A 228132-nucleotide genomic window follows, 5' to 3' on the forward strand; every position below is an offset into this window, starting at 1 on the left:
ACGGGTTTTTACCTCAGGATCACAGTTTTTTACCTCAGAAATACCATTTTTTACCTCAGCATTACCGAGTTTTACCTCAGAGTCACCGGGTTTTACCTCCGCCGCCGGGCCTCGCTCTGGCGGCGGCGGCCGCCGCTCGTCCGCCTCCCCCCTGCCCGCCGCGGGACGAGGAGGGCGATGGCGGTGCCGCTCTCCGCCACCGCTCTCCCGTCGCCGCCCCCTTCTTCTCCTTCTCCTCCTCCTCGTCGTCGGGCCGCTCTCCCCTTTCCCGGCTGTCCCGGCGGCGGCGGCGGGCGCCAATGAGGCGGCGCGTCCCGGCGGCCGGCTCCAGTGGGCGGGCGGGGGGCGGCGGCAGCAACGCTGAGGCTGTGAGCGAGCGAGTGCCATGGCCGGAGCCCGCTGAGAGCCACAATAGCAGCGAGCCGGAGCGCGACCCCGCCGTCCGCCGGGACCCCACCGCTTCTCCCGAGGCAGCCGCCGCCGCTCCAGCCCTGTTCCGCCCCTCGCAGCGCCAGCCTCCGTCGTTATCTCACCTCCCGGTCGCTCCGCCGCTCCCCCTCGGCTCGGCCCGCACTCCTCCTCCTCCTCCTCTTCCTCCTCCTCCTCCTCCTCCTCCTCCTCCTCCCCCCCGAGCCGCCTCCTCAGGGCCCCCTCCGCCAGGGCTCCGCCGGGAATGTGAGAGCGAGGCAGCGGCCATCGCAGGCAGGGGCCGCGCCGAGTGCATGGGACTGAGCGGAGCCCGCGCCTGAAGCCGCCGCCAAACGCCGCCCTGCGCCGGGGGAAGGCCGCCGCCAACGCCGAGGCCTACAGGCTGCGGGCCTACTACGAGGCTGCGGGCCTACTCCGGGCTCCCGGCGTACCGGCTGCGGCCGTACTACAAGCTCCGGGCGTACAGGATCCGGCGCCGCCGCCGCCGCAGGGAGCGAGCCCGGCGCCTCCCGCCCTCGGGCCGCCGCCAAGCAGCGGCCGCGCTCCGCCGAAGCCCGGCTCAGGCCGCCGCCCGCCCCCGCCCCGTCTCCGGCTTCTCAACCAGGAGGGTCAAGGTAACGGAGCCGGGGGGGACGGGTGCCCCGGGGGGGGGGACGGCCGATGGCAGCGGGCAGGAGGCGGCCGGGGCCCCCTCGGCTTCCCCCCGGCGGTGTTTGCACCGCTCCCCCCCCCCTACCCCCGGGGACGAGCACACGAAACGAGCCCCCGTGCTGAAGGGAACGCGTCCCCAGCCCCGCAGCTCTCCGCCCCACACAATCAATAACCTCCTTTTATTTTTTTTTTAATGTATATATATCTTATGTTTTCTCCCCTCCCCTCGCTGAAATAGCGTGGCTCGCCGCCGTGCTGTATTCAGGGGAGCAAGGGCTCGTTTGGAGGGAGGAAAAAAAAAAGAGATCAGTGTTTACTGTAAGGCTGTTAGCCGGGATGTAGTCTGGTTGAATTAGAATGAGGTTTTAATAATTTATCAAGCAGGTTAGGGAAACTGTTACTAAATTTACAGCAGGGAAGTGTCACTGAAGCTTCTCACTGACACAATGAGCCTGCAGTTTAAGTGATCTGCTTGGGTCGCTGTCCATTATTATTATTATTATTATTTTGGTAATTTCGTTCTGCGAGAGGCCGCAGGCATCCCTGCAGAAATGGTTACACTTCAGTGATGCACGTGATGAGGAGATGAATCTTTTTGACGAGACGAAACAAGGCCAGCAAATTCAGGTTCTACGTATATGTTTTTGCTGATATCCCCAGCGTTTGCTTTATGTAACAGGTAACTTTGGGCTCCTGTTTTTTGGCGGACTGGTGAGATCTTAGAAGTGGGCTGCTGAAGTACAGGCCATTCTATTTCAGTTTATCTGACTTTTTTTATTTATTAATCTTGGCTGGGGCCTGAATGCCCTGGTGATGGTGGCATTTTTTCCCCCCAGATGATAAACAAGGGCGGTTTAACGTACAGGGTCGTGTTGCTGATAGCATATTATATTTAGAAAGTATAAGTTGGTGGTGGAGAATATCTCAGGAAAAATAAAAAAGATGGTGTAAGGTTTTTTTCGTTACTGTAATGCCAGCTGCACACTTTAGCATCTGGGTGCTGCACATGCTTCCTTGAAGAAGCTCTGGAGCTTGCACTTCCATTTTTGATAGATTCAGTGCACATATCTATAATTTTGCATTAAACACTTCTTATCTTTCTGAACTTGTTTATGCTTGCAGTAAATCCTGCTTTCCAAAGGTTTTATTCTAAAAGACAAATCCAAATAACGTCTGTTTCAATGGATTTAATAATATCTGAAGCACTCGAGTAAACAAATATTTTAATAAAAAAAAGTACTTGAAAGTGCTCTCGATCTTGGGGAATCAACTTCTTTCAGGCTCCGAGTCACTTCGGTAATTGAAGTCAACAGACACTGAGGATGAGTAATGCTTTCCAAGGACACGCTCTAAGACCCTGATCCTGCAAGTGCTTATGCCGATGCTTAACTTTGCACGAGCGCGCAGCCCTGCTGAAATCAACACAACTGCTCTTGCTGCTCGTCGTGCTATCGACAAGGATAGTTCTGTGGATTTCAGTAGAGGTGTACGTGCTGGTGAAGTTAACTGTACGCAGCGCTGCCTGAAGCATGTAGACTGAAATTCCTCCTTCCTTGTTTTCCTTGAGTATTGCTCCCGTATTGCACCAAGATGTGATAGGCCTTTTTAGCAGGCAGCACAAGACTGGTAAATACAGTAGCTGGATGGCTGAATTCACTGTTTAAATATTTCCTTTCAGTTTTTCTGAGGAGTATGGAATTAGCTACAGCAGCATTACCAAGGCCTGCTTTATAGGCAGAAGCAATGCTTATTTCTTAGACTAGCTGATAGAGTTGGGAAACAAACAAACTTTTGCTTGCAGAAACCTTTTCTTGGCTCTCTGCCTCTCTCTGCAAACCTTGTCTGGCTTATGCCCTTAGAACTATTATGGCTACCACACTGCTATTATTACAGAAATGCCAGAACATGGAGTAACAGCGTGTTGAGAGACTCAGTACAAAAACTGAGAATTTTTAAAATGGAGAGTAAACAAGCAGTATGTAAACTTTATCAGTGCTAGTGCAATTGTGCAGCATAACAGGGCTTTCTGCTGTACTTTATTATGTTGCTCCAAAATCTTATATGGAGGTGTGGTAAATAAACTTTTTTTTGTCCCCCTTTTTTTTTTTTATCTCTGCTGTGAAAAAGACATTCGTACCTTTTCAAGTACCCATTATTTAGCTTGCATGGTGCCTCACAGCATGAGTTCAAGGTGCTTTGTCCCGGACAATATATAGTTTAAGGCTTCAATCCTGTGTCAAATCTACAGGTGTATGAAGTTCTAGTGACACAATAACGTCATCATTAGGTCTGAATTTTTCCTGTTGCAGGATTTTTGGCAAGTGGAGGCAGATAGAACAAGGGAGAAGACTAATTACAGTATTCCATTAAGTTTATTCCATTAGACTTGCTTATATGTTGGTGGGTTCTCTCTCCTAAAACTCTGTCTGGGTAAATTGTCAGAAGGAGAACGGTAAAGAAAGAGCGAGGGTTTGGGAAAGTTTAAATTAATCTTTACCAATTCCATCTGTTTGGAATATGTTTGTAATACTTGTTTTCCTTCAGTAGGGATATGTCCTCAGCACCAACTACTCCTCCATCAGTGGATAAAGTAGACGGATTTTCTCGGAAGTCCGTCAGAAAAGCCAGACAGAAGAGGTCACAAAGCTCCTCCCAGTTTAGGTCTCAGGGCAAGCCTATTGAGTTAACTCCCCTGCCTCTGCTGAAAGGTAAGATCAAGAATGATTTTTAATTCAAAACCAAAACAATTTTACTTTACAGCTGACTTCTAAACTCAAAGTATTCTATTGCCAGAAATTGCAGGGAAATTTTGCCAGTAATGAGGAATGTTTCATGCCAGAAATGTATGTATTTAAGCTCCACAAAATACTTGATCTGTGACTTGAGGGTGTGGTAATTGTTTGTGATATTTGTGGAAGTTTTAAATGCTAATGTTAACCCGTACCATGACTTGAACTTTCAAGGCACACAGACTGCTCAGCAGTTGAGCTAAATGAGCAGTAATTTTGGCGAGGGCAGATTGATTTGTGAGCAGAGGGAAACTGCGTGACTTTTAGGATCTTACCTTGTAACGTGTGGGCCAGCAGCCTGTGGCCCTGGTGCCAAATCTAGCCCGCAGGCAGGTCATGAATGACCTACAGCAAAGCATTACTGAGGAGATAGCATTTGTGAGTAGGTAACTCCCAGCTCCTAGCTTCTGCTGCGTTTGGAAATTGAAAGGTCCCATGAGCTGCAGCATCTCAAGAGGAAAGATTCTGCCAATCAGGTCTTAGGCAAGACACTACTGCTTGGACAGCCTGCATATTCCCACTCCAGATGAGTTTCTGCTGGCAAATTTAACCTCTAATTTGGGAAAGAAAATCATGATCCAGCATACAGCTCTTAAAAGGATGCCAATATCTCTGTAATATCTTGGATGCTTCCCCTAAATCCTAGTTGTCACTGAACTTCAGCACAAATCCAGGGGCTGACAACACCTCTGAGAATTGCATGTGGCTGGTGTGGAAGAGGGAATCACCTTCCAGATGTGTTTCCTTTTACTGAATTCTTAAATGTTCTACTTGGTTTTTAGATTTTTTTTTCATTGCTATTTTTTCCCATTACAAGTAATGAAACTAAGCACAGTTGATACTGATAATTCTGGAAAATAACAGGATTAATAGGTTTAATATGAGGCCTGTCCCATTTTTGCTTTGTGGGCATGTAGATTTCCCATGTCCCATCTTCTACCTGTTTGACAGATTTGGTAATCAGTGTGCAGAAATACGTATTGGATGTGCAATTGCACTTTGGTTTGGTTCTTAGCCTTGCTACTTCATAGGAATAGAGAAGTTGAGGGAAAACAAACAGGCAAAACACAAGAACAAAAACCCAGCACATACCCCTTGTATGTATGTGTCTTTTAAATTAAATGAAACTTAGATTGTAGGATTTGTTCTGCTGGAGTTGTTACTGAAACATTTGGGGCTTCTTTCTGTGGGATGTGTGTGAGAATGCCCAAATGGCCATGCCTGGAAAAAAGCAAGGTCCATCCAGCTGCGCCTTGCTGGGGCTGACTCTGACCCGTTTGGAGAGCAGAAGAGCAGGGTAGGCCTGGAGTGACTCTGGAGCACACTTCCTCTCTTTACCATTTTTCAGCCCAGGGTCTATCAACACTGGTGGATTTTTGACTTTGTAGTCTGCAGCAAATATGCTTTTATGAAATTTTCCAGTGGTTTAGTGAAAGTATGATAAAGAAGCAAATGCTCCTTTAAAATAATTTCAAAACTCTCTTTTATACTTCTGCAGGTTGTTTTTGATCATTTCTCAGAAGTACATCAGCTAGTATTTTTAAGTATGTGAATAGAGTTTGTCCTTTCGGTTAAATGGATAAATGACTGGCAAACATTTAGATTTATATTTGTATAAGTGAATAAATCAATGTTAAAATTATTTTACTCTATTGTGTAGCCCTTTTCAGGGAACACACTAGATGTTCTCAAACATAGGAAAAACATTGGCTTTGTCTGAGGACCTGGTCTTGCAGGAACGCGGTCATATGCAGGTGCTTAATTTGACTCCTGTAGCTAGTCTCATGGATTGAGATATAAAACTATAATAAGATAAAACAGATGGGGCGCAGAGAGCGTTCTTGAGACATTTATGATTAGTGTCATAATGAGTTACAGTGGTCCAGCTTCAAATTAAGAATCTGATCCTGTGAGTTAGTTTTCCCTCTCTGACTTAATGTGGATTCCCGCAGGCACAGGGATCTACCTGTGCAGGTCAGTTTGTAGGATTTGGGCCTAACAATCTGAAACAGCAGTGGTGTAGGTCCTTCCTGAAGGGACACTGGCAATTAAATACTACACTATTCTTCAGAAATGTTCTTGACCTACCTATCAACGTTCTCGATATTCGTGACAACTAGGAATATTTAACCTGAAAGGAGTGAGAAAACAGAACTCTTCTGCATTTTTTATTCTTTTCCTGGAAAATTGCCTAGGAGTCCTTATCTTTTAAAGTCTTAGGATTGTACTTACCTTCAAACAAGTGACTAGTCCCATTACTTTATTCAGTAACCATATAATTTCCAATTTTATCCTTATTATTTGGGTCTTTCAAACCAAAACAGAAGAACTATCAGCAAAATTGCTTTTTTAAGACCCTGAAGAATGAGATCAGTTTGGAGATCTACGGTTGCTAGGTTTATTTAAACTTCTTGTTTTGGGTAAGTTTCAAGTTTAGTCAAACCTCTTTAGAATTTTTCAGTACAGGAAAGTTTTAGAGGACAGACCTTGAATTCAACCTCAAACATATTTTATATTTGTGATGGAGGGGTTCTGCAGACAAAACCACACATTCTATGCTCCTTTTTTTTTTTTTTTTAGTAGAAATATATTGCATATTGACAGTTGCAGGCTGTCTTCTCTCAGAGAAGCATCTGCATGGACTTCAGTATCATTTTTTGATCACAAGAATCAAGTATGCAGCAAACTAGATAAATGCTAGTCCATTCTTTGCAAGTTCTTATGCTGCTCCTGTCACCATAATGATTTGAGCACCTTCCAGTCGTGTATTAAGTGACGTGACTACACATCTGTCACATCTTATCTGCTCTCATTCCTTTCCCCAGGGGCAGAGTCATATATAGTGAAATGGCTCGTTTTGGTAGTGTTTTAATGCAGCCTGCTGCTTTCTGTGAACATACATGAGTGTGTTGCAAAAACAGATAAGTCAGAGTTGTTGTTCATTTGGTAATAAAAATCTTGCAGGAAAGAGAAATAGGAGACAGACTATGTTTCAGTGTTACGGACAAGTTTGAATGATAACTTGCTATTTAGGAAATGTAGTGAGAAGAAGTAGAGTTTTCAGTGTTGCTTCCTCCAGTTAGAGAAAGTATAGGGAAATGAAGTTGTTACCATGTGTTCTATTATTTTTTTAATTAGCAGAAGTGTGTGTATTGTTTAGCGCTGTGTAAACAAACACTTGATGTATTTATAAAATGCAAGGTGCCTTCTGAGGCTCTCTTGGGCTCTGTTCAGACTTCGGAAGGCTCCAAGCCAAAAATCTCCTGTGATCTCCTACAGTCAAGACTTAACATTTTTGATAATTTAATTATTTTGTTATTTATTGCACTGTAACTCAATCTAATTTGGAATTCCCTTTTTATACGATGACTGATGTTGAATATAACATTTTGAAAGCAGCCTTTGCTCCTTTGTTTTGAGTGTAGATGAATGGGACAAGAAGTGCTGATGGAAGTTGTGATGCAGTTGTCCTGCATTTTCAATGTGTGAATTCTTAAATATGTTTCAGTCTCACTTGTATTTAAATGTTTGCATGCTCTTGCCTGGTGTATCTTGCACTGTATTATGGTTTCACATTTTGCCTTTGATTTTAAAGAGCCGTCAGGGCTGGCAGGTCCCTTAGGAAGCTGGTTTGTGGCAGGGCAGTGTTGGTGAAGGGCCCTGTTCTGGAAATGCCTACATCCACCTCTGTGCCTTAGCCAAATCCACACCAAGTTTGTGGCGTGCCTCAAATCATGCTTGGTCTGTAGTGGAAGGTAGTATTGTATGTGCACTGGTAAGGGGTGTTGCTTACTGGAAGATGATTTTACTTTCATTTTGTACAGATAATCTTTTTGCTTGGAAGTCTTGAGCAGAAGAACAGGAGGAGTGCAATGCTGGAAAGCAATTAGGTGGTAAAAAGTATACTGTAATACTGGACACGTGAAAACAGACCAATTTCAGCACTACCTGTGAAAGCAGAAGGGAGAGTTCAGTCCTGTTTTGTGTCAGTACCTGTAACAGCAGGGGAGTGGCCAAGGGATGAAGACATACATGCAGATGATTGAAAAGATCATATGGTTTATGAATAAATGTTGAGCATCTTGAGAAATTGGGCAGAAAGCTAGCATGTAATTCACAGTATTCCCCCCTCATTCATATCAAAAATACGTGAATAAGGTAAAGCAAACCATACACAAGTACAAACGTAAGGTTGTTTTTAGCAAATTTTAAAACAATCTATCCCAAAGAACTGCTGTAGTGGCAACAAAAGAGCACTGCATAGTCAAAAGGGGAAAATCTTTCACTTGCTGTTTGCTTTTGATCATTATGTTATTTCCCTATAGGTGAGATTTTATTATAAGCATTTCGTAAGAATCCTATCTGTAGGTCAAATGCTGTAGGTCCTAAGTAGTCAAAAATCCTATCAATTCTAGAAGACTTCTGCTTAAGTGAGAATTGCAAGATGTGTACCACCTTTTTCAAACATAGCTACGTTTGATTTTTAAAAAATATCTTCTTTATCATAAGATTTAAGACTGAAAAAACTGTTTGTTTTTAGAATACCACCTTCAGAATTGTACATATGGGAAATGTATATTATTATCTGAGTTGTAAAAGAAGAAAGCCTCAATTTTCTGTTGACGTCCGTGGGGGTTTGGCTGCTTGTCATTTCTGTGCTGGTCTCCATTTGTGAAATTTGGAATGCTTTACAAATACCAACGAACTATGAATAAAATATCTAAACTAAATACTTTCTCCTAATTTATAAACAAGAACGTGGGTTCATAATGGCTGTGACTTTCCAAAATCAAATTTTGCTTTGTTTCCATAATTGGTAATAGATCCCAGGACTCCTCAATTATTGTCTGGAAGAAACCCTGGAACTTGGTTTGTTCTGTACATAATCAATGGTAAATCAAACATCAGTCCTGGGACTATTATAAAGAATTTTGCACTTGTTCTGGTTGAAGTAAATCTGGACATAATAGGCCTTCTCGGTGTAAGATTTGAGAAAAGGGCCATAATCCCAAAAGTGAGAAGGATCTGTCCCTGTTATTTGCCTTAAAATGTGTGGGGTTCCTGTCATACATAATTAAGATTTTCACTTTTTTTTTTGTGCTCTTGGCAATTCTTTCTTAAATTTATATTTAACTTCCTCTTTAATTTCGTAAACATCTGGTGCTTGTAGAATAATTCCTCCAATGGTCTTAAAGATTTCTGTTTCTGAAATCTGTTTGTTTAGTAGTGTTTAGAGAGGGCTGTACACCAATTACATTCTGTCTCTTTGAAATTTTCACTGCTTGTTGTTGTCTCCCACATCTGGAATGTGGTTTTGTAGAACTACACTTGTAGAAAACGTGCATTTGTACAAATGTTGACTTGGAAGTTAAGACCATACAAAACAAACAAACACCAACATAAAACTTCTTACTCCAGCAATGTATTAGTGAAACTGCAGTTGTTGAGAAATCCGCCCTGCTTAGCCCCGATGTTCTAATGGTCTTTGTTGCTGTTCAGTTGTCTTTATTTATGTGTTTTTAAGTCTATTTAGGTCTGGAGGTTTTTCCTTTAGCCTGGCCCCACACCTTGAGTGTAGTTGCCTTACTTCCTGAATTTCTCAATCCACCTCCTGGAAACGTTAAGGAATGATCGTTCCCACCTCTTTCTTTTTTATTATTTTATTTTGTAAAGTGAAGTGACTTGCAATCACTGCGTAGGATATATTTCTGTACTATTCATAAGATCAAGTCTAAAATCTTGATAATTCTTTGCAGGAACGTCTAGATTTAACCACCATCAGAAGCATTTGTTTTCAGTCTGTATTTCTCCTGCATGTCTCTGTAATATGCTTACCAGGGTTGTTTATTTCTTTAATAATCAAGTTTTCTGTGTCCAAGTGTAACCCTATGGGTCTGTAATAGAACCTACTGTTTCTGTAATAAGTACCTCCTTTATTAATCCTTTCCCAAAGTACTTTTGACAAATATAAATTCTGGTTTAGCCATTGAGTCGTTTCTGTATAGCATACGTGATTGTTGAAGCATAGTGCTGCCTTGATAATTGATTATGATATGGAGCTTTACTGTTACAAAAGGTGTGTTTTCCATAGATTTGGAATCATGTGTGTGTTTATAAAAATGTGAGCTTACGTGTATTAAATGTGTATAATACACATCTGTGTATATAAACAACTTACATGTTTATTTAATGTCACGTATAAAGTTTAGATATTGAGTTTATTTCATTTTCTTTTATTTATTTTTTAAAAATTCAGTACTTGTGATGGGATGCTACTTCTGTTCATTGGTAAAGTTCTGTCATAAGGAGGCAGGCCCTTCGTGTTCGTCCATCAGAAGCGTGTGCCTGCCTGAAAAACGAGCGCTTTTATTTGTGCTTGCTGGGGAGTGGGAGGAGGACGATCGACTATTTTTAGGTTCAGGGTAACTTCCTTTCACCTACAGTTTGCTCATTCAAACTGCTGCTGTTTCTTTGGCTCAGTTGTGCAGAAGTTCTTAGCTGAAACACACGAGAGGACTGGCTGAGTTCAATGAGCTTTGGTAGGGTTAAGCGTTTATGGATTAGTTGTGGAACTGTGTGATCTTTGTAACTATCTAATTCAAAGATATTAACAAATGGATGCATGCTAGTTCATAAAAACTTCAGGAAAATCTGTTAGAAAAATGTTACAGTCTTGTTTCAGAAGTCCACAGCAAGGCTTATCTTAGTTTGAGCCCTTGCTGACTGTGGTGGTGGTTGTTGCGGATGCAGTTAGGTGATTTTTTTTTTTCTGTTTTTCTTCTGGTTGCAAACCTCCTTTGAGAAGTTTCCAAGAGTACGCCCCAGTGCGCTGCCTCTCATTTGTGCTGAGGCAAGTGTTTTTGGGGCCACAGTGTAAACCGGATTGTTAAATATGTTCTGCCTCCCCCCTTCTTGATTTTTTTTCTTCTTTTTTTAGCCATCATAATCTCAGTGATCTGCTTTATTACCCCGTGCCCTCTCAAACAGTTGAATCAGCGGAACTTAAACGGGGGTGAACTTCTGCATAGGGTTGGTGGCTTCTCTGTGTGTGGTTTTCGGGGGGGAAAAATGCTGTGCAGCCTGAGGATCTGTATCAAGTGTTTTGAAAAGATATGGTAGCTGTCCAAAGAACTAGTGTAAAATACTTCTGCGTGCTTAGTCACTGCACTTGATTGAAAAACTGTTTTTTGCAAAGTCTTGAAGTCAAGCTATAGGGAAATTGGTTTTGTTCAAAAGTCGTAATGATTTACGATAATGGCTTGTTATAGGGTTCTTGAACAATAGGTTTCTCTAGTTGATAGTGATGTGTGTATAATTTTGAAAATGTATATGTTCTTACATGTAGTTAATGTAACAACATATTTTCAGCCTATAGGAGGTTTATTTTTCCTATAGGAATTTTATTTTTGAAGTCACAGCATGTCTCGTACTGATTAACTGTTGTATTAAATTGTATTACTTGAAAACAAAGTGTGTAATAATTTCATTTTAAAACACTTCAACAGTTCATGATGTTTTTATTAGGATCATTATTTTGCATTTACACAATTTATTAAGGTTTGACACCATTTTGCCCTTTCTGATCTACATGTCAGGTTAACTGGGGGAGTTTCCTCCGAATGTAAAGTGCTTGGCACCTTCCCGAGCATTTGCAGGAGTTTGTGGTAGAGAAGGATCACAGCATAATGGGGTTGGTAAACCTGGTTAAACGGTCAGAAAGTGAGAAAGAGAAAGGGATCCTTTCTGAGTAGCTTCCTAGAAGGAGAAACAGAACAGCAGATTGCTGTAAAGTCTGTTGAACATCACCAGACATATTGCTAGCTCTGTTGTAACAGTGGCTTCATGTGTTCCCTGACCTGGAGAGCTTCTTTCAGTAATTTAGTGTTGGACTTAACTATTGAGCAAGTTAAAAGAGAGGTGGAGGCAAGCAGTTTGTTATTATAAAAGTTTGTGCCTAATTCAGTGGTTTTGGACCATTAAAAGTTGAAAATTTTAGGAATTTAAATAAATGTATCCGCTGCAAAACATCAGTCACAAACTTAACCTTCCTTAGTTGATGGTTATTTTGCTGAAGTTAAAATAAATCATCAATGGTATCTCCGGGATGATGAATAAATGCAGATAGCTGTGTGTACCTTGTGGCAAAATACTCATTTTTAGGACTTGACCCCTAGTTGGAGATAATGGTTAAGTACTCGCATACAGTCATTTTATTAAGAAAAATCTAATACCTTTGTGAAGAATAAGGGTAAGGTGAAATTGTATCTTGTCTGCAGATGTACTCAACTGTCAGATTTTCATTAAAGCAATGAAATAAATGCAGCTTGCATAGGCACCCATCTTATGCCGTTCATTATGAATGGTGCCTAGGCATAAAATACACTTCATTGTGTAATGGAGGGAAAACTACTACTTTAGCTATTCTTTTATCCTATAGTTAAGATCTGTTGTTGGCATTATTATTTGTAATGGGTCTGTAGCTTTCTGAGGAGCATGAGAAAAAGATCAGTGTTATTAAGAAGAAATAACTGTGTTTTGTGTTGGATGTGGTCTGTGGTTTCATCCCTTAATGCTTCTCACCATGCCTGTGATACCTATCTGCTCTGGGCTGCCCTTCTTTTGCTTGGGGTTTCTGTGCCTCTGTCCAGTGTCATTAATCTTATTTAACATCATCTTTACTTTCTTTGCTTCTTTCTTGTGTGTGCTTGTACCAAACTTGTATGTTAAAATTTTTGTATACAGGTTGCAATAAATTTGTTACTTTCAAGGTTTTGAATGTCATGTGGATTATGTTGTAAAGGAAGACTAGTGTAAATAAAATTCCTAATGTTACAAATTGATACTGCGGATGGTCAGAAACAGAAGAAAGGGTGGTTCAAGACTTCAGGGCAATTAAATATTCTCTTCTGTTATGTTAACCAGCAGGGTGTAATGTGATTGCATGAACTCTCATAACTTTACAAGTTTAGCTCGTGTCCTCTCCGTTGTCAAGTTCCAAGAGTAGGGCATAGATGTTCCATGCAGTCTATTTTTAAAAAAGAAATTCGGTCTAGCAAGTGTTTTCTGAACTCAGTTTAGAGCAGTTAACTGTGTGTGTTTATACAGAATACATTTTTCCATCCAAAGATGGAGAAGGTGCAAAAGATGATGATTGCAGCTGAGGCAATGCTTGAAGCCAGTGTAGTGAACATGCTTGTTGAACAAAGTGAATGTTACCGACAGAGTCAGTTTAGCAGCTGGTTATCTTTTGGCGTTTTCAAAGAACATTTTTGGGATAGTTTTTGCAGGCCAGAGTTGAGGTGGCACAATCCAGAATTGTCGAACAGCTTGGGTTGGACCTTACAGATCACCCCGTCCCAGCCCCCTGCCACGGGCAGGGACCCCTCCCGTCAGCCCAGGCTGCCCAAATCCCATCCAGCCTGGCCTTGGGCACCTCTAGGGATGGGGCAGCCACAGCTGCTCTGGGCAGCCTGTTACAGTGCCTCACCTTCCTATACCTGAACCCGGCATCACTAGTTATCATCGCTCCCTTCAATTTCTCTTTATTCCACCCACCCCATGCTTTCCTTTTCTTTTTCTTTGCTTGTTCTCTATCACTGTCTTCTTTACTCTGCTTTCTTCTTCTTCCCATTACCTCTGACAGATACAATTCACTTACTTTTCCACAAGAGGGTGATAAAACTCACTCATACATATGAAACCAGGCGTTCCAGGTGGAGTGGGTTGCAGAGCTTATTGAAAATCTCCATATAATAAAATCAGCTGTATTTAGAAAGAGGAAAAAAAGCCTGTTCATCATCTTAAGCTCCGTCAGCGTGTTACGGCGGTTGTTTGTCTGCGCTTCTGGAGGCAAGACGAGACCCGTCAGGGAGAGATCCACCCTGCGAAGAGCGTGCCAGTGCCGTCCTGCCTCTGCTGCAGTAAGCAGACCTCACTGCAGGGCAGGCTTCTGCTCCTCGTGCAGTTGCTCTCCTTGGCCTTTATGCTCTTTGTGCTTTCTTGATTTTTTTTTTTCTGTTTATTATTAGAAGAAACAGAATCTCCACCCCCTAGCGCTAAGAAACTTACAGCGGTTGAAATTTATTCTCACCTTTCAAAAGTGCAAAAAGGGTGGAAAAGGCAAGACAGAGAGAGAGAAAATAGAAATCTCTATCTGCTTTTGACCAAACCTAGACCTTAGGCATTTTATTAAAGATTAAAATCCTCTCTGGTTTGTGCTTCTAGGATCAGAAAGGGCCTATTGGTTACAGGGCTGATGGAGAGAAGCGGTTATTAGTCCTTCTGGGAACAGTAATGGATATTGTGCCTAAAGCTCTGACACAGGGTTTGGCTCATGGTTTATTTGAGTGGTTTATTTGTCTCAGAGTATGCTGGATGGCAAGGTGCAGTAGCAGACCCTGTAGGTATGTGTGGGAAGTGCTTTAGTGCACTTTGAGGAAGAGGCAGTGTATTGGGGGTGCTCTTAATCTGCGTTTCGGATGCCGTAAACTCAAAAAGTGTCCATTGCTATAAACGAAAGAATATTAATACTGTAAACGTAAGAATATCAGCTGCCAGATTGTCTAGTAAGCCACAAGTGAAAAGTGCTGCAGCGAGTCCCTTCTCATTAGAGCAATGAGCAAGCGGGATCTATGCTGTGGGCTAGGCGTAAGCTAAGCAGTGGAAAGGCTCCTGGAAAAAGTCTAGACACTTCATCGCGATGAGTCAAAGGGAGTCCTGGCAGGGAAGGAGAAAGGAACAAAATGCTTGAGGTTATGTTTACCCCGGCCTCCCATTACTGTGAACTTCCAGGTCACAGAGTAAAATTTCTTATTCCTCCTTAAGTTCAGGAAGGAAAAAAAATAATGTCCCCAAATGACAGGTTAAAAATGCTGTATTTTAAGAAAAAGACACAGAGGCAGCAGTCCCTTTAGAAAATCTCAATATTTAGTCTCCTCACAGTAGGGAATTCTAAAGGCAGGAGGAAAGTGTCCCGTTTCCCAGGACAGGTCTGTTCCTCTTCTTTCTGTGTCCCATTCTCCCCCAACTACCACATCCTGAATGAGCGCAGTCATGCTCATGCGGAGCTCCCTGCTGCTGGGGCAAGCAGGGCCACGGTTAAGGTTTGGTTCAGATTATCTCTAAATGACAAGTGGGACAGGTCCGTCCCATTACCACTCTTGAGGCAGACACTCCCATGCCAAAGCAACCCTTCTACAAAAGAAAAGATAACCCCCAAGAAACCCAAATCAATCTTAGGAGTTCTGCAGATGCTTCTGAGCTGGTTCTGGGAGAGGGAAACTTTCATTTACATTAGCAATGTAAAAATCTTGTTTTCAAGGTAGTGCCCCGAAGAAGCAATGTCATAATATCTAGAAACAGAAGTGGCTGGAAGCAGGTTTTGAAGTGTCTATCAGTGTACTTCTCAGCGAGTTACTTCTGCTTGGTAAGGAACAGCCACTCCCATTGCAGGAACTGTCTTAATCAAGGATTTTGCAGAGAGCAGGACCGACACGCTCTTCGGAGTAAGTTCTGAGGCGACCTCATTTGACGTGAGCACATCATTGGTCTCAGCTTGTTTCTGTACAGTCAATCATAGCATGAAGGCATTGCAGCACAGCAGAAATTCAGTTGTTTGGCTTTGAGTTGATTCACTTGTGGTGAAGTGTGCCAAAGCTTCATGGTCAATAAAAAGCAAACAGTTTGGAAGTGAATGTATTCTCATGTTTGGTTTTGGATATGTATAATGCTTCTGAATTAAAAACCCTGATATTTGAAATACAGTTAATTGAAAAGTTCTATGGTAGTATGTATGATAAAGTCCAGGCTTTTTTTTTCATTACAGTTGGGCTCTTTAGTAAAGGTTTCAGTGCTTAATGATATTTTTGCCTATGTACTTTTACATGTCTCGAGCACCAGGACCAATGCAGTTTCTTGCATTGTTGTTTCCCAGGTTTCTAGTGCATATTGGGTATCTATATTTGGGATTATTTTTCCCAGACGTATTAGTTGGTGTTTTTCCAAACTGAATTTCACTTTATTTTCTGGCCATGTAAGGAATTTGCTTAGGTTCCTTTGTATTATTTCTGACTCTGCCACTATTCAGTGTTCCATGTTTAATATCCTCAGAAGATGCTGTCTATATGCTATTTTAGTCATATAGATCATTAAGGAAGTTATCAATGTCTGGACTAAATTGATTCTCGTATCTCACCGGCATTGCTTTTCAGTTGGATACATTGAGAATTTTATCTTGTTATTTCCAGACTTTTCGGCAGTACTGAGTTTCTCTGTCTCTCCTGTCCCCCCAGAGTTGGAATCAATTTCAGACATAGGGCTTTGAGATAAAGAGAAGTGTGGGTTTTTTTGTTTCTTGTGCTAGAATAGAACAAAACCTGTAAATCTAATCACAATCGAAATTCAGGCTATATTACCATTGCATGTATATCTACACATTGATTTCAATCTGCTGTCTTTGCACTTTAATTTGTACAGTAGTAGTTCTTAAACGATAAATTATTAAGTAAATATTTCCCTAGCGGAATGTGCCTTCTATTTTTATATATCATCTTGAGAACAGAATGTGATTCCTTTCTGTAGGGTCAGCTGTTTGAAATACTTGCCTCTGTTTGTCCTAACTGCATAATCTATAATCCTCAATATGTCTTTAATCCACTTTATCTCTTACAGAACTGTATCTTTGGGATAAGGAAGACTATAGTATGATAGAATTTGAGGGTATAAAACTTAGAAAGATGAATTCTGTTTTTGAAGTAAGTATTGATAGACTTTGACAGATGCCACAGAGAAGAAATGACTAGTTAAGAAAATTAAATACTGGTATTTTCATTCCTATAGAATGAACAAATAATAATAAAAGTTTTATGTTACTTCATATCTAGAACTATGATAAAATTAAAGATGAATTTTACCACCGGGCTAATCTGAAACATCTCCTGCAGTGTTAAGGGAAAGGAATTGATTTATTTTATTTTGACTCTTTATGGTTATTGTGTGAAATCGAATTCAACTTAAAGATGTTTACTTTTCTGTGCGTGGCTCAGGTAGAAAACAGTTTCTTTAGCATTGACCACTTGAGATTGAGTGAATCCATTACCTGGAATAAATGTGGTCATATGTATGCAGGAGAAAAACTTTTTAAAAATAAATTGCCTGTAACCTACATATAGGCAAAATGTGACCTTTAAACAAAATTACTGGTGCTGTTAGGGGCATCTGTCTTGATGGACTTGGTAAACTGTGCCTTTTTCCAGGAGGATTATAAGGGAAGACCAGGCATAAACAACCAGCTACCAAAATTTCAAAAGAATTATTTAAATCCCAACAAAGATTTATTTAAAATAACTGTTTTTGTGTATAAATTTTAACTTTTTTTCCTGGGTAAATTTCAGGTAGAGTACTTCATTAGATGCATGTTGATTTCCAGAAGCGTTAGGTGCAAATATAGTTTCTTTGTCTTATTTTTTCTTTTCCAAGTGTTGCTTTTGCTTTTGTATGTTTTGGTAATTGACAGCAATTGAAATTTGTTAAATAAAACAAGTTGTCAAAGGTCAGGTTTCTATGTTTGTTTAATCCTAAGGTATTAGGTACCATTTGTCAGGGGATGATGGATTTCTCATTTTGTTTAGTAGTGACAAATAATCTGATGTTACGAGGTCTTTGGGTTTTGAGAGGGTTGTGCAGTGGTGTTGTTAAATGACAAACCTGTGCAGCACAAATATTTGTTAATGAAGCCACACGCCAGAGCAGGCCTGCCTTCAAACACCACCAGTACTTCTCCTTATTTTTGTTAAACATAGTTGATGTTAGACATGAATGTTCCTGATTTCATATTGTCGAATAAGATCAGAAATCTTAAACCTGGCATGGCAATCCTAATGTTTGTTGTTCTTACAAATGTCTAGGAACATGCATAACACTGAAAACCCCACATTCTTATAACACGGAACAGGAGGAAAACGTTAGTGTGGAGTTTTGGGATTACACATTTATAAAACAGGAGAGCCCTGTGAGGAGATTTGAATTGCACTGAAGCTTGTTTTTGTGAGTAGAGATTTCCTTTATAGGAGAAAAAAAAAAAAAAAAAAAATGCTACGTAGAGCAGCATGGTCCCTGTTCGCTGCTTCCATTCCCTGGCAGGATGGGAGGGCCAGCAGCACGGGCAGCGTGTGAATCTCAACACCCAAACGTCAATTCCTGCACTTCTGTAATGCCATGCCCTGTGGTTACGGGGAGGGAGGGCCTGCAGGACTGACTTCCACTCCAAACAGAATCTCATTTTAATTTTTGCAGTGAAATAAGTGGGAATTTGCATTTTTCCTTTTAGGCAGCTAGAGATTGTCTACCAGGGCATTAGCTTCTCTGCTTAAATTCATACTGTGCTTTCTGCACTGCTGTACCATTTGCAGTAAAAGAGCAGTTGCATGGAGACAAAGAGACTGCTGATTTAAGTCTCAATAGAGAAGTCTGTTAGGCTTCAGCTGTGGGAGGATACTAAATGTAGCTAAGAGGTTGGCAGATGCTACCTGGACCAAAACTACTTGAAAATATTAAGCAGCTGTTTAGGTTTGCTTAAAAAACATGTGATGGCTGGAAGAGATGCTGGGAAAAATATGACAGATAGAGGAGTTTGGGTTTAAAAATGTATTGTTTGGATTTTATTTGCTGATCGTGTTGAAAAATAATAAAAAAGTAGAGTTCAGCTGCAAATATTTTGCTAGAGTTGATTGGGGGGGGCAACCCAGTCCTTCTTCATCTTCCCACCTGTCTTATAGTTTTTTTGTTGGCTTATGCAACGTCCTGGCTTTCGTTTTCAAAGGGAATAATACGGGGTTTGATTATGTAAGTTAAGCTTAAAGCTGCCTAGTGTTGTCTTTTGAAGTTTTCAGAAAGCTCGGTGCTGATATTAATGCTTTATAAGGTGGAACACTGTAAAAAATTTACGTAAGGGGTTTGTTTTGCACTGCCACATCTGAGAGCCCAGAAGCAGGGTGGTGGGACTGCTGAAATTTCTTCTGCACACGAGCTGCGCTTCCCAAGAGGGGGAGCTTTCTTCATCTGCTTTGGACCACGATGGTCCTGGGAGCTGCCCTGGCTTCTCACCTTGGTGCTGAGCTGGAGCGTAAGCGCTCCTTAGCTCTGTCATTTCTGACCTGGCAGTGCTGTGTGGGACGCCTGAAATGTGCCACCCCAGCATGTTTGGTTTGTTTTTCCTCTCGGTGGGTGGAGAGGGGAAACGAAGAAGTTTTGCGAAGCTGTTGTGCCGCATGCCTAAACGTACAGGAAAGGCCTACGGAAGCCATTGCTCAGGACCACGGTAGTTAATTTAGGAAAGTGTGAACTTCTAATTAATTTCTAAGTGCAGTTCCCTGTATGATCTATTTCATGGGTAGAGCTGATTACAGGATCTCTGGGCTGGGTCATTAGGCAGATAACGTTAATGGAGATATTTATGCTTTGGAAGCCTGGGTTGGCACACGTGTGAGTAGAATTGTTTCCAGTAGAAGGCATTTGATGCTTAACCTGCAGAAAATCAAGAGAGATGATTAATGCTTTGTGCCTTTGGAATATGTCTAATTTTGTATGCCTAAAGCTTTTAGCATGTGTTATAGAAACTGGAAGAAAAATCTTCGTGGTATGTCCCAGCCATACCTCGCATAGAGCCACAAAACAGTGCTCAGATGAACAAAAATCTCTTGGTTGAATCTAAACGGAAAATGCAGTTTTCTGTGGCCTAATTCCCGCAGAAATGGTCATTTCATTGTGGGCAAACTTTACTGAAACCTAGATGATTTCTGCAAAATTATCTGAAAGAAGAAATGCTTTTCTCTTCTGAAATGAAACAAAGACAAGGCAAGAGCTTTACCCATGTGCCTCTATCTCGGCTACTGGTCCTGCTTCTGATGGAAGGGTTTTTTGGGCTCCATAAACATTCCTTTTCACTCATTTACTATTGTGGCATACAGCGTCTATAGTGGTTAAAATTTCTGTACACAAGTAGGTTTTTCTTGTAGGATTTCTAAAGGGACTATTTCTGGAAGAGTAGATAGGAAAAAATGCACTTTTGTCCGTGTTAAATGTGCACTTTAAAACCTACCTACGGGCTCCTTGCCATTTGCCAGCGGTTTTTTTTTGCGCCCCGGCTAAGACTTTTGCTTTGCCCATAAATACCAGCCCAAATTTGTCAGTGTTGTGGGGCAGTGGAAATTTTGTGCGTAACAGCTAGATAGGGCTATCATCATTAAGCATGATGAAGCATTTAGCATCTGTTATTAACCAGAGTGTGTGTGTGTCATCCTCGCAAGGCAAACAAGCGCGGTTTGTTTGCCCTTAGATGTGAGAAAGGCGTCGGTGTTACCTCTGTGCGTGGCGTAGGGGACATCAACGCTAGGAGGTAGCACGGAGTTTGGGAGATGGCATGCTTGGAGAAGCTACAGGAGAATCACAGCGAGAGAGACCCATTAAACGATTGAAGAAACAGCAAATGTCTTATACAGTACGTTTGGGGGAAAGAAAGGCTTTGAGTTGTTTATCCAGAGGTTGAGAGGGGATATGGTTATAATAATATGGGGAGAAAATACTGGTCAAATGTGAGGACTAATGCTGCTGGCTAAAGCCAGAACTGAGGCATGCATTTTTAATAGTGAGGACAAATGTGTGCTGGCAGGAACTTCTTAAAATGACATTGGGTTCTGGGTTGTGTGCTTCCAAATCAAGAGTCGTGACTTTCCTGAAAGTTACGGTGTAGTCGAACCCAATTTACAGGACTTAATTCAGATCACAGAATTAATTCAACCCCCTTAGAATTAACCCCCTTAATTCAAGGGGGTTGCTTCACCGTGGATCTTACTGACAGGTTCACTTACGTTAGGTGGTGCCTTCTGATAGCCTCTTCCAGCTTTCAGTTTTTAAAACCTACATAAAATCCCAGCCTTATCTCTTTCAGGAGCTGTGAAGGTTTGTCAGAAAGGCACTAAGGGATTGGGAAGAAAAAGCGAGGCTTTCGTGAATAGAGTAGTTGGGTATTTCCTTGGAGGAATTGCACGTTGTTGTTTCCTCAGCTCTGTGCATCTTGGGTGATGCTCTGCTAGCTGTTCAAAACTGCTTGCTCTTTTTGCTGCTCAGCCTGAGCCACCGGGTGATGGCTTACAGAATGGGTGATGACTCAAAATGTGAAGGAGCTTGGTGAGAACTGGTCCTGAGTGCTACACGGTGCCACATAAACATTCAGAAAAATCCGGATGTCTCAAATTGGGCATTGAAAATTAATGGAGGATTTTATTCAGAATCTTTTTTATTTCTCAGTGCACTTTCAAATTAGTATCTTGTGAGTAATACAGCATAAAAGTGACATTCTTTAGAAGCGTTATTCTTGTTCAGTTTGAGAAAAACAAGAAATAAAAATTAAATATGACATTATGCAAACTCCTTAAGATTGGCTGCTTTTATTACAGCTAAGTAACTGGAAGATTGCTCTAATCTTATTTAAAAAGAAACAAGTCTGATTGAATTCATTTTGTTTTTCTCTTCAAACATCGGACTGTCACCAATACTTTTCAGAAGTCTTGGTTAGAAGTAATGATGCGGCCTAGTGAAATGCAGATATGATCCAGAACGGAGTGCTGTCGCTGCATTGGCTCACTTGGAGAAGGAAGGGACTTCCCACTCAATCAGCTATTTTTTTTAGCAATAAAACTTTTAATTATCTTGGTTTTTAATTCATTGTTTTAAATCATTATTTCATTATGCAGAATCCTTAGGAGTAGCATGCTGTGTTAGTGTTTTTACTGAAAACCATAATTCATTTTGTTTCATCAGATGCATTTATTCTCATTAAGAATGTTCTAGCAAGCCTCGCCATGTTCAATAGGAGTGTTGCTGTAGTTTTAAAATAATTTGAAACTGTGATCCCACCTAAGCTCTTCTGTTTTCTCGCTTCCTTCTGCCTGCCTGGAGTACGACTAACTTTACATGTGCCCTCTCTCCTGTCTCCTATTGAGAACACCGCTACCACATGCATTGACGTGCTGATTTTCAACTTGTTATTCCCTTCTTTGGCTCAAAATCTTAGGGAATATCAAACAATTTCTACCAGAACTGGGAATTGATATTGCACAGGGCCCCAAAGTTCATCTGTGAGGACGTATTGTCAGTACCTTTCAGTATCATGTTTGACCACTAACTCCATGGTGTAATGAGTAATAATTTATTGCAGTGTGTTACAAGTCCTTGCACTAATTTTTGCCGTTCTTGGCATTTGCCTTCTCGTTTCCAAGCAGCTCTTTTAAAATGAATCAAGCAGATCGCTAAAGGTGAGAGGGAATGGCTGCCCTTACCGAACTGAGTGTGAAACCTCAGAGATGCTGCTGAGGAGATTAAAAAAATAAATAAATTTGTGGCTGTTCTTATACAAACTTCGTAAAACTTGCTTTTTTGCTTTAGTCATTTTGTGATGTTCAGGAAATAAAACACTCTGTGCTGAAGAACCCAAAGTTTGTGGAGGTTCAGTATGTACTTCAATACAAGCAGTGAATTGCCAAAATGAAAGCCGCTTAGCACACCTTGTTGAAAAATGATTACGCTCTTGTTCTCTGAAAATAAAGGATGGTAATTTAAGGCTGCTTTTTTAAAAGAAGAGTTTTCTCCCGAGTTGTTTCAAGGTAGAGCGTGAAAAAGGAAGTAATTTGTGAAATGCTGAAATACAGTTCGGTGTCAAAGCAGCCGAAGAACAGAATTACTCAAAATAAATAGTTGCTCTTATTTTGAAAGCGTGTCAGAGTGTAGGAGCTTTATTTATGCATAGTTGCTATTGGCTGTACAAAACCCTCATTTCTGCGGCTAATGATAGATAGGAATACTAATAATATAACTCATGCCTTGTCATATTTGGCTGCTTAATCATCTTGTTTGGCACTCCCCCGTTTGTGTTGTGTGTGGACATAATTCAGGACCGAAAGCTCACTCGGGCACTGGTGTGACAGTGCAGCAATCACATGGGCTGGGATTATGCAGATAATGAAAGGACTGACTAGCCTCTGTTTACCTGCTAAAACCCGAGTGAAGTTGGGGACAGCAAACAGGCAGCCTGCCGGGAGCAGCCTTCCGGGAGCAGCCTTCTCGGCAGGACCATGGCCACCTCTCTTGCGTCACGACTGCTTTAAAGATCCGGGGTGGGTAAGCAGAAACCGAGAGCTCCGGCAGGCTCGGAAGCATGTGTCAGCAGTGTTGCTTTAAACTTCTGCCACGCAAAACTTTGCGCTGTGAGAGCCTTAAGGACTGCTCTGCTGTTGCTGCTTTCAAAAGTAGTATTTGAAGGACATTGCTAGCCTCTTACTAAAAACATTTGATTTATAAGCAAACAATTTCCTGGAAATCAACATATATTTGAAACATAAAGGGGGGCTATAGCATGAGTTTGAGAGCACATAAAATAGGGAAAAAAAAAAAGGTGTTTTGTGTGTGTGTTTTCCTTAATTTTGTGTTAACAGCTTCAATTTTAAAACCTAAAACTAACATTTTCCTAGATGCTAGCACTGAACCTCGTGAATTGCTTGTGATTCAGAGCCTTGCTGTCTTGGTCTGGACGTCAAGTTTTTTTATGTGTGTGTGTAGAAAGCAAATCCTTGGCTTGATACTGAGGGTGGGTGCACTTGGGGGGTGGCCTGTAACAGATGAAATGATGACAGTATGAAAGGAAGCATCTAAAAACCAAATGGGAAATAAGTTTTATTTATTCAAAATCCCTTTTCCTTCTGTTGGTTTTTAAATGGCATTTCCTCTTTAAGCGCTGTAGGTTCTTCCAAGATAGCCCTGATTTTTTGTGAAGTGGTTTCCATGCTCTTGTGGATGCATGAATAACAAATAATAGAATGGGTGGGGAGGAAGTTGATTGCAATGTGACTTAAAAGCATGCATGTTTTGACCTCGACGACTGGTTGTTTGAAAAGAGTGATTTGCTGTGCTGTTTGTTTGAGCCTGGGGTTGTTTGGTGTTAATCACCATCCAGTTATGAATATAATTCAGTAGTTAGACTAGTGAATTAGACCATAGCCTAGTGTTGGACTTTTAAACTCCAGCTAACACTCGAGTGAAGAGGAGGGATGTTGTTGGCGGTGCTGCGTTAATGGAAAGGAGCAGTATTCCACCTGGGGATGGCGTGAAGGTAAGGCTCTTCAAGCTGAAGAGGAATGGGAAGATAAGACATTTGTAATTACTGCTATGGTTGCTTATCTACTTCAAAATGGATTTCCTGAGACGTTGTTGTGAGTGAGTGCTCACTGTGAAATGAGGCATAATAAAAGGACGAGTTTTTCTTTTTACTGCTTGTTCTTTCTATGTTGTTTATGGCGTAGGCTCTCCTAAGTTTGGAGTAGGAGGCCTTTTTGATTTGCTTTATAACTTGCTATGTTTTTCTTTATCAGACTTTTATTGACAGGTATCATTTAAAAAATACTCTGTTTATGAACGGTGTAGCAAAGCAGTGGACTCGGAGGAAAGCTGATCCTTGTTTTTTCTAAGTGATAAATTTACTTGTATTTACAGATGTGGGATGATCTTTATGAGAAAGTGAGTGCAAGTTAGATCAACTTAGCACCTGGTCCTATATTCCGGATTCCTCTGGCCTCAGACGGAGAGTGGGATCAGTCTCCATGTTGTAACAGTTCTTCCTAAATTTCAGAATTAGGACCAGATCTTGTGTTACTCAGGGACAAATATAATTTGATTATATTAGCACTTTTCCCAATTAAGGATTGCTGAATAGGGTTAAAAATTTGTAAGACAGGCAAGTAAAGAAGTAAAGGGAGATGTGTGTCAATGTCTGTGTTACTCTGGCCAGTGTGTTATGTGGCTGATCTCTGTGCTCAAGGATGTTAAGAGGGACTGTAATTGTTTTTTAATTCAAAAGAGACTGCATAGATTTTGTTTCTTGAAAATCTTTTTTTTGCTGAAATTAAGACTACTTTTAAAGTTGTCACTGAGCACCCCAGGGCTTCAGTTGATTCTCCTCCAGTCGGAGGTAGAGAATTATGTGCAGAATGAAGGCAAAATTGACTTAAAGACAAGGTAGGATTCCAGTTTTCCAAGCTTTTACGTGAAATTTAGAAATCCAGAAGATTTCTTACCAGTCATGTGTTCTAAATATTTCCATAGGAAAAAAAAAAAATACTGTTTCTGTTTGGCTTAAGAAAGGACACTGGCATTGTTCATTATGGATAATAAAGAACCCATAGTGCAAGAAGCTTAATTTTAAAATACCAGTCTGGCAGGAATTTTTGTAAGCTTCCTTCTAGCCTGCGTATTCTACCCCTTGGACGTTCAGAAAATGTTATCAGTTTAAGTTATCACAATTTGGACACTTGTTTTCATCATCAGTTTTTGTTTTATTATTTCTTATCGTTCTCAAATAGTTCTAAAATTCTCACAAATGGCAGAGATTTAGTTGCATATTTTAAGGAGAAAATAATTCTTGTTTGTTTTTTTAAGGTTCAGGAAGTCGAGAAACATCAGATGACCTGTGGTGGTGATCTCACACCTGCCCTTTACCTTTTGCAAAGGGTTAATGGCAGCACATTGGGTAGTCACAAGAAACGGTAGGATGGTCACTGAAGGGGTAAAACCGAGCAGAAGATGTTGCTCACTCGCAGAACCAGGAAGTAAGGAGGAACTGGAAAGACCTGTTGTATAAAAAGACCGGGGTTATAGCTGGTGCAGAGCCCAGCAGAGGTATTAGAGCTGCCTAATACCGGAAACTGGGCGCAGAGGAGGAGGGAGAGCTCTGCTTGAGCTCATTTATTCTGCGGGAGAGAGGAGGAAATGCTGCTGCAGGCGCGCTGTTTCCCGTATCTGAACTTGCTCTAATATCTTAAACCGCTTTCTCCTCAACTTCTTTAGCTTGGAGGGCTTCCTAATGTTGAGAAGTAAAAATAAAAATTCAGGTAGTACTTAGCATGCTGCTACTTGGTGCTAGTGAGGATGTGGAGAAGTGATAAAATTTTATTCCTGACAAGGGTGGAGTACCGTATTTTATAATACGATTTTTTGCCTTACAAGTGCTTTGGTCAGAAATACTGATGCGTGAGCTTGCACCTGTCTGCAAGCTGATTTAATTCTAAAGGATTTTTTTTCGGGTGACCTGAGATACTGAAGGGAGGGCCGTGGGTAAATAAATACTTGCACCATGAGTGCCCTAAGGTGGTGCTGCTGCCTGGAGGAAGGATTATCTCGTGGAGGGAAGAGTAGCACCCAAAGCAGAAGAACCTGCCATTTTTCTCCTCGTTGCACAAGCAGCCGTTCTGCAGTTCTCCTGCCTTGCTCTATCCTTATCTCTGCCTCACAGTAGAATGAGGAAACCTGTGTGTCCAGCCGTTCTCCAGGGAGGGCCTTGTGCAGGAAGAGAGGACAAACTGGGGGCTTCTTGTCCAATTCAGGACATACAACTCAGGAGAGCTCATCCTGCTGAGTGCGGGAAATGACCCTGAAACGTCAGAAAAGCTTCACGGGCACTGGGGACCTGCGGGTCCAAGCCAGGAGGGGAGCTGGGTGGATGCGTCCATGTGAAGTCAGCGGTGTCCTCTGCAGGGCGCAGCCCAGCCAGGGGACTTGGACAGGCTGGAGCTGAGTGCCACCAGTGAACCCCCAGAATCTCCGGCTGGTCACAGATCGTCGTAGCTCCGAGACTGCCTCACCTGCCTGCGACGCCTGCCTTGGAGCTCAGGGAAGAGGAGCCTGCTCAAAAACAATAAACAGCTGTCAGGCCTCGGTCTGTGCAAAAAGTGCTCTGGTTGTGCCTGTACATCCCACGAAGAATGTGAGTACAGAATTGGGAATAGCCATGTCCTGTCCCGTCCCAGCTATTTCCACAAATAGTAGCCCCCAACATTTTTCCAGAATTTTGGATCAGCAGGCATGAGGTTCGGGAGCTGGAGAAAAGAGTGCCCCTTCTCGCTCTGAGCTGGGTACTTGGGCCCAGGTTGCCTGGTGGGCTCTGCTGGTCTGACAGGGGCTCGCTGTCCCTCAGCTCACGCCTTGTGCTCCTCAGACAGTGAGTGCTCCTCAGGTGCTGTCATGGGAAGCCAGGACTTGTTGTCTCTGAGGCCCCGTACATTTGAAGCCAACTAAAAAAGAAAAAAGGCAACGGATCTTTTCTGTAATACAATTAGTTGGAGTTTTTCATTGCCTTATTACCTGTGGCCTCTGTCTGTACCAAGGCTGTACACAACCATATAGAACACTTTTTTGTTTGTTTTTTAAATCTCATATGGAAGTGGGAGGTAGGATGTGCAGGGTTAACAATGTTGGTGGCTTCCAAGGGAAGGATTGCAGTCTGCTGTACCAGTTAGTCCTTTTTGGCAGTACCAAATTCAAAGCACATCTTTTTTGCCTTCAGTTCAAGCAGAAGAAGCTCCTTTCTCAGAGACGCAGCAAAACAAACCATCGCAGAAACATGCGGCTTCTCAATTGCAGAACAAATGATTTCAAGTTCTCTTGGGTCCACATGGAAAAAGTACTCCACCGTTTTGCCGGATGCTGTGTTCTCCAAAACATCCCATTTTTTTAATGACTGTTTCTTAATGATCCACAGCTGAAGGCCCCTTCCCTTGCTCTTGGCAGCCTGTGCAGTCTTTATGGGGTGGAACAGGATCTTTCTTTCGTCCTTGGGAAGAGCATTAATCCTGCCAGTATTTAACTGAATCCAGGATTACTAATCTGTTGAAAAGCTCTGCTTTTAGTTTTTACAACTGATGTTCAGGACATCTGATAGTTGTGTTCGTGTTATCGAGAACACGTGATGTGTTTGTTTGTGGTAACCTCAGAATTTTGAGAAGGGATTCATTAAACTATTATTAAATGATTGCAGTCTTCATTAGTAAAAATGAGTCAAGTTCTCTTAATAAAATGCTAATTTTCTCATTTATGTTCTATATTTCTGAAGTAATGGCTTTTAAATAGTCAGCATTTGAATTTGCCTTTCTAGTGGAATAATAAACTATCATAATGACTAAAGTAATTTAGGATGAATTTAGATCATTTAGCTATTTACTTTTCCCACTGTTTTCCTAGTAAAAGCTGCCTAACTAGTCTGTCTTATGATTTGTTTTTCTCTTTGTGCCATCTTGGTTGGTAGCTACACAGAAGCAGAATTCTTGAGAGGAAACTCCGAGGTTCTTTAACTTTCCATTAGCAAGATGATTAAGAAGCACAGAGGACTCCCTAAGTTGTGTGGTTGGTGTCTGTGAAGCCTGCTGTTCTATACCATGTATATAAGAAAGGTCTGTGTGGAAATACACCTGTTTGAGACTTGGGTGCTCCTATGTGTATTTTCGTTCTTTATTTCACTTTTTACAAATCTAACCTTGCATAGGTTTTCTGTCATTTTGTTTGAGGAGATCTTTGCGTGTTTACATATTTATCTAGGTAATAAGTGGGGAAAAAAAAAGGCGAATAAGTAGAAAACAGTTGATAAATATTACAGCTATCTCTCGTTTTCCATGGTGCTTCCTCACAGGATTTACAACGTTAAGTATATAAAATTCTCATGCAATAATGTCATTACTTTAAAAAGTGTCTGAGTGAAGTTGCTGTAGAATCTTACAGGCTAAAACTTGGTTAATTTGTATTAAACTCTGGGCTTCCTCTTGCATGGGAACAAATTTACTGGAAGTTTCCTCGTTTGAATACATGCAAGTATGAGGCATACGTATTCCTCAGTGCAGCAGCTGAGAAAGAGTTACTTGCCGAGGTTACTTTTCCAGTTGTGACTAAGGGGCCAATTAACAGCATCCAGAATGAGACGGCAGCACCTAGGTAAAAATAGATGGCATTTGGAGAAGCTGGGGGCTGTTTGGGAGAAGGTCTTTAGCTGCAGACTGCGAGAAGCGAGACAAAGAGGCGAGCTTCAGAAAGGAGTATTGCAGGCATGATTTTGAAAAACTCCACGAACGGGCAAAGGTAGGAGCAGCCACAGAAATGGCAGGAAGTAACACGGGATCACCTCCCCAAACCGAGGGGCCTCAGCTGCAGGAGGAGTGCTGAGCTGGGCTCTTCACTCCCTCCTGATAAGAGGGATAATGCTAGCATTGATACTAATGTGAAGCAAGCTGTAACATCCTCTAAATGTCAAAAACCAGAGGAGTGGGTGTAAAGCTCTCTAGATTTCTAGGTCTTATATTAAGGATTGATACTTGGATGCTTCTGTCAGAGGGAGGAGTAATGCACGCAGAAGTGCTGCTTCAGTAGGTTTGCTTGAAGGTGATTAGTTGTTGCCTGACACTCTGAGACCAAATAATTGAGTAACCTGCCAGATACAGGGAGGTGAGCTTGATGTTACGAGACTGTATTTTGCTTTCCAGCCCTTACAGTTATAAATTCATCCTACGACTGCAGCAGTTTCACTGGTCCTTCTGTGTCGTTCCCGTAGGATACGGAAGCTGCTGGATCAGTGTAGTTTAAAACTCTTTTGTTCTTCGCTGACCTGTTTTGACTGCATGTTTGCTGCTGGACTGGGAAAGGGCCATCTGCATGTGCTCACTGATAGAGCCTAAATGTAACATAAAGAGAATGCAGAACGGTCTGCCTTCACTTGATAAACTTCAGTCCAGTGGAGGCAATTATTTAAAATGCTTGTTTTCATTGTAAATGGCATGCTCTACTTGTCGTTTAATAATGTATCAGCGAATTTGATATTTCATGACAAGTAAAGAAGGCAAGAAAAGATGCACCTGAAGTCCTATTTTGTAAAATCCAGCTAAAAGTACGTTTTAAAAAACAGGCAAATGATGTGTGAAAGTTGAGAGTTCTTTCTAGCGGCCTAGTAATGGAGCTGCTAATCCTAAAACCTTTGTGCAAACTAGAGAATGTATGATTTCTTTATTCATATGGTCAGATACAAAGCATGCTTGCTGTACTATACATTTCTTTCTTGATCAGTGCTCTTTACTTGCAAAGACTCTGTAAAATGCCTTTAAAAAGTTATGCTAATTCCTCAGTAGCATATTTAGATAACCTCACTTACGAAGAGGTCCGTTTAGACTTACCTAAGTACGTTTAAAGCTGCAAAATACACGCTTCTCCTGTTGAGTTTTTCACCATTAGTTTTTAGTGGAAGACATGACTGATGAGATTGCTCTTCCTTTTCTTGATTACTAAGCATTGAGCTTTCTGCCAATTAGAGCAAAGGTGTAATTGCCGTTCTGATGAACTGATGTAACACTCCCATTGAGTTCAGTTTGAACAAGATGCCTGCTGAAGATGAAGTTTGCAACCACATTATGACTGTGGATAAATATTGTTGATAATCTAATTTCCAGCTTATCGTCTTCAACATAGAAGCACGTTAACTAGTGAGTAGTTTGGGAAGAGGTAGAGAGAGGGTAGCAGTTGCCAATGAAGTGTTGTAATGTTTGGTAACCACAGAGGAGAGATTTTAATTAAGTATATTTAATGCCTAAACAGTTATGTCTGGTTAGCATTTGTAATGGGCTAAACTAATAAAGTTTTGTGGAGTGACTCTTGATGTGCAGCAGAGTCATACCTTCAGTTTTATTGGTTGCCTGACGTATCCTTGTCTATGTAGTTTCCATTTTTCTTGAGCTTGTTTATGAATCTTAAGAACTATATATAAAACTGTTTGACCCACTATAAATACTTTACAGATAACATACTGTTGTAGACTGATGGTCGTAATGCAGAGGTGCTAAATAATCTCCAGTGGAATACGCTTCAGGTGCAAAGGTCCATTGATCATCAGCAATATTTGTCTGTGCAGTAACAGATGACGTTTCTGAAGGACAAAAAATACCATGACTGATATGCATGGGTGCAGGTAATATATTCTACCAAAAGAAAACTGCTTTTTTTTTTTTTTAATCTAGCATTTTCAGAAGAGGTCAGAGGTAAAGATGATACAGAAAAAACTTCCATGGACATTGTGGTAATGCAGAGCTGTGATAAGGATTGTGCTTTAGACAAATACAAATATTCAGAAATTAGGTTGTTGCTCTCTAGAACTTCGTGTTAGGGTGGAAAAGGGTCTACCCTATTTAGTATTCAAGCAGGGGAGAAAAAGCTACTGTTTAAAAGATAGAGAAGTGTCCTAATGTTCTACTTCAGTCAGGTTTCCAAGTTTTAGCAAAAATACCCCATTTAGGTCTAACAGAGCATTGAACTGAAAATGTAAATGCTAATTACTAGTAAATGAGCATCTCAGATGTGGTTTTAAAACTGGTAGCTTGAGATTTGCTGTTCTGTGATGGAAAAGACACTAGTTTTGAAGAGAGAGCTGGTGTTTTTACTCAGAAATAGGTAATGATAATAAAAATGTCATAAAATATCCAGCATGACATGGACTAATGTGGCAGGTTATTGGGGAGTAATACTTGTCATTCTTTCTCTATTGAACTGTTCCAGATCCTGAATAATCTGAAGATGAAGAGGTTGCTGGAGGAAAAAACCTGGAATGGGGATATATTTCTGTGCCCTGGTGCATGTGGGAGGGCTCTACGGGAATTACAAAAGCAAAATACAATGGAGTAGATTTATTTAGTTAGTCAGTTAGATAGATCTACGAGGCTTGGCAGTATGAGAAGGGACATTCCTGTATCTTAACAGCTTGGCTAATTTGAGTTACTGTCATAAGACATTGAAAAACAATCTGAGCCATACAGATGGCACTATCTGAGGGGTAGCTGGTTGATCCTAACTGCTGGGGTGCCTTATGTGGAGGAAATATCTTCAAGGAGGAACTGATATGGTAACCTCGTCTCTTGGCAAAGACCCCGTGTAGCGTCTTTGAGTTCTACTTTCTAGCTTCTCAGCTAGCGCGGGGATCAGCATGTGCCCTCAGGTTTTTGGGATCTAACGGGAAGAGCGGTGACTTCTGTGGCTGCCTTCCTGAGGGACGAGCTGCCCTGCAGCCCCGCGTGGCGTTGGTGTAACGCTGAGTGCAGCTGGAGGTGCTGATTCGCATCTCAGAGCCTCTCAGTGGGTAGAGGCGGTATTTAAAAGACTGACTGATGAAGGCCAAACCTGGTAATTTTGTTCTTTCCTTGTGCTGGAGCCTCTCCAAGAAAGAGGGAACTTGTGTGAGGAGGAGAGCTTTCTGGGCTTCCTTCGGAATGAACTCTCAGCTTGCTTCCACACCGTCCATCGTGACTTTGTTACATCTGGTCTCTTTCTTACACAAACGTGTGCGGTTCCATGAAAACACTCGCTCCGTTACACACGTTGCTCCCTCTGCGGAGAGCATGAGAAGGCCGACACGAGGTGGACGAGTCAGCTTGCGTAGCGCGTTACTGGAAAATGCTGAGAGGCTGCTGTGCTAAATTACTGTTGAGTAGAGCACGTTCTTGAGAAAATTTATGCTGCCAAATGAGAAGAGAATGGAAGTTGTGCTTTCAGGGTTCAGTTAAACTCTTCTAAATGTATAAATAGGGTTATGTAACTTTTTCTTTTATGTGTATGTGTATTATTCAAGTAAATAAATGTAAACATTTTTAAAAACAAGCCTGATCTCTTCAACAGTGGGTTGAATATGTAGAATAGCTTTCACTTAATTACTTCTTTGACTGGAGAATGAAGTACTGTGACTTCTGGTATGATTTATTGGGTTGGTATTAAGCAGAGCAGCAGTCCAGGCCCTTGTTCTGAGCACATCTGGGTTGAGAGTTACGTTTTGGCTTTCCGGTGCTCCTGGTTCAGTGTGTGTGTCTGCGTGTGGCGGTGATGCTTTCAAAGCATCTCTGTGTTTCTGAAGAAATTTCATAGAGAAACTCCGTGGTTCGAGGAAAAGGAGTGTTACGTGTTTTTGTGTGAGTGCAGAGCAGTTTCAGAGCACTTATGAAGCCAGGTATAATTACTGCCCTCTTAAAGGAGGCACGTACAGCGATGTAGTTCTGTCGTGATTTCATTGTGCGCTTAATGTACCAAACAAGTAAGTTCCAATGCAAATCCTGAGCTGCCTTGTGACCGCAGAGTGGAAGGTAGCCATTAAGATTGCTGCGACTTGTTTGTGTTCTTACATGTAACGATCATTACAGAGCAACAGCTTCTCGTGTCATCTAGAAAAGAAAAAAGTGATCTGATAAGAATCTTATCAAAAGAAGACAGTAATCTTCTTAAGGATTCTTGTGTCTTAGGTCAGTGGGCCATCTTTTTTCTTTCTGCACAGGTATTTGTTAATAGCCTGGAACTTACAAACATTCTTCTGTTTCTTGTTCATTTGTCTTATTTTCTTATTTTTATTTCTTTTTTGCTATCCAAGGAATGTAAAAACCATGAGGCATTCGTTACAAAAAGCTTGTCCTGCCATTTTTCTGATATTTGTCACTAATGTAAAATACAGACAAAAGAAATGACAAAGTAGAAGCTGCAGCGCCATCACTCACTCCTACCTAGTACTGTGTTAATTTTAGACAGACACAATCCTGGTCTGGCAAAGTGGAAATACTGAGCCAAGACTTGCATCTGGATTGACACTTGGAATAGCAGTGCTCTCCTAAAGTCTCAAGGAATGGGGAGGTGGTGGCAGTGGTCCTAGAGATGAGCTTAGGCAATTAAAAATACACACTGAAAACAGCTCAAAGGGGTTTTAAAGGAAAGGAAGACAGCAGGAGCAGGCTGACCCGGAGGAACACTGAGCTACTGGGGCAACTTTGCTCTACATCTGTAACTTGAGAAATCATTTGGAAAATGAGATGTTTGTTTACACTGTGTTCCTGTCTCAGGTGCTTGTTAGGTGGTTTAGCATAGAGGAGCTGAGCAAATAGAAGGCATTTTGTAGTGAAGTTCAGCTTATTTTGTACCTGCTTTACCTGTAGCTTTTGCAATTTAAATGTGTACAGAAAAGCCTGAGTTGAATTGAGGTGTGCAGCTCCTCTGGTAACAGCTAAAGGAAGCAGTGGAGGGTTCGGAAGTGCAGGCACGCGCAGCTGGAATTGGGTGAAGGTGTAAGGAGTGATACTTCGTATGGTGGAGTCTCGAGATCTTTCATGTAGAGCCTTGTGTTTTTAATGGAGTATAACGTGAAAAAAAAAAGACATTCTGGGGTTTTGTGAATATTTTAATTCCTAGTTGAAGGATGTTCTAATGCAGCTCCGGGAGCTCCCGAAGTGTGAGCTGTTTGTACCAGATTTTACTGTTTTCTTCCAGCATACAGCTGGGTTGGCGGGTTGTTGTTGTTGTTTGTTTTTTCTATACTTGGATAAATTACCAGGCTGGTGCCTAAAAAGAAAAAAATAAAATCCAGTAAGCAATGTGCTCGTTTTTACATAAACTTAGAAAACAGAAGATGAACAGTGTTTTTTTTTTTTTTTTGTGTGTGTTCAAAAATGTTTAAAACCTGTCTACTATTTTTTTTTCCTTGCCCTTGGAGAAGACTTTGAAAAGAACCAGTTATATCTTTCTCATCTCATGGTGGAACGTTAGGCAGAAAGTGTGTGGCAAATGTGTCCTGATCATTTTTTTTAATACCTCAGTTTGGTATCCCCACGTAACCAGCAGGACAGTCGTGGACAGCAGTTCCTTCCGGTAAGAGTTGAGCAGACCTAGTGACTTTGCCTCTTCTGAATGAAGGTTGGCTTGTACTTTGAAAGCGCAATTTGGTAATAATCTGCTTAACACAACTATCATGAACTTTCTGAGCCAGTATAAAAGAAACTTGACTCAGCTCAGGAAAATTGGCCGCAATAATTCTTGGTGTTTCAGCAAAGTATTTTTGTCTTACTCGGGGATTTTATGCCACGTATTCAATTTAGGAAATTGAAATAACATCTGTATTTCTGCCAGCCTTTTTCACCTCTGTTAAAAATAAATACACACACATAAAAATCACTGGTATTGAAATATTAACAAAACATGGGGGGAGGCAGAAAGCAGTCCACAAAAACTGTGATCACCTTAGGACTAAAAAAATAAGTGTTATTTGACATTGAGGTGAACTCAATGTAAATATTGTAATGGGATTATTAAAGTTGTCTCAGAGTGTTAGGAACCTAGAGATAAGTAGTTGCTTAATCAAATCCAGACCCTAACCACTAAATCATTCACTGTGTTTTGCTTAAACACTTTAAGAAAGAAAATATAGGAGCTCAAGTATTCTGCTCTGTTAATTGCGTTACCTACTCCCCACACAACTTTTTCCTCCGTCTTTTCCAAGTGTCTCGCTCATGCCTTACCTCATTCTGTTTCTCTCTTGGTCTTTTAATACGTTTATGCTCTTACTCTGCTTCTTTGGTTTCCCACTCTCCCCTTCTCATAATACTCAAGTTGTTTTGTCATTCTTCCATCTTTTCCAAAACTTTTTGGTACATTTATCCACTCGCTCTTTTTCTATCCGTTTTTCCTCTAAAATTCTTGTTATTTGAATTCTTTTCTGTACCTTCTCTGCCATCCTGGCCTTTGACCTGGATTGTTTTTGGTTTTGGTTTAAATGTAGTTTTAGGTAGATTAGGTAAACTATGCCAGTCTTGCATTACTTTGCTCGTCCAAACTTCCCATTCCTTGAAGAACTAACGAGGGGAGGTTGAAAAAAGTTGTCTGGTTTAAGGAAGAAGCCGTTGCTGTTTGGTTATGGAGAAACGCAGTGATTATTAGTACTGGTGTCAGTGTTGCTGTATGCTGCCGAATGTCTTGTGAGTCACTGTATTTTCGTGGGACCTAGAACAGCAGCTGATGTACCCAAATACCCTGATAACTTCTTGTTCCATGAGGTGCTGGAGTTCTGATTTCTGTCCACTATGTTTCCTCAGTGGCTTATTACTCTCTGAGATGTTTGGTATCACTTTGTTTCATAAGGGTTTCATCATGTTAGGCTAGTGACGAATAAGAGTAGCCAAACTTAAAAACCTTGTGCGCTTGGGAAGCTTTCTGCTCACATCATTAGCGCTAATTTGCATTAATACAGTCCTCTTGCAACACGCGTGGATGCAATAGTATTTTGCTATGCCTCATCAGTAGCTTGACAGGTGAGCTCGTGGTCCTGGTCCACTTCCAAGCTGAAGGGTGTCCACAGCACAGGCACCACTGGCGTAATCAGAGTGGGAGGAACATGTATTGGTCATACCCTGACAAAGCATAGCCTAAAGGCATCTTTTCATTGAAACCTGGACTGCCGTGGCTCTGGATTGAGCTGTACTGGCATATGTGAAGAGGCTTGAATTGTTGCACGCACCACGCCTGGTGTGGAAGTAGGCAAGAAGTTTGGAAGTTCCATAAATCCTAAAAATCTAGTTTTAAAAAATACCTTTTTATTGAAATTCTTCTTGTTGTCAGTTTGTTTTTAATTCTGGGTCCTGCGATGAAGGAAACAGCCCCCTTTCATCCATGCGTTCTATTGAGGGGTTGAATTTTGTAGTATTTTACATGCATGAATAGAGGCTGAATTGTGTTTAATACATTTATCTATGTCAAAAGATTCAGGCAGTGTACATAGCAAAGAGTACATCTGTAAGAAGTAGCCCCTGTTGCTCGTTATGCTGTTCCTTACACACACGGCACTCAAATCAAATCCTAGATCTGTGCTGTTTTTAGACGACTTGTCCCAGTAAATGATGTTTGCTGAAAACCCCTGTAAATGATCAGCAAGTATCAGCAAGCACTAGAGGGATTCACAGTACCCAAGATCCCTGAGAAAGCACCTGGGAGATTCCCGCCTGGTAAGAACATGTTCGGTTTGATCAGGGAGATGTCTGCGGTCAAGTGAATAATTCTCAATTTCGCGATTGAATATGTGAAGGGACACCGATTAAGAAACAAGGTGATGGAGTATACCCTCTGTTACATTTCTGCTGTGCATTTTGAACGTGCTGGAAACAGTATGTTAGTGTTGTGCTTTTCTTTTTGTGCGTGTTCACTCATGAAAGTCAGCTTGAGTTTGTCCCACTGTGTTTATTGCTGTGTGAATAATGTTGGTGCTGGTTAGACTTTGTGCATTTTGAACACAATGCCTAGCTGCTGCCTTGCCTGTTATAATTATTAAGTAGAGATTGGGGAAACGGCTTAAAAAAAAAAAAAGTCCTTATTATAAATGAATGATTACTGACTTCACAGAGTATTCATAATATTGACAGCCAGTCATGAAAATGAAATGAATGTAATCAGAACAGTGATTACTTTCCTTAAGAAGTATGTGTGAGAAGCTGGAGGAAACATTTGTACTACTTGGCATCTCAAGACCAATTCTACTGTGAAAAGTGGCTTATGGAAATGTAGCTCATTATATACTGGGTGTACATACGACGGGACCTTGAGTTAGCCAGAGCTTAGAGCTGAAGTTCACTAGGCCTTCTTGTGAAGTGAACTCTTCAAAGAAGACCAGAAGACTTTTACATTCAACTTTGCAGATTTTAGTTGAATAAAAACTAGGAATTTTGCTTCTTAAGCAATAGGAACTTCATAGTGACTATGGGGCATATATTGCCAACAGTAATACACTGGAAGTGGTAGTTTTCTTAGAGCATGTTGATTTTACTTTTAATAATGTTCTGATAGCATGTGTGGGCATATCATGGTTTTACTTAATTTTTTATATATAATCTGCAGCATGTGTCTTCTTTCATTTGAACTGTCTGCCCTCTTTTGTCTTTTGTCTAACTTTCCCTTGCAGTTGCAGTGCTTGCTTATTAATTCGGCACCCCATTGTCTTCACTTCTTTGCTTCCCAGCATTATACCCTTCCCTGCAAACTACAGCCTGAAGTGGATCATGGGGAGATGATCGAGGTGTTCAGTATCTCTCTCTTCTTCATATTTCACTGTCACTGCAAGGAGTATGTTCAGAACCGTAGCTCTGTTCCCTGGGTGCAGTTTTGCTAATTTGCATAACTTTACTTTTCTATAATCCAAAAATCTCTTACCTGTAAATTAGCTTTATTAAAATATGCTTGTAGTATAAACATTTTTCTTTTCTTTATGTTAGAAAGTTGCAATGAAAGTATGCTCTCATTTTTCTATTTCTTCATTTGGTAAAGGAACTGGAAGGCAGAGACTGCAGAGATGATTGATGAGAAGGGATGGGCTGGTTGGATTAGGATTGTTTTGGAAAAAGGCTATCAAGAGAAACTAAACTGCTTTGGCCATTTTAGAATTAGTATTTCAGTTGTTGTAGTAACAATTATTGGTCCATGCCTGCAAAATTGGTGGTACTTCTAGGTCAATTTTTCTGATCACTTTATAAAATACTTGATTTTTTTTAATTTTTTTGAAGATTTTTATCTTTATTGTTACTGTTCAGATTTAGGAGTAGCTGCTGTCACTGAGCCAATTTCCTCTGAATCTGTGCGTACTCAGTGTATTTCAAAAGCTCTGTTCTGTGTTTAAATGGCTAAGGAGAAAACTGACAAGCTTTTCAGCATGAAAATTAACTGGTGGGAGAGACCTTTTTCTGAAAATGAGGTGGGTTCTCACAGTCATCCAGACAGAAGCTTATCAGTCTTCAAATTTAGTTTTTAGTAAATGTATGCCCTCCTGAGCATTGGGCGTAAATCACACATGACACTTAATGTGGTCATTTTGATTTTATTTTATGTATTATAAAAATATTTGAGATTTTTATACAGATTTATTGCTGCTCTTGCGCAGCTTTCTGTTCTTTCAGCAGAAGTGGTTACAACGGTAATACAGAAGGTTACTAAATTTCAGGTTTTATGTTTTGTTGCTTGTTAGTACAACAGTAAAATGTTGCAGAATTCATTGAAATCTCTGAGTAACTGTCTGCTGAGAACAAAACGATTTGCTCTCTTACATCAGCGAGTTGTGAACACCTGCAATGAGCTGCCTGTGCATTTCAGGCTGTTGCACTGAAGAGTTAAGCTCCACTGTGGAGCTAGGTAACCCCCCTGTACCCCGCGTAGTAGTCTTGGATGTCCCTTCTTAGTGATCTTTCAGTTAGGTTTGTACATCTGCGAAGGAGGCACCAGAAGATTAAAGAAAACACCAAAGAAACACACAAACAAACGAACCTACAAAAATCACAAAACGCACCCTCAAACAAATAAGACTCCAAACACCAACTAACGGCATGGTTGTGGAGGGAAGGTTGGGAACATGGAATACTGACTTTATTTATTTACGCTGCCCCATATGTGGCCCCCAACAAGTCTACTCTCAGAGACTTTTCCTATTCCCAGGTAGAAAAATCTAGATATTAGGTTTGTAAAGAAAAGCAGTTTTGATCAGAACAGGTTTGGGGTTTTTCTTGGTCTTTGTTTTGCTCTGAAGAGTTTGTCCGTATAGTTTGTGTGGCTTGCTGACACTGTAGGTCTGGCATGAAATTCATGTAGTATTATTCTATGGTAGCTTTTCTTGAGAAGAACTTAATTATATTTTTTGTTTCTTTCTCACACCCCCAGATACTTAGCTGAAAAAGGAAAGCAAGCTTTTATTAGTTATTTTAATGCTTTAATTTTTTAAAAATTTTCTTATTTAACACTGACACTACAATAAAATGAATTCAGTCTTGAGTCTGGTTATAACTCAGGTTGAATTGAAAATCTTAATGGATTCTCATTTGATTTCAGCCTGTGTTTGTCTCTGACTAGAGTAGAGTGTCCTTGTTGGCCAAAGTAAATGCATGCAAGCTATGTAGAATAATGCAAACAAAAACCCATTATGTTTATGTAACATCATAGATTTTATTGATGTCACTTACATGTTGTAAAGCTATGTGCTGGGCTAGCATAAGGAAGAGTGCAGGTTAGAACTGAACATAACGCTCTTGAGAAGTAACCAATTGAACTTTTTATCTCTCTTTTTTCAGGTTGTATTTACAGTCTGTCTTTTGGGAAAAATATTTAATTAATGAACTGTTGATTGATTGCTAATAACAGTGAATTCTGAAGTCCATTTTCCTTTTTCTGTGTCATTTGAGGGTAAGGAATGAAGAAAGCAGTAACACATCAGTTCGCAAATACGTATGTTCCTCAGGCCTGTCATCTCTTAGACTTCAAACTGGCTTCTACCTTAGAAAGGACACTAACAGAAGTGATCTATATTGTAATGAGTAAGGGCTAATGACTTTCCTTGACTTACCTTAGGTTTCAGGACAGGCTGCTGTGAGAGATTCCTTGCCATTGGAATGACTTGAGGGTGCCCTGATTTTGTTCCCTGCAGTTTTCCAGAGTATCTGGGGGGATTCTTTTCCTGCATAGCTCTTTTTGATGGAGTTCTGCAGGGCCACGTTGCTTCTGTTCCACAGATGAATAAAACCTTTGGGAGTGTGAGGCGAACAATTAAGAGGAGGGTCTGAAATGTGGTGTCATAGCTATACCGTTTTTCTCCTCCTTGATTTTCTTTAGACAGAGTTGTTGCTGAGCTTACCCAAGCCTAATGAATAGTTGACAGGTGCATGCTACCTGGTTTTGTTAGTTAAACTCTGCCAAGATCTTGGTTGTTCTTTGTGGGGCACAGTTTGAGAACTGCTGAATCCTGTCACAACTGCGTTGCTGTCTATGGAAGGTTAAATAAATTATTGTACTTTACCTTGTCAGTTCAAAAAGCATCTAGCATATTTATTTGTACTGCAATCTGTATTTATTCTTTTCAGTGATTAAGCAATGCCAGGAGTTGATGTGAAGTACATATATTATGACCTTTTAATATTTCATAGATCTTATGATTTGAAACTAGTAACTGTTATGTACGTGGTTTTAAATTAGACAGATTTGTGGTTTAAAACAACTGTAAAGCTACTAACAACTTCCAGTGTTTAGCAAGTATTCCTTGACATGATGTGCCCTGTGTCTTAAGGATAAAAAGTTCCATCCTAGGTTGGTTCTTATACTAGCGTGTCCAAGTTTTAAGAAATAAACATCAGTTCTTTACAATTTAATTTTTTTCTACTTGAAATCAACAATATTTTTCATTTGCCTGTTGTGTTATTGCTTAGAAGGTCACTTGCTGGCAAACCATTTGTGCCTTAAAAATAAATAAAAACAAGGTAGATCAAAGGAAGTGAAGTTTCCTCTTGTTTGACAGCATATTTCAGGATAAAAATGCATATTTAATTTCTGCAGCTCTTCTGCATTTGTTAGCTTCTTATGTACATGAACACTGAATAAACTGAGCTTTCTGTGCACTTGTGATAAACTTGGTAAGCTAACAAACCACTGAGAGAGAAGTTGATGTTCCCTTTATTATCCCTTGTTGATTATCCCTGTATTTTATGTCTCTTACCTGGTGAGAATTAAGAAAACAAAAAGTTGTAGTACAATCTGCTTACTTTATTGGGCAATTAAATATTAATATTCCACGTGATATTTTTCCTATTAATGCATACTGTGTATTTGTCATACAGCAAAAAGGCCTCACTGTTGCAGTGAAATTGCAGTTGATTTTGCTATGGAAACTGTCAACGTGGGGGTAATGATTGAGTCTGAAAAACTGTCTGCAGAATTAGTCTTACTGTATGTTCATATAGAGTTCTATATTCATGTATATTCATATGCAGTTCTAAGTGACGCAGAATTTTTGGAAGTAGCTATTAATCAAATTTGATCTGACAGTTCTTTCATCTTTCTTTGGCGTGGAAGTTAACAATGGTGAACGTTAGCCTCCTGTGAAAGTAGTGGTGTATTGTATTAAGTCCTGAATGCTGTTGCATTTGTATTTTCCACTCAAGCCTGGACTTTTTTTGTGAACCTTATTTTCTTAATAGTGGTTGATTAACTTACTACTGCAACATGTTGTTCAAGATCGCAAATGCAAAATAATAACACAGTTCCTGCAAGGGGTGGGTGCATTTGTTTATCTGAGCTCTGTTTTATGAAAACTGCATGAATGCTGCTTTTTTTTTGAAATTAATCTTCAAAAAGAAATCCTGTTTCATATAAAAAGATGCCAGACTCACAAAGATTTCCTTTCTTGTTTCATAGACGTTCCATCTTCAGAGCAGCCTGAACTGTTCCTAAAGAAACTTCAACAGTGCTGTGTCATTTTTGACTTCATGGACACGCTTTCAGACCTTAAAATGAAAGAATACAAGCGCTCCACTCTTAATGAACTGGTGGACTACATTACAATAAGCAGAGGCTGTTTGACAGAGCAGACTTACCCTGAAGTAGTTAGAATGGTGAGTTTCTTCTTTCTCATGGTCTCTTTAAATCCACTTGCAGTTCCAGTTACATGTTGTGGGCGAAATTGAACCCTGGAGTAGGTGGATTAAATGAGGCCTTTGGTTTGTATTTTCTGCTAGACATCACTTGGGGATAATTCTCCAAAGACAAAATTATTAATTTTTATATATATACTTAATTAAAGTCAAGTAGATGATGGTTATTATAGTGTAAGAAGTGTATGAAAGGAAACCTGGCTTGTTGCCTCATCGAAAGACCCAGCAGACATAATATCAGAGCCTGTCTTTCTCCCCTATACCCTTCCCTCCCCAGTATAAATAATGGAATAATTTTAGAATTTTCTTTTCTTTCTTTGAACTTTATCCAAGCATTTGAGTTTGTACTGAAGCTCTGAGATAGCTTAAAGTATGCACGGGTAATTAATTTTAAATAATAAATGGTAGAAATGTTGTAATAGGAATGGTGTGAGAATTTTATGGGTGTATTACGTGGTCGTAGTAGATGATGTTAGCAAGATTACTCAACAATAAAGCCATACCTTATACATACATAAATTGTCAAATAATGGTATTTTCAATCTAAAATGGTAACAGAATCAGATGCTATATTATGAAGAGCGTTCATTATAATTGGCAAAATCAATCTATGTTTTGAAATGTTTATTCTGTACTACCATACGGAACTCTTATAACCTGCTATCTAAATGAAAGGACAGTTAGTTCAATGTAAACTTGGTGATGTTGGTTTCCTCATGAAAAGGTGATACCAGGTGATCATGGAATCCACTGGCTATGTATGTGCTGTGAGAAGAGAGGCACGAATAGATTTTATATTGCATAATATGTGCTCCTTACTTCTTTCCGGGCATGCAATTATATGCTGTATTGCTTGTCTGTAATATTTAAAAGTAGCTGAAAATTGTGACAGAATCATCCAGCACTTAACAGTGAATTGAAAAGCAAACAAAACAACAACAAAAAAAAGTTAAAGTATGTGTGGAAAAATCTTAATATGGCTTCTTAATCTGTATGCATTTTCACAAAGTCCATAATTACGTGAAAAGACTGTTCCTCCATCTCTCCTGCTCTTCCTTTTTCCCTCCTGTGCTGGACCATTCTTCTGTAGGAGCTGCTTTTCAGTCAGTTGTGTCATTTGTTCAGCATGGGGTCTAATGCACCATTCAAATACTATCTGAATACAGAGTTACTAGTCCATTGCTGAAGTCTTCTGCTGGTGCTGCACTGTAGCATCTAAATGGCTTGCAAATGTTACTTTATTCTTCCTGGTATCCCTCCAGGTGAACCGATGAGATCATACTTTTTGTATAGACAGGGCACTGATGCACAAATAACTTCAGTAAAATCATGTGCTTTTCTGGTACATAGAACACACCTCGAACATTGCTTTCTGTAAGAATTTGGTATTTATTTCAGTGTTTCTGTTTTTAAGATTATATTTTCTTTTTGACTTTGTTTATAGCTGTTTTTTTTACCATAGCAAGAAGTAAGAAACACTTGAGCTGTAACTGCTCATAAAGTTCAATTTGAATAATAAATCATAACCTGTGAAGCAATCTGAACATGAACCCATAATGAGACCCATTTGCTTGTGTGTTCTACGGTCTCTACAGTCACTTAGGTTGATTCACAAAACTGTTTTTATCCTAAGGAAATGAGGCATTGCCTAAATAGTTTGAAAAGCACAGTTTTAAATAATTTACTTAAGTGTCGTCTCTAACTATGATATAGAGCAGTCAACTGGAAGTGAAGACAGCATGATTTTTTTTCCAGTGGATTTCACAGATATTTGCTAGTGGAGATTCAGGAATTTCAGTCCATCATTTTTGGTGGAAAACTGTTCTATCTTCTCCTGTATTCCTGTGTTTCTTTCACTGCATCCTGCTCTTCCTATATTTGGGCTCTAATGCTGAACTCAAGCCATGTTTTACCCTCAGTGCCATGGTACTTAAGAATGGGAAGACTGAAGATACACTCAAGTTCTGCAGCTGGCTAGTCAGTGGCCAAGCCTAGATTTTATTTTATTTTTTTCAAATAAAGAAGATGCCTAACTAGGGAAGTGGAGATATTTTTTCTGAAATCATTTCTGGAGAAAGTTAGAATCGTAGACCATCATGAAATGGAAGGGGGGACCCACAAAGATCATCAAGTCCAGCCCCTGGCAAGTTGGACTGCAGGTATTTTGTATTTTACAGGTAGGCTATGTGGTACAAGTACTATTTTTTTCCTTCCTTTTGCCTGTAAAAAGCAAGAGTTCTCCAATACTAAAGTACCAAACTGAGTACAGTTATACAGGTCACAGAGGGAAAGGTAGGACTCCTAATATTATAGAAAATAAATTTTTAGCATATGTTACCTGGTGAGCAGAGAACATTAGTCTGATTTGGAGACAGCAAGTGCTGTGGTGTGATGTTTGGTCTAACTTTTCTATGCAATAAATGCATGTTCTTGTTTCAAGCAGAAGGTGCTTATACTGTAATGCCAAGACAGACTTAATTGTACGCAGTTGACATCTTGAGCTCACCTGTGCAACTGCCACTATTGTCTGCTTTTGAGAATTTTCATCTAGGTCTCCAGCTGGGTTCACAAATGACTTGTCAAACTGACAGGCTCTGACCTGTCACAATAGCCAAGAAAACAGCAGCATCTGCGTCCTTACCAGATCAGTGTCTGCACTGCCTGCCTGCCACAGTTGTCATGGGAGTGTTGTGGTTGAAAGACCAGTGTCTTAAAACGTACCATAACAGAGTACAAATGTTCTTTTTTTTCCTTTGGAATGTCTTCCTGATATTTTTTTAAGCACTCAGATCCTAGCTTGTGACATATGAATGCAAGAATTAATTGGGCTACTGAAATTTGGAATAGAAAAGAAGAATTCTAAACACAGGGGAAAAGCAAGCAGCTGTTCTGCAAGTTGTGGCATCATTTAAGAGCAGAAGAAAAGGTGCAGCAGTCTGAAGCTGATACTTTAAAAATTACTCACATTTATAAAGAAGAACTAATAGCAGAAGTACTTTCTTACCTTAGTTATTTAAAATGTCAAAATAATTGATATCTCTGAAAGAGCCTTTTCTTAAAGTTTTATTAGGTTCATGTATATTAGTGTTCTATGACCCAAAATTTCAATTTTACAGATACTAGGATAGAGGAAGTTTGCCTATCAAATTCATCAGAAACTGAGATTTTTTAATTACTTCTATAATGTGGTACTGTCATGACATAAGGATTTGAAAAACAGTCATTTGAGGTAGCTAGCATGACAGCACCTGGGCATTTTTACTGTTGGTCATTCATACTATTAAAACCTTGATTCCTTATCATAATATCACATTTTCTGTTCCGTGTATATGATATTGTTTATAGCTTGGTGTGAAATCACCTGGCTGTTTTATTAATCCGTGTGTTTGTGTCTGCTTCTATAAACCACTCACTTCAGCTTGGTATATATAGAAGTGATGTATTGGGTTTTAAAAAAAAAAAAAATTGCTAATGGTCACCAAAGCAAGTTTGCAGCAGCTTCATCGCTGTCATCAATATGGCTTGATGGGAAGAGCTGCTGGCATTGGTGTTAATGACGTAAGCTGGACAGATTTATTCAGAAGAGTGCTGCTCAGCGCACATCCCCTGCAGTTTGGATGCGTTGTTTGGAAGGGCACATGACGTTCTCTAGAATTAGGCTAGTCTTAAGAAAAAAGGCCCTTGCCAATTAAAACACACTCTGCTAAGAAGGAAATACCAGTAATGTGACTTTATGAGCCAGTAATTGGACACTTTGGCTAAAATTTGATCCTGTCTGAGCAAAATGCGGAGGCTTAAACTAATGATGCTGATTTTGCTGGTAGATTAAGCCATGGTAGTTGATGGGAATAAATGTTTGTTATTATCTACAGTATCCTGCAGGGTGTATGTAGTACAGCTTTTTGTGTTTTCTGGAGATTAAGACATACATTGAGGAAACTGATTCTTTTCATTTCAAAAATCAAAAGACCATGGAAATTAGCAAGCTGTTAAACTGAGAAATCTGGGTGAATCTTCTTGTTGGTGAGCAACACGTAAGCTCTCCTGCTTGCCTCTTCAGAAATGGGGAACTCAACCCAACATGTACTGTGATCTTTATGCAACATCCATGGATCCTTGCCAGCCTGAGAGAGTTGGCTAATAAAACGTTTTTGAGAGGTACCTTTTAGAACAGAGTATTACTTTGGTCTCCTTTCTTTTAGGTGCAGAAATATCTCTAGTTTCCTAGTGTCCTCTCCCTTCTCTGTAAAGAATAATCAAGTAAAATAAACTGCAATCTCTATAACCAAAATCAAATATCATATTAGATGTCTTGTGGCTTGCAACACAGAGAAAGAAACTTGGTTAAGTGAATATCCAAATAAATACCACAAATTGCCTTTGAAAGCTTAGATTCTAATTCTTTTCCATGGACATAAATCCAGAGGGATTCCATCCCTTTTCCTGCAGGATCCTCTCAACAGATGTAAGACCAGATTCTGTTCTGGAGTGTTTTGTGACTGATCTATTAAATATGAAGAATATCTTACTAAGCCATGAATTTGATGGCATGTTGAAGTACTTTCTTTTTCTTGGCCATTTGTTGTCTGAATGGCATTATGAATTGCTTTATATTCTCTAATTTTGCTTATGTCTAAGTGTTTTTACTCAGCTGGGCAGCTGAGCTCCACCACAGCTGCTCTCTCACCCCCCCTACTCAAAGTGAAAGGGGGAGAAAATATGATGGAGAAGACTCAAGGGTCGAGATAAGGACAGGGAGATCGCTCAACAATTATTGTCACGGGCAAAACAGGTTCAGGGTAGGGAGACTGAAGAAATTTATTGCCTATTACTAACAAGCTAGAGCAGTGAGAAACTAAAAACAAACTAAAGGACACCTTCCTCCCATCCACCTTCTACCTCCTTCCCCCAAGCGGTGCAGAGGAGCAGGCAATGGGGGCTGCGGTCAGTCCCCGACGCTTTGTCTCCACCGCTCCTTCACAGTCCCTCCTTGCCCCTGCTCCCCATGGGGTCCCTCCCACGGGATGCCGTCCTTCCCGAACTGAGCCTGCGGGGGCTGCCCACAGGCAGCAGCTCTTCAAGAACTGCCCCCACACGGCTCCGTACCACGGGGTCCATCCCCCAGGAGCAAACTGCTCCAGCACGGGGCCCCCACGGGCAGCAGCTCCCCCCAGACCCCCTGCTCCTGCGTGGGCTCCTCTCCACGGGCTGCAGCTCCGGCCCGGGGCCTGCTCCTGCGGGGGCTCTCCATGGGCCGCAGCCTCCTCCAGGCCACATCCACCTGCTCCACCGGGGGCTCCTCCACGGGCTGCAGCGTGGAGATCTGCTCCGTGTGGGACCCATGGGTGCAGGGGGACGGCCTGCTCCACCAGGGGCCTCTCCACAGGCCGCAGGGGAACTGCTGCTGCCTGCCTGGAGCACCCCTTGCCCTCCTGCTGCACTGACCTTGGGGTCTGCAGGGCAAGTTCTCACTCCATGCACTCCCAGCTGCTGTGGTGCAGCAGGTTTTTTTCCCTTTCTGAAATCTGCTCTCTCAGAGGTGCAAACAGCATCGCTTACTGGCTCAGCTCTGGGCATCAAGTCCCTTCTGGAGCCCGCTGAAACTGGCCTGTATCTGATATGGGGCAGCTTCTGGATTCTTCTTACAGAGACTACCCCTGCAGCACCCTGCTACCAAAACCGTGCCACGTAAACCCACTACAGTGTTACACCCTACTTGCTAAATATTCATCATACTTTTTTTTTTTTTGTTATTGTTCTTGGATAGAAATCCTTATGCAAGTCTACTTATATTCAGTCTTACCTTTTCAATTCAGTAAAATCCCTTTGCATTTGCTTCTGTTAGTTCAAGTATTTGATTTAAAAATATAACACTGAATGGCAATTTTAGGGATATAAATAAAACCAGTTACTCTTCTAAGAATTGACAAATAATGCCTCTTGTCTAATACAAATTTGATATATCTTCTGGAAGTGTGTAAAATAGTAGGAGTTGATCTTCAATTCAGCTTGAATCAGAAGTATAAAAGATTGTTTTGAATCCATCCCAAATGCTGAAAGGAAGATGCAGTGTCCTGTGACACCCCCCAATGGACTTGGAGTGAAAATTGTCACATGGATGCAGCTGTGATGAAACAAACATGCCATTGAAGTTCACAAAAATATATAAAAATCATTTCATACTTCAACGTATCTCCTCTTTAATGTGAGGTTTGTCAATTCTGTAGAAGCAAGAAAAGAATCTGTTTTCTTTTATGCGTTATTTCTATATTCCTCTGTTAGATACTTTTTAATATTCACATTCTTTATACACCTAGTTTGTATAAAAAACAATACTTACCGAAGGAAGAGGCTCCAGCATTCTCTGTTCCTTTCAAAAAAAAAAAAATCAGTCGGAGGCAGCTCCTCTTGCAGCAGTTGTCCCTAATAATTTTTCTCGACAGTCTGTAATTACGTTTACCCGTATCCATTATTCCTCTTGTTGGTTACATAGGCTTCTCATTCGTCAGACTTTATCTGTGTAATAGTACAGTGGCTAGGTCTCAAGCAAAGAAACAAACTGGAACAATATTTTTATTCCAAGGAATACTTGGATGTCAACTGCATTTTTTGTTTGTTGGTTTTGTTTCGTTTTTGTTGAAGAGGGGTGTACAATCCCACCCTCTATTTTGGCTGTGCCATCTTCTTGAATGCCTTCCTAGCGTTGGCACCTGCCAGCAGGCTCAACGTGAATCTCCTGGGGGATTGTTTTCTTGGGTTTTGAAGTTCTATTTTGTTCCTGAGGTTGGAGTCTGAGACAGTATGAGTTTTGTAATACTGTCTGGAGTTCAAGTTCGTGCATTGGCAGACTTCTTGCTCTGTTGCCTGCTGTAGAGACGAGGGTATTTCTGGTACTGTGTGCTTTGGTTTGTCCGAGATAATTGAGTTATTGCTATGATATTATACTAGTATAGAATTAGGTGGGCAAGCATTAAATAAATTTTTCCCTGGATCGTCTCAAAATATATTTACAAGGCGATAGTGGTGCATGGAGTTGTTACTAGCAGGGTACCCTGCTGTGCTTTGGGTCTAGGTGACCTAGAGTGGAATTTCAGAGCTCTGGTTTCCAGCAGGCAGAAGGTGTACCTTTGAGCCTGGGGATATGTCAGTGTTAGCACTTCTAACTCAGATCATCAGTGTGCTTTCAAAGTGCATCTCCTATTTGTTCTCACTGTACTTTGCTGCTTGTTATAGAGAAATTTGGGGGTTTGTGAATTAGATTCATTCCGGACAAAGCATGTACTTCAGGAGCCTGCCTAAAGCTCTCCAACTAGCTAACGGACTTAAAGGCAAGAGATCACTAGAAAATAAGTCCTCCCTCCAAATAGAAGTAATGTGGGTTTTTTAGGGCCTCAGCACCAGCCGTTTTGTTGTACAGACCTGCTCCAGTTGCACTTCCCTGTTTGCTAACACAGCCATATCCTAAGGGTCTCAGTTCTACCATCCGCACATCTGTATGGGCGGAAGCTGCTACTACTGCTGAAGTGGGTGATGAGAAGTTAACAAGCTTAGGAGCCCTGATCTAGAGCTAAAATCTTGCAGGTTTTTGATAGAATTTTTAGAAAAAAAACATGAAAAGGACCACCTGCCCAGTGGTCCAGGTGGTTGACTGTGTTCGTGGTCCATAGTTCATGTAGCCTGGCCAAAAGTAACGCTGCTGGGCAAGAAGAAGGCATATAATAACATACAATATTAAACTCTTGACTGTATTCTGGCAAGCAGTGGGGCAGAAAAAGACTTGACCGTTTTGGGTGACTTTCTTGACTATTTTAGTATGAATTTTTGATGCAGTGTATGGTTCAAAAAAGGGAAATAACAGGGAGATGGTCTGGCTTTTTATACATACCCCAACACATCTGGTGTGTGTTATTTGGAGGGGTTATGAAAATACAGGTGGGAGCTTAAAGGAGGGTAGCGAAAACAACCACAGGATTCAAAACATGCCAACACCTGCCTGGGTTCAGGAGCTCTATCTGACTATTTAGCAACAAAGAGATTGAGAAGTGTCATTCATATATATAATGTATGCATAAAATAAAAATACATACGCACGTAGATGCATGCTGCGTATGCAAATGTGTGTGTGTGTGTATATATATATATATATGTGTATGTTGAAAAGATCCGATGGTTTAACAGGAACCAGTGGGACTCAGGCTAGTTCAACCTTGAAACCAGAAGCAGTGCCCTACTCAAATTAGTAGTAAAACTTCAGTTTGTGAGAGCTGGTGGAATCATGATATATCAAAATGAAATTGTGTTTTTCTTTTTGTAAGATGTGCTGTCAAGCTTCTGGGAACGGTGTAACGGGATATAAAGAAAGATTACAGCTGAGTGACTGCAGTAGTCACTTCAGGCTCTAAAACATGTAAATCCGTGAGCAATACTAAAAACAAAACAAAAATGCAAACCCATGTATGTAGATGTGTTTCAGAAGGACAAGTGCCAGTGCCTGTTCCATGAGATGTTGTGTCTCAGTTCCAAGAGTTTCACATATGGTCTGATTACATTTTGTTGGAGTGTGCAGGCGAGTTTAAGCACTGCGTGTGCACAGATATCCAGTTTCAATCTCATATACACAGGGGGTTTATTTGGACAGTTCCACATACTGGTAACAGAAGAACAGGTGTTCCCTGTGCACTAATTCATTTATCCTGTTTTATATAGCTAATACATTAAACTTCCCGGCATGCACACTGTTTTTATTTCAGGATTCATTCAAGAAAACTATTGCTGATAAAAATCTTTGTTCCAAACAGCATGGAATGTGAGCACCGAGTTGAAACTGAATTTGTGAAGGGTTTCTGTTATAGCACTGATTTGATTGTGCTCCAGTGAGGGGCAAAGAGAGGGCTTCTCAAAACAAACATTTATTCCTGACTTCAGACTTAAGCTTCTTAGAACTTTATTTTCTAAAAGTTAATATAAATAATAATATATCTACGGTTCAAATATAAACATGGTGATAAAATCAGAACTTTCTTGAAGCCTGTTACTTTTAACTGGATATTCATAGCTTTGTAGTTGTGGATTGCCAGGTATGAACCCTTGGATCTGTCCAGAACTTACGGTTCATCCTTCATGGTGGTACCAGAGCAGTCTTCTCTATCTTTTCATTTAATTTGAATGAATTGACACTTACTTGTAATTGCCTGGAGAAGCTTTTGTTAGAGTTGTGCCTGAGTGACACTGGCATTGAGCTTGGAGGTTTCTGGGCATCTCCAATTTAAAAATCTATCGTGTTGGCTTTTCCCACTTGCTCCTGGAAATCTTACTTGTTGCTGATGGATTAATTTCACTGACCTGTGAAATTGGTTTCTGGCACTTGGGTGTCTGGGTTGTGCAGAGCGGGGAAGGAGTGCTAGGCTTTTCTGCGCCTGCTTTGATGTGATCTCCTGAAAGGAACAGTCCTGGAGAACGGCGTGTGGACAACTTGGAGCTCACGGTAGGGAAGATTTGTCATGATAGAGCTTTCTAGACTATTAGGCTTCAGGTTTCCCTTGCAAAAATAACATCAGGGCTTGGAGGCACTCCTAATCAGGGGAAGATGGAAGTCGGTATTGATCGGTAGTCATTTGCGTTGGCCGTGGGAGAGGAGTCATCAAGGACTGCGTGCGCAGCCTGGCAGGGAGGTCCTTTGGCTTGATAACCAGCCGGGGTCAGAAGGGAAGTGATTCATCTATCTAGCTGAAGGAATTTTGGCACGCTGCTTGGGCCCGGGAATGAATACTAAATAGCTGCCTTCTGCCTAGTGGAGAAAAATTACTCTTTCCAGCTCCGAGGTGGCACGTCCCCATCTCCGTGTGACGGCTGTCAGTCCGTAACACACAGCTGGGCAGCTCGAGGACTTGTTGCCTTCAGTTCTCCCTCGGAGGCTTGTAGACATCAGCCACCCAGCGGCTGCTGATTCACAGGAGCGTGCTGCAAATTGGCACTGCGTGTAAACGAGCTGCCGTGCTGCGTCGGGCTGATTAATGGGACTGTAATGGCACGCATTATCTTTGGAAATTATGATTCCCCTGGGAATCACCTGAAGATAACCCGTTCTGTCTGTTCTCCTCAGGAGAATATCTGGATTTGGGCTCCACATCTTTGCTCCTTGTGCAAAAAAAGAAAATTAAAGAGAACAAACTGTATACGAGGACAGTATTCTACCTTGCCTTGCGTTTACTCCTGTGTGTTAAATTTCTTATGCAAAATACTGCTTTTGAGTTGCTTTGAAACTGGCGTCTCTTCTTAATGCACACTCCAGAAATCATTCTGGTTTTGTTACAAGCTTTAGGTTCAGCTGTCAGTGCTGGCACTTCAGTCATTGTTGCTGAAACCTTCGTTGTTCTGTTGTGCTGGTAAGGCCCTGGCACTAACTGCGTGAAACTTGGATTGACTTAGTTTAAACTTTACAGGAATTTGTATTTGATTAACTTTTCGTTCTGGTAGTACGTACTTTTCCTTGCGGGTTTTGCTTGTGCCATACTTCAGCATTTGTTCCAGTTTTAAAATGTTAATACCTGACAAATACTTATCTGTTCTCTGATCTGTTGGTACAAATTTCATTAATCTGTATATCACTACATTTATACATCACAAGAATTTCTTATTTCAAATGAAGTTTAAAGCAGAAAAAAAGAGCTGCAGACTGTTTTTATTTTGCTAGTTCCCTATTTTTGTTGAAGTGCTGAGAAAGTTGGCGTTTTCACATGTGAAGTATTAACCGAAAATGCTTCAGTAAGTATTGCAGAATCCCAGGTGTTTGGATGGAAAATGTACCTATTGGTGCCTTCCCCTTTTTACTTGGGAATCTTTGGGCTTTCTTCCTTCTGCGTCCTTGTGCCCAGATATAGAAACAACTCCGCCCTCGTAATTCTGATTGCTTTCCTTGTCTGCCTGCTTGTCTACCTTCTATATCCTCAGGGATATAGAAGGGGGAGCTCAGGAATCCCCGAGGAAGGACAAACTGAAACCCGTGTGTTCCGGCAGTGCTTACCTGGTTTAGAAAAGTCTCTTGGAGGGGCTTTTGAGAGAACTGAGAGTCAGAGAAAAAGATGGAGAAGAGGGAAGGAGAATGTCTCCTATTAAATGCTAGTAATGACCTGGCAGGTGTGCACACAGGACTCTCTCTATACGTATATTCAGTGTCTATAAGCACAGGCTGGTAAGTGCCAGGGTTTTATTAGGGTTGAAAGTCATGCGACTATGACAACATGAGATTTACACGTACCGTGAAGGCTTCTGTAACACTGCTTTGCCGTAACCGTAGTGAAATACTCCCTCTTGTGGCAAGATGAAAAAAGTCCAAGCAGAAAACCCATACGACCAATCTTTTTCTGTACTCACTGGTTTGCCGTATTTATTCTTCAGTTAGGCAGTTCTGTGTTTCCCCCTCGTGTTCAGTGAATATTCCTCACTGGTATGTACCACAGGTACTACAGTTTTCTTTTTGCTTCGTCTTTTCATTTATGCAGTACCTGAATATCTTCTCTTTGTCTTGCAAGTTCTAAAACTTCACCTTAACTTATAGTCTGTTTTCATCAGACTGGATTGTATTTAAACTCTTGACTTTAAGTGCCCTTTTGTATTAAGTTGCCAACATACTGAAAACATGCCTTACAGACTACATTTAGAATATTTACAGGAGTAAAAGGCTGGAAAAATAAATGAGGGTGCTGAAGAGTATACTACTTCTGTTTCTTAACTAGATTAATTTGTCTGAACTACTATGTAGGGGTCATGTATAGACAGGATTAGGAGATAACATGCTGCTTTTCCCAGCTGTTTGATTAACCAGCTTAGAGATGGGTCAAATGCAGTGACAGAGTGCAAAGAAGGCACACCACCACCTTCAAAGTGCAGAAGAGGCCCTGCAGCATGTTTACAGTTTATCAGATTTGCTGCATAATAAGCTGTACACTCCATTCAGCAGTATTATTAACTCAGGAAACCATTCCAGTTGTCTTTGCTTTGTGAGGCTCGTGCCATCACCAAAGCAGCCTCAGCAAAGTACCTCTAAATGAGATTAAGCAAAGTGAAGCAACCATGAAGTAAAATCTGGGCTAAGTGACAAGCAAATAGTATTTGTATAGGATTTAGTACCAAGTTCTGTACTTGGCAAGAAGTGTCCAGGCGTATAACATGTGAATTGCACTGGCATCTAGAGCAAGTGCTGACAGATGAGACTTTAAGCAGGTATCATTAATGTTTTCCCTGTGCAAAGGAAAATAACTAAGTGTTGTATGAAAACACGCATAAATGCATGTTGATGGCATTTCCCACTCCTCCAAAATGCTATTCCTCTTAACTAGCAGGCCTGTTGATGGCCAGCAGAATGGGGAATAAAGTGGTGAGCTCATATGGAACCTGGTGGAGAGAAGTGATGGCAGACGAGGATGATCACTGGGAAGAAGTGTGGAAAGCTGGAGAAGGGAAATCCAAGGTTGGTGGCAGGTTTGTAAAGTGATGTGTTCCTTTGCCCTATACCATTGATAAAGAGCTTTGTCAGGCATAAATAAGTAAAAGGAATACTGCTTATTTGATAGAAGACATGTAGAGTAGGCATAGACAAAGTCCTGAAATCTAGTACCTGTTTGAAAAACAGATCTCATTATTCTTTCTTTCACCTTTCAGGTATCTTGCAATATCTTCAGAACTCTCCCACCTAGTGACAGCAATGAATTTGATCCAGAAGAAGATGAGCCCACCTTGGAGGCATCGTGGCCACATTTACAGGTTTTTGATCATTTATCTCAAAAGAAATGCTTATCAGTACTTAATGTATCTAATCATTTTCAGCAGGTTTTTTTAACCTGTGAGTCAGAACTGGTCTCTGAGATATTATAACAAAATTCTATTTCTGCTCTTCTGCTGTTGCTCTTGGCTTATAACACAGTACCTACAAAGACAGGAGAGTACTTTGTAAATTTGCCCCATGTTAGAACTTTATTTCAAACTCGGGTTGACAGTATCTCTTACATTCTTGTTTTCCTTTGCTGATTTAAAAATTAATTTGTTTTCCAAACTGCTCTGATGCACAGGTATTTTTCAGCAACATCAGCAAGGGCATTGTGGGGATGCTGCTGCAGCAGTTTTGTTTAACTGAGGATAGTTTAACTTTCGTAAAGAAAAGCACGCAGGTGTTGACTGCTGATCAGAAAAACAAATGAGAATCTACATCCCTATCTATCTCCCTTCCTCTCTGTGGGTTGAAGTTTGCTTTCAGGTGGTCATAGCAGGATGCGTGCTCGCTGCTGTCTGTCATCACTTCCTCTCCTTCTCAAGTGTCAGTGGAAGGTATTTTGAACAAAAACATAAACTAATTTTGGAGAAAGACATCATCATTGATGCTAGTGCAGTAATTCCTTTATAGACAATATGGGTGCAGATCCTGTCTGTGTTATTCAGGACTATAACTTACACCATAGGTAAATTTAGAAGAAGTTTGCCCGAGTAGCAGTTTGTGAAGTCTAGGTGTTTCTGAGAGCAAAGGAGCATGATCGATCTCAGCTTGAAAACAGTGTTTTATTTGACAGTTGCATGCACATATTTGCCTATGAGCAATTTGTTTCACTCTTTCATTCTCTCACATTTAGAATCCATCGGAATGTAGGTATCACCCCTTATTTATAATAAACTTCACAAAATAGAAATCTTAAAATCTTCAAGGAAGCTACTAACAGCTCTGCCTGCCTGGAAACAGCACAGGCAGTTGTGTCTGTTACCCTGTGTTCATTGACACTAGTACTGTAGTTTTAAAAGTCACTGTTCAAAAGGAAAGGATGGAAAAGAAAGTATCAGGCAGAGAGGTATCTCTGAATTCACGTTTTGTTTTGATATTTAAGCATGACACTCAAGTTTATGCCACTGTCTATGCAAGTTTAGGATGCTGAATAATTTCCTGATAAAAGAATACTAAGTAGCAATCCCCCAGAACTGAAAAGGTGCAGTAAAGAGAATTGCTAGCTGGTAGCTCATCTCATCGATGACAGGTCAGAGTTGCTGTCCTATGAGGCCACCAGAGTGCCTTTCACTTCCTTTTTGCCTGTTTTTATACTCTTTTTTTATATTGCATAAAAGGTGTAATGCTATCCCACTGAATAGTTTAGGCAGAGTTGGAATTGCATGAAAGCAGGCAGGTTTTCTCCATCCCTCTGGCTAATCTTTACAGTAAATTAGGAAATTCTGATTAAATTCTGTTTTGTGTTTTTTTTCCATGTTTCAAGTTGTCATAGAATGCTACTCTAAGCAGTTTCTGATTTAAATTAAATATTTCCAACTGTTTCACCAGCTCTTTCAGAATCATAAATTTCTGTATTTGGTATTACTTCAGCAGTCCAGAGGCAGTTTAAATATGCTTTCCAGTTACCCTGGTAAGCTTTATGAGATGATAACAAGCTCTACAAGATGGCAGTGTCTGTTCTTGGTGATGAAATGTCTCTGACTGGAGTTAAATAAGCAAAACTAACTTACAAAGCTTATGTATTTAATTTTAACACTAAGGTAGCAATTTGATAATAGATAATATTTTTCATCTTTAATCCTTCAGCTTTGTGGAAAAATAAGTATTTTATTTTATATGGAAAGAATTTACTGAAACACTTAAAAATACGAAGAGTAATGAAGTCATAAACTAAAACATTTTTTTTCCCTTTTGCAGCTTGTATATGAGTTTTTCATACGATTTTTGGAAAGCCAAGAATTTCAGCCCAGCATTGCCAAAAAGTACATAGATCAGAAATTCGTATTGCAGGTAAGCTGATCTGTTTTCCTTAAGGCTTCATTTTGCTTTTGAAAAAAGTTGCTTTGAAAAGATGCTGTTTGGAATTTGAAAGTGAAACTCCGTTTGCATCAGAAAATTATGAACAAGCGTTTACAATGCAAGTTGTCAAACTACAGATATAGGGGAAGTGTGTGTGTGTTTATACGTAAGTCTCTGTCGCTGTAGATATGTACAATACTTGGACAGGCTCCAGTTTTAATATGTTAATCAAAATATTTGACTAGCTGGAAGTGAGAGTGAGCTGAAAGGATAGCTGTTGAGAAATGAAAGCCTTTTTGTCAAGTCATCTAAAAATGCTGCCATCTAGGGAGACTACTTTAACCCCAATTTTAATGTCTTAATATTGTTAAAATATTTCTATTGGAAGGGGAAGCTATTTTTCTCTGCTGGAGAGCTGGCATCAAGGGCAGAAGTTTGTTAACATGCCTATTCCCCAAGTAGCATTGAAAACAGTGATGCTATAGTGCTTGGGGAGGAAGTAAATCAAAAGGCCATATAAAGTTCAAGCTCTGTTAAAAGCATAGAAGCAGCAGCATCAGTAATAAACAACATGGACAAAGAATGGGAAGCTTTATCTTTGAAATTTGTTTGCCATTATGCCTAAGTGGAAGAGAGCCTCAGTCAGTGAGCTGGTAGCCAGATTGTTGGCACATCTCATCCTCCCTCTCCTGCTTCACGTGGAATTATAGTAGGTAGACTTCTCTGCTGGGGAAGTTTCTCCCAGGCATCAACAGAGGCCAGAACAGAGATAGCTGAAGGAAGGTGTTTTCTTGGATAAGCCAGGAAACTTCATAGATATGCATCCTTTGCCTTTTTGTCTTCAGCTTTCAACAATAGGCCTGTCTTGTGTTTTCTGTTCCCATGGTGAATTAGTGCTTTGCATTTAGAACCCCTAAATCAGATAGAACTTTGTGTTTAAGGCTTGCTTGTAGCTTGCTTTTGAAATCATGGAAATTTGTAAAGATCCCTACTTAGTTGGAAAAGGGAGATGCCTTGGGGAGTGAGACTTGAATAAAAGTCAAACTAGATATGGCAGGAGAGACTCAGCGTTTCTGAATACCTTTCTCTCACCTCTTCTTCACGGAGCTTTTATTTTTCTCTGTGATGCTCAGGCAATAAAAGCCGTGGTTTTGCTGTCCTTGTATGTTATTCATATAAAGAATACCTGAGAAACTTAGCCAAGAAAGCAATTTCAATCCTTAAATTCAAAGAAGGGACTTCAGTTTCCTTCGCAAGACCTTCTTCACTCTAGAAGAGCATTGGAATATGCATGTTTTTATTTTATCCATCTTCTAAATGCGAGTGTTTTTATGCGGATCAAACCTCTGTGATGAAGTTTCCTTTTTGTTCATCCAAATAGTGATTTGAACAAGGGGTTGCAACAATCCTGTCATCCAGTGCCTGGTGGAGATGTCAGAATGTGACTGGGGGGAAGTCACTCTTGACAGGTTTTTCCAGACTAATTTTATTTTCTTCAGGTAGAGCAGGATTGACTTAGAAGGAATGTTTGTGTTCAACTTCCAAATCTAGAGAATAAACATTTCCAGGTGCTCCTGTTACATGTTGCTGGGTTTGTTTGTGACTGGTGGTATCCTACTCACTTAAACCTTTTCAAGGCATTCAACCCTCTTATGATTTGGCACAGGAGGTGCCAAACGCTTTTAAATAGGTCTATGACAAAGATTTTTAAGATCCTATTAGTCTTCAATAAATCTGCTAAATGACAGAACATATCTCCTGAAAGGGGGAAGTGTGATATTTTGAAACCTACTTATCTGAAACGTATGATACAACGATTGGAGCTCAAAAGAATTCTAAGAATTTGAAGCTCTTGCCATATGGTTGGGTGATGCATTTTTATATAGTGCTTTGCATAGTGTGTCAATTGAAGATTCATATTTTTCTATCAAAAGTTCTGCTCAGCCTTATATACACATGCAAATAGATATATTTCCGTGTCTATAAGCGTTTCCGTGTGATCTATAGGAACTTGAGTGTGCTTGCACTTCTTCTTACTGTATTTTTTTGTGTGCCCAGAGTTAGGAACCTGTGTTTACAGGTGACTTACGTTGGAAACCAATTTGAGCCTTAAGAACTTTAAGCATGTTGGGTGTTTTATGACACCGACAATACAGCTGTGACAATCTTCCTAATCAGCTTTCTCTCTAACTTTTTTTTTTGATTTGATGGAGATTTTTTTAAAATGGGCATTTTTCAAGTTTTTTCTTGATTGCTTGTTTTTTGCTTTTTTTGGTTGTTGTCTTTTGTTTGGTTGCCTTTTTGAATATAGATTTGTTGCTGGCTTTCAGCTGTGTGTTTTGCTAAAATGTCGTGCACTAACAGTGTAACTGTTCATTTCTAAAGACTGCTGGTACACAGCCTGAAATGGTTCGCAGTGGTTGCTAAGAGACATGCTGTTGAAATACCTCCACAAGTATCTGTGTTGCTGTAGGTTGCTATTTTGGAAATTTTATTTCCCTTTTCTGTGTATATTTAATGTCAGAGTAGTCATGCAAATTAAGGAAGTCTTGCAGCTTGTCCATAAAAATAAGACTTTATAGTTGAAAACTGATAACAAATTGGACAAATCAAAATAATCTTTTTTTTTTTTTAAATGACAGACTTAGTCTGACTTCAGTAATGTTTCCACAGAGGACCTGTGTAACAGAACTGGAAATGTAAATACTTTGCTCCTAAAAACAATCCAATAAGAAAATTAAAAACATAAGTGCTTCCAGCTGTTTGCTGTCTTTGGGTGAAATTTGCTATTTGGGGAAGGATGAGGTGACTATTTATTTATTTAACTGCAGAAGTGATTTAACGAATGAATGTGTTTATAACCTCGAGTGGGCAGCTGACAAACCTCGTAATTTCCTCATGAAATTCCCACCGCAAATCCTTACTGCATGGAGAAGAAGTGGGAAACATCCAACGCAATGAAAAAGAACACATACATCAGTCCTAAACCTGACTTAGAAAGCAAAATCCCAGAAAGCTTAAGACTCTTTAATCATCTTTTTCTGATTTTTTTTTCCTCCTTAACCTCCTCAACATGGAGTAGCAGTTTAACAGAGATAAGGTAGCATACATAGACTTACATATCAACTTATAATAGGTGTTTATAATTTATCTGATTGTAAAGCCAAGATAATTTTGTTTTCTGCCATTCCTGTAATGATTTTCTGCCAGCATCTTAAAACATTTGTAAGGCCTGTTTGGCATATTTAATTTCTCTTGCAAGACAGGTACTAGTTGACAGTTACTTTATTTTTCATGCAGGAGAGATAATCGTTCCTTTTCATTACTAGCTTAAATTTCATCATTTTCTGTGCAGTTCTTTTTTTTTTTATTTTAAGTTTACCTTTAAATTCGCTCCAGATGTCTGCCAAAATAACAAATGGTGTGGTGTCAGAAAAGATGGAGAAGGGGTGAGGTGAAACTCAGATATTTGTCATAGAGGATTCAAGGGGGATAGAACGTAGATGTGTAGCTGACATTCCTGCTGCTTGTTTTGTGCCTTAATTCTAAGAGGCAACTTCGGGTAGCAGTGGTCAAGGATATGTTTTGTATAGTAAAACACAAGAGGATGGTATTCTCTTTTGACTGAGTACCACATAATTATTTTGCTGTTTTAAAATCTGATTTAACAGTTTCTTACTAAAGTTTTTTTTTTCTTTGTTTAAACTGAATTGAAGATAACATTTTGTTCAACCTGGAGGATTAAGTCCCTGATTCTTTGATTTATGTTGAGATTAGTGGAGATCCTGTGACAGCAGATCCAGTGCTGGCACAGATTTCAATGTTGAGTCTTTCCACATCGTGCAGGCCATGTAATCACTAGGAAGACTTAAGAGTTCATAATACAAATTACAAGCAATTAGAAAAAATGTGACATTGACACAAAATTGCGGGAGCAAAATATTAGAGCAAATGAGCAGTGTCTTTCAATTCTGCAGAGTGAGGGAGTAGGCAAACTGTCTTAATTTGTAGATGCGACAGCATCATATTATTTATTTTGGGGGAGGAAGAAGGCAGCATTTTAGAGCCAGTTAATCAAAAGTGTCTTCATGGTTGGAAGATTTCCAAATTTTTGTGTCAGAAGTGAAGATCAATAAGCTGAGCTTCATGATGTTGTACCTGGGTTGCAACAGACTTTTTTAATTCTGTATTTCTACACCTTGGGTAATATAGATGTCATGTTCTTACATGTATAAGCTTGCATGAATTTAACTGTCATATAGAAGTCTGTGTCATACTTGGCAAATGTAAAGTCAATATTCAGTTTTTGTTCTTCTTTTTCTTTTAAACACAGCTGTTGGAGCTATTTGACAGTGAAGACCCTCGAGAACGGGACTACCTAAAAACAGTCTTGCACAGAATTTATGGCAAGTTTCTGGGTCTTAGAGCATTTATCCGAAAACAGATTAATAATATTTTTCTACGGTAAGTTGTGGGAGAATATATTTTTCTCTTATGAACATTGTAGGAAACTGATACATTAATGATGTTTAACTTCTCTTTTTTTTAGATTTGTTTATGAAACTGAACACTTCAATGGTGTAGCTGAACTGTTGGAAATTTTAGGAAGGTAAATGAGTCTTTATTTATTATCTATCTCAAACTTCCATTCTGAATGCGTCAGAATAGTGTCAGACTTAGAAAAAAGTATTGCTATAAGCCCCTATTCTGAAAACAAATGTGTACATGTGGTCATCTTTAAGCCCGTGTGCAAATCTATAACATTTTTGCCAAGAGTATTTGACTGGATGCAAGTCACAACCAAAAGTGTTGGATGGATTTGTGTGTGTTACACTTCATCCTTGAGTGCTATGGATTTTTTTTTAAGCATGCTAACAGTGTGAATGTCTCAAATGTAATTCTGGTAAGTTAATTACCCAAGAACACCTTTTGTATATGCATTTACAGAACAACAAAGACAAGTTCTTATCTGTTGGGCAACAGGTTTGTGCAGCTGTTTATATCATTGTTCTTAAGTCAGAGCTGAATTACTACATAGATATACTGCACTGCTAGTACAAAGGAGGAGAAAATTTAGCACTTGTTAAGATAGCATGATCCTGCTATTTGTAAACGGGTGCTGACTGCTAAAAGATTTGAATGTAGAAAGATCTTGTTCAGACCTTCAAAATGTTTTCTATGATAACACTAACAAATATTTCTCTTCTAATTTCTAGTATTATCAATGGTTTTGCTTTACCTCTTAAGGCAGAGCATAAACAGTTCCTGGTGAAGGTGCTGATTCCTTTACATACTGTCAGGAGTTTATCACTCTTCCATGCACAGGTAGAATTTATAAAAATATTTTCTGATCAGTTAGAATGATATATTTTTTTTTTTTGCTACTTTGGAAATTTAATTGCCTAGCACATAAAAAAAGTGGGGGAAAAATCTTTGTAATGTGGGAAAATACAGTAGTTTTTTATTCATTTGCTATGGTTTTTATGATAAATATCTTCTATTCTGATTAGGTAATTAAAAATGTAACCTACATTTATAATTTTTATTGTTTAGTAGTTTAACTCTTCAGTTTTCCTCTCTGCTATTTTCCCATTCTCACAAGGTTGCCTTTCTCATTCTATCATCCCCTTTCCTTGTCCCAAGAGGATATCCAGGTTTCCTTAGTCTTGTCCTGTCTAGACTCTTCATCACTCTGGCAACTTTCTGAATAGTAATCCCCTCACTTTTGCATAACCTTAAACATTTTCCCTCACAGACCTCTTAATACCACATTTATGCTCTCATATGTCCTTTTATACATTCAGTTTTCATGATGATATTTTTCTTCTGTTACGTGATACCTGTTGCCTTTCTGTCTGATTTTCAGATAGCGCAGTCTTTGTTCTGCTTTTCAAGCAGCACTTGCTGACTATGTTACAGGTTTTAGCTGTGCTAGCACATCTTGCAAGTTTTCATGATTTTGCCAATATACAAGAAGTGTAAAAAGTTATTTCAGAGAGTAACAATCTTCTAAACTTTTGTTATATTCCTGTTTTTAGAATTCTGAGCTGCTCTGATTTTTGAGTGAGGTACTTTGTCACCTTAAGGTTTTTGTGATGTGTCACCTGTTGTTCCTGTGAACTGGACTTTGAATGGTTTGCACAGTGCAAACTATGCATCTCAGTTTAAAATTGGATACATTTTTAGAAAGCTGTATAGCATCTTGCCTTGAGTCTCTTTTTTTTTTTTTTGCGGTTTTTAAAAATGTTTTTGTGATATCTTTATAGAAATGTTCTAACTTCGTTTTCTTAAATCTTTGTCTCTTCACAGCTGGCATATTGCATAGTACAGTTTCTGGAGAAAGACCCCTCGCTCACAGAACCAGTAAATATTTTTCATATTTTTTTTCCATCATAAACAGCTTATTTTTTGTGAGGAATGTAAAAAAATAAATAATAAAATCAAATTTATTTTTCTTCTAATTCAGGTCATCAGAGGCTTAATGAAATTCTGGCCAAAAACCTGCAGTCAGAAAGAGGTAAATGATATGGTAGTATTAACAACAACAACAACAAAGTTAGTTTGCTCTGTGATATAATATGCAGGGAATTTTTAGGTTTCCCTGGGTAGATTGCATGATGTTGTGTTGGATCTTGGTGTTAGTTCTTGTAGAAGATTTTCCATACTTAAATTCTGTGTTTGGTTTTTTTTTTTTTTTTTTGGTGTCGTTTTCTGGATAGTTTTGACTATGAAGAGAAAAGCTTCTGATAGCCATGGTTTCTACTCACAAAATAAACATTGGTTTTTATGTAGAGAAGATGATTTCTTTTTGTTTTAGAAAGGATAGAATAAATATATAGAGGATAGATTGGAAAAACTGTTCAACTTGGAATTGTTTATATATGAGGATAGTATTTTTCCAGAGTATATGAAGAATTTTTTATTTTTGGCATATACCTGCTGAACATGTCAAAGATGCAGTTAATACTTTGCATTTTTGTTTCAAATTCTTAATGCAAATCTGAATATCCCTGAAATTTTATGACACAGCAAAACTATTACTTTGAATATTGCTTTGAAAAAGGAGTTAAAATTATGACTTTCCTCAATTAACAGAGTTAAAGACTTGGCCATTCAAAGTCTTTGTATGAGGCTAGGTTTTCAGCATGGGTATGCTGGTGCAATTCTGAAGTTTGCTTTAAAGTACTACAAATACAGTATTTGCTGATACTTCTTTCTTTAAGAGACTACATACAGAGGCTGCCAAAGCTAGAACTGATTACGTTTTTTGAACAAGAGTCTTGTTGAACTAGTGGGAGCTTCCATTTTTCCCTGAAGCGGTCGGATTTGAGGGTATGCAGCATTTTATTGATCAAGATGATTCGCAGTTGTTGAATTCAGTTCTTCATTCCTTGTCTGCAGGTCATGTTCCTAGGAGAGCTGGAGGAAATCTTGGATGTAATTGAACCGTCACAATTTGTCAAAATCCAGGAACCCTTGTTTAAACAAATTGCCAAGTGTGTCTCTAGTCCTCATTTTCAGGTCAGTTTGTATAGGAATGTATAGCCTCAATTTCAAACATAACCCCCCCCCCCCAAATGTAAATACTATTTTACATTATGTGGTTTTAAATACTTGTCTTCTGAATTTCTGTGGAAAGGTATGTTGCAGTAGATGTTTAGTTCTGAGTTCCATTATAACATTTTAAATATATTTGGGGTTACAGCACAGAACTTGAGCCACATAAGAGTTTAAATTTTATCCAGGCAGAGTTTGAGCCCTTATAGGTATAGGTACTCATTGTATGGCCTTTGGACTGATAGGCCCAGTAAGATCTATTTGCTTCCTTTTTTAATGTGGCTGTTGTTCTACTACCTCCTTCCTTCTCTAAAGAGATGTCTGGTTAGAGGTGATAGATCCCATAAACTATTTTCTTTCTTGCATGATAGCAAGAAGGGGGATGAATAGGAATTAAGTTTAATCATATGTGAAGATGAGACAGAATTCATGGCTTGTATCATCTCTGTATTAAGTTACGTGACCTATCCTGGCACAAAGGCAGATGGGACTGCTGTAGGCTCTTTCTTGGTCTACATCTGTTTTAAGTACAGTGTAGATCAGTGTTTTCCCTCCTAGTTCCCATCTCCCCGCCAAGGTGATTTTGTCATTACTACCTTCCCCACATTTAAGATCTCATCTCACATGTTCCCTGCCTCCTTTCTCTTGTATCCTGGGGCTGTTACTTCTAACTGGGAAGTCACAGGATTGAGGGAAAGGGGAGATGGTAAGTCCTTCCACTTGCCCTTCCCTTCCATAGCTGCGGTATTGTTGCATCATCTGCTCTTGGTCTTCAGTGAGTCACACTGTATTGTTCAGGGGAAAGAGAAAGTGGATGCTGTGGGATCTAAATTACAGTACAAAAATAGCATTAATGCAGGTTATACTACTGATTAAAATAGAGTTTTATTTCCCAAATTAATGATTTCTGTTCATTCATCTTAGTGAAATTCCTATGATTTGGTTTTACTTCGGATTATTACAAAAAATGTATCTGAATTCCCATTAATATTCTATTCCTTTGATTCAAAGGTGGCTGAAAGAGCACTGTATTATTGGAATAATGAATACATCATGAGTTTGATAGAGGAGAATTCAAATGTTATACTTCCCATCATGTTTTCCAGCCTTTATAGGATTTCTAAAGAGCACTGGAATCCGTAAGTTTTTGCAATTAAATTTTAAATTACCTCTTGTCAAACTGCTGATCAACGTAGGGAAGTGTCTGCTGAAAAATGACAGAACAGGAAAGATCCAGATTCAAAACTGACATGAGCAGGTGCAGCTCTGTTCATGCCAATATAAATTAGACCATGCTTAAGCTTGGCTCAAAATGTTATTAATTATCTGGTATGTAAACAAAAATCAGTACCTTATGGGATAAAAATAAACCTTCTCATAAATTGGAAGGAAGAGAAATCAGATGTTGCATTGTTATTGAAGAAAAAATGTTGCTCATCAAGTATTTCTCGTAAACAGATTTTTACAAGCTAGTTAATGTGTTAAGTGTGTTCCTAAATTATCTAGAATAATATCACTTGGCACTAATAAAGCTTTGTGGTTGTACTGTGGATGGTACTGATCCCCCTGGTAGACTTCTGGTACGAGCATTTTTCTGAATATTTATGCAGCATATATACACCAGTATGTTCTTAGGTTGGGTTGTTTTTCTAAATGCATTTAAATACGGCTGTTCTCTATTATGCACGATTATAGAGCAGTAACTTCCTATAAATATCCTCTTAATTTGGCTTTTTGATTTTTAAACTTGATGACCTAGTAGAAAATGTTGTAATAAAAAACAGTGTTACAGTTGGATGTCACATATACTCTACTTTGGTTGAGATGTGTTTCTAAGCCAGAGTGGTGACTGTTTAGTAAACCCAGTGTGCTGTGGTCAGGTCCCAGTTGATTTGTTAAGGCCTTATTGTAAAGCATTTGTAAAACATGTCATCTTCTAAAAGGTAAAATATGTCACCTTCTAAAAAAGGCAGCTGAGGGGAGACCTTACTGTACTTTACAATTACCTTAAAGGAGGTTGTATCAAGGTGGGGATTGGGCTCTACTCCCAAGCACCAAGTGATAAGATGGGCAGAAATGGCCTTAAGTTGTGCCAAGGGAGGTTTAGTTTTGGTATTAGGAGAAATGCCTTTACTGAAAGGGTTGTGCGGTGTTGGAGCAGCCTACCCAGGGAAGTGGTTGAGTCACCATCCCTGGAGGTCTTCAAGATATATAGATAATAGAACACAAAAAAGACACTTCCCATGGCATTAATACTACGTTGCCAGTCTCAAACCAGCCTGCCCAACCTTGTGTGCTATGTACTGGGATGCTTCTGGTAATAAGAATATGCCAGTATCCCAGATCTCAGAGTTTTATACCCACAGGAATGTTGTACCTTTGACATGCAAACCAGGTTAAGATGCATGTAAAATAAAGAAGGTATTTAAGGAATCTTTTAAAGAACATTCTTAAATGCAGGCAACAAAAATGAAAGCTTATTGAAAGAAGTGAATAATGGATGGGGATGGAGAACTGGCACGTTTCCTGTATAGGTTTATATTTAAATGTTCCTAGCACCTGTAGCGTTCATTTACTTTTCTGGATGAAGAGTTGTTTCATAAGCAGACCTATGTCTGTATATGATAACTGTGGTATTGGATGAGGAACTGGGATTTCTTGATTGATAGTCTATTCAAATTCTTTGAATGTTTTCAGATTTTTTTTCTTTTCCTTTTTCAGTTGTTCAGTTGCTTCTTTATCTTCAGCTCTGCCAGAAAAGAATTTTGAACTCTAGATAATCAGACTATTGGTAGACCCATATTACTTTGGAAATGCTGTTATATTTTAGGTTATTTATCTAGTCAGTTGGTGTAAAAGAGTAAACTGACTATAACTTTCTCAAACCTTTGTGGGACAAGAATGCCTTTGAAACCTTTTTGAAATAACCAGGATTATACATCACTTATTATATGAACAGGTCACATTTGTCATGTTTTATGCAGTTAAGCAACTGGAATTAAAATAAGCAGTGTTATATTGGCTTTTGTGGTAAGGTCAGGAACAGCAAAAAGCAAAGAAGGCAGGGGTTTATATAGATACTGTGTACTGCTTTGCATAGGTACTGCAATATCTCATCGATGAGACTTTTTTTTTTTTTTTTAAGATTTTATTTTATGATGTACCAAAGTGAAAACGAATATGAAATGTAGTGGTACAATGAAATCACTCTTGGAATGAAGCCTTGTATTTTGCAGAGATGCACTGAATATTCAGCTTCCTAGAAAAAAAAAAAGTTAAGGAAATTTGAATCATTCCCTTTTTGTGTTTACATTCTGTTACTTCTGCAAGCACTGATGATTTTAATCTCCGGAGTTGCATTCAGAATTGCTCCACATCAAGAGCATTTTCTGTTGTTACCTTTTACCCTAGAGTTTTGGTTTACGCCATGTAAGTAGTCAGTAGAGACATGAGAGCTGATTCTCACCTTCAAATGTGTTAATCAAGAGTAGTTCCGTAGAAATCAAAGAATTATCATACTTGGAAGAGCAGAAATGATGGTAAGAGAAATACTTTTCTTTCATGTTTGATTTCACCTGAAACTAAAATTCCTTTCTTTTTTTTCTTTTTTAATGTTTCACAGGGCTATTGTGGCTTTAGTCTACAATGTGTTGAAGGCTTTTATGGAGATGAACAGCACCATGTTTGACGAGCTGACAGCCACTTACAAGTCAGATCGTCAGCGGTAACTTTTTAAAGCTTTTTTTGTCAGCTGTGCATAAGGCCTGCTGTTTAGTTTATTCCTTACACTCAGCTGCAGTTGCATAATCTCATACATAATTGACACAGTGCCTTGTTTTTTCCTCTGTATTCTCTTGAGCCTTCTGTTTGCAAGCTGTAAGATAATGTCATGTAAATGTTGTTCTTTATTCCTTATAAAATACAGTACCTGTTGCTTAGCTTGGGAATCTGTACAGAATTCCTTTTGACCCCATATTCCAAGAGAGTTAGACATATAAAGCTATTTTCTGTTTTTTCTGTCTAAACATCAGGAAGCAGGTCTTTTGGTGTGCGTTTGACAGAACCCTGTTCCAGATCGCTCAGAGAGGTTGTAGAGTCTGCCGTCTTGGAGATCTTCAAAAGCCATCTGGCATGGTCCTGGGCAACCTGCTCTTAGTTTTCCTAAGAAAGGGGTTAGACCCAATGACCGCAGAGGTCCCTGCCAACCTTAAACATTATGTGAAGCTCTTCAGCAATAAAAGAAAACAAGTGTTTAAAGATGACACTTCACTTAACGAGTTAAAAACAAAACAAAAAAAACCTCACACAGTTTGGAAAAAGGCATAAGGGAAATCCCAAAGATTTAATTTTTCCAAAACACTGCTCATAGGCTATATGTCTTAAAGCAAAGAGGCATCTCTCAGTTCTTTTGGTTCTTATTCAGAAGTCTTGCTGTAGCTGAATCTTTGAGTATGCAGGATCCATTAGGTGCACCACTCATACAGTCATTAGTTCCACCCTAATGATATTATGATACAGTATTTTTAGTTTGCCTATTTTCCTGTGCTCCTTAATTTTCATTTTCCAGTTACAGTGCAGATCCTTTTCTCAAGAGTTTTAGCTTATCCAGAATAGCAGGTCCAAAAAAAAATAAAAGAAAGTAAAATTCAAGAACTCTGAACAGTCTGCAACTTTAAGTCATACGTTTTCTGTGACTTAACTTTGGAGTTCCCACAAGCAAAGCGAAGGGTACTGTATGTATTGTATGTCATCAGAAATTGCTATGTTAGTACAGTCTTTCAAGGCTCTTGGATGCCATAGTTTTTGAATCATGTTGCTGGAGTCGCACTGTCCTTTTGTTCTGCTTCATTACTGTAAAATACAAAGTTTTATACACGTAAAATCTACAATTGACACATTAATACAGCATTTTACTTTTAGGGACTTAGAGCTGTATTTTAGCTAAGATGCAGATGAATTCTAGATAGCTGATGATAAGTAAGGCTCAATCTGCTAGATTGAGCACTGTGTGGTTTTCTAGCAGAAAAGTCTGAGGGTCTGGTCATCTAATCCAGCCTTTTATGGAGGAACCTCAGTGGCTTAAATCAATGGCAATTGCACTTTGTACCTTAAGATGAGGCACTTGGCTCTTAGCAGGATTAGACACTGGTGTAGTATGTCCCGTGTCTGGATAACTAACTGTCGTTATAAAACATGTAAATACCTTTTAGTATAAACAGTGATAATTACATTAATTTTTACAGGAAAACTTCATTATTTTAACAAAACAGCATTTTTTTTTTGCTAAACTAAACCAGGAGAAATATGTTCAATGTTAATGACTATGATAGGTCAGATAGGTAAGTTGAATGAGGGTATTATCACCTAAGAGTTTTACTAAGTAGGCATGTATTTAATAATGATTGGATGATAAAATGGATGATAAATATCTGGTAAGTAGCCTGAAAATGTCAGGCTATTTATTTTTTTAACTCAGTTTTATGTGCGTTTTAGTGACAGTGGGCTCTATTCTTTTTTTTTTATCTGTTAAGAGACTTACCTAAGAGTTGCTTTTATTTTTTGTATGCATAATTGCTATTGGAAATTACAATTTAAAATAAACAGGCTAGATGTTGGCATTGTGACTGAATTAAGATGTGTAGGAATAATACTTCTAATGTACTGAAATATTTTCAAGAATATTGTAACATGACAGGCAGGGAATCTGTATCTCTATAACTATTAGATTTTCACTTCATCTGCACCTTCAGGGTGATGTAATAGAAATTTAATGCATTTTGTACCTTGCAGTATCAGGGAGATTTATTCAAAGCAAGCTACAGCAGAGACAGGAAATTTAGAAAGCAAATAATGCAGGTTAAGCAAATGTTTGTTTAGCTGTTTAATTTTATCAAATAAGCCATTTAAAGCCTGTTGTTAAAGCAAATGCTACATAAAATTTTTTAGGGGAAAAAAAAAAGCAAAGCACCGACCAGAAGACAGATCTTAGGTCTGAACTTTCCCTTGGGTGATGGATGCCTAAGGTGTATGAAAGTAATGTATGTAATAATAGTGATTCTAAAAGAATAAAGGAACACTTGTTCTAGAAAGTGGCTGTTATTTTTAAGACTGAAAACAGCTTCCTTAAATAAACATGAAAATTATTCAATGAAAATTAGTGCTGAAAATATTAATTTCTACAAATCGTGATATATTTGATCCATAATAAAAGTCCATGGCATTTTTTTCTTCTATATTACAAGGTAGTGTCTATGAACACTGTTATTGTGTTCAGTTTATGGACATATTGCTTTTTTTTAGTGATACTTAAATAGGTAACAAAATGAAAAAATAAGTAATTTACAAAAATTAAGTATACGTTATAATTGCAAGTGTGTTGAACAAAATTAGTATTGCTAATTAATGTGTACTGTATATTTTTTTTACGTAAGTTCTCTACAGTCTTCTCTCCTGCTAACTTTTTGTTTTATTTCATCTGTCAGTGAGAAGAAGAAAGAGAAAGAACGTGAAGAACTGTGGAAAAAACTGGAGGATTTGGAATTAAAGAGAGGTCTTAGACGTGATGGAATAATTCCAACTTAACAAAAAAACAAAACAGCATTATTAACCTGTGGAGTCACACATTTATGTAGTAGAAGATGGAGCAACAGTTTTCTGTATTGTGCAACTTTACAGTAGATTTCACATTTGTTTCATTATTACAACAGCACTGTATATACCTGTCTCTAAGTAAAGGAAAAAAATAAGGACTTTAATCCAAAGTTTGGACAGCAGATGGACTTCTCAGAACTTTGCAAACATAATCATTGTTTTAACCCTTCTTAAAAACCAGTCTTCAAAGATCTGTTGATGAAAATTGCAATGTCAAATTCCATTGTCAGGACCTGTTCCTTATTTATCGTTAGCAGAGAGTATAATACAACTTTCAAATGTGAACAATCTTAAAATTTAGCTTGTCTTTCTGCTAAACTGTTAAGTGTATTTATAGTAAAAGAGAAAAAAAGACTGTCATTTCCTTATGAGTTTGTGTAACATCCTCCTTCTCTGGATAACTTTACTGTAATTTGACTTTTTTTTTTTTTTCCTTTTGCACATCTTCATAAGTTGAATGTCCATTCAGATCAGGACCATGAAAAAACATAGGTCCTGAATAAAAGTTTTGTTTACTGGTGTGAGCATTTTTTAGTACCAGGCTGTCTCTGGTGCTTCTTTAATTTGAACATTAGGAGTAAAAAAAACTAGTAGGTGATAAACATAGTAGAAAAGGGAGCTTTGGATTCATGCACCTATTTATTGCAAATCAAAATTAGTGTCCACGATCCTTTAAAAATGGGCAGTGGTAACACCCTAGATTTCAGTACCTAACCAGTATTAGTGTTATGGAATTGGACACACATACCAGACCTGTTTTAGAAATACTAATTGCTAAACTATTACAGTATGTTTTTATTGGACCATTTTGAAAGAATAAAGACAAACACTAAACAGTGCAAGCATGAAATTGATCTCCAATGGTCATGGATCTGATTGGAAAATGAGTTGAGATAGCAGTTTGGACTGTTTGGAGTTGTTGCCTTACTTTTTAATATGTATTTATAAAGTGTTCCAGCAAAAGAGGATGTAGCCTCTAAGAAACATACTATAGTGTTTTTGTGGTTTTAGTACTATTACTCATCACAATACCAGCCCTATGATCTTAGCTGGAAAGGATTCTGGATAATATACTTCTGCATTCTCATCTGGATGCTCATTCCTAACTACTGTATTTGTTACCAAAAGTGGTTCTACAAATGCTACTGAAAAAATTCTGGAAATCCTAATGTTCTGAGTATTAATAATAAAGTTTAAAATGCTTTTATATCAAAGGTGCATTGTGACCAAATTGTTTAAAACAAAAGAAAAAAAAACAAAGAAGAGGGCTGTATTATAAGTATACATTATTGGCTATCTGCTTTGTATTTGAAAGTGGAATCTTACATCTTTGGTAGGTAAAATGCTGATAAGACTTATGTACAGTATATATTTAGCTAATGCAGTTGCATTATTATATACCGAAAGGTATGTGTTTTGGGATTTTTCTCCAGGATGCTTTTGAACTGTTATAGACATATGACAACAGTGAATTGATAATCCTAAACCATCAATCCAGCAGTATTTACAGTATAAAACTGAATTGGTGTTCATGAGTCTTTGTGATAGTTGCAAACATGAATTTATGACCTGTTGCCATTGATAGAAGTACAGTATAAATACAAGCTTGTATATTTTTCTTCCTACCATTTAAACATACAGTAGGATTTGAAGTTTTCTTGTTTCCAGGCACAGAAAAGAGGAAAAAAAGAATTCCCTACTAGACTACTGACTGTTTCAGGATTATCAGGTCACAGTTTGTACTTCTGGGTCTGCGCACACAAATGTTGTAAACTCAACAATTTTGTAAAAGGTTGGCACTGTTAATTCTGGAAAGAAAAGGTGGAACTACTCATATGCAACACCAAACACAATGGGATTAATGAGCTTCTTTAAAGAACACTGACTGGGACGCAATGTAAATTAGGCAGTTACTGTCATAGTTGAAACATTTTATTTTAAAGTGCTGAAGCAAAGGTGCAAGCTGAAATACTGAAGATTAAATAAATTTATAACAAATCATGTCCCTTAGCCCATTGATTTTGACAGTCTTTTATTTCTGTTACCAAAAAAAAAAAATATTGACTAGTGTGATTTCTGTGTGAGATGATCACGCTTTGCAAGAGGGTGGACTTAAACTCATGCTTAAAGACTGTTCAATTGTGGAAAAACTGAGATGTAACAGAGGAAAAAAAAATGTTTTCCACCTGGTGGAGTAAAACAAAACAATGTGAAATTAGAAAAAGCACCTTGTCCTGTACTTAGAGTTTAGGTGAGTGTTGTTTGTTCATAACCTTTTGGTTTTGACATGACATTTTGGTATTGATCATACAAAACTGATGAGAACCTGATGGGTTGCAATATTTTGTTACCTCTGATGTTACCTCTGATGTGGGGATAGTGGGGAGTATCTAAAGTTTATAGATGATTTATCACTTCCGAGAAGGAATGTTTTCTTTAAGCTGAACGAGACGATGTGATATTAGTCACTTGACTCTAAAAGGCTGGCACGACGCTAGGTTGCACTGTGCGATGTATGCGAAGAAGCACTTGCCACAATGATCTGACTGTACCCCCGGGATCCGCTGTTTGCCGCAACCCAAATGCGATATTCTGCCGCTGCACAGAGCTCCCCTGGGGATCGATGGGAGCTTTAGGCAAAGAAGAAGGCAGCATATGGGCCCAAGTGTGATCAGTGCATCTATTTAATTGTGCTTTTCATTTGCTTCTTGAGTTCCAGAAACTACCTTTATTTGTGTAAATGTTTTTATGAACTGCTTGGACGGCAGTTGATGGGTGATCGCTTATGTCCTGTGCCATATTGGTTTCAGGAGCAAGGATTGAATACTGTCTGGTAAAAGGAAAGAGCTGCGTTTTCAATACTAGGGCATTGCATCAGGTCATGGGGATGTAACAGCTGTAAAAGTGAAGTTCCTCTCAGATACTTTAAATTGAGCACATATTGCTTTCTTCATCTTGCAAGTCTCCCTTATTGTTTTCCTTTCATTGCTTTTGAGTGGTTTTTGTCTCTCGTCCAAAGGTTGGAATGCTTTAAATAAAAGTGTTCTACTGCCATTGGAGCGTTCACTAGTAAATTTAATCTTGGTTTTCTTAGCATAAATAAAAGGATTTAATTTATTTTTTATCTCCTCCTATATATGGAAAAATCAAGGCTGTTGGAGCCAAGAATTGCTTGAGCAAGAAATGCAGCAGCTGTACTTAAATTTTACATGTGTAAGTACAGCCTCAGGCTCTTACTCTATGGAAAGGAAAATAAATTAGAGCTTTAAAAACCTTTTTATTGTTTTGTGAGGAAGGAGAAAGAACTGAACAGATTCTTCTCCCCCCAAATAAAACCAAAATGATTTGGTTTGGGTTCTCTCTTGGAAAACAAAGATGGCCTTTTCTCTTAATTGTGTAACTATCACTGCTAGCGATGGCCCTAAAGCAAGATAAAGGTGACAGTGCAAGATTGAAGAATGTTTTTATTTACATGTGACTTTTTTTTTTTTGCTCACCTGCTTCCCTTAGCAGCTAAGTTGTGAGACACAAATTAGTTTTTCCAGTTGGTATCTGCAGCAGATTTTGTATTGCCCAGTTTTTCATTTAAGGTCTATGAAACAGTATCTTGAAATAGGATGGAACTAATTTCCATTGAAACCTTTTATCCAAGTGTTGCTTCCCATCCACAGAAGTGTACACTTTTTATCATGACCTCTCTGAATACAAGTTTTTGTTATTTGGATCACTTACTGTAAATATGTTGTATTCATAACCTCATGTAAAGATGAGGGGTTTTCAAATATAAATAGTACCGATACATTTCTTGTTGTTGTCCTATTTTTGATTGTAGTATAGCGAATGACCTGTCATGCTTTTTGTTTAAAGGTTAGCATTAGATTCATAGATCTTAATATTTTAGCATTTCATTGTTTAAGCAGGAGAGGGCAGCAAAAGTTCATTTTTCCCCATAGGAATGCTCTGGTCCATTACTGTTTTTAAATTTAGATGCATTAAACTATCTGTGGGTAGGGGGGAAAAATGAAACATTTTTTATATTATATTAAAAGGTGCATATGAAAATATATAGACTGGTCCAACCAGACTGTGAAAATGTCTTCTACTTACATCAAAGTAATAATAAAAGAAAAATATCTTCCACCTCTGGATAAAGTACAAGCAGGTCTTAAGCTCTTGGGTTCAATTGTCATTCTTTGGAAATAGTTTAATTTCTTAAAAATGGTATCAAAGAAACTCGAACTCAGTGGTGCTCCCAGCTATAAATGTGTAATCTTCCTCTTTTGCACATGCTCAAGAGGCTCTGTACTGTGGGTGCATCTAAATAAAGAAGCAATGAAGTGTTTTCCAGGTGCTTGGCTTTTTTTTCCACCTCCTCCCGTCTAAACTTCATCTACCTTTTCAACAGTGAGCTACCAGCTACCCATTCCTATGCATTAAATGTAAAGACACTAGTCTAAGAAAAAACACCCAGCGAGGTGGTACTTTATGTTTCTGCCAGAATTACTAGCATAAACTTCCAGTTTCATTAGTTTTTTTTGTTTTTTTTTTTTTTAAGGTCTTCTCATGATGATCATCATCCTTGTACTGCATGCTTGTGAGGAAGGTAAAAGCAGTGGCTAAAGGAAAACAAGCATTAGATCTACACGGTGTTTTGATAAACCCTTTGAGCCGTAACACAGCAGGTGAAAGAACAAGACTTACTCGTTGTAGTATCATTCTACTGTTTTAGTCCTTGTGGTGCTCTGCATTTCGTTTTAGAAGTGAGGAGAAGGGCTTAAGATGGTTACTTGCATGGAAAACAGCCTCTGGAGAGAAGGGCAGGTAGAGCCTGGGAAGGGGTAGTGCTGGTGAATGGCTTTAGCAGAAGCACAGCCGCCGTGGATTCTGCGATAAAACTGGGGACTGTATGTATTAAACATCTACTGCTGATTTTAAAAGGTCAGCTTTCCTAGGTGAGTTATTCCAGTAACCTGATTCTTAACAATTCTTTCCACTTTGACGCTTTTCCAAATCGAATTTTCAGCAGCTGGATCTTGCATGCCTTCGTTAGAAGAGCTTATTGTTGGAAATCTCTTTAATACTTCTAAGACTGTATTCAGATCACTTATCATCTTTCTGTCTCTTATTGCAAGGCAAGTCTTTTCCAAAGAAGTTCAAAAAATAAAATCAGAACCTGCAGTAAGTTGGCCTTCAGGGTAGGATTTGTCTTCAGTACTTGCAAGTTAGAAAGCAACCCTTAAAGGACTGGAATTAGTAACTTAAAGCAGTTTCCTACTTCTTGTAATGATAATTGCTTTGCTAATTTTTCACTTTGTCTTTCCTTCTCAGGAGTGTTCTGGTTTCCTCATGTAATAGCAGAGCTCCTAGTTTATCTTGCATTAAGTTTGGACCCAGATCACAAGTCTGTGGCCTACGAAAGTGATTTTGCATGCAGGTAAAGGCCCAAGTCTCTGTTCAATTATCGCTTTAACGTGCAGTGAAGCAATAGTCTGGATATTAAACTAGAAACTGATACATGCTCTTGCAGTATGAATTCAGAACTATTTGGTTTTGAAGATTAAATGCTGAAGCCAAAGTGAATATCTGGAATTTGTTAGTAAATACCTTGAAAGGAAGCATACTAACCCAAAGCGAGTAATGACTTCAGGCTTCTCTGGAAGCTCCCCATCACATAAAAAATAATATAGTGAAACTTTATTCTTTTCCTGGGTGTTTCTTTTATTATTACCATTATTATTCATTTTGTCTACTCAATACTTTTCCTCCCTCAAACCACTGAAGGTTCGAGATGCTGGAGATTGCTCAAGAAGAATGGAAATCTTGTGGTATATTTAAAAAGAAAAAAATAAGTTTTGTATTGCTAGACAGTGGTGCATGCCTTTGATAAACACTTGACAATGTCTGGGAACTTGTTCTGCATTATCCCTGAAAAAAAAGCACGGGGAAGGGAACGCAGTCAAAATATTCTACGTGGCTTCTGAACCTTGGTTTTGAGCTTCTTATTTTGACACCGGCAGAGAAAAGTTTTTGATGTTGTACGAAGGCTGCACTTCACTGACCGAGCTAGCAGCAACCCAAAAGGCAGTATTTACAGAGCATCTGGCTAGCGGAGTGGTGCGCTGAGGATACGTATGCCAAACTGCCAGCCAGAGCACAGTGAAGCTCGACTGTAATTGGCCTGACAGTAAGGAAGGAAAGACATAGTGTTTTTATGAGTATATGTGCAGGCTTCTAGCAACAAGTTCGGAAGTTACGTGCAAAACTTTGCTTGGATTGAGCAGGCTCTGGTCAATTTTGAATCTTTACCTCCTGATGAAGCACATAAGGGTTAGCTGGGTGAGCCTACTGGTCAAACAGCACCACTCAATTTTGGATATCTTTTTAATATTCATTCTGTGAAATGTACTGAGTTGGACTACAGATTATGCTTATCTGTTGTCCCTAAGATTATGTGATGACTCCCATGCATTTTCTAGAGATTGCTTTGGCTATGCAGATAACGTGCATGAGTGGAAGATAGCCGTACACATAAATATCTTACATCAAAATATGCATCTGTGTTCTACAGTCCTCCTTTTAGGCATCTTGGAGGCAGTAGGCTGAAGTCTGCTGTTGATACGTCTCAAAGTAAACTGAAATTTGGCAAAAGACCCTTGATTTCTGCAGCAAGGAAATGTGGAATTCAGACAGTGGTAATTAATTTATTAGCCCACAGACTATTTCACAAACACAAAGGGGCATTATCGCTATTTGCTGTGCATGACACTCATCAGACAGTAATTGTTGATTTGGTTAGTGATTATTTCAAGCGTCAGTTCTGGCCAGACTAGAATTACCCCGAGGAATACAAAGGAGAGAGCGTTTCCCGCTGCGCCGTGGTGCGTCTCGCCGCCCCCGCTCATGCCATCCTCTCAAGCGATGCCAGCCTCCTGCTACAAGGCTCCTCCAACGCAAGGGTGAGGACTTGCGACGAGCTGAAGTTGAGCAAAATTTGTCGTTCTGGTCAAATTCTTCCTGAGGAAGACAGGGTTGGTGGCCTGCGCTGGTGGGTGTTTCTGCCTTACCAAAGCAAATGGCTTTCCATGTGGTTAGCTAAACGTCTCTGAGTTTTAGAGTGGCCCTTGTGAGGTAGTTCTGCTTTAGCAGAAACTGTGTTGAAGCTTTTTTCAGGTTAAATTCTATTTCTGTAATGATCTTCAATCTATTAACTCCCTCTAAAATTTCCAGCTTGAGTCATTAAATGACCCATAGCCTGCTTCCAATCCCATTGCTCTCTCTTTGGTTATTTGGAGTTTGTTGGCAAAGTATTTGCAACTGCTGAATTCTGTAAATTTGCTCCAATTATTAGAAATGCAGTAGAACAGCTGAAGATGTATATAGGACATAAGGGTTTTAATTTAACACCCTAATGTAAGATCACACGGAATGATTTTTCCCTCCTAATTTTCTTCTCCCATCCGACCTATTTGTTTTCTTTTGCTCTACAGCTAATTCTGCTGATGGTAAATTTGAATACGTGCAACACAGAAGCCAAATGAGAGAACAAAGGAGCTGCTTTCAAGATCTGTGTTTCCAGGGAAGGTTTGTAAGTTCCCCTTACAGCACAATCTTCCATGCTCCTCCCTCATGCCCTTCTCTGCGCATGAAAATTCATGTCCAGCCATCCCCCAAAAGCTCCTAGAAGCACCATGCCTTAATTTAGGGAGTACATGTGGTCAATATCTGCAAAAATCAGATCCTTAAGGGTTGTATAAGCCTTTTTGATTCTTCTGCTAAAACAGTTAAGTCAGGCCAAGTGTATGCATGATTTCGTGCTGGTTTGTAGGTTTTGTCAGAATACGGGAGTGTTAGAATATGGCATTTTAGTCCATCAACTCTTTTGTCTTTTTTTTTTCTCTGAATTTTCATCTGTTTTTGTTGCAAAAAGTTTATGTTAGTAACTTTATGCAGTCCAAATGCACTCCATGTAATAAAAGAAAAACAGGCAGTTCCAGGAGTGGCAGCAGAAGCACTCACACCTGGCTTCCCGTGTCCCTGTCCCACACGTGGTTTCCCTGGTACAGCTTGTGGCACCTACAGGAGCTACATCTGTGGCAACAACTCCTCTGACACGTGGTGGGACTCAACCATGACAGAAGCTGGGGAGAGAAGAGGAGAAGTGCCAGCAGTCAGGTACATGTGGTGTGATAACAGAGGATTTGTTTCCATAGGAGACTTCACCATCACGGGATATTAGGCTCCTTGCCTGGATCGAGAGGCGCTGATCCAACAGCAGCCCCCTGGTTTCTGCCAACTGTTTCGGACTTGCTTGGCCAAACCAAGAAGGCCCTAGCGTTCACGTGCAGGAGCAAGTGATCGTGCCGAAGGTACGAGGTATGTACAGAGTCTGCCTTTTACTTGATGAATTCAGAGTCTAGGAAAAGAGATTAACTAAATCAGTTAGATTGTTAAGAAACTCTCCCCCCTTTTTCTTTTTACTCCTTTTAATCGAGCATAATTTATATTCCTGCTAAATCCACCGTCATTACGCGCCTTTCTCTTTTCCTCTTCTAAATTACCAAGCCAGTTTCACATCCTTGGTGATGAAATGTATGCAGTGTGTAACTTAATGGAACAAAAATTAACCTATTATTGGGATTTGAAATCTAATAATTAAATGTAAATGCTTGGATTCATTGTCTAGGGAAACAGAACCTATAAATAAGCCATTTAATGTCATACTGGTATTTTCTTTTGATCAGGCTTCAATTAGTCAGTGATGTAGGATATCCTGTTTTGGTTGCATCATTATTGCAGCAGGGAGTGTTAACATGAAATCCAGATCCCGTACTAATAAATAACGACTCATTTTCCAAAGCTTAAGTTGTCTTTTCTATGTAAGCTTGATTTCATGGGATAACTGTTCGACCAGCTTTTGTACATTATGGTAGGATAGTCCTGAGGCAGAACTGGGAAATGTATTGTATCTCAGTGTTTTAATGGCAGCAGAAACAAGAACAAAGATCAGCTAAAAGGGAAAGCATTTCCCTTAACACCGTTTTCCAGTACCCAGGATGGGCAAAGTACAGGTGAGGCTTGGGGTTAGTGATACCAAGCTTGCTATGGAAATGCTGGCCATTGGTTAAAAACGTGACTTTCCTTCCATCCTGGCTTTTCTCCCTGCGTGCTGCCTGACTTGGCAGTGGTTGAAGCTTTGAAAAGTATTTTCCTTTGCTGTAACCTTGAATTGTTTTCCATGTGTTCGCGTTCTGTCAGTCGCATCCATTATCCTCATCTGTTTGTTCGTGCTAATCCGTTTTCTAAGTAACATCTGGAAATGTCTCTTCAGCAAAGTACAGAACTGGGGTGTTTGCCTTTTTGCCTGCACAGAGAAGACTGGGCAGGTAGGGGAGGAGAAGGGTTCCTGGCGTCTCTGTGCTGGTGGGATGGGAGTGTGAGCAATGCAATGTGGACAGGCCTCTGTACGGGTGCTGTTCCTCCATGCCCCCAGGTCCTGGGGTGAGAGGGCCATGGGGTAATCCTCACCCACTCCCCTGGGGTCTCCGGTCAGGTTTCCTATCCCATAACATGCTTTCCAGTGCTTTGGTGAATGGATACCTCCTGTTCTCTCCTTGCCTCTGGCTGGCATGCACCCTCTCTCATCCACAGCTTTCTTTTTCTCCCTCTTACAAGAGGTATTCATCCCATCCTAAACTCTTTCTGATCCCCCAAAGTGCCACCATTACTCCTTATCGCCAAACCCACTGCAGTCCCAGACCACATGCCTGACTTGGAGCTCGTGTACGCTCTGGTGGTTTTGTTGGGACCTGTTCCTCCTGTTCTCCAGAGCTCGTACCCACATCAGCCACTCTTCTGTTGGATCCCCTGGCAGGTCAAGTCGAGCCTCTCACCTGGCTCTTCTAGAAGAAAGAAATCCTCTGCTCTGATAACATGAGGATGTGAAAGACGTAACAAGTAAGTAACGGTACAAAATCAACCGGTGCTTAGAGGACAGAGTGTGTAGACAAAAAGAGTGTTGGTCCTGAACAGAATTTGTCCCTGTGCAGGAGGGTATTCTATTTTAATCTCAAAAACAAAAAAGCAACAATATGTTTTTCTATCAATGGCTAAGTTAAAAAGAATAATCATTTGAAAAGAAGAAATATTTTATGATTTTTCCTTGGCTGCCCTCATGCTTGCTTCAAGAGGGAGAAATACCCCCTTCTAAGAACAAGAATGCTGTGGTCATTGGTGGAAGTCCCATTGCAGTCAACAAAAATAAAATAAAGGTCTGCTGCGTCTATATGGGAAACTGGACAATAGCAATAGGAGTGATGTGGACTCAGTTTCCTCTTCCTGGAGTAAATTTATCCTATTAATATCATCCGCTGTTTTGTGTACATTAGCTGCATGACCCCTAGAAAGCTTTTATGCCTGTAAGCTTCAGAGAGGAGTTCAGTCCCGCTTTGCTTCCTGCACGTCTTAGAAGGATGTACCCATCGCCTCCAGACAAAACTTTAATAAATTTATGCTGCATTATTTGTGAATAGTACATGAGCCTGCAGTCAAACATTGAAGAACATATAATAAAACCCAATCCCCTCATGTTAAGTAGAGTGAGTTTTTTTCTAAGGCTGTCTAGACACAATGTCTGTGTACAAAAGAATTTTGTTCTGAATAGGGCACCACTGTTAAAATGATGATACTGTGCTAATGTGGAAATTGAAAGGGAATTTTTGCTTTCAAGGGTAGGGAGCTATCCTTTTCTGGTGCGGTTGTCATCTTAAAATGCCGTCTTTTCTCCTCTGAGACTTTCCATTATTATTACTTATTTAAAACATTGTTTTGAGCAAAAACTGCTTACCTAATCACTGAGGTGAGGAAAAAATGGAAATTAAGCAGTCTAACTTCACTTCCTTGTCTGGAGAGTACCAAATGCATACAGAAGAGGTATTTTGTGCGGGTTGCAGTGAGCATCATACGATGCTGAGACGCAGGATGCATGCTGCCCATCGTGGCACCCTGTAAGGAGGTGGGCTGATATCTGGTAGACTCTGGAAGAAGTTGGCATGCATGAAATGCACTGCTCTGAGCCACAGCAGCAGAGGTGAAAATGAAGAACAGGCAAAATCTGTTGCAACGTTTACCTTCCTTCAGGGTGCTCAGATGTATAAGAAATTGGAGAAAAAAATCATTTTTGAATAATGAACATGTCAAATCTGTCTACATCCAGGAAAAAATATTTATTCCACTCCCCCCAGTGTATCAGGGCAGGGTTGTCATAGCCGTGGCAGTCAAGGGCTAGTCTGGATCTCTTGCTCTTTCTGCCCATGCCATTCTAGTGGTTGAATGTTGTAGCTTTGTCTCATAGGCTAATAATTTCTTGGGTATGTACGATGGCTGATGCAAGGTTAGTGCGCCTGATGTCTCCCCAGGAGTAGCCCAAATGAAAAAAGATAAAGCCACCTCTGGATGAAATGCCACGAGCCTTCTTTAGGCAGCTGTGAAGATCCTGATTCAGTGCCTGCTGCTTAAAACTCCCCCTTGACATTAATGGTAGCAAGGCCAAACCACAAAGCAGGATTCTTTGGGTGGTGAAGTTCCCACACCTCTGTGATACAAAGAGTCCTTTTCATTCCACAGCTGCCCTTGGGTTAGGATGGGAGAAACCCTTGCTGCCCAGCCTGGAGTCACTGCCTGGCTCTTGGGTATTAGCAGGAGGTTTGCAAAACTTTTGCCTCAGACTGAAACCCAGTCTGGACACAGTCCTGCACATGTAATCAAACAACCGAAACGGGGGAAAATAACAAGTTAACCAATTTTCATCATTCTGTCAACACTGTAGCTCCTTGGATTAAAAATAAATGAAGTACTTTCTCAGTTGAAAAAGACTGTGAAATTCAGTGTGCAGAAGCTGTCATTGTCACTGATCTCTTCAGAGACACATTGCTAGTTCCACCAAAACCCTCTGTACTAGGCAGACAATATCACCTAACGCAGGAAAATGTGCAAACCCAAATGTCACAGCCAGTTACCCAAGTATCTATGCCTTTTCAGCACCCTGGGACCAAGGTGTGTTTTCCAAAAGGACTATAAACCAGCCTCATTGTCCACTGTCAGTGGCAGTAGGGTTTTGCCCAGTGCTGAACTCTTCAAAGTCTAGCCTATAGCACATCGCGGTTGAGTGATACCAAAGGGCCCTGGGTTCAGAAATTCAGTTCCATACAGCTGGAGCCAGCAGGCCATCTGATCCCTTCATACACTCATCACTGATACTAATTAGGCAAACCTTTAATTTTCTAGCCATGCGTTTAGGTTCAAACCCAACATCTTATTATCTTTACAGCTTTATCAGTGAGTCATTTGTGATGCGTTTTCCTTATAAAGCAACATCTGTATGTTGTATTCTTTACATGTTGATGGGGTTCGGAGTCTTCCAGTATTTCAACTTGAGTGGGAATCCCTGGGGTACAGTTTGGCACACCATTCTGAAAACATACCTTTTAGTCATTTCACTGCTGGGTTTCAGCTTAAGTGGCTGATTGAGGATTTATACAGCTGGATTTCGGCATCTGTTTGCCACATGCCAGCTGCCACCAAAGCAAGAAATTATTACACTGGGTCATGATTTACATATTTGACCTTTAAGCGTAGGAGAATATAGCAGAAATTGTCAGAATCAAATACAATACAAAACCCTGTGAAGTACAAAGCTTGTCTTGTCAGACCATCAGGTCTTTATAAATTAATCTCTGGTTTGGAAGTCTCTTTAAATGACAAAAACATTTTGTTTTTATCAGGGTTTATCTGTCTAATCTAATTAAATTAGACACATCTTACAAAGGCTGCTGAATATAAAGTGCTTGAAGAAAAGCAGAAAGTATATAGCAATAGCAGCATGAAATTGAGTCTGTGGTTCTCTTTCAGTTAATCTGTATTGATTAATCTGTATGCAGAAGACTACTGGCTCCTACTTGAACTTGCAGCTCAAGTAACTATCAACATCTTTTATTAAATTATAATTCCTGAACTCGTAAACAAGTTATAAATTATGAGTGATGTGATCCCAGTGACAGGAAGCTATTCCTCTCTGGGGCAGAGCTGAGTTTTGGAAAGCACTACATGTATGAATGCACTCCCAGGGACTGGACATCTGATCGTCCTGTGCTGGCATTGGCATCTCACAGGTCGTGGCATGTGTGGAGGCATGAACGATTTACTGTGCAGTAGTGTGCCTGCTGTTGGTTTGGTTTATAAGGGTGGTTTTGAGATGGATTGTGGCTAAGGGGTGATATTCAGGACTGGTCTATGATAGTTGTCAAAAAAGGGTGCTAAATACAATCTCAGTATGGTCTCCGTGTTCTTTCACAAAGAACGTGCTTGTCTGTCTCCAAATACATTACAGAAGAGTTAAAACAGAGATTCCTGCAGGAAGGACATGGGCTTGAGTACAGTGAGACAGTTGCACAGTGATGCTAACGTGTGAAACCAGGAGCTTTGGCATCTCTCGCTCTTCTCGTGGTCCTCCTGGTAAATCTTCAGTTGCTGACAAGTCGGTGTGCCAAGACAGACAACAACAAATGGGCAACCCTCTGGTCACCTCAGCTGGCTCTGTAAGGCTGTAGAGTTTGTTTCTCAGGGCTGATGGTTCCTATATTTCTGTGTCTCTGTGTTTATGCGAGCCACGCTGGTTCTGTGACATGGGATGACTGCACCCATGAGGAGCTTGTTAAAATCAGCGGGAACAGGGTGATGAACTCAAACTTGAAATAGTCTGAGAACTCGAGGGTGTTGACTGAGATCCACATTTCCCCAGAGGGTGAAAAGAGTTCAGGCTGGAGGGTTTGGTTCTGTCTGCTGCTGAAACATCTTGCTCATTACTGTCTGGGTCTAGCTGTAATGAGCTTTGATTTGGACAAGTGCCTCTCTGGGGTTTGGGACTCGCGTTGTACTTGTTTTCCTGACTGGATTTGATTAGTTCAGTAGTTCCATGAGCTTATTCTAACAGGATTCACAGGAAGAGACAGTAGCTTTGTTTCAAGAGACTTCACTTCTAGCTTTGTCTAATTTGTAAACTTCACTCATCACCAAGGCAATGTTGAAAACGGAGCATTAGCCCTGGTGGTGATGCATGTCAAAATGAGAAGTCTTTTTTTCCAGTGCACTGGACACAAACAATAGGGAAAATAATGAATTAAGATAATACATCTTTGAACTTACATAGTTTTGACTAAGAAGCTTCATCTTCCACTTCTGAGCCCAGAGGAGAGGATTAATAGAGTTATGTCGTTGCCCGCTAGTCTGTCATAAAAGTCTAAATCTCTTTTCAAAAGACCTTTAGAGGAAAGTTACGGAATGCAGAATTGATTTGAGTTAAATTGGCTATTGCAGTCACTTATAATTTACATAGCATCCAAATTTATTGGAGAATCTTTTTCACATTGCAATGAACCGAGGGCAGATCTGCAGACAATTACCTGGTGTGCAAATAGAGAGCTCAGCTCTCCCCTGTATCAGCATTTAGCCAGCTCCATTGAATTTGAATTCTTGATTTATATGGGACTGAATGTGATCAGAATCATGGCCACAAACAGTCCAGCAAGCAAGAGAATATGGCCACAGCTGAGGACAGTTTAAGGACACGCACACTTTCAAAAGCTGGTGTGAGAACTGAGAAGCAATTGCAGTGTGTGATACTCAAAGTCAGTTATTCACTACGGGTTTGATAAAGGCAAAAACAAAGCACAAGAGTAAAGTGGAACACATTTAAAGCTTCCATTCTATGTCCTTAAAAATATAAAGTGAAACAGAGTACTGTCATCTCAAAGTAAATGTCTACTGCTCTGCTGCTTCATAGCGTTTCTGTCCAGATTGAAAAAAATAAATAAATAAAGCGGGACTTTTCATATATCAGTCAATCCTCCTATTCACCTTAATTCTTATTATTTCTGTCAAACCCTTTGGCTGTTTATAGCAACTTTGACAGAATAGTATTAGTATCACTGTAGTGCTTATTTATTAGTTTTTATATTGCTTAGCGTTTTTCAGATAGTATAAATACGTTGGTAGGGTCGATGTTACTGCCCACCTGAGCAAAAGCTGCAGTGCTGGTGCAACCCTTACCAAACGTCAGGGAACCCATGTGTCAGTTTGGATGCACATGTCCGCAGGAGCACAGATGTTATGTTTTGGTGATCAAAGAACGACCTTGTTTTGTGAAAATGTTTTAATATCAGTTAATGTTTTATTTTTTTTCCCATGCCTTATAATAACATATCAATGTTGTTTCCGTCGGTGGTTGTTTTGCCCGTTTCAGTAGCTTCCTTTGGCCCTAGTTCTGCAGGTGTTGCTCAGGCATTTTTCCTTGTTGAGTTTCCCCTGAGACAAGGTGAAATGTTGAACAGAGAGGAAGCTAATCTTGGAAGCTGTCATTTACAGGGTGCCATTTATTTTTACATTCACCCACGTATTGCCTTGCCTTAGAGATGTCAAAAGAGCTGAAAACTTGGCAGGAACCAGGGATTGACTCAAGGACTTCATGCCAAGCAAAAGTCTGTGTTCTCTTGAAAAGTTTGCACGTCTCTGTAGTGAGGATGAGTTTGGAGTTAATTAGACTCATTTTCATGTTATTTCAGGGCATGTTAGTCAGTCATGGCCAATTGCACGTTTACCTGGTGGCTGTTGTTTTCAGACCCTATTTTTGACTTTTTTTTGGTGTTTGTCTTAAATTAACACTTTCTTCCCCAAATATTTTTTCCAAGCTCTGATCATATCATGTATTTGACAGTGGCAAAACAGAGAGCTATCCACTTTCCCCCCAGTTAGTAGTGTTTTCTTCCTTATTACTGGGAGCTATGCACCTTTCCAGAGCAAGGATATGTTGGCCTTAAGGAAGGAGTTGCCTTACTTTCCTAGGGATCCTGATTAAGGACTTCCACAGCCTGAGCTTGGGGTTGTGTGTTTACTCTCTCCTCCTCATCCATTCTAGGTATCTAGGTATGTCTTTTTTTTTTCTTTTTTTTTTTCCCCTGATATCACTCTATATGTGACAACTCCTGAATCTTCAGTGAACTCCCTGAGAATTTCCCTGTTCCAGGTAATTTCTTCTTGGCAGTCACTTTCTGAGAAATGTGTCTTAAGCAGATCTTAATCTTTGCAATGCAACTCACCAACTCTAGAGAACAAGCTACAGAGTCAGACCATCACTTCTGATAGCATAAAGGCTTTCTATTGCAAAACATGCCAGCCAACACTCCTGATACTCCTACCCTTTCATGCTTCGTTAAGAGATAAGAGACACCTGAATTAGCATTTGCATAACATGGACTGGGACACTTATCAGGCAAACCGTTCTGCTTTATTACTTTTTTATTTTAAATTGTGGCTATTCTTGCACTGTTGGTGTATTTTGTTGGAAGGTGTCCTTTTCTTAGGCATGAACATTCTTAACTTTCTGTTTTCGTTTCCATTTTTCCCTGAGTTTTTCTTCCCAAACATTTTGCAAGGAAATCTAAGGTTTGAGAAATTCATTTTTCTGAAGTACCACTTGCATAAATACGCCAGCTGTAATGCAGACTATCCTGTTAGCCCATATTGTATAAACCCAGGTTATGATCAAGAGCCTGAACTGAACCTTCAGTCCTGCTATGGATTTGTCTTATATTGGTATTACTGTATGTGTTAGAGATGCTCACTACCAATTTTCAGAAGCTCTGGCTCTTATAGTGGCTTTAAGACCTCCATTACCTCTTCTCTGGATTGAATCCATCATAGCTACAGGCCCTTTTCAGCAGAACAGTGTTATCTCACTGAGTTTGACGTGCCTGAAGCAAACTGTGGATTAGCATTTTTCTCTTCCTGTTTAAGCTTACTCTTGGACTTCATTTTCCAGGACTGGATGCAGAAGGAGATGAATGGTGATTGTTAGTCCCCCTGCAGCAGCAATGCTAGAGAGACAGTGTCTGTGCTGGAGCAGCTATGGTGCTGCTGCATTTAGTGCTGTGTTGTTCCACAGCAGATCAGATCTCCAGGACTCGACTTCGCAGTTTTCTTCACTGGGCAATTCATAACACAAGCAGCACAGAAAGCAGCAGAGAAATAATTACCTTTTTTTTTTTCCTTTGTAAGATAGGTCATTCCCTAAGCACTAAGCGTGGCATGATTTATTTCCACAGCAGGCTTGACAAATCCTCTTTTCTGACTCCATTTTTCTCATCCGAACGCTCATTCAGCTGGTGCCAGTTTGCGCTGTGATAACCTCGGGAGGCGAAATGAGTCTTTTAAAGCAGGATCTGTGTGCCTGAGACCTTCAGTTAGGACTGGTGTCCCATTGTAAGTGGGGCAAGTCAACATTTATCTAATTACCATTTGAGAATACATTTCCTGATTGCTGCATTGTGCTTTCTCTGCTTACATTTGGCAGTATTTCTGTCAGAGCATTTGTATGAGCTTTATTCGCTTCCTTTGATTTTAATTTTTAGATCAGCCATGCCCTCTCAAGGTTAAACCTGTTTTGTCTGTCCCTTTGTAAATCAATTCTTCACATTCTTTAGAAATTTAGCAAATGACAGAAAGTCACATTCCAAGACACATCTGCAGCAGCTGTGAGGATAGATTACAGAACCGTACTGTACTTGTCTCTAATGCTTTTCTCAGGACACAAAGTTTATCTTTCTTTCAGAACTACCAGCAAAGAGTGAAAAACCTGTTGAGGCAAAGTCTAATATTAGATAAAGCTTCTAGAGGGAAAATTGAGTCTGGTGCTAATTTTTTCAGGGAGTTCATCAAATTACCTCTGCCATACGTAGCTCCATCTACCTGCTTCACCGACATGGCTTTCAAACTCACTCCATTCTAACCTGAATCCTAACCTCTCTTCAATGCCTCCTCCGGGGGACTTGGCCAGTAAACCTTCTTTCATCATCCATTTCTCGTTCTCTGTTACTTTTGAACCCACAGCCACCCTTCTCACAGTGGTGAGAGTCATTCCTAATTCTTCCTTATTTCATATGTTTAGAACGACTACAGATTTTACGACCTTTTTCTCTGTGTGACCCTCTTGTGACCAGTGCATAAAGATCTGCTATCTAGTTACTGGCTTGGCTTGCTTGAATGGCAATCAGTTTCTTCGTGGCCGGCCAGCCTCCTGCCTGGCTCTCTGCAGTACTTACGGTGTGTAACCACTCAACATTACTGTTCCCCTTGTCCTGTCTCATGAGGTAGCACATCCTGGTATCTTTCTTGCTTTCCGATGGCTGATCCCACTTAAGCTTCTAGTCCATTAACTCCCTGTTCCTTACTGTACCTTATTGCCAACTTCTACAGCCTGCCTCCTCAAACCTCTGTTTGTACAGTAATATTAACTCTGCTTCCTGATGACCTCTCCCTCCATGCCCTCTTCCATTTCTTTACTTGCAGGGCATCTCAGGAAGAAAGTTTGTAAGACCTCCACCAACTCTGCTTTTCAGTTCCTCCTCCAAAATCAGTGATGCTGTTGATATCCACGAGAAGACAGTGAACTGAGCTGAGGTAAAAATGTATTTTTTTTTTCCCTCTTCATTTTATCTGTTCCTCCACAAAATTTTGTAAGACAATGTACTTCTGATAGAAAGAACTAGAAAACTGGGGCAAAGCCTAGGTGTTTTTGTAGTGCTAGACTGAGAAAATCCGTGTTGCCTGAAACCAGGGATTTGATATCTGATGTGAAAAACTATAATTTTTCATTGGAAAGCCTATTTTCTTTTTTGTTAGAGTAGCGTTGTTAACTTTTTTTTAACCTACTCCAAATGTTACACAAAATACTAACGTAGTCATTGTCAGTACTTCTTTGCTTGTGTATAAGCTCTCACTTTCCTCCCCCACTCTTTGTTTCTCTCTCTCTTTCTGAATTGTGAATTAATCAGGATACAGACAGATTGCTTATAGTAGTGGGATATCTTGAGACTGGTCAAAATAAAAATAATCTATATAGGTTTTTAATATTAGAAAAAATACATTAGGGCATGTTTGAAGTTGAGAGACTCATCGTTGAGAGACAAGGATGGAATTAAAAATTTCCCGCATGGCTGAGAATTAGGGTGTTAGTGTTAATCTCTTTGGATAATTTTAATTTTGGTGTTTTGTGTGGTGTTGAAATGAAGAGCACCCGGTATTGGTCTGTTTTCTGTGCAGGGGATAGGGAAAGACTGAGCATGAAGTTCGCATCCAGAAGGCAGCGAAGAGCCTACACACATCCAAGCTCTCTTGCAGCGATGGAATTCCCCATGTTTGAGGCTGAAAGCCCAGAATTCTTTTGAACAAGGGTGACTGTTTTTCAGAAAGCCTCCTGGAGGACACAGGCTGTATATCGAGCTTCATAGTGGGACCTCTGCCTATGACTGGTCAGTGAGGGGCTAAGTCAGGAGCAAAGCATCCTCCCTGCTAGCAAAACCTCCCAGGACTGCATTCAGGAATTGTGCTGTTTTGCCAAAGAAAAGTGGAGTCACTGGGAGGCCAGAATGGGCAAAGCCCTCCCGGGTTTTGCTGGGAATTGGTTGAATTAAGCCCACAAATACTTTATAAACTCAAAGGTTACACATCGTGGAGGGTTGCTGCGTGCTTCCACGGCAGTTTTTGTACAAAGCCTGTGAGATTCACCTGAACTTGACTGATGAGCAGACAACACTGTGAGTTATCGGTGCTGATAACCCTGACACCTTGAACAGCATATTGATTTCTGTGTTCTGCCCGTCCAGAATTCAGAGGAAAAGCCACACAAGCCTGCATGGATGAGTGGATACACAATCCTCAACAGAGGTCCTCCCTTGGTCAGTCTCTTTCTATCTCATTCTGTGTCTCAAAAAAGGAACGTGGAGATAAATGGTAGACATAAAGTTGTGACTTCTAAAAATGAGTGTGTCACCCTTTATTTCAAATAATTTTGAAATATGTGGGGAAAATAAAAATACACAGCCTTTAAATTTCTAATGTACACTGAAGGCCAAGTGTACAAGTACACAGTATACTTGTTAATTAGCTTAAATAAAAAACAAACACACAAAAAACAAGCCAACAAAACACTACCTGGAAAAAGGCCAACACTCATAATTTTCATGAGACATGATGCAAATCCTTCAGAAATCAGTGTCTGTCCCATGAATAGGCAGAACTTTCAAGAGAGAAAATAAGCGAGAGGGGTCAGTTTGCAATTTGTCTCTCATTTTGCTTCACGAGGTTTTTCAGTACAAGTGAAGACAGGAGAACAGAATCTCAGCAGAAGTCAGTGAAACAAACTGGATTACACAAACCAAAAGTCCAGCCCTTGTTTTTCTAGTCCATAGAAGAAGAGGAATCTGTCAAAGCTGGTTGATATGCCATCTGGAATGTATTCCCTGTATCTGTCTGTAATCTTGGGATGATTTTTGCTAGCACATTTTCAGAATCAGAGGAAAATTGACAACCAATATTTTCACTTTTACCTCGTTTCTCTGCAAGTAGGAACTTCTAAACCGTACTTAAAAACAAAATTCTAAAAGTTTCTTTTAATAGCTTTATTTTTGGTCCATAATGTCAAAGAAACAAGCAGAAAATCAGAGATTTTTTTTAAATGGAAAATTGCTGATATTTTTAGATCAGTGGCAAGACTTTGGCTGTTTCTCTTGACCTCCCTGTGATCTGATGTGGCTTTGGATCTCCTGCTTTTCCCATATGCTATTGGTTTCACTGACAGAAAAGGTGCGCAGGACATGTCTGGTGATGAGGTCTGTGGAGTCCATTGTAATACCTCTCCAGTATTCCTCCTCCATCATCTAACCTGATGGGTCTTGACTTGAAGCTGGAGTCCTTTGCTGCTAGCAAGACTGTGAAGGACCCCTGTCACTCCTGGAGACTCATGGCTTGAGAATGGTCCATTCCCAGCTGCCTCCCAAGATCTCCATGTGCAAGGCTCAGCCTCTCTTACTGCAGACTCTAGGCAGATCCTTTGGATGACTGATAAAGCCTGAGACCCGAGGAGGACCTCATGTGCTGCTGCACTAAAAATGCAGAAAACGAGAGTAACTTTGGGGAGGGAAAAGGTGGAAGGAGAAGAATTAGGATGATGGTTGTAGAACAGACATCGGCTCTTACCTATGCAAAATGTTCTGAGGTCAGTGCGAGACTGCAGACAACAGCATTGCTTCCCCTTGTCAGTTCTTCCAATCACCATTTCCTAATTTAGACAGAAATGGTGAATCTCAGAGGCAAATAACAAGCCTTTTACAAGTCAGCTTGTGTGCATGCAATCAGTATAATTTACTGACCAGGGAAATAGCAGGGCCACACAGCAGCAAGAAAAACAGCCAGACAGTGGCTGCTCCAAGCTGAAAAGTAAAGTGAAGTAAGAGCTCTGTGGGTTCCCAGAAGGTGTTTGACTGAGTCCAAGTCCTGCTCCAAATTTATACAGTTGACCTTGGAAGTGAAACCAGGACCCTGAACCATGGGTTAGTCACCCTAAAACACCTAGAGCACCTATGTAATATATCTTGTTTGTTCCTATGTGATTCAATAGCGCATTTACTCAACAGCTAGTTGCTGGTTTCCAGGTCATACGACAGAAGGCCGAAATACTACCCACCAGAAGAATACGTATTTCATATTTGATAGATGCTTTTTCTGGACAACAACAGATGCTGTTTTGTTTTGTTTCTTTCAAACATCATAGGCTGAAGCTGATTTCAATAAAGGTTTTCTCTGTCATTTTCTCAGGGCCGGGTCGTATTGCTGTGGCCATCTGTAGCAGCAGCACTGTGAGGGGTGCATACTTGCTGACACTTATCCTGACTTTTCATGATGTGCCTAGGTATTGAAGCATTCAGCGATGGGAATTCACTGTCCAGCAGTGAGCCAGTGGCAGGAAAGGGAGGTGACTTTCCGAGTTTGCAGCATGGGCATATGGCTGCACTTCTTTCACCACTCGTGTTTTACAAACTCACTGACCAGTGAGTTTTTCCTAGCACCATGGTTCCTCAGCTTCTTTCTGTCCTATAAATAGCTGAAATTATATTTGCATGGTGAAGGCAATGGACACAATTTCCATGTTTCCTTTGCATAGTGCTGCTTACCTGTGTGACAGCTGCTCATCTACCCTCCATCCATTCCCCTTGCTTGTACAGGACAATCAAATAAAAAAGGTCTTATCCTGTTGACAAAAATTCAGGGTTTTGTTAGCACAAATATTTGCAAAATCTTTCTTCTTTCTTCAGGGTGTTTACTCAGAACTTGTTGAGTGCAGGGGGTAATGATTATTTCAGAAGCAGCCTACAACCTCTTTCCAATGGTATTGCAATTCTGCTATGGAAAAAAAGATCTCTTTTGCCCCAGTGCGTGCTCATTACCTTGCAAGCACGATGTCACTCACCAAGAAAATCCTTTTGTTTTGGGGCTAGAGTTATGAAACAATGTGCTTTAAGCTAATTGCTGTTGGAAAGGAGAGGCTTACTTTACAGTCAATGACTTTGATGCCTTGGGTAGTTCATGTAAGGATCTGCCTCAGTCTTGCCTTGATTGACAAGACCCTTTCTATAAATTCAAGCAATTAAGCAGCCCAGTAGCAGCTGCTAAGGAGATCTAGTGAGCACAAACCTGACAAAGATTGCTGTGCAGGTCTCCTGCTGCTCACTCTGACACTCTGAAACACCATCTGCAATTTAAGCCTGCTGAAGGAGATCTGACTCCAACAAGTTAGGTGAGTGTGCTTCTGTGTTTGCTCCGTCGTGGCTCTGACTCACGAATAAAGCCGCAGGTTTTGCTAAGGTGGCAAAGAAAAGATGTTCAGTTTGTTCTGAAGTTTGTCTCTTTTGCTCTCAGATGCTTGCTATTAAAAATAAGGAAAAACAGCTTTTTTCTTTTAACTCTTTTGAAGCTTATATATAAACATATGTTCATTTAATCATGTGTAAGACAACAGTGTATGCGTAGCCACATACATGAAGGGTTCACTGTAGCAAACTCCATGTGCTGATCTAAAACTGGTTTAACAAATTTAAAGCATTTGGTTTAATGGAAGCCTAGAGACTCAGCTTCAGTCAGGCAAAAGGCAGGCGGAGCTCATTTTCCTGAAATGTATCCAGCTGAGGACACAGCACAATGCACACAAGTCTGTGCGCCCTATTCAGCAGCTGACCTTCTCTCTCAAAGTTAAATGTTAAGTCCAGAGTTTCTAGGTGGATGTTTTTAAATGCAATGCAAGTATGGGAGGTATAAAGTGGATATTGTGGCTTAGAGCTCGAGTTACTTTCCATTTCTTTCTCTTTCTGATAGTGTTCCAGAGAGACTGGTTGCTCGCTTCACCAAAGGTTTGAGATAGAAAGGCAGCAAGTACCAGAGGGACTTGGCCTATGGCAGCCTGTGTGGAGGCATGAGGAGTCCAAGCCTCCTCTGGTCACCTTGGCCATGTCCCTCCTGTCTAACCAGCTCTGCTCACTGGCTTGGCAGCCCTGGTTGGGTTTCAGCTGGCTGCTAGGGCAGCATTCGTGAGGGAAAAACAAGGGTTGCATCCACCTCTCTGGTGGCAGCCCAGGGAGTGACCCAGCGCCAGATGAGTGCTTGGGGTCTTGGTAATGGTAACACCAACGCTGCTTTTGGGAGGTGCTGGTCTCTCTCCAGAGGCTATAGCACACACTCAGGGATGCTCGGCTCCTGACTTAGGCTGAAAGGTAAGTAGGGTAAATCCAGGAGTAGGTGCCCTCAGCAAAATGCTGGTGTGCTCTGCAGGCCTAACCCTGCTGAAAGCAGGGAGCTGCAGCCGTCCCGCTACCTCTTGTAAGCGTGCATAGCAGACAGACAGACAGACACAGCCCTGACAGACTGTCCCTGCCAGGGTTGGTACTGCCGCAAGTGTGCCCTGAGAGGGCGACCAAAGGCCTATCTGCTGGTTGGCGTGGTGCAAGGCCTGGGCAGCCCAGATGGGGTGCTAGGAAGGCATTTGCTGCATTGTAAACTTGCAGTGTGGGGATTTCAATGGGTTTGAGGCACTGGCAGGTGGCTGTTTTCTTCCAGACAAACCCCCCTGCTTTGTGGGGAAAGCCTGCAGGCCGCTGCTTTCTGACACAGACCGTGACAATAAGATTTCCCTTATGGGAGCAGGTGACCCCTCATCTGCCCATCTTCTCTTAGGCTGAGTGAGGAAGGGGAAGAGCGGAGGAAGGGTCGTCCTGGCTCTTGTGCTGAACCTATGAACTTGGACTTCTCGCTTCCAGGACTGTGCCACCATCCTGGCTCTCCCAACCCTTCACGCCTCTCCCTTCTGCCACAGCATGAAGCTCCAGTGTGTGATCCTGGCCACTCTCCTCCTCCTGCTGCCAGCAGGCCGCGGTGGCAAGCCCGAGAGCGCCGCCATCGACCTGCGGACCTTCATCGGCTGCGCCGTGCGTGAGTTCACCTTCCTGGCCAAGAAGCCCGGCTGCAAGGCGCTGCGGATCACGACGGATGCGTGCTGGGGACGCTGCGAGACCTGGGAGGTGAGACACTGGGCTGTGATCCCTTGGAGGGGTGGCTTTCACTCCCACCCAAGAAAAGCCCTCAAAAGAAAAACATTAAATAGCTTGTGGCTGCCTACGGGGCAGGCAAGGGCTGTGTACTGCTCCATCTTGCTGTTGGTGTCAGTGCCTTGCCGTGGTTCCCTCCCTCTTTGCAGGGTCTCAAAGGGCGATATGCATCATCATGTGATGATATTAACAAAGTACTTGTGTAATGCTTGCATTTTGGAATTTGAAAGCCTCTTGTAGCTTAAAAACTTAAGGAGAGGAGGCCTTTATTACTTTACTTAAAGAATATTCCTTTGAGATTAAGATGGAGCTCCCAGTTGAGGGCTAATATATTTTGTTCCAAAAGACACATCCCAAAGATAATGTCTGTGTCTAATTTGGCCGTGTTTTAAATCACAGACCTGTGTAAATGTGAAGTAGCTACGTTTGTGTACAGGGTGTAGGGAAAGAGAGCACAAGTCTGCACACACTTCAGAGAGCAAGTTTCTGACTCTCATCACCTTTCTGCCACTGGGCGGCTCAAGGGGCCAGACCCAGAGCCTAGACCTTATTAAGGGAAGCTCCAGAGGGGTTTTGTCCATGTAAAGACAAGGGCTCTGTATAACTGAGCAAAGCAGGAACCAGTCTCTGACAGCTCACCTTCCCTGCTTGGTGGGACAAGGGAAAGGCCACCAACTGCCAGATTTCACCAGTGGAATAAGGTTCCTTCAAGGGACCTCGTATCGCCCAGTTCCCCCCATCCACTGAGCACCTCTGGCAGCACAGACTCTGTAGGCTCTCGTACTGCACTGCAGTACCACGGGGATGTAGTTCAGCTGAATGCATCTGGCTGTAGGCTCAGCAGCTTCTAGAAAGCCCCTTGGATGGGGGAGGTTGGTAAGAGGGAGGGTGTCTGGATATCTTCTCACTGAAACATTGCATCTGTTCTTTTCCATGCCATCATCCCTGGTTCCTAGCACAGGCTCTTTCCAAAGCAGAGAGGGAAAGAAAGAAAATGCTAAAATGTCTTCTGGCTGCGTTACTTTATGCTTTTTCACATCTGTGTGAGGAAAAGGATTACAGTGGGCTCCCCCCGCTCCTGTCTGGGCTGCCCCTTCTTGGAGTCTCTGCAAAGCGCGTGCTTCTGTTGAGGAAAAACTCACTTTTCAGCGAAATTTATGCCTCCATCATTCCAAGTGGGAGTGTGGGGTTCGGGGCCTCCAGGCTCCTGTCTCTTGCTGGTTGAGGTCTCTGGCCAAGCTGTTAATCTCATGAGAAACATCTCATGAGTGCAGCCCCCATGGGGGGGTGGAGGATCTGTAAGACATGCAGCCTGACTGGGGGGACTGGTCTGGCTGGGAGGGAGCCAGCTGCATGGCACCCGCGTGCACCTCTGCTCTCAGGCACCTCATGCACACAGAAGGGTTTCCAGCAGCATGTGCTTTCTCTGATGAAAAATCTGCTTCTGGAAGAAGGCAGCTACTTTTGGCAAATCTGCATTTGGTTGAAGCTCTAGTATTCTGCTGAAAACCAGCTTTTTGGGTAGGCTTTTGTCTTCCTTCAGGCGGCTTTAATTGGAACTTAGTGTTTCAGGCTCTCACACGTGTACACACGCCCATTCCCCTTCACGGCTGGACCCCAAGGGACAGGTGTCAAAAGTTGTAACATAAAAATTATTTCTGTGGCCCCTTCCATCTTGATCCAAGTGGTTTACACTAAGTCCCCTTGAGGAAACTGGGACCCCAGATATTTGTTTTGCATCTTGCCTGATGCCAGCAGTTGTCTCCCACAGAGGCCAATTCTGGAACCGCCTTACATCGAGTCTTACCACCGCGTGTGCACCTACAACGAGACCAAGCTGGTGACGGTGATGCTGCCGAAGTGTGCCCCGGGCGTGGATCCCTTCTACACTTACCCCGTGGCCATCCGCTGTGACTGCGACATCTGCTCCACTGCCACCACCGAGTGTGAGACTGCCTGAGCTCTCCTTCCTCAGGTCAGGTGAGGGAGGGCCAGATTCTTCCCTGGCTCTGCACCCCTGCTATCTCCAGGCTTACAGAGGGTGTGAGTCAGTCCATAATTTGATCTCACCATCTAATGCTCCTAATCATTGACTTTCCTAGGCAGATGAGGCTTAATCCCTTCTCCCCATGCCGTTTAAAGCACTATAGCTGTAGAAACGTAGTACGCAGCCTTACAATAGCAAATCCTATGGAAAAGAAAAAAAGGATGCTGTTTCCCTTCTTCACAGGCTTTTCACAGTATGTGACCTTTCTTCACACACAAAATGTATGTGGACTAAACAGTCACAGAGCAGTTGGAAACAGGCCATGAAGGCATTACAGCTGGTGGAACAGCCTCTTTATTCATTTCAGGTTTTAGCGCCTTCCAGTAATGTAAATGTAATTACCAGCATTTCCCCCTTCTCGCCCCCCTGTTCTTCTTACACTGAAGTCTATCAGGAATAACTGTCAAAGAAAAGGCTGTCAGGCCAATTGAATGGAAATGGGTATCCAAATCACCACCTTGAACTTAGGGTGAATGCATCCTTAGCCCTGACTCAGCAAAGTACTTAAGCTCATGATTAAATGCTTTGCTTAATATCAGGGGACTTAAAGTTAAGCACGTGTTTCAGTAATTTGCTTAATTGGAGCTATTCTGTTGAAAAAAATCTTGCCTCACAAGGGACAATTCCTTAAAAAAATGGAAAGAAGCACATTAAATCTGTAAAAAACACAAAGATGCATTTCTTCCCATCCTGCTTTTTCCAGGATTGTCTTGGAGCAGAACTGACCTCATGTAAAATCAGAGAGGCTCTGCACAGCCCAAGGCACCTCCCTTGACAATTTCCAGAATTAGAGGGACCAAGCCAAAACACAGTGATGATGCTTTGGTTTCAGTGAGCCCTGGCTGAGGTGATGGGAAGGAAGTGGCCATGAAGGGTGTTCCCACACTTCTCTGCACTGCTGAGCTCCTTGGAGACCTGCTGCTCTAAAAGGAGGTGCACACAGAGCTGGAGGGCAGCCAGAAGTGCTCACAGGAGAGCTGTGGAGTTGTCTGATACCCAATAACATGGCCACCAAGGATGGGATAGGCCCAGGACCAGGAAGACAGCAGAGATGTGTCAAAGGTTGGTTCACACCTCTTCAGACCCAGTATTTACAAACTAGGGGCCATGTAGTAGCTGCTGCAGAAGCCCCCTCGGTGACCACAGCTCCATAAATGCCTTTGTCCTCTGGTTCCCACCTGGAGGAGGACAGATGCATGTTCATCTCTCATTTCTCCTCAGAACAAAATGGGAAATGATGTAAAAGCATGAAGATTTTGCCAAGTGCGAGGGGCTCACAGGAGTTCACAAAACAAAGATGACTTCTCAGGTAGCCATTAGGAGAGAATTGCTGCTGAGAGAAATATCAGCACCTGACTTCCTCTCTGATTAAGGGTCTTCTGGATGCAGTTGCCTTCATTTCCAGGGTTGCATGACTGAAACTTTCCCAGGTGTCCTGTCCTCACTGAGACAGATTTTTTTTTTTCTTTTTAATTTAACCTGTAATTTATTAGTTGCTGTCATGTTTTGTCTGGAATTGTGAAAGATGCACTGTGGTTGAGTAGGAAGGAGGTAATTTTGTCATCTGCCCTCAGCAATTCTGAATATAGACTGCTATATCAAACAGCAGCAGGAGCGGTTTTCTGGTGATGGTGAGTTTAACTGCCTTAAAAAGTCCTTGTGTTTTCTTTCAAATTGCATCTCTCAATCTCTCAAGCTTGTTATTGTTCTAACCAGCATCACAACTACTATGGGAAACCTACAAAATATTTGTGTCCTTAATAAACCCCCAAATTGTAGTATGAATGCAATTTAAAGCAATGTGTCCTTCTTTATTTATGCATAGAGTTTTCTCATATGGAACATGTGTAAGCTCCTATAAACTCTTTGCCAGAGTTGCGAACACCTGCAAAACATCTCCTCGATGCTGATGTGAAGTCATTTCCTTTGCTGGATTTCTCTCACAGAGTCTGGCTGTGCTATAATCTCAGGATTAGAAGTAGGGTTAGAAAGTGGCAAATGTCCTTTGCAGCCAATGGGAAATACAGGCAGTACCCAGAGATGGTGAGGCAGTAGAAACCCAAACGAGTTTTCAGAAGAAAACACTGCAGGCTGTGAAGGAAGGTTTTTACTGATGTAGTAGCAGCCAGACTTGGGAGGCAGAAGAGGAGTGGGAAGAATGTATTGACTGAAACCAAGCTAACACTTCTAGATGGTCTTTTAAGGAGAAGAGCCAAAATGAATGGAGTTGCTGTATTTTTGTCACCCACAGTAAAACTACAGTGAATGCCAGATCCCAGCAACCCATTTGACCTGCACATCCCCTTTTCCTAGAATCTCAGACTGGTTTGGATTGGAAGAGTCCTTGAAGCCCATCTGATTCCACCCAACCTCCTGCCATGGGCAGGGACACCTCCCAGCAGACCACATTGCTCAAAGGCCCATCCAGCCTGGCCTTGGGCACTGCCAGGGATGGGGCAGCCACAGCTCCTATGGGCAGCCTGTGCCAGGGCCTCACCACCCTCAGAGTGAAGAATTTCTTCCTTTTATCTAATCTAAATCTACCCTTTTTTTTAGTTTAAAGCCATTACCCCTTGTCCTATCACTCCACCCCCTGACACAGAGTCCCTCCCCAGCTGTCCTGCAGCCCCCTTTAGGCCCTGGCAGGCTGCTGTGAGGTCTCCCCGGAGCCTTCCCTTCTCCAGGCCGAACACCCCCAGCTCCCTCAGCCTGTCCCCACAGCAGAGGGGCTCCAGGCTCTGAGCGTCCTCGTGGCCTCCTCTGGACTCGCTCCAACAGCTCCCTGTCCTTGTGCTGGGGCCCCAGAGCTGGGTGCAGGGCTCCAGGTGGGGTCTCACGAGAGCGGAGCAGAGGGGGACAATCCCCTCCCTTGCCTTGCTGCCCACACTGCTGCCGGTGCAGCCCAGGAATGATTTGGTTGGCTTTCTGGACTGCAAGTGCACACTGACAGCTCATGCGTGAGTTTTCATGTACCAGTACACCCAAGTCCTCTGCAGGGGTGCTCTCAATTCGCTCATCCCCAAATCTGTACTCATGTTTGGGATTGCCCCAACCCAGGTGCAGGACCTTGCACTTGGCTTTGTTGAACCTCATGAGGTTCATGTGCCCATTTCTCAAGCCTGTCCAGGTCCCTTTGGATGGCAGCCCTTCCTTCTATCGTCATCAACTGCACCACTCAGCTTGGTGTCATCTGCAAACTTGCCAAGGGAGCACTCCTTTTCTAGCTCTGCTGGGCTCCTACAAGTGGGGCACACCACAGTGAGTTTCAAGGAGCCAGCTTGATTCCTGCTCCTAGTAATTGCAAATCTGTTTTTTTTTTTTTTTTTTTTTTTTTAGAAGTTTGTATGCTCCTAGGTCTTCAGCGTGTTAAATTTTCACCAATTTTAATACTTGGAATCAGGTCTTTTGGCTTTCACTTCCTTTATGCTGCAGCTGGGAGTTTATGTCCTGCTCAGAATTTGCAGGCAGTCAAAATAGCCCACGTAATTCAGAACATGAGGATCCCCTTCCCAGGCTGCTGCCTTTTCCTTGGGGGCTTTTTAATGCTCCTTAAAGCCATAAATTTGTATGTCACCTTCCCACCTGCCCAAAGCAGTTAAACAACCCTTCTTTCTTTGGTGTGCAAGTTTGCAAAGGAGAGTTTGTCATAGAGGCCATCACATCCCACATCTTATCTCAGCAGTGGAGCTAAACCAGCACATGGGTTGTCCCCTTCACCTGGACACTGAGCACCGGCACCAGACAAAAATCCTCGAAATACCTGCTGCAGTGAGACTTTCTGAAGGAAGGGAGATGGTTGCATCTACCTGCTCAGAAAGGAGAAGGTGCAGGTATGGAGAAGGCATAACTGTACAGCTCTGAGTCTGGACTTGGCTCTGCCATAAACATACTAGGTGAGCTGGGGCAAAACAGTGGATTTCTTTGTGCCTCAGTTTCCCTCCTGGGCACTGGAAGTGACGACGATACAGCCAGTTTTTTCTCCCTAGTGCATTTTGGAGTAGGCTGTATGTCTCTGATGACTCACGTCTGCATCCTGCACAGCTCTCTGTTTCTTGGATTTGTTGTCACTCTTCTAATGCGAACAGCAATAGTCGCAGTCACGCCGCGCTTTCATTTTTGACAATGCTTTCAGAGTATTGTCAAGACAACCGCTGTCTTGAGGCTCAGCTGCCCTCGTTTGCATGCAGCAGTTGGCATGTCCAGCAGGACTGACCCTGTCAGAAATCAGTCAGGAATATATTTTACCTCATGTTCAAACCTGAGTTACAGCGAGAGGGAGGGCAGGATGCAACCCTGGGTGCATGTTTCCTGCACTGACTGGCTTTCTCTTTGTAGGATGGGATAGGCAGCTCCCTCCTGCTCTCATTGTACTCACAGGAAAACAGGAACCAGTGCCCTGGGCCTGAGCTAAGGGCTGGCTCACCCAATATCCTGCCGCTGACCCTAGCCAGGAGCGGACGCTCAGGGAAATGTATAAGCATGGGGCTGTATAGCAGTATCCTTCCCTGGGTATATCCAGGCAACAGTTTGGGAATTTTCTGCTCTGGAGGATGCATTCAGCACCTTGGTGTTAAAGGCAGTACATGTCCTCCACACCGCTTCTTCCTGGGTATAGCCTGGCCATAGAAGAACTGGTGACTAATAACAGCTTCCTCCAGTGGCAGGCAGTCATATTCTTGATTCTAGCCCAGCATTTAAGGGCTGACTTTCCTCATGTAATTTCTTCAGCCCTTTAGCCATTTCACTTTCTCTCTTGCCTCTCCCTGTCCTGTCTGTTGGGCCAAATGTTACACAGCTCATCATCTCTCTTGTCACCGCTAAGGGTTCATTGGAGGGTTTTGTTATCCGCGTGTTAGGTTTGTCAGGGGGTAACAAACTCCCCTCAAAACTCTTGGGCTAATGCTTTCCTTAGCTGCTTCACCAAGAGAGCTCCTGTGTTTGTAAGGCTGCTGCACGCTGGCTTCTCTCCAAAACACTGTAAATATTCACTCGGGGAGAAAAAAAATCCTTTAATGGTGCCATGATATCTCATTGGAGACCACAGACAGTAATGCCAAGAACCCTTTACCTGAAGGCAGGGGGGGAGTAATATCTGAACAATCAACAAACCAAGCACCTCAATATTGTTTGAGGATGGGAGATTAAGCATCTCCAGGACAGTCCTTGTGGGTTATGCAGGGACTGGAGTGAGCCGAAGGCTGGGGGCCAGCAGGAAGCCAGACCTGCAGGTTCCACATCTCCACCTTCCCTTATGTCCAGGCTGCAGGGGGAGGTGGTTAAGCACCAATTTGCCCAAAGGGACATGATTGAGACCTAGCAAGCCTCTGCACTGCCAGTGTTACCTCCTGTTTCACTTTTTATATTGTTGGTGGGGGTCACTGGAAGGTGCAGGTGGTTCTAGGGCCGCCCAAAAGCAATCCTATGTATCAGTGCATTTTTTTCCTGCCTGAGATGTCATGCTGAGTGTAAGTGATTAGCAGCTGGGAAAATACATAGAGTGGCAATACCTTCTTCAAATGATGCTGTCAAAATACTTAGTAACACATTTATTTTGTTAAAATAAACTATGTACAATAAAGGATATTAATATGCAGTTACAATATACAATAATTACATGTTTAAAAGAGGATAAGCAAAAGAGTACAGAATCATGTGCAGTAAATAGGAAACTAATACTGTTTACATGATTTTTAAAATATGCAAAACAGTTGCTGGAAAACTATATTTCCTTGGCTTGAAATTGTATTGCTCTGACTTGAATTTTGAAGATTTGGTTCATCTTTAAAAAGAGATATGCCACTCAGAAGTTAGACGTAACTTTTTAGTACTCATCCTTTGGTTTTACCAGACCCATACTCCAGAGATATTGCACGTAGCAACTTTTAAGAGAGAAAGCTTCAGTTGCTCACATCAAGTAAATGATGCTCTTTCTTAACTTGCTAAGAGCTGATGGATGATGTGTTAGGCTCTGATTTGGACTGAGGTCATTGCATTTGCTTCACGAACGAACTCAATGAGAATAACTTGTTGCACTGTAACTGTAAGTATTGCTGAAGTACTACGCAAAAAGAAAGGAAAGAAAATTTCTTGTCTTTGTGTTCTCAGGGAAGCAGAGAACCTCTTTGCAGCGAAATGCCTGTACGTAACAAGTGCGTCAACATCATGACAGGTTCAACTGGATTCAGTTATCCTTGCACTCGAGGACAGTCCAGGTCTGTCTCCCTGCTCTTCCTCTCTGCAGCCTTCCTCTTTGAAGCCCTCCTTTTCACAAGGAGGAGGCTGGGGCTAGGGCAGCACGGCTGCTGTGCTGTGCCCTGCTCTGTAGCACGTCCCACCCGGCAGCCTGGGCTCGCCACCTCCGGTCACCGCTGCTGAGGAGTGGAGATGACTTCGGCAGTGTCTTTCCTCTCTCACGTAGCTTTATGTTAATGCTTGTTAAAGGGTTAATATTTACAGGTTTGGGGAAAGTTTGGGCTCATTTACTCCATATCGACAGGGTGGTTCGGTGCCTGCCGGTTCAGTGACATTGTTAGAGCAGCTGCCTGTTTTGGGGGAGTGTGTTGGGAGAGACGGTATGACAGTCACACTGTGGACGTGGCTTACATCCAAACTACTCTGACAGACATCAGACAAAAATCTCTACACGCTATCAGTACAAATAACTGTTGTGCTGGACGATCTGGAAACTGTAGACTGGCGACAACTGTTTGCTGTGAATTTATTAGCCTCTGATCAAAGTCAAAATTTGCCAGAGCTGCTATCAGCGAGAGCTCAAAGTGATCTTTGGCACAACCAAATGCAAAATTCAATCTGGCATGCTGAATGCTACCACTCCACTGGGATGAGATGAAATTTAATGACAGCAACGAGTGCAGTGTCAAACTCAGCAAAGATACCTATTTGTCTTGATATTACACTGCTAATATAATCATTTTCATCTTCGGCCGCAGTAATGGTTGAAAGCAGGAGTTACAAATCCAGTCTCCAGAGCTTGAGCTAAAGATCAGATCAGATCAAAGTCTCCAGATGCCTGACTTCTTTAGGGAGTCAACAACCAGCAGCCAAAAAGTATAACAGATTCTTGGACCCGGCTCAGTGTATCTGTGTGCTCAAAGCTTGGTCAGCCACAGTAATAGGGCAGACAAAAAGGAAACAAGAAGATGCTCAAATGCTTTCCACGCTAGTCATGTGTGGACCCCACCGAAATTTTCCATTGTCTTCATGAGAAATGAAGCTGAAACACAGCACCTTTGAAAATCCCAACCTGAAATTATAGTTAAAAGACGCAGCCAACCACTATGGCATTATGGTCTGTATGTTCTGGAAGGAGGCGAGGGGGGGGATCATGCTCAGAGCTATTTTTATTAGCACGTGTTTTCAAAATCAAAGAGATTTTTCACCATTGACAGCAATTCATATGAGCTTGTCCCTCTGTGCATGTGTGGGTTTGTGAGCTCATTTTGCTCTTGCAGTGAGGTTCTGACTCTCTTTGTTGTTCTGTTGGGGTTCCTGAAACTGCCCAGGAAAAATAAATTGTCATTCACAGATTTCTGAAAGCTTTAACTGAAGCAAAGAAAGCAGAATAATAAAAAAAAATCATCCTAGTTATGGGCACCCCCTTAATATCTTAAAATGAAATTTACATTTCAGGATCAAGCTGGCAGTGACTCTGGACCCTGATCTTGCAGCTATTCATGTTTTGTTTTGATAGGTGAGGAGAGCTGAGATCACAAGGCACTATTGAAGTCAGTGGGAGGCTTTTTCCTGCCCTCAGAGGGTCTTTATTCACTAAGAGGAAAATAGGCATTTATAGTAGAGACTTGTTTTCATTTTTACACAGAGCACAACTGTGTCCAGAAATTATCTGACATAGGTTGCTCCGTGCTCACCTCCTGTCACAGTAAAAACTCTAGTCCTGTAGAGATGTGAACCAAGAAAATGTTCTGTATTTTCCAGATAAACACAGAAGCAGGATAAAACAAATTGCACATACTCTTTAGGCAAAAGGAAAATACAGGAGCAATGCATATGCAGCCAGATTCCTGCATTCAACCTGTTCATTAAACAAATGGTTCCTGGGCTTAAACGAGCATATGTTGTATTGCTGCGGCGGCGAAGGCACATTTGCCTTCTCCATTTGTGTTTGTGTTTCAGACCAGCCTGCCTTGAGACTGATTGATGCCATTGCAATTTATTTTTAATCTGGATGAGGTTTCAGTGCTGTGAATCAGGAGGTATTTGCTGTGTCGCTGGGGAAGAAAGCTGAAGAAAAGGTCATGGACTACAAGTAAGCTTTCATATCTGAATTAGAGGGACGTTTTTGTAAGGAAGTGCCAGCTCCCGTGGTGAAAATACATCTGCTAGACACATACCCTTGGTGTAATTGGCCAATGTATCCCTTGCTGTGTACGACACTGGCTGTGATGAAGGGAGGCAGTGGTAGAAACTGTTTGCAAGAACTTCTACAACCTTTTCCAAGCTCCTACAAAGGGCTCTCAGATTGTGTCTCTGGAGTCTTGGGACAGTATCTTGGATGAGATCTTGACAGCTGTGTTTGTTTTGAACTGAAGCAGTGCTTTAAAAGAGAAGAAGGGTGAGAAGTATCAGTGACAGCTGCTGAAATGATTGTTCCGGTGGTCCTGTTGGACTCTGTGTGAATTCTGCAGCTCCCACTTAGCATGAGAGGCTTCCTTTCTCGGCTACACCAACCCTTTGTGTCAGGCGCTGTCCTGGCATATTGATGGTGCAGAAGATTAGCGGCAGGTCCAGCGGGTGTCAAAGTCGAGGGAAAGACCCACATCGTGCCTTTGGCACTAATTGAGCCTAACTCGAGGCAGCGTGAGACAAAAGCTTTTTATTTCTCAGTCCGATGCAATTGATTGTTCTTCATGAGCTACACTCTGCTGTGACAGGAGGTGTTTGCAGGGCAGAGGGGGAAGGTCTGGGAGCGTTTGGCACGCAGGACAGTCAGGGGGAGCTCAGATTGAGAACTGCTCCCCTCCAGTCCCAGGGGATATAAGCACACGGGGCTTACACCTGGCTGAACAAATGCTCCTGTATGGCACTGTATAGGGTTGGAGCTTTGTTTCCACATCTTTCTTTGTCAGAGAAATTCAGGTTAACAACTTCCGATAGAACATTAAGGTTTCAGAAGAGGCCAAAGGAGATGGGTTTTCTAGGATCTAGCAGACTTCTTTTAAGTTGTGAGTGCTTTAGGAATGGCAGCAGACTATTAGCAGAGGCAGCTCTGTCAGGAAAGGCTTTGACGTCGTTTGCATTAAAAGGACATTGTCAAATAGGTTCCTGGGATGGTTTATAGCCTTTATGACTATCCTGCCTCTGCTCCTTTGAAGGTGAAATCAGGGTCTGATTTCCAGCTCGTCTTACAATGAGAAAACCTATCTCCTTTCAGCTGGCAATCATTTATTGATTTTCTTTTCTTGTTACTAATGGTGCTTGGAAATAACTTGAAGTTTATATCTGTTGCCTTATGCCTGTGCTTGCACTGTGCCTGGTGTGTTGATATTTCTGAAAATAGGCTTTGCTGCCTGTTCACACACCATCTGTTGGCTTTTAGGAAAGGTATTAGGTATGACTTGCCAGATAGTCAATGAGTCTCCTGGCATCTGTCTACAATGCCTTTCTGAAGCCTGTTGCCCTGTGTTATTCCATCCTCCCCAAAACAGCAGAATATCAGGGCAGATCCTTGAAAAAATGTCACATTGCATAGATAAATGTGTGTACATAACACAGGCCTAATGTTTATGGGTCCTGCATTAGCCATGTCTGTTTAAAAAAAAAAAACAGTTATTTTTGTTGGAAATGAAATTAAAAATAAAAGGAGTACAGAGGTGATTTCTCAGTGGATTGTGACCATCCTCCTTCCTTTCCAGCTCCCAAATGTCAAATTTTAATTACAATCAGCTTGAAAAACTTGCAGTTCTACTGCTTCACAAACTTATGCGCTTCATTTTGTAGATATGAATAAAACCCTGGTTAATCTTAATATTTTTTACATATATCTGCTTTCACAGTTATGCAATGATTTGTGCAGGGTGCTACAGTTTAATACATTAGGATAGGAGCATTTTAGCTTCTATATCGCCATATGATTTTTTAGTTAATTTTCCTCCACTGTAGTTACATTAGCACTAAAACTTCCTATTTGATTTTTGATTTTATGTGGCTATCCTATGCCATCCTATTAGTATTAATAGGCAGTACTGATACTGGGTGGCACACAAAAATATCATTTCAGTATTGTGGCTTGCTCTGATGCATGCCGGGAATGCTATATTGCACTTTGCCAGTGTGCTCATTATTTTGCGATAAGCTCAGCTGTCAGTCTGGATTTTTGTTTCCTCCGTATTTTGTGAAGCTCTAAGAATATCTGGCAGCTCCAACCTGAGTGTTTGCATTGCACTTCAGCTACAGCAGACTTCACTTACTTCAACCCGAGACTTGTATACAGGCTAGTGCTCTACAGCAGCCTACATCAGCTGTAACAAAATCATCACCTGTTTAATTTCCACCGAAGCAAAGAGCAGCACAGTGAAGCTCTAATTGTTTTCTCTGATATCTGTTGAAACCTTTTTTTTTTTTTTAGTTCCCCAGTGGACTTTTAGTCACTCCTAGTTTCCCTCATAGTCTTCCAATACCTTTTTACATGTTATAGTTCAGCTGATTGCTGGTGTCCCAGCTGCTACACACGTTGGGACAGCAGCACAGCCTCTGCGGCACGACATGAGCTCCTTCACTGGGCTTCAGCTCTGTCCTCGCTCCGAGCTGTGTTGTATCAGGCAGTCCATTGGAAGCAAATGTCTGGGACATAATAGAACCAAATGTAATGTATGTACGAACAAGGCTAGCGGTAAGGAAATTTTTCTTTTGTATAGCTTTGAATTAGTGCAACTTTATTTTCATCCATACTTGTGCGCAGCAAGGAAGAGGTGGTGAGTGAAAGCCAGCTGGGTAAGAGCAGCAAGGCACTAAGCCCACATTTGATCGCTCTTTTCACTGAAAAACATTGATCTCCACTTAGAAATGATTTGAGGTGTCTGATCTGGTTTCTGTTGGTGTCCATGTCAAATAAAATTCATGCTAGAGTGAAAGCAGGAGCTTGGATCCATAATCTTCAATGGCTGCAGGACTGGGCACTGCATCATGCTCATTCCCTTCTCTGCACCAATGGTGCAGTTCCTATGATTCTGCTGAAGTCTCTAATTCCTCAGATTAACACTCGGTCTATAATTCACTGCTAATCACAAGGGTTTTCTGGTTGCCTGTGAGCACTGAGCCACATTAGAGTGCTTCTGGAGAGGAGCGGGGCAAGGGGGCCCAGTACACGCCTGGGGGTACTCTTCTGTTAGCTGCTTACTCTGAGCAGTTCTGGGACCACTAACTGCAGGTGCTGCTTTTGCAAGGAGTTGCATCTGAGGTCTTGAAATCTGTATTTGCTGGCACTGTGATTTTCAGCTTGGCAAATGAAATCCACAACAAAACAGTCTCATGGCATTGCCAGGGTACCCGAAGGCAAATGCCCTTCGAGTTTGCCTCTGAGCATCAACGTTGCTGTGAAGTGCGAACGTAGACACTCCCTGGAGAGGCTTTAGTGGGAAGCACACTTCTTTTCAACAGCACAGGGAGCTTACAGGCAGCTTGTGCTCCCTCCAGGTCTGGACTTCCCACCTCTGTGCTGTGGGCTGCAGCCCATCACCTGCACCCTGCCGGAAAGTCCGCTCCTGAGGACTGTGACTTGACCAGCACTTACCATAAGAAGAACGGGAAGTGGGAGCAAGGAAAGAAGTAATGAGTGAGAGGAGGGGGAACTACAGTAAATCACCGTGTTTATAACTCCGCTTTGGTAAGTTTTTTTTTTTTTTTTTACATGAGATACCCTAAAAAAATCTTAAGGCACTTGGATCACCTTAAAGCCCTTGAGATCAGAGTGACCTTTGGCTTTTTGGTTTTTGCTGTTTTCGTCTGCTGCGTGAGATGCAGAAATCCAGCTGATCTATAAGGTAATTTTTCAGTTGCCATGGCAACGTGTCTCTTTCATGTTCTCACTTTGGAAAGGCGATTGTTGCGCGCTGGGATTTCATGTCTAGGGCAATACTCTTTGGTGGCAGAACGTCTTTGTTTCAGTACGTAAATGCTACAACTCTGTTCTTCCTTTCCCAGCTTATGGAAACATGGCTCAGCCTGAACATTCCCCTGTAAAAGTACAGTTACTTGCATTTTTAAGTTGTAAGAACATTCCTTAAGTCTAGAGGTAAATGTTGATCCATTTTGATAGCTTGGGTGCAGCAACATACGGACGCTGTGAAGTTTCACCATTAAGTGAAAATAAACTGAATCACTCCACCTTTGCTTCCATGTAGTTTGAACCAACTGAAGTATATCCTGACCTAGCGAGCTTTATAAAAAGAAAAGTAATTTAAAAGTACATCCTACCTATAGTGTACATTTTACATATTAGATTTCTACAGATCTCCATGTGCTTTCAGTCAGTTCAGATTCAATTCCTACTGTAAATTCCTAATTTTGATCAATACTTGCTTAAGGCCACAAATGGAGTTTCTCCTGTTTCTTTTTACCACCTTTAATTCCTTGTTTGTTTGTTTGCTTGTTTTCCAAACACCTTCCCCTTATCCCTAAGGTGAAGAAGAGTCGAGCAGGAGCAGGCATCCTGGTTTCTGTTGGCTCAGCGCAGTCCGCAGCAGTGGGAACAGGCTGCGTACGACTCTGGAGGTTTAGGAAAGCACATAGACATGAGATGGCCTAGTGTGATACAGCTTGGAGGTTTCACAGAATGGAGGGCGCCTATTTTGGTAAAAAGGACCCCTTTCTGGTCATGTTCCCCATTTCAGTTGCATGTGACTTTCATTGCCTTTCTAACCTGCTTGGTTTCACTGAACTCATCTCACTTTCCTTTCCAAGGGGCTTCACAAAATGGTGCAGCAGCGGTGGCATTTTGCACAACGCTTCTTCTTCTTCTTGGGATGGAAAATGGTCAGGATTGCTTCATCGAAGACAGTCTTAAGGCCTTTCTGTGTGAGCGCTGAGCACTCCAGGTAGCATTGTGCTCCGATCTGGAAGAGGAGAGGGAAGAAGTGAGTACCCACTGTTAGGAGAGGCAGAACGACCCTGTTCCAGCATCTTTGTATGTGCGTGTGTCCTAACCGTCAGAAAGGGAGGTGAGGTCCTTGCTAGGTTTATATCTGGCTGCCTATGGGATTGGGGATTGAAGGACAAACTTAGTGGTCGTCCTGAGCAAGAGAGCAGGGATGATTAGGAACACCTGTATCTCACCACAGGGGGTTAAAGGAGCATGGAAATTCCCTGCAGGGCAGTTCCTCTGGGAAAATTCCTCTGGGAGGGGGGCCGCACCCGTGTCCTCCTGCTGACCTTCTGGACCAGGGGCTTGGCCTCCCAAATGTGCAGTCGGGGGTCTTGAGGAGGTTCTGTCTTAATAGCATCTACCAAATATAGTCTAATTTATCGGTGTGAAGATGACCTGCTCTGTATGTGTGTTGTTGCTACCAAGCATGGGGAAATGCAAGTTCCAGAGCGCTGGATCTCTGGCTGGGACCAGCCCGGGGGAGCTTGCCTTGAATGAAAGAAACCCGGTGGAAAGCTGTGATCGATCGATTTCCTGGGACCCCAGAAAAAGGTGTTACCTCCTTAGCCAGCTTCACTCCGTGCTCGTAGGTGAGTGGTTTCTCCTTCATGTAAAGCAGCCGAGCCAAAGTTTTGGGATCATCTCGAAGATCAATCTAGCAGAAAATACACAAACCCCATGCTCTGTACCACCTTGCTGTAATTCTTGAAAGAGATATCCACAGGTTTACAAACCCATCGTCCTATTTTCCCAGCCTCAAATGGTAATTAAAAAATGAATTACATACGTATTTTCCTGTTATTTTTCCCTTTAAATTTTCTGTTTAACATGAACTAGTTCTCACTGGCCAGTTATCAGGGCACAGCTCAGGTGGCTGCAGTACAGTAAAGATGCATTTCTCAGTGGCTTTCACTATGCATTTTGGAAAGTGGTGGTAGAAGCCTGAGCCACATTGGAAAGGCCGGCTGCTGTGATCCTGCACTGCATCACCTGTAAAACACCGTGACAGACCAGACACACACAGCTCTGACTGGCTGACTTGAAACAAAATCCTTTGTTTCCATGGAAAATATCAAACTGAAACGTTCTGGCATGTCAGATCCATCCATTGTTATAGCATGTGTTCCAAAGGATAATACCAATAATTTAAAATTGGTGTTTTAGATTATTCCAGTGTTTGAAACAGTTTGAAAACTAAGCTGGTGTTTGAATAACTGGGCTTTGCTCTGGCATGAAGATTTTAGTTTTGCCCAGAATTTGATCTCTTTCTCTAATTTGGCTGAGGTTACTCTCCAGTGTTTGGACATTTTCCAGGCTGTAGTATACCTGCTCCAAACCCATGTTTAAGGCATTTTCATTTGACTGATAGATTCGTAGGTTTTAAGGCTGAAATAAAGTGTTCTGATAATTCAGTCTAACATCCACTAAAGTCAGTAATGATGAGTCAGTAATTATGGTGTTGATGTAAAGCATGAGGGAGGCTGTTTCCTTCTGTTGTCTCCAAGTAAGTTTTGGTAGTTTTGGTTAATTATTCCCTTTCTTTAAATTTAGTTTAAAGTTTAGCTTCTGCTTCCAACTATAGATTTTGATGTGTGTGTGTTGTTTTTTCTCCCCAGCTGTTAAAGCCCTGCCAGAAATCTTGTCTCACTATAGGTATTTATACCTTGAGACCACATTAATATAGATGTGAATAAAAAGATGGGATGAGTTTTGCCAGTTGTGACTAGCATGAAGGGACATCTGCATGTTGGTTTCCATTCTCAGTCCCTGAGTTTTCTTCTAATGCTGAAGTCTGGCTGACTTTCACATAAGAAGTTGAATAGGAAGCCTTTCCAGAGAGCTCAGCCTCCACCCCCTGGCTCAGAGGTTGTGAGGACCCCTGCGACAGCTGGTGGTGCCCCAAAGAAGCATTACCTGTGTTCCTATGAGGACGTAAGGCACATTGGGCATGCAGACTTTCAGCTCGGGGACCCACTCCTCCTGGACGTTGTGGTACGAGGCAGGGTTCACCACCGAGAAGCAGATCAAGAACACGTCCGTGTTGGGGTAGGACAGGGGTCTCAGCTGGTTGTAGTCCTCCTGCCAGGGGAGAATGGCAAGTGTGTTATGGGATTGGGGGATAACTGTGGATGGGGGCAGCCCTGGTTTACAGCCCTGGCTGCAAATTCCCTGCTGTGCTCTGCACACTTCAAGGGACAGCACATATCTGACTGGATGTAGTTAAAAGTTGTCCTCCCTTTGACTCAACCAAGGGGAAGGAGATGTTTTTTTTTTTTTTTCTGGAGCTGTTTGATACCAGAAAACTTCATCTGAGACCTCTGTCCTTCAGTGAGGATGCTCCCTTGGTGCATTGGAAAAGTCAGGTAATGGAGATAACCTGCTGCTTTCTTCGAGCCAGAGCGTTTGTTGAATGACCTGTCTCACCAGTGTCACAGAAAGGGTTGATTTGAAGAAGGATTTACACGGTAAGAGGAGGTGTTTGGACATATCAGCCAAGAAAGGGTGGATACTTATGTACAGGGAACGGCAGGAAAGGAAAATCAGAGACGCTGGTGAGACCTTTGGAGACTGAGGCTACGAAGTTTGTTTATGCCACAGTCAATGTGGGCTGATGCTCGGTGCCTGGCAAAGGCCTTTCCTGCGTGTTTTCAATTTAATCACTGCAAATCAGCCTCCTGAAACAGCCACGTGGTGGCAGCAAGCCCTCGAGAAATCTTGATTTAAGATTTTTTGGAAAGAAATTGGCTAAATGTAAGCAGTTTCCATATTCCAGACGTGTCTAATTAGAGGGGCTGGGACTTACTGTACCATTAAAATTACAAACTAAGAGCCATGAGCGCTCTGCCTAGCGGTGGCAGCTACAGAAGTGTGCATTTAACTGGCGTTTGCTTGTTCCTCCAGAGCCCCCAGAACATTGTTTTTCAGGAGGAAAGGATATTCCTTATTCCTGATAAGCCTTCCTGATTTGTGCTAGCAGCGCAGAGCACTGTATAAGCCATAAGGAGGGACAGCCACCTGTCACATAGTGGAGGTCAGGGCACACCAGAGCTCTTATGGATGTGCTAACGCACAAGCACAGATGTCATGAGTATGAATTGAGCCCATGCATCCCCGTGTCTAGGCTGCAGGAGCCTCCAGAGCACATCAGGTGAGGACCCTGTCTCTGTTCCTGCTCACTCTGCTCCAGGGGAAGGCTGCAAAACCTTGCAATAGACCATTATGAAATACAGCGCGTCGGCATCATTTCTCATTCAGACACAGTTTGTTGTTGAAGTCAACCAAATAAACAGCGTAAAAAAAGGCAGTGGATGTTTGCCTGGGTTTGGGGCGTATCTGGAGGTGTTGCAACTAGCGATAGTGATGTTTGGGAAGGGATGTGAGTCTTCATGCATGGGGGCTGTAGCTGATCAGTAATTCGTTTTGCTGGCTCATGCTCGCATCTTTCTGGCTGTTGTTTGGAGAATGCAGGGCTTCCAGCCACACTGCCTGGCTACTGGTTTGGCATGGAAAGGCCAGCGCCAGGTCTGGCCTTGCTCTTAGGTTCCTGTGGCTTGCCGTGCCTGAGAAAGTACAGTAAAACTTGTATTTATTTATTTATTTATTTATTACTTTTTTTCCCCGTTTTTTTAAATTGCTGTTGTTTTTGTTTGTTTGTTTGATCCCCCTGCATACACTCATTGTCATTAAAGCACTCCATACCTGAGACCAGCTTGTAGAAAAAAAAAATAATAGAAAAACAATGTTTTTTTTTCTTCCTAGGACTGTTTGTGCCAGGGAAGCAGAAAACCAGATACCCCAGATCTGGGGTCCCTGCCAGCTCTCCCTCCAGGCTGACGGAGGGTCCTGCTGCAGGAGTACATTCTCCAATTGTTATTTCATTAGCATGTGTTTTATAGCATTGTAATGTCAAGTGCTATTTTTGGCTATGACTTCACACCAATGCCTTTGGAAAGCCACACAGCACAAGGAGAAGGAGGGAGGAAACAACCCAGATGATCTGTCGTTATAGCTTGAGCATGTGGGAAGCATCATCCCTCCAGCCTCCACGCAGATATGATCTAGTCATCGAGAAGTGATTCACGCTCCAAGTTTTGACTAGATGGCCACGTCTGCTGGACCCAAGTCTGAGATGGAAACGATCCTGAGGAGCTGGAAATGTCGCCTGGAGGCAGGTGGTGCTCTGGCTAGTTTGAAGCAGGAGATGGCAAGATGACTGTGGAGGGACGGAGGGAGGGGTGAGGTTTGTCAGCCAAACGGATTTATGTTTCTTTTGGCTCAGAAGGACAAATACGAGGATGTATTGCTGAGGAAATGGGTGGCAGGTGGAACTGTCAGCCCTTCAAAACACATAGAAATATTAAGGTGCTGGGTAAAATCTGATTGAGATCTGAATGTAACTCCAGTCTCCTTTGCAGGGGCTTGCAGAGCTGCCAGATCGTGACAGACACGCTCAGAGCTCCGCGTTTGTGAGTGCAGAAAAGAAAGTTGCACAAGCACTTCTCAAATTTCTGATGCAGGACAAGGACTTGGTTCTTATTTTGGGTCTGGTTTTTGGATTGTCTGTTTGTACCTTGTAAACAGAAAGGGTGAGTGGACTGTAACTAACATGGAGCTAGCCATGAAGTGACTACTGCTGCCTGCAGACACATGATAGAAATAAAACAAAGTGAAACCTAGAGCATAAAGGCCTGAGCTCTGCTGAGTGCAGCTTTTTCTGGAAGTGACAGTGTGTTGTGATGCAGTTTTTGACCTCTCTGCATACTGCTGTGAAGTACAGCCTGTAACGAGTGGCCTTTGGCTGACAGGAGAGTCTCCTTCTGCATTGTTTATGAATTTCATAGCAGTCACGGACAAAAACATGCAGACAAGAAGTGCTCCTGAATGCAGAACCCAGCACCCTGAGCTGCTCTGTCCCAAATGCAGGCTCCCAGATCTTCTTTCCTCTCCTGCTGCCTCCAGTGACAGCTTTGATGGGAGGAACTAGAGGACGTGGGATGAACCATCCCTCTCACGGAAGGACCCATGACCCCCTCCCTCCCCTCTTGGCAGCTGGTTTCCTGCAAGGTTTCTGTGGTCTTTTCTTTATCCTGTAAGTTTGCTGGCATTTTGGAGGTAGGAGAGGAAAATTTCATTGTGAACATGTGGTGCTCCTGGTACCTTCCCTTGCCCTTCTCCTGGCAGAGCACGTCAGTGAGAAATACTGCCCCTGTATCTCCAGGGAGCGAACGCAGCCCCCAGACCAGGGATCTTCTGCAGCCTTGCAGTGCACCCCCACTGCACCACAGCACAGGCAGTGGGAACAGTAAAAGCACTACGTCTGCAAGTAAGCACGGGGCACAGGCTCTCCTGTAATGGACATCCTTGGCCTGGGTGTCGGGATGCTGGGATGGGTGCCAAGCTACCTGGGTTAACATTTAAAAAGTCGATTGCTGGTGACTGATAGCCTGGTGCTGTTATGTTTTCTGGTCTTGGAAGCTGTAATTCTCTGTATCTCCAATGCCACCATGTGGTAAGTGGAAGAAAATATTGACTTTTGCAAAACGCTGTACCTGCCGTAGGGGACAGGTATATGGGAGGCTGAACAGCCTCATCAGGCTTTGTTTTTTGCCTAGACAAAATTCCATCTTGGGGATGTGTGTATGTTTTACTGCTGAACCAGAACGAAAGCTATATGTAAAATAACAAAAAGGAGGTCAGCAGTTCAACCATTACAACTCACAAGCAATTATTAATATTTGTTAAACAGACAAATATTTGTTAAACAAAAACACAAAAGCCCAACAGCACAAGCAGCAAAACCCAATATGCGACAGTAACCAACAAATCATGGGACAGGAAACTTATAAGTGATCTGTGGTAATTTACCTGCCCTGCAGTGTCGTAAAGTCCCAGCAAGTGCTGCTGTCCTCCCACAGTCACAGTTACTGAAAGAGAGAAGCAGAGAGATGTTGTTTATGCACAAGCCAGTGGACTCGTTTTTGTAACCTTTTAATCCTAAAATGCCAATACACCCCTGTGGTATACATTGATATGTGTCTTACAGTGTGCACCCTAAACCAAACATATAGATTCAATCCAAATCAAAGGGCACCTAAAGTCACAACTAAAGCAAATGCTTCTGCAAAAGTATTTGCTGCTGTCTCTGCAGCCACCACCTGATGCCCCCATGGTGCTAGGACTTGAAAGCAAAGGATTCACCTCACTGCTGTGTATGTGTTCAGTAGGTTTGTCATGGTTTGTTCAAAGTGGTTTATCTTCTTTTATTCATTACAGGCTGTGACACAGTGAAGCATTCAGAAAGGGGTGATGCTCAGTTGGTTTTGGAGATGCAATGCCTGTCCTGTGTCATGCAATCACAGGTAAAATGTTAGTGCTTAACATTTGGAGATGTGTGAGGGATGCTTTGAAGGACAGAGAGGAAGAGGAGCACTAATGTTTTCAGGGATGTTGAACAGACTCTGGTGCAGTTGAAGAGAAGCATGGCTTGGTTTATTGATCACTCTCGGCACGTTTACTACTTCAGTTGAATTCACGTTGAACTTCATTTTGAGCCCATCAGCATGGATGAAAATGTTTTGTTATTGCTTTTGAATGAACCCTGTTATTAGCTGATCTCTGTAATCAGGATTATTTTGTATCATGGATACGATATATATTAATGACATTTAGTTAACCAGTGAATCTCCTTAAGTCGTTACTACTCAACAGGAAAGAAGGGGGGGATCTGATTCCACCCATTAACCAGTGGAAGGTGTTAAACATTCATTAGGAAAGTTGCTCAAAATAATATTGCTCTCACAGCCCATGGACTGTTACTTGTTTTAAAGCATGAGGGCAAGTGGTTGGAATGAACATAGAGTTACAGCTTGGGGGAGGCCAAGACTGGCACCATTGGCCGATCACAGCTTAAAGTTAATGAGGGCTGGGAAAGATTTATAGTTACTTTTGCCAAAGAGGAGGTTTGAAAATGTCAGATATTTTTTTGCCTTTTTTTTTTTTTTTAAGTGGTAAGAACTTTTTAAGAGAAAAGCACCTACCAGTTTTTACAATGTAACAGCTCCTAGACTGGCAAACAAAGTCCTGCTTGAAATCTCTTAGACTTCAAGTCTCTGTCAGTGTGTTTCGGACAGACCGATTATTCAGCAGCTTTACTTGCTTGCAAAGCAATGCGGTAATTTTGCCAGCACATATACAGAGCAAAACTGACATCCTGAAAGTACAAAGGCTCAGCAAGGACCAGACTTGCTGATGAGAGCACAACAGGCCACTATGAGGTCTGCCTTGTAATTGAAAAGAGGAGGAAGAGAAGATAGAAAAGGGTCCAAGAATTCTCCTTCAGCTCCTCTCTTTGGGAGGTAGCTCATATGCAGTGCAGCTCCTGTAGGAAACTGAAACTGGGCTAGCTGTTGACTGTGGAGGTACCACAAATGCATGAGGCCATGAGGTCCATGCCATGGGTGGAAAAGCCCAGAGCTGTTTTTTTGTTTGTTTGTTTTGTTTTTTGTGGTGTTTAGAACTGCAAGTCGCACTGTCGGTCCTCAGTTGAATTTTTGTGGAGTCTGCAGACCACCTCCAAAGCAGGATATTCATATGGCAGCTGTGTGGAGGTGCAGGTGATCTAACGAGTCTGAGGAATATGAAGAGGCATTTGCCATTTGTCAGTAATGGCACAGTTATCCAGCTTTGTTTCTTATGCTAGCTAACCTTGAACACAGGCAGAGTGAGCTGGGTTCTTCTTGCAGAAGATCAGCTCAGATCTTCAGTGTTTTAAACACTTAGAAGTTACACTGAAATTCACTCAGGCTGATGTGAAATTTTGCTGGCCCATCTCTTGGTGCCTTCTGACCAAGAGAGCTACACTGGCAAAAAGCCCCAGTGCAGATGCAAATTGCTGCCTTGCTGCAGGAGTTGGTACGGCTAAGATATTAACCTTTTGGATAGCAGTCCAATCCATCTATGATATGCGTCATATCCATGAGGATGTGCTGCAACAGTTCCTAAGTTATTTTCTGTGTTCTGTGGTCCATGAAATCATGGTGAATATTTCACAGTGGGTCTGTGGAGTCACACTGAACAGTTACTGATAGTTTGCACACCTCAGTTTGGCTCTTTGTGGTATTCTGGAATGGCTGAGGTGGAATTAAGAGGTCAGTGGTGTCCTACCGCTACTCTTCACCTACACAAGTACTAAGAAATTTCAGAAAAATACACCACAGGTCTACCCAGCGTGCACATCACTTTTAATTCTCCTTATAGCATCCTGCTGTGAATTTCTAGATGGCACCACACATTTCTTTTTCCTTTTTCCCCATTCATCTTTGTATTTTTTTTTCTTGTTGCTTGTTCTAATCTATCTCATCACTGGAGGATATCCCTCCTATGCACGTCACTTCTCTAAGTTCACAGCTACAACCCCAGCAGAACAGTTTTGCTGGCATAACTTCAGCAACAGCAAACTGCTGTATTTGGATCCCCGGCTCTGTATGCAGAGGGGACCAAATGGCCCACACTGATAATTCAAGTGATTTCTGGCTCTTGCAATAATGTTGTCTAGATTAACGTATTAGTGCTGAAATTTCTACCACAGCAAAACAGATGTCAAAATAAATGGGTTTTGCCTGTGAAAGCATCATGGTATTTTTATTCTAAAAGTTTATCAGTCTGTCTTTGTCAGGCAGAAGAGCATTCAGCATGTCCACTTGGTAGGTCATATTTATTAGCTGAGATTTTTCTGCTAGATCCGTAGGTCTTGCTTTTGGCTTTATCTTGGTTTACTTTTACTTACCCTGTCACTGTCTTTTCCTGTTCTCCAGTGGCCAAGCCTATAGGAAGCCAACAGTGAATTCTTTTGCGGTCATGGGGGTAACACAGGCTCATTTACAGGCTTGTGATCTCAGTTTTATGAGTAGTCTTGGAGTAACCAGATAAATACGAACTCTTCTCGCCATTTACTGGCTGTTCTGATTTAAACAGGTCGATGAATCAGAGTGTATATTCTTAGGATTACAAACCTGGAAGACAATCTTACAGCATTTTGGTTGTATTGCACTTAAATGGCATGGCCTTTAACAGCAAGTACAGTGGGGTCAGCAATAAAACACGGCCAAATACTTATGCAGCCCTGGTTCTGATTTAGCTCCAGTTTGTGTGGCATCAGACTGCACAACAGTGCAGATATTTTTCTCCTTTCACTTGGTGTTTCTATCCAAGTGCAGGATGGGCAAAACACTGCTTTAAAAATGTTCGTTGAATCATAACTTGGCTAGGTATTGCTTGCTGGAGTTTCAGTGACTATTTTGGGTCACCTCCAGGGCTTTGTTGCAGGTCTGTACCTGTTTCTTTTTTTTTTGGTAATGGCCCTAAACAGACTGTCCTGCTTGGAGGCCACAGCAGAAAGATGGTGCTAGATGGAGTTGCTGTGTGTGGGCTGGGTCTGGTGTGTGGACACCGAACTGGTCTGAGCTTGGAAGCTCTGTTTTTAAATAAGTGATCTGTTTGGGGATAGTCTGACCCTCTTTTTCGATGTTCTTGTGGCGTGTGTTTCTCCAGATTCACCTGTCAATGGTCAGTCTTTACCAAGCTCTTTCCCTATTGTGTTTCATTTCCTTGCAGCAAAGCTATTGCTACTTTGTGGGGCTGAATCATGCCTTTGGAAGAGCCCTTCAGCAATGCTCATGGTCTGTACTGATGTAAATGGTCTGCAGCCCTCCTAGAATCTCTTCTGCTTGATTAATGGCATGAAGCAACAAGTAAGTCTCTGGTATGACACCAAACTAGGATGCAATAGTTCAGATGCCCTTTGCTTAGGTACAGGGAAGTGGACGTGCACATCACGAGGAATTTTTCCATTCCTTTGAAATGCTTGCAGAATCAAAGGGTTGTGAAACCAGTAGTCAGCATATATGCAATAGTTTAGGCAATGTCTAATGTGATAGCACAGGGGAGAAGTCATCTATTTATTCTAGTGCCTAACTGCCAACAAATTAAGGTCCAGCTGCTTTGGAGAGAGATGCCAAGAGCCTGACAGCAAGCAGAGACAGCAGTACCTGCCTGGATGGAAAGACTTTCTCATTTTTTGGGGCAAATTAGTCTGTCAAGCCTTGAATGTTCATAGGAGCCATCTTATGCCCTTGCTTTCAAGCTTTGACATTTGAATTTGTGTATTTTTCTATTTACTGTGATCGTATGTACCAGATGCATGTTACTTTACATAGACTAATGGACATCAGTATAACAACTACAATTCAGGTTGACCTGCTGGAAGTAGAAATGCCCAAGTGGTTGTTTTTTTTTTTTTACCAGCTGGGAAGGAGGGTAAAAATCAGTAAGATGGAAGAGCAGAAGTGCAGGTTTTGGTCAACTGCAGTGGAATTTAGATGGAAGTTTTGAGTTCTTACTGTTTTAAGGGATGGGTAAACTCTTGACCAAAATTTTCATTTCTAGATAGAGAGGTCTTCACAATGTATGCCTTACAGATTTCCATTCACTTCCAAAGGCCCTTGTTCATGCAGGCCTAGCTCAAGAGGAAACAATACTGTCAACTTCAGCTTGTGCCCAGTTTCAGAATACTACTGTAAACCAAACTTCTTTGTTTGTAAGTTGTCTTCTTATTTTAATTCATAATCCCTAAATCGGGATCTTTATGGCTGAAATGTGAGGATCTTTTATACTCCACTTAGGGTTCGAAACCCAAACATGCCTAAAAGACATTTAGGTCTCTAATTCCCTTTTGTTTCCCACAGAAGTCAGGCCCTGAAGTAGCCATTGGGACTACATATTCCAGGCTTTAAAAAATAGCATTTTGGATATTCAACAAGAATACAAAGTCATTGTGGGTAGCGTGTCAAGTGCACTCATGAATCCTGGTTTTGGTCATATTTTTGTCCAGAAATATCTTCCTTTAGCTGACCCACTGGAGGAAAATAGGAATAGAGTTGAGAGGAATTAACCTCTCACATGCTGCTTTGATTTTGGTTGGGCCAGTGTCTAGGGAACTTCTTTTTAGCTGCTGTGGGCCTATCTTCAGGAGATCTTACTCAGCTGTATCTGAAGCTGGGAATGCTAAAGAAATCTGCAAATGAAAGCCCTCAGGGCTCTACCAACTGACAACCACCAAAAGAAGCTAGTCAAAAAAAGAGTAAGAAAGGCATTAATGACATATCCCCATCACTCAGGCTAGGAACGACAATCAACTCAGCTGAGCTCTGTCTTCCCGCCCCTGTAGCCCTTCTCCCTCAGAAATACTCCCTTTGCTTTGACTGAATGCAGTGCTGCAGCATTGTGTGGCCAATGCACAAAGAAGACAGGCTGAGGGAGTTGGGGTTGTTCAGCCTGCAGAGGAAAAGGCTCTGGGGAGACCTTATAGCGGCCTTCAGACCTAAATGGGGCCTACAGGAAAGCTGGGAAGGGACTCTTTGTCAGGGAGTGTAGTGATAGGACAAGGAGTAATGCCTTTAAACTAAAAAAGGGTAGATTTAGAATAGATATTAGGAAGAAATTCTTTACTGTGAGGGTGGTGAGGCCCTGGCACAGGCTGCCCAGAGAAGCTGTGGATGCCCCATCCGTGGAAGTGTTCAAGGTCAGGCTGGATGGGGCTTTGAGCAATGTGGTCTAGTGGGAGGTGTCCCTGCCCATGGCAGGGGGGTTGGAACTGTGTGATCTTTAAGGTCTGTTCCAACCTAAACCCTTCTGTGATTCTATGAACACCGTCATAGCAGATGAGAAGCAGTGTTACGGGACCCCTGGCTCACCCTGGGCCTGCAAATGCCCCATGACTCAAGCCTGGGTCATTCTCTGCTCCCACATGTGAGCATTGTCTCCGGGAAATCAAGTCACACATCGCTCATGGCATGTTCCCTAACTTCCTCCTTTGTGACAAACAAGATCTGATTACAGGAAAACTGATTTCTACTCAAAATTACCCTGCAGCTTGAGTATATTCTTTCTGAAAGGAAAGTCAAAAGCATGCTGTTTCACCCTGTAATTGGCCTAAATACTGTACTTTAGATGTAAATTGTACTAAATTCCTTTCTTTAATTACTCCTGTAATCATCTACTACCGGCTTGTACAGGCCTTTGCTAGCCAGCATTTTTCAAAAGAAGGGCTCTGAGTAAACCTCACCATTTGCTGTCACCTCATCAATGGATGAGATCTATGTTCTGCTGAACAAAGATGTTTGCCCATCTGATATTTACAATATCTGAAAAACATTTCCAGTCTGCTCCCTGAGGTGGGAGCACAGAGAGGCCTCCAGGGCCAGGATTCAGCTGATTTTACTCAGTGGAGCTCTTGGTCTAATGAGGTGGTGAAGAATTCGCTTTGTCTGTAGGCCACAGACATTTAATGATTTTAAAGCCAGATAGGGTTCATAGAATCATTTTTTTCTGCTCTAAATAGCTTATCTAGTGTCTTCCTGCAAGGCATATTTTCTTGTTCTTAGATCATTCCTGTAGCTCTTCTCCAAATTCTTTTTTTTTTCAAGCAGTCACTAGGATGAGACAGTGTGGTCTAGCAATGCTTTCACTAACGACCTAGCCAGCAGTAACATGACTTTCCCATTTCTACCTGTCATTCCTCAACTGCTGACCTAAAGCTTGCATTGGTTGATTATTCTCATTATTTAATGAGTCTTGCAGTAGTTTTTTTTTTTATTTATTTCTTTTTTTTTTTTTTCTTAAGGCCAAAGTCCAGTCATTTCTGGCTTTTGTAAGTGTTTTGGTTACTGTATTTTTAACTCTTCAGTTGCATGGAAAACCTGGAGACTTTGACTCAAATGCCTTTTGAAGCTTCACAAGGTGGGGGGCAAATAGCCATGTGGAGTCCTGCAAAGTTCTAGTGGTATGGAAGTCAATGTTAAAGATTTTTGAAAGTCTGGGTTTGACTACGCAGAGACAAGCTTTATCAGCAGGATGTTTCAGGTTCTTCTGGAAGTATCTGAGATGCAATATCTAGATGTTTTTCAAAGTTCCCTTTCCAGGCAACTCTCCACTGCCTCTAGGGATTACTCTTCCCCTTGGGCTCTAATTTCTCCCATCTCCCTCGTGATTAGGGTTGAGTGAAGACAGGCAGGAGGACACGTGCATCAACAGGCATACCCTCCCCTTGAACACCATCTGTATGAGTTTTAGGATTCCAGTAGAATCAGTGGGAAAATGCCCAACCCTGACCTGCATTGCAGCTGCATTGGGAAAGCAGTCCAGCACCAAGTGACAGCTCTATTGTCCCATTCTGCAACAGGAATGGATTCATCCATACAGTGCCATCCCGCAAAAAGATTTGTGATCTACTTTGTTTTGTTGTTGTTGTTTTTATTTTATCGTCTTGAGAAGAAAGAGGCCATAGATTAATAACGTGCCCACAGCTCTCCACAGCTGTGTATTTGCTGTGCAGAGATAGCTAACAGAAGAGAGGTACCGGTCCACCAATCACTTTTATTCAAACAGCTGATATGAGGTGCTGCAAATCTTCCAAAGTGCATTGAGAAGATAGATTTCAGTGTTAGCCAGTCTACATGACAAAGAACACAAAAGCAGTGGAAGTGGATTAGGAAGATCAAGCAGAGTGAATCTGGTCCAGAAATGGTTGAAAGAAAATGGAAATTCCCAATGCTTTCAGAACAAGCACACTAAAACATGAGCCAGCTTCTTCCCAGTCTGGGACGTTACTTATTTATAGACAGCATGAATGAAGTTGATTTATTGGAATCATTGACCTCATTGTTTGTAAAATCAGCACTGGAGGATTTCCCCTGCTTCTCAGTGAGTTATTGTTCTGCTAATCAATCTTTGAACAAATTCAGCTTTGCCGATAGCCGAGTCCACGGGGCTTTGGAGTCTCTGCAAGAAAAACTGTGCCCAGTTCCTCCAGTAATACAGTCCTGAGGGAGCTGTTGGGACCTCAGTGTTGTGCAAAGCTGTGTCAGATGGAAAAGACTACCACGATTGTAGTGCCTTGGGAATTGAGGAACAACTGACGTTGTGTCTGAGAGTGTTTTGTTAGGTTTCATTCTGTCTAAATATAGGGCTCCGCACTGCAGCAGACTGGTAGGTGCTTCCTGAGTAGTTCAGCTCCCTGTACATCATCAGCTGTCCACATGGAAGGCAGTTCTGCTCCTGAGTTATGGACTAGTAATAACTGCTTAAGTTATTACTTAATGCACCAAATTTGCAGGCAAGCAGACTTTGTTGTGTGCACTTCAGTGATACTGTAGTCAAGGATCTTTTTACTCTTTCCTGAAAGTAATAGCTCTAAATCCAAGCAAATGTTAGACAGAGGAACAATGTAGCATGAAGTAGTATAAATAGAAAGAACATGAACATATTAAAAATATTATGATCACTCCTAAACAATGAAGAATACTAGATGTCTTCTTAACCCTGATGGAGGGGAAGTGCCCTTCATGATATCATGCGGTTTTTGTGGCATTGAGACGAGTGAAAGAACAAAATTTTGGCTGTGACTGTAGTGTGAGCCTATCCAAAAAATGAAAGGCAGAATGTAGATTATTATCTGTATCTATATTTTTAGCTATACTAAATATTTTTAAAGTTTCCATTACCATAACACTGTATCTAGGAATACATGTTTTGCTGGAGCTGGGGTTATGGCTCAAGTCAATAGCAGAGGCTATTGTAGTAGAGCTCTGAGATAATTAAGAGTTACTGATAATTGGAATAATCTTATTAGTATTCTATCTGTCTGTGCTGACCTGTCTTGCAAAAGACCAGATGCCATGGCATTTTCATTTATTTTAACACAGATGAAGTCAGTCAAGACTCTTTAAATCAGCTCTTTATTGAAACCTAATTCTGCGAAGAATGTATTTGGAGTCTCTTAACAGTGATGCTGAGAGCATGGTAAGTAGAGCAAGGAGTGTGAATTTTTCTCCAGAGAGAAAAGGTGGGAACAAAGGGAGTGTTTGAGTGTTTGCCGAGTTCCTCTCTCCTGTCCGTGTAAGGCAAAAGTCATTCCTCTAACTGCAATTGAGTGCTGGGGAAAAGACTATCTACAAAGTTATGACAAGCATCTGATTATCAAGGGAACGTGAGACTTGATAAATCGCATTGGAATAAATGGAAGATTAGTGACAAAATGAGACAAATCTCACTGAAATGTGCACAGGCAATTCACAGGTTGTTTCACAAAATAATTCCAGAGGCTGGCTGTGTGGTTGGTGGAATCAAGACAGCTCTCCACTGCTTCTCTACTTGTACTGCTCAAGGGTCAGAGCCAGATTTATTTATTTTTTTTTGCCTGGGAGGCAGTGAAAAACAGTCTGGAGAGGCAAAGCTCTCTAACAGCACCGTCTGTTAGGCACTGCTGTCTCCCTAAAAACAGTGGTGATCTGCCGTCGTCCCTGTTAGGTGGCAGCAGGAGCTGAGCTAATGCTGATGGAAGGGCACAAAATCCCTGCTCTGCAGCCGACAGGTTGTCCTCACTGCAGGCTGCATCACGAGGTGATAGAGCAGCTATTTCACTCTGACTTACACTGGCAGGAGATACTATGCTCTGAACTTGACAGAGATCCCAGGTGCTTGCTGAGAGGGGCTTCAGCGAAGGCATTTTAATCCTCAGCAGCTATGACACCAGTGGATTGAATTCTTTGAGGAGTGAGGCTGACAAGTTGGGGATCTTTCATTTCTAGGACTGCTGAAGAGTTCCTGGTTAAGAATGGCTAAGGAGCATCTTGATGTGTGCTGGCCAAGCTGGTTCTCAGGGCCACCCCAAATTAATCAGCATTAGTAATTGTGGTAGAACAACCAAGGAATGAAGTGCACGGAGCTGTATTTCCCATAACAGCCTGATATCAGGGGAAATATGACTGACGTGCAGGAATACAAACCGGGAAGCAATCACCAGCTTGGCTGCTGTCTGTGCAGAGAGCCTGGGTTTCCTATTCCTTATATGCAGGTGCCAAGCAAGCTGAGCAGATCTGCCTTGAGCTGGCTGCAGTACCTGATGCAAAGATGTGGGTTGTGATGGGCTGAGGTGTGTTTGGATGCTGAATTTGGGCACAGAGCCACGTGGATGTCCCTGAGGCACTGCCGCGTGCGTTTGAGCAAGTCCCCCGCCGTCAGACCTGTTCTGCTCAGCGAGCAAAGAGGTGCCTCAGGCATCAATCCAGGTTATGGCAGCATAATTAAAAACAGCATCTCTGGTGCTTGAAAAGCAAGTACCTAATTCTGGGACTATGGAGGGCCATGACAAAATTGCTGCTTTGTATTCCCAGCAGCAAGGTTGGGAAACAAAAATTGTGCTTAGCTTCAGGTACCAAACTTCAGCTGCTGTTTGCCTGCAGCTTGCTAAGATCAGCCAAACATTTGTCCAGAAGCTCTAAACACACATGACTGAGGAAGCAGAAATGTTAAACAGCACAAGCAGAAATCTCGGAAATATTTAAACTTTCTGATAGGAAAACCTGTAGTTAGAAGGGTTTTTTTGTTTTGTTTTGTTTTTTTCTTTTCTTTTTTTTTTTTTCTCTTTTCTTTTTCTCCTCCCTTGGCTAGCGTGGAGGTTTTAAACATTGGTAATGCTTGCTCTACATCCTGCTGAGATGTCTTCCACTTTCTTCTCAGTGTGGCAGCCGCTGCGGACAATGAACTGATTGTCATGTTGGAAAAACAACAGATGCAGATGGATGAAATGCCTGGTCTTAACCCTCTGCATGTTTGTGTGTGCGTACATGAGAGAAGGTGAGTGCAAACCTGAGCCTATGAGGTCCTTAGCCTTTATTCCAGTGTGATTGCACTCATATGAAGCAGAAGGTGGGACAGAGTGAGATCCAGCCCCCATGACCTCAGAAGGGTACTTCCTACCCCCGCATGTCTGTGGGATATTTGGTGGCCTTTTCAGCCCAGGCTGGGTCTTGCAGGACCCAGCTGCGTAGTGGCTGCAGCCCAGCCCTGGGTGTGGAGAAGGGGCTCTGAAGGGCCTGAGAATTTTGTTCTTTGGACAGAAAAAAATAAAAATAAAATCTAAATTCCTGCATAGAGCTGGACAGGAATTTTCAGCTAGAAATATTGAGTCAAAATTTTGCAGGTTGTTGCAAACCCATTAAAAATAAGGCTGATGCAAATTGGTGTGAGCACCCCTTTGATTTAAAAGTCTTGAAATGAAAGAGCTCAGCTTTTCCAGCAGATCCTCTTGCTTACTTATTTATTTGCAGGTTTGCTCTTAGCATGTTTTATAATTTTTAACCTCTCATCCTGTTTTTCACTGAAAATTAATTCTGAAATGTGTGGCTTTTTCAAGAGAGAGGAATTTGTAATGGGTTTCTGCTCTTTAAACTCCTAACTCTTTGGTTAGAATTAATGCACCTAACCTTTCCGTTAATCATTCCACGCCTGAATGCTATTTTTGAATCAGGTCATACGTTGCAATTCGACTAAGTTTCCAGGAATATCTTGCACTCCCTGTTGGCTGTAACTCCGCTTAGACTGTATTTACTCTTGAAAAAAAATTATTAGGCTTCATTCACCTTTTCTTCTACCTCATGAACACCAGAGGCAGCTCTGCTGAGCTCAGAGGAATGACTTCTAGCTGAGAGGAACATCAATCATAATGTCTCCTGGTTGGAAAAATAACTGAATGAATTTTGAAACAAGCAATGTATATTTTTATCTAAATTGCTCTTAAAAGACTTTTTTTTAAAAAGCAATGGTCACTTTAGTCCCAGAAGAGCAGAAATTTATGGTGAAATGATTATTTTTATAACATCTCCTTTGTTCCCTTAAACAAAAAAAAGAACCTCGTCAGCAAAATACAGCATAGTAGCATATACCTCAATTAAAAAAAAAAATCAAAATATTAGCCAATATGAAATTGGCTTCTCTGCAAATTATTCTTTCATCTGGCAGAAATACTATTTATTTTCCATCTACCATTATTTAAGACTGTATTTTCTTAATAATTGACTGAAATAGAGAGCTCTTAAAACAGGCATTCTGAAAGATAGTTTTCAACATAATGCCTGGCAGTTTTTTTCTATTTCACACTGCTCTCCTGAGAGCTGAGCAGTTCACACCACCCCACCACCCTCTGCCTTGTTTTCTGAGGCTTTAATCTGTATTGGAAAATGTCGACACACTTCTTCAGTTACATGAAAGCAACGCTAATGGGGATCAGATCTGAGTTCAGAAAAAAAAAAAAAAAAGGGACTTTGAAGAAAAATCACGTTGCAATGTGTTGCAAATAAAGGGGAAATTAATCCAGGTAGAAAATCCATAGCTACTTTCTGCAAATTATTACCAAGCTTGATACAATTTGTGCCTTTGATTTGAGTCGCTGGCTAGCACGGTGAATAGATTTTAAGCTGTGTATTTTACACAATCAGATACATTAAAAGCCTTGTTTTTAAGGAAGACATTGTTCTCTGTTTCTATTTTTATGACGGCAACACCTTGGATCATGACTCCATTGTATCAGGCCTGTGCAAACACGGGCAGAGACCAGTCTGGCTCTGCAGAGCAAACACGCTAACAATGAAGGTGGAGAAGGAAAATTTCCTGTTTCGCAGGAAGGGAAGCAAGGTGCCCAGGGGTGATGCAGCTCCTCAGGGCCCCAGCGGGCAGCCCGGGGCTGCTGTGGGTGCACAGCCGGTATCTCCTGAGCCTCCATCCAGGGCTGTAACGTCCCACACCCAACCCTCTCAGCTGGACCATCAGATAACCTTTTCTCCCAGTTCCTGTCCTGTCAGAATAACGTGGCTGATGAACTTCCAGAAATTCATTCCGCAAGTACATCCACGAAGAATCAAGCTGTCAGGTTAAGTAAAGCAGGCAGGGTTGTTTCCCTATACCAGCGGGTGAGCACTGAGTTATCCCAGCCAGTGACCTGCCCCTGAATGTTCCCCTGATAAAAGCAGGTAAGAAAAGGCAGGTAAAAGCGGGATGCGAGGCTTTTGGGTTGGTTCACCCATTTTGTGCTGTGGCTGTGGAGCTGAGCATTGATTTAGGAGTGCTGCAAGGGAAGGAGTTCACAGCTGTATGGGTTACAGCAATGCCAGGGCTCTCCTATACCAACCCTGCGCTTGATTTCTGAAGCTTTTGCTACTGCCACAGACTGGCATTACAAAGAATATCCCTGTGGCTGCTTGCAGCCCCACGCATACAAGGAACACAGCCACTGAGCTGCATCAGGAGGGAAGTGCAAGGGGGGCCTGATGCTGGTTTTAAACCCTCTCTGATGCTGCCCGCATGGGGTGGAGGAAGCACCCTGTCTGTCTGGGATGTGTAAGTCTGTCTGTCTGTCTGTCTGCTGGCACTCTGATGCAACGGGGCACTCTGCTCTGCAATTAGTGACCACATTGTGTGCTCATTATGGCTTGCGGCAAAACGAAGTGGAAGGAAAGGGGAAGTGAGTGTGGACCGCAGAGCTTTGACCTAGAACCAGAAGACATTGTGGAGAGAAAATGTAAAAAGCATATTTTTTCGTTTTAATTGCTGGTATTTTTAGTGCTTTGAGCAAAACACCTTTTTTCTTTCATTCTATATTTTTCTGTTCTTGTTACAACCTGATGTCTGTCACAGGGAGGCTGGGTAAGCCAGGTAGACTTTCACTCTGCAAAATAGAGAAGGCAGAATAAACTCAGCTGCTTTCACCAAGTGCACTTGGTCTGTTTTTTTTCACAGATGCCAGGGTTATCCAGATCTCCAATCAAAGAGAAAAAAGGACAAAACCCGTGCATGAAATGGTGCCTACACTTTGGCCGAAGGCTTTACGTAACCAGGCTGGGAGCTGCTGCAAGGACAGGGCTGTGCAATCTCGACTGCGTGGGATGGGCAGCAGGAAGGCAGTGATGGTGCAGTGACAGTGCCCGGTGCACCTCTTCCAGGCTCGGCATCACAGCCTATCCACTCTGCGCATCCCCATTGCCTGGTGAGGAAACTGTGTAAGTCTGAAGACAAAGGTTTTCCTAAACGCTAACACCAACAATGCAAAATCAAGCAAAATCCCACCCTGTTCTTGAGTATTTTGGTTAAAACAGAATCTGGGGAAGTACTGGTCAGGGAAATGCTTATAGACCTCCGGCACCAGCAGTGGTGCCTGGAGTGTCCTGGTGGCTGCAGCATAGACAAGTGCTGGTGTACTCATGCTGACCCAGCACTGTGACAAACATTACGTGCTGTGGGACAAGAAACAGTTTACATATCCCTGTCCAGAGGGCCACCAAGCAGCACAGACCACAGAGGGCACTTTCCTAGCACAGCTTGCCAACAACAAGCTCTATGTGTGTGTGCAGCATTTGCTTTCGTGTTGCTTGCTCCTGGGCCAAGTGACATTTTCCACAGATGCTGGCTGAGATCAATCTGCACCTGGACATGTGTATGGAAATGGGGTCACAATTACCCAGTTTGTTTGAACAACTGTGGTTTCGGCCCTAAGCTCCTTTTTTTTATTTTCCCCCCATATGCTTACAGCTCCTGTTTCTAGCAGTTTGATGCCTTGCATGTACTAAATCTTTACTGCAATAGATGCACTGCAATTACTGTCCTCTCCCACTGTACAAACTAAATTTGCTGTTCATTTCTTTCCCCTCTGGCATACAGCCACTTTGTCTGTTGTTGTTTTCAAAGCATTTATCATCATAGCCAAAAGTAAGCTGCAATATCTGGAAGCTATACCTACATTATTAAATAACTCTGAGAATACTCATGGAGAGCAGGGCTTTCTCTGGCTTGAAAAACGTACCTTTGTACTGGAGGGAGAGTGTTGAATTTCATTTTGCTAAGGTTCTTGCAGGGATGCTAGAACAAATGGGCAGCTCTTTCAGTGTAATGTAAAAATAGCAAGTCTAAGTGCTTCCTGGTCCTCTTGGAGATTGAGCATTCAGAGACACAAGTCTGGGAGTGGCTTCCTGGGTTGTTTCATCCTTGGAGTTGACTTAAATAGGTTGGAGCTAGAGGTGGCTGCGTAAGCTCATTGTTTAAGTGTCTTTCACAATATGTAATGATTCAGGATCCATTGTCAGTCAGAACTGGGATTTGGAGGGGGATGGAGAGCTCAGGACACAGGTAGGATTGCAGCCTTCTCGCATGGCAGAATTTCCCCCTGCCAACTGGCATAGCTGCTCCGTGTGGCTTTGTTTTAAAACTATCAAGTGGAGCACGGATCATAAGCAGTGATGGAAATCCCTCAGTCCAAACCGAATGGAGGCAGCGGGTACGTAGCAGAGGTATGTGACACAGCAGCCTGGCATGGAGTGGCATGGACAGAGCTGTCTCGCTAGCTGTGATGCACACAGCTATTTTTGGCAATTTAACTGCCCGGGCAGGGATGAGTCTGGTCTGATGCAAACTGGCACGCTTCGCTGCTGAAGCTCATATGGCTAACACTGATGCTTGGCACATATTCTTGAATCGTTTCCCTCTTAACTTGCCACACTTCTGTCTTTGCTATTTGTTTTTAATCCTGTCTCTAGTCCTCACGCAGTGAGATGTCTGCAAGGCAGTGCTGCCTGTATCTCTAAGAAGGATGGAATGACACCTCGCCATAGATATGGAGACATTGGTACACCTCCTGCTGTCCCCAAAATCCTGCCACAGGTCATCCTGGAGAGCAGGAGCCCGCTGCTGCTCTCTGTGTCTGGACAGGCTGGTAAGGTACTCTGGTGCTGGTTTCCACACGCACAATTTTTGGTAAACTTCTACTGCGGTGTCTTTCCCCTTGACTAATGTAAAAAGATAAGGTGTTTCTAATCTAGTTATTAGAAGATCCACGGCTCTGCAGGTCAATGGAGATTTAAAAGCATCATTTAATAGCTGAACCGTGCTGCTGGCCTCTGACTGTAGCTGGTGCTTGCAGGGAACCCAAAGCAGCTGCTCGGAGAGGAGCTGTGATGTGTCTGTGCGAGAGGCAGCCCAGGGCCAGAGGCCGATTGTTTCTCTGAGTCGGTGGCATTTTTTCTTCCAGGAATTTTGCTGCATCGTGACTGAAAGGTCATCTTTCTCCTAGCAAGTGAAAGAGGCTGACCTCGATCCCACCACTGCTCCGGGGTCCTTGCTTATAGGGACTGTTCTCACGATGTGGATACAGAGGAGGGGAGGGGACACTTTCACTGGGTTTATTCCCAGTTCAAAACATTACCAGGAAAAACCCTGATAAATCTGAAAAACCTGAAGGTTTCTCTTCAGTTGCTGCTGTCTCATTTCCCCCTGTCAAATTCCCCACGGGCTTGTCATCAGCATTAATCTTGCTTGTGCGGTTCATTCCGCCCTGATCTGCGCTGCTCCCCATCCTCATCTGAGTCAGCCCGGCCACGGGGCTGGGGCAAGAAACGGGCACTGCTCACACACCGCATCCCTCTGTGCTCCGTCCTGCTGTGTGCTCTGCAAGCACCAGCCATGCCCAAGTCCACCGTGCCGCACCTGTCTGCATGCTGCACGCTGACATTTAGGGAACAGCAGGCTGACTTCCAGCCCGGGGGATCTGTGGGACTCATATTACAGAGTTTAGGAAATCCCCATAAAATTTGAGCTCATTAGACGTGCTCCGTAGCAGAGGCACATCAACAATGAGTCAGATTTGCTGTTTGTCATGCAGCTCACGGTCAAAGCGCGCTGAATAATTGCCCGGCTTCCTCGTGTGCAACAGGGAGAGGGCAACAGGGAGGCGGGAGATGTGCTTACAGCTCGGTCTCACGCTTCCCACCCCTGGCAATGTGCCTTCTGACATCCCTCCCACCGAGGAGGTGCCTGGAGTGCCAAAACTTGCTTTGCTGATGAAGGCTGAAAAAAATCTTTCCCTGCATTTGATGCCGGATTTGTATGACAGGTGCTTTTAATGGAAAGATGATTTCTAAAGAAATTTCCTTTTAAATGAAAGTCTGCAGAAGATGTTGTATTTGAAAGGTGAAACTGGCTACTTTTCTCTTTAGAGAAAAGACAAAGGAAATATTGATAGACATTTTAGATAGACAAAGGAAATATTGCATCAAAATTATAGGAAAAAAAAATAGTAAAGCCTGGTTTAAAGCGGTTGTGTTGAGTGTTGCTGCTAGCACAATTTCTTTGATCTAGGCCACAGAAGGAAGCAAGAGCATCCTTTGGTCCTGGATGGAAGATGTACGACATCCTCCTCCCGTGACACAGGCTGCCGCTGCTGTCTGAACCGAGTTCATCCGCAAACTGCTTCTGCACGCATAACCTTCAGGGAAGGTTAGTTACACACGGGGACTTGCAAACATCTGACACTTGTGCTGACAGGAGAGCTAAAAGACGACGAAATGTATCTGACAGGCATGCTCTTCCCTTGCACAAGACTAAGAAGAGAGAGCATTTGTCAAAAATGGATGCAGTGTGTGTGTCTCTGCTCTCACGTGGTTACGGTGCAGCCTTTGTAGATGCATGCCTGGCTGTGTGGCCTGCAAAAAGATCTTCTGTCCCTTCAAACGCCACTTTCTATCAAATCATGGAAATGCTTAGAAGCCAGTGTTGACATTAATGCAAACAGATCTAAAAAAATTTCTGGTAAGGTTCCACTGATAAGCACTTCGGCCTTAATCTTGTGGGTGGATGTGTGTGGGCAGATGCTTTTGTTCCTGCAGAGCCTCTCTGAGGGCAGGGAGGGCGCACACAGGGTTGTAAGTCAGCTATTTGCCCCGAGTTTTTTGCTGGACAGGGTCTTAGTGTGGGGTTTTGAAAGGCAGCTAAATGATTTTAGTCTATATGTCCATCAATTCTCAGCGGGAACTGTAATTCATAAGTGACTTAGGCTCTTTCGAAACTCTGTTGTTGCTTTATTATTTAAAAATTATTGTTTTATTTTTATTTTTCCCAACCATTCACACTATATTCTATCTTGTAACCAATTGTTTGAGCCCAAATTTTGCCCCCAACTGTTCATGTAAAACCCCGTCTTCAACCAGCCAGACACCAAACAGATCAAGGATAAGCATGAAAACACGTAGAAATCTGTGGGATTTGCATAGGTCTCACTGTGTTGCATATGCAGCAAATCTTGGAGAATCCAAAATTGAATAAGTTATCTAAAAATATGTTTTTTTAACTGAATCTTGAATTTCACTAAAGTCTTTTTAATAGCAACACAGACATTAAAATACCAGTTGAACACTTAATTTCAAACACTGGGACCTGTGGTATGTGTGCATCCAATTTTTTTTCTTGGCAGTAAAAAGAACTTAGTGAACGCAGTTCCTATAAGATTTGCGACAGTAACTTCAAGATTTTTCAGTGAGAACAGACTACTGCTGTCTTAAATACAGTGCTGCTAGAAAATGCTGCAAAAGTTTGTCCTGTCGGAGAGACTGTTTGTTCTTCCACCAGTGCCACATGTAGGAGCTGTGCTCTCAAGAGACGTCTGTTCCTGAAAGACCCCTTCCCTTCCAGGCTTTCCGAGGTCATGCTTCAACATGAGACTTGAAAATCCTAAATGTCAGCAAACAGTGGGGCAATCTGTTAAGCGCATTCAGAATCTAAATAGATTGTCTTTTTCTTTCTTTTTTTTTTTCTTTTTCTTGCTGTGTAAGCTTAAAAATGTAAAAGAATTCCATCAACTTGCTACCAAATCTATTGTTGTCCTGCCTGCTCTTTCAATGTAGTGACTTCTGCATACACACCCAGAGCTGCCTGCCTATCACTCAGGTTATGCTTTCTGTTCATTGCTTTTGCAGCATTTCTTATGTCTCTCTTGGGCTGAATCCCACTGAGTCAATGGAAAAGTCCCGTTGCTGGACTGGAAGCAGGAAGGGGCTGTTAAGACTCCTTCTAGTCTGAACTTGACACTGCCTGTAATTCACAACGTATGCAACCAGAAGGGTAATAATAGCCCAGTAAGGAGGGCTACCTTTTACCCTTACACGGGAAATTAGTGTATTTGTGTGTCTGTCCCCTCTGTACTCCCTTGTACTCTGCTTTCAGAGATCCTCAGGGTAGCAATGACACTTTGCACAGAAGGTTGGAGAGCTGCCACTTTGAATACGAAAAGGAGCGATAAGCTTTGTCAGAGGCTCAACCAGCCTTTGAGGTCAGCCAAACAAGCAGATAGTGCTTGTTGGGAGTTCTGTTAATAAATTACAGCAGCTTTACACTCGTTAGGTACCAGCCTGCTATTAGCTGACACCCCTTCTGTGGCTATCTGGAAAACACCTCTCCGGCAGCGTATGGCTAGTGTGACCCAACACCGAGTGACAGCCCAGTGCAGGGTGTTGTTTTGAGCTCTCAGATCACCAGGGCTGAGTTTGCCCTTGCTCTGAAGGCGAGCTCACGAGCTGCACGTAAGGATGAACAAAGAAGGTTGCTGCTAATCCCGTTGGCTTGTTTGTGCGCTGTCTTGGCATCAGCCCCGGTGCAAGAGATGTCGCTCAGCTTATATATGGCTGAGGAAAGTAGGGGAAAGGAAATAAAATGCTGCAGGAATAACCCTTCACAAGTACTAAGTGCTGGAGAAAGTGAAGACTCATTTTCACTTCAGAAAAGGGGATTCTGGTCTGTAGGCTGCACGCAGATGTGCATGTCCTGCATCTGGGATGCAACGGGGACTCCATCTGCTGAGAGCAGCAAGACCGAACTTTGCAGAACGTGAAAAACAGCCAAAGCCTCCACTGTATAAAACATACTGAGGAAAATGGCTCTGTTGTACCCAGCTTTCCATCTTTAATACAAAAAGACTGCATTGTACTTTTCCTGCACAGCCTGAATGCAAATTCGTAACTACGGTCAATGTGGCTGCCTTGCTTCCACAAGGTTTTTCGTACAGTCCCTGCTTATTAAAATGTTAAGTCCTTCATTGAAATTCCACCTCCAGTGGAACAGCCCTTGATCAGCCGTCCCCGGGAAAACAGAGCGAGCTATGATAGCAAAAGCATTGTGATGGACTTCCCTATGCTTTCTTGTCATTTTTTGAAAATTTTCCATTATTTTGGATAAATGGTCAGTGCTGCTCTGGAAACTTGGTTGTGCTTTTGATTCTCTATTATCAAGAAAAGCATAACATCATTTAAAACAAACACCCGAATCAGAAACCAATCCTTGGATAACTTGGGAAGGGCCTGCTTTAATAATATTTTTTGAACGATCCTGTGACTCAAGTGGCATTGAGCTACCATATCCATCTGGCCCTATGTATTTAGATAAAAATTATTTTTCACAGAAGAGAAGATCTGCAGATAATATTACAAGATGGGATGGAAGATGGTCCAACAGGGCTTTGTAAAGGATTCATAGTTTACTTGTCTTTCTCTTTCTCTCCTTCCTGTCTCTTTAGATTTAATTATGATCCTTTTTCCTTGTTCCTTTGAAAACAACCTTTAAAAAATGCAGATGCCTTTGGAGCTGCAGTGAGAAAGCCCTCAGCTCACACAATGAGAGTCTAAAGAGAATGATGTGAGGCTGGAAGATAACTTTAGGCAAGTCCACGAGAAGGGGTAGGTTATAAACAGGGTCCCAGGAAGTCTCCTGACTGCATCTTTACCTGCCAGTGTAAAGAAAGCCAGTGGAAACAGGAAAAAGGCAGAGAGCCCAGAAAGTGGCATTTGTATCACTAGGTGTGCTGACAGGTAATTCAGTGTCTAAATATTTTACACATGTAACATCTTGTGAAGATATGAGTGCCTGTTACATTTCCTCCTAAACCATAACCAGCATTGTTAACAGCATTTCCCCATTCTTGTTGCCATTATTGGCCTTAGTCACAAAGATGGTTGTCACAAGCTAGCTTTGACACCTCTGCTGCTCTCAGTTCAAAGAGATCCACCTCCTCCAGGTCTGACTTTGGTGGAGTTGCTCCCGGTTTCCACAGTTTGAGGCAGACAGTGATGTTTTATAGTTTTAAAATTGATTGGGAGGAGGAAGAGAAGCAGGGAAGAAAACACAAAGGCAGAGGGGGAGGAGACAGGCAGTACAGCAGGCAGTGTGGACTATTGCCTAGCTTTATTTAACGGGTGCTTTCAATGGCTGGGAAATGACACCAGAAATTTCACAAAGGCAGAATATGTGTTTCAATGTATAATTATATGCTTACAATGTAGTGATCTGGATAATTACGGCCATTATAAAAAAATCCTCTCTTTTTCTTTTGTATTACAGCTATTTCATGGATCATAAAGTATTATCCACTACACAATTTGGAAATTACTTGTTTGTTGCTGTTGTTTGTTTTGTTTTGCTTTTTGTTTGTTTTTCATCAATTACTACAGGTCATCACTGCCTATTTGTTGAGAACAACTCACTAGCAAATAATACAAATGAAGACAAAAACAATCCTACACCAGATCTGCTGCACTTACTGACCGTGATCACAACTGCAGTCCCGGGACAGGCAAATGCTAGCCCAAACGACTGTCAAGATCTGGCCCGGTACACAGCATTTCTTTCAGTAAGTGGCAATCTCTCATCTCGTCCACGTGGACGTTTTGTGAAGCAAAGTCCTAAATTTCGAACCTTGTAGCTTGCACATATGTTCCTACCACCCACCAGGGACTTGTAAGATTCCAGTTAGAACAGGCACTCTTGATTTTGCTTGCCTTGTACTGGGAGATATATGAGAGTGCTTGTTTATGTGAGATTTGGGAGAACAAAGGCTAATTAAATCCCACCCTTCCAATAGGATATATATTTTTTCAACCCTGAAGCAAATTTTCTATGTCTGTGTGTTTTGGCTTTTAAACTCAATAGCCTGCAGGCACCAGCCACGTCAGCAAAGAAATGGAAAGCTCATTATTACACTATTAGAAGGTTTAAATCTTAAAACCAGAGACTATAACAACAGCAAATGGGATATCAAAGGCATGCCCTTCTGCTTGCTCTTTTCACTGAATTCAGGCCAGAGGGATGCTGTGAAGGGTGTTTTGCTGTGCCTGCACACTCTCCAACCATCACAGTACATTGAGGGTATAATTTTTTTATTTTTTATTTTTCGGTGATATTATTGCAGATTTTTATTTGTCCAGATAAACAGAATAAAACCAGATAGGGTGAATTCTGGAGGTAAAGAAGTGCTGTTGGGTCATGTGAATGAGAGTTCATTCCCTGCCCAGTCTTGCTGTGAGCAGTGTCTCCGTGATGCCTGTGCCACGTGAGTTTCACAGGGCAGTTACCTCTGCTCTATAACTGGCCCACAGGTTACGGCATGCATTTTACCACCACCACCAACAAAAAAATATTGTGCATTTTGGGCAGTTGCAGGCCATTTAGGCTATTCTGTATGTATGGCACTTGAAAAAAAATGTTCCCTCCTTCTGCCCTGAGCTTCCTATTTTCCACACTGGTCCCTCTGGACTTGTTACCCTGCTGCTCTCTATCATTTTTTTTTCCACAATCCCCAGCCTCAATACTTGCGCTACTTGAAGCTTTTCCCCACAAACCTTATTTTCTAAATATTCTATTATTTTTGTGACTTTCTGGGACATTTCCCATTTCCAGAGCATCCTTCAGAAGGCCGTACCAGGCTGATTCAAAACAGAGTGATCTAAATACAACCTGGTTGTACAGGACATGCATTTCCAGTGCATTGCCCAGTCATTTTAATCCTGTAGCATCCTTTCCTGTGCTCAGGCAGGGGCTGTGCACAGCCCTGGTTTGCACCCATGTGAGCGTGGTGCTTGCCCCAGGGTATGCAGGTCACAGAGTCAGATGGGGAGTGCTATTTCTGGAGGATACTGCCACCGAAAGCAAAATGTCTCTGTCACAAAACTGTTTCTACATAAGCAAAGATTTTAAGGCTTCATCTGCACATATATCCTAGGGAGGAAGTCTGCTGTATCCTGTACTGTTGGTTCCCTAAGGGGAAAAAAATCTGCTTGGAGCAGGTCCTTCGGGGGATTCGAAGCTCCCTGGAGGAATGCATCCCTGAGCCAACAGCGTCAGGTGCAGCTGATCCCAGTAAAGCCCGGGGCTTGCGAGGGGCTGGGTTGGTTGACAAGGGTGGAAGGATTTCAGGATAGAAGCCAAGAGCAGGCAGGCTGGAGGCTGACAGCACTGTATACTTCAGAGGAGTATACTGATGCTGTACCTAAAAGCAAACCCTAGAGAGCAAAGCTGGCTGGTGTAGCTTGCTAAGTCCTGCTGCGTACTCTCAGCAAGTCACAAGTGTGAAACATGGTCAGTACATAGGACATTTCTACATGAAACATCAGCAACGGTCCCCGCAACTTTGATTTCTGAGACATGGTATAAAAATTTTTCAGTCCTAGTGAAAGAGGCTGTGAGTCAAGGTATTGCCTCCCAGGGTTTGTTTCTAACCCGGTGGATATTTTTGGGAATTGCCAGGTGCCCTCCTGAAGTTTCCAGTTTAGGTTTAGGTCTGGTGGGACCAGAGGCACTAGCTGGTGTCTGAGCCTACACAGAGGGTACAGTGATGGATAGTTAAAAATGAAACTTGCTGATACCAAATAGCATAGAGATTTTGCATCATCTGTTAAATACCAGAAATTAATTTGATTTTCACTTCCACCCCACCACTGGAAGACAGTTATATCTAAACCTTCAGCCCACAGCAGTCTTGGTGGGCAGGCCCTGTGTAATTCATGCAGAACCAAGGTGGGAGGATGATCATTTCCACTCTCTGTAGGCTGACAAACAAAAAGCTTTGGATGGCTTTAATGGGCCCTGATGAGACACAAGAAGAGCATCAATTTCAGCTGTGTCTGAGTGCTTCAGCACAGACACAACACTGAATTGATGGCAAAAGTGTGTGGCAGCAGTTACTGCCAGGAGAGTTGTTCTGGGAGGAAACACACAAAAATCATTTAACTCCCTCCCTCACTGCTCTAAGTTAATTTGGACATGCTATATTCCCAGCACAATTATAAATTTAAAAATAAGCACAGCCAGGGCTTTAGCTGGAGAAGGACCGCATTAGTGCCACACAAAAGGCTGGAGTGTAGTTTACAAAAAGCTGCTTTTTAAATCGTATGCCTACAATCTATTCTTTCTGGAACAAAATATGGTACTTCCAGCCTACAATATGAAGTGAGTCATAATATTGCCATTCTGCTCCCAGCATAATTGGAGCATACCTATGGTATGAAGTGGGAGAAATATTTGGCCAAGAAGAAAGCTCCAGAATTTTATGTACTGTCAAGACATGCTTAATAAATAGAGAGTATTATTTTCATATTGCGTAATTCAGACTTTGCTCATTCTGGGGTTGTTTCAGCAAAACATGTAAGTGCGTGCTTATCTTTAATTAGTGTTTAAGCCAAGATGACTATTAACATACTTATGGGAAGACCCTAGGGGTCAGGCTTCCTGATGTATATGGAGGCAAACATATGCTTGCACCTGCATGGGGGCTGAATGAAGCCTCGCAGGTAGGTGCAGAGAGTGGGTGTTAGTGGCAGAACGCACATATGCATGCCATGGTCTGTGGTCCTTCATCCTGTGCTTGTGCTGTTTCCCTAAGGACAGACTTCAGTGGTCTCTGAGATCACTCATGTGAGCACAGAGTCAGCTGGGAAGGCTTTGGAGCAGGGTGTGAAATTCTCATTGTGACGATGTTCTCCAGAATGACAACAGGCACATTGCCTTCAGCAGACCAGATTTCATTCCCTGTGTGTGAACAGATTCCGAGACGAATGATCATGTTGTCTATGGCCAACTGTGAAACGTTTTGGCAAAGGAACCAGGGCTTGAACTTGAACTCCTTCAGGTGAAAAGCAAAGGCAGGAGCAAGCTGTGTGCATATGATATGGCAAGTGAGGCAGCTTGTGGGGTAAGCTTTGGTCCATGACACCGACGATTTGGCCTTGATTCCTGCCCTGCAGCTGTGTGACTTTCTCGACGTCAGTTTGAGTTTTGACCAAACAGCCCAGAAAAGTCTCTTGCTCTTGGTGATGAGAGCTCACAGAATCATAGCACCAGTGAACATTTGAACCCTCCAGAGTGTGAAGTAATAATGGCCAGCTGGTGCCATCTCAGTTGGGAAAGCAGTTAGCAAATGGCTAAGATATGACAATTAAATCTGGTTTATACCACACCAGAGAGGACTGGTTTGGATTGGCTTTCAGAGGATTTCAGAACAAAGGAGTTTCTCAAAATCTCTGCCCCTTCCGAACAGCAACATTCCTTTGTACCAGCAGGATCTTTGGACTTCGAGTTTGGGAACTGATTCTGGAAAACAGACGGGGATCCACTGCTGAGATCCTCTGGTCAAACCAAGGTGACAAAACTGACAGAAAAAATGTATGTCCTCACAGGAAAACACTGGAGGCAAGTTAATTTGATCCCATTCATCATTTCATCGTCATAAGCTTACAATTCCCTGTGTAATTCTTTAACAAGGTGAAACAATAGTTTTGAGAGAGTAGTCTCAGGGCTGTATCCTTCTGAACAGCCTGCCAACCTGTGTGGCCATGTCTGCCTTGTCCTCTGGGTTTGCTCACCTCCAAGAACCTGTTTCCTTACCTGAGGGTATGTGGATGATGGCAAACTGCAGCAACAGTGAGGTTGTTCTAGCAAATTTGCTTTCCTTCATATAAACATTTTTCTCTGGAGTTTATTTCCACCCCTGTTCCTTTGGATGTATTGATCTCCGTAGGCTTGCGTCTTCCTACTTTAAGATCTGTTTTCTTTTAAAGCCAGCTACGTGTCTGGGAAATATACACTCTGCTGTTCCAAGAGGGCAGAGGGAGGTATTTCTAGAAATAGCAAGATGACAAACAAATAGAGAGAAATTCTGGTCTTGGCTACCTTACTGTAAACTCAGCCCATGGATCTTTTTTCAGAACTGAGGTTTCCCATCTGTCAATGGATGGCTATAAGTCCCAGCAGATGTTGAAGAGACATCTGGAGTGTATCCCTTGCACTCCCAGTGTCAGTGAGCATCACCCAGTTGCAATATACATTTGCTGACCTAGGCGAATTTGTGGTCTTCCCTCCAAACAAATGGGTGATTGCAAAAATTGCGGTATGTCTGACATCCTCTCCTACAGTTACTAAGAGTCTCTGACACCGAGACTCTTGTTTAGCACTTGTCTTTCCATAGCCAAATTTAATGAGCATCTAAATTAGCCATTTTATAAACTAATGGGGTGGGCGCTGAGGAATGGGCTCTCTGCCATGCTGCGACAAGACCATTAGCAACGGGGAAATTGGGAACCTTCAGCATGCAGGAAGCTGAATGAGTGGATTTGAACCTCTTTGGAATGAAAATGAGGGCAAGGGATTTTCCAAGGAACCCAATGTATTTTTCAAAACTCGTCAATTGAATTTGAACGGGCTCTCCAGCTGCCTTCAAAATCTTCAACCTCAGTTTTGAAGGTGAGAAAGAGGAAATTTTCCATCCTCCTACGTCTGGTCACAGCCCAAGGTGCCCGGTCAAGGGGGGAAAGTCTTCCAGCCAGCCACATTTTTCTGAAACAGCTCAATTGTACAGAGCGAAAGCCAAGGCCCAGCTTTGTTCTGGGCTTTGCATGTATTTTCAAGTCAGTGTTTATTTTGCCTGATCTGCCCTGACTCTCTGGTTCCTGTTAGTGTTCTCGCCTATTGTTGCTGGTGAACTCTGGCCCTTACCGGGATTTATGGTGGAGTTGCCTTTGTCTGAGGAGGTACAGGGGAGATTTTCCAAAATTGGAGTGCCAGGACAAAAGCAAGGGCAGAATGTTTTTGCTTTTCCATCCCATTCTACCCCTTTTATCTCCTGCTTCCTCTCCTCTGGGCTGTTTTTCATCAGCAGCTGCCCTGCCTCTTGTGGTTGCTCTTTGCCCCCTGTCCCTTGTAGAGGCATGGAGCTGCCAAGCCTCTGCCCTGTGCCAAGATGCCGTATATGTTCCTCTGCTGGCCAGCCTCTTTCTCATCTGTACATACTATTAAAAAAGGTGGAGGGCAATAAATCTCATTTACAACCTCCTATAACTAACAGGGGTTGCATCCCTGAGATGGTGAATGCCTTTAGGACTTGTCTTTGTTCAGCAACATGCATCTGTGCAAATGATTTGGAAGAAAATTCCCTAAAGCAGAAACTACAGACACTTCTCTAACTGTTTCTGTAAATTAATATAGCAAAGAAAGTAAGTCAGGAAAAAAAAAAACAAAACAAATATGGCTTCTTTGTTATCTGATAAGTCTTTGACAAAAATAATTTTTCACCATTATTAATACATGAGCATTTCCTTCCATCTCCTGAAAATAAATAAGGTGAAAATTTATACTTGTTCCTGAAAAATTACCTGTTGTGTGTCAGAAATCCCTTCATTCTGATTTCCTTGAGCTTAGCAGTTTGCACAGAAATGCATTAAGGAAATTATCTGTTTTTTTCACTTATTTTATCGATCTGCTTATTGGCCTTCTATTACATGCGACACATTTGTTCACTTCAAGGGTTTCCTGGCTTAGATTTGCTTTGACCCAGCTCTGTGAGTCTGCCCAAGCCAGATGAATCCAGCAGTTTGTGTGAGCATAGCTAACTTTGAAAACGATTGCTTAAGAATCTATTATTTCCTCTGTATTCAATATCAAAATGTGTTTACTACAGTTTCGTCATACTGAAGATCATCAGACAAAAAGCTGTGTATTACGGCAACAGGCATAAATATTTACAACGAGCAGAGCCTATCTAATTTTAGGTACCTACACCCTCCACGCCCACTGGGAAATGAAACCAGGCTTTTCCAGGATATGCTCCCAGCTCTCCTCAAGAAGCAGATCCATTAGGCACTGTCGGTAGTGCCTTCTCATTACCTCTGATGGCTCTGTTTCTACTCTTGCCTGGCAGCTCACAGCTGGAGGATGTTAAAAGGGTACGATAGCTGAAATTTAGTGGTCTTCAGACACCCAAAATGAACTTCTTTAGGTCAGATGTAATTCATTGTAAGAAACAGGATTTTGAGCCCTCCGCTGAGAAGCTCCTGGGAAGGACAGAGCACTTTAGCTTCTGGTTGATGGAGTGAATCCTTTCTATTGAATAGTGGTTGCTTTGTTTGTTAACATGAGAGGTAATAGAAATGCAGTTATATGGGGAGATCCAGAAAGTAGCCCTACAGTAAGAGAACTCGGAAGTTGGAATATAGGTTGTATTTCAAGCTCGGACTAATTGTACTCAACCCAATTTCCCTGACTATGGTGGTGTTCTTCCTAGTTTATTCAGGCATAAGCTCCAAACCAGGTCCTGTATTTCCTGCATAATCTATAAGCAGTGTCGCTAGAACGTGGGTACAGACATTTCCCCCCACATTCACTGGGCGTCACCGCTGAGGTCCTTGACCCAGTGTCACAAGCTCTGGGTTCCACTCACAGCAGCAAGATATGAAGGAAGATGTGCTTTGAAAACCTTTGAAAGCACTTAGACTAACTTGCTTCTTCTGGAAATCAAACCTATGTGGTCTTATTAATTAGAATGTAGATTTATTAGACAGTAATGTGATGACAAAATTCATCGAAGGAGAAGAGAAAAAAAATCTTTAGGGAGCATATACTAGAAAGATTAAAGACACTGTGAGAGAAAAACAGTTCTGTTTTCTCTTTTCCAGAGCACTTGCCTTGTGCTGTCGTTATGTTTGCCAAGGCTTGCAAGGATTGCCAGCCTCTCCCTGCAGCCATCGCATCTCTTTATATTGAGAGAGGATAAAACCACACCTGAGCTCACACTATTTCAGGCATTTTCCTTGGAAATTTTTGTCTCTGTTGCACAAACATTTCATTTAGAGGAAGTGGGTGGAAATCTGCCTTTGGATAATAATGGTTGTGATACAATAACTGTAAAATGGATAATAACAGTAACCGACTAGTACTGGCCAGGGGGCTGATAATTCAACTTTGCGGCAACTTCTGAGGTTTTACTATTTGTTTTCATTTTACAGTGGAATGAAAACAAAACCTTCACGTATTATGTTTTCAATTTAGGTCTTTCTTGCTGCACTGTCAGAAATAACTAGAGTGCCCTGGACCTCAAGAATTTGTCCTTCCAAGTATTTAAAAAATGCTTCAACTTCCATGAATCAGCATTTTTCCTGGTGGGATAGTTCATCAAAAATGCTCTGGCCAGAACTTTTGCTAACCCTAAAAGTTCAAAATCATGCCTAATGCCCCAAAACATAGTTGTTACAAATAACTTGTTTTATGGTTTATAGATTGTTTCTGGACTGTCTTCTCTTAAGTATACCTTTTCCCTCTGTCCTCTAAGGAGGTACATCCGTTTCCCACCCTCCTCCACTTCTTTTCTCCCATTTTCTTGGGCTTTTCTTGTTTCTCATGCAGCTTCTGGGCTCTTTTGACCTTTCCTAGGTTACACGCAAGAAGCTATGCTGAGATACTGTTTTTATGGTATGCTGTGGCAGGGACTTGCCAGGAAAGAGGTGGCTGCTGGACGGTCTCTGCAACAGATAGTGGTCACTGCAGGGTGGTCCCACTACCTTCCTGCAAATCCCTGTCCGGCTGCTCTTTGGTTTTCATTCTTCTCAGATGGCATTTTCCGTCAGGCAGAGCTGACATCCGTGAGAAGGCAGAAACATCTGCTGTTATGCCCTGGCCGGCTGCCGCCCTCACCAGCTCGGCAGTGCTTGAGGAAATCCGAAGAGCCACACGGTAATAATTATCACTAAGTGCTTGTGGGGCAGCCGCTATGTATGCAATGTCTGTGGTTTGGGTTTGGACCCAGCTGGCTCAGGGATGGCTCAGCAGGACCTATACCTAGTTCTGGCCAGCCCCATGCTCTGTGCTGCGCCTAGGCATGCTTTGGAAAAAACAAATTGTCTTTCTTCTTTTCTAACACTTCAGGTGGGAAGGCCTTTTTTTCCTATTCCTTGGAAAAATGAAAAAAGACAAACAAACAAACAAAAAAAGCAGAGTGGAAAATAAATATCCAGGAAAAAAAATGCATCCATTCATTCTGAAAGATGGAGGGAACAGCAGAAAGGGGATCAAGAGCTGGAATGACTTCATGTGATGAAAGGTAAAAGGTGATTCTCCAGTCTTTGTATGAATTGTCACCATGAAATAGTGTGAATGTTATCACCCAGGGACAAGGTTCCCCTGTGTCCTCAGGAATTTCCACCCTGTTAGGCCTAGTCTCAAAACACCGTCTTCCTTGCAAAATTCTCACAAGAGTTGTTCTTTAATGTCTCGTGTTCGTATATTTAAATAGAGAACAGGGGGAGGGAAACCCAGTTGGGAGCACCATGTGGAGACAACACAAGTTATTCCTGTTCTACCATTTTCTCGGCATAGATTTCCTCTGTCAAACAATACTTCAGATTCAGGACCTCGTTCTGCATTCACGCTCCCCATTGCTTCTTACTTCCTTGGGAGCACTGGGAGGGACTTATGGTATTGCTACAAGCAGCTCTTTACAGGAAAAGAAATTAATTGGGCAATATGCTTCAAATAATGGAAGAATGAATTATTTCAACATTTTAGCAGTTTCCCCGGAGGGAGAGTAGAGGGAGGAAAATGCACTTAACACTCTAAAATATTAAAATAACAAGAACCACAACAACCTCACCCCTCTGGACTTCAACCAAACTGAATGGTTTAGGTAAATTCTCAGCAGATCTCCAAGTGGTACACCATCAGAGAATATTTCTATGCATGGCAAGGGAAATTCTCTATATTAATGATATAATGAACTGCATCAGCTAATCTGGAGTTCTTCAGTAAGGCCTGGTTTCTGGCAGAGTAGCTGAATATTTTTCGAAATATGAACTCCCCCTTTAATATCAAGTTTGATTCTGTTTTCATGGATGATATTAATGGAAAATTGCTTTCTTGAAGCTGTATTTCATATATATATATTTAATGAGAGATGTTACTCCCTTGTACTCCTGGAATAGGCTTAAGATATTCACAGCAGTAACTAAAAGGCAGTGAGATGAAGGGAATTGTACTTGATTTTTGAGATTTACAGGTTGCACACACAGAACAAAGCAAAGCAACACTCTTTCTACAAGTTTAAATACAGTATACAAATACCCTCCTCGATTTTGTTCATGCTCTCACTGAAAATTTTAATGGCAAATTTGCAGAGAACAAAAAGCAGACTAAACTGAAAAAAAAATACAGACAATTCTATGGCATCCTTTGTGTTTTGATATAGTGGTAAAGGTATACATGTAGTTCTAGCTAACTAAAAATAAAGATACGATTACAAAATACCTATCTGTGTAGGCAGATCCTGAACCCTCATTGAAATTTGTGTGCCCATAAGGAGCAATTTGGGAGTGGGATCATAGAACTGACCCTGTCAACAGCTGTTGTCCGACTTGAATGGACAACATGAAGCCCTTGGGTTCTTCTTCCCCTACTTCTGCAAGCCATTGCTTGAACTGTACAGAAAAAAATAGACAGTCTCAGGAGGCGTATTTCAGTATAAAGAGTTTCTTCCAGGGCTGAGTTTCCTCAGCGGAAACGCCTCACCTTTTAAATGAAAAATCAGGTCTCTGCGTTTCTGCTGCTTGTTGCCATTGCAGTGGTGCTGCTCACGGAATGGGTCTCAAGCAGCTGGGCCCCAGAGTCAGAAAAGGACCTTGACTCTACACCTAGTTATTGGAGGAAAACACACGGAGGTAAGCCAGCCAGTCCTGAACCAGAGCTGGGGACGCTGCTCAGAAATAGAGAGCGTCCGAGATGGGAAGGGTCTGGCCTTTGAGGACGGAGCTGCTCACAGCAGCTGGATGGCTGCCCGCTCTGGAACTGGAGCATGGGACAGTTTATGAACTTAAAGCACATTTTCCAACCTTATGGGATTTTCCTTATGATCTGTTCTCAGCAAAGCAGCGTTATTATTGTAAATAGATGCTCTTTTTGTCCCGTCTCCCAGGGGATAAAAATTCATGTTATGTTTGAAAATGTATGTTTTTCCCACTCGTTGCTGAAGCAGTTCCTTTCCACAAGGTCTGCAGAAAGCCGAGCATTAGCAGATACTGTTAATATCATTACTTCAAAGTTCTAGCTGAATGTCTTTGCCAGAGAGTCTTTAATAAAAGACGTGGCCTCCGTCCCCTCAGAATTGCAGGGGTTGGAAACGAGTTTCAGTGAGTCATCTCAGGCGTCCTCCTGCATTGTGGCAGGACCTCTCTGTCCAGCCCCTCTGCTCTTAACTCTTTCAGATGCCTGACTGCTGGCTCCTGTGCTTGTCGCTGGGACTGCTGTTTCCACAATACACTTATGTACTGCTCTGAACCAGGAGCGAGGATCCAGCACTGTGGTGCTGTTCCCACTCCTGCTCCCAAGCCATCACCCTCTTGCCTGTGCCACTATGTTTGGGAATATTTTTACAGCTGCCTCCCTCCTTCCTTTGGGAGGTTTTTCAGCTCTTTTTTTCCCCAGTGCTTCTCCTGTTGGTGAATGAGTTTTCCAGGCTTCTCTTCCCTTGAGGCTGGTTGGCATGTTGTATATTTATGGAGTGTGCCAGCTCCCGAGGCAGAAAGGCAACCCTGGGGCAACTCAATTTTTGGTGTGCTGGACCTACCCTAAGTTTGGGGAACTGTGCCAGCTGTCACACAGTCCTCATGCCTTCTCCTTTCCTGGGATCAACACTTTGTGGCTTCAGGGACTAGCTGAGGACACCACTCCCCAGCAAGAGCCACAGGTTGCAGATGGTTGCTGTTCCCCCAGCACCCTTCCAAGCCATCTTGAATACTCATATAATGACTCTCTTTGCCTTTAGTGATGTCTCTTTAAGAAGAGGTTATTGGTTTTGGTCATAAATCTATGAGTATGTATGCAGCAGAGCAAGTATTCAGGAAAAGCCATCACTGCATAATGAGATCTGCATCCATCTCAGCCAAAGGTGATAGCAACCACAGAGCTGGACTGTGCCATCAGGTCCTCCTTCATGCTATGCTCACCTGGCTGTGTCTCTGGGACTGCTGAGCCATGATGGATGGTGCTTGGGATTGCAATGAGGTGTAGTGATTCATTCTCAGCTTTGGGAGAGCTTTCCATGTCCACCTGGGCACATGGGAAAGTCATTGGCTGATTAACAGCACTTGAGCATTTTAGCACATGGACAAATTGCACGTGAGGTCTAATCCCTGCATTCAGCTGAGGCTGCTGATAGCATGGCTTGTCTTGGGTGAAAGACTTCTGAATTTGAATAATGTTTGGCAATAAATAGGGTAAATTCACCTTTTTAATTTTTTTTTAGGTTTTATTTATTAGAAATTATTTCAAAACACATTTTCCGAGATCTTATGTGGGAAAAAAAGGAGAGGTGAATACCCCATCACACATCCAGTCTAGTGTTCACCCTGATCTCAGTGGTTCTTGGACAAAACCTGAGGTGACAATTTACAAAGCCTCCATTCCTCTGTATCTTATTCCTTGACTGGAAAAGACTCATAGCTTGAGATACAAGAACATTATATCTGACAGGAGACTGGTGAGTGGTTGAATGATCACCCTTAAAAGAAGACTAGAAATACAGTAACTTGGATTTTTTTCATTGCAAAGATAAATAATAATTTGACAGGAGATGTCATTATTGTTTAATGACTTTGTCTGAACAGAACAATTGAAGGAAATATGTTTGCTCTTCCTCATCCCTTGCCATTTCCATGATGTCATTAGGTTTGGCCCTAACAATTGGAAAGTTAGAACATAGGAAAGGCACTACCTGTAGGGTGAAATGTACACAATGATGCACGGTAGCAATGATTTGTATCATTAGCACAGAGATCTGTATCAAGGTTTATCAAGAGAACAGATAATGAAAAGGAAGCTTTGGTAAAGGCATTGCATGGACTTACTAAGAATCTAAGCCATTGTAACTGCAACTCATTTAGTCGCACACTAGCACATCCTGCAGAAATGAAGAAGTTTGTACTTGTCTAGGAACTTTGTATAGGTGTTCTTGCTAATTTTTTTGTTTGTTTGCATGTTTTTTCCTTCATGTGGAGCATCTGCTGTTGAAAAGCATCTGCCTGGTTGTCAGTGTGTGCCTGGTATGGCACCACCTGCATGTGGTTTTGATCCCTGTGGAGGGTGGCTGGCCACATGTACTGAGTAAATTATTACTTTTAAGAGAGTGGATGTGATTTTTAGTTTAGTTTAGTGGATGTGTTTTTTTAGTGTAGCTGTAGAGTCCTCCTTCAAGAGCCAGGGTCCGCAGTTTCAGACTTGGTTTTCTCAGCTTATGTTACCTCCTGCAATGTTTCACCCTTAAGGAGGGGAGGAAAAGACTAAGACTGTCTTCCAGTGGTGGAGAAAAGGGTCACTTTTTCATCACTCCCACTGTTAACCCTTTTTCTGCTCCAGACAACCCCCTCCATGTCTCCTCTCAGCAGTCCATTGCTGCATTCACAAAATTTCAAAATCTGTTTGCCCATCTGTATATCAGAAGAATCATTCCAAAAAGTCCCTGATGTAGCACTGAGCAGCTTTAAGATAATTTGCCTTTCATCAGACCACATTTGGGTCTTACCCTGACCTCTTACAGAGGATGGTGTCAGCTCACATTTATTACCTCTTACAGAAGTCTTATTTTTTAAGCAGCTAACGATAGCACTCAATCTCCCTGATATCAGGTCCAAACTCCTTTTTTGGAAACCTTGTTAGAATTTCCTCTCTCTAGCTTTCATGTGGTGATAAATTCCTTGGGTTAGTCACATGCCATAAAAATAAGTATTTCTTTTTATGCCGTTTGACTCTCTCATCTTTCCAATGCATTTCCAACTGTGGCTTCCCCTAGAAAAGCCATCATTCTACCTCTGAACCATCAAGACACTCAGATGGTCTAACTTACTCCCCTCTTAGTATTCTTTGTGTTTCCTATTGCCCTTGAAACACCACAGATCTAATAAGAAATGGTAGACAGAGGGGTTTAGGCGGAATTTGGGCTGGATAAATCTGGATAAAGTAACATGGCTGCTTCATCTACTTCTCTAATTCCTGGCACTATCCTTCCTGACGTGCGTTATAGTTTGTTTATTTTCTATGTTTAGCATTTTGACTAAATGCAATTTGCTCCTGGGCTGTGAGTTCAGTCTGGGGTGATAAACAAGATGTGCATGGGTATAGGAGGGATGGGCACGGGGCTCTTTTGTGTCTCTTCGTAGCATAAAGCTTTTGCTTGTGTAAAATCAAGACATTAATAGCAATAGCACAAAGAGAAGCTGTATGGCAGAGGCAGAGGCAAAGGTAGGAAGCAGCTCAAGTGCTGCACACTCCTACCCAGCCACAGCTGCGTTTCAGTAGTGCCAGGGGACAACGGGAACATCGCCACTCTGTCACTGCTGCAGAAACGATCTGCCCTCAATAAATAGTACCACAGAGCATGCACACACCTCTGTCTGCATGGGCTTCAAGTGGCCTGTGCACCCTCAGGACAATACAGGGATGTGTGTGAGGAAGAGAGATATGAGCGATAGTCATCTCAGCTCTTCGCGTGCTGTAAAACACCTTCAGGAGGAAAAAGTCTTAAGACGCTTGAGTGTGTATGCAGGGCCTCTTTCATTTGAATGTGCAATAACCATGGTCATTCAGGTAAAAAGCACCTCTTGAGTATATAAAGACCGTCTAGGCTTCCTGGATGTGAAAAAAACATGACGATTATTGGATCTTCTCTAGCTTATGTGACACAGGACAGAGAATTAAACCTTCTGTGGGGAGCCTAAGTGTAAGTGGTTTTATAAAATTTATCTTCCTAAAAAGGCAGCCAGGAAAACCTTTGATTGCACTGGTGGCTTTCTGTTGTGTCGAATCTTGAATGTGTTATTGAGACCTTTGTTTTACTGTGGATGATACCGGGAAGATTGACAGAGAAGTCCTTGTAGCTACTGAGAGGCAAAATGAACGTATCTGTTCTGTGGCTGTTAGTCTGAAAAGCCAGATCTTAAAAGAGAGTCAGTGCTTTCCTGTCTCTGATAATGTTCAAGTCTGTTTGATCAAAACTGGATGAACATTAAAAGGAAAAAAAAACACTGCAAACATCCATGCAAATAAACATCACAGCTCGCTCTCAGTGCTATTTATAGCTGTTTCAGTTTAATGACCCCAAACATCACATGAAACATCTAATGTGCTACCAAGACTGTTTATAGCAGACAACTGTCTCAAGAACATGGTAGTGTGAAGACTCCCACGGCAGCACCCTTGCAGAAATTGCAAATCTCCTTGGGTAGCCTCATCCTGTCTACTAATCCTGTTTAGGAAAAATTCGACAGGGGAAAAAAGTAATGGGATGGAGTTTAGGTCATTGCTCACACACCCTGACAGACAGAGACAGGTCGAAACCAGTGTGCCCATGTAAAGCATCAGCAATCAGTAATAACTCGTACATCCAAAGCATGGACAGATGTGCTGTTGTGCCTACAGCTGGAGAAGTTCGGGGGTGTTCCAGCACCCATCTGGTTTCTGCTCTGTCTCAGCTGCTGGTTCCTCCCCCGTGGGGAGAGGCTGCAAGGAGAGGCTGCTTGAGGTGCCAGGGTGGTCCCAGTCTCCCTTGGGTGCTCCTGCCTGCACCAGAACTGAAGGTGCCTGCTTACAGCCCACTGCAAGCCACTCTCTTTCACGGGAGGACAGGAGCAGCAGTGATTTGTGTCAGCGCTGTGGCATGCGGGCAGCATATAATGGTTTTATGGATTTGCATAGGCACATGCTGACTCTTCTGGGCAAGAGTGATAGTACTGCTCCTATGCTAGTAAAAATGCTGGAGCAAAACTCTTTCCCTTGCCATTTGCCTTTGAAGCTCAGCAAGGGTGGGTTCTCTGCTCTGCAACACCAGTGAGAGCTTCAGCCCCCTTCAGTGCTCAGTCAGCCCCACTAGTTTGAAGAGTGCATACTAAAGTACAAAGAGCTTGTCTCCTAACAGTAATTAATAGTTGTTTTCTTCTATATTGCTTTTAATTTACGGAGCTTCAGTCATGGCTGAACTATTCTGTATGCTATTCATTAGCTGATCACATGCCACTGCTAATTTTTTTCAAATGGATTCACTATTTATAAATGTTCGTCGGTTTGTGCCGACACATGAGGGAAGGAGGGACATATTTATGCCATCTACTTCAAGTCTCTAGTGCAGATGTTTGCAGCTCCCCTTCAGAGGGGCTGACTTCTCTCTCGTTCACCAGAGTTACACCTTTGGTTCCTAAAGCTATTTGTCTGGCATTCACCTGTGTGCAGTCCCTAAACTAGACGGTCTGAGACGTCCTGCCTTCTTCTCCTTAGACTAACCATCAAGTGAGTCCATTCACTTTCGGTTGCAGAGTGGGCTGAGTTAGGCACATGGGCTGGTACAGCTTCCCAGTCAACTGAGGGTTTGCATATAGAAAAACAAATGCACTTTTGAGTATAAATTTTGGGGTGAATACATTTCATGCTAAAAATTGCCTGGTTTTTAAAGTTCATGAGTATCAAACAAGATGCTCAGTGGCTGCCTAAGTAAAAAAGATGACACATCTCCCCTCTGCCTTCCACAGAATGACCCTGTTCATTTTGGCACTATCAAACCAGCTCGGCTAGTAATTAATTGATCTTTTTGGTACAACCTCAGCCCTAATTAAACATTTATAATTTCATATAGTTAGACACAATACAAGTCACCCTGGCTGAGAGACCTTTGCTCACGGAAAAACGGTGTTAGATGTTGGAAAGACAGAATGGAAGCATGTTAAAGCATCTACTCACTATCCAAACAGTCCCTATTGTTACAGCTATGGCCAGTAATATCCTGTTTGTCACTGGGATTGCACTTTGGTTCGCCTGCCCTAGAAACAGCCATTTACCTTGTGGCTAAACCCTTTCGGTGTGGGACTTGGATTTTCACCAAAGGTAAGGAAACCTAACTCAGGGTTCTGGCCTCCAGCAAAACCTCTTCAAAATGCCTCGAGAAATAAACAGAATCATAAACTTCCCTGCATCCAACAAAAAAGCCCAGTTTCATATCCAAATAACAAGTTCGCCTTCCCCATCTGTCTGGCATTACCTCTGACCCTGCTCTATATCCATCACATCCCAGCCCTGGCAACGGGCCCTGAACAAATTCATTTTTGTGGACTGTGGGTGAAATCTGTGGCAGAATATTAGTGGTGTGGAGTTAATAACTGGTTTGGACTTTTGTACCGTGCAGCTGCGTACATGGTGAAACGCCAACAGCCTTTCGTCCCAGGCAGTGCCGTATCCAAGCCCTGTGAGCTGTCTGCAGGAAGCCTGTTCCTTCCCTGGGTGAAATCCACGCATTGCCTTTGATTTTCTTAGAGGCAGGGCGAGTCCAAATTTTATAAAGTGGCTTCAAGCCCTCTCATGTGCAAGGCTAAGTGCCATACAGACATAATACCAGTTGGAGGTCAGCCCTTTGAAACGCTAGTTGCTTCCTCAGGGACACCTTGTTGGTGTGCTTATCTGCTTTGTGCTGTTGAAAAGCTGCCCCAGGTCTGCGGCTGACAAGATGCAACAGAGCAGGGCAAGTAGATGCAGCTGGTGCTGTGGGGCGGTGAACGGTTAACGCCTTGGCCATGACAGCGGTGCATCTGGAGCTCTTCCCAATTCTGGGCTGGATAGCATCACTGTCTCCCCCGAGTCGCTGGAGTCGCGGCGGTGAGAAACTGCTCTGAGATCACAATTGGAATCCTCAGTTTTTAAAGCCTCCCCCCCCCTACTTTTTCCATTAGAAAGAAGGAAATTTGTAAATGCCCTGGGACTCACAACCAGGCTGTGACCCGGTGAGGCAAGACGAAGCACTTGCTAACACACCACTGCTGCTAATAATGCCTGGGTGAAAAACCTTCAATGGAAAGTGCAGCTTTGCAAAAAATCTGCTGCAATTAATTGCTTATGAGCATTTTCAACACAGACCAGCTGAAATTGGTTTCAGCTTGTTTGGGTAGGTCAAAATGGTTGGTTTTGACAGGGGCAAGGGCAGGGGCAGACAAAGCCGTGTGGTGAGGTAAATTTCAATGTGATTTTCTAGCGCTTTGACCACACTCCAGGATCTACCCACACGCACAATCTTTCTGCGTGCCATGGTGGTAGTGCCATGCCCATGTTACCACCATGCCACCTCTCCTTGTGGCCATGGGCTGCCATGTGGGGAGGGGTAGAAGGTCCATTACAGAGTATCCTAAAAGCTGTGAGCTTAGAGGTAAGTCTGAGCCCAAGTGAGCTCTTTCCTCTCAGTGTACACAGTATATTAAAGTATTTTAATGGGTTATGTTATATTTTATGCCACATAATGTCTTTATGTTATATGAGTGAGTTTTTTTTTTTTTTTCTGGCACTCTGCTTCAGAAGCCTATTCTATTCTTATTCCAATTCCTATTCTATTCCTATTCATATTCCAATTCCTATTGCTCAATTTTATGTTCTGCTTTGTAGTGAGATAGGTTTAATAAACAATGGGATTTCTCAAAAAAAAGAAATTCCATTTTTGACCAGTGTTAGTTTTGACCACTGGCACTGGACAAGGTTTGTCTCGCAATCGCATGTTAATAGACAGAGCTATTTTTTCCCTTATCTTTCTGAACTTTGTCATCAGAAACATTCTTAGTTTACATTTATGTGCTATAATAGTTTAGAAGGCAAACAAGAATAGCTGGAGATACTTTACAAGTCTAAATCTTCAAAGCCTGAAAAAGCAGATTGGTTTAAAAGTGCACACCTACTGCTTTTACCTGGTACCCTAAGGAAACGAGGATTATAGAGTGACACTCTTCATCTTCCTGTCCTTCTCTCAGCCCTCCTCTCCCTCAGTGATTTTGGAGCCCACTGGCAATTTCTACCACTTCTGACAGAGAGGAGATGAATTAAGGGACGTCCCTGCAAGTGACCTGGGAGGGAAGAGCCGGATGCCCCACCAAGTGCCAGCCTGAGTGGCTGGCATCAGCACCTGGGTGTGCGCAGCCCCCATGCATACACTTGTGCCCCCATGCTCACACCAAGGGCACTCAACCCACAGATCAACGTATATGTGGTCTGGTGCCAGCTAGCATTTGGGTTTCTCCATACGCAGAGGCATTTGCAGGGCTCGGCAGAGAGCAGAGGGTGGTGGGCGCTGGAGCCAGTGTATTGCTGGACAGCAAGGCTGTAAGGGACAAGCAGACCTCAGCATATCATGGGAAAGTAAGTGGGTGCTATCACAATACAGGACGTAAATCCGTGCAGCCTTGCATAGGATTTGTGCCTTGCGGAAGTACTTATTTACACCATAAAATATTCTGTCATATATCTTGTTTGGGTAAAGATTTTTTTTTTCTCTAAAATGGTTGTTCGGTCTATCTGGTAGTAATAATAAAGAAAAGAGAGTGTTGCTTGCATTAGAAGTGATGCTGCCCACTCTTGTGGAGGAAAAGGTCTTCACATTTCCATGGATCAGATTCTGCAATTACACAGCTTTCTTGTTTGGCCAGTTCATCTGCTAAACCTGACACGAAGCCAGAATGAAAACAGAGATTTTCCCATTACAGAACACCAAATCTATGATAAGCCACGCCATGAAAATTCAGTTTTTAAGGAGGTGGAGAGAGAATGAGGGAAACTCCAACTGCTGCTGCAAGATAAGCAGCAGTTCTGCAGTGCTTCTAAAGTCTGCTTTCAGAGGGGATCTTAAAAACAACAACAACCATAAGGCAAAGGAGCAGTGAGATAAGAAAAACAACAGAACCTGGGATAGGAAAACTTAAGCAGGAGTTTGAGCAACAGTTTTAGCCTGTCACACCATCTGTGTGGTAACTCTGGACACAGCTGGGTAAAGTAATTGCTACAGATAGAGGCCTGTGAATATTATGCTTAATCTGTGGGTCTGTTCTGCACAGTGATGCAGTCAACATCATCTATGATCTCCGTTATGTTCATATTTTTTTCTTACACTAAAAATTCCCTCAGTATAAAGTACTCAAACCAATCACCGCTTCTGCTTTCTCCGCTGTCAAGTTATAATATTAAATTCTATTTATAGATGGAGTAAAAAAATCTCCCTGAGAGCTATATTCTGACAGCACTCAGAGATATGCTGATTTTCTCAAAGATTACTCCTTAAATAGGACATAAATATTGTAATTTATGTAATTTATCACCAACAATGTATATTTTATGTATACATATATATATATAATCTTCACCATAACTGCAGCCTGCAAAGTTCAGAACTTCAGAATTGAAAAAAAAAAACAAAACTCAAACCAAGCAGCTGAATATAACCTGACAGAGGCTGAATTATATTTGTTGTCCCCAAAACCCAGTGTATTTAATTCCATCCCTAATGCTTCTTACTTGCTGAAAACAAACAAAAAATCGGAAGCAAACAAAAAAGTTCTATGCATAAATCCCACGTTGCCCCAGTTGTACGAACTGCCATCTAAGCTCTCTGGCCACCGTCCAGGCCTGGATCACATTCCTGGATGAGAAGTAACCCGTACATCGCCCCCGAACCATCCTTGATCTTCCCTTACCTCCCACCTGGCCCTCCTGCAGCTCCCCATTAAAATTCCTTTTAAAGCCCTTCCTTACCTGCGTAGTGGTCAAACACGGTGGGCACGTACTCCTCAGGGAAGGCGTCGTTGGCATAGCTCATCAGCAAACAGGTTTTCCCAACCGCGCCATCCCCAACCACCACGCATTTTAACATCTTCTTGGGGCTATTGCTGCTCCCGTCAGTGCAGTTATCATCTTCTTCCTTGCAGTTCATTCTTGCTGCTGCCACCGCTGCTCTTGCTGCTCCCAGGACTTCCAAGTGCACATGAAGGAAAAATGAAGTGCGATTGTATTGACTTTTCCTGAGTTTGGAGTAGTGGTGGTGGTGGGGGGGGCGAGGAATCTCAAACTCAGGAAATCATACTAATGTTTCCAGGCTGTCACAGCCGCTTCTAACAATTACCAGAGCAGTCAAGAGAATCATCGAGGTGAATAAATTAAATATAAGGAGAGGAATATTGCGAAAATCTGTCCTTTCTTGTTCGTCCGAGTCAGGAAATCCTCATCCTGCCCCAGAGTTCTCGGTATTTATTGCGACTTAAAAAATATCAGCAGCCTGTGGCTTTGAGTCGCGTCTCCCTTCCTCCAGCCTGGCCGCAGGAATCAGGGATTCCTGTTAAATCCACTCCATTTTCCATTTCATTTCTAACATGGAGGAGAGTCTGGAGGGTTTTAATGGAGTTTTTCCTTTCTTTCTCCAGCTTGCTGTGTGTCAGGAAATCATGGGTTTCCTGCTGAATTCCATATTAGGATCAGTGGGCTTGTGAAGGGCTGCAAACAATGGGAGCTCTGTGTGTATTTGTACTTTGGAGGAACTCTGCCAGGACATGGAGAAAGAAAAACACTAGAGGTCTCTCTGCAGACCGAAGTTTTTAGGCTTCCTGCTCCATCCCGCGCTCGGGCTGGTCTCCGGGCTGACGGCACTGATTCGGACGAGGAGGATTTCGGAGAGGCGTTGGACCTCCGTGGCCGTGCAGGGTATGGCGAGGCTGGGAGCCCCGCTGCTGCCTCGGCGGTGTCAGCTGTGCTTTTCCCAGGCGTGATCCCCGCTGATCCCGGGGTCGGTATTTTCTTACATTTGGGAAGAGAAGGGGGGGAGGTGGAAAAGCAGGCAGGAGTTATAGAGGGTAGGTAGAGTTGAATGTGAACTTGCTCTGTGTCTATAGCTCTTTAGAAAAGTTGGTTTGGAATAATAAATCATTGATTTTTTCAAGCTGGGCACTCAGAAAGCATCCCTTATGTTCCCCCTCGTTTTCCCAAATAAGAAAAAGAGGGATTCCTTCTCCCCACCCCCCTGCCCCAGCGTAGCTTTGTAAACACAGATAGAGAGCTAAAAGAGAAATAAAGAGTTACATGAATTAAAATGTGTGTGTATATATATATATATATATATATATAAAGTCCCCATAGCGTTCTGTGGAAAAACAGCTTTGAACTGTACGATCCCTGCCCCCCCCATCTCAGATTTGTTCTGGCACTTCACGTGCCTCCTGTCTTCTCTCAGTTTAAATATATAGCAGTCTATATGTGGGCAACGTAAAGGGCCAAACTCCCTGCTCCTTCCACAGGAAAGATTTTGCAGTTTCCAGCAAAAACGAGCCAGACATTGACATAAAGCCTAGTCCAGCGGCTCGGCACATCCTGCTGGCTGCGTTTCCCTTCCATAAGATTAAAAGGCTTTGAAAGGGGGAAACAAGCCCCCGCTGGGGCTCCATGGGGAAGCGCACCAGCGCTACAGGCTTCCCCTGCCTTGCTCATGCCTGCTCACACAGAAATGCCCCAAAGCTCGCACAGCTGCTGAGTGACACACACCTGGAAGCATAAAGACCAACACAATCCTAATAATGAACCTTCTTAGCCCCAGGCTGTGTGTTCTTCAACATCTGCAGTGAAGGGGGCTCAGCAGACTCACCTGCAGTCTCGCCTGGGCAGGCCCAGTCCCATCCCTGAGCTCTTCAGAGACCCGGCAGTGTGATGGACCAGGCTCTCAACACCTTCCCCAGGAGGTGCTCGATGGATAAAACAAGGGAACAAGGTTGAACAAGGTTTGTTTCTTTACCTGGATAGCCCCAGGTCTCTCTTTTCCTGCTTTTAACAGGCATCTCTGTCATTCAGTAATTTATGCAACATGCCCTGCATTCAGTTATCTTCCTCCTCTCTTTTGACAAGAGGGCTCTTCGGAGGTGCTGTTAGATGCAGCACCATACCCATTGTCACAGTCATCGTTGCAGGGTTAGCCCCAATTAGGATTTTGGGTGGCATCCTTTTAACTTCAAAACTACAGCCAAAAGCTGAGGTTTACCCCCTCCCCCCCCGACCCCCAAAACTTGTGAACTCTAGGCACCCAAAGCCCCATTGTTCAAACAGTCATTCCACCAGCAGCAGCACATCTGGGTAATCCTGGTGGGGTTCAAGTGTTACAGGATTTTGTTCCTTAAACTTCTTGCTGCAGCTGGGGCAAACTCCAAGCTTGTGCCTCTGTTTAGTTATTACATGGCTGGGTTGGTGCACTGACACTCTCTGTGCCTTTGCTTACCAACCCACTGACCTTGTTGGATAAATTTGCAAAACCCGTGAGTAAGCGTATGCTGTTGCAAGGTAACCGCAGAGCCTGAGGAAGCAAAAAAAAAATAAAAAAAAATCCAATAATTCATGGTTCAGTTCCCCATTGCCTCTATCAGACAGAAACAACAACTAACTCACTTCCCATTTTACACAGGCATAATTTATCTGTGAGCTTTTCCAACACCAGCCATGGCTCTAGCTAAGGCAAGCCTTAATGTTAGTTAGGCCAGATTTAAGCCTACAATAAAATCCACACGGTTCATTCCACCACACTCATCAGGGTTGTGTTGCTTTGACCATAAAGCTGGGAAGTCTCAGCAGGACTGTCCCTTTCCATTTTTCTGCAAGAGGTTAAACAATGAAATTCCTTTGTGGTTTCTCTGGAGGCGTAAGACACTTCATCCTCCTCCCCACCTTTCTTTAAAGGGTCTTTTGAAATTGCTTAAAGGAGTTAGCTTTTGTGGTTCTTACAATATCGAGGGGCTGAACTGGAGGGTCTTTGTAGAATCCTCCAATTCCAGCTTCTTATTTATAGGTACCTTGTGGGATTAGATGCATCAATAAATGAACTACATCCCTTAGCAATGGAAACGCAGCCACTCATTAGACTCTACCTAATGGCTTTCCTGGGAGAGGCAACAAAATTAGTTTATCTTGAAGGTGAGGAAGGTTGACATCTTGCCCATACAGCTCTCAAATTCAGTGCTACAATTTTGCCTTACCTATATAGATGATATGTACAGCTCTAGCAGAGTTATGATAAAGTCGTAAACTAAGGGACCAAAAGCATATGTTTTCTTTAACCTCATTACTTTAACTTGGTTTGGCACCATTCAGATCAGCTGGACCAAAACATCGTAAGAGCTGGTTAGTTGCAAGAACATATAATCACGTTGGTTTATACTTCTCTCTCAGGAGGCTGAGACAACATTAACCCCTCTGCAATCTGGGGTTGTATCTTGCAAAGTTGGCACTGGCTTTGCTGTGTGAATTAACAACCCAGTCCTCTTGTCTACAAGTCTAGCAAAGTTTGAGGCAATCCTGCCATGTCTAACAAGAGATTTCTTAACCTGTAAATTGCAAGTGGCAGTGCTTTAGGTTAACCTGACCCTTGTGCAGTTGCAGTGCAATTTTCAGCTACCCTTAAACTGCTGCTGCAGAGCTGCCTACGAGCCCCAGCGTGGAAGTCAGAGGGTTATTGGTAACGATCAGCAAAACTCAGGTCTTGTGATTTAATCTGGATCCAGGGCTTTTTCGCTCTTTCACTAATCAAGTTAGAAACGGCCAGCTTTTCTCACAAGAAAAGCTCAGTCCTTCCCATCTTACAAATCCAATAAGAGCAGGCTGGTTTCAAGCCACGAATTTTGACAAGACGTGCCTGAAGTAAAACAGTGAGCCCAACTAGTCTGAATGCTTGGAAAGCTTGCTTTGCTCCGTGTGGTTCTCAGCTATCCGACCCAATTTTCTTCCCACTCATTTTACAAGCCTCTAGCCAAGATCATCATGGCAAGAAGGGAGGCTGAAGGAGACCATAATAGATATAGGCAGATGTTACTAGCACTGGGGAGCGAAGCTGTCACCTGAGGCACTTGCTAGCAAAGATTCTCAAGCAAAGAGCTCTGCTCTAGTTGAAGCGCTTCTGACCTTTTGTTAATTAACAAATTAACTGGCTGCAGACCTATTCCTGGGACTGCAGAGTATGTCCAATTCCCACACGTCTGTGTGGAAGCATCAGCTTCATCTTCATCAGCACAGGTCTGACAGGACAGTCCCTGCAGCTGCTTCCTCAGGGATCAGTGAGTTCAAGGCCTGTGAAAGGAATTTTGGTGAGAAGATCTGTGGGAGGTGAAGGACTTGCAAATTTGTTAATTAGCTCTGCAATGAGCAGTATGTTTGCCAATTAAATCCATTCTCTATTTCTCTGCAGGCTTTCAGAGGGAGAAAAAGAAAAAAAAAAAAAGCTGTATTGTGCTCTTCCAGCTCTCCTTCCCTAACCAAATCTGCCACTGCCACATTTTTCCCCAGTGCCTCCTGTCATCTTCCTTTATGCAAGCTTAAAGCTTGTAAGTCAGAGGAATTTTCTCTGTTAAATATTTTCTTTCTTACTCTTTCTTTTCTTTCTTACTCTTCTTCCCTTAGGCCTTGCCCTCCTTATCCCTCGCCTGCATCATCCCTTCTTGGCCTAAACAGAACAGATCTGTCCCTATATTCTCACCCATAGGAGGCAGCTCCATGGGGTGGGGGGTTTTGAAGGTGACTGCACTGCCATGAAGCTTCTCTCCCCACCTCTTGCTGCTAGAAACAGCCTCGTCCGTCCTCCCTCCTTCCACCTGCCAGCCCTGATGTGGGAATGAAGTTTCTGGCGCTGCTGCTGAACTGTAAATTGACTTCAGGTAAATCTTCTCACATTTTTTCTTATCCTTTGTCCAATCTGTTGGATTGTCAGAGGGTTTTTCTTTTTTTGGAGGGTGAAGGGGGGCAGGGATTGTATTGTTATCAGACTGAGCATAGCAGAACCATACTGAGCTTAATTATCACTGTGCAGTTCAAAGCCAGGTCAGATTCAGCACCTTTTCTGGACTGTGAGATGGTAAGAGCCAGACTCCTGCAGTTAAATGAAATCAAGACTTTAAGCATCCCTATAGTCACCATACTCTCAGGGGAGCCTCCTGGACCCCTAGTCCTAGATAGAGTAGGCTTGGGGTGGTTTCTCTTTGTTTTTGGGTTGTCTGTATGCGTCTCTACAATGCGGTAAGAAAAATTGAAATGAAGGCATTTTATCTTTATTCCCTCCATCCTCTGTTCCCCTTTCTTGCTGGCAGCCCCATCCATCAGCCTCCCACCCTGGTGAAATGGTCGTTGAGACCTCAAGTGAATTTGATATGTTGAAAAGCAAAAGCAGTAAAAAAGGGAGGAAAAAATAACAATTTAGCATTGACCACAGTGGGGATGGAAGCACTCTGCGTGAAGCATTTTTAGAGGCAGTTTGCTGAATGGGTAGGTGCTGAGGTTCGGCTTTGAGGCTTGTTGAGTGAGAGCAGGCCTCTTTACAGCCATCACACACCATCAGTCATGCTGCCACCATCACCACCACTGTGGTGGTCCACACCAGCAGCAGGGAGTCTCCTGTTTCATGCTGCTGCCATGGATATAATTAGTGTCATTGGGTTTCCCTTTGGAATGAGGAGCTTATAAAACAAATGACTTTTGGGAGATGAGGTCAAGCAAAGGATGATTCATGTTCTGCTCATCAGAGTACCCTCATCGCTGAACTTGTTTCCCAAAGACAGCTGCTATCTAATGAGATCTGCAACACGGTGTATTTGTGGGTTTCTGAAGGGAGAGGGATGGAGGGATTATTTTCAGCTAGGAAAGATGATGATCAGCTTGTTAATTTACAGTTCTTTCTGCATCCCTGTCTGTAGATAGTCCTGTGTTACCCATCCATGCAGCTGGTGGTACTTGTCCAGTGGCTGTATTTCCAGCTGTTCTGTTTATAAGTATTTGCATTTTGACTTTGGGGGTCAGTTTTCCTTGGAGGTGTGAAAGTACCCTCTGGATGGTGCAATATGTGCATCTGGTGGTCTAGTGCATCCCTCCATTTGCATCAAGTTTCTCTCATTTCTTTCCAGAAAATTGTTGGCTGTAACCTCTGCCTTCTCTCCTGTCTGGTTCCTGTCTTGCATGGCTGTTTTATATAACTTTTTAAGTTCCTCTCCTCTCCTCTCCTCTCCTCTCCTCTCCTCTCCTCTCCTCTCCTCTCCCTCGAGTAGAGCTGATGTCTGGAAAAAAAGCCATTTACTCCTCTCCATATGACAGTGGGGAGAACTGGACTTAGGTATGTGTTCAGCCAGGGATTAACAGAGCAAGAAAAATACCACGTCAGGCAGTTTCTTCCTACCTACCTATGGTGTCTCCTGTACAGGATCCTTTTCTAAATTACATTTATTTTGGGTTGAGCAATACAGCAGGAGGTTAAACAAGGAGGAACCTCATCTATGCCTCTTCTGTATCTTAAAATATCATTTGCAACTGTAGATGGTGGACTGCTGAGAATGTAAAAGGGCTGCAATCAGGAAATCAAACTGCACCAAGGGCACCAAAATTGTGACCAATTAGCAGAGTGCATATGTGTACTCAGTGAAGTCATTAAAAGGACAAATCTATTTTGTTCGCTTGTGAGTAATGCTTGGGACATAATCCGCAATTTCTTTAGAAGCAGAGAAACTTCCCCAAGTTAGATGTGACTGAAAGTTATGTCTCCAACGGGGAGAAAACGTTCACGTCTAAAAACATGCCAGTTGGAATCTGTAGGTTTTCAGCTTCCCCCTTTCAGGCCAGATTGCCAAGCTGGCTTTATCATTGGAATGAGCACACAGCTGATTCATAAAACATTCATGCAGAGTTTTTACTCTCTTGGAAAGAAGGGAGCAGGCTGCTTCCAGGGAGGGGATGTGCTTTTGTGCTTCATGGGATCTTTCTGCCTCCACTCAAAAATTAGCAGAAGGCTGGCGCTGCCTCCACATTTCAGGAGCACGCAGATGGGACAAGGACCAAGGTAGAAAACGAAGGGGTAGCAAGATTGTGATGGGCTTTTTCTCTGCTGTGTCTCCTCGCTGAGCCTATCCTGAGCAGAGTGTTGTGGCAAAGGCACTGCAGTGAGATCCAGGGACCCATTCCCAAACCCACCACTCAGACATGCACAAGTGGAGTGGATCACTTAAGCCATGCCCTTACCTCATGTGTAAAACAGGAAAGAGAAATGCTTCCTGTTTTTTTTTTTGTTTGTCTTTTTGGTTTTGTTTTTTTCCTTTATTTATTTATTTTTTTTTTACTGCTAACCTTCAGGGCAGAGACCAACTCCTGCAGCATGTGAGGGGGGTGTGTCTGTGGAAGAGCTAAACCAACCTATTTGCTGGCTGTCACCAAGAAAGCATTCGGTCTAACCTCACAGTGAGCTTGTTAAAGGTTAAAAAAAAAAAAAAAAAAGAAAAGCTGTTTCAGGTATATATTGTTTTCCTTCATGTTGTATTTCTGTGGGCTGAACTCTCTGTCAGGACAACCCAGCTTTCCATCAATGACAGAGTGATGGGAGGAGCACTGGCAGCAGCAGGGGACTTTTTTTTCCTCTTTAGAAGCAATCATTTTTGTTTGTACCACCCAATTGCCTTCTTGCTCCAGAGGCATCAGGGTGTGGTGGTAAAACAAGTGAGGAGCACGTGCATCCTACCCAGGCTGCAGAAGCTTGTGCCCAAAATTGCATGAGGCCTAAGGTCAGAGCATTAAAGCAAGGCCTTGGGACCTCCAGGTACCTGAACGGCATAGGGAGAAAAATTTCAATTTGCTGTGTCTGCTGGCTACTCACAGACAATTTTTGCAGCCACAGCAAACACAGGAGCTGTATTTGGTAGCTCACCACTTGGGGAAAGAGGTATCAAAGCATTTGGGGGAAGGGGTGGCTGAAAGTTCTGCTCAGTAGCTGGTAATCCTTCTGCCCTAATGGACTGTACACCAAGATCTTCTTGTGGCCAAAGGCCATTAGACACGTATAAAGTACCTTCGGGTGCTGGGGAGGAGTAAATGAGAGCTCCATGGAGCACAAAGAGTGACTCCCCAGAGCTCAGCGCAGAGGGGACCACCAGGTGCTGCCACCCTTAGCGGGTCCTGGTGGCTCAGTCCCTCTCCACCATGGAGGCCCCCTTACGGTGTATGGATTGTACCTAGCTCAAGGGCTACAGCCTGGGCTCTCTGAGCTCATGCCATGGCAATGTGTCCCTGTGCTCTCTAAAGTGTGTATCCCCAGTGCTTCCCAAGAGGTCAGTGCAGGATTTGTGCTTGGCAGAGTTGTTGCTGCAGGTGATACAGCTGTCAATGTACCTGTGATAACATGTTTGGTTTGTGTGTGTGTCATAAGCTGCAGTCACAGCTATGGGTTGCAGAGCAGACATGCCATGGTAAATGTTCCTGGCTCTTTCAGGCTGATATAGAAACTTTTTCACCCATCTGTGCCACCTCCTTCTCACTGTTATGTGGCTTATTCCTCTACCAAGAGGGCACTGAGATTTCTCATTAGGAAGCACTGCTTATTCAACAATGGCTGTTTGTGAAATTTAGGCATAGTATATCACTGGGGAACTGTGACTGCTAAATTCTGCAATACGGTACTAAGTTCCTAAGGGCCAGAGTTTCCTTTCCCTGCTCCCTGTGCTCCCACTGTGGCACATTTGTGTAAAATGAGCCTGGCTGCACATTTGCCACCATCTCAGAGCTGTCTGGGTTTGCTTTCGGTGTCTGCTATTAAGTGGCAGGAATCCCTGTGGGTTATCTTTCTCGGTTCAGCAGCATTTGAAACCATGCTGTCTTCATGAAAATGTATTCTGTAATGGTGATTTAGTAGGCAAAGATGACTCATGAGAACTTCAAATTTGGTTTGACTTTATTGCAGTCAAAGGTCCTGTAATGCACCCAAGAGGTTATGGAGTCTCCATCCTTGGAGATATCCAAAAACCATCTGGACATAGGCCTGGACAACTGGCTATAGTTGACCCTGCTTGAGGAGAGGGGTTGAACAAGATGACCTCCACAGCTTCCTTCCAACCTCAACCAGTCTGTGATTCTGTGATCAGATACACCATGCAGCTTGAGCTCCTCTCTGTTGCAATGCAAAATGAAGTACATGCATATATTTTGTATGCCTCTCTCCACATACATCCCTAAGGACTGGAACTGCAGCATATTTCAAGAACTTGTACAGAGTCCTCTAGTCACACAAGAAATCATGACTTTAGGTTCTTGCGTTTATCATCATTTCTTTCAAAACAAATATTCTGTAAACTGCAGCTTTCGTGAGTAATATGGGGATCGGTTCCCAGTGAAGTGTTATTGACTGAGTTTGACTCCAACATAATTTTTTTGCTGTCTTCAAGACATATTTGGTAATAGTCAAATACAGGTTGCTGGTTGTTACAGCAGTGAGTAATGTCTAGGAGGTGGTGAGGGGGATCCATCCTCATTTTTGTCTTGTCTCTCTGATTAGTGAACAGCAAGCATCTGACCTATCTCTTTGGCTTATGTTGGGGATGAACTCTATATTTTCAGATATTCTGGGAAACACGTAACTTCTCTTCCTTGCCTATGAAGCAGCTTTTGGGCAGAGGCCTCTGCATCCTTTCTCCAGAGGGCTGTGATCAGTGCTGTATGGAGATGAACAGATGCCTTGAAACAAATGGGTTTATTTAACATGTGAAGCAAAACATTAGAGGAACTAACTTAAAAACAGTAAGCAGCTGATAAGCATCTGTAATTTAGGCTTCAGACTTCTTTGATGGACTTTGCTCATCATTGACAGGAGGAGAACAACCCCAGATTACGTGCTTTAACTAATGCAGGCGATCTGAAGACACAGCCTGCTCTCAGTAGGCATCACCCAGTAGGATTTTTTTTCTTGGAAATGCTTTTCCCAAAGCCCTGGGCCTGCTGTGCTCATCTGGGCCCTGTGACCATATGGTACACTGGCTTTTGTCAGGGGACCCAGCTGTGAAGCCTTCCTTTTTCTTTTTCAGCTCAAGCATCAAAGCAGCCTGAGAGCACAGTGTTGCAGGAACCGCTCCGTAATCATACCCTCCACACCAATTCATCTTTAATGCCTTGGCCATAGAGCTTGTGGTGACTCTGAAGTACGATCACGCTCCCATGTTCAGTCCCGAGCCCACCAGCCTTCATCACAGTCACCAGCTGAGCTGAGAGCTTGTGCTGTTTAGGTACACGATTGCAAATAAACCTGATGGCCTCAGAAAACATTTCAAACCTTCCTGTCCTCTCTATTTCTGCCCTACACCTATATCTGAGAAGGGAAAGCTCCTGAGTCCTGGAAAATGTCATGTCTTTCTGTCACAGGTGAGAGCCCTCTACTTTGGTGGCGAATGAATATCAGCAATAAGATTCTTCATTTCAGCTTGTTACTATTACACAATTTGAAATGCTTCAGTGATTTTTAATCTTTCCTCTATATGATCTTCAGAGATTCATCTGCTTTCAAAATGGCCACTGAGAACAATTTTGCTGTTTTAGCTATTGGGTAAATAATAAGTCTCACTTAAACCTGTTCACTAAGTGTCTGAATAATGGCATGGTACTTACACATCTCTCCTTATTCTCCAGTGTCTTGAGCATTATTAATTTTTAACAGATTGGAAGTACAGCTCAGATTGCCACCAGACACTTCTTGCCTCTCTCAATTTCATCTAGACCATCTTGGGCCATATTTTAATTATTGGCAAAAACAAAAACCAAACCCCAAAACCTTACTTTGTAGGTTTTTCCCACAGAAGGAGCTGCCAAGCTCCTCAGCAAATCTGTCCCCGTGAGACTTCCCAACTTTTTTGACCAGGTTCAGTTCTCAGTTCTTTTCCAGATTTGCACTGAAGTAACAGGCATTGGAAAACAGTCCACTGGGAAATCGTGTGAGGGTGGGTTCATGTGACAGATCTTTCTGCAGCTTGTCATGCCATGAATAGCAGAGCAACAGCCTTTCAGCACTCAACCATGTCACTGCCTGCGTTGCTTTTGATGGAACTGGGGTGAGTGCCTGCTTGTGGAAATAAGGAAAAAGTTAGCTAACTGTTTTTATCTCAGGGAAAGGGTTGGCGTGTGCTTTCATTGAAAGTTTGCATAGTATCTTAATTTAATTGTCTCTTGTTACCGTCCCTGCTCTGGTTGCTTTATGCTGGCATGTAGGATTTGCATTCAGTAGTGCTTAGAAGACCACAGTGGTTACATTAAGCACTGTAAAAACATACAGGGAAACTCAGCAGCCCCAGCCCCATGGTGTTTGCAGTCTAAAGGTGCAAATGACAGGAGGGAAGCAGAAAGGAAAGGGCTGTCCAGCTCACGTGTTATGTAGTGGTACTGCTAGAAATAGCAGCCCATGCCCTTGACTCATGAATCAGTGGTTATCTTCTGAGTTAAATGCCTTTGAGTCATGTGCTGTGCCTAGAGCATGTTGCTCCAAGTGCAAGACCAGGGCCAGGCAAGCTGTTTGCAGGATTTTCCTGCTGTGGGATCTGTCACTCTTCAGTATTTGGGGAGGACTGAGTGTGAGGTGCTAAAACTGTCCTCTGGATGCTACTCAGCTGTAGTGCAGACAACCTGTAGGCTTAAGATGGAAATCCTCTGAGTCTCTCCATAGCAGAAGATGTTTAGTTGAGATGTGACTTGGAAAAGCACATTCCCTCTCCCTACTCATTTGTATCAAAGACTGTATAGACATAGACAAAGAAAACCTGATGACACAGGGGCCTCTCCTTAATTCAGCTCTTCCATCCTGTCCATGTTTAGACCATCCTCATTGACCAGGCTTGAATTTGGATTTGAACTTGCTGCATCACACAGCTCACACCAGCTGCAGCCGTTCTGCCCCAAGGGGCAAAGTGCAGAGCTGGACACTTGCCTGTGGCTGGATTTCCTTGGCTGGCAAGTCCCTTGGCTCCTGGCTGACACAAGTCAGTTCGGGAGCCAAGAAGTTGTCAAGTTTATGGTTTTGAGAAGAGCAGAATCAACATGGGCTTGAAACTTCTGAGAAGGTCTTCTCTCTGCCTTCCAGAGCACAGAAACCCTGTTTATGCCTGAGCAGACCGGAGCTGATTGAGCCAGCAGCTTCGCATAGCCATGAGCTGACCCCTCGCAGTACGCAGCTGCTCACAGCTGTCCCGCTGTGGATGCACACAGCTTCGTTTTTATGGTGTAGGGCGAAAATTTGGGCTTTAAAACACTATCAAGCTATTTGCTTCTCTTTCTCTGTCTCTTTCCACAGCTGACCTCCATGTCCAGCCGTGAAGGCATTTTCTGGTTTGAGTGCCGCTGAGCAGAGTGACATCCCGGCCTCTCCTGCCACTCTGTAATTAACAGCCCCAAACATGGAGCAGTGTCTGACCCTCTGACATTTTTTTGCCAAGGCTTTTATTAATTTGACACTAGTTTTCATAGCAACTCACCAGGGAGCTGTAGCAAACACTCAGCTGTACCTGACAGAAAATGGTGAGTTTATATGCTCCGGAGGTTGTGCTGAGCCTCAGAGGCGAACTGTGATTTGAATCCTCCAATTCTTTGTTTAAAAAAAAAAAAAAAAAAAAGGATTGAAGTGGGTACAGAACAATTGAAAAGTAGTATTTGTATCACCTTGGGCTGCCGAACTCTGTTATCATGGTCTATCAAAGCTCCCACCCTCTGGGGATCAGGCACATAGACCTGTAACATCCCTGTGCTCAGTTACACTAACGTCCCTGTTCATGAGGAGACACTGCCTTGTCACCTGGAAACTAACTTAAAATGAAGGGATGTTTCATTCATTACCTGATGGAGAATTCTTTCATCTTCTGAGGTGAGCTTTTCTGTTGTTTCCGTGAAAAACTCTTCTCAGTGCTCTTGTGATCCCTTCACTCCTGCTATACTGACTTCTGACATGAGCAGACTCTTACATAGTAATGTTTGGACACCTCACATGCTTTTTTCTTGGGCCAGACACTGTGATGGTGGCCACAACATATGCAAGTTTGGTATTACTTTTTTGTGGACTTATACCCTTGTTTTCACATGGTCTTTTGCCTCAGGGTTCCTTATCCTAATGCAATTTGGTGGAAGTGTTTGTCCAGTGGAAACTGTCTTGACCGGGGAAAATCCTTTTTTTCTTTTTGAAAAGAGAAAACTTTAAATAATCTGTTTAAGATAGTTCTGCATTTACAGATAGTCTCCTTCCTTAACCCTAAATTCCAGACATGATCTGTTTGCTCTAATTAGGGACTCAGTCCACCCCAGATTGTTTTTCACCCTTAGGTAATTTACAGCCTCTTCTATCTTTTCTCTTTGCTGCCCAGTTTGCAAGCACCTCCCTCATCTGTTTCCCCTTCCGTGTGCAATGCACTGCTCTTCAAAGGCCCATCTATTGTTTTCTTGTTTTATTGTTAGTCACCTTTGTCTGACGTAACTGGAAAACATTACCAACGTCGCCTTCTTTCCTGGCAGAAACCAGACTGCTTCCTACCTGTCTTCCTTTTGAGAGGGCAACCTTGCCTACAGATACCAAAAGAAATGCTGTTTATATCTCTTCCAGTTGTTGGTTTTCTGGGAATTATCACTTCAGAGGGGGCTTTTAGCATCTCCAGGGTTCTCCTCTATAAGGTTCCTGACAGTCCCCTCAGACAGTCGATACCACGTGTTGTTGTGCTGTTATTCAACACGAAGGCATCCTTCAGTGCTGTCTGGAGGCTCAGCCTTGTAGAGCAGGAGACTGTCCAACAGTGGATCTTGTATAACAGTAAACAGTTTATTCCATGCATGGCTCATTTCTCCCACCCACCTGCTAAAGTTGGCTTCATGGTGTCTGTCACAGTATCCACATTTTTGCCTATTCTTGGCAAATACCTTAGTTCTTCTGCTTAGGAATTTCTCTTCCAACAGAAAATAAAACTTGTAATTCTTTTAGCCCCAGGCCATTGCTCCATGGTGTTTATCCTCTGAGTCTTGAATAAAACCTTTCTAAATAGCCTTGCTTGCAAGTGACATACCGTGCCAGTAGTCAGTGTGTGTTTAAGAAGTATTGTAGCTCTTAATACTGCATCCCCCCCTATGCCAATTTAACAGTAGTGGCTCAATATCTTCACATCCTATATTTTTTACTATTCCTTAACACATCTCCTGTTTAAATTCTCTTAAAAACTCATTAGTTTCTATCTCAGTTCCACTTAATATATCAGTGAAGCTTCCATAAAATAGGTTGCAGTTGAGACAGAAGTTCCTTTCTCTCCCACACGCTGTTTCTGATGGGGACAATATATGATCATGTGTGCCTGTCAACTGCAAGTGTTGTGGTCCCGCAGTGGTCTTCAGCTCCTGCACTAACACCTGCTGCTAATTCTGGTGAGGAGGTGAACAGGGTCATGCTGCTGTTCGTCCCTGGTTGCTTCCATTTGCAGTGAGGTGTAATTTGAGGGACTGCACCTTGCATTCATTTGCAAAGCAAAATAAAAATAAAAATAAAAATCTTAGGTATAGGCAAATTTGGGATGAAGGAAAGGGCGAAGAACATCCAGACACCGTAAAGCTGCAATCTGTGTCCAAAGCATGCCCCGATGCAGTTTCACAGCTGCCAGCAGAGAGGGGTAGTCAGCCGTGTAGACAACAGCTGCTTTGCCAAGGAACAAAATTACAGAGCCAGATGTTCTTCTTGGAAGTACATTACACCGGACTTGGCAGATGAGTGCTGTAGCTGCCAAGTGCGTCTCTTATTTGGTCATAGGTAATGATCCCTCTATCAGGGAATGCAAAAGAAAAAAAAAAAAAGACCACACAGAAAATCCTCATCAAAATGTTGTACTTGAAACATTAACTTTTCCTTTATCAAAAAGACGCAGGAGCTCCATGGCAACCTTCACATCTCGTTTGATGGATGATGTTGTTTACTACCAGGCATGAAGTGAGAAACTTGCCGTAACCGATGCCAAGCACTTTCAAGGTATTTGCTACTGAAAGGTGACTAAGAGGCTGAGATAATTTTTATAGCACCCACAGTTGTTTGTGGGCGCTGTTGTAATTCTCAGCTAGGGCTGCAAGTGAGAAGGAGAACTTCTGGTCCTGTCTCTAAAGTAAATACCAGCAGTTCGGGTTTCTGAGGATATGTTTGTGCTGCAGCCATATCTGAGACTACCGAGGGGTAGAGACAGACCCAGCCTCGCCGTGGAACAGCCAGCTGGGTGTGAGTAGAGACTAGCTGCCGCTGTGTAGAACACCTTCCTCAGCTCACTGCTTAGGTATCTATTTTCGCTGGAAAATGTTGAAGCCTGATGTTGCCTGTATTGCTGTCCAGAGCTAATGTTGCTGTGGTCTACAGTACTCAGCAATGGCAGCATGGAGACATATGGGCCCAAATTTGTGCCAACTAGTGGGACACAGTTCATATAGGTGCCCAAGCTGGGGGTACGGTTGTGTTGTTGCTGGTAGTGGATGAAGAGATCCACCCCTCCAAAGACCCCAGACACCCCCCAAATGTGCTTATCTAGTGAGAGCTTAGATGGCTGTGTCTTTGGAAATGGATAATATCAGTATCTCTGAGATACCTTGAGAGATAATTCATCTCTTGTACATCTTTAGTCATCTTTCATAAACTTTCTGCATTTGATCTGTCTCCCCTGGGACTCTCAAGTTGCAAACACAGTGTCTTTAAAAAACAAAGAAACCAACAGCAGCCCCAAACCCTCTGAAAAATAAATCTCTCAGTAAGGAACTTACCCCTAAGAATTGCTTTGGCCCAGCATTTCCTATGTGTGATATTAAACTCACTCCTGCACCACCAACAAATTTAAGATTCGGTATCTCAGGGATTGCAACAGAGCTCAGAAAATCTGCAGGTCTCAAACGAGACTTGCAGATTACACAGGAGGATTTCTTTGTCTCTGGTCACAGCCAATTTACAGCCCCCACCACTGATCTGCAGCCCGGAGGAAAAAGGTCAGTTGCAAAAACAGGGTTTGGAGCGAGAAGGGCCCTGCTGCTTACAATATCTTCCAGGGACTGGGGGACAATAAGTGTCTCTCCCCACCTAGTGGTCATCGAGAGATTTCTAATAGAGCAGTAGCCTGAACCAGAGGGGTTAGCAGCCTTCTAAAAGTGATGCATTTTGATTATTTTTTTCCGTGCCAGCACCGGGAGGAGGTGGTTGCTGCCTATTGTATCCAGCTGGGATGAAAGCAGGGAGAAGGACTGGGTTTCCAATACACTCCTCCTCAAAATATAGGGAGGGTAAGAAGCTGAACTGATGGTAGGAAATGATTGTAAGAAATGATCAGGCGGTGGACACTAATGTTTTTTTTTTTTTTTTCTCCATAATTCACCTGCTGTTGGTTTTGTGGTGAGTGAGAGCAAATTTTAAATGTGACAGGAGCAGAAATATCTTCATTGCTTGACGGCTTGTTTGGCCTGGCTGTGGGTAATTCTTTCCGCAAACAATGCGGCGTTGGGCGAGGGGAGAGGAACGTGAAATTAAAATGCATGTGGATGTTAAGCAAAGCTGATGCTTGTCTAAATTTGAATAAGGGAGCAAAGAGAGTAAGTAGTGAAAACAGAGTTGTTTGAATTCTTCCCATTCCAGCGCCCTAAGGTGTTACCAGTAACATGGAAAAAATATATATGAGGCAAAAATGTGACTGCAGTATTAACACAATGCATTCCACTCCCTTCCCTGAGACCATTCATACAGAGTCTGCATGGCTGTTAAATCATCCTCTTTGGGAAAGCAGTGTGGTTTTTTTTTTTGTTTGTTTGTTTTGTATTTTTGCCACTCCCCTTTTAAAACAGGCCATGAAACAGAGCAAATAGAGTAGCCAGGTGTACCTGCAGCCCCAAAAGTACCTTGCTGCGACTTTGCACTACTCACGTATGGCTCTCTGCCTCAGGGCTAGGTGATCTTTCATCGTCTTTTCCAGTGTAGTGTGAAATAAGGATAATGATACTTGTGTGAATAAAACTTGGAAAATCAAAGCTGAAATGTGTAATTAAGGATTTCAATTTCATCGCAAGTACTGGCTGAGGCTAATTCTCAGCAGGGCCACTTGGTCACCCTTCCCTCCAGCTAGAGGAAACCCTGTGGCTGAGTCCTCCTGTTCTGCACATGGACAGGAGCAGGGGTCTCAGCTCATGCAGCTGCTCTTTCCCCCAGCGAGCTAATTTCCCAGAAAACTCCTATAGAAAATCCCTAGAGCTTAAGGCTGTGCTGAGTATTTTTTTTCCTTTCCTCTGAATGCAGAGACTTGACATGAGTAAAGGGAGCTGCTTTCCCTGGAGGCAGGTGGGGGCTCAGGAGGGGACAGCAATTCAAGGAGGGCTGTGTGCAGGGGGCTTAGCTGCATTCTGCACCCCATCATATCGGCCAGCCCCAGCTCAGGAGACCATGCTCATCCCATTCACCTTCCTCCTCCTCGGGGAAAGGACATACAGAGTCTGCATATTTCACATCACAGAGATCAGATGCAGGGGAAGGGTCTGCATTTGGATTGATTCTGGCTTTATGTGGCTTGGCCTATAAATACTTGAGGCTCCTGCATGAACGCAGCACCCAGAATATAGAAATCTGTATTTCCCAGCTTCACAGGAAGAGGTTTGTGGTGTGTCCTCAGGTGAGCTTCAGGGTCACCAGCTGGGTAGGGACCCAGGGGCAGCTCCGGTTGCAGCTCCACCAACTCAACCCAGATACCTGCTTCATCCCTCACTGATGGACCTTCTCCTCCTGCACACCCCAGGGAGTGTGGGACAGCTGCTGTCCTCTGAGATTTCTTATAATTCCCCCAAACAGATAGTCTAAGCAAGAAGCTCATATAATAAATCATCTTGCCTGAGAACTGAACTACTCTGAGCTTTACCAGGTTGGTAGGAGCTGAGTTTGTTTTTAATAAAACCCTGAAAATGTTTTTCTTTTTTTTTTTTTTTTTCATGTGAAAGCCCTGTGGCACCATGATAAGGGGTCAAACTGTCCTGTGGCTCAGGTGAGGAGGTGAGAGAAGTCTGGCAGAGCGTCTCCACGTGCCACCCGATGCTATCTTTCTGAAAGGTACAGCGGCACAAGTCTGGAATGGAAGAAGAGCAAGGTGAATTTCTTCCTTGTCTCAACCATAATTATTATTTTCTCCACTTGATTCTACAGAGACCTTTCATGTTACAGTGGTACAATAAAGCCGATGGAAATAAATGTGCATCTTCCCTCCAGCTCTCTTATCAATACCTTTGTACAACGATAAATAACAGGAAAGCAGAGTTCACTTGTCAGTGTTACCAGCTGTCATTGCTTTCTTTAAACATACAGTCATATATATTTCAGTCTTCTTTATTGCTGACTTCTCTGAAATAAATAACAACATGAGATGGGGCTGTGGACACATTGTCTTACCTAAGACAAGATCTTAAATAAAGACTTCTAAATAAGGTATTACTGACAGCCAGGTGTTAGATATCTTGCTTTTTTATTCTTATTTTCAGTAGTTGTTTTATTTTCAGGGCGTGCCAGAGAAACTAGTCAAAAGCAAACCAGGTTGCTAATTAGTCTCAAATTAGGTTAAGTTGACAGCTAACCCTAATTTACACTTCGACACTTAGAAGGGTGTGTGTACTTGTTGATACCTCGCTGGTCTGGCACAGCCCTGTAAGCATTGTAGGGGAGAGCATCCCCTTCCCCATCAGCACCCCATTTTCTGCCCCTTGCCTGGTCACAGCTGGTTCTGGCTTGTCTGTGGCCTCTGCTTGACCAGACACCACACTCGTGTCCTGATGTTCCCAGCGGGTCCAGAGGCCTTCTGCATGTTCCTGGAGTTTTACTTCCCATTGTTAACGTGAGTAACGTGACAACAGTGAGTGCAATTGAGCAGCATGGACACTTCAGGATCCAACATGCCATCAGTTTGAGGACAACTTGTTGGGATGTGCTTTTGCAGGCAGGTGCCCATGGAAACCATGTTTTTCTAGCTTGTCATGACTGAAATCAAGATACCCAACATCTGCTACCTCCCCCTTTCCCAGTCATACCATCAACGAGGGAAATGAGTTTGGGTTTGGTACAATATGTTCCTGACGTATCCACTCTGGCTTTTTTTAGTCTCTTTATTTTCCTCCTGCTGTTTATAACAAGATTGTTTAATAATTTGCTCTAGTCTCTTTCCAGACTGACAGTTTTATGGTTCCCCAGCTTCTCATTTTCCACCTTTAAAAGGGAGAAGCACTCTGTTTACCCTCCTGGTATGTGGCACAAGCGATTTCACACGAAGGAGCAGCAAAATGATATTGCATTATGACAAGGACTCTGAGTCATTGTGAGGATTAACCAGGAAGCACGGCGGCGAGGGGACAGTAGCGATGTAGCAGGTAGCACTGTCCCACCTTTGCAGAGGGTTGCGTGAAGCTGGGCAGAGCCACACAGTGGCAGTGGGATCAGGATGGCTGCAGAGAGAAAAGAGAATGGCAAGGACAAGCACTGAAGACACTGGATTGTCAGTGGTATCCAACAATGTTGGTGTTTGGCTTTGGGTATTTTGGCGTTTCAGAAGTGCAGTGTTGACTTGGTGCGTGGCTCTCCATCTCCCAGTGTGGAAAAGCTAAACATTCCTTTTCCAGCATGCACTGATGGTCTGAAAGAACTAAAAGGCCAATAGATGACATCTAGCTTTGATCATTTCCATGTTAATCCCTGATGTTAAAAAAAAAAAAAAAAAAGGAAGAAAGAAAGAACACTCTAGTTTAATAAAAAATGAATTAACTTCCCACACATCTTATTTGAAAGATTTTTTTTTTCATGACATTACTTTGTTGATCTGTTTGGGGGGATTAGGTACTGGGACATGATGTTTGTACAGACTTTCTCAATAAGCTATGTTAGGCACAAATATCCCTTAAGAAAACTATTCTGTTCTTGCTGTTGATAACTGTATCCTTTTTTATTATTCAGAACATGAGAATACAAGACAAAAAAACAGAGAATCCAGAAGATATCTGGTTTGTAAATAACTTTATAATTTTCCCTTTTTCTGTCTTCGTGTTTACAGGACAAAATGTTTAAATCCAAGTGTACCTTCGCTAGACTGTATCAGTGTTTATAGAGCCTGTTTTTCACAACTTAGAAAATGAAAGTTCAGGGAAATTCCATCATTCTGGTGGTAATGAATTTCAGGTCTAACACCCCTGATGTGTAACAGCACATGAAATATTTGTTCATTTAATGTTGAGCGGGTGTTGTGACGGTATTGTGGTTGTTTCTGAGTTCATTCATTCGAGAATAATGTTTCTCTCTTTACAGTGCAGAACTGTGGCTCAGCCTTAGCCCCTTGCTATGATATTTAGGTCCTGCGCATGGGCATTCAAGCCAGTACAGTACGGAAAACAAAGGGATGATTGAATTCCTGAAGGCAAGGGCATATTTAAGTGTTTGCAGGATCAACAACTTAATTTCTCCTTTTAGAGTAAAAAGTAACCCTAGCATTGTTAACTACAGTACGCACAGTTAACTACAGTACATTGCAACGTGATGGATTACAGCCTACAAAACGAAGAAAGCCACTGAAAATACATTGCAACTTCTAATTACCAGTTTTTTCTGTACTGTGACAACAACTATGGAAGAAATCTTTGATCTCATAATAGAGCCTGGATTCTCTTTTTCTTACTTACTGCAGCAAACAGGAAGGGGATATTACCTGCTTTCATGCTAACTCCCTAGATAGCACTATTACTTGCTGTTCCATGCAGGGTTACAGAACAGCTTTGCACGACAGACGCTACTTCTTTTTTGGCATAGCTTTGGAGAGGTAGCGCATGGTTTGTGTTGGTCATGTTCTTATTGTCACTTAATAAAAAGACTTGTAAACCTGCCCTCCCACGTCACACATAGCAGTGCATTTGGGGCCAGGTCCCCACCTGGTCTGAAGTGGCCTGGTGAGCTGAGGCTGTGCTGAAGGTGATGGCTACAGCCCAGGCTCTCCCCTTGGCCACCTTCCCTGTGCCCCTCTCCTCCCTCTTGGCGTCAGGCTGGGCTCTGTGCCCCCCGCACTACCAGCACCCCAACTTTGGGCTGCCTCTGCTTTGTGCTTAATAAGGCACAAGGGGACATCAGTGGCTCCATGCACAGCTCTGCTCCTGAGAGCCACTGGCAGGAGCACTTCACAGCCTGCTGGGCCAGCTCACCTGCGCACATCGTTGGAGCTGTGCATCAAGCTGGGAACGAATGGACAATAAAGTGTATAAACCTATGCTGAGAGGTAAGCAAGATTACCTAATCAAAACCCTAATTTAATTCTGCCATCTCCTTCTTTTCTTCACACCAGGAGTTTTAGGTAACCTTCACTGATGGCATTTAGCTTCCTTTTTCACTGCATTTCTACAATGTTTTTCCATGCTACAAACAAAAGCATTTTAAAATAGCTATTTTTTCTCAGTACTAAAGCAGCTGCATCATGTTCCCAAGTCAAATATCCCAATTATTTAAAGCAGATCTCTTCTTCATTCCTTCAGTATTTCGTCAGCAGAAATTAAGTCAATGGAGAAATGTGATGGCTGCAAAGTTCAGTTTCCATATTGCCATTGCAGAGAGCTCTCAGTCAAGTGTCTGCAGTCAAACACTAACTGCAGCCAAGTTCATAGACTATTGGAGACACCATAAGGGAGTCTCACAGGAGAGACTGAAGCTCGGTCATGGAGGTACCCCTTTTTCCCTTAAAAAGCAGTTAAAAGAGGAAGATTTTTTCTGCCAAGTCACTGGTGGTATTGAGAAAGAGAAGTCCTTTGGAAAAGCCTATCTGCGTGCTGGTGTGCAGTACATAAATGGATGGAGACCAGCTGCAAAACACACACACCTCGGTTCATGGGGAGGTGACCTAAGAGTAAACCCAGGAAAATTCATCCCCTGCTTTGCACATACACAGAAGTTTCAGATCTCTCCATTGCCGGGGATGGGAGTCCATTAACAGCTCCAAAAGGCAGGCAACAAGCTCCTTGCTGGGGCTAAGAGGCCTTTACTTCATTTTTGCTCATTTGTAGGGGTTGGTATCACTTGAAGACTGAGAGGCAGCACTAGATAGGAAAAATTTTAAAAGGAAATTCCAGGATATATTCAAGTGCTAACAGGGTGGTGTCTGGGAAAGTGTTTAAAAAGGGGAAATGAGCAACACATCTAAGAAAACAAATGAACATTTACTGAAGATTTGAGGGAGAGGACTAAACTGACTGAGGGTGTTGTTTCACTGGCTTCTTTCGTGTTCACTGGGATGAATTTGGCTCCAATTATATAAATGACAAAAGCAGGTCAAAAGATAATTTTCTGTTTTATTTATACAGAGCCTTGCTCTCGGTGGTTGCTGTTCACAACTAAGGCTCGGGAATGGTTTCGTAATGCAAGTAATGAAGACTAATAGTGCAGGTGAATTGTTTTGCATCTGATGTGCAGGAATAGTTTAAAAATTGTGATGATGTAACTGGGAAATCTGTGCTCATTTTAAAGTTCCAGGTGGTTTTGGAATTAACTCTGATTTTCTGAATAAAAATACCTGATGCAGCATCTTCAGAACGTCTGTACTTGAATCGTGGCTGTCTCGTCACTTATGATGACCAAGGTATATAGTTTCTTCTGCTCTTCCAGAAAATGTGATTTACGGCTTTGTATGGTGCACCAAGAGTAGCAAAATGAGAATTAAGTCAGGAAGAGGCAGTCTTGAGTGTTGTGCAAGGACTGGGCCCGGATTTGGTTAATTGCTTTACATGGAAAGAAGCTCTCACTTTAGCAGTGAAATCGCTGGGTTGCATGTTATCTGGCAAGTCTAGCAGTTGACACAAAGGAACTGAACTCTTGAAACCACCTGTCCACTGATGACTGTACAGTTGGATTTTTCCTTCTCAGTCTCTGTTTTCTACATGCACATTGTTTTCTTGGCTGATGCCTGAGGTCTTGCTAAGATTCAGGCTGAACTTCCGTTCAGTCTACTGAGTTTGGTAGATAGCTCCCCTGGGAAGGGGAAGGGGTGAGCAGAAAAGATGAGACTGCAGGGCAGCACACCCTCATCTTCCTTCCTTTCTTAGGGATTCTGCACTGGGATAGGGAACCACCTCATGTTGCCTTTCAAGAACAGGTTTTTATTTATCACTTTTCATATGCAGGTTCCTATACATATATATATATATATGATTTTTTTTTTCTGTGAAAGTACATTTAAATGCATTAATTATAGCCTTTTTCTATTTGTTACCATTTGTGACCTTGTAAAAATTAATCTGTGGGCCCTGGGCAGCAAACTGGAGTATATCCCACAGCAAATTGCTTGAAGCAGCCAGCCACAATTTAGTGTCTGAAAACACATTGCATCCTTCTCTGAGCACCTTGCAGTTTGTGTGTCTGTGTGTGTTAACACACAGCCAGGAAAGGACTTTCAACAGATTTCCTGGTGCTCTCGTTCACGGACCCCATATGCATTTTCCATGAAAGAAAGGTTTGGTGGAAACTCTGCTTTGCAAAATTCCTGGATGCCTTTTTGCCTTCCTGATGTCAATTTACAGGAAAGGTTGGTGTAGCCCTTTGTAACATTAGGAAGCAGTTTTGATTAATATGAGTTACCTGTGTGTTATGTTTGGTTTATTTTCTAAGCCTGGCTGGAAAATGGAACAAATTGTTGCAAGGAGACTGGTAAACTCCTGTGGTGTAGGAGAACTGCATGAGGTTTTGAACCCCAAGCAGTAGTGATCAGAAGGTAAAATCTCAGGTGGAAAAAGAAGAAAAATTTCCAATGACATGTTGTACCAAGCTTTTGAATAGTGTGTATAAGGGGCATCAGAAGCCCAGTATAGAGGGTTATTTGAGCCTGGGCTAGAGGAACCTCAGTGAGCAGGTGCCAATGGCCAGCCTGGTGCATAGATACGTGGCTCATGCCCATTTTGAGTGAGTGCATCTGATTTTGTGCTTGAGCAATGACTGCTGAACATCTTAATCTTTTCTTAATTCTGGTTATTGTTGAATGATCTCTTCTCTGTCTTTTCTCCAGGGAAATGTTAAATTATTCTTTTTTTTTTTTTCCTTCCCCCCCCCTCCCGGCTGTCTACCAGTGTTTATCCCTCCCTGGAAGAAATCCAAGTTTTGTAATTAAGGCACTGGGAACAGTATGAGGTTTGATCAGTAGATAAAACATAATTATAGCAGACCTGTGAGTCTCTCTGCAGTAAATATTTTAGCACCTTGGGCCAAATCCTCCATTAACATAAGCAGAGTTATTGGACATCACACTGTCTTACAACAACTGGGAATCTGTGCAAAACTGCATAGACAGATCCAGTGTGGTTGTGTGGGAATACATCTACCCCTGTCCCCCCCCACCAAAAATAATAATAAAAAAATAACCTTATTAAGATGATGAGGTGCAATTTCTGTGCGGTTCAGATTAAATTTGTTGTTGCTGTTGTTTAGTTAGTGGTTTTTTTTTATTATTAATTTTTTTTTTTATTTTTAATTTTTTTACATTCTGTAACACACACTTGCTTATCTTTTTTCCCCTGGCTGTTTTTGAACATCCTGAAATAGAATTATATCTATATGGGTAAAATTTTCAAAAATAATCTGTTTAGTCGCAGTGTTGAGTACACTGTTTCATAGTTGGCTTGCATATGTTAATCAGGCAAGCGCTGTAACTTATACCTTAATTGGGGCGCTTAGGTGAGGGTATGTGGTAGAAGCATTTCTCAGACAAAAATCACAGAGAAGATTGTTTTGGAGAACAGCACCAAACTGGCTGAATATTCCCCAAATTCCACTGTTTCTGGGTATCTTGTTTACCTCCCTGCTGAGGTCCTGAGCCTATTTCCATGCCATAGCTAGTGGCAATTGCTATTTGTGGCCTTCCTGACCAGTGAAAATGCTGTAACGGGAGGTCAGCCACGTCCCCCAAGGTCTTCCCCAGCTGTGAGACTTGGGGGAGCCTGACATTAAGTATTATTCACTGAACCAGCAAAGTACCAGATGTTGTCCTGCTGACTCCTCACCGCTCTGGGGTGGATCGAAGGCTGTAGAGGGACATGGAGGAAAATCATCTGCCACAGACATGAAAAGAGAAGGACTTCTGGGAAGAACAACCCCCCTGCATGTGATGGAAAAGTCTCCAAGGAGACCAAATGGATGAACCATAACACAGTTTGAGAAGCTGTCCCCTCCCAAGGCTGTGTTGACAGTCCTTTCAGCTAGTCAAGACCTACTTCCTAAAGGATCTAAAGATTTTGCTGCTGAACAAATAAAGTGACCTGGTGGGGAGGATGAGCCCCACTGCCAGGTCTCTCCAATGAGCAGAGCTTTTTGTCCTGCTGCTGCCTGATAGAGAGGCTAAAATGTTTCCAAAATATTTCCGAAGGGAGACCTTTGCTGAAGAAAGAGAGCCGAACAACCAGTTTTCTACCTTGTCACAGATGGCATTAAGATAACATCTTATATAAAAATGAACATTTAACCCATTGGGCAACCAACTTCCTCCTGTCCATCTTCATGCAGTCACTTGCAGAAATGACTTGCTTAATATTTCTGAGGGTGCTCTCCAACGGATTGCATCTCACTCTGCAGGGGTTGTTCAGAAACTAGAAGGCATAGAAATCAAGACAAAAGGAAACAAAGATGAAAATCAAAAAGAAAGTGAGTTTAAGACCATGAAAGTCCTATGGCACTTGCTGCTTGCTTTAAGTTTGTGGCACAACTCCTGCAGGAAGGGTTCTGCAGCAAAGGCAACAGTTGGTAATAGACAGCTTATAGCATAATAGAGGAAACAAATCCCTTGATATGTCTTGCTTCAAAAGCAGGACCAATAACCTAGTGTATTCCAAGCAAGGACATTGCGACTAATACACTAGAGAGTTTAAAGAAAGCATTGAATAACAATGCAACATTATTAGAATAGGAAGAAAAATAGTCTCATTAAAATGGTATGTCCTAGCCTGATCCTTTATGAAACAAAGGTTCCAGGGAGCTGAGGGTGAAAGGTGAGTCTATAACCCTTCCTGTATTAAGATATAACATAAAATAATTAATATAATACAATATGAAAGGGCTTTCTTTTGTTCTCTAAAAACAAGGTCCAGGGCTCAGCTGGCCCTTCTGGGTGGCCCCTATTCTTATGTGGGGCTGATACAAAAACTCTTACCTCAAGTTTATGCCTGCACTGTGTGCATGATCAAAGAGAGAACTGCAATGATATTTAAAGTCATCGGAAAGCCGCATGTCTATAAAAGAAGTATTTCATTATGATGCAGAGATGCCAAAAGCATCATTTCCCTTCAAGGTTTGCCAACTCATTTGAAATAAGACGTAAAGGATGCATCTGTGCAAAGGCTTGCAGTTATACAGCTGCAAGAGAGGGAAACCAGTTGTTTATTCCTTCAGAAGTCTTGCATTTACAAAAGTAAACAATGCACAGATTGAAAAGGATGTATCCCATACCATACGCAAAGGCTGTCTACATCTATCTGTGAGCACTCATACTGGAAAGCTGTGGTTGGCTCTGACCATAAGATTTTGGAAGCAATAATGAGAAATGACTGTGGCAGCACCAATGCATCTATAAAACATAGTGATGTTCCCATAGAAATATGCTACTGTGGTTAAATACAGACCAGGAAAAAATATACCCCATGCAGATTTCTTGATCAGATGGTTTTTGGCAGCGGGTAACAATTAGGAGAAATTTTCAGGCGTAAATTAACTTTGTTTGGACTAAGTGGCATTTGTGAGCTATGTAAAGCCCAGCCATGCCAAATGCTCAGTTGTCCTCAATCATTTCATTGTGTTTCAGTGTTACAGTGGCTGTGAAAGGAAGAGTCGACAGTTGTAGGTTGTGTTGGGGATCCACACTCACAAAGACAAAAATTGTCCATTTTGGCAACACAAGTTTCACAAACAGCAAAGAAGGGCCAAGAAATAAGAAGTGACACTGTATCTCTGACAACCTTCATTTTTATGGGATATTTTTGTCCTCTGAGACAGAGCTTGGTAGTGCTGATTGAAATGAGATGCTTATTTTGTTGAAACTAAAAAAAGATCAAACTGTCTGCAATTAGAGTTTTCAGTTGTGGGTTTATTATTATTTTATTATTTTTATTTTTCCATTTAGCTCAAGGACTATTATTGGAAACTGCCAGTAGGAGCTATAGAAAAGACTTGCTACTTCCACCCTGTTATTTATATGTATAAGAGTTACCTCTTGCAGAAATGCTTATTGTTTGGCATAGTTCATTTTTGTTTTGTTTTCCTGGAAGCCAAGTGTATCAATAATGAGATTTATTGTGCTTTTTTTTTCTTTTTTTTTTTTCTTTGAATCAGTCTTGATGGCAGCTGCTACCCTCAGATTAGTCATCAAACAAACAAAGCTTTCAGTTCATATATTTGGCTCAGGGTTCAAAGAGCAACTAGACAAAGTAATGGAGGAAGAATCTGTCAATGGGTACTAAGTGCAAAGAAAGCACTTGTTTTGGGAAGCTCCTATACTGCAAAGTATAACAGCTTTGGAGGATAACCTGGCACTGTATATTCATATACCTACTAAGTTATTGTATTCCTTCTCATATATCTGTTCTTGGCCAGTATTGGAAAGAGGACAATGGGTCTTTCACATGAGGCAGTATCTCAGTTTTTTGTCCATGTGTTCTTATTCCATGTCATAAAAACACAGCAGCTTTTCTGCTTCTAACACCTTTCTCAGCAGCCACACCTCTGATTTGTGGAGCTACATTGGCTCTACATCACAAGAGAAAATAAAACTGCCTCCCTAGCTTGTTGATATGGTAATCTGCTTGCCAAAGGTTGCATGTGAAATGCAAAATGAACAGGATGTACTGAAATGAAAAGAGAGTGCAGTTAAGGACATCCCCCTCATCCACTGCTGCCCTCCCCCCAGAGCTGTTTGGAAACTGTCACATTTTGAAAGTAACCATTAAAAATCAAAAAGACGGGTCATAAAACCTCATGAAAATCCCTTTAAAAGACTAATACTGGTTCACATATTTCATTAAATAACAACCAGAGCAGTGAACCATTTGTGGCTGGCTTAGGTCATGTGAGCTCATTTGTGGCTTGACTTTGTCTTGATGAAATTCCTTGTGAGAGCTCTTCTCAAAGAGAGAAAAAAAATAAGTTAGTTTCACATATCAGGCTCAATCAGGTTGCCCAAATTATCATTTTTCACTGCTGTCAGGGAATCAGAAACATCCCTGCACCTTCTCCTCAGCCCCAAGCACCATTCTGGCATGAATAGCATTTGGACCAGGTGAGTGTAAAGAAGTGTATGGTAGCAGCAGGCCAGTGGAAAGTTTAATGAAATGGTTCAGACCACTACAGCAACTACACGGGGTCATCTGGCTATATAAGTCTCGAAAACCTTCATATTAAAAACAGCCGGTGGACCCCCTGAGGTTGTGTCCCCCTGGCCAAGAGACATGGTCAGTGCTATTCCTGCTTGGTGCAATCAAGTTGCTTTGGTACAGCGACAAGCAGGACAAACACCTCCTCCATGGGTAAAGGCGTGTGATTTGGCTGAAGAAGTACCCAGATACTGCTTAGGATGGAAAAGATGTATCTGGAGATGGCTAAATAAACTTGCACTGAGAGGTTTCTACCCTTATGTGATGCTATTTGGATTAGTCCTGTTCACATCAATGGAACTGGAGTGGTGTATGTACATTTGTGTTAGTCTAGCTGGAAAATATCCAAGATGTCTAGATAAAATTAATATTTTTCTTCTTCTTCTTCTCAATTTTGCAGTCAAAAATGGAAGTTTGATAACTGAGGAAAACAATTAATCAAAGAACCTTTCAAAAAGGGAAACTGTAACTTAAGATTTGCTGCCCTAACAGATGTCTTAAGTTAGTTAGAACAGGTCATCCACGTGAGGAATCCCAGAAGGATGTAAGTAAGGCTCCTCCTATTTTATACTAGCACTCTTCAAGCAAGTCCACCAATTTTTCTATTGTTTATTAAGGTCTTCTGTGTTCTTTTATAGACATCTGCTCAGCAGGAAGCAGTACTCAGCCTCTGCCTTTGACGGCCCAGGCAGGATTGTGTGCCATCTTTGACACGCTGCTCCCTCAGAGCCTGGGAAAGCAGTAAGAAATATGAGATGTCCTGCAAGAATGTGGAAGACATCATCTGTCTTGGAGCTTGGTGAGTTTCCGGCAAATTTTACTTATGGTCCAGATTCATATTAATTCCTCAAAATCTGCCATTTGAGAGGCTCTGAGCTAAGAAAACTGGAGGAAATTGAAAATCAGCGTAAACCAGTGTCACCCTTGCACACAGGTTCTGAGTTATTTGGGGCCTCCTAGCTGAAGGGGAAAGCTTAAGATATCCCCGTGAACCTAGTGAAAATGTCTCCTCAACGCAAAGCAGCTGTCAAAAGCTAACAACAGTAAGCAAGCTGTGTTAGCAAGGGAATAGGGAGTAATACAGAAAATCTGATGGCTTGACAAGTTAATCAAAGCTGGGCAGCAGTTTAAGAAACCTCAGAAGGATATAAAACAGAGCTGCTCAAATGATTTCTACTGAGAGCTGCTGGATGGATTTAAGTGCTGGAGGCAGTTGGGTCATTTCATCTCCAGGAGGATGGCAGATTATACATGAGTGCCGGGGAGAGGGAATGGAAGTTGCTTTGCAGCACTGAAGTGGGACTGGGTGATGTTCTGGTCCTGTGCAAGAAGGGGAGCTCCTGTTTTGCCTGGGGAGATTTATGGGGCTGAAATGGGGTTTGGTAAAATGAAGAGAAGGAGGTGTAGGGATAGCTTCTTAAAGAGGGGATAAGAGAAGGAAGATGAAAGGAAATTTCTGGAGCCAAGGGGGAAGCACACAGGGGTCTATGTGAAGATAGGCTGGTGGAGGAGGGGGCCTATAGTTGGGTTTGGAGATTGAGAAAGCAGAGAATACATTTTGCAGCTGGTCCTTCTTTAATAGCAGATAACTTTATTAGACCTTGCTCCCATCTTGGCAGCAGGGGAAGGAAAATAAAGGAATGTTGCACTCAAATACCTAGCACAGCCCACCAGCAACAAAGAAGCATTTTCACCATTACGAAAGGTGCAGAGAGCAGGAATAGAGCAGGAATGACGGGTGAGCAGGCATGGGGGCTGGCAAAGAACCAGATTGTGAAGCCAGTGTGACAAACTCCCAGAGAACTGGGAATGCAGCAGAGCTGGGATGTTGCAATGTGGTAATTCAGTGTTAACACCTAAGGAAATTATGGAGGTTATTGCCCTGAACAGGGCTTCAGAACATAAGGATGACTTGGAGCTTCAGGATATGGGTGTGTGTTAGTAGGTGGAGTAAAGGAAAACAGAGAAGAAGCTTTGAAGAAAAAAAAAATGGAGCTAACACTTTCTACATTGAGTCTCTATACTGCACAGGGTGGGATTAGTAAATCTTACTCATTAAAAGCAGAGGTGCACTCTTTACTTTTCAACAACAGGTGAAATTCATCCTTACAAACAAAGGCAGTGGAGTAACTGGAGACACACCTGCTCTTACTGTGGTTAAAGTTGCTCTTATCTCTAAAAGAAAGGCTGTTCCTCACTGATGTGCCTCTTTGCTGATCTGATTATGCCAGCTCATGAATCACAGTGGTGTATTTACATTTCTGAAACACATAATGTTTTGCCTAAGATCTTCCTAGAATTGGTGATAGCTATTACTCATTATCTAAAACACGAAAGAGGGAAATGCTTCCTCCTTTGGAAAAACATCATACCCTTAGGTGAGTGTGCTGGTTCATTCAAGTGTAGTTCAGTTTTCAGAATCCATTGTGCTTCTCTATTTACTTGAAAGATAGACACAAAACTAAGACAAAAAGAAGTGAGAAAACAATCCTGTAAGAAAGCACCAACAAATTCAAAACCAGTCTCTAAACTGAATTATCTGTTTACAGGGATATAAATGCCCTTCTGGCTCTTTAATACTGACTTGCATTTGTTGTACTAATGCTTAAAACGGAGTCTCTCATTCTTCATTATTTGTATTGAATAGCCAGGAGAAGATATCCTTTGGAAAAAAAAAAATGATGCTCATTACACTTTGAAGAAGGTGTTTGTTGCTAGGACATGTAATGTATTTTGCTATTGATTCAAGCCATATACCAGACTGAAAACTTGACCCACCTAAATGCTTTCTTGGTCATTCTGGCCGCACATTCAGAGGTGGCTGAGCAAGAAACCAGACCCATTCCCTCCTTGTGTGTGCATTACTGACTATGAAGCTGTAGTGTTTCTACTATGCCATGATAGATCTAAATGTGGGCACTGCTGAATCTGTTTTAAGAAAGGTGTGTTGTGATTCTGACATGCTGCTCACACCTTTGGAAATGCGGTTCTTTGAACACATGTCAAAGTCAACACAAAGCTTCCAGAAATAAAATGAAGAAGGGATAGCAGAAAAGAAAGATAAACAGGTCCTCAGAGTATGACCTCTGTTTGGAATGGGCGTGTTAATTTGAAGGTTGAAGGGCTCAGCTGACTCTGGAAGCCTTTTTTTTTTTTTTTAAACATTAATTTCTTGTACTCAGTAAGAAATAGGGCTGTGATAGCCCATGTGAGAAGAGACTGCAGCATACGGGAATTGCTCACTTTGGGGTCTGTTAGGGTGAAATTGCAGCTCTTGACAGACAGAATTACGGAGAGGAACAAGATGAAGAATTGAGCTCAGGGTCACAGGTGATCCCAAAATAACTGCCAGGAAGGTGGAGATTGTTACATCTAAAAAGAAAGGTTTAAGAGGCAACAGATCAGGAGTTTAAGTGATGAATGGGAGGAAAGCAGAAGGAGAGTGGGGTGAGTGGCAGCATGAGGTGGAGGAATAAAGAAAAGACTGCAAAAAGAAAGTAGAGGCAACCTTATTCTGTGGGAGCCAGGAGGGTGAAAGGGCTGTTGGTGTCTGTCACTGGGAGCACTGGTCTCAGGTGAGGGCCAGGACCCTGAAATGCAGGGCTCAGGGAAACAGCAGAGCCTGGTGATGTTAACAACCTACATTTGCTGTCTTCTGCTCCATTTGTGGGACTGGGCTTGGGAGTCAACTGGAAGGCAGCTGAAATCATGGAAAAAAATGTTGGGAGCTGATGTAACCAGGACAAAAGAGTGATTTGCAAGAGGCAGACAATTTTGCTTTCCAGCATGCAGCATTCTGATCATTCTATGTTTTCTTGTCTTGTTGGCAAAAATATGCCAGCAGGAGACAACAAATGGCTTTTAGCTTATTGTTTCCTGTAAGGAAAGCATTATTTTTTAAAGATCCTTCCATTAAATCTGCATATTCTTAGATCCTGAAGAAAACAATATGACTGAGAGTGTGGGAGGGAATTGAACAGCTGAAAATCTCTTTGCGAGGTCCTGCAATGGAGAATATATATTTTAATGTGAAACAGCGATGACAGGAGAGGCTTTAGAGAGCTTCAAAGCAAAAGCATCCAGGCAGTCAGTCCTGCAGGACTTCAAAACCTTTCATTGAGACAAAGCTTTTTGTACATCAGAGCTTGAAATTCAAATCAAGCAGAGAGCAAGGCAAGCCAACTCTGAGCATTCTGTGCTTCGCTTGAAGTCCTTAAAGGCTACAGAAGTTTCTCCATCACTTGCTTGCATTACACACAATTCTCAGTGCTGCTTTGCAGGTGTTTCTTTGCTCTCTTTCTTCCAATTTTGTTAAGTGGTCACATAGATTTGTAGTGCACCACATGTGCTTTTTAAGCTCTTGTTTGGCTGGATTCTCCTTCCCTCCTTCTGGTCTCAAAGGAAGATTTGTGTGAATATTTCAGATGTAACCCATATTTTTATTTTAAAAGCGTTGCTCTTCTTATCTTCATGGTCCCAGGGGTCACAAAGGGCTACTTACAAGGTTAACGTCAGGCTCCCCAGCACAGAATAAAGTCACCCTGGATTATGCAAATCACTTAAATAAACTCAATTGCTCTTCTCAATGGCTCTCCTTCCTTCTACTCATGATGAGTTCTCTTGATTTTTTTTTTTTTTTTTTAAATGATGGGAGGGGAGAATGCAAGAAAGAGCAAAAAGATCCACAAACCTCTATTAAGGAACCTGAAATAACACTTAATTCTATCCACATAATGCTGGTTCACAGTAACGTATATGTTTCAATAATGAATGTCCAAAGAATCATCTAATGTAGGCTGCTTCAGCTTGAAGGCGGAGAGGAGACTACACTTCCTTTTGATGAAGGAACAACTGGGTATTTCAAACTCGTATCTATGATTATTCTTTGTCAGATTTGATTCAAAGAAATGCTTAAAGCTTGCTTCTAAGTTACCCATATTTTAAACCCTAATTTCAGTCCTGCCATCTTTCTTTATGTGCTGCTGTAACTGAGAAACCCTATGCTTTATCACTTACACTTCTGGCACAGCTCATCTATGCCAGAGACGGGGGGAATGGAGAGACTTTGAGTTTGAAACTTGGCTTTGGACAAACCCAGCAGAGGACTGAGGTGACTCAAGGTCTGGTACTCTGAGGCTTTGCTCACAGGCATTTGCTCCCAGGGAGCAATATTGAAACCTGCTCCTCTGTCAAGGTAGCATGAGAGCCTGGTGACTGAATGAACACCAGCCTAATCTCCTCCTTGGTCAATTGTGTAGGTAATCATAAAAATTATGTAACCCTGACCTGTTTTCACCAGCACTGCAGCAGCTGCATGTACCATTCCCCTGCTGAGCTCTTGAGAGGATTTTTGCCCAGGGAGAGCATCCCCATGCCACTGGCAGTGGCTGTTGTGGATGTGCAGAAAGCCACAGATCCAGAGACCTTTCAGGGTCAGGGAGAGTTCTGGTACCTCTGGTCTTGGGTGACACGTGGTGCCCTGCATGGCACCGAGGGGCTGGTGGCACATGGGGGGCTCACAGGCTCCTGTCCTGGGAGCCTTGGGGGGCTTGGTGCCACAGGGATGTGCCGCCACTTACAACCTGGCGTGACCTGAAATGGGTGGCTTGAGAAAAAACTGTGCCCATCAAGGGTAGGAGTGTCTCTGCCAACCAGTTGCAGAGAGTTAAGGCAACCCCCAGCAAGAAATAATTCTGCTGTTCATCAAACAGGACAAGCCAAAGGTCCTGGTTTCAGCTGGGCATGGCATGGCTGAGGGAGAAGAGTTTTGTGTGGGTATGTGCCTGCTTTCCATTTTCTTGGAAATGGTGAAGGAATAGCCCAAGGCAGAGTCATGATTGCTCAGCAGTAGGCATCTGCTGGGCTACCAGCAGTCACAAAACTCCTCCTGGCATTCCTGTGCATTTTAATGTTCTGTTATTTCATAAACAGATTATTTTGTCCCTCAGTTCTAATCCTGATATCACTGGTATGCTTTTAACCTGAGGACAGAGGCAAAATTCCTCCAGTGAGAGGCAGTGGCTCCAGAAGTTAAGGTAAAGGAATGAAATGGGACTTATGCCTCCTGCTCCTGGCTCTGCTGCAGCTTCACAGCATAACACACAAAGTCACCGAGGCTCTGGGCGGTTCAGCCATCTGCACGGTGGAGACCACATATGTCTCCAGGAAAAGGCTGTCATTTGCTGATAACCAGCTCTGGGTCACCTTTCTGATGAAGCAGGAGTCTGTGGCATCACAGGCTTGAAGAATAGTTGTGACAGCACTTCACGCAAATGCAACAACTTTAATGACACCATTTGCAGCATAATATGGGAGGACGGTAATTCCTGCTATGCATCTTCAATTCTGATGCTGTTTCTAGGTCAATACAAGGCAATGGTCTTTATGTTTTGCTCTGCTCTGTAGGTAGAAGCTGTTTATCACTTACATAGTGATACTTCCATACAGCCTTTCTGATGGACAGATGCTCAGCCAGCCATGCAGGATCAGCCTGGCACTGTCCTCTGTTGACACATCTGCTATCTAGGAGGGACAGGGAGTGTGCAGCTGTGGGCAGCTGGCAGGAATCCTTGCTGAAAGGCAAAGGTCCAGAGATGGGCACAAAGAACCTCCCGCCACCTGCAGAAGTGATTCCCACCTCTGAGGTGATGTTGTCTCTGCTACTGCTCCTGAGACCACAGGTAGCAGTCATCTCAGCATCTTGTGCTGTCCAGAGCTGGGCACAGTGTTTCACCCCACCTTCGGTCAACAGAAAACAAGCTATTGGACAATGAACTTTTTGATGAAGAAGTTAAATTTCTTTTGTTTGTTTATTTATTTATTTATTTTTAATAAAGGGCAATTCCATGTTTAGGATAAAGTAACTGCAGAAAAGTTAGGCAGATGAAGATGCTGTTAGTTCTCAGTTTGGGTGTCTCCTCAGAAACTGTCAAAAAGTGTTATAGAAAAGCTTAAGAAAATGTTGTTTGTTTGTTTGTTTGAAATAACTGACCCCAAATTAGCATTTTTTGCTTTCTCTAACAGGTAACCCAGAGGGCCCAGGCCCTATGGCTCCAGTTTACCATGTGTAGGTTCTGTGCCTCAGGACAAGTCGTTATAGGACGCTCCCATCACTGGGACAGACACAAAAGCTTCCCATGCAGGAGGATGAGGCTCCTTACTCATAGAGGAGGTGAGAAATGCCTTCAGGTGAGCCTGGAGCATAATCTCTCTGCCAATGTAAGATTTAAAATGTTCCGTACAACGCTTTTCTTAGCACTAGGAGCTGGAGGAATCCCTATGTGTATATGCTATGTATTTAGCTATATATAACCAACAGGGGGCATTAGGTTTATGCTGATTAAATGTGGATTTCTGCTCCTAGCAGAGAGAAATCACAAACTTGCTTGATTGAAAACAGCAAGACTGGAATCCTGTATCCTGCAAATTAGTAAGATTAGGCCTCGTTTTTCCAGAAGATTTATAATTAGTAACTGGATAAGTCTATTCTATTTTCTTTGTCTAGCTTATGTCTCACTTGAGACGAAGATAAGTGAGATTGATATAATTAAGATCCAGATGATTTTTGCATGATCTGTAGCTCAAACAGCACTTGAAAAATTTAAGTGTTTCTGGTGCAAATTGGTTTATATTGATGGCTTCCAGTTTTCTAACTATAAATTAAAGTAAGGCTGCAATTATATTTTTTTCTGATAGAAATTAGATTCAGCAGTACAGAGTCAACTGCTGCTCTTCATTATGGACAAAACATTGCCCTGAGCTGTTTGATTACTGAATGCAAATGGCTGTAGCAAGGAGCTACAGTGCAAACACAAATTGTGGTCTCTGAAAATGAAAGTAGTATTTATTACAGGGATAATTACGATGGCTACAACCACTCATACTCCTGTATGTGGGACCCTTCACTCATGTTCTGAGGGAGATGTGTTTTTTGATGCTTATAGCACTGGTTAAAGAAGCAACTTTTTCCTCTTCATACGAGGATTTGGAAAACTATAGCCTTTTCTGTGCTGTTGCCACACTCAAGCAGTTAGATGGATGCTTTAGGTGAAGGGCTTTCTACTGTCTGTGGTTAACCTGAGCTGCATTTGAAAATAAATGCTACACAATTAGGAAGTACAGCTGAGGAGAACTGCTTTCATAAAGCAATATCAAAATGAATTGTTGGCTAAAAACGCACAGATGCTCTAAGTTTTGAGAAGTTGATTTAATTACCTTCCTTATGTTAAAATGGGTTTTAAATAACCTAATAACTTTAATTTCTTCCAAAATGAAGTAGCAGTTATGGTTTTGAAATAAAGTAAACAGATGAGTACTTCTAGCAGTAGCAGAGCTTTTGCCTGCCAGTGCATCTGGGATGCTGTGAGCAATTTTGGCCCCCCATGGTCAGATAAGAGGAATTCTAATTGGATCAGTGGCACACAGCATCTTCCTTCCCCTGAGCTTCTTAATACCCCTATCATAAAAGAAAAGGCAAGAGGAGTCTGGTTCATTTTTATCTAGCAAGAAGAAAGGTAGAAGGGATACAACCGAGTACGGCCAGTCCTGTAGCAGAGGTAAGAATTTATAAAGTGTGTTTATAAAGTAAAGCATGTTTTTTGCCTGAGAAATAGATGAAAGTTTGCAAACCTGCAGGTGATGAGGAAATGAATAGTTGTGTGGCATCTCTCTTTAGATGGTGCCTGAAGCAAAGAGGGTCGGATGCTTCCCAAGCATTTGCACTGATGGTAAGTCCATTCAGTCAGTGTGTTCCCTGGGGTGCCCAACCCAAATCTGCCCTGTCAGTAGTGGGAAATGTGTAGCAGTGACATTTCTGAAGTGCCCAGGTTGCTCTGATGTTGCCCCACTGACCTTCAGGGGCTGTGCTGTTCTCCCACCTGATGCAACTCTTTTGAATGAAGCTGATGAATTTCCACTGCGTGAGGGGAAGAAGAGCCTGTCCTGATGCAGAACGACTTTTCTCCATTTGTGTTTCCTGCATGAGAGTATGGGTGAGTGGTGGTTACAGGGCATTCCCTGGCTGGAGGAAATCATGAGGAAGGTACAAACGCTTGGGTCACCATCTTGCTGCTGCCTGGGGGTTCTTACCTCTGCCTGCTTGCCCAGCTTGTTTTGGATCTTAGCAGACAGCTCTGCATTGCTAAATGGGTACTGGGGGATCACAAACTGTTCCTTAAGTGCCAAATCTGCATTAGAAGGCTAGGCCGGGTTCCCTTCAGTGCACTCTAAGAAGCTGCTTAGTTTTAATTGCTAGTATCAGATTGTAGATTTCCCTTCATGAATAAATGAAGTGCTTAAAGATGTCAGAGGTTAAGTTACTAATAGGTAATTGCTCCAATAGCTTCTCCTTGAAATCTGCTCCTATCTCCGCATATATCTGTCTATCTGCTCAACGTCAGCAGGGATGGTTTGCTACTTTTAAAGTCCAAATACTCAGGGGTGAGCCTCCTATTCAAACCTTCAGCACAGGAGGACCGTGTAATTGAAAAAAGGAGAGTAGTTAGCTGAGGAGAGGGTTGGAGCAGATTCACTGACAGAAAGAAATCTGAGACTCCTCTCTTTCCTCACCTCCTCTTTTCCCCCAGTCTGTTTTTTAGCTAGTGCATTTTAAAGTTCGTGGTCAGGATTTCCAAAGCATGGGAGAGGGCTAATACATGTGTCTGACTTGAGCCCAGGAGTCAATAACAAAATTACATCCCACTTTGATGCTTGCAGATCTCTTCCAAAGATGGTCTTGAGTTACTCTGGCCCAAGCCCAGGAACAGCTCCATGTGCCTGTATGTATGTGTTGGTCTTGATGTCTCACTTTGTGCCAGGCCCAGAAGCAGCTGTGGTGCAGGCCCTTTGTTGCTCTTGTGCACCTTTCTAAAGCAGTAAGAAGGTCTTGAGGAATGGTTACAGCCTGGCACCATCTGCAGCTGCAGTTGTAGACTGAGTGGCGGCCTGGTCTCCTGAGGGCTGGGATGCTTGTCCTGGTCCAGGAAGGGTCCCTGTCATTGCTCCAGCTGCAGAGACTTGACTTGATTGAGGGATGGTCCTATATCTTAGGACCTCTTCCATAGTCCAAAGGTGCTGCAGGCAGTATGAGGTCTGTAGGCTTCAGACTGGCCACTTAGTATAAAAACAAGTGTGTTTTAGCTTCCATTGCTTACCTGGTGTGTTTGTACTCTTAAGGGAAGCAACAGGATCATCTGGAAATATATATATAGAAAGTTTCATGGTTGATGCCTTGGAACATCCTTTCTTTAAGGCAGAGTTTAGTGTCCTTCAATATATAACTTCGTATGAGCTACAGTTTAACTACATCTCATCTGTTGGACCTGCTCGTGTTAGTGAAGAGTTGTATTATTCTGTGTATCCAATAGAACAGCAAATTAGAGACACCTTTTCCATGCTAATCAATTAGTCATGTAAGATGTTACTACTTTCCAAAGAAGTGCTGGAGTAGCAGCTGTGTCACTTGTTATGAAAGGTTTGTGTGTCAGCAGATTCTGTGTCCATGTTACGGTTTCTGCAGAGCCAGCAGCAAACCCTAATAAAACTTAATGCAAGAAAACATCGCCAGCGAGGTGATGGGTTGAGATTAACTGAACTAAAAAGAGGCAATTACATGCTAAGTTTTTAAAATTTTCTGAAGAGTCAACATTACAAACATACCAACTTAAGGACTTCTTTCTGCTTCTGTGAAAATCAATATGAAAATTTGCACAGAATTAATCTAAAGAAGAAAAAGGAGAGCCATCTAGCACTCGTCCTAAGCCTGGGCAGCTAAACTGTGTGAGCCATATTAGCTGTGGGCTCAGTGGAAAACTTACCTGGTGCAAGACTATGGAGCTGAATTAAATGTTTACTGGGGAATCTGTGTTGTTATCCTGCAGATCTTTTGCCTTAGGAGTCAGGAAAATGGATTCACTAATCTGTTTTTTCTCTTATTGCAGTTAGACATAAGTTGAAGACTAACCTGTATGGTAAGGGCAATGTTCAGCTGCCTTCCAGAAAGGCATGGGGGATCAGTTCCTCTGTTATGTGGTGCATCCATGGGTAATTGGTTTTGCTACCTATACACTGAAATTGAGGTTTCCATGTCAAACTGGTGTCTGTGAAGAGAGAGGGCGTGTGAGCAAGGGTTGATGCAAACATGCATCTGGTGTCATCCTTCTCTCCATCTCAAAAGGACTTTAGGACAGGAACATGAAGCGTCAGGCTGACAGTAAGAGGATTTGTATCTGATTGTAGACTGATTTTTATTTATTTATTTACTTATTGGTAGCCTGACTGCTCTGTCTGAATTTTTTATCTATAGAAGAACGCTTTTTTGCCTGTCTCTTGTCAAGCTCAAACTGAACCATGTAGGAACATGTACCTAGAGTTACAGTGCCTTCATTGCTGAAACTTTCTGGCTTTCCAGCAATATAAATTTTAGCAAGTATGTTTAAATTCAAAATTTACCCCCATGCTGAGTTCTAATGACTGTTTCTACTGAAAGCCATGGCTGAGCTAAGTCCCAGTGTAATTTCCTTCTCAAAGACAATTTTTTAAACAATTCTATATAAATGGTTTAAAATTGAAAGACCCATTATTCTTAACTGTGTCACTAATATTATAACATTTTTACCCAAAACATATAAAACACTTAACTTAGACTGCCAAATTAGAAGCAAAAGCCGTGTTTAAAGCATTTCTGTTTTTTAAGTGTATAATTTTCAGGACAATTTAATGTCATCCATTTATGTCGATGCTTCAGCTGCCAAAAAATCTTGATTTTTTTTTTTTTTTTTTTCCTAGGGTACCTGAGGCACAGCTCTTAAGCTCTTGGAGACATTCCTACAGAAGTAGAGTGTGATGAAAACAGTGGGCTTCTAGTTCTGGAGAAGGCTTTTATGTAGCTCCTGCCTGTTCCAGAAGAGGCTCCAGAATGTGATGTCCTTGCAAAGAGACAAGGCCAAAGAAGGTGTTGAAGGTGAGTATAAATGTGGTGCCTCTGGGAAGGAGAATGAAGTCTGTCTCCAGCCATCCTGCCATGAGCAGCACTGATGGCTCTTTGCTCTGTCCTCTCTCTGGCCAGCGCAGCTTGCCTGGTGGCTTTCCATGCGTGCATGCTGCTAAGTGTGGAAGGAGAAAAGATTCAACCAAATAAAAGAACCAAGATCAGACCTAGGGTCCCAGCTCCCGGAGTCATAGGAGTACACATAATCCTAGCTTTAACTCTTAAACAAACAAAAAAAAGTATCTTCCCCTGGGAGTACCCCCAGGGGGGGAAAAAAAAGCCTGGAAACATGGTCACATAGCTATGAAGCTATCTACATCTGAGTGCAGGAAGCCCAAAAACTATCTCTGATGAAGCAAATGGCTCCATCTTCCAGCAGGGTGCTTGCTTTCCCCATGTGGGAATAAAAATGTTGGTTTTGCAGAGTTACATTGTTTAAAGGTAAGGAATGGGGTATTGAGATATGCTTGCAGTGATAAGAAAACTTAGCAGGCGACCTTGTAAAATGCAGACAACCAGACTCCTTAGAACAATTAGGTGAAAATCACGGTGTTAAGTCAAGTCAGATAAGTGAAGAAACATTACAGTAAAACTGTAATGTACTGTACAGTACAGTACTGTACAGTAAAACTTCAAACAGTAAAAAAGTCAAAAGAAATCTGAAATTTAACAGGCCGGCAACTGAAGGCCATGCATTGTCTGTGAAGCATCAGATAGATTGTGAACCTGGATTACCCGCTCAGTGGGGAAACAGGGGAGGGTCCTGTCATCAGAAAGTATATAAACCGTGTTTTGGAACCAGTAGGTGCGCTCCTGCTTGTGGGACACCCACCATTGCAATCGCGAATAAATTACTGCTTCACTGAGATCCTCGTCTGAGCCTAAGTTATTGGCTACGGAGTGTTTCTCCTGCATGGACAGATGCAAGGACTTTCTTCTGTCCGTCAATTTAAAAATTTAAGAACATAGCATACTTTAGCTATCCTTCCCTGGGGGTCACACCCCTACCCTCCCTTTTTTGTTTTAGAAGCATAGCTTCAGGGTACAATGGGCCTGTTCAATAATTGCTTGACCCGTGGGGAGAATGAGGTATACCCGTCAGATGTTGAATACCCCACTGCTGAAAAAAAAAAGTGGGGTGCATGGGCCCCATATCCTGGCCCACTATCTGTTTTAATCATTTTTGGAACTCCTAATTTCACAAAAGCTGACAGAAGATGTTTACACACATCCTTTGCCTTTTCTCCTGCACGAACAGATGTAAAAATACAATCAGAAAAGGTATCAATTGAAACATAAACATAGCAAAGTTTTCCAAATTCTGGCAAGTGTTTAACAAACAATCCTTTAAGTCTATTACTATTAATGTCCATGAGTGGGGGAGCATAGCTGGAGATGGCAATCCCGGTTGAAGTGCTCCCATATCTTCCATGACTTCATTAATTTTTCTCAGACCATATAACAGTCTCCATTTTCCATTCCTTTTCTTGATTACAGACACCGGAGAGTTCCAGGGCTAGTCATGGGAACAATATATCTCGCTTTAAGTTGTTAAGCAACTCAGCCTTCGGGCCCTATGTATCCTATTCCTCCTGGATCGAAGGGAAACAGATCCGGCTCCTTTTCGGGGCCTATAGAGCCTGGATCAAAACGAACATTCAGGTCACCATGGGGCATAACAGCAAAGGCCTGCGTTGGCTGTAGCAGCGGAGGGGCCGATGGCATAGCAGGCGGATCAGTAAATGAGCCCGCAGCTCCCTCGCTATCTGGCCACACGTCCCTGATTGTGGTCCCACATGGCTCTTTAAGACCTCAGATATTGCTCGCCAGGTGCCGAGCAATCCCGCCTCAACCTTGTTGTTTTTAGTAGCAGAGTCCCACAGCTTGACCTCAGTTTGGTCCCATGTTTCAGGATCATAAACTGTCTGATTCGTAATAAAGGGAATAAGCTGTAAGGTTACCAGGACATTTTTTGTTTCTAAGGTCATACGATTCCCCATAGCGCGCAACTGCTTACCTTCGGCCAGTGAGGGGCAGTTGTGTGTGCGGGTCCGCTTCTCTCAGCTTCAGCTTCTTTTCAGCTCCAGTGCGCCTATTTCCAGCAACTTTCAATACGAGCTTCTTTGAGCGGTTTGCTGAGTTTGGCCGAACCTATCTTCATGAGGCGATCAATGTCCCGGTTCCTGTCCTGGTGCCTGTTCTGCTAGCCTGTCCCTATTCATTCCTTTTTTGGTTTTGTCCCTGTTTGGGCGCCATTTGTGGGACATGCAAAGGGATTCTGGGGAGCACCGTCTGGCCACGTGCCTCTGCATTCGTGTGACGCTAGGGCCTGGGCTGCCCAGGGCAGCTGGGAGTCGCTATGCCGCGGTGGGGACCGAGGGCGGGGCGGGGGTCCTGTGACGGGGCGGGGGCGCAGGTGACATCAGAGGACGTGTCACAATGGGGGAAGAAGACGTGTCACAATGGGGGGCGGCTTTTAAGGCAGCCGCAGGCAGCACTGCTGCATTTTGGCCTGAGCCATCGGTGAGTGCAGTACCAGGGGGAAGACTGGGATGGGCCAGGGCTGGGGCGCAATTGCCTGCCCCCTGAGGGCTTGCTAAGCCTGCAGCCAGGGCCCACCCGCTCGGGGCAGGGCTCGCGGCTGTCACCGCTGCCTCTTTGCTCTTGCTGCCTCCCAGCTCCCTCGCCCCCTCTCCTACCTGACCCCAGGGGCCTGCGGCTCCTGCTGTATCTCCCTCAGCCGCCATCCATCTCCCACCCAGCCCCACTGACCTGCTTCTCTCTCACCTCTTTCAGACCATGGTTTTGGCAACTTTCTTCGTCCTGACGTTCCTGGGCTTAATCCATAGCCCAGCGAAGGTTGGCTACGAATTAGATGAAGCTACAAATGAGTACATGCGGCAGCGTACGGAGGAGCTTCAAGAACGCATGATGCAGCTCCTGTTGGAAATTGAGGCGGGGGAGAAGGAGCAGAGCTGGGCGCATATGGGAGCCCCGCACTTACCTGCGTTGCAGCACTGGCTGTTCTGGGCCTATGGTGGTGTTGCTCTCCTGTACTTTTGGAACTTGTGGCTGCTCCTTAGAGATATCCCGGAAGATGAAAGCAGCAGTGAGGAGGAGAGCTCCAGCAGCGATGAGCAGCAGAATAACGAGAGAAATCCTGTTGAAGAAAGGGATGAAGGGAGGATTTTTGCAGAGAGAATCCAGTGGCCAGTGCAGAGCATCCAATTCAACTGTCAAATGATAAAGGTAATGGTGGGAGACCTCCTCCGTTTCATGCGATGGAGCCTGATGAACACTTTCTATCCGGTGCTGCATCCACCCATTGGAGTGGGTAGTGCCTTTGAAGGCTGGAGTCCCCATGACAACAACACTATTGTCTATCGCCTGCTCGTGCCCATGACGGCTCCTCGTGGGCACTTCTTCCACCTGGAGCTGGGCAATGAAGAGGAGCTGCCATCAAGGAACTCCTGTATTCGCGTGGAGCTGGTGTGCATGTGCATGAGGGAGCAGAACTTTGGGAACATGGTGTGCTTCCTTCACCAACCTGAGGAGGAGCTGAGAAGAAATCCGGAGCCCAGCCTCCTACAGACACTGTGCACTGGCTCCTACCTGGATGTGCATAAAACCTTCAACTGGTTCCAGCAATTAGTGAAAAGAGCTTATAAATTTTTCCCTGAGTCGGCCAGAAGACACATTCGTGTGCTGCCATCCAGACGCTCCTGCAGGCTTCGTATGATTGATGTCTTCAATAGAACCCTCTTCACTGAGATCATGCTTGGGGTTCGACAAGGCAATTCAGACATTTTTCTGAGCAGCCAGAAGACAGAGGCTATCTTCACCCCTGACACGATTTGGCCACAGAGCTGCGCTGTGGCAGAGATGAAGTTCTTCCGGCACATAGCCGCGAATGCCCAGCAGGACAGTTTCCACCTCAGATGCATGCAGCTCTGTGCCCGGATCCTGGTGGGCAATGATTTTACCACCTATATGTTGAAGACAGTTGTTATGCACCTGCTGACCACCATCCCTTTGGAAAGCTGGCACAGGAGGGATTTTTTGCAGCGGATGGATGACATCATGCAGTACCTGCACTGCTGCACAGTGGAGAAACGCCTGGACCACTTCTTCTTTGGAAACGAGGCAATGCCTAGGATCATCATCTTGCCCCCAGATTTCCAAACGTCCAGACCACCCAACCTCTTCCAGCACATGGCACAGGAGCCAACTGTCCATGCCCGGGCGCTTCGTGAATTCCAGGAGCTGCGAGATCGGCTCACAAGACTGCTGACCTTTGGGAACTGAAAGAGGTCTTCATGCACAGAGCTCTGCGGGGCGCTCTGCTGACAGCAGGCAATGACCTCCCACCACAGAAAGAAGACGGGAGAATGCAGGACACAGAAAAGGATGGGAAAACTCTGTGCAGCAACCCACTGCCAAGTGCGGCAAGGTCCTTGTATGGACAGTCTACCAAGCGTAGTAACCAGTGATGACTACGGTGGCTACAAAGATAACTGTTTGCCACGTGCTGCAGAGCTGAGCGTGCTGGACATGGAGAAGATGCTGCTCAGTCGGCAGTGGGAATTGCTCGTCCGTGTTCTCTCCACAGCCAAACCACCCTTGGGGGAGGCACACCCCATGCAGCTGAAGAGGCCGCTGCAGGGAGGCTTGAAGCAGAGACTTCTTTACCAGCTGGACGGTGACCATCTGGCTCTTGCCCCGTGTCCACTCACTCCGGGAGCTTGGCCTCTACAAAAATGCTAATATATTTCTTGCTTGAACAAATGTTTTGTCCGTGAGTGTCTGTACCACACTTGGTCAGGAAAGGCAGGCATGAGGTGCTGACAGCTGGGCTGCCACAGCATCGGGGAGCATTTTGCTGTGGAGCTGATTCCGTGGGCTCCAACTGCGCTCCTTCCGGAGCTAAAGCTCTGCTGCCTGTCCTTGTTCTTCCAGCAGGGCAATGAGAATAGCTCAGCACCCTCCACAGTGCCGTCTGTTGCTGGTGTGCTGTGTGGAGTCTAAAGGGGGGACTTGTGCAACCTGAGGCAAACCATGCCCTGGGAGTCCAACGGCATTGCCCAGGATGACCGCGGGGAGGCAGAGGTCACGCTCTCCAGGTGGGGAGCCCCCTGCACAGGGGTGAGTGCCATCAGGGAGGGAACACTGGGGCTCTGCCTGCACTGGCTGCTGCACCAGTACGAGCCTCAGGCACAAGCCAACGCAGAGCAGCGTCTCCAAGAGCTGGAGGTGGGGCTAAGGCAGGAAGAGGAGGAGTGAGCGTCCGGCAGCGCTGGGCACCTCCCCTCCCGCACACCCTCATTGCCATTCAGAACTGTCTCCCTCGAAGCACTGCGCTCTTGTGCCGGCCCAGCAGGCACACAGATCTGGCCAGGGAGAGGCCCCATTCCACCACCAGCACAGCCACCAGGACCCAGCCGCCAGTGGCACGGAGGCACCGAGAGCGCTCCCACGTCCACAGGCTCCGAGGCCAGCACCAAGGGAGCCGATGTGGCATAAAGACCACACGGACACCAGGGTGCTTTTAGGATCAGGAACTGCCACTACTTTATTGATGACATAACATCAGCTCTCTCTTACTGAGGGCCTAACTTCATCCCTCATATTGAGGACATAACTTAATTATCCTTGTCGCATCCCCATATTGAGGACAGGCTCCCTTCTCATACCATTCGCCCCACAGCAGTTCTTTTCCACTAACCATTCATTGGTCAACACCCAGCAACTTCCATGCCTTAATGGCTGGAGAACAAGCAACCGGAGAAGGCAAGGCGTCTCCTGAATCCCCCTTCTTTGTTCCCTCTAAACTCTACATTCCTGATGGCCTCATCGTTAAGAGTCTGATGTTATCACCAACCATGGGGCTTGTCGACCCCCATGGCCACACTCCCACATCTCCCTCTTCTTTATTAACATAAAAAAGCACGATTAACGCAAATTAGGAAAGCACGATTAACACAAACTAAAACACAGAGAAAAACTACCAGGCATACTAATTCTATCTTTAGCAGACTTTGTAACCACACCCCTAGGAGAGGCAGGCACTGAGTGCTGCCCAGCTGGGGGGGCTCTGGCTGCCCCTCCAGCTCCTGGAGTCCTTGTTTGTGGGTCCTGCATATGCCAGCGGGACCCTCCCATACGTTGTTTTTTGTTTGAGCTGGAGTACAAACTGCGGAGGAGAGTGCTGTGATCATGTTAAGGCAGATGATGAAACGGCCGGATGGACCTATCGTGCTGACACCCATCTAGGACCGGCTCCTGTTAAAACACAAGCACAACCTCGGCCCCAGGTTATTAGAGTGTAGGGCCCTTCCCAATGATTGGTGCTTTAATTTTTTACCATGACTTGTGTTAGAAATGACCGAGTCCCAAACAGGATTGCAATCAAAGTTTACAATTTATTAAATGAATAGAGGCAAGCAAACAGCGCTGGGTGTATCGGGAGTCTCTGCTCCACCAAGACGCACACCTGTTACATAAGGCGGCTGGTTTTTATGCTCCTAGGGTAATACATATTCATTACTACTTCTAGAAGAGGCAGGGTTATTATAATTGGTTTCCGGAATCCGAAACCCTCCCAGGGGCACCTGCGTATCAGTCTCCGGTGGTCTCTCAGGGGTCGCTCAGGCTGAAGGCTCGTGGTCTTCCTTCCAGACTTTGTCCTTCAGTCGTCCTTCAGCTCCCCCTTCCTCCTTATTTGGTAGCCTCTGGGCCGGATTTCAGAAACTTGCGCCACATCCCGTGCAGTAGTCAGCAGTATTCTCTAAAAAACCCTTTTGTTCTCTTATCACCTAGACCCGGGCCTCAATGTTAACCCTTCAAATCCCTTATTGACACGAATTGCAGGACCATTCCTTACAATCCCTCATCTTCTTTTTAATATCATCAATTCGTGTCTCTTCTTCAACCTTTGCTAGTAACAACTGTATTTCATCAGTCAGTTCTCAGGGGGTCCATTTCTTAAGCATCATTATTGACACATCACCTTTTTTCTCTACCGAAGTCGTCACAAATTGGGTACTATTTATTATTCGCCATATCAACAACGTAAAGCAAGGTATCATACAAGGTATAAACAATGACATCATTACGCCACATAAAAATAAAAATAGCATCCTTTTAACCCATGGTCCACCAGGCAACCATGAAAAGATATCCCAATCCATACCCTTCCAAGTTTGTACTGGGACATGGACTAGCTTTCTAATTTCCTTTGTTATCTGTTTAACCACTTTTCCATTATCATCAATCTGTAAACAACAATTAGAATCACTCAGTTTTCCACACACTCTCCCTTCTTCTGCTAGTAAATAGTCTAAGACCATTCTATGTTGAAAGATAGCATTCCTCATCTGAGTGGATTGATCAGCCAAAAGATCCAAGGCCGTTGCTGTTTGATTGGTTACAATTTCGAGGATAGCTTGCAACCTAATTATTCGGTTTAAATTATAAACAGGTTCTCGGGCTCCCGATACCACTTCATTCGGGTTCCAGGTAGCTGGCCCATAATGCTGTATGATTCTTTCAGGAGGCCATTCATCCTTTCCCCATTTTTGGGCACTACCCCCGGCTAAGGAAGTATCAATAGATCGTTTCATTCTGTTCAGGTCATCATATAATCTTATTCCTAAATGTTTGTTTGTGACAATAAAAAGAACAAGGGTCTTATGTACCCCACATAGCATATTCCTGACTAGTTTCCGAGTAGGCTCTTGTAAGCGTGTTTGCCACACACCCAATAATGTCCCTTTAGGGCCCACATCCTGTTTGGAAAAGGACCATCCCATCCCTCTTTACCCTTTGGGGCTTGATAATACAGAGTGTCCTTATAACCAAGCGGTCCTGTTACAATGTCTGCCCCGTTTGTACTTGTATATGCGCACTTCCAAGCTCCCAAATTGGGTTTCCACTTACAGTTACGGCGGCCTGTCATATTATAAACTGACCAGAAATGTTTAAAGAACACTCGCCTCCCATTCTCATTCTGCCATCTCCAGCAATAGACCCGCACCACATGCTGTTCTTTAGTGGTGTTATCACGCTGACAGCTCAAGATTTGACCGTCAAATTATCCCCCTGCTTGTGCTCTTGCCATGGTTTCACATCCGGATCCAAAAAATGCCCTATATGAGCACTTCAGCCAAGTCCCGTTTCTCAGCTGGACATGTGTGGCGTTCCATTTCCCACTACGTGCGGTACAGTTTATAGGATTACATCCAGGATTAGTATAATCATATCTGGGAGACAGAGTCCAATTGCAAATGCTTTTTCCTACCGCCACCGTTCCTGTTCTGTTCAAGCAGTATATACCCTGAGCTGATGAGTGCAATTGCCATGGGCCTCCTTCCTCTTTCCAAAATTGTGTCCCGTTATGAACTTCGCTCAAATTACTGACCCACCACCCCTCGGTCCTCCACAAATCCAGCAGTTACTAAGGTTAAAGGCCTTGGCCACTTCCTCCCCCAAAGTGAAAAAGATATTCCTCCGTTCTTGCCCATGGCCCAATTGCCCTCGTAAAAACAATACCAGGAAGTGTAGCATTTCTTATCCTTTTGCGCCGTCCAATCTTGAGAGTGTGGGAAACACCTTCAATCATGGGGTTGGGCCCGCTTTCAGGGTCGATTTGAGCTTGTGTTACCATTCAGCCTTTCGGGGTGATCCAGCTCCTGGAAAACTAATCACAATTTTATTATGGGTTTAAAAAGGTTCTTATGTTATTTTTCTCAGGACAACCTGATCTTAGCGTGGGAGAAGTCCGGTCAAGGCCCTCTCATTCGGCGGTCAATATCCATAGGGATTGCCTCCCTCGGTAGACCATACACACCGCAGTGGAGGGTCCTACCCCGGTCTTCCCTTCTCCCTTTTCTCCCTTCAGACTTGTCCTCCTTATCCGGTGCCCTTAATTCATGCAGAACCTCATTGCCAGAATAGTAGTTCCTCTTTAGTCTCAGTTTCAGTTCCTCAGGAGAAGACTCAACCCTCCAGGCTTCGGTAGCTATTGGTCCTTTTATTCTGGATGCATGGGTCCAACCCCTTTCTGCTGTTCTCACAGCTGTTTCAGTAGTAAGTAAAACAAGGTACGGTCCCTCCCATCGGGGGTTCAATGATTCTTCTCTCCAGGTTTTTATTAAGACCTTGTCTCCTGGTTGTATCTTATGAATAGCAAATCCTAAAGGTGGTGTTTGAGTCATCATCCCAATTTCTCTTAGCTCCTGTAATCTCCTTCCAATGGTAACTATATATTTCTGGATACTATGATCCTCAGCTACATTGTTTCCTAGGGGAATCCCTTGAGAATAAGGCATACCATATAACATTTCATATGGTGATAATCCAGTCTCACTGTGTGGTTTAGTTCTTATGTTTAAAAGTGCCAATGGTAAGCATTTCGTCCAGGGCAGCTGTGTCTTGATCATTAACTTAGCCAATTGTTATTTTATTGTTTGATTCATCCTTTCTACTTTCCCTGAGCTTTGTGGGTGCCACAGAGTGTGGTATTCCCACGGAATACCTAATGATTGACATAACAATTTTATTATTTTAGAAGTAAAGTGTGTGCCCTGATCAGAATCAATGTACTGGATTATCCCATATCTAGGTATTAAATGTTCTAATAAAATTTTTACCACCATTTGTGCCGTAGATCATGCTACACGATAAGCTTCTACCCATTGCGTTAAATGGTCTACTATTACCAATAGATATTTTATCCTCCCTACCTTGGGCAATTCAGTGAAATCAACTTGTACTTTCTGGAAAGGTCTATAAGCTGTTTCTCTCAGTTGGTAATTCCAATCATTTTTCCCAATTTAAATTTCAAGCATTGCAAAAAAACCCATCTTTTCCTGTTGGCCAGTTGCTCCTATTACATTTACAGACTAATTAACAGAAAGAAGCTCCTGTAACCAGCAAAAATTCAAGCCTCTGTCTTTGTTTCCTAGCTTTATTTCAACTAGTGAACCTGCTAGGGTAGATGCCCCAGGTCCCCGTCATTCCTGACTGTTGTAAGTTTGTCCTGCAGCCTAAGACATTTTTTTTTTTTTTTGATATCAGGGGCCGATTGCCCTAGAAAGAGGCTAGCCAATTGCCTCTCTTTGTTTTCTGAAGCCAGGTCCAAATTTTTTGTCTGGTTTTTTTTTTTTTTTTTTTTTTTTTTTTAGCATTTCAAAGTTGGTCCAAAAATTCAAAAATTCCATAGGGGTTTCTTTTGGACCTTGTTGGAACAGATTCTCAATTCCCGATTTAACCAGATTTTGGTATTTACATAATTTCTGGGGTGATTAGGGTCTCAGTGGGGGCATCGGTCAGGGGAATGCAATCTTTGACAGTTCCCTGAGCGGTCCCATTGGCAATCTGAACTCACACATGAACTCAGGTTGTTTTAAGCGTTAGCTGCTTTTCTGTTTCCATGACAACTCTCTCGGACCCATCATGGTCCCTCTGCCCCAGGGGGCTCACACCCGTGATTTTGAGATCTCAGCCTCGGGTTTGAAGCTCATTCAGCTTCAAACAGCTCTGTTAAATACTACATGCCACACAACCTTTAACACGTTCAACAACCCTTTTAACACTTCCTTTATCTTTCTCCAGCCTGTAATTTTCTAATGCCAACACCAAAGGCTCAGTCAGGGGCCAACTTAATTCCATACCTTTTCCCTCCAAGATGCTGAAACAACATATCAGTATACAACATTTCATCCTATTTTCCTTCTCTCCTCAAAAACAACATTAATTACAAGACACTGTTATAGTTGATTGATCCATAAAGTGGCCATTTAGTTTATATAGTGGCCACAATTAATTGCAATACTTAGTGGAAGTCCTCTTGCTTTCTGTGCCCCCATTTCTAACAATATCCTTCCAATGTGCCAATATGCACCCAAGGAGGCTTTCTTTTGGACGTCTTTGTTTTGGATATTACCCATTTCCTTGATTTCCCATTAGCTTTTATTTATTTATATTAGTTACTGTCCCTTGTTTCAATTTCCATGCAAACCTTTTTATTGCAGGTTTTCACTATCTTTTCCTAATCTTCTTCCCAAATGTCCCAATTCTCTGGGATTAAACTCTTCTTTCCACATACAAACTTTACTATTTCAGATTATTAATGAGCCCCGTTCCAATCATAAATCCACAGGACTTCAGAAAAACACTTGAAGGACTCAGCCTTCCGTCTTCTAGACAAACAATACCACCTTTTCCACAAAATTTACATTTCAACAAGACCGAATTTCAAGCCGAATGCTAATTTTTCTCATGCAGTTTTTTAGTAAGCCTACATAAAACAAGGAATCACTCCTGTGTATCCGTCAAGATGGGGGTTTAAAAGGTATTGAGGCCTAAATAAATTTGCTCTCCCCCTTCTTACCAAATTCCCAGGGCTCAGGCCCGAACCTCCAAAGAAGTGACTCTCCGTTCTACTGCTTTGAAAATCAGTCAGCCCCCCTCCCCCAATACTTGGGAAACTGACCAAACACCACCGTGAATATGCCAAAACTTTTAAAGTGTTACTTAGATAATGCTCCCACCTTCCTCCTTGTCACACTCAAAACTTTTAAGAACAAAATAGGATTACAAGACGCACCGCCGGGGGTGGATTGTTAGGATATAGAGGTAGTAAATTATTTAATGGCTCCCATTTATCATCTTTTTCTTTTTCCTGTTTTTCTTCTCCTTCTTCAAACTTCTCATCTGCTTTTAGTGTAAATATTGAGGCTGGAAAAGGACGTGAAGTCCTGATCCATAATTCTGCATAATCACTTTCCTCCTGGCTAAAAGGTTCCTTTGAATTAACATGTATATTTAAGGCCTGGCAAATCCAGTCTTCAAAGGATCCAAAAACGGGCCAAAAGACATGTGGTCTTAAAGGCTTCTTTGGCCATTCTATTATACAATACTGGATCATTTTTAATTTATGTTTTCCTTTTTTGGGGCCCCTATCGTTCCAATTTCTAATCATTATCCCTAATGGACTTTCTGGTGGTATGTCTGGTAATTTGCTTCCTTTTCTCTGGTCCCGGGTCTTCGATTTTGTCTGACCCATCTAGGAATTTTACTGTGGCAATTTCTACAGCCCTTGGTTGCCTTATTGAGAGCGTCTAGCAGGGGGTTTAGGACCTATCACCCACCCACGAATCCTATAGAAATCGCTTCGGTCCTTCACCAGCCAAGTCCCTCGCGGGAGATTGGAACCGCGGTTAGAAGACCTCCACAATTGCTTCAGAACTAAGTTCCGTCTCAGTCACACTCTCACACACATGCAGGCAACCGAATCCCACCCAACTGAACGGTATCCGCCTTAAATACTTACGACTCCGTTGTCTTCGTTTTGAACTTCACGCGCAGAATTATGGGCAAAATGCAGTGCTGCAGCCGGCAAAGGGAGCTCATAAAAAAATCTAAATCTTTGCTTGCCCTTATTCAGGTTCAAGATGGCATTAGTCCCGACCCGACTCGAACAGGAGCCACCAAATGGTGGGGGCGCCCCTCCTAGATCAAGTCAGAATTCAGGAACCAAGAACATCCAGGACGAGCCCCCAGTCGTTATAAATGACTGAGTCCCAAATAGGATTGCAATCAAAGTTTACAATTTATTAAACGAATAGAAGCAAGCAAACAGCGCTGGGTGTGCCGGGAGTCTCTGCTCCACCAAGACGCACACCTGTTACGTAAGGCAGCTGGTTTTTATGCTCCTAGGCTAGTACATATTCATTACTACTTCTAGAAGAGGCAGGGTTATTATAATTGGTTTCCGGAATCCGAAACCCTCCCAGGGGCACCTGCGTATCAGTCTCTGGTGGTCTCTCAGGGGTCACTCAGGCTGAAGGCTCATGGTCTTCCTTCCAGACTTTGTCCTTCAGTCGTCCTTCAGCTCCCCCTTCCTCCTTATTTGGTAGCCTCTGGGCCGGATTTCAGAAACTTGCGCCACATCCCCTGCAGTAGTCAGCAGTATTCTCTGAAAACCCCCTTTGTTCTCTTATCACCTAGACCCGGGCCTCAATGTTAACCCTTCAAATCCCTTATTGACACGAATTGCTGGACCATTCCTTACACTTGTGTCCTTTCCTTAACTGAGTTTCTCCCAGATCTGTCTCCCAGATCTGTCTGTTGTCTTCTCTCCTGCATGGACAGATGCAAGGACTTTCTTCTGTCCGTCAATTTAAAAATTTAAGAACATAGCATACTTTAGCTATCCTTCCCTGGGGGTCACACCCCTACCCTCCCTTTTTTGTTTTAGAAGCATAGCTTCAGGGTACAATGGGCCTGTTCAATAATTGCTTGACCCGTGGGGAGAATGAGGTATACCCGTCAGATGTTGAATACCCCACTGCTGAAAAAAAAAGTGGGGTGCATGGGCCCCATATCCTGGCCCACTATCTGTTTTAATCATTTTTGGAACTCCTAATTTCACAAAAGCTGACAGAAGATGTTTACACACATCCTTTGCCTTTTTTCCTGCACGAACAGATGTAAAAATACAATCAGAAAAGGTATCAATTGAAACATAAACATAGCAAAGTTTTCCAAATTCTGGCAAGTGTTTAACAAACAATCCTTTAAGTCTATTACTATTAATGTCCATGAGTGGGGGAGCATAGCTGGAGATGGCAATCCCGGTTGAAGTGCTCCCATATCTTCCATGACTTCATTAATTTTTCTCAGATCATATAACAGTCTCCATTTTCCATTCCTTTTCTTGATTACAGACACCGGAGAGTTCCAGGGCTAGTCATGGGAACAATATATCTCGCTTTAAGTTGTTAAGCAGCTCAGCCTTCGGGCCCTATGTATCCTATTCCTCCTGGATCGAAGGGAAACAGATCCGGCTCCTTTTCGGGGCCTATAGAGCCTGGATCAAAACGAACATTCAGGTCACCATGGGGCGTAACAGCAAAGGCCTGCGTTGGCTGTAGCAGCGGAGGGGCCGATGGCATAGCAGGCGGATCAGTAAATGAGTCTGCAGCTCCCTCGCTATCTGGCCACACGTGCCTGATTGTGGTCCCACATGGCTCTTTAAGACCTCAGATATTGCTCGCCAGGTGCCGAGCAATCCTGCCGCAACCTTATTGTTTTTAGTAGCAGAGTCCCACAGCTTGACCTCAGTTTGGTCCCATTTTTCAGGATCATAAACTGTCTGATTCGTAATAAAGGGAATAAGCTGTAAGGTTACCAGGACATTTTTTGTTTCTAAGGTCATACGATTCCCCATAGCGCGCAACTGCTTACCTTCGGCCAGTGAGGGGCAGTTGTGTGTGCGGGTCCGCTTCTCTCAGCTTCAGCTTCTTTTCAGCTCCAGTGCACCTATTTCCAGCGACTTTCAGTACGAACGTCTTTCCAGCTCTGGTGCACTTATTTCCAGCAACTTTCAATACGAGCTTCTTTGAGCGGTTTGCTGAGTTTGGCCGAACCTATCTTCATAAGGCGATCAATGTCCCTGTTCCTGTCCTGGTGCCTGTTCTGCTAGCCTGTCCCTATTCATTCCTTTTTTGGTTTTGTCCCTGTTTGGGCGCCATTTGTGGGACATGCAAAGGGATTCTGGGGAGCACCGGCAGCATGCGGAGGAGCTTCAAGAACGCATGATGTAGCTCCTGTTGGAAATGGAGGAGGGGGAGAAGGAGCAGAGCTGGGTGCACTTGGGAGCCCTGCTCTTATCTGCGTTGCAGCACTGGCTGTTCTGGGCCTGTGTTGGTGTTGCTCTCCTGTTCTTTTGGAACTTGTGGCTGCTCCTTAGAGATATCCCGGAAGATGAAAGCAGCAGTGAGGAGGAGAGCTCCAGCAGTGAAGAAGAGGAGGAAGAGGAAGAAAGAGTACCACCACTCCCCAATGATGCAAGAGATCTGCGTGAATTTGTAGCTCAGCGCATCTACTGGCCACTCCCGGATCCGACCATCAGATGCCCACTGGTGGAGGAGGTTGTGGGGGACCTCCTGCATGTCTTTGACTCAGTCATTCTAAATACTTTCTTTCCGAAGCTGCAACGAGCCATCGGAGTGGGCAGTGCCTTTGAAGGTTGGAGTCCCCGTGAGAACGACACTGTCTACCGCCTACTTGTGCCCATGACGGCCCCGCGTGGGCACTCCTTCCACCTGGAGCTGGGCAATGAAGAGGATATGCTGGTGAGGAACTCCTCTATCCATGTGGAGCTGGAGTGCACGTGCGCGAGGCAGCAGGACTTTGGGGACATGCTGTGCTTCCTCCACCATTCTGAGGATGAGCTGAAAAAACAGGACCTGAGCCTCCTAGACACCCTCTGCACCGACTCCTACCTAGATGCGGAGAAGACTGCAAGGTGGTTCCAGAACTTCGTGAAAACAGCCTGGGTGCTTATCCCTCAGTCGGAGGTTTACAATGTAAATGTGCTGCCCTCCACTTGCACGTGCAAGCTCCAGCTGAGAAATGCGGCCAGGAGAAACCTCACCATTGAGATAATATTTGGGGTGCAGCAAGATGATTCAGACATCTTCCTGAGCAGCCAGATGAGAAGGGGCACCTCTGTCCCCAGCACAACATGGCCACAGAGCTGTGCTGTTGCAGAGAGGAAGTTCTTCCAGCACGTGGCCAGAGAAGCCTTGTTCAACCGCATACACCTCAAGTGCCTGCAGATTTGCACCCGTATGGTGGTGGGCACAAGCTTTCACACCTACATCATCAAGACTATTGTCATGCACCTTCTGACCACCATCCCCTTGGAAACGTGGCACAGGGAGGATTTTCTGCTGCGGCTGGATGATATCATTCGGTACCTGCGCTGCTGTGTGGAAGAGAAGTGCCTCAACCACTTCTTCTTTGGCAACGAGATGGTGCCCGATGTGATTGTCCTGCCACCAGCCTTCCAATTGTCTGGCCCGGTCAACCTCTTCCAGCACCTGAAGCGGAACCCATATGCCAAAGCTGAGGCACTGCAGAAGTTCGAGGTGGTACGAGATCGGCTCAAAAGACTGCTGATCTACGGACATGAAAGAGACCGTCGTGCACAGCGAGAGCGCTCTGCTGATGGCAGATGATGAACTGCTAGCACTCTGTGGGGAGCCAGACCTCATGCAGCTCCAGAGGCTGCTTCATGGATGCTTGATGCAGAGACTCCTGATACCAACTGGGCTTGGTTCCTCCTTATTTTGGGACAGTGGGAGCTTCCCCTTGTCTGCTTAACATGCTCCCCACTGCTACGCTACTCTCATATGCCTGCACAATCACTTTTGAATACACAAGGTTAGTGGAATTTTCCACTGCAAAAACACCTTCTATTGCAAAAACACGTTGTTTCTCACGTGCAGAAAACAGCCAAGTGGTTCCAGGAACTGGTGACAAAAGCCTGGGTGGCTACGCCTCAGTCATCCTAACTCCAGCTAATGGTGCTGCCCTCCACCCGCTTCTGCAAGCTCAGGCTGACCAGTGTCTTCAAGGAAACCCTCTCCATCAAGATGATGCTTGGGGTACAGGAAGACAACTCGGACCCCTTCGTGAGGTTCGAATAGGCAGAGCGTGTTGTTAGCAGCAGCACGAGGTGGCCACAGAGCTGCGCTGTGCCAGAGATGCAGTTCTTGAGGACACAGGTACACATGCTTGGCACAACACCTTCCACCTTTGGACATCTGCAGCTCTGTGTCCTGTTAGGCACCAGCTTTGCCACCCATGCCTTGAAGACAGCTAGCACGCACCTCCTGACCACCATCCCCTTGGCAAGCATGCACAGGAGGGATTTCCAGCCCCAAAGCCAGTGATGATTGTGGTGGCTACGAAGATGACTGACAGACATCCTGCTTGCCACATGCCCCAGAGCTGAGCACGCTGGACATGGAGAAGATGCTGCTCAGCTGGCAGTGGGAATTGCTCCTCCATGTTCTCTCCACAGCCAAACCACCCTTGGGGGAGGCACACCCCATGCAGCTGAAGAGGCCGCTGCAGGGAGGCTTGAAGCAGAGATTCCTCTTTCCAGCTGGACAGTGACCACCTGGGCTCTCGGGGAGTGTCCATTCATTCCGGGAGCTTTGACCTCTGCAAAAATGCCAAAAAAATTGCTTACTTGAAGAAATGCATTGTTTGTGAGTGTCTGTACCACTCTTGGTCAGGAAAGGCGGGCATGAGATGCTGACAGCTTGGCTGCCACAGCATCAGGGAACATTTTGCTGAGGAGGTGATCCAATAATCTTCTTCTTTCCTGGTAGCAAAGGCATTAACTAAGGCATTTTCTGAGGCATTAACAAAAACCTTAGAAAATGAAGTAGAATACTCTAAGATCGATAAGCAATTAATTGAAGATGTAAATGGAAAATATTACCTGCAGGTTTAACACAAATAAATGATAGGAGAATTGTGATACCATATTATATTAGATGGTAATTGAAGAACATAATAAAGTATGCTGGGGAGCTGAAATATTATAACAGTTTGTAAGTAGAAGATGGATTGGACCGCATTTGTATACCATTGTCAGACAAGTATCAAAACAATATGTCATACGTCTTAAAAATAACCCACAGACAGGAATCAAACCCCAAATGGGAACAATAGGGAAGGGAAATATTCCTGGGAAACAGTGGCAAATTGATTTTTTAGAACTCCCAAGAAAAGGGGTGTTTAAATGCCTATCGGTACGAACAGACACCTTTTCCAGATGGCCAGGAGCATTCCCATGTAGAACTAACAAAGCCAGAGAAGTGTCCAAAGTATTGTTGAATGAAATTATACCGAGATTTGGTGTACCCTCAGTAATGTCATCTGACAGGGGACCACACTTCACTGCAGAACTGACCCAACAAGTCAGCAAAGTGCTGGGGATTGACTGGCAACAACACACTCTGTATAGGCCACAGGCAAGAGGCCAAGTGGAAAAAAATGAATCATTTGATAAAACAACAGATTGCTAAAATCTGTCAAGAAACCAATATGTGTTGGTAAAACTAAGACCCTTCGAGATATTGTATGGGAGGCCTTACCAAATGCCATACAAAAGAGAAGATCTAACCCAAGTAGGAAACCAGTATTTGCAACAACATATTCTAGTTTTGGGCAAGCAACTAGAACAAATCAATAAGAACGTTTTAGGCACTAGACCTTTTATTAGTCTCCCAAGGGGGAGTATGCACTTTAATAAATATTAGTTGCTGTATGTATGTAAATGAGGCAGGACGAATTGAGACTGATCTCAAAAAAAAAAAAAAAAGAAGTATGGAAAAGACCAAGATCTTACATAAGGTAGTTCAAGATGACACCTGTGGGGTTTTCAAGAATTATGGAACAAAATGATCTCTTGGTTACCCAACTTCTTGGCTTAAGTAATTGTTTCTAGGAATATTGATATCACTTTAACTAGTATTCTTAACTTAAAATTAATTCGTAATTCTTTACTAGTATTCTTAAGTGTATTAGTACAGTGTGCATTTTGGTGCTGTATAAAAGGACTAGATGATTACGAAACCTGAAAGTGTAACCGAATCAAGCGCCATGTAGAAACTGGTAAGAATTTTATGAAAACTTTGAATCAAGGAGTGCTGTAAGCAAAAGAATTTGCCTTAGGATAAAGAAAAGGGGGGACTTGAGACAGGGAACAAGATAAAGGATGTTGATTCCTTAGGTCTTAGCTAGCACAATTAATGACCCAAAGATAAGGGAATAAAAGACTGTATGCATAGGTAATGGAACCAGCAAGAACTGTCTTGACTGCTGAAGTCTGCCAAAGACAGGAAAGGTCAGAAGTTTAGCAGCGAGGAAGACTTCTGGCCTTCATCAAGAGACCACCAGAGTATGCCGGACGACCACCCAAGGACTCCAGTATGCATGCAAATAGGGTTGGGAACCTACATTAATGATTATTCGGAGACCTGATGAATATGCAAGAGATGCATGGGAAATGAAATGAATATGTATTTATCCCACTAATATAAGCACACTGCCAGTAACCCTTGGTGCGCAAGCTAGGTGGAGTTATCCCCCTTGCGCCTGGCATGTGTGCACAGTGCCAAATAAACATACCTGCTTTATAACTACTCCGAGGTTATAGAGTCTGATTTCCGCAAATCAATGGCTGTGGCAATCTTCCTGTCTCTGCTGGTTCTGAGCCTTATCCGCACCCTACACGATATGGGCAAACGCTTGAGAGGTCTTGTGTAACTATCATAACAAGAGAGCTGTAAATGTTCCAGTGCTCTAAAAGCCCAGGATCCTTCCCCTTTGCAGTCATACACTGTAGTACACAGGCAGTTCTTCCATGATGTGCAAATCAAACGGTGTCCACATCATGTACTCTAGGATATTGGGAATCATAAGTGAAATCTGAAATCAGATGCTTTCCCTACATTCTTCTATACCAGCATTTTGCCATCCATAGCCCATAATTTTTTTCACAAATGCTTGTTTTGCTGCAAAATGGCTATAATTACATCACATTTTGCCATGTGCTGGAGCATTACCTGGGCCCTTGCAACCCCCAGCAAAGCAGCCGTGTCTCCTATCAAGTACGCTGCTGCTCCCCTCAGAGCTGTGGCAGCCTCTGGGGCCTGTCAGGAATGTCCCAGCCCCCCTCAGGGTCATTGATGGCTGTCAGGAATATCCCTACTCACATCATGGCCGTTGGTGCTTGTCAGGAACATCCCTGTCCACCTCAGGGCCCTTGGTGCCTGTCAGGAATGTCCCTCCTCCCCTCAGGGCCAAACAACAGCCTGGCCTGAGCCATCCGTGAGGTGAGTGCAGCAGCAGGGGGAAGGCTGGGATGGGCCAGGGCTGGGGCACAAAAGCTGGCCCCCTGAGGGCTTGCTAAGCCTGCAGCCAGGGCCCAGCCGCTCAGGGCAGGGCTCGTGGCTGTCACCGCAAGTACTGGCCACAGTCCCTGCTGCCTCCCAGCTCCCTCACCCCCTCTCCTACCTGACCCCAGGGGCCTGCGGCTACTGCCACAGCTGCCTCAGCCGCCATCCAGCTCCCACCCAGCTCGACTGACCCGCTTCTCTCTCACCTCTTTCAGACCATGGATCTGTCAATAATCTTCACCCTGACGGTGTTGGGTTTAATCTATAACCTGGAGAATGTCAATGATGAACTAGGTGCTTCTTTCCAAAGCTGCAACAAGCCATCAGAGTGGGCAGTGCCTTTGAAGGTTGGAATCCCTGTGAGAACGACACTGTCTACCGCCTACTTGTGCCCATGACGGCCCCGCGTGGGCACTCCTTCCACCTGGAGCTGGGCAATGAGGACGATATCCTGGCGAGGAACTCCTCTATCCATGTGGAGCTGGAGTGCACGTGCGCGAGGCAGCAGGACTTTGGGGACATGCTGTGCTTCCTCCACCATTCTGAGGATGAGCTGAAAAAACAGGACCCGAGCCTCCTAGACACCCTCTGCACCGATTCCTACCTAGATGCGGAGAAGACTGCAAGGTGGTTCCAGAACTTCGTGAAAACAGCCTGGGTGCTTATCCCTCAGTCGGAGGTTTACAATGTAAATGTGCTGCCCTCCACCCGCATGTGCAAGCTCCAGCTGAGAAATGCTGCCAGGAGAAACCTCACCATTGAGATAATATTTGGCGTGCAGCAAGGCGATTCTGAGCAGCCAGAGGGCATAGGCCATCTTTACCCCCAGCATGTTAGACGCCAGCTTTGCCACCCATGCCTTGAAGACATCTGTCACGCACTTCCTGACCACCATCCCCTTGGCAAGCAAGCACAGGAGGGATTTCCAGCCCCACAGCCAGTGATGATTGTGGTGGCTACAAAGACGACTGACAGACATCCTGCTTGCCACAGGCCCCAAAGCTGTGCATGCTGGACATGGAGAAGATGCTGCTCAGTTGCCAGTGGGACGTGCGGTGGGGACCGAGGGCGGGTCAGGGGGTCCTGTGACGGGGCGGGGGCGCAGGTGACATCAGAGGACGTGTCACAATGGGGGAAGAAGACGTGTCACAATGGGGGAAGAAGACGTGTCACAATGGGGGGCGGCTTTTAAGGCAGCCGCAGGCAGCACTGCTGCATTTTGGCCTGAGCCATCGGTGAGTGCAGTACCAGGGGGAAGACTGGGATGGGCCAGGGCTGGGGCGCAATCGCCTGCCCCCTGAGGGCTTGCTAAGCCTGCAGCCAGGGCCCAGCCGCTCGGGGCAGGGCTCGTGGCTGTCACCGCCAGTACTGGCCACAGTCTCTGCTGCCTCCCAGCTCCCTCACCCCCTCTCCTACCTGACCCCAGGGGCCTGTGGCTTCTGCCGTAGCTCCCTCAGCCGCCAGCCAGCTCCCACCCAGCCCCACTGACCTGCTTCTCTCTCACCTCTTTCAGACCATGGTTTCGGCAACTTTCTTCTTCCTGACGTTCTTGGGCTTAATCCAGAGCCCAGAGGAGGTCGGCGATGAATTGGATGATGCTACAAATGAGCGCATGCGGCAGTATGCGGAGGAGCTGCAAGAACGCATGATGCAGCTCCTGTTGGAAATGGAGGAGACGGAGAAGGATCAGAGCTGGGCGCATATGGGAGCCCTGCTCTTATCTGCATTGCAGAATTGGCAGTTCTGGGCCTGTGTTGGTGTTACTCTCCTCTCCTTTTGGCTATTTTTTCTGCTTCATAAAAAGCTCGAGGAGCTTGACGACAGCAGCGATGAGGAGAGCTCCAGCAACGATGAGGACAGGGGAGGACAAGCACCAGTGATCAATGATGCATTGGATGCAGGCAGGTTTATTGCACAGAGCATCCAATGGCGACAGCTAGACCTGACCACCAAATGCCAGCTTGTGAAGGATCTGGTGCACGGCTTTTTCTTTGTATTTGAGTGGATCTTGACAGACACTTTCTTTCCAGTGCTGCATTCACCCATTGGAGTGGGCAGTGCCTTTGAAGGCTGGAGTCCCCGTGAGGATGATACTGTCTACCGCTTCCTTGCGCCCATGACGGCTCCTCATGGGCACTCCTTCCACCTGGAGCAGAACTCCATACGGGAGCTGCCATCAAGGAATTCTCGCATTCGCGTGAAGCTGGAGTGCACATGCGCGAGGGAGCAGGACTTTGGGAACATGGTGTGCTTCCTTCACCAACCTGAGGAGCTGAGAAGAAATCCGGAGCCCAGCCTCCTACAAACTCTGTGCACTGGCTCCTACCTGGATGTGCGTAAAACCTCCTACTGGTTCCAGCAACTGGTGAAATCAACCTGGAAAACTCTGCCTGAGTCAGGTGCATGGCAGGTAAATGTGCTGACATCCAGCCGCTCTTGCAGGCTTCATTTGATTGATGACACCAAATCAGCCCTGTTCGTTGAGATAATGTTTGGGGTACAACAAGGCGATTCAGACATTTTTCTGAGCAGCCAGAAGACAGAGGCTGTCTTTACCCCAGACACAATATGGCCACAGAGCTGCGCTGTGGCAGAGATGAAGTTCTTCCGGCACATAGCCGCGAATGCCCAGCAGGACAGTTTCCACCTCAGATGCATGCAGCTCTGTGCCCGGATCCTGGTGGGCAATGATTTTACCACCTATATGTTGAAGACAGTTGTTATGCACCTGCTGACCACCATCCCTTTGGAAAGCTGGCACAGGAGGGATTTTTTGCAGCGGATGGATGACATCATGCAGTACCTGCGCTTGTGCCTGAGGAAGAAACGCCTGGACCACTTCTTCTTTGGAAACGAGGCAATGCCTGAGGAGATCATCTTGCCCCCAGATTTCCAAACATCCAGACCACCCAACCTCTTCCAGCACATGGCAAAGGACGGGAATACCTACTCCCAGGCGATGCATGAATTCCGTGAGCTGCAAGATCGGCTCACAAGAATGCTGACCTTTGGGAACTGAAAGAGGCCTTCATGCACAGAGCTCTGCGGGGCGCTCTGCTGACAGCAGGCAATGACCTCCCACCACAGAAAGAAGACGGGAGAATGCAGGACACAGAAAAGGATGGGAAAACTCTGTGCAGCAACCCACTGCCAAGTGCGGCAAGGTCCTTGTATGGACAGTCTACCAAGCGTAGTAACCAGTGATGACTACGGTGGCTACAAAGATAACTGTTTGCCACGTGCTGCAGAGCTGAGCGTGCTGGACATGGAGAAGATGCTGCTCAGTCGGCAGTGGGAATTGCTCGTCCGTGTTCTCTCCACAGCCAAACCACCCTTGGGGGAGGCACACCCCATGCAGCTGAAGAGGCCGCTGCAGGGAGGCTTGAAGCAGAGACTTCTTTACCAGCTGGACGGTGACCATCTGGCTCTTGCCCCGTGTCCACTCACTCCGGGAGCTTGGCCTCTACAAAAATGCTAATATATTTCTTGCTTGAACAAATGTTTTGTCCGTGAGTGTCTGTACCACACTTGGTCAGGAAAGGCAGGCATGAGGTGCTGACAGCTGGGCTGCCACAGCATCGGGGAGCATTTTGCTGTGGAGCTGATTCCGTGGGCTCCAACTGCGCTCCTTCCGGAGCTAAAGCTCTGCTGCCTGTCCTTGTTCTTCCAGCAGGGCAATGAGAATAGCTCAGCACCCTCCACAGTGCCGTCTGTTGCTGGTGTGCTGTGTGGAGTCTAAAGGGGGGACTTGTGCAACCTGAGGCAAACCATGCCCTGGGAGTCCAACGGCATTGCCCAGGATGACCGCGGGGAGGCAGAGGTCACGCTCTCCAGGTGGGGAGCCCCCTGCACAGGGGTGAGTGCCATCAGGGAGGGAACACTGGGGCTCTGCCTGCACTGGCTGCTGCACCAGTACGAGCCTCAGGCACAAGCCAACGCAGAGCAGCGTCTCCAAGAGCTGGAGGTGGGGCTAAGGCAGGAAGAGGAGGAGTGAGCGTCCGGCAGCGCTGGGCACCTCCCCTCCCGCACACCCTCATTGCCATTCAGAACTGTCTCCCTCGAAGCACTGCGCTCTTGTGCCGGCCCAGCAGGCACACAGATCTGGCCAGGGAGAGGCCCCATTCCACCACCAGCACAGCCACCAGGACCCAGCCGCCAGTGGCACGGAGGCACCGAGAGCACTCCCACGTCCACAGGCTCCGAGGCCAGCACCAAGGGAGCCGATGTGGCATAAAGACCACATGGACACCAGGGTGCTTTTAGGATCAGGAACTGCCACTACTTTATTGATGACATAACATCAGCTCTCTCTTACTGAGGGCCTAACTTCATCCCTCATATTGAGGACATAACTTAATTATCCTTGTCGCATCCCCATGTTGAGGACAGGCTCCCTTCTCATACCATTCGCCCCACAGCAGTTCTTTTCCACTAACCATTCATTGGTCAACACCCAGCAACTTCCATGCCTTAATGGCTGGAGAACAAGCAACCGGAGAAGGCAAGGCGTCTCCTGAATCCCCCTTCTTTGTTCCCTCTAAACTCTACATTCCTGATGGCCTCATCGTTAAGAGTCTGATGTTATCACCAACCATGGGGCTTGTCGACCCCCATGGCCACACTCCCACATCTCCCTCTTCTTTATTAACATAAAAAAGTGCGATTAACGCAAATTAGGAAAGCACGATTAACACAAACTAAAACACAGAGAAAAACTACCAGGCATACTAATTCTATCTTTAGCAAACTTTGTAACCACACCCCTAGGAGAGGCAGGCACTGAGTGCTGCCCAGCTGGGGGGGCTCTGGCTGCCCCTCCAACTCCTGGAGTCCTTGTTTGTGGGTCCTGCATATGCCAGCAGGACCCTCCCATACGCTGTTTTTTGTTTGAGCTGGAGTACAAACTGCGGAGGAGAGTGCTGTGATCATGTTAAGGCAGATGATGAAACGGCCGGATGGACCTATCGTGCTGACACCCATCTAGGACCGGCTCCTGTTAAAACACAAGCACAACCTCGGCCCCAGGTTATTAAAGTGTAGGGCCCTTCCCAATGATTGGTCATCAGAAAGTATATAAACTGTGTTTTGGAACCAGTAGGTGCGCTCCTGCTTGTGGGACACCCACCGTTGCAATCGCGAATAAATTACTGCTTCACTGAGATCCTCGCCTGAGCCTAAGTTATTGGCTACGGAGTGTTTCTCAAACCCCTGTCCCTACTGGGGGGGTACTGGGTGCAGAAGAGTGTGGTGTATTTCCAGCTATTCATTTAATAGCACCCCAGCTCCCTGCAGGTGGGATTGAGACCCATGGGAGTGCAAAAGGGGACGTTATGCTCTTTGGGGTCTCTGTTAGACTTAACCAAGACTTTCACCCACTACTGCCTGACAATTTCTCCATTTCTGCTGTTAGGATAACGTTTTTTGTGTTTCCCACCCATGAGGCCTCTGGGGTTTATTGCTAGTCCAAGCAGTCCAACCCCTACCCCATGAGGTGTTTTTTAGCTGGACGCTACTTTGAGTGCAAAACATCTCTTTGGAGATACAACTGTGGATTGTTTCCCAACCTGAACCTTTTCTGTGATGATTCAGCTATTGGCAGAAATAAAGAGTATGATTTTTAAGGTAAAGGGACTTTCTGTAATCACGTCTTCAGAAGGTTGTTATTTCAGGCATTACCCATTTGTGGAAAGAAATATTTTCCCCTAAAAATAAATAAATAAAAAAGGCAAGTGGAGGACATCAGTCTGTTTTTCTTGGCTTTCTGTAATTAATCCAGTGATTTCTCTCTGCGAAGTCAGACGATAAATTATTGATTCAAATCACCTTATTTCTCAGGAAGAAAGGCTGGAAGAGGAAATTGCGTGGGCCCATAAGAGCCCCTTGTGATTAACCTCACTGCTGACACTCGCTGTCCTTATGCTGGAGTAACGTTTCCTCCCCTTATTCCATGTGCCCTTTTGACCTACTGAGCCATTCACACCATTGACTTCTGTGCCTGCATCCAATCTATTCAAACCTCACTTTAGGCAGCTGCAAGCTGCCATCCTGTGGTACTGGTCTTAATTTTTTTTTTTTTTTTTTTTTTTTAGGTTACCTCAGAGGACTCTGTCCTCCTCACCTTTCCAAACAGAAATTTGAGATTCCTACCTCTTTCCTCCTGAAGGTCTAAAGAACGTGGAAAGCTTCCACTCCTCTAACAGTACCTGTTTCTCTAGCAGTGAATGTGCTGCAGCATCTGCAAAATTTTCCTTACAGGGTTAGAAATATGAAATCTGTGCCCTTGAAGAGAAGGAAATTCCCTGCTTTCCTGCGAGAAACTCCACAGGCATCTTGGTTTGGACCTTGCAGAACCTGCCTGGTGCTGTGATAATGGACTTTGAAAGTTTTGGCATCGTTAAATTAGAAGTTACTTGAGGTCGTTTCAGAAGCTCTAATGGCTCCCTGTGACTGCACAGCTGGTCTGATGATAACAGAAGCGCAGGCTTTGCAGGTGAAGGAATATGAAAAACAATGCTCATAAAATGAGAATATTCCTCGGGCTTTTCTTCCCAAGCCTCAGATTCTGTCTTAAGAAAAGATTGTGGAAAAGTAAAGTTGGGTTTTCTAAGTCATGTACTCCAAAGAGAGGCAATACCTATATAACGGTTACTTCTTCCCTTGTGTATGTTCATTGTGACACAGTTTCCAGTTACATTCCACACAGTTTTGTGTATGTGTGTGTATGTACATCTTCCCCACTTGCTTGCAATGTCTCTGCACCTTTGGCCTGTTACAACTTCGGTGTGCATGCTAGTGAAAATGAAAGGTACGAAGCAATAAGGCGAGGTCCTTAAAAAGTCTCATGTTAAAAGTGAAACCTATAATATTTGAATCTGTTACAAGGCTCTTCCATGAAGCTGCTAGAGTCACTCAAGCCTGGTGTCTCCTGGTGCCCCCTCCTCTGGTCTTTTTCATAAGCTCATGGATGTCTCAGGTTGGACACGGGTTGATTTTGACCTTAATCTCACTGTGCCCATTTCCTGTCTGACCCCTCTATGACAAGGAAAAATGCAGAAGTTCACCGATGCCTACCAAGCACCAGGAGATTAGTGAAGAGCACCACGAAGAAATGAATCACTCAGTGTTTGAGCAGAGTTTGGCTGGGATCCCAGCAATATGGCATGGGGCCATGCTGAATGAGAAATGTAAAGGGGAAATACTGAGTTAACCATTCACTGAGCACCATCCTGAGTGCATCCTGGATGCACGATACACAGGAAGCCTTAATTCTTCCAAATTCCTGCGTGCTTGCCTCAGCTACCCAACCCTCTCTGAACGTTGGGTGCATCTCAGTTCTGCATCCCTTAGCCTTGGACTGCCAAAGATGTTAAGGGATTGGGAGATCCATAACCTCTGGGTCAAGTTGTCGAGACTTAACTTGTACGACACAACAGAGAAGGAAGAATTCTCACCGGTGCCAAATCAGATTCCAGCGAGTACTTTGGCTCTGAGTTTTCATCAATATTTTCCGTCAATTTTTATTTTTATATCAAAAGCAAAATGTTGGGCTTTTATTGATTTCCTGTCTGTCAAACCACGTTTTCAAATTTCTAAAGGGAAAAGAAACAAAAGATAAAGAAATAGGAAAGAAACTGTAATGTATTCCCTCTTCTCACTTTTTTTTCCCTCCTAAGTATTCTTGGTATTACCAGCTGTTACCTTGATTATTGTCAGCTATTTAAAACCTCTATGTGCAGAGTTATTTCCTCTTTTTTTAAGTCTGTAGTCAAAAAAAAAGAAAAAGAAGAAGTAATCCTGTCACATGTCTAAGATGATCTCTGGCACCCCCCTGGTGAGTTCAGAACTCAGATTTCACCTGAATGGTGAAGGGAGAGTGGGCTTAGAGATGCTTGCCTCATACAGATTTCCAGCGAGTCCCATGCACAGATCTTGGGAAGGTTTTTGGGACAAATAAGAGAATGACTTTATATTACTCCCTGCTGAGCAGAAGAAAGCTGTACAGTGGGCTCACCTGTTATCTGCTCTCACGTACTAGAGTGAGACATGCTTTAAGTACAGGGAAAGATTTTTTTGAGGAACTCCTGCCTCATCAGACACCAAAAAGTATTTTCTGTTGTATTCTAATGTGCAGATTCTCTGGGCTTCAGTGAGCAAATTCTACCTGCTTTTCCTGCAGATAGCATGCCTCAGACTTCTTCCCTGCTTCCCCCTTGAGTCTGTGTTTCAGCAATATACCCCTAAGTCACGAGACACAGATCCATCAGAAACCAGCCACTGCTAGTTTTAGAGTTCATAGACTGATGCGTGCGAATCCCATTGCTTACAACTAAAACTTGTGCTCGCCATGATTACTGTTTTCAGAGCGGGAAGTTTTCTTCGTGCACTTGGGCTAGAAAACAGCTCTGAGCATTGCCAAGGGCATCCCGTCCCTCAGTCCTGCTCACAGGGCATTGAAACCTACATGGGTGGCTCCCACTGGGTGTCCACGCTGCTCCCAGGGAACCCGAGTCCTTGTTACCTACAAACACTGGCAGCAACAGCGATGCTGTGGAGGGGTTCAGCAGCTCATATGTTTTAATGGCTCAGGGCATCAGGGCGGCTCATCAGAGAACAGTGTCTGACCTGTGAGTGCCAGTCTATGGCTCCTGCCTCTTCTAGGAGCCCCCTGAGTCCTAGGTGGGGATTCTTCGTTCATACATTTGTGGAAAATACATTCACAGCTCTGTGAAAAACCATTTCTGAAATGGTTAGTACTCCCTGAAGTAAAATAAGCCTGTTTTGTAGGTTTAGATTCAAAGGGTCAGCTCTTCACCAGGTGTAGCTGAGCTTTGCAGCGTGTGCCATCTCTGCTCGCTGTGCGAGTCGATGTTTGCCCACTGCTCGGTGGGTATGGGGTATTGGGCTTCTTGCAGGAGTACAAGTAAAGATTTAAAACACACAGAGCAGGTGTTTGAAATTGCAGAGGAAAAGAAATGGTGAAGAAGAAAAGGAGGCAATCGTGGTTGCTCTTTTACCCTGGTACAGCAATGCGCTCATTTTGTTTTAGCACCACTTAGGAAAGGAAAGCTTGTTTCTGTGTTAAAGAAATCAAGTTTGAAAGCTGGGGGGAAACAGCTGATCTTCCATCAGGAGTGTGGTTACATTTAGGTCAGACTTTTAAAAATGTTTTAAAAACTTACTAATTCCCTAAAGCTCCAACTGTGTTGACTTAAATAATTCTGGGTTAAAAAAAGAAAAAAAAAAGGCATTTTGAACCACAGTGGGTTTTCTGTCATATTTAAAAACAGCTGGTTGTGACTGGGGCATTTTTGGTTAAGAAATTGCTAAGCTCCTTCTTTCCTACTTACACTGACCTCAAACCTTTCCAATAGCTTCCTGCACGGTGGTGGCATAATGCTGTCTGCAAGCACAGTCTGGAGATCCAAACAAGTAGATGAGAATCTCTTCGCAGTTCCCACTTCGCTTCCCTTATCAGACTCTTGTTTCCAAGGTTATCTTTAGCCTCATCCAGAGTTTCAGGAAAAAATATGAGGTGCCCTCTGGAGCTTTTTGCTGCCTGGATAGAAGTGATGGAGATGTTTAGTAGAAAGGGTCAACAAGAAAGGGGTCAATGCATTGAAAAAATGGTGTGTGTCTGGGGCAGGAAGGGAAATCTAGGTTTAAGAGCAAGGATGGTAAATGAGTAGAAGAATTCAAATTGGGTGGAACAGCAGGAGCTGGTGAGCAGAGGTCTAAGCAACACTATCCAGACAGGTCAGTCACACAGTATTTGCCTGTGCACGGATGTCTTTATATGTCTCCTGCTTACTTGAGAGAAAGGAAGGTGCTGCTTCCACTCACTGGTTAGCAGGAGCCAAGTTCCCTGGGATCTGGGGCAGAGCTCAGCAGGAGCATCTTTCAAACCACACCACTGTAAGGAAAGCACTGAAGATTTCAGAGCTGGGGGGAAGCAGTGTTTGACAAACAGGGTCTGCTTCACCTTGCAAACTGGTTTTAGATCAGCATTTGCAAGGTGAT

General features: G+C 42.9%; 6 protein-coding genes across 11 annotated transcripts; 5 read left to right on the forward strand and 1 right to left on the reverse strand.

Annotated features, from left to right (window-relative positions):
* The first annotated feature begins 368 nt into the window (after positions 1-368).
* Positions 369-75303, forward strand: PPP2R5E (protein phosphatase 2 regulatory subunit B'epsilon). 5 transcript variants are annotated; one of them, XM_080594027.1, is made up of 14 exons: positions 369-1043; positions 3625-3788; positions 41730-41926; positions 54626-54727; positions 56652-56744; positions 61087-61217; positions 61303-61362; positions 61970-62078; positions 63063-63116; positions 63220-63270; positions 64155-64274; positions 65322-65449; positions 67933-68034; positions 70793-75303. In XM_080594027.1, the coding sequence occupies exons 2-14, from the start codon at positions 3632-3634 to the stop codon at positions 70890-70892; spliced, it is 1404 nt and encodes a 467-aa protein (XP_080450153.1). In that variant the 5' UTR covers positions 369-1043; positions 3625-3631; the 3' UTR covers positions 70893-75303. The 5 variants fall into 5 exon arrangements, with proteins under 5 accessions (XP_080450153.1, XP_080450155.1, XP_080450154.1 ...); XM_080594029.1 differs by having other exon boundaries at positions 905-1043; positions 67933-68019; XM_080594028.1 differs by having other exon boundaries at positions 905-1043; positions 3628-3788.
* A 138-nt stretch (positions 75304-75441) lies between these two features.
* GPHB5 (glycoprotein hormone subunit beta 5) lies at positions 75442-107258 on the forward strand. 2 transcript variants are annotated; one of them, XM_080594039.1, is made up of 6 exons: positions 75442-77917; positions 78449-78542; positions 79172-79334; positions 89358-95416; positions 97215-97423; positions 98194-107258. In XM_080594039.1, the coding sequence occupies exons 4-5, from the start codon at positions 95213-95215 to the stop codon at positions 97401-97403; spliced, it is 393 nt and encodes a 130-aa protein (XP_080450165.1). In that variant the 5' UTR covers positions 75442-77917; positions 78449-78542; positions 79172-79334; positions 89358-95212; the 3' UTR covers positions 97404-97423; positions 98194-107258. The 2 variants fall into 2 exon arrangements, with proteins under 2 accessions (XP_080450165.1, XP_080450164.1); XM_080594038.1 differs by having other exon boundaries at positions 97215-107258.
* On the reverse strand, positions 103022-158615 carry RHOJ (ras homolog family member J). The gene is made up of 5 exons (XM_080594037.1): positions 157939-158615; positions 116476-116534; positions 112525-112689; positions 111170-111265; positions 103022-110581 (listed from the first exon to the last, which is right to left on the reverse strand). The coding sequence occupies exons 1-5, from the start codon at positions 158114-158116 to the stop codon at positions 110435-110437; spliced, it is 645 nt and encodes a 214-aa protein (XP_080450163.1). The 5' UTR covers positions 158117-158615; the 3' UTR covers positions 103022-110434.
* On the forward strand, positions 112696-204794 carry LOC308195870 (inositol 1,4,5-trisphosphate receptor-interacting protein-like 1). The gene is made up of 14 exons (XM_080594026.1): positions 112696-115933; positions 116884-146452; positions 159761-159947; positions 162395-162530; positions 162767-162860; positions 175954-176943; positions 177219-180409; positions 186767-186910; positions 187005-187165; positions 193390-193537; positions 195041-195092; positions 195223-197406; positions 198151-198325; positions 201149-204794. Exon 14 carries the CDS (start codon positions 201152-201154, stop codon positions 202655-202657), a length of 1506 nt encoding a protein of 501 aa, XP_080450152.1. The 5' UTR covers positions 112696-115933; positions 116884-146452; positions 159761-159947; positions 162395-162530; positions 162767-162860; positions 175954-176943; positions 177219-180409; positions 186767-186910; positions 187005-187165; positions 193390-193537; positions 195041-195092; positions 195223-197406; positions 198151-198325; positions 201149-201151; the 3' UTR covers positions 202658-204794.
* Positions 204795-212799: 8005 nt separating this feature from the next.
* On the forward strand, positions 212800-214377 carry LOC308196598 (inositol 1,4,5-trisphosphate receptor-interacting protein-like 1; the record flags this gene model as incomplete). Its single annotated transcript, XM_080595736.1, has 1 exon — positions 212800-214377. Exon 1 carries the CDS (start codon positions 212971-212973, stop codon positions 214375-214377), a length of 1407 nt encoding a protein of 468 aa, XP_080451862.1. The 5' UTR covers positions 212800-212970.
* A 4132-nt stretch (positions 214378-218509) lies between these two features.
* Positions 218510-222852, forward strand: LOC308196599 (inositol 1,4,5-trisphosphate receptor-interacting protein-like 1; the record flags this gene model as incomplete). Its single annotated transcript, XM_080595737.1, has 3 exons — positions 218510-219017; positions 219109-219170; positions 219629-222852. 3 exons carry the CDS (start codon positions 218510-218512, stop codon positions 221132-221134), a joined length of 2076 nt encoding a protein of 691 aa, XP_080451863.1. The 3' UTR covers positions 221135-222852.
* Positions 222853-228132: the final 5280 nt, after the last annotated feature.

This window comes from Anser brachyrhynchus (assembly GCF_964034855.1).
Source record: "Anser brachyrhynchus genome assembly, chromosome: 5".
Lineage (NCBI taxonomy): Eukaryota > Metazoa > Chordata > Aves > Anseriformes > Anatidae > Anser > Anser brachyrhynchus.

What these genes read in the sequence shown, in the direction of transcription:
- PPP2R5E (XM_080594027.1), top strand. Translation starts at nt 3,632, where the DNA reads ATGTCCTCAGCACCAACTACTCCTCCATCAGTGGATAAAGTAGACGGA. An exon ending in ACCCTGAAGTAGTTAGAATG is followed by an intron (nt 41,927 to 54,625) that starts GTGAGTTTCTTC and finishes TTCACCTTTCAG; the next exon opens with GTATCTTGCAATATCTTCAG. An exon ending in TCTAAAGAGCACTGGAATCC is followed by an intron (nt 65,450 to 67,932) that starts GTAAGTTTTTGC and finishes AATGTTTCACAG; the next exon opens with GGCTATTGTGGCTTTAGTCT.
- RHOJ (XM_080594037.1), bottom strand. Translation starts at nt 158,116, where the DNA reads ATGAACTGCAAGGAAGAAGATGATAACTGCACTGACGGGAGCAGCAAT. An exon ending in CGTGTTTGACCACTACGCAG is followed by an intron (nt 116,535 to 157,938) that starts GTAAGGAAGGGC and finishes TCTCTCTTTCAG; the next exon opens with TAACTGTGACTGTGGGAGGA. An exon ending in TTTACGACACTGCAGGGCAG is followed by an intron (nt 112,690 to 116,475) that starts GTAAATTACCAC and finishes CTCCCCTGGCAG; the next exon opens with GAGGACTACAACCAGCTGAG.
- LOC308195870 (XM_080594026.1), top strand. Translation starts at nt 201,152, where the DNA reads ATGGTTTTGGCAACTTTCTTCGTCCTGACGTTCCTGGGCTTAATCCAT.
- GPHB5 (XM_080594038.1), top strand. Translation starts at nt 95,213, where the DNA reads ATGAAGCTCCAGTGTGTGATCCTGGCCACTCTCCTCCTCCTGCTGCCA. An exon ending in GACGCTGCGAGACCTGGGAG is followed by an intron (nt 95,417 to 97,214) that starts GTGAGACACTGG and finishes TGTCTCCCACAG; the next exon opens with AGGCCAATTCTGGAACCGCC.